This window comes from Choloepus didactylus, chromosome 19 (genome assembly GCF_015220235.1).
Source record: "Choloepus didactylus isolate mChoDid1 chromosome 19, mChoDid1.pri, whole genome shotgun sequence".
Classification (NCBI taxonomy): Eukaryota; Metazoa; Chordata; class Mammalia; order Pilosa; family Megalonychidae; genus Choloepus; species Choloepus didactylus.
This window is the reverse complement of record NC_051325.1, coordinates 54,442,281-54,644,519: the sequence shown is the minus strand read 5'-3', so window position 1 is coordinate 54,644,519 and position 202,239 is coordinate 54,442,281. Positions and strand designations below refer to the sequence as shown.

Below are 202,239 nucleotides of genomic sequence, written 5' to 3'. Positions count from 1 at the left end.
TTTTCTTTTTTTTTTTAAATTCAGAGCACTTTTAAATTTGGATATAGTCATCAGTTACATTTGTTTGAACTTTTCATTCTGGAAAATTGTAAATATATAAAAAACTAGAGAAAATGGGGTCATGAAACCTCACGTTCTCGTCCCACCAATTCAACAATTACCAACTTACATGCTATTAAGTTTTAGGAGTAGATTCCAGAAGATTCCGGAACCTTACTGAAAAAAGCAGGCCTTGGCTTTTCATGGCATGTTACATTTGTGAGGTGCTCTCATGTCTGTGCCTCACAATCCCGCAAGGCAGGTGTCATTGCCCCCATTTTGCAGATGAGGAAAGCAACACTGAGAGAGCCTGAGGTGCAGCCAGGCCCACACAGCACCTAAGAATGTTCCATGGTTGAATTTTGAGAGGAGGTGTATCTGTGAGGAAATCATCTAGTTGTGATAAAACAGAAACCCCCCAAACAACAATAGTAAAAATGAGAAAGAAGGTGGCTTATTTCTCACATAAAAGAAGGATGGCGATGATCAGAAAGATCGATGGTAACAAGTGTTGGTGAGGCCGTGGAGAGATTGGAACCCTCATACACGGCTGATGGAATGTAAAATGGGGCAGCTGCTGTGGAAAACAGGCTGAAGTTTCCTCAGAAGGTTAAATGTGGAGCAATTCCATGCTTAGGTATGTACCCAAGAGAAATGAAAACATACATCCACATGAAATCTTGTACATGAGTGTTCATAGCAGCATTATTCACAATAGCCAAAAGGCGGAAACAACCCAAGCGTCCATCAACAGATGAATGGATAAGCAAAATGTGGTATCTACATACAATGGAATATTATTCAGCCATGAAAAGGAACAAAGTACTGATACATGCTACAATGTGGATGAACCTTGAAAACATGCTAACTGAAAGAAGCCAGTCACAAAGGACCACATATTGCATGGTTCTATTTATATAAAATGTCCAGAACAGGCAAATCAATAGAAACAGATTAGTGGTTACCTAGGTTTGGGGTTAAAAGGGTGGGGGGGTGACTACAGATGGATATGGGGTTTCTTTTGGGGGTGATGAAAATGATCTAAAATTAGATTATGGGGATGGTTTTGCAACTCTGTGAGCATGCTAGAAACTACAGAATTTAAACTTTAGGTGAAAATTATCATATGTAACATATCTCAATAAAGCTATTTTTTAAAAAAAAACTCCGCTAAACAATTTTCTGGAGTGGCTGTACCATTTTCACATTTCACACCAGCAGTGTTTGAAAGTTCCATTTGCTCCATATCTTTGGCAGCACTTGGCATTGTCAGCATTTTTGTTTTAGCCATTCTAACGGATGTGCTGTGGCATTCATTGTGGTTTTAAGTTGCATTTCCCTAATGGATAATAATATTACATACCTTTTCATGTGTTTATTTGCCATCCACATGGCCTCTTCGGTGAGGTATTTGTGTCTTTTGCCCATTTAAAAATTATATGATTTTCTCATTGTTGACTTTTGAGAGTTTTTTATATATTCAGGATACAAGTCTGTTGTTGGATATGGATTTGCAAATGTTTTTTCCCCGTCTGTAGCTTATCTTTTCATTCCCTTTACTGTATGTATTTTAAATTTTAGCCATTCTGGCAAGTGTGTTGTAGTGTCATTGTGGTTTTAATTTGTATCAAATCCTGTCTTAGCCTGGTTTTTGCAGTCTTGGGTCAACAGCAGCTATGGCTATATGCAAAGTGCTTTACATACAGAATCTTTTTTAAGATGAAGGGACTTTCATTTTCCTTTCTACAGGTGTGGCTTTAAGAGGTCCTGACTTGCTCAGGATCACACAGCTGGTAGGTAAGTGGTGGAGCCAGGATGGAAACTCAGGTCTCTCTCTTGTCTTAAAAGCAGCTGCCTCTTTTGAGCTAGTGTCTGATTCAACCCTCAACTTCAAGGCTCCCAGTAAAAGCAAAAGCCTCCCTTCTCTCCAGCAATCTGCATTCCTTTACGGTATGTCACGGGAGGTTGAGAAATGCTGACAGAGATGACGAATGAATGCTCCATTTATCTGACTCCGGTCACCCCCAGGGACCCTCCTCACCTCCATCCTGACATAGCTGTTTCCAGGGAATTGCCACATTCTCTAGCTGCTCTCATTGTGGCTGTTCCCACCTTCTAATTATGATCAGAGCCAGCCTCTGGATGGGGTAGAGGCCTCCAAACATGAGTCATTGTGGGGATGTCATCACCCCTGGGAAAGAGAGTCCCTGAGCTGTCTGGAGGCACCAGGGGCATCCGCTATATGTGCATTTATTGAGCACCTACTGGGTGCCAGAAGCTTCTAGGCACTGGGATATGATGGTCCTTACTCTCTTATGGAGCTTCTGTCCTAGACAGGCAGAAAACAAGTACCATTCCCTTCTTGGAGAGGCCTTCCCAGACCATCCCTTCTAGCCCCTTCCCCTGCTTTATTTTTCCTCGTGCACTTGCCGCTATTAGATTATCACTTTCAGTCTGGTCCACTAAAATGTAAGCTCTGCGAGAGTGGGGGTTTTGACTTGTTTGCCATCCCGGGTGCCTAGAAAAATATGGCACGGGGGTTGTTCAATAAATGTTTAATGAATAAGGAAGTGAACAAAGAAGGTAATTGCATTTCACAGTGACGTGCTATGAAGACATTATATCAGGATGCTGTTAGGGAGACTGACAGGGTGTGGCAGAGAGGTTATTTTAGACTCAGTAATCAAGGAGGGCCTCCCTGAGGAGGTGCCTTTTGAGCTGAAATCTGGAGGAGGAGAGGAAGCCAGCATTCACAGATCTGAGGGAAGCGTATTCTAGGGAGAGGAAACAGTGAGTGCAAATGTCCTGTGGCAGGGAGGGTTTGGTGTATTCAGGGGCAGAAAGCTCACCAGTGACGGCCAGTGTGGCAATTGTAGGAGATGGGTTTTGCTGACTGGTAAGAAGGCCTCTCTTTACCCTGCTGAGCTGTCCCCACCATGCCAGGCAGGAAGCTGCCCTCTGATCTTTGGAGGTAAGTGTGGAGAGTGGACCTACTATGTGTCATGTGAGAGACTCCAGATCTGGGGGACATGGATTCCTGTAGACAGAGATATCAAGGATACGACCCATCCACCATGGATCACTTTGTCTTCCCCAAGTATGACTGATTTCATTCTCCAAGTGGGGCCCCATGGCTTCCAATAGCTGGGTCAATCCATGAGAAAGTTCTTTTAATTCTTGAGAATTAAAGATTACCTGGTCCCAGGGAACACCCTCCCCCCCCACACACACACAGATAAAGAGACTTCTGAGAGCCATGTGGCTTCCAAATGAGAGTGTGGATGGATTTAAAATAAGGTAACTAATGGTTACTGACACATGCTCTGTGTTAGGCATTTCCACTGGTAGTGTCTCCCTATAACCTGTGGGTTAAATGGAATTAAACTCATTTTACAGAAAAGGAGAGCAAGATACACTTTAATTCCTGGCTTGGCAACTTATTAGCTGTGGACACTGGGCCAGTAGCTGTCGTACTCTAAGCCTCAGGTTTATCATGTGTAAAATGGGGATGTGTCTGTGTGTGCAGTCCCTACTTGATAATATTTGTTGGGAAAAATAAATATGATGACATATGTGAAGTGTCTGGCATGGGGCATAAACTTATCCAGCCATTCTGTATCAGTTTAGCTCTGTGGGTGTAGACAACAGATATCAGCACTGGCCAAGTTAAGCTAAGAAGGCAGGAAAGCCATTTATTGCAAGGATATGGAATAGCTCCACTGGAACTTTGGCTTGGAATGAACAAGAGCCAGGGCACTGGGGATCCAGGTAGCAGGAGCTAAACCACCATGCAGCCAGCTCACCACTGCTTGTTTTATCACCTCCAGCTGTTTTGCTGCACTCCCCTCCCACCTCTTATCTCGCTGGGATAGGTGGGGTGTTTTGATCGACAGTTCCTCCAAGACTGGGGAACTGTGAAATTCTCAAAACTCGGGAACTGGGGAAGAGGTAATTCTTCAAAAGAGAAAGAAGGGTGTTTTTATTTTTTCTCTGGAACAAAAGGCAAATGGATGTCTGTAATTAACACACACACACACACACACGTCCAATAAAGTAATAATGTTGGCTTTGCCACTGAACTCACCTGGTCAAGATGTGTCACCTCTCCAGGCTTCACTTTCTACTCTGTCAAATAAGGCAGGGCGATCCCTCACCTGGGTGACTCTCGGAATCTCTGGTGCAACTTTAGAAAAATGAAGCAATGTCTTCTAGGCTATCTTTTTTGTCCTGATTTGAAAAACTTTCCGGGCAGTACCTCTTACAGCTCATTGGCCAATACTGGGATACACGCCCACCCCTACACCAATCACTGGCGAGAGGAGAATGGGTTAAGACCAATCAGATTTCACCCTACCCCTCTTGCCCTGTTGGTCGCCTGAGGCCCGGGAGAAGGGGCGTGGCAGTTGGCCACCCTCGGATTGGTCGGCCTTGCTTTGTGTCCTTCCAGGGTCGCGGGTTGTGTTGGACAGAATTCTCCCAATCCGTAAAGCTTGAAAACGCGGATCGTGGCATAAGGTGTTCTCGAAGGTTGGTTTATGTTGCCACTGCTCCATGGAGCACCTCAGAGGGAGGCTGTCCGTCACCTGGCCGGGTAGCTCAGCCGCACCCTCACCTCCTCGCTCTTCTAGAATCTTCCAAAAATGTGCCAAAGTGAACGTGGAGACAAAGAAAAGTCAGGTGTTAGCATCCAATAAATAAGGGTAGTGGCTGAATTGGGAAAATAAAAAAAATTCTCCTTGCCAGGCCCCATGACTGCCCCGTGTTGACTTAAGTCAAATTTTAATTATAGTGCCAGGTAAACTGTACTGCGCCTGTCTGGGGCCATCGGAGCTCAGCTGTCAACTCAGCTTACCTTCCAGAGAGCTGACAGTTACATGGTGGTGCTTTCTCACTTGCGTGTAACCTAACACAGCCACTCTTCTCAAACTCTGGTAACTAAATTCAAGGTGCTGAAAGAAATATTGCAATTGAAATAATGCTTTGGGGAACGTTTCTGTGCTTTGGAGTGAATTAATGTCTCGAAAAAAAGAAGCCCCTTCTCTGCGCACAAATACATACTTTTCACATTCCTCTTTAGGCACCAAAGATTTTAACAGCAGTGTAAATCAGATTTTACAGGCCACATATTTCAAGTTTGGAGTTCATTAAATGTGTGAAATTTGACATTTGCTTCAGGGCGTGGCTAGGGTCTCCAGTAATGAATCACAAATTGTGTTGGGCCTTCTGATCAAATTCAATATGCTAGTCCGCCCGGGGGGTTGCACAAACAAAGAGGCAATTTCTCCCTGGGCCTTCCTTAGCCTGGGTTCTCTCTGTCCCCCCCACCCCCCACCCCCTGGGATAGACTTGGTCCTGGTAAGAGATGTATTTCCACCAGCTTTATTCAAGTTGAAAAAGATGGGCAACGTAGCCTTTTAATTGACTCCTGCATTATTTCAATGCATTTATTAATCCTGTGGCTGTTTATTGAGTGCCCACTGTGTGCCAGGCTCTGTGCGGGGCACTGGGAATTCAGTGGCAAATGAGATAATATGCAGACTGGTGGAATTTGCAGTTTTGTGGGGGGAGACAGATACAGAATAAATGGATTATACAGAAACCAATTATGAAAAGTGCTGTGAAGGAAAAGCCTGGGGCATCATGAGAGAGTATAATGAGGAGGCCTAATTTTTTTCTGGGAATATCAAAGATCTTTCTGCAAGTGCCATTTAAGCTGAGAATTGGAGGATGTGTGGGTCTTACGCAGAATGGGAGTTGGGGGTGTAGAGTGGAGGGAGAGGGGACAGTGACAGGGCTGAGAAGAAGCCCTGTCCTCATTCAGTCCCCGACTAAATATTTTCTGAGCTCTTGATGTGTTTGAGACCCAGATTAAGCGTAAGGATGGGGAGAAAGACCTAGAATTTGTATCACTTGTGATTCATGGTTGCAAGTGACAGAAGTCCAATTAATTGGGTATTTATTGGCTCGTGTAACTAAAAAATACAGTGTGGCTGGATCTAGGGTACAAATGTCATCAGGCATCTGTGTTGATCTCCTGTTTTGCTTTATGTTTGCTTCTTAGGCAGAACCTCTCTTCCTGGTGATTCCTGGTGGTTCCTGGCATCCCAGACTTGCATCCTTCTACTTTCCTAATCGCAACCAAAGGACTGTCCCCTTCCCAGTAGTTCCATCAAAAGTTCTAGGTTTGAATCATGTTGGCCTTGATCACATGTTCAACCCTGAGACAACCACTGTGGCTAGAAGTGTGGCTGGCCAGGTCTGGGTTACATGGCAGCTGTGGGGCCTGTGTGTGCGTGTGTGTGTGTGTGTGTGTGTGTGTGTCTGTGTGTGACCTCTGCCTATCCCACAAGAACGAGAATGGAGATGGAGTGGTTCCCTAAAGGAAAACTGGGGTGCTGGTATGAAAAGATGGGGTAATGGGTGCAGGCAAAGCAGCTTGCAAAATCAAGGCTTCAGGTGGCTGAGTCTTCACAGGTGGACACCATTGCAGAGATGCTTTCCCTGAGCTTCTGTTCCGGGTCAAGCATTTGTGCTTAGAAAGAGCTGAAGAAAGGACCAGAAGGCAAGGAGGGTGTGATAAGTTCCTTGAGAGAACTGTAAGGAACAGAAGGGAAGGAAATGACAGCTATAATTTTCTCATGGGAGAGAGACCTGCTTGAGAATGCCTTAAAGAAGAACTAGTTTCTGTAAGAGGGCATTTCAGGTTAAAGAAACAGGATGAAAGGCACAGAGGCACAACATGGGATATATTCCACTGACTGTCCAAGAGGCCCCATTTTTATCAGGAGCACAGAGACATATAGGGAAACAGTGGGAGCAAAGTTAGAGAAGTAAATTCGAATCATGTTGTCTGGGGCTGCATTAATTAGAATTCCTTTGGTTGCCAGTGACAGAAATTCACCTCAAATGAGCCGAAACCTATATAAAGGATGGGGTGGGGTGGATGGATATTACTAGCTCCCATAATGGAGAAACCCTGGCATAACTAGCTTCAGGCACAGCTGTATCCAGGAATTTAAAGAAGTCTTAAGGACCAGTTCTTTCTTGATCTTATGGCTCTGCTTTCTCCTGGTTTGGCTTTCTCCTTGTGGTAGCAAGACAGCCCTCAGCAGCTCTGACTGGATCCTCTCAACCTGACAAAATTAACGAGGCGGGGGTGGGGGGGTGGGGGGTGGGGGGGGTGGGGGGAGGCTCCTTCTCAATAGCTCCAACCAGGGATCTGGGGTGGTTATAGTTGGCCTGATCTGGGTCACGTGGCCAACTCTAAACCAACTCTTGTTTTCAAGGAAAGCAGCACACTCATCACCCCAGCTTGGGTCACACATCCACTCCTGGACCTGGGGTTGAGGACAGCCTCCAAAGCATCAGGACTCAGACTGGGGGAGGGATGATCCCCCCAAAGAAAACCCAGAGTGATTTACCAAAAAAGGAGAAAAGGAATGCTGGAAAAACAACAGACTAACCCTAACCCTAACCCTAACCCTAACCCCTAAAATCTACCCAGGAAGATTTTAACACCACAATGAGGAGCTAGCATTTATCTCAGAAGGCAATGGGGGAACCACAGAAGGTTATTGAGCAGGGGGAGGGGTACTATTCTCTGAGCTATTCTTTGGGAAGATACCTTTGGCAGTGGTGACAGGGGGAGGGTTCCGGTGGAGTGGAAGGAGAAATGGCAAAGAGATCGAGAGGAGGTTATGGTGATGGGACAGGGGAAATGTGACATAAGCCCTAAATTGGCAGTGGCTGCCAGAGAGGAAAGGAGAGACCCAAGTGAGAGACCCACCTGGGGTCAAATGGGGTCCGGGATGTGCTGGGCTTAAGGCAGGGAGACCCAAGAGTCTGTTGGACACTTGGTCAGGGCTGCAGCCTAGGATTTGGGAGCCATCCTCCTGAAGGTGGGTAGGACTTTGGAAGGACATGACACCCAGGGAAGACAGGGCTTTAGTAGGAGAACAGAGGAGCCTGTGCTGATTCCTCAGAAGAGCATTTGGGGGCCAGTTGAGGATCCCATTAGCACTTGCGTTCTAACTCCAGGGAGGGCGGATCCTCAGTGCAAGATGCCATTTGCCATTTTCCACAAAGCTTTCCAGATGTTTGCTTTGTTGGTTTGGTTTATTTATTTTCTTAAGTGGTAACAACAGAGGAAAAAGAAACAAAGCAAAACAGAAGTTGAGAGTGAGGGAGCCCTTCAGAAGAGGGGCCTGGGAAAGGCCAAGGAAGCTGGAAGATAAGGTGGGGAACCTGCCCCCAGGGCATCCGCCACACCGCCACTCCCACCCAGCCTGGCTGCTGCCGACAGCTTCTTGGGTGTCCTTCCCCCTGCCCTGGGCCCAGACCCTTTCAGCCCCTCAGGGAAGGAGGCTGCTGACTCTTCTGCTGATCCAGTGCCTCCCTCCGCAGCCACCCAGTGACTCATTTCTCCCCGGGCCCCTACCTCTATCCCGGGGCGGCCCATGGGCAGGCCGCTTCTTCGCTACATTCATTAGAGCCGGTCTTGGTTTGAAATGTGGCTTTACCTCTTAGTGGCTGTGTGACCCTGGCTGAGTCACAAAACCTCTGAGCATCAGTTTCCTCATCTATACAATGAGATCATAGTTGTGCCTCCGAGAATGGTGCCGTGGGGGTGAAGGATGCGTTTCAAGCTCTTGGTACACGGTAGGCATTTCCAAACAGGAGATTTGGTCGGTAGTTCTTTACTGCCGTGGGCACACAAGGGTGGCCGCCTTGCTAGGAAGATAATCATAGTCCCGAGACAGATGGAGTCACTGGTGTGCGTCTCTGCTTTGGGCATCGGGGGCTCTGGTTCTGTGGACAGAGGCAGGGCCAGTGGCTACCTCTGCTTTTGAGAGTATGCGGGCCAAGCATCCATTAAGACTCTGTTGGGTTCCTGTGATCAGAAACCTGACCCAAACTGGTGAGACAGCCAGTCATAATAATATAGGATGCCAGGTTAAGTTTGAATTTCAGATAACAATGAATATTTGTTTAGTATAAGTATGTCCCAAAGATTACATGGGTCATACTTACGCTAAAAAAAATTTGTTTTTTTAATCTGAAATTCAAATTTAACCAGGTGTCCTGTATTTTTATTACTAAATCTTGCAGTCTTACAAACTGGTCTAAGTTAAAGGAAGAAGTTCATTATTGAAGAGTTCAGGGTGCGGATTCTCTCACTTGCTTAGCTCTGATTTGCCGCACTGACTCTACACTCTAACTTGCCCCTCTTGTCTCCATGACAGCCACACTTTCCCACCTCTATTTCCAGTAGGAAAGCAGGGACACTTCCGGGAGCGTTTAGCGCCCGGAACAGCACTGGCCCTCATTGGGTCATGTGCTCATCCCCAAGCCAATCACTGTGGGCAGGGGAATTCAGTGTGCTGATTGGCTTAGCCTTGGTCACATGGCCCAACATTGCCGGAAGGAATGCCTTCCAATTGCAAGGACTGAGGGTGGGAAGGGGTGGGCTGTCAGAGAGAAGTTTGGGGGACTATTTTATGCCCCCCCCCATCAGGGGGCCGGTAAACCCTGCAGACGGAGGGTGTCATCCCAGGGCACAGGGCTACTCAAGACGTGGCCTTCCGCCCTCGCTGCAAGGCGCCGGCAGTGGGGAAGGGGAGGAAAGTGAGTGGGAGAAGGGAAGGGCATGCGCATCTTTGGGGCCCCTGCTTTGTCAGGGTCTGGGCCGGGACTTCTACTTATCCAGTCTCTGTTCCTCTAGCCACCAGTTGAGGTAAGTGGGATCATCCTCATGTTCCACAGAAGATAACTGGGTAAACTGCTCAAGCAATGCACAACCTGACCCCAATGGTCTAAACTAAGAAAGTGTGTTATCCCAGGGGTCAGGAACTGTAGCCGTAAGGTGCTTTCAGGAATTGCATGATCAGGTCTCTGGCTCCATTTCTCTGCATTTCCTTTGGTTTGCCCTCCTCTATGTGTCTGCCTTGTTCTCAGACTGGTTTCTTTCATGGTGCCAAGGTGGCTCCTGTCAGCAACTGGAGCAGCATCTCTGGATTTCAAGCTCTTTTGGATGAAATGGGAGGTGTTGCAAGTGACAGAGATCCAATTCAAAGTGGCTTAAGTGAAAAGAGATGTTTTCATATAAGTGAGAAGCTGCATGGCCTGTCCTCTGACTTCAGGTATGGTTGGATCCAGGGGCCCTAATTGTGTCAGCAGCATCTATTCTCTTTTCCTCCCTTACCTATGTTGGTTACATTCTCCTGCAGTGCAGTGCTCCAAGATGACTGCCAGCAGTTCCAAGAGGTCATCTTTATATCTCATGAGGAAAGAGAGAATGTATGTGTGAGTGAGATTTTCTTCCTTACTAGTTCAAACTAAAGTCCCAGGGCTGACTCTCACTGGCCTGAGACAGATGCCATGGATGTCCATTAACTGAGCCTGGGTCACATGCTCATCCTGAACCCCTCTTGAGCTACATGAACTGAGAGTCAGGAAGATCTAATCCCCAAATAAAATCTGAGATGCTATTTCCAGAAAAAGAGGGATTAGGGGTAAGAGGCAAAACCCAATGACTGTGTACTAGAGGGAAGCTTCTGGCAGGCAGGGCCCCCCTGCCCCCTACCTGGCTCCGCAGCCGGCATAGCGTAAAGTCCTCCCTCATCCCCAGGTGGAGTTTAGGATCTGTCAGGATTGGGACCCTGAGATTGTCCATCTCCTGCTCTTTCATGCTCTGACTTTTCAGGTTTGGGAGAGAGGCCAGTGGCAGACAGCTGCCCTTCCTGCAGCCTTTCATTCAAAGCTCCCATTTTCTTTTTTAATTAGTTTTGCTCTTAAAGCTGATTACAGTGCAATTTTATACTGCCTGCCTGACTACAGATTGAGTCAGTGCCATGAAAAATAACCACTTTGAGGGAATCCACCCCACACAACCAATCTGGTGGACTTCCGTGTCTTTGCAATAAGAAAGAAGGAAAGAAAGAAAAAAGTTTGACTGTAGATAAACATACTTCATAGAATTTAAATACCCTCCAAGGAGGGCCGCCACTGTCTCCTGCCCCATAGGGCCAGGTTCTGTTTTAGATCCCTCTTGGTTCATCAGCTCCAATCAGGGCTCCCTGGCACCTAAGGATGGGCTGCAGAAAGTGCTTCTATGGAAATGACAAATGGTCCCCAAATGGGGGCAAATGGCTTGATCTTCTGAAAGGACTGATATCTTCCCCCATTTGCCTGCCACTGGAAGAAGTCACCATGTACCCTGTTAGCTGGAGCTCCATTGGGTAAGAGACTTGAGAAGTTGGCATCTGTTTGACTCTGAAAGTGGTTGCATCTAAAATGGTTTTAAGCTCCTAGTTTTCCTCTAGAGCAGGGGATGGCAAACTTTTTCTGTAAAGGACCAGATAGTAAATATTTTCAGCATTGCAGGCCATACAGCCTCTGTTTCAGCCACTCACCTCTAGCACTGGAGCACAGAAGCAGCCATAGACAACAGGCAAGTGAATGGGTGTGGCAGTGTTCCAATAAAACTTTATTTCAGAACAAGCAGTGGGCTGACCCCTGCTCTAGACCAAAGAAATTGTCAGAGTGGTTAGTACCTCAAGTCAGAAAGCTGATATTTTAAAAAATCAACTCTTCTAAATTATAATTTACTTAAAACAAAAGCACAATTTAAATATATAGTTTGATGAGTTTTGACCGTACAGAACATCTCCATTACCCTTTGTAGGTGCTTCCCCATTCCCACGCAGTCAACTGTTGATCTGTCTGCTCTCACTTTAGGCTACTTTGGACTTTTCTGGAGTTTCATATAAGTAGACTCCTACTGTGTGTGCTCTTTTGTTCTGGGAAAGCCAGTATTTGAGGCCCCTCTGATCTGTTTGGGGAATCTGTTTGGTCACTGTTGTGATTTTAAACTAGGTCTGCAAATTCTTTGACTTGTCTACCCTCAAAAGGCAAGGAAGGACGGAGCCTAATTCCCCTGCCCTCGAATGTGGGTCAGACTTGAGTGATTTGCTTCTAAAGAGTAGACCGTGGTAGGAGTGGTGTGTGCTTTCTGTCATGGTACAGCCTCTGCTTGGTTCTCTTTCTCCTGAATCACTCGCTCTGCGGGAAGCCATCCACCATGCCAGGAGGACATTTGAGCAGCCCTTAGATGAGGCCCACAGGGTGGGGAACTGAGGCTCCTGACCAACAACCAGCACCAACCTGGCAGCCACATGCATGAGCCACCTGGAAGCAGGTTCTCCAGCCCCAGTCTAGCCTTTAGTTGATGGCAGCCGCAGCCGACATCAGAACTTCAACCTGATGCAAGACCCAGAGCCAAGCTAAGCTGCACTCTAATTTCTGACTCACAGACACTTTGAGAGATAACTGTTTATTTTTGTTTCAAGACACTAAGTTTTGGGGTGATTTATTATGCAGCAATAGATTAATAATCACTGACACATTGACTCCAACCATCCATCCATCCTTCTGCTTTCTCATCCATTCATTCATTTACTCATTCAACAGATACTGATTTCTTTAACAATCAATATTTCTCTACTGCTTAGAGTTCTCTTCTAATCATATTATTTATATTAACTTCCATTAGTGTTCCCAGTTTGCAGATGAAGAAAGTGACTCCCTGAAATGTTGAGTCAGTTGCTCAAGGTCTCACGTCCAGTAAGTGGTGGAGCCGGATTTGAACCTGGACTCCACAGTCTTCACCGCTGGACTGTATACCTCTCTCTCCTCTGGCCTTGCTTGACCCCAGGGAGATGGCTGCTGCAGCGCCTGGGGATTTATCTGCTCTTCTGTCACCCTGCAAGGCCCTCCCGGGGATGGACTTGGTGCATTTTCCATCTGCATGGTGCTGCATGGTGCTAGGCCCAGAGCAGCCCCTCAGCAAACGTGTTGACCAATGGACTGTCCGGCTGGATGGACGGATGAATGATGTGGCTAGCCTCGTCTGTGTGAACTTAGGGGACCCTGCAGAGTAATGGCTGACAGCCCTGGAACCCGCTCTCCTGGGGCCTGATGGCGGCTCAGAGCTCAGAACGCCGAGAGCCCCAGAAGAAGAACGAGCACCCCCTGCTGGGCGGCCCGGGCCGGGCGGCCGGGGTGGGGACGAGCTCTGTTTACCTTGGAAGGCCTGACCTCTTTTGTAACACACACTCATTGTTGCCGGGAGCCCCAAAATACTTTTATTAATGGAAAAACAGGGATGGCATCACAAAGAAATATTTTGACAAGCGCAGAGGAGCCAGCGGGCGGGTTCAGAGCATATCCTCAGGAAGCTTGGGTTTCTTATCTTCCAGGGAGCCTGTGGAGGGAAAGGGCAGCACGCTTCTCCGGGCGGGAGCGCCGCCCCGTTTCCATTCGGGGCTCCCAGGCTCCGCTTCCTGGGCTGGATTGTGCTGATGTGGCTTTCTGCAACGCGGCGGCTTGCTGCCCACTCTGGATACAGCGCCCCTCCCCGCAGGGCCCAGTGGCCTGATCCTGAGTCCCTGCCCCTTCCAGGTCTTCTCCCAGCAGCCCATTTCCTCTGAGTGCACACGGAGACTTGGAGCTGCCTCCAGTCATCTTGGTTCGCTGTGATCCCAGGTGTCCTCCAGTGCCTACTGGGAGAGGGAAGTTGCAACATGCTTTTCTAGCTCTTCAACAAGACCAAAGGGCCGAATAAGGGCTATCCTCCTAAGCTGGACTCACGGAGCCCAGGGTGCTAGAATTTGTGTGTAATCCTCACTACATCTCCCTAATTGGGTCATATTACTCCCATTTTGCAGATGAGGAAACTGAGGCACAGAGAAGTTAAGCAAAGCTAGGGAGAGGCAGAGCTGGAATTTGAAGCCAGATCATTGGACTCCAGATCCACACTCTTGACTCTGGCTCTTGCCATCTGTCTGAAGTGCGTATCTGATCATGTCACTCTATGTCTCCTCACTTGATGGCTCCCCATTTCTCTTAGGATAAAATCTATATTGACTAGGGCACAGATTCAACAGCTATACTGAAGATCCCCAAATAGAAGTGGCCTACCTGAGTTGTCTATTTTTCTCTTATAGAATAAACTGGGTGGGAAGTCCAGGGCAGATACGGCGACACCATGGTCATTGCAGATGGGATCGGAGCTCCCTCCATCTGGCAGCTGTGACTTCTTAAACAGTTTCTTCCTCATGACTCAAGATGCCTGATTGAGCTCCTGCCATCAAGCCCCCATTTTAGCAGGAAGGGGAGAAGGGGAAGTGGAGAATCTGTCCCTTTAAGAGCTTAATACTAGGATCCTCCACTATGTGGCTTGGACCAAGTCATTTAGCTTCTCATTAGCACCATTTTGTCATCTGTAAAATGGGAAAACAAACATCTTTCAAAGGTTACGAAGATCAGATGACTTAATACATGCCAAGCACTTGGATTAGGGCCAAGCACAGAGTAAACACTCAATAAGTGTTAGTGGCTGTTATTGTTGTTGTCTCCATTTTGATGACACACCTCCTGAAAGCCTCCCTGACCCCTTCCAGGACTAGACTATGAGTTGTCCTCTGTGTTTTGTGGCACCCCCATCACAGTACTAGAACACTAAATTCTCTCTCCCCAGTGGACCGAAGGCTCTATGAAGATATTTACTGTCTGTCTTATTTTCCTCCGGTGTTCCCAGCATCAAGCTCAGGGCCACATAGCAGGTGTCAAATGCATGAAGGAACAAGTATTTCTAGCAACAGCAGGCTCACTACCTTACACATTCCTTCCTCAGGGCCTTTGCACATGCAGTTCCTGCTGCTTGCACTGTGTTTCCCCAGCTGTGTGCGTGGCCACTCCCTCACTTCATTCAGTTCTGCTGACTGTCTCCTCCTCAGTGAAACCTTCCCAGACAACCCTGGCTAAACGGGTCCCTTTACCCTCCCTCTCTGTCCTCTTGCCCCGCTTTATGTTTTGTTCTTGGCACATCTCACCACTCAATGGTGTAGTCTCTACTCACGTGTTCACTCTCCTCCGTTACTTGACCATAAGCTCAATTTTGCTCATCACAGCATCTCCATTGCCCAGGACATTGCAGGTATGCAACCATATTTGTTGAATGAATAAACAAATGAACAAGAGAGCACATTTGCTTTTTAAAATAAGAGGAAGAAAATTCTAGTTATGAGTGCCTCAGTCCTTTCTTTAACAATAGAAAGGCTCGATGTTTTGAGCTTAGCTGTCCGAGAAATGCAAACGAGACCAAACTTTCCTTCTTCCTCATGCCCCCCACCCACTCCTTTCTTTTCTGCTGCCCTCAGAAAGAGAAAGCTAAGCCAAGCTGACTGAGCCCTCGAGAGCCAAAAGCCAATTGCCTCTCGCTCCACGTCAGCTCTCCAACTTCTAGGAAAATCTTCCCCATCTCTAAGGGCCTGGGGCACTCCGGGGGCTGCTGTTGGCCTGCTGTCCCTTCCCAGCTCAGCCGGCCTGAGGCAGCCCGAGGGAGCCCCGCGGAAGACCGGGCTCTCTCTGGAAACTTGCTGTCAGCAGCCCTATGAGTTGGCAGGGGACGTCTGGGGTTCTCTCCGAATGTCTCGGAAACCTCCCTTTTGGGTCACATTCCAGCTTGGGGGACACTGGGATTACCAGGGCTCTCCGTGGCAGCTGGCAGCTGATTGGGAGGTAGTAAGATTCAGCACTTCTGAGTTGGAAAAAGCAGCTCTGGATATTATTTTGGGAACAGTCATGAGAACCTCCACGAGCAGATCGGGAGGCTATTAAAAGCAAGACAATGTACTTTGAAATGAACCAGGCCTGGGAGACACCTCGATCCCTGCCACAACCACGGAACCGGGAGTTCTTTCCGGGTGAGGTGGACCTTTCCATGCTTCGGACACGGGGAAAGCCTCCCCAGCTGCCCAGCCACCGCCTCGTTCCTTCCCTCCTGCCAACCCCAGCTGAGCACCTCACCCACCTCCTCTGCCACGTGAGTCGCCGAGGATCCTTCTCAGCCAGCTGTGATGGTGGCTGGTCAGGCCTGGCCATTGGTCATTCAGCAGATGCTGAAAGGACCCAGAAACTCATGATGGGGAGTCTGGCTCTGGAGCCGGATTCACACTCTGCTGCTTACTGTTTGTTGACCTTAGGTCTCCATGCCTCAGTTCCCTCACCTGCAAAATGGGGATGATAGCAGCCTTTACCCTGGAGGGTTGTGGTGAGGTTCAAATGAGTTAGTACAAGTGGAGAGCTTGGGAGAGGTAGTGATCACTCCAAAAATATTAGTAGGATTATTTCTTGAGTACCCCAAACCCGACTTCGTTTCAAGCCCTAAGTAAGACACAGGCAGGCCCTTATTTTCCTAGTCTAGTGGGGAAGCTGGGTCATAAGTAAACAAACAGATGGGATAATGTCATATTTTGTTATTCATTCAACAAACATTTTTGAGGTTCAGCTAGGTGCCAGGCATTATTCTAGGTGCTGAGGACATGGGGGTGCATCAAAGTTCCTGCCCTCTGTGGAGTTTATTTTTAGTGGGGGTGAGGGGAGATTTTGACAATACACAAATAATTATGCAAATGATAAATTCCATAAAAAAACACAGCAGGGTGTTGCGATTGAGATTGGTGGGGTGGGGGTTGAGCTTTGAGACGAGGGTCATGGAAGCATGCTTTGATAGGGTGGCATGTGAACGGAAATGGAAAGGATGAAAGAAGCTGGGTAGGAGAGAATTTGGGACAAAGGGTTCCAGGCAAGGGAGTACAAAGGCAGACAGAGAAGGGCAGTGAGGCTAGGACAGAGGGAGCAAATGGGAGAGAGAGGGAAGGTGAGCTCAGACAGGTGGGTAGGGCTGAGCCTTGGAGGTCATGGTATTTGTTATCTGTTGCTGCCCCCAAACTTAGTGGCTTAAAAGAACAGAACAGATGTTTTTCAGCTCACGTTTTCTGTGGGTCAGGAGCAGCTTAGTTGGATAGTTCAGGGTCTATCGAGAGTCAAGCTATTGACAGCAGGTGCAGTCATCTGAGAGTTTGACTGGGGCTGCGCCAAGATGGCGCCACTGGCTGTAAGCAGAGGCCTCAGTTCTTCCCCATGGGGGCTGCTCCTGAGGCCTGTTTGAGTGTCTCACAACATGGCAGTTGGCTTTCCCAAAGCAAGTGATCCAAGAGATCAAGGCAGAAGCCACTTTTCTTTTGTGAGAGAAGCCACACGCCATCATTTCTGTAATCTCCTGGTGTCACACAGTTGGGCCCTACCCAGTGTGGAAGGGGACAGACACCAAGATGGGAATCATTGGGGCCTTCTTCAACGCTGGCCAGGACAGCCATGGCAGAGCATTTAGATTTCATTCCAAGAGGGATGCGAAACCTCTGAAATGGCAGATTTGGCTGATCTGGATACGTGCACGAATGTTGTGTGCAGGGGTAAGGTGACAGCCACATTAGCTGCCGTGGTTGGGTGCTTACTGTGTCCTGGGCACTGTGCTCCTTAATGCTTCACTAGACACTACGGCATCAGATCCCTGGACCTCCCTAAGAAGTAGGTATAGCTCCATTTAACAGATGAGGAAGCTGAGACTTCCCCAGAGAAGTGTAGGTTTACCCTGACAAAGAGAGGAGACTAGAAATGGGAGAAGAGAGAGAACAACCTGCTAGAAGGCCCAGGAGGAAGGAGGGTGTGGAGAATTCGAGGGACTCGGAGAATTTCAGTTGGGCAGGAACATGGAGTTCAAGGGGATAAGAGGTGAGCGTGAGGCTGGAGGGGGTGGGTAGGGTTTATAGATCTTTATAGGCCACATACGGGGTTTTGGCTTTGTCCTGAAGGTCATCATAACCCAGTTATTAAGCAGGGGAGAATGACACGATCAGTTGTCCCCTTTAGGTTCTAGGTTTAGGAAGATTATGTTGGCTGCACAGGAGAGAGTAGACCTTAGGGAAGGGCAGGAAGGATGAAGGGAGGGCAGCAAGGAGGCTGTGGGGGTCACCCAGGAGGGAGAGCTGGGGTAGGAGTGAGGGGCTGGCAAGCCTGATAATGGGGTGGGGGAAGAGAGGTCAATGGATCCAAGAGATTTTGAGGAGGGAACATGTTAGGGCCTGGGGGCTTCACAGGATGTGGCAGTGGGAGGGGAGGAAAGAGTTAAGGATGACAACTGCCAGGTGCCTGGCTGGGGGGATGGAGGTCCACAGTCTCCCCTCTGGGGTCCCAGGGTGGCTGCACTGACCCTGCTCTGTGAGTGCCCCCGGCTGCCACTGTCCCCTGCTGCTCCCTTGGCATTGCTGTGGCCGTGTCAGTCAAGTCTGAAGCTCTGTGAAGGCTGGGGCCAGGTCTGCTACTCGTGCTCCCCCACTCCACCCCCATCCCCCAGCACAGAGTCAGGCACATGGAATGAGCCCGGCAAGTGAATAGATATTGAGTGGGGAGCTTCTCAGAGCAACTGAGATGGCCATCGATAGGCAGTATGCATAGTGGTTACCAACAAGGGCTCTGGAGCCAGGTGGCCTGGGTTCAAATCCCACCTCTGCCGTCTGTCAGCTGTGCAACCTTGGGCAAGCTGCTTAACCTCTCTGTGCTACAATTTCCAACTCTGTCAGATGAGAACCACAGGACTGTTGTGCTGCAAGTTACTCTGTGAAAAATACTGAGAACAACGTCAGCCACATAGCAAGTGCTCAACCAATGCTTGATATTATCAGAGACGGACCAATAAACCTCACCGTTCTGGTTTTCATACATCTGTGTCAGAACCACTTTCTACGTTCAGGACATGTAGAGACCTAGACCACACTACAACTGCCGTCTCCATCTCCAAGAAAGAGGCAGAGATGACAGGGGTTAGAAATGCAGTGAGGGGACTGGTGATGTGCCCTCACCTCGGTTGCCCAGGTCTTCTGGAATATTCCTGGTGTTGAATCAGTTGTTTAGGGCAGCATCAGTATGTGGTGTCTCAGCAGAAATCCCTGCGTTTCTTATTTATGAGGCTGTCAGAGGGAAGAGATTCTAATAAAAGCCTTCCCGGGCAACTCAAGGGCTCCTTCAGCCCAGATGTCTTTGCCGTCCCCCCCGACCCGCCACCCCACAGCCACCTGGGCTCCCTCTATTTGCTTTGATTCAGCCTCCCTTTTGCTTTTTCCTCACGCTGGCACGTTCCCATCCCAGCTGAGGGCCCCTATTTTGGGGAGTTTTCGTGGATAATTTAGTGGGCGGAAGCTCCCCACCCACCCCCTTTGGAGCGTCCCTTAAAAAAGGGAGAGTGCGAGAGAAGTGAAAAACAGTGGGTGGTTCAGTTCAAAAGGACAAAATATTTCTTGCTCTGGCACCGGGAGAGGAAAGAAATTGTCCGAGGAACTGAAGAACGGCTAAACTAAGAAGCCGAAAGCTGCAGCCCATAAGGGCAAATTAGGTGACTCAGCTGCGACTCCCCCGCTCCAGGCCCTGTAGTAGTTATGTGCTTTAAAAGGGAAAAACGCTTAACTGTGACAAAGAGTGGGTTCTATAAAAACGCGGCTAGTGCTGATTCTACCAAGTTCCAAGAGGCGTCCCCCGCTCGGCAGCACCGGGCACCTGTGGGATGGGGACTGGCCTCACAGGCTTGAGCTTGGGTGGGACTGAGTCTAAAATTATCCCCGATAATGAGTCTGGCAGAGGAGGGCCCAGCAAGCTCGTTTCCTGCCTCGTTTCTGGCCTCTAAGACCTGGGCTCCAAGGGAGGCTTCTGGGAGGCAGGGGCTGCGGTGCCAAGAACAGAGGCTTTGTTGCCAAACAGTTGGGTTCAAATCTGGGCCAGCCACTGACTGAACTTGAGCAGATCACCTGAGCTCACAGAGCCTCAGTTTGCCTGTCCACAAAAGGGGCTACAGCACAGAGCTCGGTGGGAGGGTGAAATGAACTAGATCTTGCAACCAGCCTGTTTCCTTTTAGAGACCAAGAATCAGTGTTAATCCTGGTTTTGTCACTGCTAATCTGTGATTTTGGGAAGGTTATATATATATATATAACCTACAATAAGCATATATTTAGCACTTGTTGTATACCTTACTGTTCTTCGCATTGCAATGAAATAAACTCCTTTCATCCTTACATGAGTCTGGGAGGAGGGCATGAATAGTACCCCCATTTGGCAGAGCAGTGACCGTGGCAGAGCAGGAATCTAATTCCAGATCTGGTGCTTTCCGCTGCCTCAGGTCGCCTTACCCCAGTGCTGCCCAATGGACTTTTCTGCAACGATGGAAATGTTCTATTCTCCGTTGCCCAGTTCAGTAGCCACTAGCCACACGGGGTTTTTGAACACTGGAAATGTGGCTCGTGCCACCAAAGAACTGACTTTTAAATTTTATTTACTTTTAAATCATTTTACATTTAAATAGCCACACGAAGCGAGTGGCTATCCAATGGGACACAGCAGGGCTAACCCCTCCCGGCCTCGGTGGATTGCTTTGCAGGGTGAGGGTGAGTATTTGAAGGAGTTTGTAGATGACCCAACTCAGTATCTAGCACACAGGAGGTGCTGAGTTAAGCAACTTGTAGTATTGCTAGGTATAGTAAATGTCTCCCAAGACTGTGGTCCTTCGATTTCTCTGCTGTTGGGATGGAAAAGAAAGTTGAGTTCCCAAGTTTCATTCATGCCTAGAAATATTCTTGGTTTAAAAATGGAAAGTCCTGCATCCTGGGAAGCCCCTGGATCCCAGGCAAACCGGGACAGTTGGTTGCCCTTTTCATGCTTCAGTAGATGGGGTGAAGAGTCCTCGGGGAACCAGGCTTCCCCAGTGGGCTCCATTGAAAAGAATCCTTTCCACAGGCCAACAGGGTCTGCCCCCCAGTATTTGTCAGGTGAACCAACAGGCAAGCCCCCTGCCCTCTCTGTGCCTCGGTTTCCCCTTTTGGAAAGCAGGGGAAGGGTTCCCGCTTGCAGGGTTGCTGCAAGGAATTCGAGGTAAGGTAATACAGAGCTTGGCGCACAGTAGGTGGGCAGATAGTGTCTGCTCTTTGAAGGAACAGCAGTACTTAAGCCTGAATTCTGGAGACCACCCTGGTTGAGGCAGGCCAGGAGGAGAGTCCCTTGGGGGTGGTGGGCTGTCTGAAGCCCGGTCCCAGTGGCTCTTTGTGGGACAGCAGCTCCAGCAGGAGGGGTGTCAAGTCCGAGAGCCCAGTGAGGCTATTGTAGGCTGAGGCGTGGAAAACAGAGAGGTCCCACGGATGCGAGCCAGCTCCCTCTCAATGCCTAAGTTCAAGTCTCTCTGTGAGAAAGTGGCGATGGTGGGGGAGTGGTGAGTCACCAGCCTTGGTTGCTATCCACAGTTTTATCAGAGCTCACAACAGCATCTGAAATGTCCAGTTTCAAAGCTGGCTTTATCTCTGGGCCCAGAATTTCCCACCCTGCATGCAGGTGAAGAGGCAAAGCCAGTCTGAGTCCAGAAAAAATGGTCTGACAGCTGTGCACCCCCTGCCCCCCACTGGCCTTCTGGGTGGGGAGTGGGGAGCTCAGGCCTGTGGAGGTACCACACTCAGCATCACCGGGACCGTCTTCTAGAGACGGCTGCAAAGTTCATGACATCCTCTGCCTTTATTTTCCTGTTTATTCAGAGCATGTGTAAACACATGGGTTGCCTGGTTTCCGCGTCTCTTTGGCCATTTCATTATTGCTGGAGTCTCTGAGCATCACTGGAAACCTTGGATTTTCTAAATGAATCTAAAAATAAACTCCTTGAAAAAAAAAAACTTGAAGTTGGAGAGTTGACAGGAGGCTCCATTATTTATTTATTTTCCTTCCTCCTCCTCCTCCTCCTCCTTGGATCCACCAACCCTGAAATCCAAAAAGCTGGGCCTTGAGGGATGGGGAGAGTCCCCTGGGTAAAGTACTCAGGAGCCCGAACAACCCCTGGGGGGTGGGCATGGGTGGTTTGAACCCTGGACAGCTTTCTCTGAGGGGCACTCGCTTGGGAAATGGAGCGATTAGGAGTCCTGGGCATGATTTATTAAAAGCTGCGGCGGGCTAGGCAAGGCGGTGTCCCGGGTAATCCTTGCAAACGGCGGGTTTGCGCGCCCTGGAGCTCCTGCAAGGCGGACTTGGACACCCGCACGCCCCCACCCCCCTTCCTCTCGCCGCCGTCCACACTGCTCCCTCTCCCTGACTCTCTCCCAAACAATCGGGGACTTGTGCTGGCGGCCGAGGGAGCCACGGAGCTGGCTGGCCGCGGAGGAGGCGACGTCATGGATTCCTGAGTGTGAAGTTTGCAGGAAAGCCCTTAGCTTTGGAGATGGATGCGATCCAGTGGTTTCCATGGCGCTGGATAAACAGGAGGAAACAGTGAGGGAATCCCGTTATTTTACTGCATTGAAAGCCTATAAACACGGAGCGCGGGGAAGGAAGTCGCGTTCCCTCTCGAGTAACCCCGATCGCGGAGCCGCGCCGACTCCGCCGCGCCGGGAGCCGGGAGGCGCGCAGCTGCCGGGCCCTGTCGGAGGCTCCTCGGCCGGCGCAGCCCCGCGAGCATGCTCCAGCGGAGACGGCGCCCCCTTGGCTTCTGAGCTCTAAACACAGACCCCCCTTTAAAACTCCCTCCAAGTGCCCCATCCGCTCCAGATGCAGAGAGAGGCTGCGTTCAGACTGGGGCACTGCCATCCCCTCCGCATCATGGGGTCTGTGGATCAAGGTAATCGACTCTCGATCTCTTTCAGCCTTTTCCTCCGCGCGCCTCCCGACCCGCTCCCTTCTGCTCCTTTCCCGGACAGCACTTGCAGCTCCCGCCGGAGGTCGGGGAGGGCCCCGGGGACTCCGGCCTCTTCTCCGCTTGCCCAGGGCACCCAGGTGGAGTGGCCAGGAGGAGAGGGGCCGTCGCCCTGGCGAAGAAGGGAAAAAGCTGGAAAGCCGCTTTTAGGCAACTTTGCGCGGCGGCAGTGCCAGGGAGCCCTAGGCGGGATTCCCTAGGCGAGTCGTGTCGGCGGATTTTCCCCTCCGCGGGACACCGGGAGGGATTCTCGCTACTAACCGCTGCCTGCTTAACCGTTTCAGCACTCGGCTTTAGACAGCAGATGCCACGCAGCTGTATTATTATTATTATTATTTTATATTATTATTATTAACCTTTTTTTTCTTTTGAAGAGAAAGGGCTTGGCATTTTGCTATGCATAGGGGACCTCGAAGACTGCTTTTTTTTTTTTTTTTTTTTTTTTTTTTTTTAAACATTTACAGCTTTACAGCGGTAGATGCTCTGGGACATTTAAACAATTTTCTTTCCCTCTTTTGATGGGCCTGATGGATAAAGTCATCCAGCTTCCCCCTTAAAGTGCAATGTACCATCAGCTTGGTTTGCGATCTGATTACACTGTACTTTCTGTGTTTCTGCTTCTTTTTTTTTCCTCTTCTTGGATTTAGCCCTGGGATCACAGTACTTGGATCTTACGAGAGAGGGTTAATGTATAAGAATATGATATAAAAATACCCCATCTGGTTGGGATTGAAGAGGGGTTTCGGGTGTGCAATAATGAATCGGTTTAAAAGTGGAAATTCAGCGGGCATAGGGCTGCAGTTTTCAGAGGCGAGCCCCGCGTTGGGGGAGGGGGCACTGCCAAGAGGGAAGGGCTGGGAGAGTTAAGTGAAATAAATACGGTAGGAGGAGTTAGCCTCGTGTCATAAAATCAGAGTTGAATGTAGGTTTTGTGCTCTGCGTGGCTGATTAAAGTTCGGGGGGTGGGGGTGGAGGGGAGGAGGGGAGAAATGACAATTTCAGTAAATAAACCTGTGGGGTGTTTTTGAAAGCCAGAGTGAGGCCATGCCTTGGATTAGGTAAATGGCGTGCCTTGCCACGGCAGATCTCAATGACACATATTTTTAGCTAAGTTGCACTTTTGAAAGCGAGACCCTGCCTGCCAACACTTTTAATATTTTAACTGGTACCAGTTTATCCCAGTTTATCCTGCCTTCTGCTAGTGGTCAAGTATATGACATAATGGGAGAGAGAGAGAAGAAATTATAATATTGCATCATCTGTAAAAATGATGTTCTCAGACAGGCAACGGATATATTAAGGACGCCGATCGGTTTTTACTGTCATACATGCTGAAACCGAGCTCTATTCAGAAAGAGAGAAAGAGCGTGGAAGAGAACTTGGGCTTCTGTTTTACTGTGTGATCTAACACAAACCTCCAATTTTATTGGGGCTGCTAAACCTCTGTTCCAGGTTTATGAACTTGCTCCTCTAAGGTTTTGAAGTGTGTGTGTGTGTGTGCATGTGTGTGTGCACGTGCATTGCCTACCATCCCCAGCCCCCATTCATGTGTGCAGAGATTGTGGGTACGTGTATGCCAGTGTGTACACACGTGGGAAACAAGGCACCACCACATTGTTTCCAGCGAACCACACTTGGCATGCCAAGGCAAATGAGCACTGAGAATGCAATTACAGGCACCAAAGACAGCTGGTTCTAGATAGGCGGGTCCAAGTGCTTCAACCGTGCCCCTTGGAGGGGTCTCCTGAGGGAGAGCCTGATGCCGCTTTAATCTCAAGCAACACCACGGTCATAGTGACAGACCTGTCGTGTGCATGCAAAATGGGTGGGGTCATTAGATAAAGAATGGAAATATTTGCATGGTAAGAAAATACTGAATTCGCTATGCAGTTTTGGGCCAAGGCCCTGGGAAAAACTGAAGATCTGAAAGAGGTGTGTTCAGTTTTATCTGAGATGGGATGATGGAAAATATTTCAGGAATAAACAAACCCAGGGTGAGATCTGCTTATTCCCAGACCTAAATTCCCTGCCTTCTGCTTGGATTAGAATTCAATCTTGGCAAGTGATCTTGGACAAGTGATTAAAAACCTTTTGGTGCCTCAGTTTCTTCATCTGTAAAATGGGGCCAATAAAAATGCCTTCCTCCTAGAGTTGTGGGAGAATCAATGAAAAGCGTGTAAAATGATGTCTTGCTCATAGTTAATGCTTAATAAATGTTACCTAAAATTCCTGTTATATCAAAGATGCAAAAACAGTAACATATGAATACAGAAACTGAATCTCCCTGCAAAAATTATTTGAAGAAACGCAGTACTTTATAACTCTCAAGGTGATTTTTAATTCACAGGAGCCTCATGATGGTACAGATTAAATTAGGATCATGTCTTATGAAGCCTCAATTTTCTCATCCATAAAATGGGGACAATGACTGCCTACTGCACAGGGCTTCATGTGAAATCACCCATGTAAAATGCTCAGTGCTGTGCTTAACATGCGGTAAACACACTACATGTTCCTATTCTCTAACGGTGAAGGGCAGTGAGACCCAGATTTGCCCAGTCACAAAGCAAGTTAGTAGCCCAGTGCCTGGCATACCACGAGTGCTCAATTGCTGTCGGGGATAGTGACAGCAAACATATGTTGAGCTCTGACTTGGAGCCCAGACACCTTTACCAGTACCACTTCTTTTCATGCCCACACCAGCCCTGTAATCACTGTCTCCTCCACCGAGGAGGGAGTGAGGCACAGAGAGGTGCAGTCACTGGCCAGGTGGTACCCAGCAGGGAAGCAGTGGAGTTGTGATTGGAACCCAGGCTCTTGACCATGGGTTCTGCTGCCTCTGAAACTCACCAATGTTGTAACTTTGTATAATACCTTTTGACAGATGAGGAAACCGAGGTGGTCCTGGGCTCTTTTGCCAACACCACATTGTTCCTTGGCATATCCTGAAAGGGAAAGAGACCACAATTATGGGAGGACGTGTAGGGTAGAAGCATCGTTGTGGGGTGGGGAGACTGAGGCAGCAGCTGACTGGTCCCTGGGCCTTGGGTGGTCTTGGAAAGGAAAGCAACGAAAGCACCTCCACTTCCACTGGAGGAAGTAAAAGACCCCAGATGGCCAGGAGGCTCTAAAGCCAGTGCTTTCTTCTGCACTCATGGAACCGCGAGCCCCTCAAGAGCTCCCTCCTCCTGGCTAACCCCTTCCTTTGCTACCCAGACAGCCCTGCTCCAGCAAACCCTTCCTTAGCTCCATTGCAAGCCCTCTGAGGACAGGGACCAGGACTCCTATTTCAGTGAGTTTCCACTGGGCCCTGGGTGACCTTTCTTCCACCCAGGATATTAGCAGCTTGAGCTCTGAGTCAGAGGATCAAATCCTGGCTCTGCCTCTTGCTAGCTGCGTGACCTTGTACAAGTAACTTCACTTTTCTGTGCCTCAGTTTCTTTGTGTGTAAAAGAGTGATAGTAATATTACTTAGGGTGATATTTAATATTTAATGTATTTAGCAAGTGGATATCAACCAATCAGAGCAGCACGAGCAAGGTCCTAAGACACTCACCTGCTGGGCCAGCCTTAACCCTTTATTTGCTGAATTGTGGGGAGGGTCCCTGGCTGCAGAGGCCCTTGGTAGGGGGTGAGGGTGGGGCTCATGGCAGCAATTATTTATCAATTTATGGAGGTTTTCATTCTTTCAATAAAAAGTATGATCCGTTAAGTACTCATTCAATAAATAATTGCTGTCATTATCATTGCATAATTAATTAATTATGCAACAAATTAATTTACCAAAAAATTACCAAGTGCTTTCTCACACATTTTCTCATCAGATGGCACACTCTTAATACATGAATGAGTGATTGAGCATTTCACATCTACCTGGAAGAAGGTTCCTATTGTTGTTCCTTTTCTAGAACAGGAATTTGAGAACCTGCAACTGCCCCTGACTGGATTGGGGCCTCCTCTGGGCTCCCCAGGTCCCTGCCCTAGACTTCTCCATCATGGCGCTGTCACCCTGATGGTGAATGTCCAATGATTGGTCCATGTCGTCCACCAGGCATGAGCTCCAGGGACCAGAAACTACAGCTGTCTTGTTCACCACTGTGGCCCCAATGCCTGGCACTCAGTAGGTGCTTTGTAAATTTTTCCCATTAAGTCAATGGATGGATCATGCGCGGTGGGTGCGAAGCAATTTGTTAGGACCACAGAATCCTTAACTTCTGAAGTGCTGTGCCATCTTTTTGGCTCGTCTCCTGCCTCCTTTTGACGATGACAGTGGCCTTCTAATTTCCATTTTCACAACTAGGGCTGGTAGCCTCCGTGGGGTTCCTCTGGGCCATCCCACAGGCACACGCTTCCACGTCGCAGCCTGGAAAAATCAAGCCCCCCCCCCACCGCCAATAGCAACAGCAGCAGCAGCCACAACTTACTGAGCACCAACCTTGGGTCAGGCACCCTTCACAGGGCCCCGTGTGCCACCTTCTGAGTCCTTGCACCAGCCCTACAGTTATTGTCCCTAGATGGCACAGGGGCACAGACACTCACCCCAGATCACTGCACTAATAAGTCACAAGCTTGGGTTCAAACCCAGGCCACCCTGTTTCTCCTTGACCGTTAAGCTGGACAAAAATGACCATCACAGGGCAATACTGCTTTCCCTTTTGGGTGCCTACTGAATGGCCAAGCACTTTACAGATATTTCCTTGTTGGAGTCTCACAAAAATCTGAGGGGCTGGTATTAATATTACCCCCTCTCAGACGTGAGAGGTCACTGGATTTAAAGTGGCAGAATGAGACCTGGCTGACGTCAAAGGCTGGGCTCTTACCGACTGGAGGTCCTGCCTCTCCCACTTCCGGCAGCAGGACCGCCCGGCCAAGCTGCAGAAGGGGGACCCAGCCCTCCACAAAGTTTGGATGGGGTCGCTCCGGAAACCTTCTGCTCTGCCTTTCTGCTCCACTCAATCACATCGGGATTCCCCCCATCATGGTTCTCTGGTTCCCCCCATCATGAAGGACCTGTCCCAGGACCCATTTCCTCAGAGCCTCTCTTGGTCTGGAAGCCGTGCTGCTGTTGCTTTGACCTGGCGCCCCAGGGCTTCCATTTACAGCTCAATGGCTGCTCCCCCTGCAACCTGCACTGAGCCTGCCCCCCACCCCCCAGCACCACCACGATTCTGATTCCGTTGTTCCCTCTGGCTTTCCCCCGGCTGCTCTCGCCCCTTCTTCATCCTTCCCTCGAGGCCCAGTCCCTGTCTCCCCTTAGAACTTCTAAGCCTCCTAGGCCACTTGACTTGTTTAACCAACATTCTAAAAGCATCTAGGCCGTGCCACTTACCATCCCAGATGTGGGGGATAGAGGGGTGGGCACCGGAGGCCTCTGCCCTCCTGTGGGTTACTTGTCGGGGGGAAGACTACACCAAGCTAGTGAACCCAGAAATAGCCAAGAGAACTTCCCGTGGTGTTAAAGCCAGAGACTAAAACAGGAGAATAGCATCGAAGGCGGTTGGGGGTGTGGATGGCGGGTGGTGGATGGGGATTGCTAATTCAGACTGGATGGCACAAGCAGGTCTCTCTAAGGAGATACTTTTTTTCTTCTTTAGCTGACACCTTCCGAAATCTGCCAGTAGAATATCTGGGGAAAAGCACTCGAGGCAGAAGGAATAGCGAGCGCAAAGGCCCTGAGGAGAGGTGTGTGCTTGGGACGGTCAATGCACAGCAGCAAGACCATGTGGCTGACCCAGAAAGAGCAGGGGAAGTGTGCTAGGGGTGAGCGCAGGGCAGCAGGCAAGGGCAGGAGCTCGGAGGATCTTGGAAGGAGTTTGAAATTCTTTCTCAGGGCAATGGGGAGCCATTGGGGGATTTTTAAGCAGCAGAGTGTCTGGTTTCCTTAGTCAAAGGATCTCGCTGACCATTAAGGGAGAGCAGCCTCAGGTAGGTTGGAGTGGATGCAGGAAAGCAGATGGGAGGCTAAAGCAGTGGCCCTGGCAGGAGGTGATGGGGGCTGGGACCAGCGTGGGGCCGAGGAGGTGGTGGGAAGTGGTACCTCGCAGTCTGTCGAGTGCTCTGCTTTGGGATTCTCAAACTGTGTTCCCTTGAGTCCAGGGTTCTTCAGGGATGGCCTCTGTTTTTAGCACCCAAATGTACATGCCATTAAATTTGTAAATAATGTGAAACCACTTCAGTCATGCCTTCCACTGGGCCCAGCCTAGGTTCTCATGTCAGCTTCTCTTCTGCCCTCTGCTATCACTGGGAGAAATAAGACTTTTTTTTCACTGTTTCATCTTCTTCCAAAAATGTCCCTCGGCAAATCCACCCTCTCTTAATAACCAGGAGCAGTATGACTCAGTAATGAGTATCAGACTCGTGTGGGACAAAACTATTTCCATGGTGGCACGTGTGATTTAAAAAGGAACAATCACCACCTAGTCTGTATCTGAAAAATGGGGGTCACAGTAATCCCTACACATGGGGGTGCTTTGAGGTTTAAAGGAGATGATTGTGAAACTCTCAGGGTGGGTGTGTAAAGCGGTCAGTTTATTTTAGCTGCTATTATTTGCTTGTTTTAATTTCAAGTTCTTCTTATTACTTTCCTTCAGCCTAATAGTCAAGAGTCCTTTGTGAAGGGAATAAATCCACTTTCTACCAAACCACAGGGGTCTGTTGTGGCCCTTCCCGATGAACTACTTTAACTACTTAACCATCCACAGGTCTTTGTGGGTTGGCTCCTAGATGTGGGGCACTTTGCTAGGTGGGATGGAGAAAGTCCAAGATAGATAAGACATGCTCTTTTGCAATTGAAAGTGAGATAAAGATTTTTTTTTAATGTAAAGTTAGGTGAGACATAAGCACCTGTGAAGCCTTTCTCACATTAAGAAATTAAAGGTTTTAGGTGATGTCTGGTGAATGTGGTGATGGGGCACGAGAGGGGGGGCGGGTAGAGAAAGAGAGAGAGAGTGAGAGAGCGAGCGCTTGCAGGCCCATGTACTCCTTTGGGCTGGGGGTTTGGGGTCATGCTGGCGACAGGCTGCTGGTGGGTAGCTTTGAGGCCCTTGAAGTCAGTTTGCTTTTCATTGTCATTCCCCATCCTCCCTGACTTCAAAGTTTATGAAATCAAACAGATATTTGAGTCTGCAAAGAATACGGCAGGAGAGAGAATGGAGGTGAGACGTGGGGGTCTGGGGCTGTGGTCATCTAGGATGGCTACTGGGTCTTGAAGGGTGACGGTGACAGAAGGTGATAGGGGATGGTTGAAAATGGTTGTGGGGGGTGGGGTAGGGACTCACCAGCCCTCCATTCCCTGAGTAACCAACCCTCCGCTGCCTGGCCCTGGAGGCCCTGACTTACTGGAAGATGGAGCCTCCTTGGGAGTGGTTTGGTGGCATCTCCTTTGAACTGAGGGCAAGGGCAGCAATTTAAGGTAAAGAGAATATACTGACTGTGCCTTCTGAACACTGGTTCCTTCAGGCAGAGGGGACTAACTATGAAGCAAGGTGGGGACCCAAAACCAGGAGAGTGAGCAGGGACCAGTTAGGGGCAAGAACCTAGAGACCAGAGTCTCAAACTCAAATGCCCCTCCTTGGAGAACTGGCAGGTGACATAAATGAATGAGGCAGCCAGGTGGGGACCATGGTGCACTGAGAGCAACAGGTTCACCCAAACGGAGCAGCCTCTACTCAGCTCCAGCTGATTGTTGCATGCAGGAAGATGGATCAGGAATGGGCAGATCTTCCCATTTACAGGAAAAATTGGAAATCTGGATTTTTGTATGAAATCTCCCAATTTAAAAATGTAGACTTTAAAAAATGATGTTGGAAATGGTAGAATGGAGTGAAAGTCAGGTTTGAAGCTGTCATATTGTTTCCCCAATCCATAAGTACCTCGTCTCCTGAAAATGGACAAGTACACGCCACCCTCTGCCTGCCCACGTGAGAACTCCGGGGCCAGGACAGGGTGAGGCAAGTGAGGCAATCACCTTGGGAGCAAAATTTAAGGGCACACCAACCAACAAACATGATAGTTAAGATATATAATATTTTAATGTAATGTAATTGATTTTAATGAAATATTTTAAAATATCAAATTTAATGCAAAAAAAACCCCATGATAAACAAAAACATCAAAATTTTTAATAAAGACAGGCTCAGTATTACTCATTTTTCCTTTTGCCTCGGGCTTTTGTCTGGCTTGGCACAGCACTGTTACAGATCCTGTCTTTATTTCAAATTGTAATGGTTTATTTATCATGGATTTTTTTGCATTCATTTTAATTTTTAAAAAATATTGCATTAAAATATTAATTACTTGATTACTGAGTTTTTTAATACCCCTTAAATTTTGCCTTGCCTGCCTCACCCTAGTTCCAGCCCTGTAGGAGTCAAATGCATTGGTCTATAAATTATAATATTAACATCTAGAATCATAGTGAATCCTAGAGTTTGCTTAAATTGGGGGGATGGTGGTTTCTAGAATCCGGTAAAGAATGTTCCTACTTTTTGGACCAGACCTAAAAACATTTCAGTGCCTGTGTTTATAGTCAATGTTTTCTTATAAATTCTTCAGAATTTCAAGGCAGTGACAGCAGAGCTTTACAGTAAGTGTGGGTCCCTCTGAGCATGGGCCCTTCCCTTTGTGTGACTGCACAGGCCTGGGCCTCCCGGGTCACGACTGTTCTTTATTATACTACGAAGTCACCCCAACCTTGGTCAAACATTTATGTTTCCAGGCCCGTGGGTGCTACTGACTCCCAGGAAGTGAACTTGGAGGGGGGTGGCTGGATTCAAATCTACCAGCCTTGTTTTAATAACCCTAAGACGTATTTTCTATAACAGGACAAATGACATTTTCCTTTACAGAGAATACTTTTTTTTTTCCTTTCATTTTTAAAGAAACATGTTCAGGCAGAATTTCCCTGAAGCCATTGACTCAGATGAAATGTTATTTATATAAAAATGATTACAGGTATTATAACCACTCTAGAGATCAGGCCGCCAATTGTGCAAAACACCACCAGATTCTACACTGTCACTGACCTGTCCCATCAGACTGAGCAAAGCAGAGACTCAGCACCTCCTCTTGAAGGAATTTCATTTACTTATGGATCTCTCAAGCGATTTCATTTACTTATTGATCTCTCACATGTGAGACTGGCTGGGCACCACTCTTTCATTCATTCCTTCAGCTGCAATTTAGTGAGTACCTCCCATGTGCTGCATGTTGCTCTAGGATTTGGGATCCAGCCAGGGTTGTCAGATAAAGTAAAGGATGCCCAGCGAAATTTGAAATTTGTTTGGATGGCTACGAGAACCTCCTAACTGGTCTGCCAGCTTCCACCCTTGCCCTCACAGTTTCTTTTCCATACAGAACCTAGAGCAATTGTTTAAAAACTCAAATATGACTGTGTCACACACTGCTTAATACTCTTTAATTGGCTCCCATTTAGGTCCAAAATTCTCAACACGGTGCCCAAGGACCTGCTTCCCTCCTCATCTTTACCTTATATCAGGTCTCCTCCCTCCTTGAGTACCTGCCCGTCCAGCCTTCTTTCACTTCTGCCTACACGTCACACTTCCTCCGGCCTCAGGGCCTTTGCACATACTTTCCCAACTGGCTGTTCCCCTCATTATTCCCTGGGTAACTTCTATGCATCCTTTCTGTCCCAGCTTAAATATCACTTCCCCAAGGAGGCCTTTCCTGAACTGCTTGTCTACATCAGATTTCTTTGATATAAACTCCATAGCACCATCTCTTTTTCCTTTCGTGGCCCATCTCAGTTTGTAATTATACTTTGGGGTAAATGCTTATTAGATTGAGCCAAATTCCCGGGCCATGGTCAGACAGTACAAATGTATCCTAGAAATTTCCAACTCTAAGTGGCTTTGCTAGTTTCCCATTGCACTTTTGTTGGAGACACTAGAGGGAAAAATAAAAGGCCAGGGCCTCCACAAGGAGGGCAGCCACAGGGCAGAGAGAAGGTTGACAGGGCGGTACGCTGCAGACCCCCTCCCACCCCCCAACCCACTGAGTTGGCCTCTGAAGGCATTCTGCTCCTGGCCTTTGCTCCGGAGAGCATAAATCATTTATTTTGTAATTGAAAATATTCCTTCCTCCAGCCTAAACCCCAACCTTCAGAGAGGCCTTTAGAGAAGAACACCTTCTCACTTCCTCCTACACCAGCAGAAACTTTGTTATGAAACAGGGCCTAGTCTGAATCTCTTCCCTTCAAAGAACTCTGATTACTTTGGTGCAGATTCTGAATCCCAGAAGGTTCAAAAATATAGCTACTCTTCAGCGGGACAACAAATGCAGGTAGACTCTTATTTGGAATGTCCAGAACCATTCTTCTTAAGGCTGAAGTTTTTGTAGACTTCATCACTTGTAAAGTGATCTTCCATTTATTATCTCATCTTATTATTGGGTGTCTCAAGAGGATGTCAAGTTGGGGTTAGGACTTCAGGATTCTTGTCCTAGCAAATGGGTGGCCAGGCTAAGTCTCAGGGAGGAGCACACTTAAAGAGAGAGAGAAGGATCTTATTCAATCCATCATTTCCTTCTCTTTCTCCTTCCATCCACCCACCCACCCATCCACCCATCCACTGCACACAGAGCTGTGAACGAGGCAATGAGGTCCTTGCCTTGGTGGAACTCACAGGGAGAGGCCAGAGCATTTTCTGACTGGTTGAGCCTGGGTCATGTGTTCACTTTTTCACCAGGGGAGGGTGGGACAAACGGGTTGATAGTTCTACCAAGATTGTATCTGGAATCATTTCCCAAAGCAGCCTACAAAAGTGCTGTCATCAAAAGGGTGGAATAATTCTGGATAAACACAGTCAGCAGATGTCTACTAGATTAGAGACTCTTAATCATTAAGGGTGGAGGGCTAAGAAAAGATGTCTGGGGTGATACTGGCCTTTTCCCCTTTCTACACCACCATGGGGTCTTGCAACACTGTGGTAAACTGCAAAGGGAAGCAGGTTCCCTTTTTATCCCTGGCCAAATTCTAGGGGTCTGGACCATGGGAAGTTGAAAACCTTTCTAACTGTCATAGGGACCCAAGAGCATACATTTCCATATAGAACCTTGGCCATAAGTACGCTAGCCTGGCTCACCATTCTCCCCTCGTCCACTTACATTGAGCAGCCATCCCCTAAGATGCTGGTGGGATACACACAGTATGGCTGCACTATGGCTAGGAACCAAAGGAGGGGATTTCTTTTTGCTGTAAGAACCAGAAATTGCCTCCCAAGACTCAGAAAGCTAGTGAGTCCTGAGCCAGGCAAAGCCCCTGAAATGGAGGTTGAATCTATATAAGAGGCTCTAACCCCTGGCTGCACATTAGGAGCATCAGGGGAACGTTTTACAAAGTACTGACACCTGGGCCTTACCGCCAGCCCTTCTTGTTTAAATGGTCTGACCTACGCATTTAGATTTTTAACAGTTTTCTAGGTGATTCTAATGTGTAGCATCTTTTAAGAACCACTGGTCTAAGTGCAATTTGGAAAACCCCACTGTGCCTCTCTGCTTCCAGGAAGTAAGCATGCTAAGGGTAGAGACCATGTCTGTATCTTGATCATCACAGTATCCCCAAACACCCATAGCAGTGCCAGTCACTAGCAGGTGCTTCATGAATATTTGTGGAATAAATGATGATTGACAGCTTTGCACAAATCCCCTCAAGGGAGCAGAGATGGCTCCCCTTGAAGAATGCACAACATTCTCCACTCTTTTGGCACGTAGGGAAGGAGGCAAGTCAGTCCCACTTGAGGGCAAACTGCAGTTCCCTGGGAGAGTCCAGAGATCCAAGAACCTCTCCTTCCTAATCTGCTGATCCAGTGATTCTCAACACCGGCTGTGCCTTAGTATTATTTGAGGTTGTTCTAAAAAGTACCTTCGGACGTTCTGGTTCTGGTTCTGGTTTTGGATTGCAGTCAGGGGCCCAGACATGTAAAAAAAAGAGTTCCAGGTGATTCTAACGTGCTGCAAGGGTTGAAACCACAGTTCTAATCTTGTGAGTTCGTTTTCTGGCTTCTGCTACACTGGTTCTAGACCCCTGGAAGTGCTTTGTGGGGGAGGTTGGTACTGGGATCTTATGTTGTATTCCCCAGATGTACCTGTTCATATTATTCACTTTGGGTGCTTGTTTGAAAATACACATTCTTGACCCTCTACTCCAGACTTAAGGAATCAGAAGCTCCAGGGAGGGGCCTGGGAATCTGTTTCTAACTGGTGTCCAGGTATACTTGTTACCTGCCAACCCCCTTGCTCCAGCAGCACTGGCCTCCTTGCTCTTTTGGTTCCCACTGTTAAAAACCCTCTTCCCCCAGGTCTCCCTATCATCCAGGCTCATCTAAATATGCCCTCTGCAGAGGGGCCCTCCCTGACTACCGCCCCCCCCCCCCCACCTTGTGGGTCTTTGTCGCACTCCCCAGGCTGAGTTCTCAGCTGGCATTTACCCACTGGAGATGCTCTTTGTTCCCTCCTTTATCGTGGCTATCACACTTCTCTCGCCCACCAGAACCTGAGCTCCGGAGGACAGAAATGTCTGGTTCATGCTGTGTCCCCAGCGCCTAGCATGTGGTACCTGACCCAGGAGTATGGATGAAAGGATGGGATTTGTGCTTCCCAGGCCCTGGGAAATTGGGCTCAGGGGCATGCGGGAGTCTGAACTGTAGGGGAAAATTGTGCTACAGCTGTGGGCTCCGAGAGGCACCTGGAGACACAGGGCTGCCAGAGAAGAGAGTGGGGTGTCTTTAAAGACAGCAGATACCCCTCTTCCCCCCCGTCAATTTTGGAACCGGGCTCAGTTGGCCACTCAGGGCACAATTACCAGGGGCCCGCGGCTTTCTTGTCTACAGCCTGGGTCCGGCAGGGCACGCAGCGCTCACCCCGGGGAGAGCGGGAGGTAGCGGCCCTTCCGGTGCGCCGCGACGCCCGGGCGCCTGGCGGTGGCCCCCGCCGGTTGCTAAGCGCGGGGCCGGGGCCGTGCGGCCGGGGCCTGCAGTCCCGAGCCGCCCGCCTCTCCCTCCCTTCCTCCCCCGGTCCCCGGGTGGCGGCCCCGCCCCTGGCCGGCCTGGCCGCCCTGTCCCCGCCTCTCCCCGCCCCTCCGGGGCTGCAACAGGTGCCTCCCGGAGCAGGAAGCTCGCGCCGCCGCCGCCGCGCAGCTCCCCCAAGCGCGTCCAGGACCCGCTGCGCCCCGCGCGCCATCCCCGGACCTCGCGTGCGCCCCCCACGAGGAAAGTGTCCCCGCCGCTCGACCCGCCTCTCCGCCGGCTTCCTGCCGCCGTCGCCACCCCGGCGGGGGCCTGGGACCCGGGCTCAGGGAGCAAGCCAAGGCTGCGCCCGCCCGCCGCGCTGCGTGCCATGGACGCCCTGGAGCAGCAGCCCGACCCCGACGGCGGGGACGCCCCAGGCCACGAGCCCGGGGGCAGCCCCCAAGACGAGTTCGACTTCTCCATCCTTTTCGACTATGACTATATGAATCCTGGCGAAGGTCGGTGGAGGCGCCTCCCGGCCCCCGAGCCCGGACAGGGGCTTGGGCGTGGGGAGTGGGCGCAGGCCCTTCTGCTCCAGATGTCGCTTCCGTGGGGGCCTCTCGGGTGGGGGCAAGGGTCTCCTCCGCAGGCGAGAGCGAGAGGATGAGGCGTCAGTGACCGCTGCCACCCTTAGGGGGCGGTGGACTCACTCTTGCCCGTGGGGGCGGCAGTTTCAAGTTACTTGTGACTTCTGCCCGAGGGTCACTGTTGGCAAAGCAAAAGGTGGCAAGCCCCAAGGCTGGTGCTGCTCAGCTGGCCTCTTGGCGTGGGACTGGGTCGTCAGAGGGCAGTGGAAGTGACTTATTTCCCTTTGGAGGGAGGAGGGGAGGAAGCAGAGGGTTGGAGTTAATGGGCAGAGGGCCCGTGCACAGAGAGGTTGCAACTGAACCTAATTATCAGGGCACGGGAGGCCGATCCTCCTCCCTCCAGGTTCTTCATTTAGAGGCGGCTGCCCGCACCCTCTCATGTGAGCCCTGTTTGTTGGCGACTTTGTGTTGAAACTAAGGAAGAGGCTGTCTGTGTCTAATGCTGGAGAGTGGTTTGATTTTGCTGTTATGAGGAGGCCCATTTCCTCCCTGGGTTCTGCTGCTGCTGTGTTTGCAAATCACCCCCAGGTGGCTCAGTCTGAGCTCTTAGAAATTATTAAGCCATCCTCTATCCCACCCGGAGTTATAATGGGAGGGGGGTGGGGATGGGGGCGGGGAACGGGGAGCTTAGGTGGGGATTGCTGAAGACACAGGCGGTTCTGCCGAAACTGTTGGTGGCTGTCTGGGCCTCCAACTGCTCTCTATTGCTGGGGACTTCCCCAGCCTGGGCTGAGTGCTCATCTGTCACTCTGCATGTTTAAGGGGAGCATGGTCAGAAGGAGGAGGAGGAGGTGGCACATACAACCTCACTGTATTTTTCTGGTTAGCAGGTTGTCTTGGGAAAAAAACAAAAAACCCAACTGGGCTTTCTGATTTTGACAGCCCAGCCCAACCCAGCCCAGCCCATGCTTGCTGAGGCCTCAGGGGCCAGCCTCCTGGTAACTTCCAGATGCACGCTGGGCTTGCCTGCTTCCAGCCAGGAGGAGGGAATTGTGCTCACTGGTTTGTGTAGCAAGGCTTTCGCTGATAATTGGTGGCGTACTGTATTATGTGGGATGCTGTGTTAGATGGGTGATGGAGACATTTTAAACTTTCCTTCCATTAGAGTTTTCCTTGGCCACCTTAAGTGAGGGCTTGCTTTGACTTTGGTATTGCCTTCGCCTGGATAGCCAGAAACAGTAATTAGTAATAATTTTGAGTTTTGACTATAGATGGAATTAATTAGCTGACAAAACAGACCAGTCTTCTAGAGTTGCAATCTGGAGGCCATGCTTTGCTTTGAAAAGATACAATGAAGAATCTGCAAACGATCCGCCCTCACATCAGTGGTCTCTCTGTTCCTTAAGATTAAAGTCATGTTTTGCAGGGAACTAATACTTACACCCCTCCCAGATTTGCAATCAGCTAATGTTTTTGTTGTTTTTTTTTTCAGGGGGAGATTTCCAGGGAAATAGTTTCCAAGCCAGATCTGATGGGAGGTGCTCTTTATAGTTTTTCTTGGCAAGTGGTGCTTGGTAGTGGCCAGATGGGTGCCTAAATGACCATAGTGAAAGTCCTGGAATCTTTTTTTTTTTTTTAATTAGCTTTATTTTTTTTGAATAGTTTTAGATTTACAGAGAAGTTGCAAGATTGTACAGAGAGTTCCCATATACCCCCCATCAAATTTCCTCTATTGTTAACATCTTACATTAAATGTATGATACATTTGTTATAATTAATGACCCAATTTTGTTACATGATTATTAACTAAAGTCCATACTTTATTCACATTTCCTTAGTTGTTGCCTACTGTTCTTTTTCTCTCCCAGCCAGGGCACCACATTATATTATTTGTCGTATCTCCTTCGCCTCCTCTTGATGTGCCAGTTTCTCAGACTGTCCTTGTTTTGATGACCTTGACGGTTCTAAGGAGGACTGGCTAGGTATATTATAGGATGTCTCTTCAATAGGGTTTGTCGGGTGTTAGTCTCATGATTAGACTGGGGTTATGGGTTTTGGGGGAGGAAGACCACAGAGGTAAAGTACCATTCTCATCACTTCTTATCAAGAATACAGACTCTTGACATGTCTTACCACTGCTGATGCTAGCCACCGTCACCCGGGTGAGGGTGGCTGTCAGGTGTCTCCACTGGGCTCCTTTCTCTTCCTTTGCATACTGTACTCTTTGGAAGGAAGTCACCATGTGCAGCCCACACTCAAGGAGTGGGAAGTTCTGCTCCAGAATCTGCCTGTAACAGAACAACTGACTCTGTGCTGGGGAGGATGAGCTGAGCCTTGAGAGTCTGGAGCGAGATGTTCCAGATGTGGCTCTGGCCCTGGCCTGCCCAGATGCTCACAGCAGGCACCCCTCTCTGCTTCCATACAGTGGGGCTCCCTCAAGGCCCAGACCAGCCCTAATTTTGCTCTGGGACTTTGGCCCAGAGGATGGTATATTGGTGATACATGTGGGAAGTTACCCCTAATTCTGGTCATGAGCTTGGCAGAGATCAAGGCAGGACAATAACTGCTAACGGGATGGATTTCATAGTTAGAAATTGGTACTCGGAGGTTTTTGGAAGTCAGATGCTCATTTTATGGAATGTGAGCATGTGGCAGACATTTATTAACTCATGCAATATTCTTGCAAAACTAGGAAGTAAGCATTATTATCATGCCTTCTCCAGAGGAGGGAGCTAAGGCACAGAGAGGTGAACTTATTTTCCCAGGAAAACAGAGCTGGTAAATGAGAGACCTTAAATTTGAACCCAGGCAGTCCTGCTCCAGAGCCTGCATTCTGAACTGCTATGGGAGGGTCCCTCCTCCCTTCATTTGATGGGAAACACAAGGGAAGCAGGTAGCACAGTGCTTGGCACCACAGCAGGCTGAGATTGAAAACATTTCCCAAAAGGGTGATCTTGGGGAAGCCATTTAACCCTTCTGGGCCTTTGTTGGCTCATCTTTAAAATGGCTGAAGTAATGGTACTTAGCTCATCAGGTTGTTGTTTGCCTTGAATGGGTTACCCATATAAAGCAATTAGCACAGGGTGTGGCATATGTTACTAGCATTTTATTAATTCCTTGCTTTTGTTAATAGAGGTGCTCAATTAATGTGAGCCATTACTCATTTACTTATCCAACTAACTACTGAGACCTATTGTGTTAGATCCTGGGGATGCAATAGAGAATAAGATTCAGCTCCTACCGTTACCGAGTTTATGTCTCTAATTGTTTATTCTTGTCTAATTGCATTGGCTACTACCTCCACTAGAATGTTACATACTAGTGGAGATGGGGGTGGGGGCATACCTGATCCTAGTAGGAATGCCTCTAGTTTTGGCTTTAAGATTGAGGTATATGCATTTTATTATGTTAAGGAAGTGTCCATCCATTCCTATTTTCTCAATTGTTTTTGTTAGGAATGGGAGTTGAATTATGTCAAAGACTTTTTAGGCCTATGGAAAATATGAATTTGTGTTTCTTAATGTGTTGGCTTCAATTAATATATTTCTTAATATTGAAACATTCCTGGTAAACCCCACTTGGTCACTGTATATTGTTTTCTTAATGTGGTGCTGGTGTCTGTTAATATGTTATTTAGGAATTTTTCAACAATATTCATGAGTGATATTTGTCTGTAATTGTGTGTGTGTGTTTGTGCGTGCATGCGTGTGCTGTGAAGTTTAGGTTTCTTTCATTTTCTGTGCTTGAGAACAATTTATGTAGCATTGGGACTATCTGATTTCTCAAGGTGTGGTAGAGTCCTCTGGGAAGTCATCTGGGTCTGGCACTTTTTTGTAGAGTTGTTCCTTGAAAACTTTCACTATTGTATCTATGGAAATGGTCTGTCTGCTAAGCTTTTTACTTCTACTGAGGTTGATTCTGGTAAACTATATGTAAGAAAATATTCATTTCATTTATCTAGGTTTTCAGTTATTTGCCTAGAGGATTTCAAATAAGACTCATTTTTTCTAGTGGGGGAGACAGCTAATTACATATTGATGGAAAGAGTAGGTGGGCACAGGTATGGGAGTCAGATCAGGACTACTGAATTTGCCTTGTGGGGCAGGGGTCATGCCACGTCCTTTTAAACATGCTGTTTTCAGCAGTTCCTTTCCTTCAGAAATGGAATTCCCTGTGCATCCTTGTGACTTTAACCATAAGGTATTAATTCTCCTAACTTGTAATACACTGGGAGAGACAAGTGGGTACTGGAATCCTTGGTCGATTCCAGAGGTGCCAGATCTCCTCTGTGCTGTGTCTGGGACTGGCCTGTTGAAAGCACCCACCTCCGTTCTGCCATGATTGGTCTGGTGCATTCTTCTCCCTCGATTCCTGGTAAGCAAATGCTTGGCTTAGTATAGCACCGACTTTGACCTTTCAGAAAGGAAATCAGACTCCACTGATCATTGCTCCTTGCTTTGGAGAGTCTAGTCCAGTGATCCTTAAAGTTCTGAGTCACAGTCCTTTGAAGAGCTAATGAAAGCCATGGACCCTACACACATACTACATGTGCACACACTGCATGCACGCATACTTGCACATGTGCACACTGCACTGTGCATGCTCCCACCTGCGTATCCCTGTCCCTAACACACCATACATATATGCACCATGTGCACACGTGCCCCCCCCACATATCCACCACCCATAGCAATACATACTCCCTCATACCTTCTCCCATACCACATATATACACACCATACACGTATGCACTATATGCACATACCCCCCACCACGCTCTCCCAATATACCAAACCTCACACATCTCTCACACACACTTACACACACATCACACACACACTCTTACACACAGTTTTCTTTTTATTATTAAATTAAGTTTTATTGAAATACATTCACACACCATACAATCATCCATGGTATACAATCCACTGTCCACAGTATGATAACATAGTTATGTGTTCATCACCACAATCTATCTCTGAACACTTGCCTTACATCAGAAAGAACCAGAGCAAGAATAAAAAATAAAAGTGAAAAAAGAACACCCAAATCATCCCCCCATCCCACCCCATTTGTCCTTTAGTTTTTATTCCCATTTTTCTACTCATCCATACACTAGATAAAGGGGGTGTGATCCACAAGGTCTTCACAATCACACGGTCACCCCTTGTAATCTACATTTTTATATAATTGTCTTCAGGAGTCCAGACTGCTGGGTTGGAGTTTGGTAGTTTCAGGTATTTACTTCTAGCTATTCCAATACATTAAAACCTAAGAGGTGTTATCTATATAGTGCATAAGAATGTCTACCAGAGTGACCTCTCGACTCCATTTGAAATCTCTCAGCCACTGAAACTATTTCGTCTCATTTTGCATCCCCCTTTTGGTCAAGAAGATACTCTCAGTCCCACGATGCCGGGTCCACATTCATCCCTGGGAGTCATATTCTGCATTGCCAGGGAGATTTGTAACCCTGGGAGTCGGGTCCCACGTAGGGGGGAGGGCAGCGAGTTCACCTGTCGAGATGGCTCAGTTAGAGAGAGAGAGGGCCACATCTGAGCAACAAAGAGGTACTCAGGGGGAGACTCTTAGGCACAGTTATATGCAAGTTTAGCCTCTCCTTTGCAGTAACGAGCTTTCTAAGGGCAAGTCCCATGCTCCGAAGGCTCAGCACATCAAACCACCAGTCCCAATGTTTGTGACAACATCAACACCAGTCCATGTGAGGATGTCCAACACATCCACACCTTCCCCCAGATCCTCGGGGCTGGGGAGGGGGAGGCTGTAAATATATTTTTTATTATCTGCCCAAATTACTCTGGGATGTGTCACTATTTCATTCCAGCCTATACTAACCTACCGTATCTCACTTCCTATTCAAAGTTCCATGCAGTTGTGGTGTTTGAACAAATTGACTTACACATACTTTTTATGCCCTATTTCTCAGGCTTCACAGACCCTTCTGTGGCCCGTTTTCTAATGTTGCCTGCACTTAAACTTAGTAATATCTGCTCTTAATCCATTCACAGGGAACAATTAAAACCTCATTCTTTCGACCAACACTTGCTGAATGCTGGTTTTGTACCAGGCCCCGTAGGGGTGTAGAGAGGAATTAGATGTGGCTCCTGCCCTGCGTGGCCCCACAGGCCGACGTGGGAGATGCCTGGTAAACAAATAGGGACAAACGAAGTGCCTGCATGATAAGGTACCATGGTGTTTTTTTGGTACTTTCTAAAAATAGAGTCCTGCACTAAGTGAGCAGGTTCACTTAACACATGTGACACCCAGAGATGTTGCTGCCCATGTCAAGTTAAGGACAGGCCATAATAAGCCTGCTTTGGACAAACAACGTCTCCAGGTGCAGCTGGAAAGGGGAAATGAGGGCTGGAATTGTGTGGTGGCTTTGTCAGGTAGACAAAAGAAATGGGGATCAAGTTGCCTCAGTCACTCTTCATTATGGAACACAGTCACCCCGGCTTCCAAATTAAAGGCCCTCTGTTTTTTCAGCCAACGTAGGCTTTGATCGGAAGTGGAGGCTCTTTCAAAGTCTAATGCGCTGTTCCTCAGATTGCTTCCCAAGGCTTTTTAGGGCTGTAAGGTGATGGGGTGAAAAACATTCGGAAAATGCAGCAGAGGCAGCCAGGGGTTCTCAACCACGGCGACATATGAGAATCTTCTGGAACATAACCAGACTGGTCTTTCAGACTCTTTGGGTTAGGTTAGCTTTGCCCTGGTTAATGGCAGGGCAGGACTTGAACTTGGGGAGTCGAGGTCCAGAGCCTGGGCCCTTAGGGTGCAGCCAGTGAGAGCAACAAGAGCCCAAACAGTCGTGGGCTCCAACTTTGCCTGATGGGCTCCTGCCCAGTAGGGCGTCTGTGCATTTGTCCTTCATTATCTTTTTCTAAAACTTAATTGTGGTAACATGTATATATAACAAAAAATTGCCATTTTAACCATTTTTAAGTGTACAATTCGGTGACATTAATTACATTCACAATGTTGTGCTGTGGTCACCACCACCCATTACCAAAACATTTTTATCAATCCAAAAAGAAATTCTGTACCTATTAAGTGATAACTCCCCATCCCCTCTCCCTGCTACTGGTAACTTTTAGTCTACTTTCTTATTCTAAGTTTGTCATGTAGGTGGACTCATAGAATAGGCCTTTTGCGTCTGGCTTATTTCATGTAACACCATGTTTTGGAGGTTCATCCCTGTGGCCCCACAGATCAGACTTCATTCCTTTTTATTGCTGAATAATATTCCACAGTGTGTATAAACCACCTTTTATTTTCCATTCACCACCTGATGGACACTTGGGTTGTTTATAGCTTTTGGCTATTGTGAATAATGCAGCTCTGGATGCCGGTGTACAAGTACCTGCTTTAGTTATCCCTGTTTTCAGTTCTTTTAGAGTATATATCTAAGAGAGGAATTGCTGGATCACTTGCCAACTCTACATTTAATCTTTTGAGGAACTGCCAAACTGTTTGTCTTTATATAAATTGTATGTTTACTGCTGTCCTAATGGGATTATATTCATTATCAAGCGTACAGAAAAACAAGAAATGGAAAAGGGTGAGATATAAATGGGAATTATGCTATATTTCTTTCTACATCCTGGTGGATTGTCATGTTGCCTCCTGGGGCATGTCCGCCCCTGCCCCCCAGTTCTGGAGACTACTGGTTTGGCAAGTCTGAGCACCAGTTCTGAAATCAGAATGTCCTGGCTTGGAGCTCTGGCATAGCCGCTTCCTACCTGGGTGGCCTTAGCTAAGCAGAAGTGCCTGGCATATAGCAAGCCCTCAATGAATATTTGTGGAATAAATGGATGAAAAGTTATGTGATTCCTCACTGGTGGTATGATGGAGGGCGTGTGATTTTGGTTCTCTGGGCTTGCATTTTCTCATCTGTAAGGTGGGGTTGGTCATGACCTTCCCCCGTGCTGGGCTGGATTGTACCCACCCTCTGGGGCTGGTGTGATGTTCCATCGGGTGGGGTGATGAAAGCATGGAGCAGCCAGGGCTTTGTGGGTGCTGGGTGAGGGCAGCTCCATGGTGGTGGTGGGCTCTGAGGAAGTCACCTCATTCTCCTGAATTCTTGAGGCCATTGGCTCCTTGGAAGAGAGAGTCAGTCTTTGCCGTGGACTCGAATAAATCCTGATGACTGTATCCGGAAGATGGGCCAGGAAATGCAGGGGCACGCACGCAGTCTGGTAATTGGAGAGAAATGGCTGGCAGCCAGGCTGGAGTCCAACACGACAGCGAGTTCTCTGACCCTTGAGCGTGTCCAGTTGTGACTTTAAAATCTCTCATCTGTCTGCAGCCTCAGCCCTGGAACTTGGCTGGCTGCGATGGCCTTCTCAACTCTCCAGGCTCTATGGCTGGGAGAGGCCCTGTGGCTGCCTCTCTGGGGAATGATGGGTTTCCCCAGGTTCTGGCCGTGGCCCCAGGGGTCCCCTGAGCCAGGGCCAGGAAGGAACCGCCCTGGAAAGTGTGGCAGGATGGATACCCTGTGGCTTTCCCCACACCCTGAGAAGGAACTTCCTCCTTCTCCCTTCCGTGCACAGGAAATAACCACGGGCTCCGCAGAGCTCAGGCGAAACTTGACTTTTCCTGGGCTGGCGCGAGGTTGTGTTCCTGCTGATCGTTCCCAAACCGAAGTCAAGGAGGAAAGCAAGACCCTGAGGCTGGGGCTCCTCCTGGGATGGGCCAGGGGCTATCTGTTTCCCTCCCTGGGAACCCTGAACTTTTTCCCTGAACTTTTATGATGAACTTTTCCCAAAATATACAAAAGTAGAGATAATGATAAAATAATTAACTCCCCACGTACCTATCATACACCTTCAACAATTACCAACACAGGGCCAATCTTATTTCATCTCTACCACCCCCCAACTTTAAAGCAAATTCCAGATTTCAAAATATTTCATCAGTAAATGGATTAGTATGTATCTCTAAAAGATAAGGGTTTTTGAAAAAAAAAATCACAATACCATTATCAAACCTAAAAAAAAGACAATTATTATTTAATATCAAATACCCAGTGTTCCAATTGTCTGCTTGTCTCACAAATGCCTCTTTAAGGTTCATTTCTTTGAATCGAGATAGAAATAAGATCCTTACGTTGAATTCGGTTGACATGGCTGTTACATATCTTTTATTCTATAAAAATCCCCATCAGTCTTTGCTTTTCTTGCCATTTATTTGTTGAAGAAGCCAGCCCATTTTCCCTGTATGGGTCCCCACATTCCGGATGTTGCCTGTGGCGTCACAGATGTCTTTTAACATGTTCCTCTGTCTCCTGTATTTCCCCGAATTTCCTGTAAACTGGAATTTAGATCTAAAGCCCTCTGCCTTGGACTTTTAATTTTAATTTTAATTTTTAATTTTTTAAATTTTTATTTATTTATTTATTTTTAGTCCTTTGCAAAAGAAATATACCAAAGGCAGAATGTAAGCCAAAAGCAGGGCAGGGAGATTACCTTTCCCAAGTTGGGGTTTGGGACCCTCCATGCCCCCGATTTGAAATGTTGGGAAAGAGCATGCTCACAGCTGGGCCTGTTTTAGTGAGTAAAATGCATTTGGTGGAGCCAGCCCTTCCCCTGTGAAATTTAATAGAGCCGTGCCTGGGTGAGCTTTCTGAAGGAGAGAACGTGGCTCACAAGCTCAGGATTTATAAAGGCCCTTATCAAAACAGACCTGCATGGGCATGCCTGCCAAAGGGGAGAAAGTTAGAGGAGGGGGAGAAAATTTAAGTCCAAAGTGCCCACAAAAGTTGTTTTAAAGACAGGAGAAAGGGTCCATTTACCTGGGTAATGCTAGGAAGGTGGGCTGCGGGGCTGCAATCGGCAAAGGGTGACATCACCTCTGTTGCCATGGAGAAGGGAGGAATGCCATTATTGACCGGGGTTGGCAGGGGCCACTGATTAAGTGTGCCCGCCACTGGGAACATGGCACTGAAATGAAAGCTCCTGGGGGAAAATGTAAATAAAGAACCCGTCAGTCAATAAGGTATTAATTTTAAATCTCTAACCCTGGCCAAGTGTTCTACAGGCCCCACTGTCTTCAAGGAAAAGTTTCCATTTGGATTTTAAGTTGGCTGAAAGAAAGATGGAAATCAGGTTTTCAGGCTGTGCCAGGGGGTGTGTGAGAATCAATAAGGAGCACAGCTCTCTGATGTGGCTGCCATAAGAGTGGGGGGTCTTTGCTAAGTTGGTTAGAGGATGAAAAGCCAAGTACCCCTCCCTTCCCCACCCCTGATCCCGTTGCCCAGGCCAGGGTTCTTTGATGGAGCAGGCGGGTTTAGCCGTGGCAAGCCCTGTTTTTGAGGGAGGATTATCTGAAGTCTATTTCTGGTTAATTCTCTGGCCAGATTTTTCCTTCTCCTTTTGGTGAGGAAGCTGTTTTGAGTCCTGTTCTCTGTCATGCACTGGAGAAGAATTGGGGGACTCTCTTCTGGTATAAACAGACATCTTCAAATCACAAGTTTAATCTCAAATGACTGGCTTGGTTAAAAAAGAGGCAGTACAGGAGGGCATTTGAATAAAAACACCATGGCGTATTCTTACAGCGGAATACTACACAGCCATCAAAAAAGAACAAATTACCACACAGCGTGGATGGTACTCAGACATAATGTTGAGCAAAAGAAATAAGACATGTTACACACCCTGTATGATTTCATTTATGTCAAGTTCAAGAACAGACAAAACCAGTCTATGGTGTGGGAAGTCAGGCTAGTCGTTCCCTCCAGGTGAGGGTTCAGGGCCGGGCAGGGCCAGGGTGAGCCCTCTGGGGGGCTGGAAGTGTTCTGAGTGATGGATGCATACGTGGGCATGTGCACATGTAAAAAGACACAAAATGTACATCGAATACTTGAACATTTTGCTGAATATGTCATGCCTCAATCTGAAGTCCAACTGCTGCTGTCTGCTTTTGTGAATTCTGGTGGTCTCACCTCCGAGCCTCAGTTTCCCCACCTGTAACACAGAGGTGTTGATGGTACCTGCCTCCCAGCTTGTTGCAAGCTGCGGGGAGAGGTAGGCTCACAGCACAGTGAACATCAGCTGTTAGAATGAATAAAGAAGTGAAAGTCTGTGAACCTCCTGAAGGTGGGAGGCCCCCAAGCAGTGCTTTAAATCAGCAAAAAGTGGTTCTCTCTGTCTGAGGATGGAGATAAGGCATCATCTCTATACCAAAGGCCTGGACCCTGCCAGCCCCATCCAAAACCTGACCTTGAAGCATGCGGATTGCTTGCAAATTCCTTGCCTTTCTCCACCCCTCTCCAACAGTCTTGCGTGTCAGCGCTTGGGTGCATTTTTTTCTTTCTTTCTTTTTTTTTTTTTTTTTTTGCAAACGACTATGCCAGCAGCCAGTCTGTAAGGCTCATTGCTTGTAAATCGTCCTTGGTTCTGTGTCCCGGGAGCCTGGCCTCATGGCACACTGCCTGGGAAGCAGTACCAAGCCCTCCTTTCTGCCCTGTCTGGTGAAGGCAGACAGCTGAATGAGCTGGGGCAAGGTCAGCAAAGAGTTTTTAGCATTCAAGGTGGCTTTTTTCCAGCAGTTCCACTTGGATGAGACAAAAGGGTAAACTGCCTTCCATCCCTCTCTGGCGTTTCTGGACCTGATTTTATCTGCGTGGAATTTCTTGCTTTCATGCCCCACATCTGTATGTGTCACCTGGATGAAGGGTATGAAAGTCTGATCCTTCACCATTACTAAGACACACGATTCATTGATTGAGAATCCAAGGACTGTTGTGTGTGCACAGGGGCGGGTGTGCAGTAGGGGTGGTGGGGACTTTTTGGAAAGTTGCTGAGTGTTGAATTTATTATTTGAAAGCAGCTGCAGCTTTTCAATGAGAGTGCTTCCTCTAGGTCGTGCAAGCTAACAGGATAAAAAATCCACCCACTTTCCTGCTGCTTTTTCTGATTCCTTGCAGCTCCCAATATGCAGGAAATTGTGAGAGAAGTCGAAGTGGCAGGAGGCAGGGTTTGTTCCTTCCCTCTTCTCCCGTTTCCTTCACTGCAGGTTGTGGCATCCTAAGCGTTGCCATGACAACAGACTGTGATGTCTCAAACCCAGGGCCTGGGAGTGCACACCACCTTGGGGTGTGAGTGCGTGGCATGGTGGGTCAGATGTCCCAGACGAGGGTGGGCCATGCCTCTGGGCCGTGCTGCCCGTCTGAGGTGTGCCCGGTCTCTCTTCAAGCCACTTAGCACCGTTTAACTTTACCCCCGCCCCCTCCCCAAAAGGACAGACGCCTCACGTGGTCCTGTAGCTGGGTTTCTATGTCAGCAACTCTGTTCTGCTTCCTGAAAATCCTACTCGTCTGTAGATTTAGACTGAGAAGGTGATTTCTTGCTGTTCCTTTTTTTTCAAAAGAGAACTGTTGGTTCCTGGGTTGACACTGGGTGGACACCCCAAGCTGGCTGTGTGTCCAAGGGGGTGGGCAGGAGGCCTGTGAGAAGCGCCTGGGGGAAAGGGGCACTGGTGGAGACCACAGGGTGGCCTGAATGTGATTTTTTTTAAAAAAAACTTTGACTCAATCTTGGGGCAAACTGGGGGACGTGAACATTCCAGAAGATAGAAGTCAGTGCCTTCACTTGTCAGGGGCAGCCTGACTCCTGGGTGAAATGGTGGGGCTCTGAGGCCCTTGGAAATGTTCTTATTCCAGGGGGACCTCATTTCCTTGTTAAGGTGTCACCATCCAGGAAACAGCATCTTTCCTGAGAAACAGGGTAGCTCACTGGTTAGGGGGCGGAGAAGCTGGGCTGCTCTGCCCCTTAGAAGCTGTGTGACCCTGGGCAAGTTACTCAGCATCTTGGAGCCTCGTTCTGCCCATCTGCAAAATGGGAAGGCGATATTTCTTGCTTCACAGGGTTCTTATGAGACATATGTACTAATACCTGTAAAATGCACACAGTGGTTCTTGGTGTAAAGCAAATGGTATAGACATGTTAGCTTTTATCATTTTTGTTATGTCAAGGAAAATCACTGAGTCACCAACTCTTAGTAAGGTTTAGTTCATTGACTTCCACGTAGACCAGTACAAAGCGCGGGAGTTGAGGGAAAGTTGGGGGCATTTTTTACCTACTTCGCACATTTTCTGAAGGGCAGAATCCGTGATGAAAAAGAGAATTTCCAAAGTGCTGACCAATCCATTTTCTTTTTATAAACATTTCTTCCCCTTTTTTAAAAAAAAATGCTTTTGAAGGGGTTGGGGGTTAGAGTGTGTTGCACTTCCAAGTTGTTGTAAAATACAGCATCGAGAGCTGTTTCTGAGCAGGCACTCTGCGCTGAACCATGTGTCTTGGGCTTTGTGTGGATCAGGTAAACTAATCCCTATAAGATCCTTTCAGCTTGGTGTCGTCACCGTCATCACTTCCTGTGTTATACATGAGAACGCTGAGGCTCCCAAGTTCATGCACTGGTGAGCAGGGGATCCCCTAATACGTGCTGCCCTGTTGACTGAGCCCCCGACTTCAGTGTGAGCCCCCTTGCTGATGTGGGGCTGCAGTGGCCTCCCTAGCAATCTTGTCCAGACAGAGTCTCCTCAAATATTCACAGGGTCCAGATGTTGGGGTGGACACCCGGGAACTTGATGAAGGAAGGGTGATGATAATTAGAACTTTCAGACGTCTGCTACAGAAGCCAGGTGCCTGCTAGGGCCGATGGTGAGCTGATGTCTCATCTCTGAATCATTTCGGGTTCACGGGCATGACTCACGGATTGATGCTTCCAGTCGTCTTTTATTGGCCTCTACTGTGAGTAGCCCTGTGGAGCTGGACTCTACCCCCCAGGGACATTGGGCAATGTCTGGAGACATTTTGGGGTGTCACAACCGGGGCAGGGTTGCTGCTGGCATCTAGTGGGTAGAGGCCGGGGATGCTGCTAAACATCCTACAGTGCACAGGGCAACCCTCAACAACTTAAGAGTATCTGGCCCCAAGTGACAGCAGTGCCGAGGCTGAGAACCCCTGGCCTGGTGGTTGATGGTGCCCTCTGGTCTACCTGGGTTCAAGCTGAGGGGCCGTGGTGAGTTAATTAGACTCTCTGTGCTTCAGTTACCTCATCTGTAAAAGCAGACTAAACAGGGCCCACCCCATAGGTTGTGAATATTAATTAATTTACAACATGTAATGTGCTAACAACGGTGCCTGGCATGTAAGTTCTCAATAAATATTAGCTGCTTTTGATGCTGCTATTATTGACTTATGACTGCTTCTCTCCCTGCAAAAAGTTTATAGTTCAGTGGGGAGACTTCAGTACAGAACTCTGTAGGTTCTGTTAGCACAGAAGAAGGGTTGATTAGTCTATCTTGGGAGATCATGGAGGGCCTGTAGGAGGAGGTGGCCCAAGTAAAGTCTCAACAGACAAATAGGAGTTTGCTAGGAGTGGGGGTATGGAAGGGAATTCTGGGCAAGAGGCATAGCATGGCAAAGGCCTGAAGGCCCAGAGGATCTAAGGCAGCAACCTCTGAATCCCCCATCAGTGATTCCCCCTTCTTACTCCCTTTGGGTTCTGATGCCGTGAATGTATGTAGGCGGGTATCTCCCATGGCAGGTAAGATGATACTACATGGTCCGTGATTAGTACACTGCATATAATGAGAGCCCTCTCCTTTTCAGTGCCCTTTCTCTTTGAGCTAATTAAAAGGTGGGAGAGTGTCAATTAGGTACCCTTATGTCTTTAACATCTTTCTTAAACTTGCCATCTCCCCCCTCCCCCAGCATTCAAAAAAGTAGACTTTCTCGAGTCATGGAAATGTTCCATATCTTGATTGTGGTGGTGGATACAAGGGTGTATGACATTTGACAAAACTCACTGAACTCTACACTTACAATCTGTAGATGTAAATTAAACCTCAATATATAAAGAGCGTTGAGGGGGAAAAAAGTAGCCCTCAAGCTCAGAGCCTTTGGCCAGCTACAATGTCTTGCATGAATTTAGTAATTTTATTTTCATTGTATTTCTATCCCTCCCTTCTATTTATGGAGATGACACAGATTTTCCATTTACAGTAGTGGTGTAAAGTTTCCCTTTGAAATAAGAAAACAATTTCTAAAGTAACATGAGAGTCAATTTAAATAGAAATAGTAAGTCAATGATATTTACTGGTGGTACGTGGGATATAGCAAAGATCATGCAAATGGTAAGAAAAGCAAGATGTTTAGAAACCCTCCTGAGAAAATTTGGCAGTTTTGAGATGAAACTCACTTCTGTGAGAGTGGCAGTTGTTTAAAGAAAAATACTGAGGAATCCCAGCTACTTGAAGAAATGTTTTGATGATGTGCCTGGGAAATTTGCTGCCAAATACCCAGAGGACTGAAAATTAAATGATTATATATTGCCTTCATATTTCCTACTTGTAAACTTTCACAGTCTTGGAGAGGAAGAAAAAAAAAAAAAGGAAAATTCTGCTGCTTGGATTAATTAAAGCAAATGCAAATGTTTTAAATACTTTTGCTCAGGGAAACCGGGACTTTGTGTTTTGAAATGCTCCTGCTTCCTTGGCCCTTTTCTTGAGACTGTTCACAGCAGTGCGGAGGGTGTTTTTGATAAGATGTAACGCCACTTTTTTGATAAGACCGGAATTTTTGCTAAGAGACGTTTGTGTTTTGTTTTGCTGGTGCACAGGGCAGTGGACTCTCAGAATGTTCTTGGACATGGATATGATGGTGATCTTTTCCTAGATTAAAAATGTTTGCTTCCTGAACTGCTAGGAAGACAGGCGTGTGCATGTGTGTGTATATGTGTGTTCAAATACAATTTTATGTTGAACTGTGGCTTCACCAAAACACCAGACCCTACAGACTCCAGCTGGAAAATGGAAAGGATTTCAGAGTCAAAGTAACCAAGGAGATCACCCAGTTGAACACAATCTGTTATAGATGAGAAGGTTGAAGCCTAGAGTGGGTAGGGACTTTTCCAAGGTCACACAGCTAGTTAGTGGCAGAGCAGTTCTCGATTCTTGACTTCCTGTTTTCTAAACCAGGGTTTCATTGCTATATATCGTTATGTCACACCCCATCTCCAACTTTAAAAAATTTTTAAAGGCTTCTTTTGGAAATAGGTAATATTGCAAATGATATAGAAATGAAAAAGTCCTTTCTGCCATACCACTGTTTCCCAATGACTTAGTTCCCCTTCCTGGAGGAAATCATTGATACCTATAACTCCAGAAGAAGCCTGTGTATCTATCAGGAAGTATGTCTGTGTGTGTGCACACATACATGTGAGTGTGCATTCTCCCCCTCCTTTTTACACTACACACATTTTTATTTATCTTGCTTGCTTTCTTGAACACTATATCTTGGTGGTCATTCCATATCAGTGCAGAAAGAACGTCTTTATTCCTTTTTATAGCTGTATAGTATTCCATTGTATGAACCAATCAGAATTTAGCCCATCTTCCATTGATGAATGTACAGTTGTTTCCAGTTTTTTTTGGATTACAGAGAGCTGCAGTGGCTAGTCTTGTGCACACCTCATTTTGCATGTAGGAGGGTACACCTGTGGGATAAATTCCTAAAAGTGGCATTGTTTAGTTCCAAGGATATTTGCAGCTGGAATTTCTATAGCTACTCACCAAATGCCCTACTCTAGAGGTTGTATCTTTATTTTTTTAAAAGAATTACCAGCACTTTTGTTTTTGCTTACTTTTATTAAAAAAAAAAGTTGTAAGACTTTTTTTTTTCCCCTCAGGGAGAAGAAAAGGAACATGTTTAATAAAACCAAATAAGCAATAGTAAAGTGTCTTAACTTGAAAAAGATTGGGAATCATTGGTTTACAAGTTATAGTCAAACAATAGAACAACTGACTCAAAGTAACAGCCACAGTTGGCTGTTTCATGCCAATGGCCACAAACAACATCAAGTAGGGCAAAATAAATAACTGTGTGGAAGCCCTGAGAAGTGCTTAAACAGACCGATTGCCTGAGACATCAGTATGGATATATCTTGCTTTAAACAACACAGAAGTTCCTGAAAAGTTATGTGTAAATGAAATAATTGCAAACACTAGGACAGCTTGGTATCTGAAGGAATTCTGTGGCAAATTCTTTTGTGAATAACCACTTCCACTTTTGTAAATCTAAATATTTCCTTTGCTTAAGGCAAAGTATATCTAGCCTCTACCCCTCTGAAATGAGGTGTGGGCATATTCACCTAACAGTGCTCTAGCTGGGCCAGTGGAACAATTTCCACATTTGTGTTTCTATTAAATAAGTAGTGTTAAGATACAGAGTCATCTGGGGAATCCAGCTGCATCTGGCAAAGCAGGCCTAGGGTGGGATTATCACCCTTTTTCATTCCAAGTCAACAAATACTTTTGAGTCTGCCCTGTGCAAAGTGCAGTAGTAATAGACGCTGTATCTTTGTAACTTTTGGTTTGGCTGTTGGCATATCCAGTGTTTCACAGACTTTTTTTTTTTGCATTCAGTTGATTCATTCATTCAACCCATCAGGAAACGCTTTTTGGAGCCTGCTTTGTGGCAAGCCCTGTTCCAGGTGCTGGAAATACAGTGGGGAGCTCGAGGGTCATCCTGGAATTTACCAATTGGTTGGGGTTCAGGCTGGAGGTTGGGGGAGAGATAGTCGATAAACAAGTAACTTCCCAATTATTGCATTGGAACTGTGAGAAGTGCAGGGAGCGGAACCAGAAACCCTAGCCAGGGAGGTCGAGGAAACCTTCTGGGAACACGTGGCATTTTGGCCGAGCCTGTGGGGAAGAGCTGACTCCAGTCGCAAGGAGAGGTGTGGGGGTGCGGGAGGAGCTGTTGTGGCAGGGGGAGCTGTTGAGGCAGGAAGGAGCTGAGCGCTTTCTAAGGACAGAAAGAAGGCCAGTTTGACTGGAGTCCAGAGAGGGAGGCGAGAGTGGAGAGAGGTGAGGCTGGAATTGTGGGCAGGCCTGGTGAGGCCATTTGTCTTCATTCTCAGGGCCGTGGGAGGCCATCTTTGGGCTCTTGGCCTGGGTGGGATGGGGGTGGGGGGCACCATCTGGGGCCTGTGAGCTCAGCTCAGCTAAATTGGACATCCCTTTCTCCAGGAGGGCCCCAAATGGGCTCCCGGGACAGAGAGGGCTGCTGGCTCGGCCACTTAAGCGCCTCAAGGCAGGAGCTAATCACACTGCTGCAAGAAGAGGCCCTGTTTCTGGCTGTCAGGCCCTTGAAACAGGGTTCTTTCATTTGCTTATTCATTCATTCAGCCACTCAACACACGTGTGTGGGGGGCCCTCCAAGTGCCAGGTGATCAGCAAAGGACACTGAGCAACAGGAGGTGTGGTTCCAGCCCTGCTGGGCTTCGTGGCTAGTGCAGGCATCACAGACGTTTTCTATAAAGGGCCAGACAGTAAATATTTGAGGCTTTGTGGGCCACCCTGTCCCTGTTGCAACGACTCAGCTCTGCTGCTGGAGCACAAAAGCAGCCGCAGACCATATGAAAACACATGGATGTGGCCCTGTGCCAATAAAACTTTATTTACAGAAACAAGCGGTGGGCCAGATTTGGTCCATGGGCCGTAGTCTGCTGACCTCTGGTTTACTGGGGTGAGATGCCCTAAACTGATAAATAGCTGATGTAATGTCAGCTGGTCTCCTGTGCACGGAGAAAAAGATGGCCTGGAAAAGGGGGGGAGAGTGACCCGCTGTAGGGTGGAGATGCTTTTTGATGGGCCAGTCTCCCCAGGCTGAGCCGAGGCATGAAGGAGCTAAGAGGACCTGCTGTGGGAAGACCCTGGAGCAGGGGCAGGGGCAGGGGCAGGGGTGGCACTCCCGGGCGGAGGGACCAGCCCACTGACGTCAGTTGGGGCGGGGCTGCCTGGGGGCGGGGAGGGAGTGTAGAGACCCAGGGCAAGTCGTGTTCAAGACCTGGCTTCCGGTTCGAAGCATCCCGGGAAGCCTTTAAACTGGGTCTTGCAAATGGACATTTCAAAAGGATGTGGTGTGGGGTGAGGGTAGAAACGGGGTGACCAGGGAGGAGAGGATGGGGGCTGGGCCAGGGTGGTTGTAGTGGATGTGGGGGGTGGAGGGACGGGAGGAGAAGTGAAGGATTTGGTTTATGTTTTGACCGTTGAGCAGTCGAGACTTGCTGATGGATTGGATGTGAGGCATGGTTGACACAGAGGAGTCAGACTGACCGAAATAGCTGAGAAAGAGGGTGGAGGGGCGCTGAGTCCCGGTGGGAAACCTCGAAGATGGTGGGGACGAATTGTCAGTTCCCTCACGAATTCCACCGGAATCTCCCAGGCAGCCGTGTGTGTCTGGACCTGTGCAAGATGCAGTGAGGGAAAAAGAGTACTGAGATGGGGGAGGGGTCTGCCAAGCAGGCGGCCTCATCCACTCGAGAATAGAAGGAAGACACAGGCTTGAGGTTTGAAACGCCCTTAGGGGTTTGATGTAAAACAATTTAGTTGAAGCACATTCTCAACATTCTCCAGGGGGTGGGTCCTTTCGAGGTGGGGTTGGAAGCCTGAGGTAGACACCCACTATTAAAAAAAAAAAAAAAATCAGATGCTTTTGCATCCATTGGTTTTTTATAATTTGGGGAACTCTATAGCCACAGCCCTGCCTTTTGGGGGACAAAGGTTGGTCTGCATGATTTCTAACTGAGATTTCTATTCGTGCTAATACTGTATCTTGGGGGGAATCTCTTCGCCTCCCTGGGCCTCAGTTTCTCATTTGTAAAATGACTCAAGAGGAGCCTGGAGACTTGGTTCTAAAGGAAGCCACTTCTTATCCTTGGGTGTGAATATTTGGGATTCAAACCCAGAGCCCATGCACTCACCCTCTGCATCCTGCTGCCAAATCATTTTATCTGTAGACTGACTAGATTGGCCTGGATTGGTGTTTTCCAAACTCTGGGTCAGGACCCACTGGTGGGATAGGAAATCAGTTTAATGGGCTGTGGCCAGCACGTAAGCAATATGGCCCAGAACAGAAGGGAGGGTGAGTGTATCCTGCGTAGGAGGGTGAGTATTGTTTTGTGAAGGTTTTGTTTCAGTTGTGAATGTATGTGATGGTGTGAACTGGCTTGTGAAATAAAATGTTTCATCTAAGAGTTGTGTTTTAAAAAAAAAAAAAAACAAAAACTTTAGAAGTCATTAGCCCAGCGCATCTCCCAGGCGGCTGGCTCTCTGGGTGCATACGCCTATACTAAATCCCTCTACTTCCGCTTCTCTCTTTAAGGTATTGGGGGTGGAAAGGCCTCACTTTCCTTCTAGGTGCTAGCTTGGGGTTTGGTGTGGTGGGGATTATAAAAAACAAAAATCAAAGACGCTAAACAAAACCAACACTTGATTGCTCTGCATCGGAAGTTCTGTTTCAGAGGCTTAAAAGACCCCTCCTTCCCCCCTTCTCTTTCCAGAAGAGCCGAATGCACATAAGGTCGTCAGCCCACCCTCTGGACTTCCGTACCCCGATGATGTCCCGGACTATGGCCTCAAGCCATACAGCCCCCTCCCCAGTCTCTCTGGCGAGCCCCCGGGCCGATTCGGAGAGCCGGATCGGGTAGGGCCCCAGAACTTTCTGAGTCCGGCCAAGCCAATGGGGGCCTCGGGCCTGAGCCCTCGGATCGAGATCACTCCATCCCACGAACTGATACAGGCAGGGGGCCCCCTCCGCATGAGAGACACTGGCCTTCTGGTAGAGCAGCTGCCCGCGTCGGGGGTGGCTGCTGGCCCGAGGTTCACCCTGCCCGTGCCTGGCTTCGAGGGCTACCGCGAGCCGCTTTGCTTGAGCCCCGCTAGCAGCGGCTCCTCTGCCAGCTTCATTTCCGACACCTTCTCCCCCTACACCTCGCCCTGCGTCTCGCCCAATGACGGCGGGCCCGACGACCTGTGTCCCCAGTTTCAAAACATCCCTGCTCATTATTCCCCCAGAACCTCGCCAATAATGTCACCTCGAAGCAGCCTCGCCGAGGACACCCGTCTGGGCCGCCACTCGCCCGTGCCCCGTCCAGCGTCCCGCTCCTCGTCGCCTGGTGCCAAGCGGAGGCATTCGTGCGCCGCCGAGGCCTTGGTTACCCCACTGCCCGGAGCCTCACCCCAGCGCTCCCGGAGCCCCTCGCCCCAGCCCTCGCCTCTCGTGGTCCCCCGGGACGACGGTGCCTTGGCCGGGTACCCACCCACGGCGGGCTCTGCCATCCTCATGGATGCCCTCAACAGCCTCGCCCCGGACTCACCTTGCGGGGTCCCCCCCAAGATGTGGAAGACCAGCCCGGACCCATCACCTGTGTCCGCTGCCCCATCCAAGTCCGGCCTGCCCCGCCACCTTTACCCAGCTGTGGAGTTCCTGGGGCCCTGCGAACAGGAGGAGAGGAGAAACTCGGCCCCCGAGTCCATCTTGCTAGTGCCACCTGCTTGGCCCAAGCAGCTGGTGCCTGCCATTCCCATCTGCAGGTGAGCTGGGCTTTGAAAACAATTTAGTTTTAAGGGAAGGCTCTCTGGTTATGGGTATGGGATTTCAGAGTTGGGTGGACTGGGGTTAAATCTTGGCTCTGCGGCTTGAGCCACAGTTTCCTCATCTGCAAAATGGGTGCCATGAGTGTACCTGACTCACCAGGTGGTGGTTATGAGGAGCCAGTCATATGATGTATGTGATGGCTTGTATGGGCCCTGGATGGTTTCATTCATTCATTCAACAGTCCTTGTTAAATACCTGCTGCAGGTCAGGTAGTGTCCTAGGTGCAGGGATGCAGTGGTGGACAAAATAGGCAAAAATCTCTGCCTTCATGGAGCTGACATTCTAGTAAACACATAGCAAGCCCTAATACATGAGATCTATATGATCATAAGAGGAATTGGTGTCTGTTGGTATCTATTATGTGCCTCAGCCCTGTACTTGGTGATATGGAGGCCCTAAAAAAAAAAAATGAAGTGTGCGAGGCATTATCTTCAAGGAACTTAAAAATCTTAGCAAACTGAAGAGATGTGGATACCAGCATGTAGTTAGTCTTTGGGGTCTCAGGACTGGATCTGAATCACTCACTGGCTGTGGGATCGTGGGCATCTCTTGTGCTAAATTCTGATGCTGTGCCCAATGTAGACATTGCTAATCAATCAGGATCTTCTTTCTCACTGAGCACCTTTCTGATGCCATGCCCAGGGCAGACATTGTTAAACGATGAGGACACTCTTTCTTACTGAGCACTATTTAGGACCTTGGTTTGACTTCGGTAAGATGAGGATAATAGCAGTACCCACCTCGGGGAGTTTTTGCAAGGGTGAGCTGAGATGATGGATGTTATGCTCTTGGCATACGGCCTGCACATCGATGTGTAGGAAGTGCTTCCTCTTGACAAGCCTTGTGCTCGGTGAGTGACCTCACAGCAGTCTTTAGAGTAACGCTAGTAATAAGCACCAACATTTAAGCATGCTTGCTGCGTGCCAGGGACAATTCTAGCTACTCTTAGGTATATGTCATTTAATTCTCACATAATCCCAGCTTGGTAGGTATTATTTTTTATCTTAATTTTGATATAAGAAAAATGAGGCATGGAGATATCAAGATATCCATTTTAGATGTAGAATCTGGGGTCTTATGTTGTTACCATTATCCCAGTGGTTTCCAAACTGTTTTGCTTTTAGCAAGTAGAAGCCTCCAATGGCTGAAAGTATTGAGTTGAAGACTAAAATATTGAATAAAATGTTGGGTTGAAGACTGAAATAGATTGAGATAGGGCTGTCCTGTCTGATGTGGGGTTGAATGTGGCTGGGGTCCCCGCCCACTGGGCCTTGCTCAGCCTCACACCAGACTCAAGTGGACTGGAGGAGGTGCCCCAGTATGGTGTTTCCTCCAGAGTAGTTCTGAGAACACCAGTGCCCCAGTAGATCAATCAATGTCCTTAGGAAAAGGAGTTTCAGGTTAAACAGTTAATAGATTCCCTCATGCAGGCCTTCTCAGAGCCTTTAATGTCCTGTCCTAGTATTCCCTGGGCCCCTCCTACCCATGGACAAAATGTGCAGTGATTTCTAAGTTCCTATGGCCAGAGTGTTCTGAGTTCTGTAACTCAGGTGCCACAGATTCACCTGAGGAAATTCTGCTGAAGACTACCTCCTGGTACAGAAGAAGAGCCTGTGCTCAGAGAAGTGAAGTGACTTGCCCATGATCACCCAGCAAGTTAATGACTGAGCTGGGAACTAGAATCCAAGATTCCTGACTCTTTATTCTTTCTGCTACAAATCAATCCCTACAACATGATTCTATTTAATGATTGGGAGTGGGGAGGAACATTAATATAAAATATGGTTATGATACATACATATTGGCCTTTATTATTTAAACAATCCTTCCCTCTCCATTATATAGCTTGATATGAGAGGTTCTGGGGTTTGGCCAATCCATGCCAGCCAATGCAATATTTTCAAGAATTTTCTATGATAAGTTTGAGAGGGTGGAACATCCAGGGAAGTCTTATGTTACCATTCATCTCGGAGAGCTGGAATTCAAATGCAGCATTTCAGACTGGCTAGGATGGTCCAGTTCTTAGGATTGTATTTCAGTTGCCAAAGACTTATTCCAGAACCAAAAAAATTGATACTTAGAGATATCCTACTGAATCTTCTACTCACTAAATTTTTGACACTTCAAAGGATATTACTACAGGACTGAAGTGGTTTTTTATGAGCCTAATTTTGTAAACATTCGTTTTAAAAATTTAAACTTAAATACATGGTAAGAATAAGGGTATTTAATGTACATAGCTCCTTGGCTATAGGCGAAAACTTGAAGGCATCTTGGTACTGTAACTAAGGTAGAAATAAAAGCACTTTGGATACCCTAAGACTTCAGGGATGGTTGTAGAATTTCTTTGTAAGACGCAATCTGGTTGGGAAGAAGGGATGGGGATTTGCTTGCATAGTGAGGATAGTATTTTAACTCAGATTGGATGTTTAAGTTGGGCTGTGGCACTTGATGGAGCTTTGGAGGTGCTACCCCTTCAGGCCCCCCTTGGTACTCCTTTGATAGAGAAGGAGTAGAATGATTTCATTGCAAGTCCTTAACTGAGACCAATTGATAATGTCAGCCTCTAGCAGCTCAGGGCTTAGTGGGAAAAGACACTCTGATTGGATTAATGATTTCTACCATATGTGCCAGATCAGGACATAGAGACACATATCCATGCATTTGCCGCTTCAAAGCTACTTTGAATATACTTTGAATAAAACTACTCATCCATCCATCCATCCATCCATCCATCCATCCATCCATCCATCCTTTCAATGAGTATTTACTAAGTACCTACTGAATGTCAGGCATGGTCTTGAGATATTCCACAAATGCAATATTTTCTTGGAGCTATTTCTACTAAATGAGTAAGATAAGAGACTGAGTGGGGATGTGTATGGAGAGTTGGACTAGGAGTCAAGAGACATGGTTGGAGCCTTGGCCTTGTCTTGCTCTGTGATCTTGGGAAAAGGTCTTTACCTGTTCTGAGGATAAGAAGGAAGGGTCTAGACAGATCTCCAAGACCTCAGTGAACTCTTAATTACTGTAAATCTAACCACGTATCATGTACCTGATGTGTATGTTGAAACTCTGTAAGAAAGTGAAACTTACCACATGCCCTCAAAGAGCTTATGACTTCAGATGTGAAGGTACACATATCTAATAGCATAACTAAGCTGGGTAATCTACAGGAAATAACTACTCATTTGAAATATATAATGTATTACAGGAAAAATTATAGCTGCTATATAGAGTACTTAGTATGCTTTGCACTTTACATGATCTTAGTATCCCCATTTTACAGTTGAAGAAACTAAGGGAATTAGAGGCACTTGCTCAAAGTTACACAGGTAGTTAGTGGTGGAGCTGGAACTTGAAGCTGAGTATGTAACTCAGTCAAGTTCTTGACCTCTACTCCTCATTTCAGAATAGAGATCTGAGTGGTTGGGCTCGTCCTTACCAAGGCCAGACATCTCCCTGTGGATAGATGTTCTATTTTGACCCTATAAGTAATAATGACTGTGATTGGAAATGGCGTTTTCTCAAAATGTACATTGAGATCATCTGCCATAGAAAGAAGAACTGAAACAACCTTCAGATGCCATTTTCCATGCAGTTATAGGAAGCTGATGATAAGAGAGGTGAAGTTGCTTGCTTAAAGTCACACTTGAAACTTTCAAAGTTTTTAAGTTTTCAAATTGCTTAAGTTAGTGATACCTATGGGTCCCCTGATCCACTCCAGTTTCATTTTTCTACACTCACTCCTCTGGAAAAGGAAATATACTAGCTAGGGGATGTTTTTGAGAGGTGGAAGGTGGATGCTCTTCAAAATTCCCAGAGGAAAAGAAGTTATAACAGAAACATGATAGAACTAACATACATTGAGATTAGCTTCATAAATTAAGATAACAGTCACATTGTCTTCATCAAGATGGAAGAGAAAGCAAAGGAAAATGATGAACTCTGTCTTGTGAAGGCTTCTACCTAGCATGCCAGGGAAATTTGTATCTTTCCCAACACACTTTATTATTCCTATGCCTGTTGGACATGATTTGCAGAAGAGGGGCCGTTTACATTTATTGTACAGGTTTCACACGACTGATTCTCTTCCCCCTTCAGCATCCCAGTGACTGCATCCCTCCCTCCTCTTGAGTGGCCACTGTCCAGCCAGTCGGGCTCCTATGAGCTGCGGATCGAGGTGCAGCCCAAGCCACACCACCGGGCCCACTATGAGACAGAAGGTAGCCGAGGTGCCGTCAAAGCTCCAACCGGTGGCCACCCTGTGGTCCAGGTATGGATTTGAATTCTTTTCCTTCTTTGTCCTTTGTTTGTTACTGGGTGATCTGTTTGTGTTAAGGCACTGCCTGTTGCTTGTTTGACTGAAAGTGTGTCACAGCCTCCTACTCTTCTGAGCGATGGGAAATTTGAGATGGAATTAGTATCAGAAACTAATCCAGCTAATCTTCTTGTGCTCAATAGAGATAGAGATGATATTCACATTCAGGGTACTTCTTCCTCTCTCTTCCTGATTGGGAAGCTGCTAGAGTTGTGCAAAGGTTTGTATGTTGACAAGTCTCTGCAGCCATCATGTTGTGTTTTACATGAGAATCCATTGAGGAAAAAAGAATATGCTTTTTTAAAATACAGAAAAGTAGGAAAAATTAAAATAGCACATAATCAAACTACCTAAAATAACCACTATTAATATTTCAATATATTTCATTTTGCCTTTTATCTATTCATAAACATGACATTCTCTATCACTATATATTTATATATTTGATCTTATAGTGAAGATACTGTATTGTACTCAGATTTTGTTTTTACTTAATATTCCATCAGTATTTCCACCTATTTTTTTCTTAACAAAATATCTCTTATGTCTGTGGCTTTTGATTTAACCTTAAATATTTTTTTCAAAATAAGTAGAGAAATATGCTTTTTTCCACCAAAATAATGAGACTTGAAATATTATTCTTAATTGTAGAGTCTGGGTAACAAGGAACTGCTGACTGGTACCCACCAACCAGCTCAATTAACCAGAACCTTCAATTCATTTAAATTAATATAATTTTAAAAAATTTGCCTTAACGTATAGAAGTGTCCCACAATAAAACCCTGGTTCTTAATTCACAGTGTGCTTTAGAACCCTCTAGAGTAATTGTTAAAAATGAAGATTTGTGAGCATTCCCTGAAATTGCTTAATTAGAAACTACTTGGGTGGAGCACAGACAATTGTTCTTAAAAATAAAACCCCAGATACTCCATAGGTGATTTGGGTGTATACCCCTGGTTAAAGTCTTCTATGATAATATTAGGAACTTATGAATCCTGGCGGTTGCTTTTGCTAAATCTGATGTCTCAGCTATCTAAAGTCTGTTTCTATTGGCTGCTTTTTTTTTCTTGACCGTAATTCACATTTTCCAGTTTCTTTGCATGTCAAGTAATTGTAGATTATTTATTGACATTGTGGATGATAATGTGCACTGTATATTATAGATACTTTGGCTTTTCTTCCTCTGATGGTAGTCCAGTTACTGGCTGATCACCTTAAACTTGTGTGGGCTTGAATTTATACTTCATTAGGATGGATCTGTAGAAAGCTGAAGGTGCTTCCCATGCCGTTCTTACTTGATGGAGCTTAGCTTTCAAACTGTCTCCCCTGTGGATCTGTTGAGGCCTGGTGTTGGGCTTTGTTAGGGTGGGTCTAGATTAGCCCTTATACTAAGGCATGGCCCTAATTCCTAAGGCATGACTTTTGTGGATGCCTGGTGGGGAGGTCTTTCCACTTTGGCTGGGTCAGAACTCCAACATCCCACCATGTGTGTAGGAAAATTGTCCTAGGCAGAGAGCTTGGGTGACCATGGGTTCACCTCATGTTTCCTTTCCCTCAGGAGCCACAGTCTTGTTCCACCTGTTGCCTAATACCTAAAAGCAGTTGTCTTGTGTACGTCTGTCCTGTTTTAGAGTTGTTTATGGTGGGAGGGGTAGTCTGGGACCAGTTTCCCTGTCACAGCCTGGAAGTTGCTTTGTGGAAAAAAATTTGTCTTCATGTCATTATCGCTCTAGACTAATCTCTTCTAGGAAAGGAACCTGCTGGCTTAGAGGTTGCTATTAGTCTATGTGTTTAAGTAAAAACTTTTGGGAGTAAGATAGAGGAACTCATTCACAGCAGATGAGGAGAAGAGAACCGTGTGAGGAGGTGGGAGATTCAATTTAAGGAGAACCTGGACTTGGGAAATAAGGGTCCAAGCTTCCTTTGTTTGCTCCCCCAAGAAGTAGATTCATTCATCATGTATTTGATGAGCACCTGCTCTGTGCCGTGTACTGTGCCCAGTGGTGAAATACACCGGAGAATAAAAAAGCAGCTATGGTCTCTTTCTTCATGGAGCTCATGGTCTAGTGGGGAGTGAGACATTGATTAAATAATTATGCAAATGGTAAAATTAGAAGCAGTGGCAGGTGCCATGAAGAAGTGCAGGTTGCTGTGGGGACGAGCATTGGCTAAGACCTCCCTGAGGGAGAGAGTGGAGCTGAGAACTGAAGGGTCCCTCAGCACAACAGCATGTGCAGATGCCCCGTGGCAGACTGAAGAGGCCACCCCAGGGGAATTTCAGGACCAGCGGGATTGGAGTGTGAGGGCAGGAGGGAGAGGTGGGAGAGGTAGGGATGGGCCAGAGTGTGCGGGACCTGGGAAGCCATGGACGAGTTTGGTCTTGATCCTGAAGATGGGGATAACCACTGAAAGGTCATAAGCAAGAAAGAGGTGATCTGACTTAGGCTCTGGCAAGACCCTGCTGTGATCATTCAGTGGAGAGCAGATTTGAGGGAGGCAGAAGGCAGCCATGGAGAGCATTTAGGAGGCTGTTTCCATGTCTTTTCTTCTTTCAGTGTAGAATTTTCATTCACGGATCATTCAATAATATTTATTGAATACCTACTATGTACCAGGCATGTTTCAGGTTCTGGGATATAGGATGAACAATTCAGTCCCAAATCCTTGCCCCTGTGGAACTTATATTTTAGCAAGATGATGATGATAAAAGTTAGCACTCATGGAGTTTTACTGTATGCCAGACCCTGTTCCAAGAGCTTCACTTGTACTAACACGTCTAGTCCTCATGAGAGCCCGACAAGGTAGGTTACAATTAGCTGAGAGGTCAAGGAACTCGTTCAAGGTCATAGTTATGAAGTGGTGGACCAGGGATGTGGACCCAGATTGCCTGGTGTTACTCACTGCCGAACTCCTGATCTTCCCCGTCTCTCCGCAGACCACTTGTGCAGGGAAGGCCTCGTGGAAAAACCCCACATGCCCCAGGCCTACCCAGATTTTAGATGCTCTCCCAGTTCTAGCACCAGTCACCAGCTAATTGGAGCCCAAACATTCGTTCTTGGGGAGATTCTAGTTGGCCCTGGTTGGAGAGGGGGCTGCTGCTGGTCTAGTTAGCTGTGGTCAGGGAGGTTGTACCATGTGCAGGCTCAGCTCACCTGTTCAGCAGGGGCTGGGGTCATGGGAATTTCTAGAAAATGGAATCAGCTGGATGCACAGCGCAAAAGACATGTGCAGTTCGGCACTGAAAGTTCTCACCCGTCTTTCTTGCCTGTCACTTTGAAAGCCTAGTATATGGTTTGGAAATTTGTAGCCATATCCACAAAAGACACAACGTGGGATGGTGTTTTGTTTTGTTTTATCCTTGAATAGATTGTGTTCTTTTTAAAATGTAATGTGTTAGTCCCTGATTTTCAGCACCGGAGGTCAGTTTTTAAAACTTCTTTGAAAAATGAAGGGGACTTTAACATGATTACTGCTCTTAACCTTTAGGTAGGTGCGAAACCCCTTTTGACATCTGGAGGGTTGCTCTTTTTGTTCCAAAAAGAGTGATGGAGCCCCGCTTTGTAAATTGCCTCAGTGTTTCTGCTGGTTTCTCTCTTGATCTCTTCCTTTCTCCTTCTGTCTCTATATCTATTTCTATTTCTGTATTGCACCACGGCTTCTTTTCCCCTCTCAATTATTTGGTCCCTACTCTTTTACTTTTTATTTGCCACACTGTGGAACTGCAATTTCTTTTTGCATGCCTCCTGGCATTATGTTGCTTCTTTATATAAAAAGCAAATGAAGAAAAAAAAACGAAATGCAAACCATTTAGTTCTCTCTTCTTAAATATAAAATGAAAAGTCTTAAACATAGGTCATGCTTTCCTGTTTCTTTTTTTTCCTTGAACATCACTTGGTCTTGGAAGAAACTTTCCTCCAAACCTTAAGTACTTTCCACATCTCATGACTCATTTGCTTGGCGAGGATTTTGTTGAAAACCCACTGTGTGCCAACCTGTGCTAGGCAGCGTGGTGTGATGACGGGTGAGGTGGACACGGTTCTTGCTTTGATGGGGCTCAGGTGCTGTCGGAGGTGGATGCAGACGAGGATGGTTTGGTGTGACTGCTGCTGAGGTGTGGGTGAGTCAAGGAAGCACTGGGAGCCCAGAGAAGGTGCTCCACAACGGCTTCCCAGGCTTATACCTGGATTCTAAGATAAGATGTGCTGGCTGATAAGGAACTCATCCATTAGATTCACAGCTTGGGGGTAACTGCTCCAACAAAATGAACCACACTAAGAGAAGGTACTTGGAAGACGTCCTGGAGAGGGGGCGCCTCTCTGAGGAGCTGACCTATAAGCTGAGACCTGGAGCAGGGGAGAGAGCCAGCAGAGAGGCGAATGACGTCCTCCGTCCCTCTTTTGGTGGGAGTGGGGGAGTGTTCTAGGCCCCGAGCGTGGCACGTGCCAAGGCCCTGAGGCAGGGAAGAGCGTGGTGTCTTCGAGGAACTGAAGGAAGGTCAGTGTCACTGAAGTTTACGTTGGAGAGTGACAGGGATGTCAGGGCCAGGCAGTGCCGAGCTCATAAGCCAAGGTAAGGAGCCAGGGTTCTATTCCAGGGCAAGGGGAAGGAGTGATGGATTTTGAGTAGGAGAGGAACATGATTCTGATTTAATGTTTTAAGATCACTCAGGTGCTCTCTGGAGACAGGTTTAGAGGGGGTCAAGGGAGAAAGCAAAGGGATGAGCTTATTAGGCTGTGGTGGGGCCAAGTGGTGAAACGGCAAGGAAGGGGGTGTGGACTGGGGGGTGGCAGGACAGGGAGGGGCAGCGGGCTGCATTCTGTGGTGTGCTCTGCAGGACTTGATGCTGGCTTGGATATGGGAGATGAAGGAGAAACTGGGTGGATGATTCAGTGGGACACACTTGGAGAGGAAGGAGCATTTTGGGGAAAGATCAAGAGTTTAGTTTGGAACATAGAGAGTGCGCAGGATTTATGAGGTGTCCAGGCAAAGATGTCACATAGGAAGTTGGACATACAAGCCTGGAGCTCAGAAGCAAAATCCTGGACTTGCTAACTCTCAGGCCTGTGTACTAGCAGAAGACCACAGGCTCAATCATGAAGGCTTGCAAGGATCCACTTGTAAGGTTTTATTTCTTGCACCCTTAAAACCAACCTGCATTTCTCCAGAATCAATGGACTAAGGAGCAAACCAAAAAAGAGATTGGAGTCACCAGGGTCACAAACTGACAAGCTCGTGGGGATAGCTAATTAAAGGAAATGACTGAATTGGCCAAATGGGGGCTCAAAGAGAATGGTGGGGGCCAGGCCACAGCAGGTGTGTGTCTTGTCTCAAGGAGGTGGCCCCTATTCAGCACCTGCCAGTCGTGACATGTGGCAATACGGACCTAGCGTTGCTAAGTTTTCCAGACGTTTTCAAGATGGGCTAGGAATCGGAACTTTTAACAGGAAATTTCTTACTTGTAAGTTTTGGCTGCTAATTCAAACTTTGGTTTAGAGTTGGCTCAAGGCTGCTGGGTCACATCCTCTGGGGATCAGTAAGGACCGTGCTACCTCAAGGTTTATCGACTGGAAAAGGAGATACGGGCGGGACTATATTTATATGATTTCTAAGAATTGTCCAGGTGAGGAAAGTGCACTGTTTGCTGCCAGATCCAGGTTGTTTCTCCTCAAAAAACTAAAAAAATCACTGCAATGGAATGAGTCTAAAATTTGTTCTGGAGAAACAGGGAATCTTAATTCACTGGCCACTTGATTTACCTCAAAAGAGCCACCACTCTTTTGGCAGCGTGCCTCTGTCTATTCCTCATTCTATTTCAGGACAGGATACCAGGGTCTTTTGACAGACAAAACTTCCATTCAAAGGCAGCTTTGCAAGACTGGACTTTAAGCGTTTCCATAGCTCTTCGGCTTATGGGATCAAATAATAGCCCAGTTGAGAATGGCCTGTATAATGCCACTGTCATTTACTCCCTTCCCTGGCTGCTTTAGACCCTTGACCACGGCCCTGAGCAGGAACTCTACGCAGAGGGCACTTCGTTAAACTTCTGATCCATCCTTGTGCCAGCGTTTGCAAAAAAAAGTTGTCCTTCCCTCTCTGGGACATATTTTCAACTAAAAGAATGACCAGAAAGTCAGAGAATCCATGTATGAGAAGGTTTAACCATAGCATTCACCTCCAAAGACAATGGTCTTGATTCTTTCACACAGATGTTCAGCTACATGGAAAAAACATGGGTAGTTCCTTTAGGAAAAAATCCTTGTAGATGCAGAAACCAAATCGCTGTTTCATCCCAGGGAACAGGGAGGTGCTTCACCAGGTGAGGAGTGGGGGGCCGGGGGTACACCAGCCCAGGTCACTGTCTCCCAAGCCAGAGGAGGCTGGTAAAGTGTCTACCTTTTCACTCGTAAAACAGATGATGGGGCGGTGATTTGCATCCTGTTGAGTTTCAGCTTTTGTACTATCTGTGACTCACTGTAAATTATATTTAAGAAAGGGAAGGAAGAAGCCAGACGGGGTTTTCTCTTTACTAGGTAAAGTTGGAATCGTAACACTCAGTGGTGTTTCTTCAGCCACTGACTGGACATGTTGGCTTCTATTGGACTAATAAAATTTTGTGCTCGGTGAGGCCCACCCCCCACTGCTTTCAAGACATGAAACAGGAAGCAGGTCTTGCGGATGCTAATTTGTCCCACTCAGGGCTGCTTTGCCTGTTCTTACAGAAGGGTTCAACCAGGCCTTCTGGAGAGGGAAAGGAAAAGCGGAATGAAATGCTGATCAGGCGGCTCATGTGTCAGCAAAGTTTGTTCTGAGGTCATGGGGGGTTCATTTGTTCATTCATTCATTTATTCAAAGTATTTACTGAGCACCTACTCTGTGCTGGATACCTTCAGCAGTGAACAAAACAAACAGAAGCTCTTGCTCCATATGGAGCTGACGTTCCAGTTGCTGGGAGACAAGCAATAAATCTAACAAATAGGAAAATTAAAAAGTATGTTGGGAGGTGATTAGTACTTTTGGGAAATAAATCCCAGGACAAGGGGAATTGGGAGTGCTGCCCTGTTAGATTTTCAATAGAGCTGTCAGGTGAGGCCTTTCTGAGAAGGTGACCCTTGGGCAAGGAAGGAGGTGAGGGAGGTGAAGATTCAGGCATCCGGGGAGGAGAGTTCCAGGAAGAGGACCTGCCAGGGCGAAGTCCAGTGTGAGCGAAGGACAGAGAGGGGCCTGGGTGGGACAAGCACAGGGAGCCAGGGCAGAAGAGGAGGAGATGGAGGCTGAGAGGGTTGGGGGCAGGCAGATGGCGGCCCTTGGAGACAGGATTTGTGCTCAAGTGGGGTGGGAGCCAGGAGGGACGGATCTGGTGTAGGGTCTAGTAGGATCCCTCTGGCAGCTGAGCCGATGGGAGCAGACTGTAGGGGATGAGGGGGGCGGAGGGCAGCTGTGAGGAGCTGCTGCAGGGATCCGGGCCCAAGGGTGGCGGCTGGACCATGGTGGTCAGAGTTTTGGGGAGGTGCCTGAGTGAGAGGCATGGGCATGGCTGGTGGTCTGCAGGAGGCTGTAGCCTTGGGAAAGGCCAAATCTTCACGGTTGAGCATCTTCTAGGGGTGCCTTGATGCGGCCCTTTCCGTTTTAAAGATGGGGAAACTGAGGCTCAAGAGAGGGTGAGGTGGGGTATAGCAGAATGGAGTGTGCACGGTGTGTGTTCTGGGGCCAAGTTGGGAAGGAACTGCCTCAGCATCCTCTCCTAGTCTATACTGGTCTCGTGATTTATAACCACCGGTGATTACTTTATTTAAAAAGAGTGCAGTTCAGACCCAGTGCACCTGGGGGCTAGATGCGGCCCCTGTATATGACCTTGACTGAAGGCTGAGTGGTCAGGGGGAGGCTTGCAAAGGACTCAGGGCTGGGGCCGGGTCTCCAGGGGTGACTGGGCAGAGAAAAGGAGAGGGGCTGCCAGGGTGGGGGTGTAGACAGGTGAGGAGGTGTGAACCAAGGACGCATGGTAATATGTCTTCATAGCAAAGCTACACCAATGATAAGGGGTGCTCTCATTTCACTTTAGAAGATAAACGGTTGTGAATGAGCATCAGGAGAACCTTCTCTCAAACAGGCAGAAAACAAAGCCTCCAGAGCCTTGGAGAAACAAATGCTCCAAAGAAAGAGATTAGATGTGAAACTTGCAATACCTATACACATATATAAATTATATATATGTGTGTGTGTATATATATACACACACACACATAAACATGTATATTCACATGCATACACATGTAAATGATACACACTCACATATATAAATGATATATTTTCACATTTTTGCACCTAGATGTGTATATATTTATAATAAATTGTGTGACCCCCTCCATTTTTACTCATTTTATTTTTTATTTTCTGTTCTTTAATATGTAGTCATTGTTTTTAAAATGCAAGAAAATATAAAAAAGAAACTAAAAGGCACCATTTATCCCCCAGAGAGAAATGCAGTTATTGTTTTGGCGCATTTCCCTGCAGTCTTTTTTTCTGTGCTTGCATACTTCATTAAGCTCAGAGTAGCCACTCCTTGCCCTCCTTAACGTAACTGAGTCTCTATCGGGTTATTTTGACGCCACCAGGAAAAAATAAAAGCATTTGCCAAGATCCAGGCATGGTTGGGCAGTGCTTCAAGTGCCTTCCGCGTAGTAGCGGATATCACCTTCCGTACTCCTAGGCAGTACTTGGAGGCACCGAGAGTTTAAGTAACTTCCCTAAGGGCCACACAGTAAGTGGCAGAGGCAGGAACTGGACACCGGCTCCTCACTCCAAAGCCCATGCTTGTAACTACTTCCGCCACAAAGAAGAAATAGAAAGCTGTGATGACCCTGAGATAATTTTCCAGGTAGCTCCTAGGGGCCTTTATTGCTGCTGAAGTGTTTTTTTTTTAAATTCATGAACGAACTCCTGTCTGCTGGAGGATCCAATCACGTTGTGCGTCGCTCTGGCGCTGCCGTCTGTGCGCCGCCCACGTGGCTGCCTTCTTGCCCTGCGATTGGCCGCGGCAGCCGCAGCCCCCCCACCCCCAGCGCCGGCAGAAGCACGGCGGTGGGGCAGGTGCGCCGGGGCGGGGGGCTCGGGTCGGGTCGGCCACGCTCGTCCAGGTGCGAGGGGCTGCGGCCCGCGGAAGCCTGTGCAGCTGCCCTGGAGTTCTGAGACCTCAGCACCCTTCCGGGAGGTCCGTTCTCAGGTGCTGACGGTGATCAGAACCGGCTTTCCGCCGAGTTCTCACTTCATTGTGACCCGAATGAGGATAAAATGACGCCCCGCGGCCTCAGTTTCCCCAAGGGAAAATTGGAAAGCATGTTACTTCTCTTGCAGGATTTTTTACAGGCACGACACTCAGTACAGTACCAAGTGCAGACTGCTCTGGTTTCTTTTCGAAATTAATCTTTGAGTAGGAAACGCCCTCACAGGGTGTAGAATTTAAAATGAACAAGAGAACACAGAGCCAGGTCTCCCTCCCACCTGTTCCCAGACTGCCACCTTCTCTCCCTGTCTCCTGTTCTCCTGCGTCTGACCAGAGGTGGTCTCTGTGTATTCTTGTGCTTGTATTTATTGTAATTGTCATCATCATCATAATTTAAAAAGGACTTGGCCGAATGCCCAGTACATTGCAAATTCCCAATAAATGACCGAGGCGGTTACTATTGCCACTCTTAAAAGGGCATTGCATTTTGATTTTCCAGATAGGAATTGAAGCTTAATTGATCTTCTGGACATCACTCCTTTAGCCAAATAGACCTTTCTCCGTGGAACTTAGGGTTCTATTAAGTGAATTCCATTTTCCCTTTGCACATTTCTTATAAAACTGAAAATACTGTTCTAGTGAATACAGGTTTTGAAACTTGTATCAGCTAAGTGTTTATTAAGTTTGGATTTACCTGACCCCAAGGCTTTGTGATGTAAAACTATCAGCGTATATTAAAATTGGCAAAGGAAATTTTATTATGAAAGAACATTTTATTAGGACAATTTCCAAACACACCGCAAAGTTTTGCAGTGAACACCCATAAACAAACCACTTAGATTCTACCAGTAACAGTTTACCACACACTGGCATTATCACAGATCTCTCTCTCTAGCCTTCCTCCAGCCACCAGAAAATGATGTAACTAGATCTGAACAATGGATATATTAGCCAGAGTATGGCGCCATGGTTGAAATGTAGCAACGAGTTTTGAGTAGGATGGTGGGTGGTTCTCCTTGTATCTTTTATTTATTCAACAAATGTTGACCAGGCTTCTACCACGTGCCTGCTGTTCCTTACTCAGAGTTTGGTCCAGGACCAGCATAGTGGGAATCACCTGGGAGCTTGTTAGAAACATAGAATCTCAGCCCCACCCCGCAGCCTGCTGAGTCAGAAGCTGCATTTTACAAGACCCCCAAGTAGTTCATAGGCACATAAAAGTTTGAGACACACTATCATAGGACAGGGGTCGTCAGACCACTGCCCGTGTGCCCAATCCGACCTGCCATCTTTTTTGTAAATAAAGTTTTAATGGGACACAGCCATGCCTATTTGCATTGTCTACGACTGCTTTAGTGCTGCAAGAAGCAGAGCTGAGTAGTTGCCACAGAGATGTATGGCACAGAGCCTAAAATATTTACCATCTGTACTTTATAGAAAAAGTTTGCTGGCCCCTGTGCAAGGAGATGGAGAGAGAGCAGGGAACAGAACAGACAGAACTCCCCGCTCTCTCTGGTGAACGATGTCCTGGAAGTTTGGGCCTCCTGGTGGAGGGAGACAGACAATAAGCAAATAAAGAGACAATCTCTCTGGTGATAAAAAGCAAGAAGAAGGAAAATAAGGCAGGAGGGGAGATGGAAGGTGATTGCGAGGCAGAGGTTGAGGAGGTACTGTTTTTGGGAAGGCCTTTCTGAGGATGTGCCTTGGAACAGAATCTTGAGTGCAGCGAGGGACTGAGCTGCGTGGCCCTCTTGGCGGGACAGTCCTCTAGGAGAGGGAACAGCCAGGGCGAAGGCCGTGAGGCAGAAGTGTGCGTGGTGCTTTGAAGAACAGCAAGGGGGAGTGAATGAGAAGACAGTCGAGGAGATCTGTAAGATGGTGCACCATGGTGGTGGGGCTTTGGATTTTCTTTGAGATGGGAAGCTGCTGGAAGGTTTTATGCAGAGGAGTGACGTGATCTGACTTATATTTTAATCCAGGGGTTGGTAAACTAGGGCCCATGGGCCACATCCAGCCTGTTGCCTGTTTTTGTAAATAAAGTTTTATTGGAACACAGCTGCTGATTTGCATTGTCTGCAGCTGCTTTTGAGCTGCCCTGGCAGAGTTGAGGAGTTTTGGCAGAGACAGAGTGGCCAGCAAAGCTGAAAATAATTACTACCTGGCCCTTTACAGGAAAAATTTTGCTGATTCTATATTAATAGGATGGCTGCAAGGAGAAGAGGTTGAAAGGGGCAAGGGTGGGAGCAGAGGAGCCAGTTGGGAAGTTATTGCAGTTACCCAAGTGGAGAGATGATGTGGGCTTGGACCAGGTGGAAGCAGTGGAGACGGAGAGGATTGGTGAGTGTCTGCAATTTTTTTTTGCTTTTTTGCTTTTTCCCATTTTCTATATTCCCCTTGAGTGGGTCCTGTGGTGGACTGAGTTGTGCACCCAGATTGGACATGTGCTTGGTCTTGGTCCACATTCTGCTGGGTGGGGCCCGTGGTAAATAGGATCTCTTGAAGCTGTCACCTCATTTAAGGTGTAGCCCAGCTGAATCAGGTTAGGCTTTAATTTGGAATGCTGGAATCTTTTAGAAGCAGAATGAAAAAGAATGAATGAAATGAAAGAGAGAAAAAGCCACATAGAGGAGAAGCAGCAGAAGTCAGTGGAACCCAGAAGAGAAAGGAGAGTTTATTCTTACATTCAAAAACTGTCTACTGGGTACCAGCTTTGTGCCAGGCACTGGGCTGGGTGCTGGGGCCACAGCATTGAGCAACACAGACTGCGTCCCTGCCCCCGAGAAGCTGACAGACTGGTGGGGGAGACAGATACACAAGTTACTGAAGCTTCAGATGGTTGTGCGTGCTGCAGACAAGGCACGGGTGCTGGGGGTGGACGAGGACTGCGAGGCAGCCAGGCTGGGGGGGCCTCTCCAAGGTGGCGTGGGAGGCAGTGAGCCAAGCATAGAGGAGGGCCATCAGGCAGAGCCTGGCATGGCCTGGAAGGGAAGGGCCTCAAAGCCGTCTTCCCTTTGGGTGTGGGCTTGGGGTTCCAATTTGATGATCCACAGCAAGTTCTTCAAGTGACAAGGAAGATCTTTAACCAAACCAAAATTTGAATTCTGATACTTACATTTTCTGTCGCTCCATGGCAGAAAAAAATCTGTTTCTCTGCTTTCGGTTGCCCTAAACGCAGAGCCTGAGACAAGGATTTGGGGGCAGGTAATTCACTTGAGCAGTGATCCCAGGAAAGGGGCAAGAAACTAGGAAAAGGGGTGGGAGAGGCAGTGAAGAGGCATATGGAGCTGGTTCCTGCTGTAGATAATGGGGGATCCCGGGGGTACCTTAGGATCTACCTCGGAACTCTCCCTCCGAAGCACAGGAGGCTGGGCATTTACGTGCCCACTCCTGCCCCCGTTATGGAAGGTCACCCGCCTTCCAGGCTGTGACTGTTGTGGGCTGAGCAAGCATTTATGCCCGGAGGGGAAGCCACTGTGCTTGGGAACTGACCCCTGCACTGCAGCTGGAGTCAGGGGGATAAGGTGATGTGACATGAGTCACCAGTTGTATCTGCTGTACACACAAACAAATTTGCCTTGGACAGGTTAGCCTTAGGAGTTGGAGCTCACTGGTACTTAAAATCCTCAGGTCCTTAGTCCACCTTGGCCACTGGAGCAAGAATGGAGCCAGCCTGATTCAGGAGTTAAGTAGTGACAGTGAACATGGGGTATGATTTCCGTATGACCTGTGCTGTGGCATTTCAGTGCCTTTTATAAGATCATGGAGTATAGACAGAGGTCCCCAGCTCACAACTTGGGAAAATCTTCTCTGTGCCAGTGGGTACAGTTGGGCAGGTTGTGCACTCTGCAAGGACACTGCATCTCATGAAGGCGCCTTTCGCGTTTGCATATATATTTAGGCAATATTCTGACACGTGCCTGTAAAGCGTACAGAGGAAAAGATGTCTCTTACTAATCTGCACAAAAGTTCCAGATACGACAGCAATGGCCCTGGTGGTATAATTCTTTAATAGAGAAAAGCACTGGCCTCTCAGTTCATTTACAGTGCCTGCCTGGCCCCTTAAAGCATTCAAGTTTAATTCTTGATAGCAAGAAAAACATCTCTGCTAGACTAACAGACTCTCCTTTCTTGCAGATGGGTTTTCTGTTGCCCTCTCCTTCCCGCCCTCTAATGGACCTGCATGCCTGGGACAGTGGGGGAGTGTCGGGTTGCCCCTCGGCTTTCACCTCTGTCTCAATCTTGCTGCGCAACCTCGGCCCACACACGCCCTGGGGTGTGAGAACCTTGGCTCTAAGACAGGAGGGTAGTGCTCAGTAAACTCCCCACTCTCACCTTTAGGAGAGTCTATGACTCAGATTAGTGGGTATCACCAAGTAGAAGCGCGTGTGTTTAGTTTTCTTGTCTTTGAGGTAGGAGTTGCAGCTTCTCTTCAACTTGGCTCACCGTAAATTGCATGGTTTCCTAGCTCTGGGGTTGATTCATCCAGTGACTTGAGGCTGTTTCTTTAGAGTTTGGGGAAGATTATGTTAGAAGAATACTTAGAAACCATCTAGTCGAATGACTAGTATGTCTCATTCAGTTAGTTTACTGCAGGTTTTGGTTACCATTTTACTGAGGACTTCAGCTCCCATTTTACTGAGGGCTTTCACTGCCATTTTACTGAGTGCTTTCTCTGTGCTTTTACTGAGTGAAAATTGTCCTATTTAGTCTTCACAATTAGTTCTGGAGGAAGGGATCATCATCATTAGTTTGTACATGACCAAATTGAGGCTCAGAAAGATGATGTGAATTGTGAAGATTTAAGTTGGCAGAGGCACAACTCAGATTATTAAAAGCATGGGTTTGGAATATGTTATTTATTGAACCTGAACAATACCCAGACATTATCTACGCACTAATGTGCATTATGCATCGTAACCCTATGAATTCCGAATGAGAAAACCAAGCCCCTTAGACATGTGTGATGGGCCCAAGGCCGTAGGCCCCTCGCCAGTCCCTTCCCCACACGGCAGCCAGAGGGATCCACTCACAAGGTGGACTGGCCACTTCTCTGTTCTGAAGCCCCCCCACCCCCACCCCCCATCCCCGGCTCCTTTCTTAGTCCACGCAGTCTCCTCCTACAACCTGCAAGGCCCTCTGTCAGCTGGTTCCTGCCGCCTCTACTTGTTTCTCACTCCACTGGTACCCTAGTAGCTGCCATGTTATTCCTTAAACACTTCCAAGTATCACCTCCTTAAAGAGCTTTTCCTCGTTCCTCTATCAAAATAGCCATCTCTCTCCCTGCCGTCTTCTGTCCCTCTACTTGTGTGTTTTTTTTTTTCATAGCATGATATTTTCTTCCTTCCTCCTTTCCCTCCCTCCTTCCTCCCTCTGTCCCTTCTCTCTGTCCTCCTCTGCTGCATCATCCATCCATCCATCCATCCACCCATCCGTCCTCCCACCCGCACATCAGTGCTCCACCCTCACTCCCAAGCCCAGTGTCTGTCACGCAGTAGGTACTTAGCCTACTGTCCGCACGGCTGTCAAGTGGGAGCCGACACAGTTGCTTTGAGGCACGGCCAAGCCCGGGTGGGCCTCAGCCTCTCGGAGGAGCAGTGCCCTGGGGGTTCAGGCCATGGCTGTCCTGACGCAGGCAGCTCCTCTGTGGCTCTCTTGTGCTAAAGGAAAGGAGGAAGGAAGTGACAATTAAGAAGGACCAATTCAGTTCACTCGGATATGCCCAGGCTTTCTCTGCCCCTCGTCCCTGGGACCAGCGTGACTCGGGATGCCTGCGGCCACGGAAGTCGTGACTTGATGGGACAGGCACAAGTTAGTTTTATAATGATTAAGAAGAAAAAAAACCTTATTTTTCACTTTCCTTTTTTAATCAAGAAGTATGTCGTGGGTGTTCCCTTGTGGTTTTTCAGTCAAAGAGACGATTGTTTTCGAGCTCCGAGTTCCCTGGGGGCTGCTGCTTTGCGCGTGTGTAACTTTAACTTAGAACTAATGCTTTTAGGGCTGTGCTGGGCTCGGGGGTCCTGGATCCAGCCACGAACAAGGCACCGAGCTTGTTTATTGTGTCTGAAGTGCTGTCTCGGCAGAGGCCACCTCCCAGTTCGCACCCTGTCTTCTTCCTGTTCCGGATAACCCCGTCCACAGCCCACTCCTGCCCCTTCCTGCCACAGCTCCCCTTTTCTCCCGGACAAGCAAGGGGCAGGTGGGGGCGGGCGGCTGAGCTGCTGTGGTAGAAGGCAGGAGCTGCAGGACCTGGGCTCTGAGCAAATTGCACCCAGAGGCGAGGCAGAATCACTGATGAGCATCTGAAGCCAAAACCGGGGCTCCTGTGCAGGGATTGAAGCGAAAGTGGTTTAGCAAAAGTGGTTTGGAAAGTGTATTGCCAGGTAGCAGGCAGACTTAGGGATCATTGCCTTGTTGGGGGCCTGGGTGCAAGGCCAGCCCCTGTCCCCTCTGAGGGCCAGGACGGGAGTGACGTTTCTCAGCAGAGGCTTTGCATCGCCTCTTGAGCCCGTCTGCAAATCCCCAGCTGGGTTGCTGAGCATGGAGTGGATTCTAACCCCAGCTTGGGGCCTTTTAGGAGAAATCTAGGAGGGCAGGCTGAGCAGTGATGTTTATTCAGTCAACAAATATTTCCTGAGTGATGGCTGTGTGACTTGGATATGGGGAGAGATGAAATGCAGGCCCTGCCCTCAGGGAGCTCTCAGTCTGCTTGGAGAGACCAATATGGAATGATTGGTTTCTCAAGGGAGGCAGTTTAACCAGGGTTAGAACCAGACAACTTGGGTTCCAATCCTGGCTCTGCCACTTACTGACTGTGTGTCATTAAGCAAGTTTCTTAACCTCTCGTGCCTATACAGTGGGATGGTTATAGTAACCAACCTTCTAGGATTGTTGCGAGGTAATGAACATAAAGAGATGATGAATGTAAAGCATGAAACCGAGGGCCTGGCAGTGTGAGTCCAATAAATGTTAGTGACTGTTATCTGTTTACTGAGAAAAGGGCTATAATAGAGAGAAAGGGTGAGGGTCTGTGAGGCAAACTGCTCACTCTGCCTCAGGTAGTCCAGGACAGCTCCTTGGAGGTGGTGACATTTGAATGGAGCCTTGAAGGATGAAGGGGAAGAAGGTTTCAGGCTGCAGGGAGGGAGCACCGTGCTGAGAGCTCAAGGCCTGATGCTAGGCCACAGGTGGGCTTGGGCCCACTCAATATTTTGAACAGTTGACACTGGATACCAACATATGCAAACAGAGACTGCTCATAAAAAGTTGGATTTCTGGCTGATGCTGGAAATCAGAAGATCTGGCACCATTGGACCCACTTCTGGCAGCAGGTGTCGGAGGCTGAGCATCAGACGTCCTCCCTTGGGATTGAGCCTGGGCGCCCCAGATCCCCCCAGTCCCAGTGCAGCCTGATTCTCTCATCGGCTTTTCTGGGCATCTTGTTGGGGAGCCTGGAATGCTGCTTTGGAAGCTGCTTTGGGAAATGCTTAGAAAAATAAGAAGCGTCCCCAGATGGATTTCATGTTCTCCCCAGCTCATGCTGTCTGTGTTTGTCTTTTTTCCTGCTGCCTCCCCTCCTCACCTGCCTCTTCTGGTTTCCTTCATGAACCCCAACCGCTTCCCCTCCGAGCCTCTCCCAGCCCCGCTGACTGAGGCTGGGTAACGTGCTTATTTGGGCTCCCTAGAGAAGGAACCCACTGGACAGGTGTGGGACCTGCTCCTTTTCTGTCCTGCCATCCCACCCCCCAATCCTTCCAGTCACCTGTGACCATCAGGTATGTGAGTTTCTGCCCGGGACCGATGCTTTCCCTGGTGGCCAGCTTGCCCTCCGGGAGAGTGTCCTCAGGGGAGAGCCCCTGACCAGCTGGAGAGTCGGTAGTGCCCTTGCCCAACCCATTTGAAATAAGGGCCTTCATTTAGAAAAGGAGGGTGAAACCCTAGGCCGCCTCCCCTTGGCAGCCTCCGACACCTGCACCAGGAGCATCCTCTAAGGTCCAAGCAGCCTGGGAGGGGAGAGGGCGCACTTTTCCTTGCTCAGAGTGGTGCGTTTGGCTCTGTGGCCGAGGCTGTGGGGCTCTAGGAGACTTCATAAATAGAAATCCAAATGGGAGTCTGTTCATTCGTTCATTCATTCATTCATTCTTTCACTCATTCATTCACGGAAAGACTATTTTCTAAGCGAATGAAGCAGATGTGATTGCTGTCCTGAAGGCCCTTAGGGTCAGGTCAGAGGAGCAGATGGATATTACTCAAATAACCACTCAAATAATTGCAGCAACGGTTCATGGTATCTTGAGAGCATCAGACCAGGGAACTGACCCTGTCGGGGATGCCAGGGAAAGCTTTGCTGCAGGAGTGGCCCTTAAGCCAGGTGGGCAGAGATTAGTAGGGAACAAAGGGTGGAGGAGTGTTCTGGCAGCAGGGGCAGGGTGGGAGGGGGCACGGCGGGAGTGAGGACTAGAGCAGGGCTCTCACCTGCCACCCTGTTGATGCGTGGGCAGTCTGCGGGGGAGGGAGCTGCCCTGTGTACCGGGGGCTCTTACCGCATGGCGGGAGCACTCCCCAGCCTTACGAACCAGAAATGCCCCCAGACATTGCCTAATAGTCACTGGAGGACAAGATCACCCCAGACTGAAAACCCCCGGAAGGTCAGGATGGCTGGAGCAAGGGGGGAGGGGGGTAGGTGGGCTCAGCAAGGCACCTTCCACATGCCCTGCTCTGACCTTCACCCCGTCCTCTGATGGAGTTGCTGGTCTCATCCCCCATCACAGCTGGGGGACTACAACACAGAAATAGGCTGAGGTCATGAAGTGGTAGAGCTGGCTTTCAAACCCAGATCTCGCTGACTTTAATGTCCAAGTATCTACCCAAAGCTTTTCTTTAAAAAAAAAAAAAAAAATGTGGATAAGAGAGTTCAAACTCTAAAGCTGACCTTCGCCTTCTTTTAAATAGAACAGGGGTCTGTTCTCACCCACAAATTTTCCACAGGGAAAAAGGAGAGATGATTGCAGCGTGAACTAAATTCCTCCTTGGGTGGTATGCCAGGGATGGGTTGGGCAGCCCAGTGGATTTTCACTCTCTCACATCTGGGGAAAGGGAGGGGGTACATTTATTGTTGGCTTCAAGCTCAGAAAGTAATGAAATCGAGCTCCATGAATTTACAAGAAGGAGCAAGTTGGTTTTCCTTGGCCCTTCCAAATGCCACGCTTGCTAAAAATGAGTGCTGTAGAATTTCTTTGCATTCTGTCAGTCAGCAAAGGAAATCCCAGTGCAGAACTCGATTAGATGGATCCCCAAACAGTAGAGAGACAATATGTATGTGTTTGTCCAGCCAGAAGTTTCACCATGGGCATTTAAGGTTTAGTCTTTTTTCCACTTTAAATTATGGAGTGCTACACTGTCTTTGAGGTGAATATTATGGTCACACTCACATCCTCCCAAGGAAGGAGGCTTTGGGCTAGCTGGGATTTGGGTCACACGGAGCTGGGTTGGATCTTATTTTGCTCATCTGGAGGTTGTCACCAGTCACCCAGCCTGTTGGGTGACTGGTGTCCATTGGGTCATGCGCTGGCCTTGTTTCCAAGTGTGGATGACTCGTTGGAGGTGGACACACCTGTTGGCAGTCACGTTCGGGGGCTGAGTCTTCCGCACAATATGTGGTGGTAGTGGGCATCTCGACAGCAACTTCTCAGTCCCCAGAGGGTGACTTCAGAGTTTGGGTGGGCACCGCAGCCTCGCCAGGCCTCCAGGAGTTAGAGTGAGCTCTTCTTTCTTGGAGCAAGCTTCATTTCTCTATCAAAAAGCTCTTGGTAAACTGGCTTCTCAGTGTCTCACCTGCCTGCTCTTGGAGGTGAAAACCTCTCCCCCTCTGCCAAATGATTCAAGTGGGGCCATCTTTGGGGCAGCCAAGTCCAGCCCCCTCCAACCTCACAGGCCCTGACTTTCAGGATTCGGGATGGGAGCTGTATTGAACTCTTGGCCAGGCCCGGTTGCTGATTTTATGAACAAAGACCTGAAATGGTAGTAACGGGAAAGGGCTTTGAGACACTCAATCAGGGTGGGCGCACAAGGGCACAAGTCTCTCCAGAGCGAAGTGTGAGTGAATAACCAATGTGTGTCCTGCATTTCCACTTGAAAGTAAAAGGAGATTTTTTTAGACAAAGAGGAAGAAGGAGGAGCAGGTGTAGCAGAAAGTGCAGTGGGCCAGGGGAGCTGGAACACTCTCAGTGCTGGTTGCATCCTTTCCCAGGCAGCTGACTTAGCCTTTGATTTGAAGCCTGGAAACGCAGACCCTGGCACACGGCTTGGCAGGCGGCAGGAACAGGGCAGGGTGGGCCTCGTCCTTCCCTCGGTCCCTCTTCTAAGGAGACTAGATGAATGGTGACATGGAGCTGCCCGAGGTAGTTTGGGGAAGGGTTGAAGTTGATGACATTGGTGATGGAGAGGGACTGCTGATGTTTATCAGGCACTTACTATGCACCAGCCCCTGTTCTAAGCTCTTGACGTAGATTAAATCATTTAATCCTCACTATGGCCCTGAGAGGTGGCATCTGTTATTATCCCCCAGTCCAGACGGGGACACAGAGGGGTGCCCAGTGTTCTACAGCCCTGATGCCCCTTAGGTCTGGGATGCAGAGTCCTGAGGTTGTTGATGGTCAAAGCCACCGTGCCTCTGGTCAGTGTTTTCTACCCATCTCAATGGGAGAGCATCCTACTTGGGACCTGGGTGCCAACGTCTGCATGGGTGACAGAATCATGCATAGAGGGAGCTGCCCTCATTCTCTGAGCCTGCCCGGTCTCTCAGCACCTCCCCCGACTTTGCAGCAGAGCCAGGTTTTCCTATGGCATTTGGCCAGGTTGCTGCTGCTTTAGAGGTGCCTTGGCTGGAGGAGCTGGCTGTGTGTGGGGCCCTGGTGAATGAGAATCATACAAGGGGCAGTAAGATGCTCAACCAAAAAGAAGTTCCCCCACCCAAAGAGCACAGCGATTTGGAACGTTCATCCCTTGAGTGGGAAGGTGAGTGGAATTGCCTACAAGAGCGCCCATCTGTCTGTTACGTCAATGATTTCACGTAACTCAGATGCGATGCAATGCCCTGAAGGCTCATTCCGTGCTCACGGTAGCCCCTGAGAAGAGAACAAGGACTGTAACAGCAATGCTGATGGATACTGTTTATTGAGCACTTACTATGTTCTGGTGCTGTTCTCAGGGTTGCACGTGTACCAACCCATTGAATCCTTGTAATGCTACAGAACAGGTGCTCATTCTGGGTTGAATTGTGGTCCCCAAAAAGATAGGTTGAAGTCCTAACCTCCACTACCTCAAAATGTGGCCTCATTTGGAAACAGATTCATTGCAGATAGAACTGGTTAGGATGAAGCCATACTAAATTAGGGTGGGCCCTTGATGCAGTGTAACTGGTGTCCTTATAAGAAAAGGAACAGACGGAGACCCACAGGGGAGAAGGCTGCGTGACGGGAGGCAGAGGCTGGAGGGATGCTGGTACAAGCCAAGGAATGCCCAGGATGGCTGGAGCTTTCAGAAGCTCGAGGACCCTTGGGAGGGAGGGTTTGGAGAGAGCATGGCTCTGCTGACACCTCGAGGTTGGACCTTCAGCTTCTAGAATTGTGCGAGAATACGCTTCTGCTGTTTGAAGTCTCCTAGTTTGTGTTAATTTATTATGGCAGCCCTAAGAAGTGCAGGCCATGCTGTTTCAATATACGCATGGAAGCACTTTCAGAGGATGAAAGGACTTGCCCAAGGTCAACAGCCCAGTGGTTCAGCAGCTGGGACTTGAGCCTGGGCCTTGCTGCCTCCCAGGCCCACCCTTTGTCCTAATGGCTGTGCTGAACTTGCTTTGAAATTTCTTCTTCTAGTTTCCGGATAACTAAACCAGGGCCCCGGCGGTTTCAGTGACTTTGCGAACTTCATGTTTTCATTAACCAGAGGCCGAGCTGGGTCCGGAGCCAGAGGCCTGGCTGGGGGGCACATTACTGCCTCCTCCCGGCAAAGCTGGCCGACAGCTGTGCACCCTGACGCTGCAGCTCGTGCACGGCAGACACAGCGATGACCCGGCGACACGGGGCGACATGAAAGGAGCACGCGAGGCCTTGACAGGGCCCCAGCCTGGCGCACTTGGAGGCGGTTGAAAGGAAAGCTGCCGATAAGGAGGCACTTTATCACGCCCCCTGACAGGCTGCGCTTCCTCCCTTCTGTTGCCTGGGCCTTAAATCTCTTCCAAGCTGCCTGGCTGGAGCCTCCGCCACCTCCCTCGCCCACTGAGGGCCCGAACGGGGCGGGGGCCAGTGGCCGGTGGGAGCGCCCTGGTGGGCAGGCGCCAGGCCTTTGAAACCATCCAGAGGGCCCCTCAAAGCCCCTTATCTTGGCCCTTTGGAGTTTGTCGGCAGGAAAAGGGAAGCACAGAGAGGAAACGCTTTCCCCCGTGCCTTTTGTCTTTGCCTGGCATTAGCTAGGGCCAGGTTGGGCCCTTGCTGTTTGTTTTCCCACTTTTCAGAGAAAGGATGATGGATAGCTCTCCGCATGGCAGGCCGCAGGCTGGGCCGCTCAGGCATCTCCGTCACGGGCGGGAGGCCAGGTCAGGCCTGAGCTGTTCTCCGGCCTGGGGTCTGCCCCCCGGAGCGCGGAAGGAGGGCTGGGAATTCATTCACTCCGCGGCCCTGGCAGCCGCTGGCCTCGTCTAGACAGGAAGATGGGTGTGATTGGATTTAAAGACGAGGCTGTAGCTCCTGCTCGGGGAGAAGGGGCCGGAGCATCGGGGGCCCACGGCTTTGCCCGGGCCGAGGGGAGCCTGGGCCGTGCATGGGGTGTTGGTGGCACTGCCGGCGGGCACGGGGGCAGGAGGAGCAGTAGGGGATATGAGGATGGGCACAGCAAGAGGGGACCGAGCAGGGCAAAATCCTTACACCCTTTCGTGGGGGGCTCTGGGAGGTGGACGTGGAAATAGGAGGGAGAAGACAGTGAGAGATGGACAGACTGACACACAGGTAGACATGCATATAAACAGAGATGCGTGGGGGCACACGCTCACCCAGTGGGGTGCTGGTGCTGCGTGTGCCAGCTGCCCACTGGATGGTGAGATTTTCAGGAATGGTGCTCTCTTCAGCTATGCCCTGTGCTCCAGAGGTTCTTGATGTCTGCTGCATCTGTGTGCTGGGGACAGTACACACGTGGGTGTTGCCTGTGGCTTCCCAGCTCCCTGCTCAGTGACCCCACGTTGTTAGCTTGAAGTCAGCTGCGGTGGGAGTGTTTACACCACAGAATCGACCAACACTCCCCTGCAGGCTTTCCCCTAGGGGAACTGCTTGTTAGACCCTCCCCAGACCCCGAATCTACAAACGGCAGTCACAGCCTAGGGGCCAGGGGGACAGAGAGGGACAGAGCCAGGTGGCTGCCTGAACAAAGGCCACTTTTGGTTTCAGGAAAATGCATCACATTTTTATACCTTGGTTGATTTTCTTTCTCTGCTCCCATCTTGGCACACAAGCGGGACAGTGGCACTTTTCCTTCCTGCAGTGAAGCTTCTTGAGCAGACACCTTCAGCAGAGGTTTGCCGAGCACCTCCTGCACCTGGGCACAGGCCCAGGTAGTTGTCTTCACCAGAGTGCTGATGATTTGCTGGCTTGGGGACTGGAGGCCTTGTGGCCCCAGCTCCCTAGCGCCGGCTGCACTCTTCCCTGGCACCGCCATGAGGTATTTTGTATGTCAGCCCGGGGTTCTGTGAGCTGTGGCCCCTGGGGGGGAGGGTGGTGGTGGTGCTGTAGATTGATTTTGTAGTACTTGATCAGTATTTTCAAACTTCTATAATTACAGATTTGAATGACACCTTTTTTTTTTTATTGTATTTATGTGTACCTTTGATTTACAATTAGTGGTCCTGGTTTCCTATTTACGGTAGTGACATAAAATCTTTTTTAAAATAAATTTCTGTATATAAAAATAGGAATCGAATTTAAAGAGAAAGACTCAGGGACTGATAGTTCAGTAAAAGAAAATCAGGAATATGGCCGGAGAATGGTTGAGGTTTGGGGAACACTGTTGTGGCCATTTGTGGGTGTGCTTTCTCCCCACTTCCTGAGAGAGCAGGAACAGAATATCATAGAGTGGTCAAAAGCACAGGCCCTGGAGCTAGACCTGGTTTGGAATCTTCTGGCTGTGTGACCTTGAGCAAATTGCCTAACCTCTCTGTGCCTCAGCTCCCCCCCCCCCATAAGGCAATAGTACCTACCACATGGGATTGCTATGAAAACCAAGAGAGTTGATAGATATTGGCACTTAGAACAGTGCTCAATATTAAGCACTCAATTAGTTATTAGTTGCTGCTGTCATCATTGTTGTAATTATTGTCATTACTTATAGCATTGCCCTGCTGTGCCAATTTTCCCCAGCATGGCTTTTTTTTGTGTGTGTATGTGTGAATAGGCAGTGCTCAACAAATATTTGTTGACTTGAATTGAGTTTTAAAATTTCAGAACGCTGCCAGGTCTGGCACCTTTCAACCAGGAAAAAGCAATTCGGAAACCAGACAGAAAGTAAGCAGCGGTTTTATTTCTAGCGAGCACCATCATCCCTCCTGCGTGTGTCAGACAGCGTCTTCCCCCCACTTCGCCTCCCCGCTCTGGAATACCTTTCTAGATGCTCAATGAGATGGTCTGTGAGGGAGCGAGACGCCCTGCAGACTGACTCAGGGGTAGCTCTGAAATGCTGCTCAGCAGTGGGGTCACCTGACTTTTTGTCTTTGGCAGTTTCTCTCCAATTCATTTTCAGTACTGGTTTTTCAGAGAAATCATTAAAATTTTTTTTTTTTTTTTTTTTTTTTTTTTTTTTTTTAATGGAGCCTCTTGCAAAACAGAAAGTTGTGTGCTAATGTATCTGCCTTTTGTACCTTCGGGTTTGTTTACACTGAGGCTCCCCTGCTTAGGATCACAAAAGCATGGTTTTCTTATTCCCTTTTGAAATGCTATGAGGGAAATGAGGTTATGGTGGTGGGATGATGGGTCTTTGATTAAGGCTTGGGATTAGCTGCAACTAACAGAAATCCCCAAATCACAGTTGCTTAAACACCTAAGGATTTATTCTTTCATGTAGAAAGGCTAGAGATGGATAGTCCAAAGTGTTAGGAAGTCATCAGGAATCCAGACTCCTTCTCTCTTCCTGTTTCATTCAAGGTCACCTCATGGTCCAAGATGACTGCTGGAGCTGCACCATCACATCCACATTCCAAACAAAGGAATTCCAAGGAGGAAGGGAAAAAGGGCAAAAAGGGGCTCACTCCTCAGCTGAGTCAGCTTCCTTTTAAGAACGCCTCTGCCAGTTCTCCCCACACTTTTGCTTACATCTCATTGATTAAAACCTAGTCATGTGGCCACATCCAGCTGCAAAGGAGGCTGAGAAGTATTGACTCTGAGCCAGGCTCATTGTCACCCTATGTGGTCTCTGTTGTAACAGGTGACCTTAAGAAAAGCTAGAACACTGTTTTTATAATGAAATTTTTAAAAAGTTTTGAGAGATGTGGTCCTTTGTTTACTATCTGAGTTTCCATGGCCTGTGGTGTAGACAGGCGAATCTTAACCCTGTAGACATGGCAGGGCTTTGGGAGAGGCCCACGGAGGATGCCATATAGACAGCGGGGCAGGAGAGCCCCCAGGGTTGGAGGGTCCCAAGGGCCCTCCTTTGAGGGCCTGTACCTTGAAGTCAAAAACCTCAGCCTTCCCTTCAGTTAGCCCTGTCTTTTTCACTGCTGAATTTCCAGCACCCAGAACCATGCTTGGCACAATAGGTGCTTTATATTTATTCAAAGAGTAAGTGAATCTGTGCCTTGGTTTCCTTACCTGTAAAATTCAAATGAGCCTCCTTGACCTTCTGGCCTAAGGAGATGGTAGGAGCCAGGGGCTTTAAAAAGTCAGCGCTCAAGGAGCTGGGCAAGGTGCATCTATTATTACTTTTCAATGCTTTTTTTTCCTTACAAAAAAGGTATTGCCTGGTCATTGTAGAATACATAGGAAGTCCAATTTACTGGTTAACTATTAATCACCTAGTATGTGCCAGGCTCTGAGTTTAGCTTAAGGAGACAGTTAAGTTCTCTGCTCTCATGCAGTTTTCATTCCAGTGAAGCAATAGATGTTGAACAGGTTAAACCATAAACACGGTAATTTCAGATGGTGATGAGGTATTTGCAAGGCTTTCCTTTTCAAAGGGTGACGTGAGAGGGTGTCTGGGAAGGTGGTTAACTTTACATTGGGGTAGTCAGGGAGCCCTCTCCAGGAGTGGGTCCATTTACATTGGTGTTTGAATGACGCTGAGGGACCAGGCAGGGGAGGATCAGGGAATGGCCGTGCAAAGGCCCTGAGGCAGGGATAACAGGGAGGCCAGCTGGCTGCCTGCAGCAGGGGATGAAGCTGGAGAGAGAGGAAGGGGCTAGATGGTGCAGCACTTTGCTGGGCATGGAATTTGAATTTAACTCTTTGTGCCCTAGGAAGCCCTTGGCAGGTTTTAAGTAGGGGAGTGACATGCCCTGATTTGCTTTAAAAAACATCCCTCTGGAGGAGTTGTAACAGAGAAGTTAGGATTTAACAAATGATTATGACTCCTGGATCATTACATGGTTATTTATGTTTTGTTTCTAGTGTATTAGAACAGCCAGAAGGAAATACCTAAAGTTGTGGAACTGTAACCCATACTGTACTTTGAAATTTGCTCTACAACTACCTGTTAAACTGTATTTTGAAATTTATCACTTTTCTGTATATGTATTTCACAATCAAAAAAATGTTTAAAAAGCAACCAGGCCAAACCAAAAGATCCCTCTGGCTGCTTGTGGAGGATCTATTTTGGATGTGGTGTAAGGGAGGAAGCAGGGAAGGTCTGGAAGGGGCAGGAGAGATGGTGGTGATGGCCCTGGGGGAGGTGGAATTGAAGGTGAGAAATAGAAGGATTAAGGGGGTGCTTTGAAGGTGCAGCCCTCGACACTTTCTGATGCATCGTGTGTGGTGGACAAGGGACAGATTTTCTGCAGAGAAGTCCTCTCTCCCCAAATGTCAGCTTATTTTAACTGGGGGCAATTTTGCCCCCCAGGAGATACTTGCCAATGTCTCAAGACATTTTGGTTGTCACAAATGGGGGCGGGGAGGGGGTTGCTCCTAGAATCTAGTGGGTAGAGTCTGGGGCTGCTGATCAAAATCCTGCAATACACAGGAGAGCCCCCCTGCAACGAAGAATGATGTGGTCCACCATGTCAGCAGTGCTGAGGTCCAGAAACCCTGATTTACTAGCCTCTTATCCCATGTCTTAAATACATTGTGCTACAACGATAATCCCAAATGTTGCCACCCATCCAGAGAGGCACCCAGACCTTCACCAGAGTGATGTGTTGTAATTGTCATGATAAATGGTTTGGAGTTTAGCATCGACTGAATGAATGAATGCATGAATGAATGAATAAAGGAATGAGCCACTGAGTGAATGAACGAGGGCACTGCCTCCACAAAGCGTGAGTCAGGCTGGCTCAGCCCACAGCTTCCATCATGTTTATGGAAGCCAGGCCCACCGTGGCTGGCCCAAGAACGGGCTCCTTGTTTCGGATGATGCGATTTGTTTATCTGCCAGTGGGCCCTGCCTCTCCCCAGGTCACTGACAGAGGCCCGTCTCGGCGCTGTCTCGCCACGTTCAGAGTGTAAGAGTTATGCAGAGAGGCCTCCAAGAAAACCCACCCTTTGAAACGAAAGAAATTGGATCTTAAAATCCCAAAATAGAATTCGGAAAGGTACACATCACGTCTGCCTTTTTTTTTTTTTCCCTCTTGTGGCAAAAGTGACTCAGAATTCTTGGTCTCCATCCAGAGAGACCTGCACAGCCTCTTAGGTGGGGGCTGGGGAGTGTCATTTGGTTGGGAATAACTCGCCTTTTAAACGTCCCGGCTGGCTTTTCCCACCCCCACCCACATCTCAGGCTTCTTTTTCAGCTTTTGGCTACAGAGGCAGAGGACAGGCCAGAGCTTTGCCTCGCCTGGCTGCCTGTGTCTTTGGTGAAACCTTTATGGGAAACTGAACTGTGCTTTCCTTGGGATGTTTTATCAGAGTGTTCTGAGGCGCTGTCACTGGGCTGGCGTATAGGATTCTCAAACCAGCGTCCTTGAAGCTTTCGTGCTGCGGGGCTGGGTACTGACATTTGGGGACTGATGTGGCATGGGGTGTTTGCTGGCGCCTCTTCATTCCCCAGTCGCCCCTCCCCAGGATTTAACCCACTGGACCTTCTGTGCCTCTCCCGGGGTCTAGGGCCCCTGCAGACAGGAGGGACCTTGTCCCTCAATGTCAGGCTGGCACCTTTGAGCGGAGACTCCTAGAGAACCGTTTTGAAGGATGCTTTCTTCTGTCCTCTGGTCTGCAGGTGAGCACGCGCGTGGCAGGCGCAGGCTGTGTGCCTCGCTTTGTCTTCCCCATCTCCATGAGGCTGCCCAGGGGCTCTGATTTTGACTCAGTCTCTCCCCACGTCGATCCCTGAAATATTGCTGGAGAGGAGATTGTAAACTTCCTTTTTACAGCCCAAGTTGGTTTCCTCTCTGGCCTTGTGTACTCTGTCTCCTTCACGGTGAGACACATTCCTGCAGACTGGCTCGAGTGGTTAATCTAGGCAGACTCCAAGTGCAGGGATTCTCTTCCAGACATGAATGAGCCTCCACTCTCATGATGCAGCATCAATCACTCAGCAATATGTTGAACAACATCGGAACCGAGAATCAGCCTATTCATGTATTCAATAAATATTTATCAGCTCAAGTGATGAGCAAGCGTATGGTCGAGTGGGGGAAACGGACAATAAGCAAATGCATAAGATAACACATCACAATCAGGAAGGAAGTGAACAGGAGGAAGTGATGGAGAGATGGTGGGGGAGGCTCTATGTGGGCCAAGCAGCTGAGAGCAGGCCTGCATTTAGGCTGAGACCTGAAGGATTGGGAAAGAATCAGCTGTGGGAAGACTTGGGGGAACAGTGTTCCAGGCCAAGGGAACAGCATGTGCAAAGGCCCTGAGGAAGGAGCACATTTGGCCTGTTTGGGTAGCAGCTAGGACACCCATGTGACTGAACCAGCGTAAGAGTAGGGCAGATGAGGTTGGGGGTGAATGGTGGGAGTGGACCAGGGCCGGATTAGGCAGGGTTTCATAGGTGGTAATGAGGAGTTTAGATTTTATTCTAAATGTACATGCAGAGCATTAAGTTTGGGAGCTGAGAGACAACCTTTAAGGCGAATTTTTCCAAGAACCAAGACTAGAGAAGAAGGATTGGATTGTCTTAAATTAAATTGAGTGTCAAAAGTCACTCAACCATGGGTGCAAGAATTTAATTGGATGCTTGCTACATGTTTTATGCAGAACTCAACCTCCCAACAACCCGATGGGGTGTGCGCTGTTGCCAGGCTCACTTATAGACGAAGAAACTGAGACCCAGAGAAATAAACTGCTGTCCCTACCACGACACAGCAAGTGCCAGGGTCAGGGTGTCAGACAGGACAGTCTGATTCCGGAGCTCACACCCTTAATCTCAGGGTTCGCCTGGTTTTGCACAAAGAGGAGTGAGGAAAGAAGCCCTGAAAAGTACTTGTTTGGCTTCTGAAAAAAACAGAAACGACTGCATCCAAAGGTCGACTCAGAGAATGCTTGCATGTTTGAATCTCGGACATCCAGACTCATCCCCTATATGACTCAGTAACTCCTTGGCCCAGAGAGATGGTTGGTTGGGGTGGGAGTGCCGGTGGGGAGCCACGTCTGAGTTGACATTTCTGTCCAGTGGACCAGAAGCTGGAGGTTGAGAGCAGGAAGGGCTGCGAGAGCGGAGAAGGGAAAGTTAATGTCTCCAGCTCCCAGGGAGGCAAAATTATCCAGTTTCTTTCTTTAAAGACTCCCTGGGGGGCTGCGGGTGAGTGGGGGTGGGGTATGGGGTGCAGCATTTGGCCCTGAATTGCATTAGGCTCGTTGCCTGTCTCTGATCTTTCTGTGACTTCCTTGGGGTTTCAGATGTGGACATGGTAATTGGAAACAAATTTAGCATGTTTCAGGCCATCTAGCCTCCCTTTAGTGAGCGTGCCTGCTACGTGGTAGATAGGTCTGCTTTTAATTTCCAATGATGTGAGAAATATAGAATGACTTGATTCTTAATTTAGAATTCTGAGACTGACTTGTTTTGTTTGTGAGCCTGTGCAAAATGTCTAATTCTCTTTCTGTGGTTCACTGTGGGATTTCAAGATGGGCCACTATCAGCGTGGTATCTGTCAATGACAGATCACAGCCCTCTCCTGCCAGCCTGGAGACATATCTGGCTAGTGGGTCCCAGTATGAGTTAGAAAGCAGACGTGAGATGCCTTTGTCATCGCAGCCTGGAGATCCACCCCCTCTGCTCGGAACAGGGCAGCCCAGGTACCAGTTGTCCAACCAGCTGTGCCCTGCCCATGCCGAGCAGGAGAAAGACTCACAGGCCAGGAAGATAACTGCCCCACCCAGGGTGAAGCCACTGTGGGCAGCGTAACAGCTCTTTGTCATGTGGAAGGGGAGGGTCTGAAAAAACTGTAGCTACTCAAAATCCTACCATTCAGCTCTCCCTCCCTTCTGGGTTTGCTCACATGTTGAGCTCCTACAGAGCACCAGCCCCATGCTAGGCACTGGGGGTGCAGCGGGGAGCAAGGCTGATGAAGTGCCTGCTCTCAGGGAGCTCACGTTCTCATGGGGGAGGCAGGAAAAAAGCAAATAAACATAATGCCATGCCAGCTGGTGATAAATGGATGATGCAACCTGAAGCAGGGTGGTGCATGAAGAGTGAAAAAGGTGTGGGGTGCCGCCAGGGGAGGGGGTGGTCAGGGAGGGCCTCTCTGATAAGGTGAACCTCATGAATGTGGGGAATTGCAGTCTAAGCAGAGAACAATCAGCGCTAATACCCTGGGGCGGGGGCCTGCCTAGGGTGTGCCCGGCAAGTGGGAAGAACGAGGCCAGGGTGGCTGCTGTGCAGGCAGTGTAGAGAAATGGGGGAGCAGGGGATCATATAGGGTTCTTGGGGTCAGGGTAAGCACTTTGGCTTTTTGCTGTGAGTGAGACTGAAGATGTTGAAGGGCTTTGAAGAGAAGAGCAACAAGATTTGACTTACATTTTAAAAGATCATGCTAGCTGCTCTGTGGAGGACAGGCTGGGTGCCTGGAGTGGGAGAGATGGGCATGGATGGATGCAGGAGAGCAGTGAGGAGGCCACTGCGGTGGTCCACGTAGGAGAGGAGCCCGGAGAGGAATCTGCTGAAATAGATGAGATAATGGTGGCTTACACCAGGGTGGTGCTACTAAAGCTGGTGAGAAGCTGTTCGATTCTGGATGAATTTTGAAAGTTGAGCCAACAAGACTCGCTGCTCAACTGGATGTGGTGTGTGGTTTGGTGCAGGCTCCAGACTCTGAGCTTGGAAGGAACATGGTAGCACTTCTTCCTCCTCTTCCTCTGCTGAAGGCCTCCACCTGGGATTTTGCTCTTGAGGTGTCAGTGGCTGGTGCCCGGGTCTTCACTTTTCTTGTAGGATGGGATGGGACATTCGTTGTACTTGAATTTGTACCTTCATCACTCTTTTTCTGTCTTGTGGCCTTTAAAAGAAATGTCAAGATTCACAAAATAGGAGTAGGAGGGCCAGCCTCGTTCTTTGAATTAACATTTTGACTTTATATTTTAGGCTGTGCATTCAGAAAGTAATTTTTTGTTAAATTGTAATCAAAGTAGGAGGTTGAGGAGAACTATGGCCATTGGCTCCAGGAAGAACAGAGCTCCTTCCTGGGGGTGATCAAAATTCCAATGGACATTTTTAAATAGTAAAATAAGACAAGTTAAAAAATATTTTTTTGGTTTTGTTTTAAATTTTATTTCTAATGCATATGGTTCAAAATTTGAAAGGTGCAAATGGGTACTAAAGGTCTCTTTCCAACCTCTGTCCGCAGCCACTTCGTTCTCTTCCCAAAGGCAATCACAGAGTTTCTTGGATGTTCTTTCAGACAGACAGACAGACAGACACACATACATGCATACCCCCTCCCCCACTTTAAAAACACAAATGGACGTGTTGGTACCCACTGTTCTGATATATTTGAAGATTGTTCCATATGAGTATATAAAAAGCTTTCTTAGGGCATCCCATGTGGCTGCCCAGGCTGTGCACTGCACAATTCCAGGGGGTGCCGATCGTATTAACTGTGATGCTGGTCCCGAGCATACTCATTTTTAAAATAGCAGTCTTATGTTCCATCCTGTGAATGTTTCAAAATTGATTTAGCCAGTGCCCTTTTGATGGATTATTTTGGTCATTTCCAAGTGATTCCTATTTTAAAGAGTGCTGCTTTGAATAATCTTGTTCTTAGATTTTTTTTTTTTTTTTTTAATACATCTGCCAGCTCATCCATGGGATAAAACCATCCCCTAGTAGTGGAGTTGCTGCAGCAAAGGGAGTTTACTTGGTAATTGTGCCACTGGGGACATGGGCTCCTCCTCTCCTTGCAGCCAGTCCCCTTAGGCCTGCAAACCCGGCCTAAGGTGGGTCCCTAGGTGGACCCCCATGTCCGAGGTTTTGCATCAGCCCCACGCAGAGCGGGTGCAGGAAGGATTCCTCCTGGGTTCCAAGCTCTGTTCTGCTGCTTGCTTGTTGGGGTACCTCAGGTCCCAGCCTCAGCTTCCTCTCTGCTCTCCGTGGTAGGGAAGAGCAGCGAGCAAACAGACGTGGCCCTTAGTCCCTGCCCTTGTGGAGGACATTCCATCTGGGGAGGAGGCCAGACAACAGCTAATTATCCCACCAATTATAGCTCACATTTATGATAAGTGCCACAAAGAAGACTGTTCTGGGAGGTCCTACCTCGTCCGGGAAGTCTTGGGAAATAACGTTTGAGGCATGCTCTGAAGTACGACTAGGAATTGAGTAGGGAAAAGGAGGGGAAGTGGGGTGGAGCGAGGGGGAGAACTTGGGTGGATGTGGTTGGCAGGGCTCGAAGTGGGGAGGGGTCTGGAAGGTCTGGACCTGTCTCCCGAGAACAGTGGGGAGCCAGCTAAGGGCTGGAAGCTGGCAGTGACTTACAGCCAACTAAAGTTTTAGAAAGATCGCTTTGACCGCAGGGTGGAAACTGGTGGGTGGAGACTAGAGGAGATGTAAGGAAATTCTTTAGGAAAAGTGGTAGTAGCCGGGCTTGGGGTGGGAGTGTTGAAGGAGGAGAGAGTGGCAGATTTGGAAACAGAATTGACTGGACCTGGAGATGGATCCAATATGGGAGTAAGGCAGAGGGAGGTGTCAAGAATTAGGATTTGTACTGAAGTTATTAATAGATGCTCTTTAGATGGATTATATAATGCTCATTGGGGTGACTCAGATGAGAGAAAAATCATGGTCTGGGTTTCCCTGGTTTGTGTGTGGATGCGGATTGTGGGAGGGGGTAGTGGGCAGGCAGGTATGTTCTGCTACTTTTGCAGTCAAAAATAAACACAGGATTTGGGATCCCTGTGTGTTGGTAAACATCTTCTCCCCACCTGCTTTGTCACAACTGGGAAATGTGGTAAAATATCCCCCGGGCTTTTTCCTCCTTTCAGAGAGAACCCTCAGGGGACGACACCAATTTCCTAATATTCCAGATTCAACAAAAATGCTACTTAACATTGTTAAAGTTTGATTTTAGTACAATTCAAAACAGTTTCCTTGGACAATTGCCATTTTGAAAATCAATCCCACATTTTGGAGTGGTGGCCGAGTCTTCCATCTGAGAGTATTTAAAAGGATCTGAGCAGAGTTGATAGAAAGATTGTTTTAAAGGAAATGTCATCTACAAGGATTCTGGCTGTAGGGTTTATAATTGGGGAAAGTTGGAAACAACCAATCTGCCCAACCACAGGGGTTAATTAGGGCTGTGGTACCTACACAGGAGGGACATGCCAGGGCTGGGAGGTGGGTGGGGCACCCTAAGCGGCGAAGTCTGAGGAGGTGCTTGCTCTCAGGCACCCACCTCGCAATAGTTCAGCCCTGAGAGGGGGCTCCTCCTTCAGGTGGGGCCCCGTGGGCACCCCACTCACCTGGGGCCAGTCGCGGCCCTGGGAAATGCTATGCCGTCATTTGAGATGCTCTCATAAAAGGAGATTTAATTACATGGGGGAATAGTCACACTATATTGTTAAGTGGAAACCAGTGGATAAAATAGAATCCCAAAAAAGGTTTGGTACATACAGCGCCCAGAAAAAAAGCCTACAAGGATATACACTCAAATGCTTACTTATTTTGAGATGGTATTTTCTTTATTTTTTTTATTTTTTTATTTTTTAACTTTCCCTTCTTTTTTAAATCAACTGTATGAAAAAAAAGTTAAAAAGAAAACAAACATACAATAAAAGAACATTTTAAAGAGACCATAACAAGGGAGTAAGAAAAAGACAACTAACCTAAGATAACTGCTTAACTTCCAACATGTTCCTACTTTACCCCAAGAAAGTTACCTAATATAGCAACATTTCTGTGAACTTGCTCCTACTATATCCATCAGAAATTAACAGACCATAGTCATTCCTGGGCATCCCCAGAACGTTAAATAGCTTATCTGTTCTTCTTGGATTATTGTTCCCCCTTCCTTAATTGCTCTCTATTGCTAGTTCCCCTACATTCTACATTATAAGCCATTTGTTTTATATTTTTCAAAGTTCACATTAGTGGTAGCATATAATATTTCTCTTTTTGTGCCTGGCTTATTTCGCTTAGCATTATGTCTTCAAGGTTCATCCATGTTGTCATATGTTTCACGAGATCGTTCCTTCTTACTGCCGCGTAGTATTCCATCGTGTGTATATACCACATTTTATTTATCCACTCATCTGTTGAAGGACATTTGGGTTGTTTCCATCTTTGGCAATTGTGAATAATGCTGCTATGAACATTGGCGTGCAGATATCTGTTAGTGTCACTGCTTTCCGATCTTCCGGGTATATACCGAGAAGTGCAATCGCTGGGTCGAATGGTAACTGTATATCTAGTTTTCTAAGGAACTGCCAGACTGACTTCCAGAGTGGCTGAACCATTATACAGTCCCACCAACAGTGAATAAGAGTTCCAATTTCTCCACATCCCCTCCAGCATTTGTAGTTTCCTGTTTGTTTAATGGCAGCCATTCTAACCGGTGTTAGATGGTATCTCATTGTGGTCTTAATTTGCATCTCTCTAATAGCTAGTGAAGCTGAACATTTTTTCATGCGTTTCTTGGCCATTTGTATTTCCTCTTCAGAGAACTGTCTTTTCATATCTTTTGCCCATTTTATAATTGGGCCGGCTGTACTATTGCCATTGAGTTGTAGGATTTCTTTATATATGCAAGATATCAGTCTTTTGTCAGATACATGGTTTCCAAAAATTTTTTCCCATTGAGTTGGCTGCCTCTTTACCTTTTTGAGAAATTCCTTTGAGGTGCAGAAACTTCTAAGCTTGAGGAGTTCCCATTTATCTATTTTCTCTTTCGTTGCTTGTGCTTTGGGTGTAAAGTCTAGGAAGTGGCCACCTAATACAAGGTCTTGAAGATGTTTTCCTACATTATCTTCTAGGAGTTTTATGGTACTTTCTTTTATATTGAGATCTTTGGTCCATTTTGAGTTAATTTTTGTGTAGGGGGTGAGGTAGGGGTCCTCTTTCATTCTTTTGGATATGGATATCCAACTCTCCCAGCCCCATTTGTTGAAAAGACCATTATGACTCAGTTCAGTGACTTTGGGGGCCTTATCAAAGATCACTCGGCCATAGATCTGAGGGTCTATCTCCGAATTCTCAATTCGATTCCATTGATCTATATGTCTATCTTTGTGCCAGTACCATGCTGTTTTGGCAACTGTGGCTTTATAATAAGCTTCAAAGTCAGGGAGTGTAAGTCCTCCCACTTCGTTTTTCTTTTTTAGAGTGTCTTTAGCGATTCGAGGCATCGTCCCTTTCCAAATAAATTTGATAACTAGCTTTTCCAAGTCTGCAAAGTAGGTTGTTGGAATTTTGATTGGGATTGCATTGAATCTGTAGATGAGTTTGGGTAGAATTGACATCTTAATGACATTTAGCCTTCCTATCCATGAACATGGAATATTTTTCCATCTTTTAAGGTCCCCTTCTATTTCTTTTAGTAGAGTTATGTAGTTTTCTTTGTATAGGTCTTTTACATCTTTGGTTAAGTTTATTCCTAGGTACTTGATTTTTTTAGTTGCTATTGAAAATGGTATCTTTTTCTTGAGTGTCTCTTCAGTTTGTTCATTTCTAGCATATAGAAACATTACTGACTTATGTGCATTAATCTTGTATCCCGCTACTTTGCTAAATTTGTTTATTAGCTCTAGTAGGTGTATCGTCGATTTCTCAGGGTTTTCTAGATATAAGATCATATCATCTGCAAACAATGACAGTTTTACTTCTTCTTTTCCAATTTGGATGCCTTTTATTTCTTTGTCTTGCCGGATTGCCCTGGCTAGCACTTCCAGCACAATGTTGAATAACAGTGGTGATAGCGGGCATCCTTGTCTTGTTCCTGATCTTAGAGGGAAGGCTTTCAGTCTCTCTCTATTGAGTACTATGCTGGCTGTGGGTTTTTCATATATGCTCTTTATCATGTTGAGGAAGTTTCCTTCAATTCCTACCTTTTGAAGTGTTTTTATCAAAAAGGGATGTTGGATTTTGTCAAATGCTTTTTCAGCATCTATTGAGATGATCAATTGATTTTTCCCTTTTGACTTGTTAATGTGTTATAATACATTGATTGATTTTCTTATGTTGAACCATCCTTGCATGCCTGGAATAAACCCCACTTGGTCATGGTGTATGATTTTTTTAATGTGTCTTTGGATTCGATTTGCAAGTATTTTGTTGAGGATTTTTGCATCTATATTCATTAGGGAGATTGGCCGGTAGTTTTCCTTTTTTGTAACATCTTTGCCTGGTTTTGGTATTAGATTGATGTTAGCTTCATAAAATGAGTTAGGTAGTGTTCCATTTTCTTCAATGTTTTGAAAGAGTTTGAGTAAGATTGGTGTCAGTTCTTTCTGGAAAGTTTGGTAGAATTCCCCTGTGAAGCCATCTGGCCCTGGGCATTTATTTGTGGGAAGATTTTTGATGACTGATTGGATCTCTTTGCTTGTGATGGGTTGGTTGAGGTCTTCTATTTCTTCTCTGGTCAGTCTAGGTTGTTCATATGTTTCCAGGAAATTGTCCATTTCCTCTACATTATCCAGTTTGTTGCCATACAGTTGTTCATAGTATCCTCTTATAATTTTTTTAATTTCTTCAGGATCTGCAGTTATGTCACCTTTTTCATTCATTATTTTGTTTATATGGGTATTCTCTCTTTTTGATTTTGTCAGTCTAGCTAGGGGCTTGTCAATCTTGTTGATCTTCTCAAAGAACCAACTTTTGGTGATATTTATCCTCTCTATTGTTTTTTTGTTCTCTATGTCATTTATTTCTGCTTTAATCCTTGTTATTTCTTTTCTTCTACTTGGTTTAGGATTGGTTTGCTGTTCATTTTCTAGCTTCTTCAGTTGATCCATTAGTTCTTTGATTTTGGCTCTTTCTTCCTTTTTAATATATGCGTTTAGTGCTATGAATTTCCCCCTTAGCACTGCTTTTGCTGCATCCCATAGGTTTTGGTATGTTGTGTTCTCATTTTCATTCGTCTCTATATATTTAGCAATTTCTCTTGCTATTTCTTCTTTAACCCACTGATTGTTTAGGAGTGTGTTGTTTAACCTCCAGGTATTTGTGAATTTTCTAAGTCTCTGATGGTTATTGACTTCTAATTGTATTCCATTGTGGTCAGAGAATGTGCTTTGAATAATTTCAATCTTTTTAAATTTATTGAGGCTTGTTTTATGTCCCAGCATATGATCTATTCTGGAGAAAATTCCATGAGCACTAGAAAAGTATGTGTATCCTGGTGATTTGGGATGTAATGTCCTGTAGATGTCTGTTAAATCTAATTCATTTATCAGATTGTTTAGGTTTTCAATTTCCTTATTGGTCTTCTGTCTGGTTGATCTATCTATAGGAGAGAGTGATGTGTTGAAGTCTCCCACAATTATTGTGGAAACATCAATTGCTTCCTTTAGTTTTGCTAGTGTTTCTCTCATGTATTTTGTGGCACCTTGGTTGGGTGCATAGACATTTACGATTGTTATTTCTTCTTGCTGAATTGCCCCTTTTATTAGTATGTAGTGGCCTTCTTTGTCTCTCAAAACATCCCTGCATTTGAAGTCTATTTTATCTGAAATTAATATTGCTACACCTGCTTTCTTTTGGCTGTAGCTTGCATGAAATATTTTTTTCCATCCTTTCACTTTCAGTTTCTTTGTGTCCCTGTGTCTAAGATGAGTCTCTTGTATGCAACATATTGATGGTTCATTTTTTTTGATCCATTCTGCGAATCTATATCTTTTAATTGGGGAGTTTAATCCATTTACATTCAACGTTATAACCGTGAAGGCATTTCTTGAATCAGCCATCTTATCCTTTGGTTTATGTTTGTCATATTTTTCCCCTCTGTCTATTAATATCCTTTATTGTACCCATACCGAATCTCTTTAGTACTGAACCTTTCTCCAAGTCTCTCTGTCCTGTCTTTGTTTCTCTGTCTGTAGGGCTCCCTTGAGTATCTCCAGTAGGGCAGGTCTCTTGTTAGCAAATTCTCTCAGCATTTGTTTTTCTGTGAAAAATTTAAGCTCTCCCTCAAATTTGAAGGAGAGCTTTGCTGGATAAAGTATTCTTGGCTGGAAATTTTTCGCACTCAGAATTCTAAATATATCGTGCCACTGCCTTCTCGCCTCCATGGTGGCTGCTGAGTAGTCACTACTTAGTCTTATGCTGTTTCCTTTGTATGTGGTGAATTGCTTTTCTCTTGCTGCTTTCAGAACTTGCTCCTTCTCTTCTGTGTTTGACAGTGTGATCAGTATATGTCTCGGAGTGGGTTTATTTGGATTTATTCTATTTGGAGTTCGCTGAGCATTTATGATTTGTGTATTTATGTTGTTTAGAAGATTTGGGAAGTTTTCCCCAACAATTTCTTTGAATACTCTTCCTAGACCTTTACCCTTTTCTTCCCCTTCTGGGACACCAATGAGTCTTATATTTGGACGTTTCATATTATCTATCATATCCCTGAGGTCCATTTCAATTTTTTCAATTTTTTTCCCCATTCTTTCTTTTATGCTTTCATTTTCCATTCTGTCATCTTCCAGGTCACTGATTCGTTGTTCAACTTCCTCTAGTCTTGTACTATGAGTGTCCAGAATCTTTTTAATTTGGTCAACAGTTTCTTTAATTTCCATAAGATCATCCATTTTTTTTATTTAGTCTTGCAATGTCTTCTTTATGCTCTTCTAGAGTCTTCTTGATTTCCTTTATATCCCGTACTATGGTCTCATTGTTCATCTTTAGTTCTTTGAGTAGCTGCTCTAGGTGCTGTGTCTCTTCTGGTCTTTTGATTTGGGTGCTTGGGCTTGAGTTATCCATATCGTCTGGTTTTTTCATATGCTTTATAATTTTCTGTTGTTTTTGGCCTCGTGGCATTTGCTGAACTTGATAGGGTTCTTTTAGGGTTTGTAGACCAATTGAAGTCCTTACCTCTAATTTACCAGATCTACAGCTTCGTGGAGTACACTTTCTCTAACTAACCAGCAGGTGGCGTCCACGAGCCACCTGTTCTCCACAAGCCAGTTCTCCCCTGCTGTGCCTTTTTGGTGAGTGGGGGAGTGAGTCTTGTGGGGCCCAATTGGTGTACCAAGCTTGCGTGTGTAGTTGGTGTTGCCTGCCCTGTATGTGGGGCGTGTTTCTGGGCAGTCGGGGAGGGGGGGTGGCCCTAACAATCAAATCTCCCTGGTGATCCTAGAGTTTTAAAGCTGCTGCAATAGTCTAATCCTTCAGTTCAGTCCTGCCACAGTTTGTCTCTGCCACTGACCCACAAGTCCTTGGTATTGGCGTATGGCTCCTGAGACTTGCAAGTGGGCCCCTCTTCCAGGCTGTGCACCCCGGGTCCTCTGTTGAGGGATGACTGTGCTATGTCACAGGTGAGTGCCGTCCCCCCAGGGCAGTTCTGGGCTGCTGGGCTGTGTAGGGAGGCTCCCAGTCTGCTGAAATGATGGCTGAATGGGGCTTTGTTAATTCACACTGCTCTACCTTCCCAACTCTGGGACAATCAGCTGAGGTTGCAGGGAAGGCTAATGTCCACGCCCAGTTTTGTGGTGTGTGCCTGTTATTTGAAGCACTTCCGTCACACTGGGTTGTCTGGGGCAGTTCTGGGCTATGGGGCTGGCGATGGGCAGGAGTGTTTCCTGTCCACCAGGATGATGGCTGTGAGCGGACACCCCCCCTTTTCTTGGGAAGTTGTGGTGTTTAGTGAATTTTCTCAGCCACTGGATTATTGCGTTTTGTCTCAGAGCTCTCCTAGTTCTGCTCTTGACTTGACCTGCCCAAATAGCAAGTCTTTGAAGCTTTCTGTATTGGGCTTCTTAGAGTAATTGTTTTAGAAAAAGAAAAAAGGATTAAAAAAAAAAAACAAACCAAAAAAACAGGCCCTCCTCAGAGATCTAATGGGTTATTGAAATGCTAAGAGACAAAGCAACCAGGGCCATTAAGGAAAGGTCCACAGGGCAGAGAGATCAGCTTTTCTTCGGGATTTGCATATGCGCCTCAGGGCTCTTCCCCTTTCTATGTTCACCAGAACTCCAAAAATCCTCCGCTTTTATTTTGGAGTTTTTCGTGTTGTTTTTTTTCTATGCCTGTCTCCTCTCTGCTGGGCTGGCTGCTCTCAGATTCTCTGGTCTCAATCTATCTATGGTTGGAGTTTGAATCAGTAGAATGAGTTTCCGATAAGGGCTGCCACTGCAGTTCTCCCTTCTCCGTCCCGGAGCTGACGGCCCCTCCTCCCCCGGGACTGAGCCTGGCAGGGAGGGGCGCGGGTCCCCTGGCCGCAAAAACTTACAGATTTCGCTGATCTCAGCAGTTCCACGTTTTCATGAGTGTTGTATGAAGTATGCCCAAAGTCAGATTGCTCTGTGGTGTCCAGTCCACGCAGTTCCTGGCTTTCTACCTACTTTCCTGGAGGAGTAACTAAAACATACAGCTCACCAGTCTGCCATCTTGCCCCGCCTCCCGGTATTTTCTTTAAAATTTATATTTTTCTATAAAGTCTATTTTCTTCTACAACAAATGAATCATTTTTTTTTTTCCTGGGCCACAGTAACAGGTTTTTTAAAAAAACTTTTTACTGTAGTGAGTTATGTACAACTCAAAATTTCCCATTTTAACCACATTCAACCATACAACTCACTGGTGTTAAATTCATTTACATTGTTGTTCTATCACCAGAACCATCCATTAGCAACTTTTCCATCACCGCAGACACTCTGTGCCCATTAAGCTTTAACTCCCTGTTCCTTACCTCCACTCCAGCCCCTGGTAACCTGTATTCTGGTTTCTGAGTAAGAATTTGCATATTCTAATTATTTCATATAAGGGAGATCATATCATATTTGTCTTTTTGTGTCTGGCTTGTTTCACTCACCATGATGTCTTCAGAGTTCATACTAGGTAGTAGCATGTATCAGAACTTCATTCCTTTTTACAGCTGGGTAATATTTCATTGTGTGTATAGACCACATTTTGTCTATTTACTCATCTGTTGATGGACCCTTGGGGGGTTTCCACCTTTTGGCTATTGTGAATAATGCTGCAATGAACATTGGTGTAGAACTCTTACTAATTTTATAACAAGAAAAAGCAAAAGCAAGGATCAGCAAAAAACCAATGCCCCTTTATGTTTCCATCAGGAAAATTAAATTGCTGTTACGAGTGGGTAGAGCTTGAATTTGGGGTAGAGATGGGTCTAATTAGCTTTCTCTCCCAAACTGCAGGTCACCGAGAGCTGGAGACTGTGTTTGCATCAGGGTGCCTCTTTGTTGAGCTGGTGGGAGGGGCCTGCCTGTCTTAAAATGCAAGGCCAGTCTCACGGGGGATTTTGCCTTCCTGTGGGTCCGGAGTGAGCCGGCGCTGGCACACCACGCCATGTTTTGTTTTGTTTTGTTTTTAATTGAGGTAAACTCACATAACATAAAAATTTTGAAGTTAACCTTTGCAATTCAGTGGCATTTAGTATATTTACAATGTTATGCAACCACCACCTCTATCTAGTTCCAAAATATTTTCACTACCCCAAAATAAAACTGTACCTTTTAAGCAGCCACTCCTCATTCTCTCCCATCTCCAGCCCCTGACAGCCACCAATCTACATTCTGTCTTGAAGGATTTATCTATTCTGAATATTTCATATAAATAGAATCATATAAAACATGGCCTTTGGTGTCTGGCTTTTTCCACTTAGCATAATGTTTTTGAAGTTCATCTACTTTGTAGCATATATCAGTACTTCATTCCTTCTTATGGCTGAGTAATGTTCCATTGAATGGATAGACCACATTTTGTTTATCCGTCATCCATTGATGGACATTTGAGTTGTTGCCACTTTTTGGCTATTGTGAATAGTGTTGCACCTGATCACTTTTGAGCTGTGCAATCTTGGAACAAGTTACTTACCCTCTCTGGGCCTCAGCTTTCTCATCTGAAGAGGGTAACAGTGCTTTCCTCTGAGCATTGTGGTGGAGATTAAGTTAGCTATATGTGTAAGCAATCAGAGGATATAAGATTTCCTTGTGCTGAGGTTGATGGTTTCATTTATTATAATTAACTATGGGGAGCAGCTGAAATGCTCCCATCCTCAGTTCTGATTTTCAAGTGGCTGAGCTAGCCAGGGGCGATGGTAGATTATTAGCAAAACTGTGTCCCAAGTTTGCAGTTTGCTTATTGGGTTCCCTTGGATGGAAAGGTGGAAGAAACATCCAACTTCAGCAAGGGACCCCATGCCCGTACACCCTGCAGCGCCTCACCTCCCCTCAGCCCCTCTTGGTGTGCACTGGAAACCCCCCCTTCCTGGAATCTTTTTGCCTGCCTGGGACACTGCAAGAAGCAGAAACTTTGGCTTTCACCTCAGCTGCAGGAAGTGGAACCTCCTTTGCTTTGGAGCCCACAGACCTAGAGCACCTGTGTTCCAGCAGGTTCCTGCCATGCCTGGAAGGTGGTCCTCCTTGCCCCTTCCCTTGGAGAGGCCCATAAAGGCCACACTGAAGCCCCCAGACCAAGGTCTCCTTAAAATGGGGGCAGCAGGGAATGTGAGACCATCCCAAGATGTCAGATTCCACTTGCAGGTCCCAAATTACTCACTTTCCAGAGAAGCAAGTAAATGGCTATGTGCGTTTCCTATCAACCCTCCAGAATTGGCAAGATGCCTTTAGAGTGAGCTTGCTGAGCAGCTAGGGCTCTGGGCGAATCCTCCCTCCTTTTGGGAGAGGCAAGAGTGGAGGGGAAGCCTGCTTTTCATGATGGTGAAGTTATTTCTCTGGCCTCTCCTTCCAGTGCTCCATGTCACTGGCTGTGAAGCCCACAGAGAGGACTGGAATTAGGGTTTTAGCACACACAGGGAGGTTTCAGGGCGGATTTCACTTTGTTAGGCTTTCACATGCTTCCTCCCCCTTTCTACTCATTTCTGAAATCTCGCCTCTGGTTTTTGATTTGCGTCATCCTCTGATAGCCGGGAAAATCCTGGCTTGATGGGCGCCTGCCTACCTTGCGGGTGTGATGTGTGGTACCTCACGAAGGCTTTCTTATTTAACCTTCAAAGGAACCCTGGGGAGTGGGAGGCATGTCATTCTTTCATGTGAGAAAATGGAAACTCACAGGGGTGGAGAGAAACTTCCCCAAGGTCAATAGCTACTAAGAAGCAGAGCTGGGATTGACACCCAGGTAGATCTGAGCCAAAGTGAGATGCTTTGTTCTGTCTGTTCTGCCACACCCCTTTCTGGTATTGCTGGGGAGGGGGCTGTGGGGGGGAGCAGGGGATCCCTCACCAGGTGAGGTGCGCTCCATCGGCTCACCTGTCAGCTAGTCCACTCAGCCAGGGGGCTGCTCTTGAACTCAGAGGAGCCATTTTGAGCTTTTTAAATTTTTTTTATTTTTAAAGGAGTAGGTTTCTCTCTCAAGGAACATTTTTTATTTGTTTCAGTTGCTGTTGTCTGTTTCTGGCTCTCTTTGTTTCAATAGGAAGAACACTCTTGTTATCGCTATTTAGCATTTGGTTGTGTATCCTCTGAGAACCTGATCTGTACTCTAACCTGTCATCACAGAACAGAGAGCAGTGACGAATGCACCATCACCAGGGACGCAGGGACCCGGAGGTTAAGGGGATGTACTTGGGCCTGATCTCCCAAACTCGCATCCAGCTCCACCCTATACTAACAGTCTTGACTGGGGCAAGTTGCCCGACCTCGGCAAACCTCAGATTCCTCGTCTGTAAAATGGGGATAACAACAGGCCCATCCTACATGGAGTTGTTGTGATGCGTGTTCAACGTTGCTTGGCCCGAGGGCAGCATACACTGTTAGCTGCTGCGTTGTCATTGATGACTCATTCATTCAGCAAATGTTTATTGAACATACTGAACAAAGTAACCAAGGTTCCTGCTGCCGTGGACCTCGCGTCCAGATTGGAGGGAATGGTTATAAGCAAATACACAACTAAGTAAATAAGAAAATAGCAGATAGTAATGAAGAAGATATTCCAGTGCTGTGCTAGTAAATGTCCCACACCTGGCTCTTGGGGAAAAAAATCCCTGATTTGTAGCATTTGCTGATTTTCGTGGTGTTAATTCACCCAGGATGGCTGATTGCAAACCACCAAAGTGCCCACCATGATGTCAGCTTGCTCTTAAAAGTCCCCCATATTTAACAGTGGGCTCCCATGGGGCCATAAAAGCTGGCTGCAGCCTGCCGCTGGACATTGAGTAGATAATGTGGTTAGAGAAAGTCCTGAAGAGCTGAGTTTTAATTGCACCAGTGGAAGGTATTCCAGGCAGAGAAAATGGCTGTGCACAGGCCCTGAGGTTGTGAAGGGCTTGAGTGCTCGAGGACCAGGAGGCTGGTGTTGGCAGAGGCTGGGCTGTGTGAGGCCTCCTAGACCATGGCACTAAGCGTGGATTTTATTCGTGGCCACAGGAAGCCATCTGAGGGTTTTAAGCAGGGGAGTGTCCAGATCTGATTTGCATTAAAAAAAAAAAAAAAGATCATTGAGCTGCTCTGTGAAGACCAAGGTGAAGCTATTAGGGGCAGTGGTGGTCACCCCAGGGAGAGTTGCCAGTTGTGGAGGAGGGGGATTGGGATTCAGGTGGAGCTCTCAGGGTATGACAAAGAAGATGCTTTATCCCCAGGCTATTAGCATGGGTGTAGTCACAATTGTATCTAATCCTGCCTACTTTTCTTGTTGATATTGTGTTTATCTCTTCGTGATAAATCTAGGAGAGGCGATGAGGAAATATATTTATCTTGGGTCACAATGCAAAGCAAAAACAAAAACAAAATCTCTTCTCAATTCTGCCCTTCTACCTTTTGACTTCTGTTGCCAAGAACAGTGCCCTGTTCTTCAGTTTGCACAGGGTAGAGAAATAAGAGGCTTCTGACTTGTATTTCCATCTTTGTCCTGGTCTACTTGAATGTTTATCAGGTACTTAGGTAAACGTCGTGGGTGTTGGGGAAAAAGATTGTCAGATGGCTCTGCTCCACTCCCAGCCTGTCTTCTTATGCAGTTTTTAGAAGGGGATGCAGGAACTTCTCCATCTTTCTAAACTGGCGTTGTCCAGCAGAACTTTTTGTGACGATAGAAGTTTTCTGTGTCTGTACTGTCCATTACAGTCACCACTAGTCACATGGGGCTCTTGAGCACTTGAAATGTGGCTAATGTGACCAAGAGACTGAATTTTTCATTTTACTTCATTTTCATTAATTTAAATTGCAATAATCACGATGGCTACCATATTGGACGGCACGATTCTAGACCATGTGTAAATCCTGTAACCTGGAGTCTTTCTTTACTTTTTTGGCCATCGACTAGAGAACCTCTTGAAGTTTTGTAGAACTTTGGAGAAGGGTGGGATCTTCGTTACTAATCACTTGTCACAGTCCCCCTCAATTTTCAGAGAAAAGAACAAAGGCACAGATGAATTAAATGACTTGCATTTCTCAGCTGGGGAGTGGGAAGACAGGGACCCAACTCTAAACTCTTGGTGTACTTTTTACTTCTGTTGTTATTTTTAAAATCAGTGTTAAATTTCACATTATCCAGAAATTCATTCTTCCTGTAAAATATTAAAACATTGTGAATAAAGTAAAAGTCCTCTTTGACTCTATGCTCCACCTTGATCTCCTCCTCTATCCCCAGAGGTGAGCATGGTGAGGTCAGTTTGGCGTGTGACCTTCCACAGTTTTTCCCATTGCATTTACATATGTTTAAATGGATGGATGAAGAACATTCCAGATATTTAAATAAGTTGTATCATGCTGTATGTAATTTTCTACAATTTGATTCTCTCTTTCAACATGCCCTATTTATTTCTGGGTCAGTTCATAGACCTCTGCCTTTTTTTTAACCGCTGCATATTATTTCATAGCCTGGACATGTCATATTAGACACAAGCCTATTGATGTAATGAATTGTTTATTATTACATTTTCAGTAAATACTTTTGTACATGCCTTCTGCATGCACAGTATTTCTCTAGGGTACATACTGAGAAGTGGAATTACTGGGTCATGGAAGGCATGCATTTTAATTTCAATATCTGCTCCTCCAAAACACGTTAAAATATAACGGCTTACGTTCCCATCAGTTACATGATAGTGGTGTTTCCCCACAGTCTCCAAAATACTTGCTGTTATCAAATACGTGTACCAATCTAATGGGTGAAAACTGTACCTTACGGTTATTTAATTTGCATTTTCCTGATTACAAGTCATATTGAATATCTTTTCTATGCTAATGGCCATTTGTGTTTTGCAAATTGCCTGTTCCAATCTCCTGCCCATTTTTTCTGTTGGACAGTTTCATTAATTCGTTCAACAAATATATACTAGAATCCTACTGTGTATCACACACTATTCTAGAGATAGGAATTTTGTGGCAAATTAAATAAACGTTCTTTCCCTCAAGGAAGTGACATTCTAATTGTGGGAGAAAGACCTAGACAAAAGGAATCAAGAACATATATAGTATGTTAAATGGTGATGAAAATAAGGAAAGGGGGAGAGGGGATGCCCTTAGGCCTGGAACTCAATTTTAAATAGGATGGTCAGGGAATCTTGTCTTTCACTTACTCATTTGTAGACATTCTTTATATATTCTGTGTACTAAGCCTTTGCCTGTCATACGTTGCACATGTTTTCTTCCAGTGTTCAATTTTCTCTTGACTTAGATTATTGTGCTTTTGGCATGCTCTTTCTTTTTAAAAATTAGAACATGAAAACTTGTTAATTGGAATCTAGTTATGCAAAAAGTGAAAGCGCTTTCCTCTCTTCTTCCCAGGCTATCATTGTTGAGAGCTTGGTGTCTATCTTTGCAGATTTTTTTCTGTTGTTACCCCTATGCAACAGTCTTCCCACCTCCTGCTGCTGATTGAGCATAGTTTCTGGCTATTTCTCCATCAATACAGTTCTGATCTGGTACATTCTTTCTCACGGATACTTAATATTCCCTTTTAGAGGGGACCCCTGTAATCTCTCCAGGCGGTCCCCTGTAATGGACATAAAGGGGCTCCCAGTTCTCTACTCTTCCAGACCATGCAGCAGTCAGTGCTCTCTCGGCTGCCCACCAGCTTCTCTGGCCTTTTTGGTTTGTTGGGCTTTGCGTGCTGGGTGCTGTAATAATCTGATTGAGTCTTCTCCCCGCAGCTCCACGGCTACATGGAAAACAAGCCTCTGGGACTTCAGATCTTCATTGGGACGGCTGATGAGCGGATCCTCAAGCCCCATGCCTTCTACCAGGTTCACCGGATCACGGGCAAAACTGTCACCACCACCAGCTATGAGAAGATCGTGGGCAACACCAAAGTCCTGGAGATTCCTCTGGAGCCAAAAAACAACATGAGGGCAACGTAAGAGTTGGGGGCTGGGGGTGGTGGGTCTTTGTGGGAATGTGGGCAAGGGTCAAGTGGGAGAGGTTTAGGAGAGGGGGTCCATGGAGCTAGCTGATGGGAGCAGCCACAGATGGTGGTTTCCAATCTGAGGCCCACAGTGATTTTGATTTTAAAAGTGCTATAAGTAAATATTTCTTCGTATGTATTGGGAGGAAGAATGCTCACAGTTCTTTGGGTGATATTGCTTGGGATGAGGCTAAAGTTAAATTTAAACATGGATTTGACCTAAAAATATTAAATAACGATATGTGGAGACCTTCAAAGCTAATAGGCATATGGCTAAAATTTGGGAAACATTTCCCAAATGTTTTGGGGTTTAAAAAAATTTTTATTAGAAAATAACTTCAAACTTACATAAAAACTGCAAGAATCTTACAAAGAACCCCTGCATATTGTTCACTCAGATTTTCCAATTGCAAACACTTTCATAGTTGCTTTATCATTCCCTCTCTCACTTTCCATTTTTTCTTGAACATTTGAGAGTTAGCTGCACACATTATGCCTTTCTCCTTTTAAATGCTTCAGAGAGCATTTCCAAAGAACAAGGATGTTCTCTTATTTTACCACAATACAGTGATCAAGTTCAAGATATTTAATGTCCATATACTTATCTGTTGAATAGACAATATCTGATTTTTGCTAGTTATGTATTTGAGTTTTTCAGATACTTTTGAGGGTAGGAAAGTTGGCATGAAAAATCTCCCAGAGAAATAATTTTCACTGGGGAATTTCTCTAACTACTTTGTGATTTTTTTTTTAAACCCTGATATTGATAGAAATTCCTGGCTGGAATGCTCATCAGTGTCTTAGAATGGCCTCCTGCAGCTGGCAGTAGAATTATTTTGCTAGAGGACGGAGGCGTGGGTTGTGTGGGGTGGTCAGCAGGTGGAAACGGGCTTCCCCACCTCCCGGCAGCATCGACTGTGCAGGGATCCTGAAGCTCCGAAACGCCGACATCGAGCTGCGGAAAGGCGAGACCGACATCGGAAGAAAGAACACTCGGGTGCGGCTGGTTTTCCGGGTGCATATTCCGGAGTCCAGCGGAAGGATCGTCTCTTTGCAAACCGCCTCCAACCCCATCGAATGCTGTAAGTCGGGATCCGGGAGGGTCTTTCTTTGGAGAGTGTGTTGGACAGGACCTTCCACCCTGGGCTGCCCACCTGGGTGGTCACCAAGGATACGAAGGGCCCCCCAGGATGAGTAGTCGGCCCAGGATGGCTGAAGGGGACGGACACAGAGCCTGTTAGAGGGTCTTCGCTCTGCTTCTATTTACTTGTGGAAGGTTTGTGGCCTCACAGGAACTTAAACAATAACACCATTAATGAGTAGGCTACAGCTTTGTTTACAAGACTTGAAAGGTATAAGAGTTGTTCTGGTCTTAAAAAGGGTAGGTGCGGATTGAGTGAGCTCGTTGTGCATGGTCTCCATTTTTTCTTTTCTTGCTCTTCTCTTTCAGTGATAATAACAATAATATCATGGTGGTCCTTGTTCATTGTGCTTTCACTCTGCCTGTTGCTGTGATATGCATTCAGCATACCGAATCCTCACAGCAGTCATTGGCAGTAGCTGGTGTCCTTATCCCCATTTTACAGAAGAGGAGGCAGAGCTGGAGGGGTTAACCTGTCCACACTGCCAAAAAGTAACACGGCTGGGGCTGGAGCCTGAGGTTATGCAGCCAGGAGCCTTGCCCCAGCACCACCCCAAGTCAATCCTACACGTTTACTGAGGTTTTACTCCGAGTCTGTCACTGTGCAGGTGTGGGGGAGCCACAGACGAGCAAGACATTTTCTCTGTCCTCAAGATGCTTGCGGTCTGATGGGGATAGAGGCACCCAAAGCGAATGGTGGCAAAGGTGCCGAGGTTTGTTGGAATGCAGGATGAAGTGGCTGAGGTTTGCTCCTGGTCTGCCATTTAGAAAGGCAGTGAGCAGAAATCTGGCTCAATTCTACTGGGTTTCGAAAGAAGTAGCAGCTTTGAACTCAGTCTTAGGTACTTCTCAGAACAGTTTTCTTATTGGTTTTTGCAATTAGAGACGAAAAGCTTATCTGCTCAGTTTTTTAAAGCTTAGAGGTTATTAAAAAGAAAAAAGGCATAAGGAAGAAAAAAGTAAACATTGTTCCAGAAACAAAACTGGTTTATGTTATTAAGATGTTTTTACCATAAGACTATTTTGTTTTATGTTGTTGTAGTCATGTTTCATATTAAATTATGTTTCAGGGTTTTTTTCCTTTTTACTGGAAGTTTTGCCATCACCAGGGGTCACAAACTCAATTGCCTACAGAGACCAGGCAGGTCTTACAAATAAGTGAAGTAGGTTGGGTGGCAGACAGTAGGGAGTGGTGGTGACTAGGGGCCAAGATGGCGCTCTCCCCATCTAATCGGGGCTACTGTTACTTGACTCTGGCCAGTATTTCCCTGTGGGCATGGTGTGGTCCTAACTTCCAAGTTTTTAAAGATACATAAAAAAATCTGATTTTGAAAAGTGGTGACAAATTTAAAGGGTTTGAAAATATTCTGTGGATCAGACAAAATCTGCCCATGGTTTTGATAAAGTGGAGGTAGTCTTAATCAGACACTAAAGCAAGAGGGAAGGCATAGAAATTTTATGCAGAAAGACTTGAAGAAGACTGGCCCCCGGATTAGAAGCCGGTGAGGAGAGAGGGCGGACTCTCCTCTGGGAGAGTTTCCAGAACCCGATCTTGGTAGACTTTGGAAAATGGACGAGGAGCACTCTGACTTTTTGCAAGTCAGGATGCTGACCAGGCTGTCTGATGGTGAAATTTTACACGCTTGTTAAAAGAGAGAGACCCAACTGCATAACAAGGGAAAACAAGCGTTGACAAATACATCATTGTAGAAACATTAGAATTCCCCTATCCTATCTACCTGGCAGACCCCACCCCTGTCCTCCCCGAATGCAAGTCATGGTGGCTGCCCCACCCCATCTTGGTTTGAGCATCTCAGGATGTTTTTGGAGGGAACCCGGGGCTCTTCCTCAGTGCTTGGAGATTTTGAGCAGATAAGGTCTCCTCTTCCTGGCAAATGACTCACTCTCCAGGATGGGGCTGTGGTTTGCAGCTTGGTGGGGAGCAGGAGCTGAAGGAGGAAACAGGTACAGGAGTCCATGCTCCTCTTCTTCTTTGGGTTCCTCAAGTCAACTTATGTCTGTCTGAAACTTTTAAGGAGGCTCATTGAACCCCATGCTCCTCCAGCCAGATCTTCTGGGCGCTTTAGATTTGTTTGAACCTTAAGCATAGTTTTTTTCTTTTCTTTTTAAAAAGTTTTTGACTGATTCAGCTACCCTGTTTGACAGGTAAGAAAACTGAGACTTTCTTGGTGAGGTGATTCACACATTTTTACTCAGTAAGTAGCAGAGCCAGAGTCTGTCTCCATCTTTCTAGTTCTGTGAAATAACTTTTTTTCTTTTGGTTTCTATAAATCATCCTTCTTTTTTTTGTTTTTTTTTTTTTGCAATACCACATGGGGCTACCCATTGGCTACTGTCCCACTTATCCAGAATCTGCTTATCTGCCATCATTTTTATTCCTTCTTTGTTCTACATTCCTAGATCAGTGCCGGGTCATTCAATAAATATTTACTGGCTACACATTTATTGACTCTGTGTACATAGTACATATACAGTAAATATTTATTGACTAATTGACTTACTGTGTACCCTTTGGGGAGAGTGAGTAAGAAAACCACTTGGGGGGCTGGTATTTATTTGCAAGGCTAACTTATTTACTTTGGAGGAGCCTTTTAAGTACCGTCTTAGGGCTCAATTCTCAGATTCTAATAGAAACTGAGAACAAACTACTGGAGACCACCTTTGGAAAGTGGACTAATTTGATAGGAGTCCAGGTTCCTTATATAGTATCTGTTCACATGCCAGCTTGTCAGAGGTCACATCTCACCTTGGCACAGGCTGGTACCCCACATGCTTCTAGCCTACTGGCTCCATTGGGTCTTCACCGCTGTCAAGGAGATACTTGTATGTGTCCCCCACGGGTCCTTTCCTTATTCTCAGCAATGACTATTTTGAACCTTCTGCAGTCTTCCAACCTCCCAACGCTGCCTCCACCCCTTCCCCCTCCAGCAGATAACCACGCCTCCCACTTCCTTGAGCACAGAAGGGAACACGTTCATGTTCCCCAGCAGGAGACCTATAAAGGATCACAGCCCTGAGCAGCCTTTCCTCCTCTCATCCCATTGAAAAGGAGCAGTTCTCTCAGCGTCAACTCAAGTTCCTTGCATTGCTAAGTGAGCCCCACTTACTTCTTCAGCTGCATTTCTTGATTTCCCTCTTGTGCCTGCTCCCCATTTCCCAAATGCCTTGGGCTCCATCTCCAACTTCCCCCTTTGCCTACCTTGTCACCATTACCCAGAGTACTGGTTCCCAAAGTTGGGGGCACATTGGCATCACCTGGGGAGTTATAAAAAATATTGAAGCCCAGGTCCCACCTCCAGATTTGGTTGTTCTGGGGAACAGCCTGGGCATGGCAACTCTCCACTGTCCCCCAGAGATTCCGATAGCAGCAAAGTTTGAGAACCACCCGTGTGGCTCCCTCCGCCACCCCATCCATCACTCACTTGGTTAACTCCTTCATACCCGAGGCCCAGCTCAGATGGCCCCTCCCCAGGAAGCTTTCCCTGACCCCACAGGGGAGGGGGGCCCTGCTTTTGTGTCTGGACATCTCAGTTTACTTGTTAGTCCCCCTTGAGGGCAGAGACCAGGCATGTAGCAAGAGTCTCTGGAATGTTCGTTGAAACAAGTGAGAGCATAGAAACGAGCCTCTCCACCCCGCCCAGCAGGGACGCAGAGACAGCGGTGAGACGGCAGGAGGTGCCTGCAGGGAGAGAAGCCATGTCCAGGGCCACCTTCCCGAACCCCTCCAGCGGCGACTCCCTGCGGCCCCACCCAGGGCCCACTGGCTTCCTCCTTGCCCTGCACAGGGGCCCGCTGTCCAGCACGTTTCATAAAACACCTAAAGTAATGTTACCCCAGGCCCTGCGCACTCAGAGGACAGAATGTAAATTCACTTTGCTCGTTTTAGAGGGAGGGTACAGGCTAGAAATGGATGTTCTCACATGCTCTTTTTCTCTCTTTCTCTCTCGTGGTGACTTATTTGTAGGGGTGTGTGTGTGTTTTCTGAGGTGTAATTAAGATGAAATAAATTGCACAGATTATAAGTATTCAGCTCAGTGATTTTTGACAATTGTACGCACCCATGTAGACTTCACTCAAACCAACATATAAAGAAAGCATTTCCTTCCCCCTGAAAGTTCCCTCGTGCTTCCCTCCAATACCTGCTTCCAGCTCACACACAGAGGCAACCACTGTTCTGATTTCTATCACCTTAGATTCTAGAACTTCCTATTATTATGAATTACGTACAGAGCTATACGATCCGTACCTTTTGTGAATGACTGTTGTTGCTTGGCTTGATGTTTTGAGATTCATCCTGTGGTCACGCAGTTTGGTAGTTCTTTCCTTTTTACTGCTGAGCAGTATTTAATTGTGTGACTATATCACCGTTTTGTTTATTTACCATTGATAGACATTGGGTTGTTTCCAGTGTTGGAGACTATATATAAGGCTGCTATGAACATTTTTGACTTTTTGTGGACAAATGTTTTCATTTTTCTTTTGACAAATACCTAGGAGTAGAATTTTTGGGACATAGGGTTAAGTGTATGTTTCCATTTATAGGAAACTTCCAGACAATTCTCCCCACTGGCTGTATCATTTTATACTTTCTTATACAAGATTGCATGAGAGTTCCAGTTGCTCCAAAACAGAACCAATATTTGGTGTTGTCAGTCTTTTTAATTATAGCTGTACCAGTGAGTATAGAATGGTATCTCATTGTGGTTTCAGTTTGTATTTCTCTAATGACTATTGATCCTGAGCACCTATTTGTATACTTGTTGACTGTACATCTTATAGCACTTTTGTTGAAGTATCTATTCAAATCTTTTGCACACTTTTTATTAGTTTATTAATTTTTTTTGATTAGCAGTTCTTTATATATTCTGGATACGAGTCCTTTGTTAGATATACATACTGTGAATATTTTTCCCAGTCTGTGGCTTGCCTATTTAGATTCTTAATAATGTCTCTTTAGGGGTATTTTTTATTTTGATGAAGTCTAATTTTAATATTTTTTTCTTTTTGGATTAGTGCTTTTTGTGTTGCCACTTTCCCTACCCAAGATGTCAAAGAAATTCTCCTATGTTTTCTTATAGAAGCCTTTCTGTTCTGGTTTTATGTTTAATGATATGATCAATTTCAGATTACTTTTGCATACGGTGTGAGGCAGGATTGAGGTTCATCATTTTCAGTTGTTCTGCCTGCCTTTTTCTGAAAGTGAGAGCTTAGAACACCGAAGCCTGTGTTCTCCCCCTTACCACCTTCCTTTTGTTTCCCACTTCACCCTCCATGGTCTGGCTTGGGAGGTGGGTGATAGGGCATCTGTACTTTAGGAGAAAACCCTTAGAATCAGCGGGACCAGATGGCACATTGACTGCTTGGCTCATCTCTGTCACCTGCTCCTGCCAGAAGCCGAAACAAGCCACATAATCCTTGCATGCTTCTTAACATTCATTCTTTCAGTGACCAATCTAAGGGGGTGGTGGTGGTGGCAGTAAAGATTGTTGTAGGCACTGGAATACAGCAGCGAATAAAAGCCAGGTCCCTGCCCACACAGATGTCACATTCTAGCAGGGAAGACAGAAAGTAACAGGAGCCACATGCTGGGGACTTGGGGTGGGGGAGCTGGCCCTGCAGACCAGGGAAGACCCAAATGGGGGAGGGCACGTGGTCCAGGCGGAGGGTGCAGCAAGAACCAAGGGCCCGAGGCAGGCACGAGCTGGGGGTTTTGGGGAACAGAAAGGCAGACAGTGAGGCTGGGGTGAATGGAGGTGAGGAGGTAGGAGGTGAGGTTGGAGCTGAAGCTGGGGACGTTAGCTTTTATTCTAAGTGAACCAGGAAGCTTCAGCTTCTAAGTATGGGGCTGGCATGATATGGTTTGTATTTCAAAAATTGTGTAGCACAGTGCCTAGTACCCAGTTGGTGTTCATAAATACTCAAAACTAGAATGAAGGAAGAAAGGTGATGAGAGGGATTGGGACAGGGAAGAGAAAAAGGGAAAAGTCACCTGTAGTGTGCCAAGCACTTTATAGATTGTTGCTGAATCAGCATAAGAGTACCATGAGCTTGGGGGTCTGTTCCTGTTTTACAGATGGGAGAACGGAAGCACAGAGACGTTAAATGAATTGCCTGTGGTCACCCAGCTAGTAAGGGACTAAGCCAGCAGGGACATCAGCATCTCACTGAATCTCAGGCAGTGAGGTTGAGCCACATTCCATGTGAAGGATTAATTTGGGCCAGAGACCCGTAGAGTGGCATCATCTCATTGTAAGCTGGGGGCCCTGAGAGGGCCGTGGGCATCCTCACACTCAGTACCCTGGATCGCCTCTCCTGAGATCCGACACCAATAAATCTCGGGACGATATTTGGGCACTGGGGTGGACAGAAGGTTTGCCAGGCCTTTTTCAGCACCTAATCACTAAGGAGACTTTCAAGTAAAGACCAAGAAGCCACGTTTCAGAAACTTTAGATCCCTCCACGATGGCTGGTAGTTAGGAGTGAGGGCCCTGGAGCCAGAGCCTGGGTTCAAATCCTGCCTCTGCCACTTACTAGCTGTAGTCCTGCAGCAGTTATGTAACACTCAGTGCCTCAGTTTCCTCATCTGTAAAGTGAGGATAATAATAGAACCTACCTCATCAGATACCTACCCCAATGAAGGTATGTTTGTGTTCGTATCATGCGGTAAGTTCTAGCTCAGGATTAGCTCTTATGATTACAACAGGATAACCAGGTGACCCTCTTGATCACCTGGTCAGGCGTGTCTCGTCTTTTCATGCTGGCAGCCGTCCCTGCAGCTCTGCAGAGCAGCTCCAACCTCCCTCTGGCAGCCTTTCTCTAGCTGCGACGCGCCACAGCCCAGGCCAAGCTGGGTAGGGGTGGCTGGGCAGGGGTGGGAGTTCAGCAAACACTAATTGTTTCAGGTGAGCAGCTGCAAAAGGGGACCCAGATGGGCTGGCTGGGTGAGTGACTGCAGGGGAGCTGTTTTCTTGAGGGGGAGCCCAGGATTCAGGCGACTTCTCCATTGATTGATATGGTTCCGTCTGGCCCTTTACAGAGCTAGTCGTGCAGGGGCTGGGACGGCAAAAGGACCCTTTATGGAACATCGATGGTGTGCCACCAAGCAGTTTCCATCCTCTTCATCAGCTCGGAAGGCCCAGATTAAAGACTCCCTCAGTTCATTCATTTGGAAACATTTATCAGGCACCACCACGTGCCCCCAGCTCTCTAGGGCACACAGTCCCTGCCCTCGCAGAGCTCACTCTCTAGTTGTTGAGGTTGAGGAAGGTTATGTGACCTGCTGCCCGCCCATGGCTCATGTACTCCAAATCCTGAGGCCTTCCCTCTGCCCAGACTGCTGGGCCCCTCAGCGACAGGCTACTTGTCAATCCAGTGGGGGCTCTTTGAGCTGGCAGGTGGCCCTGTGACCTGCAGAACCAGAAATTTGTGTGCACTGCACTTCACTCCCCTGGAGTGGATGTTGACAGGTCTCTCATGGAGGGGAACCCCATGCAAAGGGTGAACTGGGTCCCTCCACCCCACCTTCCGCTTCCCAGGGAGGATCCAGGGAATGGCCAGTGTTGAGGGTTCTGTCTGCTTCCCTGCCATGGCCACCCCAGTGAAGACCTGTGTCAGCCCCACATTCTGGTCCAACCCTCCTGGGCGAGGGTTGCAGTCAAGCCCAGGGGCCCGATGTGAAGACGGAAGGAGCTTCTCTCTTGCCTGGCTGGTGGCAGCTTCCCCCCTTCTATTGGTCTTTCTCTGTTTTATGAAAATGGGCTCTATGGGGTAGTGGAACCTCACTGTCCTGGGTCCAAATTCCACCCGTCTGCCGGACTTAGCTGTAAACTCTCTGGTGCATCCCTTGCCCTCTTGGAGACTCAGTTTCCTCAGCTCTAAAATGGCAATAGTTCCTGCTTTGTGGTCTCATCGTGAAGTTTAGCATTAAGAAGAAGCATGATAAGCATGACCCTGGCATTAGCTTGTTTAATCCTCAAACAGCCCGATGAGGTGGATACTATTATTCTTCCCGTTTTGTAGATGAGAAAACAGAGGCACAGGCTGATGAAGTGACTTGCCCCAGGTCCCAAAGCTAGGGCCTCACAGAGCCAGGCTTTGAACTCAAGCTGTCACGCTTCGGTGTCCTTTCTTGTACGCCCTACCCTAAACGGCCTCCTTCTGAGTGTGTTTTATAAGCTAAACAGAAATGTACGTATGAAGTGCCTGGAATCGAAGCCAGTCGATGGCAGCTGGAATGCTTCGCTGTTAGTAGCAGGCCCCACCCTGGCCAGGGCTCTGCAGAGTGACTTTCCCTGACCAACCTCTCCTCCTTCTCTCCCAGGCTTCTTGGGCAGGTAGGAATTCTTGGCCACCCAACCCTGTGACAGGGCGCACTGCAGATAGTCAGGCCATAACGTACCATTTCCAGACAGACTCAGGCAGGCCTGTGAATTTCCCTGATGGAGCCTTCGCCTGTGCCCCTCTGCTCAGCATCAGCCACTGTTGCTAGTGGAAGTAAAACACCGGGATTGGTTACACCAACAGCGCCCTGTTGATTCAGAGCTCATAAAACACTGGAGCCCCAAGATGCTTTATGACGTTCCAGAATCTGGGGGCAGGAGGGAAGCCTGGGGAAGTCACTTCACAAGGGCCACCAAAGCCGAAGCTGGTGCAGAGGGGCAAGGCCTCACCCACAGGCGAGACCCAGGCCCTCGGTGGTGGCTGTAAAATGGCGGCCCCTGGTTTGGTCAGGGAGCTGCAGGGTGTGTGGCTCGGAGGGTATGGAATCTTCAGAAGATTGAAAAGCTGGAAGGGAGGTGGTGGGGGCTGATGACAGGGCTGGGGGGCCCCAGTGAGCTTCCAGAGAGCCTCCCCCACAGGTCCTGGACCGTGTCACCCCAATTAGCAGCCAGAGGTGACGGGGGTTGCATCAGAGAGAGTGAAGGAAAGAAGTAGGCCCCCAGGAGGATAATTTTGGTTGCTGTTTGCCTCCCCTCAGTTCCTCTTTCAGCGACTAATTGGATTCATTTGCTTTGCCACTGGGCCATCCAGGGAGGATGCCGGGGCCTCCCTGGGGGAGTTCTGTCTTCCGGTGGCCTTTTTTTTTTTTTTTTTACTTTACAATTTATTTTTTTAAAGATTAAATTTAGTTTTATTGAGATATATTCATATACCATACAATCATCCATGGTGTACACTCAGCTCTTCACAGTACCATCATATAGTTATGCATTTATCACCCCAATCTATTTTTGAACATTTTCCTTATACCAGAAAGAATCAGAATAAAAATTAAAAATAAAAGTGAAAAAGAACATGCAAATCATCCCCCCATCCCACCCTATTTTTCATTTAGTTTTTGTCCCCATTTTTCTACTCATTCATCCATACACTGGATAAAGGGAATGTGATCCATGAGGTTTTCATAATCGCACAGTCACCCCATGTAAGCTACATAGTTATACAATCGTTGCACTTTGATAGTTTCAGGTATTTACTTCTAGCCTTTCAATACACTAAAACCTAAAAAGGGTTATCTCTATAGTGCATAAGAATGTCTACCAGAGTGACCTCTGGACTCCATTTGAAATCTCTCAGTCACCGAAGCTTTACTTTATTTCATCTCGCATCCCCCTTTTGGTCAAGAAGATGTTCCCAATCCCATGATGCCGGGTCCAGATTCATCCCCGGGAGTCATATCCTGCGTTGCCAGGGAGATTTACACCCCTGGGAGTCAGGTCCCACGTAGCGGAGAGGGCAGTGAGATCACCTACCTAGGTGTCTGGTGGCCATTTAAGTGGCGAACTTGACTCTCAAACAAATGTGTGCAGGGAGTCACCTGGAGAGATTGTTGCAAATGGCCAGCTCCGCGCGCCCAAGAGCCGTTTCTGGGTGTGTGGCCCCAGCTCCTGCAATTTTATTACACGCCCCACCTCCACCACACCAGGTGCTCCGACTGCAGGTGATGTGGCCACCACTTTGAGAAATGCCAGCAGTTGGGGTCCAGAAGCTGGGCGATGGTTCAGGATTGTTCTAGAACAAGAGTGACTGCAAGAGGTGAGGTGTGTGTACATGTGGCCGGGGTCAGTTGGTGTTAGGTGAAATGGCTAATCTTAAGACAAAAACACACAGCCCGTGCCCAGCACATGGCAAATGCTCAAGAATCCATAGCCTTTACCACTGTAGACCTTGCTATGGAGCCAGATATGCTTTTTGGGAACGTGCCCTTTTAATCCTCTCAGCAGCCTGTGAGGTGGGATGTTAATGGCCCCAGTTTAAGGATACAGAACTGAGGCTTAGAGCCGTGAAGCCCGCAGGGGAGAACTTGAACTAGACCCAAGACCTGCCCCAGACCACAGCCAGAGCCTTCGCCCCGGGCAGCGCCGGCCCCTTGCTGAAGCTGAGCTCCTGAGCTTCCCTTGTCTCTTCTGTAAAATGGCCCTAGTCATGCACGCCTTGCTCCTCCAGTAGGGTTGTAACTGAAGGGTTTAATAAGATAACAAATGAGAAAGTGTTTTGAAACAGACCACGCAAGAAAGCATTTTAAAGGTTAACGATATTAAAGGCTGCAGCTTCTTGGGTGGTTGCCTTGTGCTGGGTGTTTCTGTGCTATGTTAGGTATTTTACGAAATACGCATTCGCCACGTCCACATGTTGACACACACGATCTGTTGTGCTGCTTGAAGCAGACCCACGAGGGCAGGTATCGTTATGATTTTACAGAGGAGGCCTCTGTGACTCAGAGAAGAAGTGACTCGCCTGGGGTCACGCAGCAGGGAGGTGGCGAGGCAGGACTTGGAGCCCTGGCTTTCTGAGCCCAGAGCCCAATTGCAGGTTCCCACACCTTCCCCTGTGGCCTCCGGGTGTCCCGCGTTATCCTGCAGTGATGGTACCTGGCCGTGTCACGTTAGGATACTGGAAGATTATTTAAAGAAAAACCTGTGCCGGGGTCCTACTATTAGACCATTTAAATCAGAATCTCTAGAGCAGTGGCTCTCAATGGGGATGGTTTTGCCCCCCCCAGGGGACAGGCAGCAGTGTCTGGAGACATTTTTGGTTGTCCCAGCCTGGGGGTGGAGGTGCTCTTGGCATCTGGTGGGTAGAGTCAGGGATGCTGCTACACCCCCCACAATGCACAGGATGGGCCCCAGAACACAGGATGATCTGGCTCTAATGCCAGTAGTGCCAGGGTTGACAGACCTTGCCCTAGAATTGGGGCCTGGTTGTCTGTCTGTTTTCATTTCTCCAGCTGAGTCCACGTGCATCCAGGGCTGGGAGCAGCGGCAGGAAGTTGAGCTTCTTAAACGTGATAGTGCATGAGAATCACTCCGGGACCCTGTGAAAATGCAGATTCAGGTTCAGTAGGGCTGGGGCCGGGGAGTCTGCATTTCTAAAAATCGCCCCAGAGATGCTGGGCTCCTGGTCCATGAAACACACTTTTCAGTAGCAAGACCAGAGAATGGATAAAAGTGTCCAGGAAGCCAGGCTTGTTTTCCCCTAGATCTTTTTCTATTTCTTTCTCCTCTCTCTTTTCTATTTCTTTAAATTTTCATTAAGATAGTTTTCCCGCAGGTAAGGAGAAGGGGTGCAAAATACAGAACTTGGCAAAGGGAGACTCAGTCTGTTGCTTGAGATGGTGAGGCTTTGGAAGGAGAAGCAGGGGAGCTGCTTCAGGAAACAGGCGAGTTGTGTTCGCAGAGCGCACAGTGAGTCAGAGCAGCCGGCCAGCCGGCCTCCCGCCCAGCGCTGGAAGCTCCGGCGGCCACGTCCAGTCCCAGCCTGGCTTGCTCTGAGCTCTTGGCTGGCCGGCCCAGTAGTGATGACTCAGGCTTTCCACCTGTAAAATGGGAGGGACGGCTCTGGCTGCCTCCCCAGAGGGGCCCCAGCCGCCCCCCGATCTCATCAAAGGCAGACCTTAAAAGTGGGGGACCTGTTTTTCTCGGTGAGGTGGCTGCTGTTTTCACTGCTAATAAATCTCCATCTGTGGCAGCTCAATTAGGAAGTCATCACAGAACTCTGATACTGAAAGAAAGGATTAATAACCCAGCCCATGTGGGAGAAATTAGCAGCTTCTGCGGAGAGGCCTTTTTTAATATACGCTCTTAACCGGTGGCCTTTTAGAACGGCGGCCGGCAGGCTGGTCTCGGTATAGCAGGATCGTCGCGAGTGGCTGCGTTGTGCTCTCAAGGTGAAGTGTCTGGAAGATCTGGCCAGTCGTAGTAGAGTCCTTTAATGCTGCCAGGTGCATTGCTGCTCCAGAAGGAGCCCGCTTCCATGTGCCCCAGCAGCTCGGGGCAGACGGAGGGGCGCTCTGGCTGCCAGGGGGCCTGGGCAGGCCCGGAGGGAAGGGTGAGGTTTGGGCCTGGGGCCTCATGCCGCTGCTGCTCTGGCTCCCAGATGGGGAGTCTGCAGGCCCCGGGATGGGAAGGGCTGGCCCTTTGCCCAGCTCTCTGGGCTCCGGGAGGAATGCCAGGAGCCGGCTGACTCAGCCGAGCAGGGCGGCCCAGCCCCTCAGCCCAGGCTGGGAAGGCGAGGCCCGAGGAGATGGGTCCCTTGCGGTGGCTGGGGCCTGTTTCCCACCCTTCCCAGGGAAAGGAAGGCTGTGGGAGAGCGTCTTTGCTCTTTCCTGCAGCCTGCCTTCCAGAAGAATCGGTGACTGATGGAGTGGCTGGGAGACTGGGCTCCAGAGTGGGGCAAACCTGCTTTTGAAGGTTCACATCTAAGTCTTGCCACAGACCCTTGGCTGAGGGTCCCCTGACTTTTTTTAGCCTGAGCTTTCTCCCCGGTCACATGAGAATAATTTTAATATTTCCTTCCTCAGAGGGTTGCTGTGCTCATTTAAGTATATCATTCAGGTTGAACCCCCAGCGTGGGCCTGCCCCCTCCTCCATCACTCATTCGTTGTGCTTATCGATATAGACATATCAATACACTGAGAGGTGTATGTTGAGAATTTCCCACATCTACCTACCTACATATCTTTCTCAAGTGCCTCGTACTTAGTCCAGTCACTGCTCCCAGCATTGAACTTACAGAAGTTCACAAAGCTAAGTCCCTCCCTCCTGGGGGAGAGACAAAAGTTAAATAAACTGAAAATAGCAAAATTTAATATATCTAAAGGAAAAAAAGTTCTTCGGAGAAAAGCAAAGCAGGGAAAACAGGCGGAAGGAGACAGGGAAACAGGATGGGGGTTAGGGAAGGTGTTCTGAGGAGGTGCAGTCTGAGTAGAGATCTGCAGGAAGCAAGGGAGGGGGACCTTCCAGGCAGGGGAGCAGCGGGCGCGGATGCTCTGAGGTAGGAGGGTGCCTGTGGGGAGCAGCAAGGAGCAGGGTGGGCAAGGAGGCGTCCCAGGACACGAGGAGAGAGGTGAGGGGGCAGGGCGTGGCGGCTTGAAGACCCTGCTAAGGACTGGGGATGAGTTCTGAAGGAAGTGTGTCTAAAACCTGTAGGAACTGGCTCCTAGTGTTTACCCTGTGACTCCTTCACGTTTTTGCTGACCTCAAATGCCAAAAGGGAAAGTACACCCCAGCAAGGGAAATCTCTTATGACAGGTTGATCCACTCGTCCCTTTATATCTATATATATATATAGATATATAAATTTGATATATATATGTCAAATTCTCATTACTTTTCCTCCCTGAAAGGAGAAGAGGCATCTGACTCTTGATTCATGAAAATAAAACATGTTGTTAGGAGAAAATCAGTGTAAATAACTGAAGGCGCTGTTTCAAGATCATAACATTTGTGGAGCCCCCAGTTGCCAGGGGCGATGGCTCCATGCGATGACAACAGGGTGACAAGGGTGGGCAGAACATGTTGTGAGCTGGGCCGGAATGGCCTGTCCCCGTGGAATCAGATTGCCTCTTCCTGAGTGACCTGGCGCCTCCCCTCGTCACAGCCACCTCGTTTCTCTCCCCCTCAGCCCAGCGATCTGCCCACGAGCTGCCCATGGTCGAGAGACAAGACATCGACAGCTGCCTGGTCTACGGGGGCCAGCAGATGATCCTCACGGGGCAGAACTTCACGGCCGAGTCCAAAGTTGTGTTCACCGAGAAGACCACAGGTCAGCGGCCTTTGAGCTCTCTCTTTGTCCGTCTTTCTTTTCTCAACAGCGCTGAGCTGGGAGGAGACCACCTTGCATCCAGGTTTATGCCCTGCTCTTTTTTCTTGCTGTGAGGGTTTCCCCCACCTTCAGTGATTACGACAGCAACACTGTCCACCGGGGAAATGTACTTTAACCGACTCTCAGTTGTCTTTTGGCTAAGTTTGTTTCCATCAACTTTTTTTTTTTTCCTCCCACGTAGAGGAGCAAACTTTTAAACTTTTTGCTGTTACCAAGAAGGGAGCACACTCACAGAGGGTGCTCTTGGCTCTGCGACTTGCTTTCTCTGTGGCCTTAGGCAAGTTACCTAACCTTTCTTTTCCTTTGAATCCTCATGTTTAGAATGACAAATGCAAATGTTCTTATTCCTTAGTGTTGCCATAAAAGTTAAATAAATTAGTACATGTTGAGTACTTATAACAGCACGAGGCATATCATAAGCATTCAATAAACTGGCTCTTTACTATTGTTATAAATTGTGCTGCAGCTAATCTTACACTTTTAGGGGTTATCTTCTTATACGTGGATCTCTATGTGTATCTTTTTTGTTTATTTATGGCAGATTGGTAGCAGTGGAATTTGGGGTGGTTATTTTTAAGGCTTTTCCTACATGTTGCTAAATTACCTTCCAGAAATTTGCAAATTGAAACATCTGTCAATACATGTCAGTCATAGTTTCACCCTGTCCCCGAAATGCCATTTTTTTTAATTTAAAAAAAATCTCTGCTGAATTGGTACTTCTTTTTACTTTGCATTTCTTTGCTATGAGAGGTTTAACGTTTTTGTTTATTGGCCATTCATATTTTTTCTTCCATGTACCATCTGCGAAAATCCTTTGCCAATGGGGACATGGTAACAAGATAATTACCTGAAGTTGGAAAAAATCAGGCTCTGCAATTATCTGCTAGTTATGGATGTTAGACCTAGGCGTTCTTTTTTTCTGACAGACATGATTTCTGTTGGGTAATTCACAGGGGTGAGGATGTTGGCTCGATTGTTTATTTATTGTCTTCAGGACGATCCAGAAAACCTAAGGTGCAGGCTGTCCACTTGTAGGGATTGTGCACTGCACAAATCTACCTCCCCTGAAGGCTGCCATTCAAACTGGACACACCGATGATCTGTAAATGTGCTAATACCATTTCTGATAGGTGGAAGCAGAGGATCTTGGGGAAGGGCTGCTACTTCCCCGTCACACAAAGGCTCCTTTGGGAACTGATTTCTTACACGTCGATATCATGATAGGAGGCAGAATTCAAAGAGGATTAATAAAGCTGCTGCTACAGGGGGCATGAAGTCAAGGGTAGCAGTGGGGAATGGAGATATGTGGGTGAAGTTAGAGTGGTTTAGAAGGCAGGAGGAGTTGATCACTGAAGGTATGATAGGGTGCAGCACTGTAGGGAGGGTGAGGAAAGCAGACTGTGGGGCCAGCCAGTTGAGGTTCCCAGCCCAGCTCAGCCACTCACCTGCAGCATCACTTACAGAAAGTCTCCTTCATCCGTCTTCTGAAAAACAGGTCGATGGCAGTGCCTGCCTCACAAGCTGAGGTTTGAATGAGTTAAGGCAAGTAATGACTTAGCACAGGAAGGGCTCAGTAAGGGGTAGCTGCTGTGGTTATTATTTGGGAGGAGTTGAAGTATTTGTCGATTATTTTGTTTGGGTGGTGCACTGGCTCACTGGCTGAGATCTGGTACCCAGGATATCAGGGTCATCTTAAAACTCATCATCTGCTCCTCACTGGGCTTCGCACATCATCATCGGTTTAAGCACAGCTTCTGCACAGCTTGCTTTGAGTGGTCCTGCACAGCTCTGGGAAGCATAGATGAGACTTGTTCTCTCTCTGCTCAGCCTGGAGGGGCTGCCCCTGTAACAACAGGACTTTGCTGTTCAAGTGGTCCCTCTCTGTTTTTACTGAAATCTTCTTATTCACATACTTTTAATCCTGTTTTTTTAAACAACAGCAGATCATAAACCTTTATCTAGGTATTTAACTTTTGTTGAGAACCTGGTTTTAAATGGCTGCATTGTATTTCATTTAACTATCCCCCTTTTGTTGGGCATTTAGGCTCCTCCTAAATTTGTGCCATATTATAAATAAGCTCAGTGATGGACCTTTTGTACTTTTTTTTTGTCAACCAAGTTAAAAAACCCATGCCCTCAAGCCAGTCTGCTTGTGTTTGAAACCTGACTCTGCTGCTTTCTAGCTGGATGACCTTGGGCAAGTTACTTAACCTCTCTGTGCAACAGTTTCTATAAAATGAGGATGTTGATTATCCCTACCTCATGGGGTCATAATGAGATTAAAAGTTTGTACATGTCAAATACTTAGTACTTGACACATAGTAAATGCTCAATAAACATTAGCTAATACTCTTTGTTATTGTTATTTCCTGGGGTTGAGGCTTAGGTATGGTATAATAGATTCAAAGGGCATGCACATTTTAAAGCATCTTGATACATTTGATGAGAGTTTATTTTTCAAGTGGAGAACAGGCTGAAGTACTTTCACAGTAAGCATTTGATGGTTTGGGGGGAAAGACAGAGAGCAAAGCGATGTGGCTGGAGTAGAGGTGGGCTAACCCTGGGACGTAAGTTTGGAGGAGGAGGTAGGAGCCACAGCAGAGAGGTCTCTGGTGCTGGGTATGACCTTGGTTTTACTTGTATATGGGTAAGGTAATAGGGAGTCATTGAGGGTTCTTGAGCAGGGGAGTGGCATGAAATGTCAATGAGCATGAAATGTGAATGTTTTGATGCATCTCCAGTACCAGGATACAGCTGCTGTCTTCTGCTAACTTTCAGAAGAAGCATATGGCTTCCAAGTGCCTGACCGGCAGAGGGGCACATGCTTATAAAGTACATTCACCATGATCACTGACCTTCACAGTGCTGCTTTTAAAGACCTTTCTTTTTTCCTGTGAAGATTTCCCATGCATGTCGGTAGCCCTCTCAGCAGCTCCAGGCCAATGCGAGTTTAAAAGAAGTATTTGTGCTCTGATGGAAGAGCTTTTGCTTCAGTGGCCGAGCTGGCCCCTCCTGCCCCTTGGAGAGGGAAGATCTTCACGGGAGTAGATGTGGCGTTGGAAAGAGAGGGCTGTGCCTGCCGTGCAGATGCTCAGACTTAATCTCACCCTACATTTATTAGGCAAATAACTATGTTGGCCAAGTGTCTCCTGTGTTTGAAAGGCCAATGGCGATGGGGCGCGTCAGACCACGGGGCCTGAGTCTAAACGTCTCGTTCCTCACGTCCAGGGTGGCGGAGTCTCCGGAGGGGCTGACGGGACCGTGTCGGGAGGGGCCAGCCACGCTGTCCTGGAGCTCTCACCTTTGAAGCTACCCAAGGACATCAATTCAGTATTTGTTGAATGAACCATGGAACGAACAAACAGCATTTACTCTCTAGCTTCTCTTCTCTTGGTTTCAGAAGGGATTTTGCCGTTTACCTCAGGAAGAGAAGTAAACAGACAAAGCCTGTTTCAACTTTGAAATGTTGAATGTAAATAAGAGTAGTGAAAACAGCTTTCTGTCATGGCATACTGCCTGGGGGCAGGCCCTTTGCCTGCTACTTTCTGCAGATTGTCTCACCTAACCTGTCCTGCCCCCGTGGGAGGCAGTCCAGCTTGGAAAAGTCAGGGAACCCGCCCACAGATGTCCAGCACTGTCCTGTTGCCTCAGTTTCCCTCTGTAAAGTGAGATCATCACAGTCCTTCCCTCCTAGAGTTAAATGTGGAAATGAGTGGCGTGCACGTGTGGTAAGTGCTCCTTGAATGTGAGTTACTGTTTTTATGTTCCCCCAGCGTGATCAGTTTAAGTCCACGGTCAGCATTTATTCGACATGCACTGCCCTGGCTGCTCAGTCGGGCTGGGCCAGCTTTGGGAGGACATACACCACGGGGGTTGCAATTACAGGCTCTGAGCTCAGACAGCCCGGGGCCGAATCTATGCCTTGCCACTAGCTGTGTCACCCTGGGCAAGTCACTTCACCTCTCTGAGCCAATATTTCCTCCTTTGTAAAATACAGATTATGGTGGCATCTCTCTCTCTTGGGAAGTGGGAAGATTAAATGAGGTCATATGGATCAGGCTCTTAGCACATATGGATGAGGCTTTCACACATCAAAAATGCTCTTAAATGTTAGCTTCAGTTATTATCATAATTACATCTTTGTCCTTCCAAAGATGAGTAAGATTTTATCTCATGGAACCAAGAGACATTAAAAAACAAGAATAGATAATAATAAACTGTGTGCCAGGCCTTGTTCTGAGCACTTTGCATGTATTAACTAATCTGATTCTTCATGACAGCCCTATTAGGTAGACCACTAGTCTCCTGATTTTACTGATGAGAAACTGTGCACAGAGAGGTTAAGTAACTTAGTGAAGGTCCCACAGCTGGTAAATGGCAGTGCTGGGATTTGACCCTAGGCAGCCTGGCTCCAGAGTCTGGGCTGTTGATGCTTAGCTATTCTCCCCTGAAAAAGCTTAGATCTGGGTTTATAAACTTGCAGGTTAATCCTTTAGCCACTCCAAGCCACTGACTTGAGCCATTTTGTAGCAACAGGGACATTTGAATTCTTTTGTGGTTCAGTGGGGTCAAGAGGATCCACTTCAAACCCTTTAATGTCTAACTTAAGAATCCCAGGCAAATGTGGCTCCTGGGTGGATGACAAGAGACAAGTAGGGGAATCCAAGATGTCCCTGCACCCCGGAGAAGAGGTGGGCTTCCCGGGATGGGATGCCTGGCTCCCAGCAGCGCTGCCAGAGAGAGGGCTTGCCTCGCATCTGCTCTTTTGACCCCAAGAATTTGCCTCCCAGCCTGGAGCTGCCTTCCGCAGGGGGAATCCCTGTTGCTCAACTTCTTTTTTCCAAAATGCATCCTCGTTCCCATCTCCATGGACAGTTTGGCTGGCTGGGGCGCTGTGGGGTGGGGTGGAGTGGAACAGTTAAGTTTTCCAAGGAAGGGGAATCCCAGCTGGTTCTCACATTAAGGAAAGGTGACAGCCTCCTGGGCTAATCTTAGCCGCTGCGTTTGGTCATCGGCACCACCGGCTCCAATGTTCTTTTTATAGCTGTCGACTAGAATGGAATTGGCAGTTTCTACTCCAGTAGGATGACAAATTGGAGAAGGGTGGAAAAACAGTAGGAGAGGGGGCAGCGTGGTGTTCCTTAAGTTAGAAAGCCTTGGTGTTTTGGAAAATGGTATCTTATTTATAGCAGTAGTACTAATAATATTATGATATTGTTTTTATTACTATTTTAAATGATTTTCATGGCTTACAAGGGCCTGTATGATCTGGCCCCTGCCCAGCTCTGTGATCTCAGCTCTTTCAAATCTCCCCCTTGCTCACTTGGCCATAGACACATGTACCTTCTCTCTGTCCTCAAACACCCCGTACTCCTTGCTGTCTCAGGACCTCGGCTTCTGCCGTCTTTTCCCGGAGTGTCCTTCCACCTTCCCATCCTGCAGGTCTCAGCTCACAGGCCACTTCCTGAACCAGACCCCCTTGACCTTCTGCTTTGAAGTTGTTCACTCTCTCCCCAACCCTGTCACTTTCTGTCCCATCATCCCTTCCTGTTTCCTTTGCAGCACTTGGCACTCCTGAAATTATCTTGTTTGTTGATTTACTCATATATAATCCGGTCTCCAACACTAGACTCTTGGTTCCTTGGGGGCAGGGACTTGGCGTTTGCAGCATCTAGGACAGTCCCTGGCACATAGTAGGTGCTCTATAGTTGGATGAACACATCATGTCCTTTAATTGTCACACCAGGCCTGAGAGGCAGGTGGCATTATCCCATTGTACAGATGAGACAACTGAGGCTTGGGGAGGTCAAGTCAGGGGCCCCAGTAGCTGCCAGCTGGTGACACAGCTGGAATTCCGAGGCAACGTTTACCTCCAGCTCCTGAGTGATCTCTGTAGTAATAGCAAAGAGGACAAACAGAAACCAAACAGAACCAGGAGGATCTTTCCTATTTATCATTCTCAGTGGTTGCCTTTATGTGTTCTCTGAAATTTAAAAAATGTGCAACCTTCCAAGTGAAGTTCACACTGGGAAGTCCAGGCCGTTCCAAACTTTAGCTGGGAACCCTGGCCCCCAGCCACCCAGGCCTCCGGCGGAGTTGGGGGTCCCAGCAAAACACTGCAAAACAGGAAAAAATCTACGGACACAAACACAGAAGTGATGTGGCAGCGGAAATGGGGTTGCCATGGCTTTGGGAGACTCGCTGCAACTGGGCGGGATCCAATGTTTTGGAAGGTTCCTCCACATGACACAGGGTTTTGGAATTTTTCAGCTGGTAAATCCTTCTTAATTCAGGCCCCCATCCCCGGCCAAGTAACTCCTTGGCTCTCTGTGTCCTGCGGGGGTGTAGGTTGGAGAACGGCCTGCTTCAGATTACTCAGCTTTGAGACTTAAATTGTTTGAAGAAAATTTTTGTTTTGTGTTGTTGGACGATCTTCTTGGAACAGCCCGATGGCAGAGGCTCCCATCACCTGTCGAGAGAGCAAATTGATTTTTTAGAAACATGGTGTGGGTGTTGGAATTCCCTCTTTCCCACTGAGTCATCATGTCCTGATATGAGTCATTTTATTACTTGGAGGTTCCCAGAGGTTGTATTTGGAGCTTTGTTTAATAAATATAAATGCATATTCTTAAAATAATTTTTTTGCTATATTAAGTAGCTTTCCATAAATTTGTATCCTAGAAATATTGGAAGCATCTTGGAAAACACACCTCCTCCCACCTGTTTCTCTCCCTGGCTCGGTTTTGCCCGTGTGGAGTGCTCTGAAAGAGCAGTTGGTGTGTGAGCCTCTAGATTGGGCTTCCCTTTGGGAAATGTCAGACTTGAGGCTGGGCTGGGACATGACTAAGGCTCTGCAGACCTTTGCCCTCGGTGACTCAAGTCCCCAGGGTCAGTGGCCCTCTTGACCAGAGCCCACCCCACTTACGTCCGACTGGCTGTGACGCAAAGCTGCCCTCCAAAGAGAGAGGCCAGACTGCAAGGATGAAGCCTCACTGGAGTTGAAGAAAATGGCCTCATTTTCAGGGAGCTAAATATTGGCCCAAACTTCCATCCCTTTGAGTTTAAGAACAGACTTTTGAGTGAAGGTATTCTGCAGTTCATTCTGTTAGGGTGCCTTTGAAAGAGGCCACACTGAAAGAAGTTTTCTAATTAACTTGGGTTTGAGTGTTTTCACCATTAGAAATTGGTCTGGGTGGTGTTTTAGTTTTCTTGGCTGCTCAAGCAAATACCAGGCAATGGGTTGGCTTAACAAAGGGAATTTATTGGCTCATGGTTTTGAGACTAGGAAAAGTCCAAATCAAGGTGTCATCAAGGTGGTGCTTTCTTCCCGAGGATTGCCATCTGGTCCTTGGTCCTGGGCTCCGTTGTCACATGGCAATGCATATGGTAGCCTCTCCTGGCCTCCCCCTTCTCTTTCAGGTTCTGTTGACCTTCAGCTTCTTGCTTCCTTGCATATAAAGGACTCTAGTAACAGGATTAAGACCCATCCTGATTGAGTTGAGCCACACATTAACTGAAGTAATCTCATCAGAAGGCCCTACTTACAATGGGTTCACACCCACGGGAATGGATTAAGTTTAAGAACATGTCTTTTGGGGGGTACATAGCTCCAAACTACCATAGGTTGCAATTCTATGAGAATTCTAGTAATTCTCAGCAGGTCAGATTTTGGTGCATCTGGATCTTTCTCCTGCTGGGACTCCTTGGGCCTCAGTTTCCCTATCTCTAAAATGGGATTGGTAGTAGTATAGCAATAGATGTAGATCAAGGAACTGAACGTGTCAGGCACATAATAGGGGCTCAGGAAATGTCAGTTGACCTTCTTCATGCCCTCTGGGAACTCACTCTGTTTAACAAGAAGTCAGGAAGGCAGGCCCAAGTTGCTTTCTTCTCTGGGAGAAGAGTCCTTCCTGGCACTGGTGAGTTTCTCTCCTTATCTCACCCCGAGCCATCAGACTCCTAGGATCCTGGCCTGGCAGGGCTGGAGGGAGCTAGACTGATCCTGCCCTTCCCCATTTACACATGGGGAAGCTGATTCACACAGTGTGGTTGAGAGACTTCCTTGACGTGACAGAGCTTGTCAGGGACAGGGCTGGGCCTGAAACCCCAATTTCTGGTTCCCAGAGCAGCTGGCAGTAAGAAATGTGTGTGGATTATCTGTAGATGACAACTCTTCACTTAGAAAATAACCTGCTCTGGAGCGGAATGCAGAATGAGCTGGAATCCCTGGCCTCTGTGCACAGTTGACTAAGCCATTCTCTTTTAGCTTCCCTCCACTCACTCGCCCCGGTGCTTCCAAAGGTAGTCCACAGCTATTTATCAAGCACCTACTGTGTGCAGCGGCTCTGCATGGCAGACAAGGTCCCTGCTCTCAATGGGACAGTTCCAAACATGCAGATCAGCAGGGCATGTTCAGATGGTGAAAGTGCTATAAAGACCAAAACCAACTAATAGGAGAGCGTGATGGGGCCTGGGTGAGAGGCAGCCTCAAATAGAATCAGGATGGTAAAATACAGGATGCCCAGTTAAATATGACTTTCTAATAAACAACATTAAAAAAATTTTTTTAATATAAGTATGTTCCAGGGCACTGACAAGGAGTTTGGGACATACTTGTAGTAAAAGAAGATTATTTGTTTATTGGAGAGTCAAATTAATCTAGGTGTCCTGTATTTTTATTGACCAAACCTGGCAACCCTGGATAGAATGATCAGGGAGGACTTCTCTGAGGAGGTGACCTTGAACAGAGCTTGAAGGGGGAAAGGAGCTGTATGGGCTGTTGGAAAAGTGTTCCAGGAGGCAGAAGGAACCGCCCAGGGCCAAGGCCCCAGCATGGGCATGAGCTTGGGGCATGTGGGGACCCTGAAGCAGGCCTGGGTGGGGAGAGCAGCATGAACAAGGGGCAGCAGGAGACCAGACAATTCCGGAGAGGCCCTGGCGGAGGGCCCAGCTCACACTGAGCCTCGTGGGCCTGGCAAGAAGATTGGGTGTTAGTCCCAAAGCAATGGGCAGTTTTTGGAGACTTAATTTAAGCAGGGGAGAGACATGATCTGATGTACATTTTTAAAACTGTTCTGGCAATCTGTATGAAGAATGGTCTTGGGGTGGGGGTGAGTGGAAGTGGGGAGATGAGTGAGCGGCAGCAGTTGTCCAGGTTGGGGGTAACATGGCTTGGATGGAGGAACCGACGGGGCTGGAAAGACAAAGGTGAGGTTGTGGACCTCGAGCACCTTCCTCTCCAGACCTCAGTAGAGACATTTGGACAGTTTTACCATTTCCGACTGTGAAGTCCTCAGCTAAGGGGACGTTCCTGAGCGCCCCCCTCCAGCCCCCACCCTCCGCAGTCTGCTTGGCTCATTAAGCTCAGGCTTCAAGGGAATACACGTTTTTCTGCTGGTTAACAGTCGTGAAAAACAGATGAAAATGACTTCAACAATCTTTATTTAGCTAATTTTCGAAAGCAGGCCCAGGCTGTGAAGCATCATGCACAGTTTCCTAACCCAAGCCGACACTTCGATTTCCTCCCTGCTTGCCCTGTGCCCAGTGGCACGCTCGCAGCCCAAGTGAGGACAGATTGGGTTTCCTCCTCCCAAAAGCTTGCTCATTTCTCCTGTGAGCGCCGACACGATCCCATCTCTCATCGGGACTCGCTGCTGAGACTTGAAGCACCGACCCAAGGCAAACCCAGCTCTGTCCTGGCTACTCTGTTCTGTCTTGGGGCTCAAGAATTGCCTGCGAAGGGACCATTAAATAAAGCGAAATCGAGAGGCCATCCATCACCAAACGTGCTGATTACTGATGCACGTTCCACCTGCATCCCAGTAGATGTCATGTTAATTTAGCTCCCCCTTCCCCCCAATTGTTTTTCTTGCATAGTCTTTTTGGTCTTCTCTAGACTTAAAACCATTTGCCCAAAGAAGCTGGCTCCTTTCTCTTGCCCTCTGAGTAAGTCCTGGAAGGGCCTTCTTGTGCTGGCTCCCCTCTCCTGTTAACTTAGAAAGGAGGACGTTTGCCCAAGCATCTACTCTAGAGACCATGTCCTTTATTTCGTCTCAGCCCAGGGCAGTAAAAGAGCACTTGGTCTCCTTGGGCTTCCCGGAGCCCCAGGCCGACTTGGTCTGGTTGGTTTGGGTTCCGGGTCTGCGCCCTGCGTCTGGGCTCCTTCCTCATCTGCCCTAGGGGTTGTCAGCTGTTGTTGGCTGGAAAGGCTAGTCAGCAGGTTAGTGTTTTCTCTCGGTGAGACCCCAGGACTTGTGCGCTGGGGGCTGAGGGGTGCATCCTTCCCTTAGAGACCAGCCTCCTGGAGTGTGTCCCCCACGAGCTGTAAAATCGAGAAGGGATTGTCGACTTTTACTTCCTGTCGGGGCCTTGTTTGCTCAGGACTCAGTTATGAGCTTCCGTGAGGGGCAAAGGCCTGGGCACATGCCCAAAGCTGCCCTTTGGGGTTCTGGTGCCTACAGGGTGCCAGAGAAAGAAGATGGGCCCTTGACTTTGGTCTGTGGTTCAGGATTTGATTTCTCCTTCCTTTGAGGTCTTTCTCTATTTTTTTTTTTTAAAGTTGAGATTACTGTGAAAAGACCCATTTTTGAAAGGAAAGAGAATCAGGCATGGAGCTAGAGTCCCCTGTAACAGACATCGCCCCTCAAACTCCCCACAGCCTGCACCCACCGGCAGAAGTATTTATAGTTGCAGTCAGAGAATGTGGATAATTTTCTCATTAAAAAATGCTTGTCCCCCTGCAATATTAACACATAATGGAATATATGTAACAAAAGGCTAAAGAAGACTGTATAAATAATGTCATGATTAGCCGTGCTAATAATCCTCGCAGGTTGTCTGTGGAGCATCAGTCGAGTGGATTGTCATTCCGCAATCCTCAGAACAATTCTACGAGGTGGATGTCGTATGCTTATACCTGCTCTTTGGATAAGGAAACCAATGCGTAAAGCATAAAGTCTCTTATCCAGACTCACTCAGCTAATTGGTGGCGAAACAGAGATTCGGAGCCAGGTCTGTCTGCTCCAGAGCTTGGGTCTGGAGGTGACAGGGAGAAGCGGCCACTGCAGCCATGGAAGGCTCAGGGTTACAGATCGTGCCGCTCCAGTCCCGATGGCGCCCCGGGGTGGGCAGGCATTTCCTCCAGCCCCCGGGCTTCCCCCCCACCCTGTCCGCCTGTGCCCTGGGAGCTGGGAGCCGGGGCTGGGGCTGGGGAGGCTGCCTGGGCTGCTGGACGTGGCCGCCCAGCTGATTTATGGCCCACAGGCGTCCCAAGGAGGTACCGCCTTGCCTTGTGGCTGTGTTTGCTCTGGCCGGGACCCAGCGGGGAGGGTGGTGGGAGGAAGGAGGACCTCCGATGGAGTGCCATGTGGGGGCTTCTCCACAGCCTTCGGGAGGCCGTGGAACGCGCCTCGGGAGAGCCTGAGGCCCTCACAGGGTGGAGGCTCTGTGCTCCTGTAGGGCCTGCGGGGCCTGCAGTGGCCCCGATTCTGCATAAAAGGGAAGGTCAAGTCCTTTAGACGGGCGGGGGGTTCAAGAGGGAGGAAAGCGAGTCAGTTCCCTGGTGCAGGCAGACTGCCGGGGGTCCTTGGTTAGGATGGGTGGGTAGGTTCTGCAGCACAGTGGGGCACTGATGGAGATAAAAGGGGCCGGGGTGTTTTTTTTTTCTGGCCCCAGTGTTGTCTAAGCGTGAGTAAAGCTTCAGGCAAATCCCAATTGAGGGACATTCTACAGAAACCTGAGCAGTGCTCCCCAAAACATGGTAGGAGGTACCTGCTGCTTTCTTTCGAGCCCACTGGGGCCAGGCTCAGGGAGCACATGAGGGGCGTGGGTGAGTACGTGGGGAGCCCAGCACTGATCGAAGAGGCCACCATAGGCCCGGAGTGATCAGATTGGCTGAAATTTTTTTCAAGATCAAAATATGGATTTGGGAGCGAAAACTCCTCATTTTGAAGTGAGGCAGCAGCTAACTCAACATCTGCCAAGCTATGAGGAGATAGGCCTTGGGTCTCTAGGGGAGAGACCACCTGGCTGTTGACGTCTGCCTCCCTGGAGGAAGCACCGTCCTTCACTGCGCAGCCCCAGCAACTACTTAGATGGAGAATGTAGCTTCTTGCAGCGATTCTTGCTTGTAGGCTCTTCATTCTGATCAAGCTGATAAGTGTCGATAGAGAGCCTGCTCGGGGCTGAGCCCTGGAGTGCCGAGATGAGGACGAAGTGGCCTTTGAGGGTCTCCATCTCCCAAGCGATGCAGAGGCAGACACACGATTCCACTGCGAAAGAGTGTGGCGCTGGGGGCCTTCTGGGGGCCCCGAGGGGACAGAGCTTGGTCTAACACAGAAGCCTCGGCCTGGCTTCTTGGGGAGCTCCCAGAATGCTCTTTCCTCCGTGGCTCATGAACTTGGCAGAGGAGACGGTACAGACATCTGGAGCTACATAATGTCAGTGGGATAAGGAGTATGGGTGCTGGGCCAGACCGCCCCGCTTAGAGTCTGGCTCCCCCACTTCCTAGCTGTGTGACTGGGGCGAGTGACTTCACCTCTCTGGGCTCGAGTGTCCTTGCCTGTAAAATGGCGGTGATGATTAGATTTGCCTTGTAGGGTTGTTGTATGGATCAGCCCAAGCCAAACCCATGGAGGGCGTAGAGCAGGTGGTGAGCGCTCATAAGCATCTGCTGTTACTGCTACAACTAAGGAGTAAGAGCAGTGAGTGGTAGGCAAGGCTGGAGTGGAGGACAGGAGCAGGCCGTGCCAAGGCCCTGGTGGCCATGGCGGGAGCTTGGCTTGGGAAGCACTGAGGTAGGGGGAGACCCACATCAGTCTAAGTGGTGAAGGGGACCCTAGGAGGATCTCAACCATGTAGAACCTTTCTCCAGCTTCCCAGGAAGCTGGAAATCTTATTCTGCCTAATAACCTTGAGCTTGAAAGCACCTCCTTCATTAATGGATCATGCAGGTTGGTGCTTAAGGGCTGTGATTTTAGTAACTGCCCACTGCGTGCCTTTACTTTAGACACCGTCGCGGCTCTCTGAGCCTTGCGGGCTAAGCTCTAAGGGTATGCTTACACACCAGTAGTTGAAAATTTTGCAGCTGTTGGTGAGTGGAGTTTTGCTCACCAAGTAGGTAGGCCCAGCAGAGAGAGGGAAAGAGTGACATCTGGGAAGAAGGGCTCCCTCCCTTTTCCCTTGGGTCCCCCAGACCCGTATTAAAGACCCAGTGAGAACTCTTCTTCTGGTGACACCCTTCTCATCACACTGCCATTTTGCATTCTCTGTGCCACATATCCCACGTATTGGCATAGATCAAGGAAGAGAACTGGAGGTGGGAGCTTCGTGGACCCCTGTTCATTACTTCCCGATCACTTTCTGATCACTTTTCCAGGTCCTTCTTTGCTTCCTCCTAGTTATAATACTCTGAAGACGGTCCTTTCTTTTCCAAGCAAGGAAGCTCATGCTGGGTCATGAGCCAATGGAGAGAACCATGCTGTGCTGTTGCTGGAAGAAATCAGTTCTGCTGATGAGAGGCTAGGGAAGTGGGTAACAACCAAACAGCAACCTGCTGTTGTTTGTTGCCTAGGTTAGTTTCTTGCTTGACCTTCTAGCTTAGCCTTCATGTTGCAGTTAGTGAATGAGAATGCACTTTCTGACGGGGACGAGCCTCCCTGGTAGAGCTGTGCTCCCAGTTGTAGTCACCACCTGGGAAAGGGAAACGTGTTTGTTGGCTCACCTTTGACCCATCTTGACAAGGAAGTGAGACTTGTCTCTGACTAGTTCTGTCCAGAGCTTTGCACTTACCCAGGTCTCCATGACTTAAAACCAAACTCCTGATGCCCTTCCTTTGGTCCTTTCTGCTTCCTTCGGAGCAGGGTCTGATGTTAGCTTCTGGCTTTCTCTTGGCCCCAAACGGCAGCATTTGGAGTGGCTGACACTTTTGTATGTTCAAATCATGAGGTATTTACTAGGCACCTACAGGGTGGTGGAGGTCGGAGGGACAGTAATGAGCATGATTTGGTCCCTGCCCCCGGGGAGCTCACACGGCAGTGACAGCTTGTGCTTCAGTCACCTTTTCCTCTTCTCTTTTGACTCATCCCTATGTCTTCTTAAGTCATTAGAGGAATTGCACTTAGTAAGGATTTGCGAACGGAATTGTTACCAAAAGCTCTATCGTGTTCATTGCTTTTTCATTGCTAAAATCATCTAGATTGTATCAGTTTGGCAACAACACAAGACTTTGTGTTCATTACTATTTCGGGAATTATATTCTATACTAGTAAATTCAAATCATCCTTAAAATTCAGATTTGTCTGGGTGAACCTAAGAAGCAAGACTTTGGGTTCAGGTCGAACTTTCTGCAGGAAATGCTGGCAGCTGTGATTACAAAAAAAAAAAAAAAAAGTGGTGAGAGGATGGGAGATTCTTTGGCCAAATGTTTGGACATCTAGATACTGCAGCCCACCTTGGAGAGTTACTCTGCACATGAGCATATTAAAGACTCTGAGAAGTCCTGCAGTAAAGAAACCCATTTGACTTTGACTCAGCATTTTCCACATGCTCATTAGCTTGTAGAATTTTTTCCCCTTTTCATAAAACCGTTTAATATTCCTCAGAACCAGCGTTCCACCAAACACCCTGGAAACATTTGTGGAAATGATTTGTTTCGGCTGAAAACGGCCCATGGCCAGTGTAGGTGGTCAGCAAGAGAAATTTATGATTTGCAAAAGCACAGTTGTGTTTGGACAGACTTGTTGGCCCCAAATTTGGGAAATGTCACTCTGCTCCAGGGAAGGAGTTCACTATTGAGTGAAACCTTGTTATCGATCTGTGCCTGGACTCATGAGATCCGGGCTCTCAGGGACGGAGAGGCAGAGAGTGGGAAGTGAAAGGGTGGGTGTTTGTATTTCCACCTTTCCCAGTGACTCACAAGCCACAGCACCATTTAGGCCACTAAGTTCCCTCTTGACTTAGAATATTTAAGCCCCCAGTGTTCTCAGACAGTCAAGAAGATGTGTCTGAGATTGTCGGTGACCACATTGCGGGCCTCGGTGACAGTCTTGGCATATGCAGAATATTTTGGAAAAGCCTTGGTTGAACAAAATATACAATACAGTATAATGTGCAACAATCTGCTTTATTTTTTTTTTTTCAAAGAAAGAAACATGCATAGACATTCAGATTTGGAGAAAAAAGATAATGGTTTTCTCTAGATGGTGGGGTTATGTGTAGTTTCTATTTTCTTTCTTATTCTTTTGTTGCCCAGTTTTCTACTTTGAACATGTATTCCTTTGGAAAAAGAAATATATATATATATATATATATATATATATATATATATTTGTATGTAAGTATATACACACACATATACCCCCTCCTGAAATGATATAAGATGTAAACCAAGATAAGTTTAAGTTCGGGGAGGGTTTGTGTTAAATCTTTGGTTTCTAACAGGGCCTTCAAAGTCTGTCATTTCTTGCTTTTTCCAGATGGGCAGCAGATTTGGGAGATGGAAGCCACAGTGGATAAAGACAAGAGTCAGCCTGTAAGCACCCAGACAAGATGACTTCACACTGACGGACATGAGGGACACCCTTCCCTGTTCTCCCTCCCTTCTTCTCTCGTGCTCTCTTTTCTTCTCCTTTTCTTCTTTCCTTCATCAAAGTCACAGACACATTATTTTGGACCTAACGAGCACTCAGTAAATGTATATTGAATTGATGATTGAACAAAACATTTGTTGAACACCAGACCCTCTGATTTGTAACTGTGGCATCTTTGATAGAATAAGTGGCAGTTCTTCTTTCCTTGCCACTGGAAGGCTCAATTCTCCTTAAATAGAATTTCACCTGTAAACAGTGTGGAGCCTGCTAAGGCTCCCTCTGGATGGGCTGGCTGAATGTGCCTGGGGCCTGGGGTAAAAATGTAGACCTCATTGCACTGAAGCTAATGAGAACTCCTTCCTTCCAGAACATGCTGTTTGTCGAGATCCCTGAATATCGAAACAAGCACATCCGTGCGTCTGTGAAGGTGAACTTCTATGTCATCAATGGGAAAAGGAAACGAAGCCAGCCTCAGCACTTTACCTACCACCCAGGTAAGGCTTTCTCACCGAAGCCCCCTTTGTGTTAAGAGGCACCTTGGGCCTGGGGGTTAAGACACCTGAGTCTCATCCCAGCTGGGCAACCTTGGGTCGGTCACTCAACCTCTCTGAGTCTCAGTTTCCTCATCTATCAAATGGGGTTATTGAGGGCACCTTCCTTCTAAGAGTTACGGGGATGAAATGCACAGAAAGTGCTTAGCACAGTGCCCAGGAGGTAGCGAGCTGACGTAAAAAATACTAGCTGTTATTGTTATTAGTGTTTTCCTTCAGGGAGTGAGGTATCTGGTGAGTGTTAAACAGACGGTTGCTTAGCTGTTGGCTCTTGGCTCTGCCTTAGATTTAATCAAGCTGGGTGGGGTAGGAAGTGATTATACCCCCCAAACTGGCCGAATCTTTGGTTGACCACACAGTGGGTGGAAGTCCTGGGTGGAGAACCAGGCCAGGAGGGCTCATCCCCACAAGGTACTTCAGGCCCAAGAAAGGTGACACATGCCATTTTCATTCATTCTTTTGTCTAGAAAAATATGAGTGGCTGGCACTGTTCTTGGCCTGGGAACTTAGCAATGAACAAAACAGAAATCCCTGCCCATGTGGACTTGACGTTCTACTGGAGGGGATTCAGATAAAAGACAAATTGATAGTCTTGGCATGTCAGATGATGGTAAGGGCTGCAGAAAAAGGGGACAGGAACTGCCAGAGGGGGAGCAGGTGTAATATTAAATTAAAAATTCTCTGAGCTTTGCCTTTGGGAAAATAGGCTGTCGAGTTCCCAGGGCCGAGCCAGACCTACCAGCCACCTTTCCAGGAGTGGAACCTATAATTCGAGACTATCACCCAGGGTGTAATTTCCGTCCTTAGACGGTTTCGCACAGGAGCCTCTGGAATGCCAGAAGCCTTGAAGCAGAGGGACGGCTCCTCCTCTCTGGGCTTGGCTCCCGTCAAGAGCTTTGAGGGTGTCTGTGGGTTTGCATTGGCTCCTGCTCCCACTGTCCCAGGACTGATGAGATGTGCCTGCCAGGGGCAGTGGTCAGGTCGCCGAGCCCTGATGGGATCCGAAACTGTGGGAGAAAATAGTTGGGAGAGCTCTAGACCGCAGGCTTGATGGTCATTTTCAACGTAGAGATTTTCAATTACATTTTATGGTTCTGTCTGCTCTCATTTGCGGCAATGAGGCCTCCCTGGGCCCGGCCTTGGCACGCGGCTGTTGGAGAATGGCCTGAACGAGAACCCAGTCCTCCGGTTGGGCAAGGGGCTGATGTGACGGTCTTCGAATGGCATCTGGAGAAACCGTTTCTGTGGGTTGGAGTCAGATCAGCGATTTTGCTTTTGATGCTGAACATCCTTGCCTCCTCCAGCCTCCCAACACTTGGGAGCCCCCCAACTTAGTTGCAGTTCTAGCACCGATTTATTTATTCCGATGAAAAGAAAATTGATTTTTCAACTCCTGGGGCTGGTAATTCTTTAGTTAAGGATGTTGGAGAGCTATGAAGTCTGGTGAGTGGTCCTGGGCAGGGAGAGAGGAAATGTGACAACAACACTACAAGGAGTAATAATAATAATAATGGTGAAATCATCACAGTAACTGCACAACAGCGGGTACTGAGTACTTACTGTATGCCTGGCACTGTGCAAGCCCTTTGCACGCACATCCCAGTCAATCCTCCCACCAGCCCAGTGGGCGTGATCTTTATCACCAGGTAACAGATGAGAACCTGAGGCCCCAGCCAGCACCTTTCATTCCCCCCAAATACTTCAGTGCCCAGGGGAGTGCCAGTCTCCATTTGGCCTTTCCTCCTTCCAGAAAATATTTGAATGCTAGTTAAATTCCAGGTACTGTTCTGGGAACTAGGAACACAGCACTGAACAAAGTAGACAAAAACCCCAGCCTTTGGGGAGCTGACATTCTAGTGGGGGTGGGTTTCAGATTATAAATAAGCACATAAAATTTATATAATGTATTAGATGGTGATAAGTGTCATGAAAGAAAATAAGCAGGAAAAGTGGGCAGGAGCTGCCAGGGAAGAGGGTTGGGGGTGGGAGTTGGCAAGGGAGAGGCATATGTTAAACTAAAAACTCTCCTCTGAGCTCTTGCCTCGGGGAAATAGGCTGCAAATGTCCCAAGGCTGAGCTAGACCTGCCAGCCACCTTTCCAAGATTGGGAACCTACAATTCAAGATCATCACCCAGGATATTATTGCCGACCCAAGAGAGTTGCCCAGGGAGCCTCTGCCCAAGGCTAGTAAGTGACAGAGCCCCACATTTGGACTCCAGTGTCCACATTCCCTACTGTTGGCTCTCCTCCTCCTTGCACATCCACGCTCACACAATGCTACGCCCGTGTGCTTTTTCCCTTCTCTCAGTCCCAGCCATCAAGACAGAGCCCACCGATGAGTATGACCCCTCCTTGATCTGCAGCCCCACCCACGGAGGCCTGGGGAGCCAGCCTTACTACCCACAGCACCCAATGGTGGCTGAGGCCCCCTCTTGCCTTGTGCCCACCATGGCTCCCTGCCAGCAGTTCCGTTCAGGGCTCTCATCCCCCGACGCCCGCTACCAACAGCAGAACCCAGCGGCCGTCCTCTACCAGCGGAGCAAGAGCCTGAGCCCCAGCCTCCTGGGTTACCAGCAGCCGGCCCTCATGGCTGCCCCCCTGGCCCTCGCGGATGCCCACCGCTCCGTGCTGGTGCACGCCGGCGCCCAGGGCCAGGGCTCAGCCCTGCTCCACCCCTCTCCAGCCAACCAGCAGGCCTCGCCGGTCATCCACTACTCGCCCACCAACCAGCAGCTGCGCTGCGGGAGTCACCAGGAGTTCCAGCACATCATGTGCTGCGAGAATTTCGCACCCGGCTCTGCCAGGCCCGGCCAGCCTCCGGTCAGCCAAGGTCAGAGGTTAAGCCCGAGTTCTTACCCCACGGTCATTCAGCAGCAGAATGCCACAAGCCAAAGAGTCGCCAAAAACGGACCCCCAGTCAGTGACCAAAAGGAAGTATTACCCACAGGAGTGACAATTAAACAGGAGCAGAATCTGGACCAGACCTACTTGGATGATGGTAAGATGCTCATTTTTCTCATTGCCTATAAGGGGGTGCCCCAAAGACCCCACCCCCCAGAAAGTTCACTGAGCGGCCTGGGTTTATGCCTTAGCCTTGTTGGGCCCCAGTTTCCCCAGCTTTAATTTAAGGGGTGGGTGGTAACGGTTTTTGATGCTTCCCCCACCCCCACAGAAAAAGCCAATTCTGGCCATAGGAGTGTCCCCCGGTCATGAACTGGGTTAGTTTAACTGCTGCCACCCTTTTTCCAATTGCCAAATTTAGAGAGAGGATAGGGAAACAGAAAGGAAGGAAAGTCAACCTTTTATTCCTGTAAAGAAAAATTCCACTTTATAGCCCTCTTTTGTGTACTTTGGGGGTGGGGACGGGGAGACAAGGGAAGAAGAAAGCTGGTTGAAAAGTGGCTCTCTCAGAGCGGAGCATGAATGGGGGCAGGGGGGCAGGCAGGGGCTGGCGAACAGAGAAGCGCATTGATGGGGGGCAGGCAGTGGCTTCCGCTGTGGTGACGGATGGGGTGGCCGGGCCGAGGGACGGACGCAGAGAGGGCTTTGTGTGAGCCTGTAGGTGCCCCAGTGTCTTGGCGGAGGTCCCGCTGAGGGGAGGTCTCGTCAGAAGGCTGTGTCTCCCCGGCCATCCAGGGGAGGAGGTGCCAGGTGTGTTAGTGGGACTCACCTGGGCTCGGCAGGGGCAGAGGGGGCAGGGCAGGCAGGGCAGCCTTCCTCTAGGTGCTCCAGGAAAAAGAAAACAGGTGGTGGAGTTTCTTAGGAGAAGAAGGAAAACCTACACTGCTGGCAGCAATAGCATCTGATACATCCTGAAACCTCAATTATTTAGGAAAATTAACTCTCAGGAACCCAGCCAAGGAATAGGAAATAAGGCAAAAAGCTTCGAGAGAGGCAAAATAATTATAAGGACAGGTACAAAAAACTAAACGTCACACACTTCAGTGACAGGAGACTCCTTTGGTGCTTACTCAGAGACTGCTGACTTTTACTATATGCAAAGTTTTGACGAGCCATATTATGTGGGGGTTCTGTGACTTCTAGAAGTTTCCATGTCCTCTCTGTAGTAAAACTACCCAACAACCCCCCATCCCAACTCATCAAACGTGGTTCTGTGGGGCCGTTTGGTGTAGTTTCAAACGGGCCTACAAGCTTTGGTCTCAAGGTATTGCTCTGTTAATAATTGATCAGTCTAATCTTGAATAATCAAGCACAGGTTGAATTAGGGTCGCTGGGCTGTTTTTTAAAAGGGTGGGTGGGGGCAATGTGCAATTTTTCCTAGAACAATTTAGAAACAAGATGGTTAAAATGAACGTTGGGTGCTCATTTGAATGAGGGTTACGTAGAAAATTCGGTTACTGCAGAATGCCTAATGCCAGCGGATAAATGAAATGTGACTGTAGCCGGACACCCCTGTGTGTGAGAGCTTGGGGCACTGCAGCACGGATGAGGTGCTTTATGAATAATCGAACGCCTGGGCAGAGGCAGAGGCAGGGAACTTCCCCAGCTGGCTCGGTGCCTGTGTTGCTCCAGTCCTCTCCTCTGTGAGCTGTTTGCGGCAAAGACACGTGGTGAGTACCCCAGTTAGGGAGTGGGAGTGAGTCCAGTAACTGAAGGAGGCCAGTGTCTAAGCAGGCCTGAGGTCGCCACGAGTGACCTTTTAGTGTCCACTGTCATCCCAGACCCTCCGAGGCATTTGCTGTTTTATGGAGAAAGCAGCCAAATGTGGAGACCCTTTCGGTCCTCCCCAGGCATCTTTCTGAACCCAGGCAGGTTCAGAATTTTGGTAAGAGTGAACTTCTGAGAGGCAGGTATCATCAGTCCCCTCAGAGGATGTCTCAGAGAACCAAGCGGGGTGAAATCACTTTTGTTTTAGGAGCCTTTTCTTAAATATATCCTGCATAACCCCAGTTCTGTGGGATTTTAATGGGTATTCTCTGACGTGAGAGTTCTGTGGCTCAAAAAAGTAAAAAAATTCTGGATTAAATGAAGCTTTTAAAAAAATTGCTCAGTGCACAACTTCTCAGAGCCTTAACTGTGCAAGGGGATGTTATGAATCTCTAACATTAATGGGTGTGGCATATCCCAAACTTCCAGACAAGGGTGTGCATTGAACAACACCAGGGGGCACTGTCCACACTGTGTTCTATTGTATTCTATGCGATGGAGCCCCTGGGATTGTGCGACAGAGCAGGCCTGGAACTTTTCTCCCTGAGTATTTGGCAGATAGAACACGGGGGAAGTACAGAGTGCAGAAGCCAGCACTGTCCCATCCCATGTGCCATACGCAGGCTTCCAAACTCTTGCCCTTCCTGTTGCTGGGGTTGGAGTGTGTCAGGGTAGTAGAATGATTTCTACTTCTGTGACCTGCAAAAGGCAGCCACGTGGTGGCTGACCAGGTGTTTGGCATTCTCCCCAAGTCTCTCCTACCCAGACCCTCTGATGGGGAGGTCCCCACGTGGCCTGATGTACCCAGGGCTACGCCCCAAATTGCACCCACTGCTGTAGCCCCTGAGAAGATGTAAGCACAGTTTGGGCTCCCAGTTGCTGGGATTTTCAGATTCCTAACAGAGGCCTTCAGGCCTGCACGTTCAGGGACCGTTTCTAGACGCTCCGTCATTGACTCTATGGATGAGGGATTTGGACTTCTCAGTTTGTTGTTTTGTCTTTTATTTCTGGCAGATAAACTGGAAATCCCCTGGGTCATTTCTCTGCTGTCTGGTTGGGATACATCCTAAGTTGTTAAGATCCTTTTCTGTCCCTTTCATTTATTATTCAAAGGAGTTTTTCCCACAAAATACACATTTGGCTGCCCAAAGAACATGCCCAGCCCCCAGCACAATGTGCTTCCGTTGACTATGTATTTCTGATTTGCCACTTACTTGCCTTGGGATTTTGGCGAAGTAGGTGTTCCTTGAAAAACGACGTCAGAGCTTGGCTTGTGTGTTTTGAGGGTCAAGGGAAGGTTTTGCAGCTGGAAAAGGGAGGGCTCACCAGTTGACATGGGTCTCTGCTCTCCAGCACAAACCCAACAAAATCGACTTGGTCGCTGACCCACGCTTCTCTGCTGCACCCCAGGGGAGCCCCCTATGTTTGGATATCTTTTCCTGAACCTTTGCTAACGATGGGAGCGACTCGTCTGGGCATCCTTCCCGGCTCCACTTGTGGCTTCTGCTTTCACCCCTCCTCTTTCCATTGCACCCCAGCACACACACACGGTCTGCCTCAACCCTGTTCTTTCTTGGAACTGCAGAAAGCTGCTGCTACTTTCTCCACTCCCAGGACTTAAGACATTTTCAGAAAGTTTTCTTTTGAAATAATAAAATAAGTAATATTCCAGGGGGAGATGCACCCCATCTTTATGGTCTTCTACCCATCCCAACTCAGGCATGTTGTCCCAGTTCCTCTGAAATGTGTGATTTGCACACGTACTCACTTGTCTCTCTGCTCGCTTGTCTCCCCTCTGTGACTAGCCGGTGTCTTGTTCTAAATTCCAACAGCTCCTTGAGGTAGCTGGGATCCTTCTCCCTCCACTCCTCTCTTCCCCCCATCCTCCCTCCTTCCCACAAGCATTTGCTGGTTGCCTTTTCCATGCCAGGCACTGTTCTGGGCCTTAGGTGTACACTAGTGAACAGATCAAAGGCCTTGCTCCCATGGCATATTTTTGGAAAAGGAGATAATAAATAAGTAGGAGTATCTCAGACAGCACTAAAAGCTCTGAAGGGACTGAAGCAAGGTTAGGTGCTGGGATCGGGGTGGCATCCACCTTGACCAAGTGGACAGAAAGGCCTTTCTGAAGTGGTGGCATTCAGTGAGGAGCCAGCCCTGGGAAGGTATGAGGGAAGGGTGTTTCAGGAAGAAGGAACAGCAGGTGGGGAGGCCCTGAGGTCAGAGAAGTGGGCAAGGGATTGGATTTTATCTAAAGTATGATGGGCAGCTGTTGGGTTTTCAGCAGAAGTGCAGTATGGTTTGATTTATCTTTTAAAAAGACCACTCTGACTGCTGTTGGGAGAATGGGGTATATGAGGAGGCAAGAATTGGGAGCAGAGAGACTAGTTAATTTGAGGTTTTTAGGAAAAGAATGTTTTACTTTACTTTAGACAAAGGCAGATACGAAGGACTCGCATGTTCACGGCAGGATCTTGGGGCCAGGTGGTGCACTCTACAAGAGGGTCCTGGCATTAGTGCTTTCCTTTAAGTGTTCCTGGACTGTCCGAAAGCTGATGGGCACACAGGTGGTTTGTAACCACTTCCATTGTGTAACAGAAGGGTGGCCACCGCCGAGGGGCCTGTACCAGGCAGTTGGTTGGCTCAGGGCAAAGGCGATCGAGAGTGGCGCTGGGAGATGCGGCTCCAGACGTGGCTTTCCCCAGCTGCTGCAGGTGACTTGTTCTCAGCACCAGTGCTGAACTGGGCTTCCAGGGCATCGGGCCGCCGGGTTCTCACCAGCGGGTCCACCAGGGGCTTTGGGGACCAGGCCCAGGCTCAGTTGCAGATGAGAGTGCACGGGGGCAGGGATGCGGCCTGGGGCTGAGACGAGAGATCCTCAGCTCGTTCTGTCAATGACGGGGCAGGAAGGATGTGGTTTCAGCGATGGCCGGGGCCTTCGCCAGTGGCTTGTGACGCTGGCAGATGGGCGTGTGCGCGCGCATTGGGGAGAGAGAGGATTTACACATGTGGAAAAATCACAAACCAGTCTCTTTCATTTTTAAATGTGCTTCTACTCTCTTCTTCACATGAAGTAGTTAGAAATTTATTGAAACATATTAATTGACTACATTTGACTATTTCAATATATATTCAAATGTTGAAATATACGCACATACAGAAATCACTTGTGCATTGTGGGTTTCACCAAGTGGGCTGCGCATGTTATTACCGCCCGGGTGAGGTCATGGCGTCTTCACGGCACCCAGAAGCCCCCTACCCAGCGCCCCACTTCTACCCCCTCCTCAGAGGTGGCCACTTTCCTGCCTTCTAACCGCAGAGATTTGCTTTGTCTTTTTTGCACAAACAAAAATCATACAGTGGGGCACTTGTGGGTCTGGCTTCTTTCTTTCAGCAGCAGGATTGTGAGACTTGTCCGTATCATCAGGTGTTGAGGTTCATCCATTTTCACTGTCGTGGTGTGTTCCACTGAGCCGCTCTGTGTCCGTGTCGAGGGAGTTTTGAGTTGTTTGCAGTTTGAGACTATTATGAATAAAACTTCCTTTGGAGCACACATGTGCTTTTCTGTTGCGTATCTGGCCAGGAGCGGAGCCGCTGGGTCCTGAGGTGTGTGTTTGTTTCCCTTTAGCAGACGCTGCCAGGTGGTTGTCAAAGTGGTACCAATTTCTTCACCCACAGCAGTTGCACAGGGGTCATACAAAGTTGCTTTAGCACTACTCAAAGTAGCCCTATGTTTATCGTTCGTTTTCTATCTTCTGAGCACGGGGCCTGACCTCACCTCTGATCAATGTGCCTAGTTTCGAGGGTGCAGCCGGCAGATGCAGGGGGGCAAGCCGTTTGGGTGTCACCAGACTCGGGTGCCAGCCCCTGCTCACCTGGGCCGGTGTCTTCACCTCTCAGTGCCTCCGTCTTCTCACTCATGAAAACTATTCCGTTCTCTCTTACTCTTCTCCTTGCCGCCTTCTCAGCTCTCAGCTTTCACCCATCGTGTGTCCCAAAGGCATGAGGCTCTAGCTTTCAGTGCCGGCTCTGCCACTTACTGTGTGACCTTGGAAAGTTTTCTCACTTCCCTGTGCCTCAGTTTCCCCATCTATGAAATGAAGGTGATTATAGTTCCTGCCTCATAGGGCTGTGGCAAGAAAGATACGAGTTCGGACAGATAAGAAGCTTAGAGCAGCGGTTGACACAAAGTAATCCTTGATAAATGTTTGCTGTTCTTCTCATTTGTTTATGAATGTAACTGACTTCTTATAGGATGTAGTATGATTCAGATTTTTAGAGTACAGTCTTTAGAGATGGAGACCATCACTAGTTCAGCTTGTGCCCTGTCTCTTCATAGGGGTGGAGGTGGGGGGCACGGCCAAACTTCCCTTCCCAAAGCAGCCTTCCAAGGGCCTCAGATGTCCGCCTGCACCAGGAGGATGGTGCCGGGAAGTCCAATTAGCGTGTGTCCCCTGCTGCGGGTCCCCTGGTGGGGGGTGGACCAGTGGCCTACGCTCTGCTTGTTGTGCGATTGGCAGAAAGGGTCGAGGGTGTCCTCTAAAAAGGCTCTTTACCCAGAAGCTGGATGTGCCAGTGCGTGAGAAACAACCAGGGAGAAATGAACAGAGAGAGACACTCTGCAAAGCACAGGAAGGGGAGAAAGGAACCGAGGGACAAAAGAGCATTTTAGAACTGGCACCGCTTTGTTCAGCAGGTCAGAGATCGTTAGCTCAGGCCTCTCAGTGCCCACGGCAAGCCTGTGACAAAGCACCTCCTGTTTGGTGGGGCGTGCATAGCCCACTGAGATCCTGGCTGCACACTCGGCTGCCACATTGACCCTGTGAGGTCTTGGGTGCCACAGCCTCCCTGGGGCCCATGTGCTGGCAGAGGGTGAAGACGCAGGGATTCTCTGTTCTGATGAGAACCGAGCAAGATGTGCCTGCCCTAGAGGCCTAGAGGCCGTGGGCACCTGCAGAGCCCCCGACGGGCATCTGAGTGTGGGCTCTGCCCCTGGGCCAGACCCCGCCAATGCACATTTAATTCACACACCTCCCTTAGCGTGCACCAACAGAGTGCCAGGCCACTGCCGAGGGCTTCGCCAACATTCTTTTTTAAGTTGAGTTTTAAGTATTTATTTTACATTTTATAGAAGCAATATGTTTACATATCTGGAAAAACTAAACAATATAAAAAGATGAATAGAAAAGTCTTATTTCTATTTCTGACAGCCCACTTAAATGTTAGTTTTTCTCTAGCTTCTATGGCGGCATTTCTTAGCCTGTTTTTCATGGTTGCCAACCCCCTTCAGGAACCTTTTTAGACAGATTTTCCTGAACACTGCCCCCATGTAATTGTAATTCCACAGATAGACTGTATCTGTTTATGTAACGTGGATCTTTGCAGGGCCACAAACCATTGAATATCTAGGATTTTTCACCCCCTCCTCCAAGAACCAGTTTTCAGCCCCCATACCTCCCCCCTCCCCCCACTGGGGGTGATATCATCCCCATTGAGAACACATGTTCTAGAGTTTCTTTATGCATCATGAGCAGACAGAAATATATATTCTTATTTTCTCCCTTTCTTTGACAAAAGGTAGCAAAATATACACAGAGGTCCACATCTAGGTTTTTTTTCCACTTAAGACCTTGGAGAGCTCGTGAGTACAGTGTCCTTGTTCCCCTTTTATGACGTCCTGTGGAATGGCTGGGCCGTCTTTCACTTAACCGGTCCCTGTGGATGGGGCATGGACCATTCCCCATCTCTCGCTATTACAGACAGCGCTGCACTGGTTGCCTGGTGCGTGTGCCATTGTGGGACTGGGCACAGAAGGCAGGGGTCACTGCTCGGGAATGGGTCTGGGGGTCCAGGGTCCCGCCTCTGCTCGGGGCCGTCGGCTGTGGGCCTTGTGCAGCTGGCCTGCCTGGCTTTCAGTCTGGCTTCACCACTTCACTCTTTTGTGACCGTGGGCAGGTCACTTGTGTTAAGAAAATACAATTTGGGGTTAGGTAAGAATTGAAATGGGGTCATTCTTGTAGTTGTTAATCTTCATCTCCTCTATCATCAACAACAACAAAATCATCGTCATCACCACCACCACCACCACCAGAAATCCCAGGCCATTGGAAGGAGAGCTGTGTGGCTCACTCTTAACCTGTGTTCTGATTACCCTGCCAGGCTACCTCTTGTTAATTCAGCAAAAGATATTTAGAGTATCGTTAGAAAATCCCAGAGTCTAGAAAGCAGTGCTTGCCTAAGGACGAACCCACAAAATTTGTTAGAGCTATAGTTTGAAGGTCATTTAATAGAGTTATGAGCAGGTCCATGACCTTCCCACAGGCGAGTAAACATCCTTTAGGTATCTGTACTTAGGAGCATCTTTATTTTGTCCCCTTGATGTTTCCCTCCCTGTAAGAAATATCTTATAGCTGTGCCACTTATCTGCACTTTCATCCCAAATGATATATCCCTTGTAATGCCAGTGTAATTAAGGGAGCCACCTTCCAGCTGACTCCAGACCCCAAAACGCTCAGCCATATTTTTGAAATTCTGCTAAGCAGTTATTTCCAAAGGAATGCACACTTGCATTTGGAGGTCAGGAGCTACCAAACCACAAGAAAGTCCATTCTCAGATGTGCTGTCCCCTCAGCCTGCATTCCAAAGCAGCATCTGACCCACAATGAGCAGATGGCACCCAATAACGGGACCAAAGGAGACATCATCTGCTGTCATTAGGTGGACTCACAGCCCTCCTCCAGGACTACGTGTGCCTCATTTCATTTCCAGCTCCAAATGAGGTAACAAGTTACTGTCCTGGTGAAGGAATGAGGTGTTTGGTTGAGCAAGATTTATGGGTAGATCGGTATCCCCCATTTTTGTTTTTTTTTTTTACATCTTTTAAACTTTTAATTATGAAAAGTTTCCAACTGTCTGATAAGTAGGATATAGTATTATGGATATTCATATAATGAACAATTTGTTTCCTCTCTTTCTTACTTTTTGGCTAAAGTATCTTAAAATATAGGCAGCATGGTGTTCCACACATAAACATTTCATTATACATCTTTAAAAAATAAAGACATTTTCTCACGTAACTATGATACCATTATCACACCTAACAAAATTACACTTACTTCCTAATATCATCTAATAACCTTTTCAAATTCAAATTTCCTTAATTGTTGCCAAATTGTCTTTTTTTAAGAAAACATGGTGCATGTGGGTTTTTTTTTTTTTTTGCAGATTTGATTGAGAGATATTCATTTATCATATATCAAAAAATTTTTAAAGGCGCTTCTGTATTTTCATTCTTTCTAGAGCATCGTGCTGAGAGTCTCTCCCCTGCCTTAGTGAGGGGGGTAGGCTGAACCTGCTGGAGACTTTGCTCATTTCAGGAGATGCAGCAGCTCAGGTCTGTGGGCTCATTGGGTCTTCATTCATCCCAGGCCATGACTCCAGAGAAACCAGGAGTTTGTATTAGAAAATACAGAACTTTCCAATATCAGCTCTAGCTTACAGTTTGTTTTTCTCTCAAAAAGTAGAACCTGAAAAGCAGTTTAGTTATCTATGCGTTAGGTAGGTGGAAATTAATTACATACCAGATTTTTCTCTCAACTCCCTACCTTCTCCCCCATTTGGATAAATGGCAAAGCTTTGTTTTCCTGGGGGGGGGGGGAGGCGGGGACCACAAAGCTTCATTTTATGAAATTGCGTTGCTTTTACCCCCTCCATAGACTTGAGATTGGGGTGTATTTTGTTGCCTTTGAGGTTAGTTCAGGATTCTCTTCTCACCCTGGACAAAAAAGAGGGAGAAAGAGGGGCTTTGTTCTTGGGGAGCAACAAAACGTTTCTCCGGCTCTTCTCCACTGCATTTTGACACCTTCAATTTTCTCTCACTCCGGGGGTCTGGTCAGGTTGCCCCGGTGCCTGTTCATGAAGGGCTGGGGACTGGTTTGCCAGCCCCCGGTGCTGACGGCCCTTCTCTAGGTGAAGTCAAAGGCAAGCTGAGGGTGAGTCTGAGAAGGGGTCTGTTTTGGCCCTCGGCAGTGAATCCTGCCACTTTCAGGTTTGGGATGACACCCGCTGCATCCCTATAATCTGCCATGAAGTCTGGTTACGTTATTATAATGAGCGTCGAGCAGCCCCCCTTGATTTTACGACAGGACTGTCTGGGCAGGCAGGTTTGGATTCCAGTCCTGGGCAAATGGGTTTCATGTGGAGCCGGTTAGTTCCACGGCCCCAGGAAAGCTGAAAGGACCCTCCCTGGTGGTTCATTTCCAAAATTCTGGACAAAGCGGGGGTTCTGTTGCATGACCAACTACGTGGTGGATGCTTTCGAGATGTCACCCAGCCAGTTCTTAGAGATTTCTGGAAGCTGATGGTGTCTTTTGAACTCTCAGCTTTACTGGATGCCTAAAAAATAATTGACCCAAATTTGATTAATGCACCCTTTCGACTTCTTACAGATGGATCCTGTTGTGGTCTGCCTCAGTGCTTTGAGCAGGGGTGGCCAACTGGTGTTCCACAGGCTGCATTTAGCCTGCAGATATTTTGTTTGGCCGACACAGTATTTTAAAAAGTATTTGGATTAGAGGCCAACATTTAAAAACCAGGGGCTTGCATATAAAAAAATACAAATTTCTGGCTTTTCTTGGAAAATCTGAGGATTTAGCCACTCCGGGCCCCGCATCCTGCATGATGGCTCCCTGGAGCTGAGGTCAGGCTGGCTGTGATTAGCGCCTGCCTCCTCCAGACAGAGCGCCTGCTTCCATTCTCCACAGTCCCCACCATTCCCTATTGTCTCCTGACAATGGACGAGTGTCGTTGTTACTCACGTCACACTTGCTCTGTTGTCTCTGGCCAACCTCACTGAGTTGGGCCCAATATGCATTTGAATTTGTGACCTCTGACCTGGAGGTGTCACTCACATCGTGGCTGCCCCACCCAGTACCGACACATGGTGGGGACTTAGGATGTGCTCGCTCCTTTTCTCTTCCTTCCCCTTCCTTGTGCATGGGGGTAGGATGTTTGAAACTTTTTACTATTTAATATTTTGAAGATATGCAAATATAGAATAGCACAGTGTACCCCCATGTACCCACCACCGAGCTTCAGCTGTTCTCAACTGATGGCCAGTCTAGTTTCTTCTACACCCCATCCTTTATCACTTCCATTCCATAGTAATATTTTGAAGCAAATCCTAGACATCACATCATTTCATGCATTAATATTCAGAATATATCTCTAAAAGAAAAAGGACTCTGAGAATACCCATAAAACCATTAGCATATTTGAAAATTAGTAACGATTTCTTAATATAGTGAAATATCTAGTGTTTAAACTCCCAGTTGTTTCATCAATTTCATAAACATTTTTTATGCTTTGTGTTGTTTTTATTATTTTCTGGTTTGCTTGAATCAGATTCCACACATTGCAAGTGGATGTCTTGTCTTTTGAGTCTGTTTTAACCTACAGGTTCCCCCCTAGAATTTAAATAATAAAACCCCTTTTTATTGTTATTATTAGTATCATTGCTACTATTGTTTGTAATTTATTTGTTGAAGAAACCAAGTTTCTCATCCAATAAAATTTCGCACAGTCTGGATTTTGCCAGTTATATCCCCACGGTGAGGTTTAATACGTTCCCCTGTTGTCTGTATCTCCCACAAATTGGCATTTGGTTCCAGAGGCATAAGATCCAGGTTTGATTTTCTTTTCCTTTTTTTGTTTTTTTTTTTGGCAAGGCTCCTTCATAGGTGATGGTGTATCCTCTGCCAGGTGGTACATAACATCAGGCTGTTTCTCTTTGGTGACGCTAGTCACTGTTGATAATCGAAGCCTAACTCGATTCATTCATCAGGGCTGCAGAAGGGTGATATTCTATCCTAATTCTATCGTCCTTTCCTCTTCTGTTAGCTGGAAAACTTCTATAAAGGGAAACCTCCCTTTGTCAACAATGGTATAATTCATATAGGAAAAGCACGATGAATGCTTGATTCTTCCCCTTGGTGTACCAGTTTTCAAAATAAGGAGTTAGTTCATTAGCATTTGCCAATAGTGATCCATTAGGTTTTTTGTTCATTTTATATTTTGTTGGTAGCATTATGAATTCATGAATTTAAACATACTTGATATGTTTGGGGGTAAGATTTTAATGGGCTTTTTGGTAGTTTCCTTTGTCCTTCTCATCTGATGGATCTAAATACTCTGACTTCCTCTCCTTCCTTTCTCCGGTTAGAAATGTACTCAGATATTCTGAGATTCAGGGAGGAAGGGACCTTATATGTTGGCTCAGGGTTGTATCCCCTACAGATATGAAGGGGAGAGTATAGAAGCTCTTTGTCTAAGATATTCCCTGCAGCCTTGTGGAGTCTTTAAATGTGATTTCAGAACAGTTAGAGTTTGTTGGGGAGGGGAGGGTTATGTATTGGTTAGGAGGTTGGGGGGGCTGCTGTAACGGAAACCCAAAAAACACGTGGCTTAAATAAGATAGATGATTTCTTTCTCATGGAACAGCACAGGCTAAACACTCCAGGGCTGATCTTCTGGCCCCATGATGCCAGGAACTCAGGCTCCTTCTGTTTTCTCTCTTTACCGTGTTTAAGCTGGAGCCCCTGTCTGCACTGCCCAAGGTGGTGCCTGGCTGGGAGGAGAGGATCTGGGAAAAGAGGAAGGAGGGCTTGCCCGTACTCTTTAAGGGCATAACCTGGAAATCACATTCCTTCAGCTGGTACCTCATTGACCAGAGTTTTGTTGTTTGTTATGCGGCCACACTGAGCTGCAAGGAAGGCTGGGAAGTGTAGTTTTTGTGATTCAATTATCCAACCATAGCTCCAGCTAAAAATCTGTTTCTAAAAAACACAGGGAGAGTGAATTTGGGGGGCATAATGGGAAGAATAGCTCCAAAAGGAGGATGGTTATCTTGTATTCTTTAATATTCCGGGGATTTCCTTCATCTATTCCACAAACATCTCTTGAATTCTTCCTATGTGTCTAGTGCAATTTTTAGGCACTGGAACACACAGAGTCTCTGCCTTCAGGAGCTTATACCTCAGTTGGAGAAACAAACAAATAGTTAAATAAATACATATTGCCGGTCAGAAAACGAAGAAAATCTAAAAGAGAGTGAGGGAAGAGGCCTAAAGGAAATGTCCAGTTATTGTTGAAAGGCAAAAATCAGGAAATTCAGGGCTGATTCTCCCCAAATTAGGGGAGCCCTTCTTCTCGGGATCAGGCCAGAAACCCCAAGTCATTTTGTCACTACCTTTCTGTCCACAGCAGGGTTTCACAGCCAGCACTATTGACATTTTGGACTGGATGCTTCTTTGCTGCGGGGTCCGTCCTGTGCACCGCAGGATGTTTAGCAGCATCCCTGGCCTCTGTACACGAGATGCCAGAAGCATCCTCCCACCCCAGGTTGTGACAACCGAAAACATCCTCCTATGTTGCCAAATGTCCCTGGGGGTAAAATCACCCCCTTTTGAGAACCGCCGATCTAAAGGATTTGGTGCCCAATTCTGGGGGAAGCAGCTGCTTCATAATGAGGAGTGTTGACCAAACTGTGTCTTTTGTGGGGGTCTCCTCTGGAAAATGCCCGTTATTTGTAGGCTGGAGAATTCCTAGAACTCCCCGACTGTGTGAACCCACCAGGAACTAGTGCTCCTCCATAGCACAGGAAGGTGCCCAGGGAGGTGGCTTCAGAGTCTGAAGATGGCGACGAGGGCTGTTGTCAGAGGAAGGCTGACCGGGAGCCCCAGCTCTGCCTCTCCTTGGTGCCCGAGGCAGGTGTCAAAAGTGGTGTGTAGACTGTTGGGTGTCCCACCGATACCGGGGAGGGCGGGGTTCGCGGCGGGGCCCAGTCTCCTGCAGCATTGGGTCTGTGGCCGGCTGGCTCGGCTATGCCCAGCGGACTCTCGCTGAGCAGGTGCCTTCTTGACTTAGCATCCCCACCCTTGCTTCCCAACGGCTGGTGCCCAGTCATCCATTCTTTGCCCAGATACTCACTCAGCACCTACTGCCTTCAAGGCTTTGTGCCAAGTGCTGGGGCACAGCCGTGAGCAGGGCCACAAGGCCCCCCCTGGGACCACGCTTACTCTAGCGGGGAGCTGTCAGTCAGTCAACCAGCAAATAAGGAGCATTTCAGATGGGGCTGAGCACGCTGGAGAAAATAAATAATGTCGTGGTGGGGACAGGCTGGACAGGGTTGGCCTCTCCGAGGAGGTGACTTTTGATCTGAGACCCGAAGGATGAGGTGGGAGACGGGAATTGCAGGCAGAGGAAACAGCAAGTGCAAAGGACCAGATTCGGAAGAGACGGGGATTGCGTGGTGGACAGAGGGGCCTGTGGGCGGAGAGGGAAGGAGCCTGGAGGGCAGGCGGGACGGCGTCGGGCCTTGCCAGCCACCATGAGACGGTCGGATTTTTTCCGGGAGGGAAGGGAAACTGCTAGCAAGTGGAAGGTTATGGTTTGGGAGGCTGGCAAGTACAGGAAATGATTATAGGGACAGCAACGGCCCCTCCACTTAATGAGCCTCTTAGGGAGGCAAGGGCTAATTAGCATCTCCGTATCTCGGATGGGAAACCGGCTGAGGGGAGGCCACCAAGCTTGGAGTGGAGAGGATGAGCTGTCAGAGGCCCGTGTGTGAGAGGAATGATCTCGTTTCTATGCATAAACACGACTGAGCTTTGATCTTGGCGGCCCCCGCTTCTGAACTCCCCTGTCTGATGAGACTCCGGGAAACGGGCTTTTGCTGCAGATCCGTCCCTGCGACCACCTCCTGGGGACCCCCGTGTGGGTGCCCCCCAGGAATCTTGGGCTCCACCTGCCCTGAGCCACCCTATTCTGCTCTGTCTCCCCTATCCCTATAATCACCTGAGAATTTGGAGGGTGTGGCCTTCAGCAGGTTATTCAATGTCCATGACCTCAGTTTCCCCATCTGTAAAATGGGGATCAAAGCAGGGCTTCCGGTTTAAAATGAGATGGAATATAGAAAGTGGGTATGATGGTCGGACACAGAGTAAGCACCCCATAAAAAGTAGCAGCTTCATTGTCTTCCTCGTCTTCTTCGTCTGTCCAGGGCCACAGAAATGTCTTATTCTCGGCATTTGGGGGTCTGCTCAGCCCTCTTTGGGACATTCTCCATGGCTCCTGGCTCCCAGCACAGCCAGGAAAGTTTGCTCCAGGTTTGAGCGGGACCCTTTATTCTGAGATGTGATAACCCTTCTTTACTGCTTTCTGTTTCAGTCATGTGGGCAGAGAGCTGAGAAGTCCCTTCAGACAGGACGGGGCCGGGAGCTGGGAGCTGGCACCCCGAAGTCCCGGCCGGGGCCCTCCCAGGGCTCAGTGGGCAGGTCCTCTGAAAACCCCCAGCGAGGCCCCTCCTTGCTCCAGCCATGACGGTCTAAATTCCCGCCATATTCTCCTGGTTCCCTGGACTTTCTACTATCTGGACATTACCTTCTGTGTTTGCTGTAGGACCATGTCAGACCAGAGCCATTTTTTCCCTCCTGTGAGATTATCAAGAAAGAAAGGAAGGGAAGGGCAGGGGACAAAAGGGAAGGAAAAGAAAGGGAGGTTGAAAAAGTGCAGTATAGGTGAGGTGGCAAGAAACATTCTCGTAATTATTGGCGGGAATCTACACCAAAAGGACCTCTTTTGAGGGCAAAATCTAGCAAAATGTTCTGAAGTTTACAGTACACAGCTCTTTTGACCCAGATTAGCTCACTTCTAGCAGTTTATCCTGTAGATGTTCCGGCGCAGCTGAGGATCTGATGGGCTTGTTGGTTTCCCGTCCCTGGCCCCAACTCTGCATGGTGCTCTCTGGCTCGATGTGTTGTGGCTTCACGAGCTCTTGGTTTTCCTGGGTGACCCGGGGACAGGGCTGAGGCCCCTGCCCAGGCACCATAATGAGCCGGGTCTCCAGCTGTAGGGTGTGGAGTGTTGACTGCAGTCATGTTTGAAGTAGCAGAAGACTAGAAACAACCTGAAGGCCTATTAATAAGATACAGCTTCAGCAAGGATAGTGGGCAGCCAGGGATGGGAGTAGAAGGGAGACGTTTCACTGTGTGTGCATTTATACTTTTGGATTCCCCTCCTTCCCTCCCTCCCACACCTATGTTACTTAAAAGAAAATAAGGACAAGAAAAAAGAGAGAGATTTCAAGTCCTAGAAATGACCCTAGAGACTAGTATAAAAAATGGAGATTTAGAAACAGAAACCTTTTAGTTCTGCTTAAGGTTGTGTCCACCACGATCTGGTGCTTAAACTTCTCAAGTCCCCTCTCGGTGTTGAGTGGAGGATGGCAGGAGGCTGTCTGAGGCTTGTTGCCTCTGAACCTTTACCTACATCATAACCTCCGCCTGGGTCGCCATCCCCTCCCTCCTCTGTCTTTTGAACTCTGACCAGTGTTTCAAGGTCACCCCTCTCTGTAGCTTGATAGTTTCTCTCTTGCTTCTGAGTCCTGGGGAGGGACAGTGTCCCTCGCAGGAGCCAGCCATCGCATACGCCTTCCAGATGCTTCTATTCATGTTTTCTCCCTGGCTCAAGTCCAGGGAGACTGGATGGTAAGGACAAACATCTCTGACTTGTGTGCATCCCGGACTGCCCCTGGGCTGACACTGCACACAGGAAGCCTTTGACAACATTTGCTAATGTGCTCCTTTGCTCAAAGTCTGGCCCAGCTCCCTGCACATAGCAGATGCTCACCAAATATTTCTGGTGTTGAGTGGATATCCAGGAATCAAATGGAGATCATACCCAGTCTGGGTTTAGAAGGATTTTAAACAATTTAATCATAAAATAACAACAGCATCTAATACTTAGATGGCACTTATTGTGTATCAGGGACTCTTCTACTGGACTTGATTAACTCATTCAGTCCTCACAACAGCCCCAGTGAGGCAGGCATCCCCATCTTATAGATAAGGAAACTGCAGCCCAAAGAGGCTAAGTTAACTTGCCCAAAGTTGCACAGCCAGCAAATAAATTTGTAGATGTTCTTTAGATTGTTTTGGGGAAAGATGCCACGTGTTGCCCTGCGAGTTCAGGAGTGCAAATACAAAGCTCTGTTGCATCATCTAGGTTTGACAGTCTATAAAACCTAGGAAGAAAGCTTTTGTCCTGGTCCTAGAATCAGACCGTTATTTCCATTCAGTAGGACAGCTTTGGAATCTTAGGGCGACGAGCCTTTCAAGGGGCCTGAAAAAAAGCCTTTGGGATGTTGTCGAAGGCTTACTGGGATGAGGTTGTGGTGCAGTCGTGGGGGCACAGGGGGATTAGCTTCTAAATCTAAAGAGAACTGCAAAGTCAACGTGAGATTCATGTGTAATTAAATGCCTATAAACTTACCATGTCAGCCGGTCACCTTGAACCTTCTGTAGCAATATTTAAATTATTTTTACATATTTAAATTATGTTTACTATGAGCAGTGGGGGCGTTTCAGTTGTACAATATGACCTGGGGCGGGGGGCAGTTTACAGAAATGTAAGTGCCAAGGGCCTTCAGTGCCTTGCTGGGACTTTGTGGGGTCACAGTGAAGGAGACACATCCCCATCCGAGCAGCCCAGGGAGGCTCTGTGCCATGTTCTCCAGGCCTGGAATGTCCCGTGAACTTGACAGAGGCAGACGCTTGGGGGGACATGGCAGACCAGGCCAGGGCAGGCCCTTAAAAATGTGCTGGCCACTGGGTCCCCAGAAAATTGATTACCAGCCTCCAGCCAGCAGGGCTGCCCAGTGTCCGGCCAGCCCGAGGTTGTTGTGACAGCAAAACCAAGTGCCATGGAAACGATCGTGAAAGCCCAGGAGTGGGCTGCCCTGGAGGACAGGGACACTCGGTGTGCCGGGCTGGGTGCCGCGCTGGGCGGCTGCCTCGTGCGGCTCTCCTCCCACTCCCCTTGTTGTTCTGTTGTGCTTGGCACGGCTTATCTTGGACTCTGGAGTGCTCTTTTTGCAGCTGTCCCGCGCGATCACTCCCACTTCGTGCCAGGAGGCCGGCCCAGCTGGCGCACACGGCCCCCTGTTCCAGCTGCCGCTTTCCAACGTGCGGCTCCTCCAGAAGATAGAGTCCCCGTGGGCCCAGCTGGTGGAAAGCGTGAGGTGGCCGGGGACGCCCAGCAGTCGGGCATCCAAGCTGGCCGGGGCGTCCCTCTGTAAACAGCAGCCGTGTTTGCCTCCCTGGCCTCACCGGGACTCTCCCGACCAGGCCAGGGGGGCCTCCCTCCCGCTGTGGTTACAGCCGTTTCTGGGGGTGGAAAACAGAAACCGGCTCTGTGTTTTCCAGGCTGCCAAGGTTCTGAGAAATTCATGCCTTGGCTCAGGACCTGGGACTCCCCTCTCTTGCCCACCCCCCAGCCCCTTTGGGAGAAGGGACACCACCAGTTCCCCCCCACCCCCGGCTGGCTTCCTGTTCTCTTCTGATTAGGGAGAGTTTCTGGGGACAATCTTTTCACTCCAAATGCAGTTGGCTTTGCCCTGGTCTGCAGTAGTGACCCCTTTAGACACTGGCCGCTCCCCCAATCCAGTCCTCCCACAGCTGCTTTTATCCCAGAGTGCTCTGGTCCCAGAGGCTCACCCCCAAATGGCCTCTGGGCTGCTTAATTCTGGCCAGGCCTACCCTGGAAAGAGTTTCTTGAATTCCAGACTCTGGCTCTCACAGCCCTTGGGGCACTCACTGCTTGAGTTCTTTGCTGTTGAAGGTCCCTTCTGTGTGGCTGGTGTTGGCAGAAGTGCTGGAGGGAAAGCAGTCTGCTCGGAGCAATTCGCGCTAGGTTGAGGGTGACTGATAAAATTCCCCCGCCACCACTACCACCGTGGGTGCGTTTTTATTTTGGAATCCTATTTTGGCATCCCAGTCCAAATTTCTTGCACTTTGTTCTACTCAACACGTTTGCTGAGTGCCTGTTATGCACCAGGCAGAAAGCAAGTCAAAGAACATTGATTTAGTAACTCAGATCATGGTTTGTAATATGGCAGTGTGTAGTTACATATATTGTGTCTCTGCAAAGAAACAACCCAGGAGCTGGTATGGGTAGGAGAAATAAGTTGGCCAAGTCAGGCCCTCCTTGGACTCAGACCATTATAGGCCTGAACAACAAGCTTCTGCCTTTATCATTAAATGGATATTTATTGGTGAGGCAGGAGTACAGGGTAGGGTGTTCAGAGTCCTGGAACCTAGACTGCCTGGGTTCACATCCTGGCCTTGGCTACCTGCTGGCTGTGCAACTCTGAGCAAGTCGCTTTAGCAATCTGATCCTCTGTTTACTTAACTGCAAAATGGGAATAACAGTAACAATAGTATTTGTCATAGATTGTTCTGAGCATTATTGAATGGATTAATACATGTAGATTTCTTAGAATAGGGCCTGGTCCATGGTAAGTGCTCAGTAAGTGCCAGTTGCTGCTGCTGCTGCCACCACCACCACTGCCACCATCATCATCATCATTACCACCACCACATCATTGTCATCACCACCACCATCACTACGACCATCACTATCATCACCATCATTGCCACCACCGCCACCACTACCACCATCGTCATCATCACCACCACCACTACCACCACCACTGCCATCATTTCTTGACACCTGCTACCAGCCAGGTAGATTATTAAATGCTAGCTGAATGAGATGAGGTCCCTGCTGGATGGATCTTCAGTCTAATTGGAAGAGGGATAATAAACCCAACGAAGGATTACATGTCAGATGATGAGGCATGCTGTGAAGAAAAGAAACAGAGAGGTGGGAGGAGAGAAGACTAGACAGGGTCATTAGGGAAGGCCTCTAGGAGGGTGACATTCTGCTATCCCAAATGCTCTAGAGTGCTCCCATCACCATTCCCCAAAGGGACAAGTCACTTACTGTTGTTCCACCGGCTAGTTGTTGCAATGTAGGCACAGAGGTGATCTGTCTCTTTTTGTCTTCCTTCTCCCTTCTCTTGTTCTCTTCCCCATTCTTTTCCTTCCTTCCCTCCCTTCCCCCTTCCCTTCACTCTCCTCTCTGTTCTCCCCTTGTCCCTCCCCTCCTTCTTTCCTCCCTCCCTTCTTCTTCCTTCTTCCTTCCCTCCTTTCCTTCATTCCCCTCTCTATGGTCCTCCTTCCCTTTCTGTCCTTCTTCCTTTGTGTCTCTTTCCCTCCCTTCTCCTTCCTTCTTCCTTCCTGACTTTATTACGTACTGCTTCAATTTGCTAAAGCTACTGGAATGCAATATACCAAAAATGCACTGGCTTTTAACAATGGGGATTTATTAGCTTACAAATTTACAGTTCTAAGGTCGTGAAAATGTCCCAGTTGGCATCAACAGGATGATACCTTCTCTGAAGACGGGTTATCAGCAAGCTTGAGCTCCTCTGTCAGATAGCGAGGCCCATGGCAATGCCTGCTGCTCCTTCTCTCCCAAGTTACGTTGCTTCAGCTTCTGGCTTCTCTGTCTGGGGCTTTTTCTCTAAGTCTCTGGGTGTTTCTCTGTGAGCTTCTCTTAATTCCATCTCTCTGCTTCTGGATGTGTTTTATCCTCTTATAAAGGACTCCAGTAAGAGGATTTAAGACCCACCTGGAATGAGGTGGATCATATCTCAATTGAAATAACCTAATCAAGAGGTCCCAACTACCATATAGTCTGTACCCACAGGAATGGATTAAAAGAACATGGCCTTTTCTGGGGTACATAACAGTTTTAAACCAGCACGCGTCTTACCTCACTTTTTCTCCTTTTTTATTAAATATGTGTAATATACAAAAAGTAACACTACAAATGAATGTACTTACCCCCAAGTTTAAAGAAACCCAGCATAACCATTACATTTGAGTTCTTCTGTCTTTTTAATTCCAACTGCAAACCATTGTTATGTTTCTCTAAAAGCTGACTCTTTATAAAAAACTTTTACCTGATACCATTATCACACCTAAAAACAAAGAATTATTTAATATTATGAAAACTCAATGCTTAAATTTACAATTGCTTCATAAATACCATATTTTTTTTTCCATTTAGAGTTTGTTTGATCAGGATCTAAGGGAGGTCACACATTGTGATTGTTTGCAGTGTCTTTTATGTTTCTTTCATCTGTCTGTGTCCCTGTCATCTTTCTTTTCTTTTTGTAATTATTGTGTTGAAGAATCCTGGTGGTTTGTCCTGTAGAGTTTTACATCATCTGGGTTTTGCTGTATCATCTAGCATGTTCCTCTGTTCTTGTTATTTCCTGTCAATTGGAATGCATCCTCTTCACTCCCACCTTAGTGTAACTACTATCCTGAATTTTGTTTATCACTTCCTTTTCTTTATAGTTTTATCACATTTGATTCCCTAAACAAAACACTGTTTAATTTTGCATGCTGTTGAACTTTCGTACATGGAATTATTCTGGAGGTAGTTTTCTGTAATGTGCTTTTTCCTTCAACATTATGTCCTTGAGATTCTTTAGTCGTGTTTGGTGGAGGTGTAGTCCATTCATTTCCTCTGCTGGGGTATACTCCTTTGTAGATCTGTTTATCCATTCCACTGATGGTGGACATTTGTTTTTTTCAGGTTATTTTTTCCCCTTTGCCGCTATGTGCAGAGCCATCCAGAAGGCTCTTGTCTCTGATTCCTGGCGCAGGATGCAGGGGAGTTTCTGTAGTGTCATATCTGGGGGTGGGGTTGCTTGGTAACAGTACACCCACATCTGCAACTTGCTAGATAATCCCACATTGTCTTCGGAAGTGGTTGTACCAGTTTACACTCCCGTCGGCAACATATAAGTAATTGCATTACTGTACATCCTCACAATGCGTGAGGTTGTCAGACTTAGTTTTTTTCGCTTAGTTGGTGTGTGCGAAATGGTATCTTTTGATGAATATAAACTTCTTACGTACGTAAATTTATTTTCTGAAATGTCTGAACTTTGTGTGCGTAGTTTAGAATGGAAGTTCTCAAAATCCATCGTGGGACTTGCAGCTCCATTGTCAGTAGGGACGTTGTTAGAAATGCACGTTCTTGGGCTGCACCCCAGATCTACCGAATGGGAAAGTCTGGGGATGAGGCCCAGCAAGCCCTCCAGGTAATTCTGATGCACCCTCAAGTTTGAAGTACTGGTTTAGGAAATATTTCTCTACCCTGATGTCATAAAGACTTTCTCTTATATTGCCTTTCAAACGTGTTATAGTTTTCTTACACACTAAGTTTGTAATCCACCTGGAGTTGAGTTTTGTGTCCAGTATGAAGTAAGGTTCTAATTTCATTATTTTACACGTGGACAACTAGTTGTCCCAGACTATTTATTAAGAAGTCCACCCTTTCCCCATGGACCTGTAATCTATCGATGCCATAAATCTCATTTCCATATAAGTGTGGGCCTCTTTCTGGGCTCTTGGTTGTGTCCCAATGGTTGGTCTGTCCCCAGCTTGTCTTAATTACACACTCAATTACACACATTGTCGTAATTATAACACCCTGTAGGAATTCTTGATTTCTGGTGGTTCAGTCACCCCAGCTTGATCTTCAGAAGTGTCTTGGCTATCTTTGGCTTTTTGCTTTTCTGTATAGCAAAAATGAGAAAAATGAGAGTCAGCTCGTCAGATGCAACAGAATTGCACTGAATCTTTAGGTCAATTTTAGCTCAATTTGGAACAAATGAATTTTGCACAAGTGTTGAGACTTCCTGGGGTTTTCCTGAAGCCTGCTCGAGGCCGTCCTTCATGACAGCACTCAAGAGTGAGCCTCTCCCTTTAGGGGCTGGCTGTCCTTCCCGGCTGGAGACCCTGCGTCATGGGCTGGGGTCTACTGGCAGAGCTTGTAGTGGCCCCACGGCCCTCCTACCCCCACCCTGAGGCCCGACAGCCTTGGCAGATGGATCCTCAGGGCCACAGGGAAGGTTTTAATCAGAAAGGCTGAGCCTCCCGCCTCTAAGCATCTCAGGTTTCCTGAGGACATGCAGCTCTTAAAACTTGCTTCCCGCTAAGGTCTTTTCATGGGCAATTTCAAGCCTTGTCGCAGGTAGCATATGAAAAGCACTCAGCATCGAGACACTGACAAACATAGAAACAATATCTCCTCCTCTGAGTTAGAATGAGTGGGAAATGGAGGTTTAGGGTTCCAGATTCCACCGTCTGGTCCCAACCCCGTTGGCAACACGGTGACAATTTAACATGCCTGCCGGGTGCTCTGGGGATGAGGGCCTTGTGGGACTTCATAGCTGGCTTGAGGGACAAACAGGGCGTCACGAGTCAGAGACTGGCTTGGGGAGATGGTGCGCCAGGCAGATGGACAGGGTGAGCAAAAGCTCAGAGGAGCGCCGTGGTCTTTATGACCGAAAAGTGTGACTCTCACGGTTTCCTCTTGGAATTTGCTCTACAGAAACGGGCATTATGCAACACAATACATTTTGCCACAGTGGAGTCAGCACTGGGTGGCCAGTACTCAGAGGCCATAGTTTATTCATTTGCTTGTTCTTTCATTTAATCATTCATTCATTCAACTGCTATTTGTTGTTCACGGCTGGGCATATTGCATAAAGTTCCCACCCTCACAGAGCTCACAGGCTATGTGAGCAAGACAGTGGTCAAACAAATATAAATGATAAAAGCAGGTAGAGCTAAGTGCTATGAGAAAAGAAAAAGCAGCGTAGGGACATAGAGAGGGTGGAGAGAGAGGAACCCCACTCTCCTAAGCGGAAGCATCTCAGAGGAGGTGATGTTCCAGCAGAGATGAGAGTGGGAGAGCCTTGCAGATCTCTAAGGTGAGCACACCCTGGGTACAGGGTGCAGCCCATGCAAGGCTCTGATGTGTAAACCTGCTCGGCACGTGTGGGGGTCGTGAGTAAGGCTGGTGGGGTGAGGGTGGCGGGGAAAAGGCCATGACCTTCAGTCACAAAGCCCAGAGCCAGGCTGGAGCAGGTAGGTGGTTTCTCCTGAGTCTGTATCCTCAAGACCAGGGTCCAGGCTGGCCAAGACACCGAGGGTGAATGGGGAGGACACTCTTGTGTGAATGCCTCTTGCCCTGGTCACATCGCTTTCATTCTGCCATGTCAGCTCCTGGCCACCTGGATTTCAGACCAGCTCCTGGGGACAGGTCGAAAGCCAGACCTAACTGGGCAAACTCTGCTTAAGTCCAATCAATTAGGGGGTTGTTTCACTCATGCATTCACTCCGTCATCCCTCCTTGAAAATTTTACTCAGCACGTACTATGTGCCCAACTCTGTCTGAAGTGCTAGGGAAATGGTGAGCAAGAGGGACAAGGTCCCTGCTCTCATGGGATGTCTGGGGAGGGGCTGATGTTAAAACATCACGGGCTTCAAGGTGCAAGGGCCTGTGGCCTGACCGTGCTAGTCCCAGCCCCTGGAGCCCATCTCCTTGGTAACCATGTGCGCCCGAAAGGCTTGCCCTTCGGAGTGCACCTGTGGGGTCCACAGGCCCATCATAATTCGAAGTTTCTCTCAATGCTGACTTGTGCTAGCAGATTTTGGGGCATACGTGAGATGATGCACCAGCACCTGGCAAGGGGCCTGTGTTGAAGTTGCCCCTAGAGGTTGCTTCATCTAGCTGGCACACTCGCTGTCCTTTGTCGGGATGAACTGGGCCACCTGCTTCCCGTCTTTCCAGGTGGCATCTGCTCACAGGGTCCTGCAGAACAGCTTCCTCCGCTCCCCTCCTCAGGTTCTGCCCGGGGCCCCTCATGGAGTTGTGGTTGGGGTGCTGAAAGGCAGCATGAGGTCTCATGGTGGAGGAGGGCTTGGGGAGGACGGACAAGGAAGGCGTTTGGGATTAAGTCCCCAGAAAGCCTGTTTGGGGGCGGTGACCTGTCCCACATTGCTTCATCAGAGCAGGAAGCGGGCATGTACCCGGAGGCCAGTTCCAGGCACTCCCGCCGCCTCGGAGCTGGTGCCTTCCTGGCTGCAAGTGCTCGCCTCTCATCTGCCAGCGCCGAGCTCCCCTTCTGGGTAGCGCCTCTCTTCCTACTTGAAACCAAAGCCTCAGAACTGCCCTGTTTACTCATCCCGAGAGCTGAGGGCAGTTTGGGATGCAGCACAGCCTTTTTCTCGTAAGCTCCAGGGTCTTGCTTGTAAGGTGTCTGGGTGACAGGGTGCTGTGCAGACCTGCGACCTGGGGTGGCTTCCGGAGGCCTCGGCTTGCAGAGTGGGGGTGACTCAGAGCGCCGTCCGTGCAGTGCGTGGGGCGGGCTGGGAGGGGCCCCCTCGGCAGGATGTGCAGCCGCATCTCTGCATGCATGCTGACCTCAGCCCCACCCACTCTGAAAATGCAGAAGTAGCACCCACAGTGAAAGTGCTCTGGTAGGAGAAGTGGAGTGATGGTCAAATCAATTCAAGCCGTTAACCCGGTGGTCTCCGTGGCGGGGGCGGCTAATGCGTGTTCATGGTGACAGTAGGAAGAGTCGGAAACACGGCTTTGTTAGCTTGGCACTGCGCCGAGCGCATCCATCTTTGAATGCCTCTCTAGGGTCCACATGGTTATTCCCATTTTATAGATGAGGAAACTGAAGAAACCGAGGCCCAGAGGAGTGAAATGATTGGCACAAGTTCCCTCAGCAAGTGATTCTACACGGGGTGCTTACAGGAAGCCAGGCACTTTTTGGAGCACCCTGCGTATGTGAACTCATTTATTAATGGTCCTTGGGGTACAATTGTTGCCCATCTTTGGTGGAAGAAGGAATGGAGGTGCAGAAAGTTTTGGAGCCTGCATCGAGCCCCACAGTGGGACACAGCCAAGCCAGGATTTTGACCTGAGCTGTCCGGCCCCTCACCAGTGTGTGTCCCTGTGACTCAGGCCCCAGAGTGGGGACCCGTGATCACCCTGTGCAGCTCCCGTGCTGAGCAGCCACCACCATCCGAGACCTAGGGCCTGCCAGACACCTACAGGCTGCACATGGGAGAGGGCTGAGAGGGAGTGGGGTGGGCGCCTGGAAGAACCAGGGGGGCCTCTGAAGCTTGATTGGGGCAGAGGGAGAAGGGGCGTCGGGGTAGCTGCCGCGTCTGCTCCCTGTTCACATCCTGCCCCCGAGTGGCTGTGTGACCTTGGGCAAGTCACTCAACCTCGCTTCCCTTGCTGGCACAGGTCCGCCTGATGAGCATAAACCGAGCTGCTAGGGGAATGTGCTTGTACCGGACAGTGCTTAAGGGACTGCCCAAGTCAGGAGTGACAGCTCTGTGGGTGCATCGCAGGAAGGTGGCAGGCTCGTGGGGACGCTGGGGGTGATGTTTCACACACTTGCATCCGCTCCCTGCTGGATCTTACTTGGAGACATTTGTTAAGACGGAGTCTGGGCCCCGTTCTGACCCTGTGGAATTTCTTTGCAGGCAGCTGGTGGCTCTCTTGCCTGTGGGCCTGGGGATCCCTGGATTTATCTTGCTGTCACTTGCCCTACAGGACCTTGGCTAGACTAGGAAGGTGGAGGCTGTTGCTGTCAGCAATGCCCTCTCCCTGCCTCTTTGCCAGGGGCTGTTGATGGGCAAGTGTGCTGAGGCCTGGGCCCTGCGGGATGGACCCACACTCCCAGGAAGCCCGTCCACGACGGTCATTCCCGGGTCAAACCGGGCTGAGGGACTCGAGAGGAAGGCAGGCAGGCAGGGTTGGAATCTTTTGGGGAGGGGGGAATCAAGACTTAAAATACATGACAGAGCACAAGGAACCGTGGAAGGTAGGGTGAAGCGGACAGGAATGCCTTCTTACGGTATATAGGGTTTGGGTGAGGCCTTGGAAATATGTGCATGTGTGTGCATGCCCTTCTGGTGGGTGGAGGTTGAGGCTGTGAGTTGATGTGTGTGAGAGGCCATAGAATGATCCAGAAGGAGAATCTGAGGGTAAGGTGGGGTCTGGTCTGGAAGATTCAGTAAAATATCCGGTGAATCCTCAACAAGCAGCAAGAGACACACGGGCATTGGGGGGGAAGGGTCTCAGAGCCAGGCTGAGGGTCTTGGACCATGGCCAAGTGCGATTCTGCGACATGATGGAAATGTTTCTTACCGCCCCGGGTTCCACCTGCAGATCCACCTGGGGTGTCTGACCCACCCTCCTCAGGTCTCCATCTCTCATGGGTAAGGAGGATAAACAAACTCAGAGCCTTGAAATAAATGTTTGCCCAATCCCTCCATCCCCCAAAGAGAGAGGAAGATGGCTTCCCAATCAGGTGTTTATTTTATCATCTCATTTGTGGTCAGAGGCTGATTTTTTGGGTTGGATGCTGCTGCGTTTCCAATTCTCAACTGTGTATAGTAACAAGTGCTTTTCTTCTGCTTCTGTTTTGTTAAAAAAGAAGAGCAGTTTTCTCTTTTGTTATTTTGCAGTGCTTGCCATGTAGCCAATTCCTGCCTCTTAGCAGAGGTGTGGGGTCGAGGCCGTGAGGAAACGGCACAGTCACAAGGAAGCCAACTCTGGTCTGTGGAGCATGTGCTCCTGCCTGTGGTCACTGCTTTAGAGCAGTGTGGTTGCTCGATAGGGGAGGTGTCGCTTAGCTGCCGGTGATCAGAAATTCTGCTGAACTGGAGACTGGGGCTGGGCCGATGGGATGAGCTCAGCTCAGGTCTGCTGGGCCCAGTTGCTTAGTCCTTCTCCAAGCCTAGAGAAGGCCCTGGCTGGTTTCTCCCTGAGCAGTAGGCCGATGTGTGAGGGTGGAAAAGTGGAGGGTGGAGAAAGGGTCGCACGCCCCACATCAGCCAGAGCACTGAGGTTTTTGTTGTAGAACTCTCTGTAATTTCCAAAGCTCCATGACACAGAGGCACACAGGTCTCTCCAACCAATTCCACCCCATTGAAGTATGCATGCCTGTGTTCTCACGAGTCTGGAAAGCTAGTTGTATAAATGTTAAGGAGACATTCTTGGGTCTGTATTTTTGTCTATAAGATGCTGCTTGTTGATGCCTTGTGCTTTCATGATCATTGTCAGTGAAATACTTCCACCCTGCATCCTGAATTACCACCTAAATTGAGGACCAGTGGGCTTATTCATCAATTTATGCCTAGGGTTGTAAAAATGCAACATTGCTGTAAATGTCTTCACTGTTCATAGTCTCTTGAAAGGCTAGAAAATGGGGTGGTAATTCGAAGGCCAGAGGCCTCTCTCTCTCTGTCTTCAGGAGTGTTTGTGGAGAGACCCTGAGGTAGCACACGATAAATCCAAATTCTACCTTCTCTTTTGCTGTCCATGCTGATGTTACTAACAACTGACCAGAACGTTCGCACAGATCAGTGGGCCTCACTTCCTGCTGATGTACAGGAAAACAACTGCAGTCCAGGCTGTCGGAGAGGACTGTTTGGGACTGCTCAGACACGTCTGTGTCTCCCATGCTCCCATCTTTCTGCTTTAGGAGACCACACTGTAGACTAATGGACACCTGCCCATGAGCCAGGCCTGTCACCTCGTTTCATCTGCACAGCAGCCTCCCAAAGCAGATGTGTTTATCCCCATTTTGCAGCCGAGGAAACAGGCCCGGCAAGGAGGCCGGGTGGTAGACACGGGCACTCACTGAGCTTTAGCTCCCAGGGCTTCTGCCCAGGGTGTGTTGGTGACCCCATGGGGTGCAGCAGCACTTCCTGAAGCTGATCCTGTAATCAATACTCTAAAAACCCCAATGTGGGTGTGAGGGGGTGGGGATTCATGGGAGCTGATCCCTGAGCACGTCTTTAGCAGGACCTAGAACACAAGTGTTAGCAATACAAGGTATGCTGGGCGGAGTAGCAGCTGCTGCTTTTTGGTCAACAGTTACAAGTTTTTAATACCGTTTTTTTTTTTATATATATTTAAATTTTTTAATTGAAATATATTCACATACCATACAATCATCCAAAGTGTAAAACAATTGTTCACAGTACCATCATATACATTTATATATATATTTTGATTTTAAAAAGATTGGGAAAGTTGGGACAACCCCTCCTAAAAGTAGAAGGACCTCCTCCAAGCTCACAGTCCCAAATGGTTTGCCTGTGGGCTGTGCCACGGGGTATTCGTTGCTGAACTGGCTGTTAGATAGTGTAGTTTGTTTCATGCACATTCTATGAGGTCATTGCCTGGGTTGTTCTCCACTGGTCCCTGGCACAGGCCAAGCACATGGTGACCTATAAATGGATGGCTAAGGAAACAATAGTGATGCTTCTAGCCCAGGAAGAGCTGTTGTGTGTGTTTATGTGTGTGTGTGTGTGTGTGTTTTTTTTTCCAGGAATCTAACATATCACACAGAGCTTTCCCTGGCTATTGGAATAGTGACTGATATATAGCCTCTAAGAAGAGAGCAGATTCTTGTCATAATCTCTATCACCCCATGGATGTGTACATCCAGCTTTTTGTACGATGGCCTCCAGTTGGGAGCCTTGACCTTAACCTCTGTTACAGCCAGGCAGGTGGAGGGTGTGGATGCTGCTTGAAGTCAGACACTCATTCACACCCCAGCTGTGTGACCTTGAACGCGTTGTCTGACCTCTCTGAACCTCAGTGTCTTCTTTTGTAAAGTAGGTGGGATAACAGCACCTGTGTAAGGGGAAGTCCACGGTAGCTGTTCTATGATGGCAGAAGAGTAGAAACTGTGGCATCCGGGATGGGGGTTCAGAATCTCCCTCGGGCCCTGCTCCTCTGAGACTGGGGAGGGCGGTCACTCCCTGGTCTCTGGCCTCCGCCTCTGCCTTGTGATGTGAAGTGAGAACCAGCGGTGCCTCACGGAAAGCCCCCACAGCAGGCCTGGACAGGGTCACTGTTAATCGTTTTAAGCTTGGTTGGGGAAACCACCGACAACTGTCTGCGTAACAGCGACTGTGAGCCCCCAGCAAGCACGTGTGGCCTTGATCCTTGGCTTCCCAAGTGAGAGTCTCTCCCCTGGTTCATGGGGGTGGGGGGTGCCCCCCATTCCTGATGGGCCAAGTCATCCTGGCTGCTCTCAGACAGGTCTCGGGGAGAGAGAGAGAATCCACTGCACAGAAAAAGGATGAGTCCATACGACGTGGCCAGCTTGTCCTGGGGCATCAGTAACAGTTAAAATCAGCAAAGTCAGAAAAAGCAAACTAATAAAAGAGTTTATGAAGTTTTGGTGGTGTAAGTGCTTAGGAGAAAAATAAAGGTGGGGGTAGGACAGAATGTTGGAAAGGGGCTTATAGTGTTAGGGTGGCCCCAAGGAGGCGTCCGGCGGTGGGGGGGGCGGTGGGAGACGAGGCAAGGAGGGTCCCTGTGGTGCAGAGCCTGAGGCCACCGTGTCACAACTGAGTCAAACAGGGCTGACGTGCTCCAATGTGAGTTCCAACAGGATGGCCCTGCTTTGGGGGAGAAACTCAGGAGGCAGGGGGACAGGCGAGGGGGCCATGGCAGTAATCTAGGCAGGAGATGACGGTAGCTGAGACCAGGGTGGTGGCAGCAGAGGTTATTAGGTCCAAGCAATATTTTGAGGATATTTGCATGTGAGTAGACTGTGGGCTGTTGGGGGTGGCCTGAGCAAACAGAAAAGGGGAATGTGCGTTTGCTGTCATGGGAACAAGTCGGAGGGGGGTGCTATTTGGGAGTTGGGGGTAGTGAGGAGCTTGTTTTTGACCATGTTCAGTTTGAGATGCCCAGTAAGCAATCTGAAATTAGATATCTAAGTCTGAAATTCAGGGGACAGTCCAGGCTAAAAATATTAAGTTGGCTATTGTAGGACACAGAAGGTAGTGTAAGGCCCTGAGTGAATTATCTGACAATGCCGCCTCCTCTTGGGTTTGAAACAAGCCAATCTGTAGTAGAGATGGGCAAGTACAATGAGGGCCACAGGGCCTGGAATGGCCTGAAATGTGTGGTCCTTGTTGTGTGTCTGGCAGCTACTAAGGGGAGGCAGGTGGTGGTTTTGTCCCAGGCTGCAGCAGCCCATCACCAACCCCTGAGCCCTGCAGGAGCCCACCATTGGGAAATTCAGGTCTGTAACTGTAGAACTGCTAGAAGATCTCTTTATTATGTAGTCTTTCCCTTGAAGATGAGGTTTCAGGAAGGTCCCACCTCTCCTTGAAAGAGCATTCTGCTTTACCTAACACGGCTAATCATACAGCATCCAATATGAGTTGCATCACGCACCATAAGGAACTAACCTGAGAAAGTATTTCTAAATTAGGTACTCAGAATGGACTCTGGCCTTGTGAGTTGGCCATTCAAAGAAGATTGGAAGGGGGCGGGGGGGGTTGTATTGCTATTATTTAATAAGCCTGTAAAATTGTTCACATTTCACATTTCATTTTTTTAAGTGCCTTCATTGCTCTGATTGGGCAGGGGCTATAAAAACAGTTAACTTTTTTTTTTTGCATTGTCTGAAAAAAAAAAAAACAGGAAGAAAATGTTCAGTCTTAGGACCTCAGTGGTCATGCAAATTCGTATTACTATTAAGGAAACGGGTCAAATTTAGTACAGAAGTCTGAAGATTACATGGTAGCAGAGCCCTGAGTGACGTTCTGATTTTCTTTTGACCCCATCACGAGCCAGCGTTTTGACTACCTTTTTAGTTGGCCGTGAGCCACAGTCCCATGACATACCAGCAGCAGGGCTGTGTGGTCCAGCTCAGAAAAACACAATCTTGCTGATACACTTCGATCTCAGAGGTCCCCATTTATTTATATAAACGAAGGCCCTCATCTTGGTGATTATTACCTGGTGTTTGGTCAATTCTGGCAAAAATGTTAAAATGATACAAAATTTGGGCTTAAACTACAGCCAGAGGGCTGAGTTCTCTCCTGGGTCCTGAGGGGCTGTCAGTTAAGAGATGGCCATTAGATGCATGATATTGGCATGAGTTGGAAGTATAATGGAGGTCAAAGGTGATTTTTTTTCTCTTCTCAAAAATGGTTTTGCACATCTTTTTCAGAGCTGATAGACACACACCTTAGCTGGATACAAAACATATTATGAAACAGAATGACTGTGATCTTTGATCCAAGAAATCAAAGTGAAAGGTAATGGATATTTTCTGCCTCTCCTTTTGTTTTCCAGCTGTGTGTTCCCTTAACGTGGAGTTTTTGTAGAAAAGAAACCTTTATGACCCAAAGGGCCTCTCTCCTCATTTTCCAACCATCCTCACAAGATGCCATTTCCTGCCCTTCAGGGCCAGGCCCCACCACTCCTGAAGTGGACAACCTGGGGACAACTCAGTCTCACCTTCTGAGAGCCTGGGGCTCGAGGTCCGGGTGGGGAGCAGGGGAGATGAGGCACTGGGGTTTTGCATGTTCCTGCAAGGGGCCCACTCCCCCATTCCAGAACTGTCTTACCTGGGAAAACACAGCAATGCTGCTTTCCTCGAGCCAGCACGTGGAGGTTCTGCTCCCACGCTGGACCAGCTCCTCCTTTGCTCTGTGAATTCAGTTAAGTAAGGCTCCCACCATTCTGTGTTGGGGAATGAGACAGTGGGCAGACAAAGTCAGAAAATCTTGGAAGCTACTACTTTGATAACTCCAGATCTCAGGCCCACCAACTTGTAGCTCTCACTCCTCCTGGGGCCTTTCTTGCATATGCTTTATGTGGTGTTAATGCGGTACTCGGTTTCTGGACGTAAAACCGGCTTCTCTAACGGGGACTAGGGCCTAGGTTTTCCCACTGTGCTCACCGAGCCCCTTGCCCAGCTTCAACCAGTAGATCGACGTTGATCAGCTTTGGTTACTGGGCTTCTACTCAGGGGTCTGATAGCTACACTAGATATTGAAATGCAAGTTTCAGGAGGCTCTTTGGGTACCATCAGGTCCATTTGGGACATTGAGGAAGTGAGTTTTCCATTCTGTGCCTCAGCTTCTTAGATGATAATCTCTGCTACCCTGTCCCCCTATGCTGAGATATGAGTGCCCACTACACAGGCACACTTAACCAAACAGCAGCTTTTACTAGTTTTGGGTTGTGCACTACCTCTGTGTCCTCCCAGCTTGCTGGCCCTTGGCTTTCAAGTGGACCCTTCTGTGTAAGTGACAGTGGGGTCATTACATCATGGACCAGAGCCAGAAGTCTTGGGTAGCCTCACTCTGCTGGGCCACTCCGAAAGCCCAATAAAAGTAAACATCATCACCACGCCTGTTAGCACCCACAGTAGACTAGGGGAAGAGGTACCAACACTTCCCAACAGCAGAAGGGATCCCCAACAGCAGTTGTCAAAAACTGTCAGACAACATTTGCTGAACACCCACTGCGGGGCCAGACTCTCCCTAAGGGCTTCACATTTGAGGACTCAGGATGACAAAAACTCAATGGAAGTGTCAGTGGTGAGAGTGTAACCCACTTAGAGATGTCAGGAGAGGGCGTTAGTGTGCTTATTCCCCCCGATGTTAAAACTTGGGAATGCTTCTGACCTGGCAGGCCCCGGGAACTTTGGCGAGTTGGCTCAGAACTTCAGTTTACCCTCTGCCATGGTCGGTTTGCACACCAGCTCTGATCTGCATGGAGTTGGGGGATTTACTGTCACATAACTTTTCAGACTCCACCCACAGCTTTGGGCTACAAAGTGTTCTTTTGTCCTCTTCACTGAGCCTCAGCAGTCTGGCCAGGCCCCTCCAAAGTTCCCGACGCCCTCGGAGCACGCAAGGATGGCTGGGAGAGGATGAAAGGCTGGCAAAGTCACTTAGCAAATGCAGCATAGCCTCGGGAGAAGAGCCTTGTCCTCAGATGACAAATCCAGTCCAGTTTTGAGACAGTCACAGGGGGAAGGCCAGAGGCCAGCTCTCCTCCTTCATCCCCTTCCACACTTGGATGTTTGGTGTGCGGAAAGCAGACCTGGTCCCAAAGAAATAGAGTTTAGGCCCTGGGGCTTTCTCTCGGCTGGGGAGTAGCTTTCCCTGAGAGCATTGCATACGTGTTCTGGCTGACCCATCTTGACGCCCAGCTCTCTCCTCCTGACCCAGGCCTGGGGCTTCAGTGTGAACGCAGCCTTAGCCCTGCAGGATGTCAGAGAAAGGAGTGTGGTGGGGCCTCATACCCTTGACCCGGCTAGAGACTGCGGCTGCCCAATTCCCGCCTACGCTGGAGGAGCAGCCACCGTGGCTGGGTCCAGGCTCTCGTGGGCACTCACGTGGCCTAACCAGATTCTAGAAAACAGGCTTGAGGCTTGGGAGAAAAGCAGAGCAGGGTCTGTCCCCTCCTTCCTGCCTGCTGCTCACAGGCCAAGTCAGCACTTAAGGCAAAACGGCACCTCAAGTATATCTTTGTTTTCTGTATACAGCCCCAAACAGCCTCTTTCCTACAGGCTGAAGTTTGAGAACCCCTGGAAGGGGGAAAAAATGAAGGCAATGCTGGTGTCTGGGCCTTCAAGCAAATCAGAAAATTCTGGGGGCAGGGTGGTCCAGCTGGCCTGAAGGGATGCTAGCAAAACTCAATTCCAGTTTTTAGAATTTAGGCCTCAATCAATCCAGAATTGTTTATTGAACAATTTAGTGAAAAGGCATTGAATTTCCCAGATTGCAATCCCCCAAATGCAATCCCCCAAAAGTAGGCAGAGGAACCTCCTTTATTTTTGTTATATACTAGGGGTTGGCAAAATACGGCCCTCAAGCCAAATCTGGCCCATGGTTTGTTTTTTTTTTCTGGTAAAGTTTTATTGGAACACAGCCCTTCCATTTGTTTGCATATCATCTATGGCTGCTTTTGCACTACAACAACAGAGTTGAGTAGTATCTGGCCCTTTATAGAAAAAGTTTGCCACCCCGTTATAGTCTTTTTATGTCTGCAGCCATTTTTATTAGACTATATTTTCTTATTTATTTGTAACTCCTTTTTATATATATAAATGGCCCTTTGTCATGTTTGTTACAGTAGTACATAATCTATTTCTTTTTGGAGGTTGAAAATTTTATAATTTTTGTATACTTAAGTCTCTCTTTTCCTTTACTGGTTTCAGCTTTAGAAATTTAAAAACCTGCTTTCAAATTGCCCTGAGGTTACAGACAGGTTCAGTGTTTTCATCGCAACTCCTCTCTCTAAGAGTGAAAAAGGGTCAAGAGTGCTTGTGGCAGGCTCACCACTCCCGGCCTCAATTCGGTTCTGAGAAAGCAACACTGGGGCTCCCTTAACCACTCTGCTTAGGACTGTACCTGCTGTTAATGCTGTTAACTGAGCAGAGGCTGCCCTGGCCTTTTCCTGAGCTCACAACAAAAGAAAGGCAATGACTACTGCACTTCACAGTCCCCTCACGGCTGGTGTAGGCCAGAGTATACGGTTAATAAAATGGACCCTGGGTCCAAATCCCAATCCCTTCACCTGCTGTGTCAAGCAACTGCATTTTCCTTTATCCTCATCTATAAAACACAGATGATAATTGTATTATTACTAGGGTTGGCACAAGACTTAAACAGGAGCATTTAGTACAGTGTCTGGCCCATAATCCTTAGTAAACGTGAATGGCTCCTATTCTTTGCAGGGAGAGAAAGGGGTCTGGACAAGTAACAAACTGGCAAACCGTTTGTAAACTGGAAGGCAGAGGAATGCCAGTTTCCCCCAACCAGTTGACCTAGGCTGAGGCTACTTCTCTGGCAGAGTCCTTGTGGTGGGATTTTGACTAAGACACATGCATTAAGCACCCTCTGTGTGCATGGCACTGTGAAGATACAGTGGGGGTGCAGGTGACTCCAGGAACCTGGCACTGGAGGGGCAGGCAAAGTGTTTTGAGAATGCAGTATTTGCTTCTGGAAGAAGGGCACCATGGCATGACTGGGAGAAGGTTTCCTGGAAGAGGTGGTGTTGGAACAGCGGCAGGAAGGGAAGTCAGGATTTGGGCAAAGGACGGTGGGGGGGGATGGTTGCTGCTACTTGGAGAACTGCACACGGCCCAATTTGGAAAGAAGGTGGAGGGAAACATACAGAAGTTGACAGATGCTCAAAACATTTGCTGACTGCCTAAAACGTTGATGGCACGACAGAGGATAGTGGTTCAGCACTCAGACCTCAGGGGCAACCCAGCTCTGCCTGTGTGATGGGAAGTTACTTAGCCCCTCTAGAAGTTTCCGCTTTCTCATTCGTTTATAATGTTATCGAGTGTTCCCTATGTACCGGGGCACCCATGGGAGGCCTGGGGATGTGGGTGGGGGAGGGCGCACACAGCATAGATAGTGAGTTGCAGGAACTGATAACTGAAAGGACAAGGGCACTAGTGTGGCCGGGCTGGGGGTGCCCCCTGCAGATGAGGCAGATGAGGCAGCAGGCAAGGCCTCACAGGGAGACTGCGATTGAGCAGAGGCCTGAAGGAAGTGAGGAAGCTCCTTTAAGTGCAGGGAAAGTGCGATCCTGGCGGAGGGGGGCAGCCGGGCCGGGCCGGAAGCACGTGTGGCTGGAGGGCAGTGAGCGTGGGGGCCGGTGATCACCCTGGGGCAGTGAGGGAGCTTCTGGGGAAGGAGGTGGAGGGTGGCTCAGGCCTGAGTCTCTAGTAAGGGAGACCCTGGGCACCCAGAGGGGCAGAGTGAGGAGGGGGAGACCCACAAGCCGAGGCAGAGGAGGGGACTCGGGTTCCCCTGAGTTAGATGAAGGGAGAGATTTCTTTCTCTTTTCCCTTCCACTCGAGTACGAAGGCTGCAAACCTGGGAGCTGGCGCAGGCAGGAGACGTGGGTCGTGATGAAGTGGTTGAGCAGACCCCCCGGTTTTCAGATGCTGTGGCTGCACAGCAGTTACCAACCCCCCCGGCTAGTGTTTCTGCCCCAGAACTTTCTCCTCCTTGCTTGGGAAGGGAGCAAGCTGAGGTTTCTGAAAGAGAAAGTTCCTACCCAGAGAGGTTCCAGTGAGGTTTGAGTAGGTCTCAAACCCGGGCCTCACTGCACGGCCCCTGCCCAGCAAGCGTGAGGTCTAAATGCACTGTGATGGCTGGCTCTTCCAGACACGATCTTGGTTTCTACCTGAAAATAGCACTCAGAAGGCAGGGCCGTTTTCATCCAAAGGGAGGGAGATGCCATTTCCTTCTGCCTGTGTGAAAAGTTTCCTGACCTCCCATCCTCTAAACTGGCTCCAGCCCCCACCCCACCCCCTTGTTCTGAGAAGGGAAAGGACCCTTTTGTGAGGGTGCCAACTCCTCTGCCTACCAGCTATTTTTAGAAAGTAGAGGCTGTGGAAAGTTTCCATTAAGGATGGCCTCCTCTCGTTTCCTAGGTTGAGAAAACAGGAAGCCCTCCAAAATCCGGGCTTTCAAAAGCTCCCCGTGAAGCTGGACTGGCCCCAGCTTGCCTTGGTGTTCTGCTTTCATTGCTCTGCCTTGACCAGGTCCGCCAGCTTAGCGGGCCCTGCAGGGTGCACAGAAGGGGGTGGTGGTGCAATGCTCCATTCAGTTTCTGGGCACAGTCAGCAGCCGTTTTTGTGTTAGGGCCCACCCCTGGGAGTCTGTACCATGCCTGAGCCACAGAACTGGTTGGCACAGGAGTTAATCTCCTGTGTTCCTATTCATGGATCCATTTGTACCCTTTGGAAGTGTCTGCTGTTCTAATACATTATCAATAATCACCACACCACAAAGGAACACCTGCCATGTGCTGGGCATGAGGATAAGTCCATTCCTTGCACCATCTCATCTAAGCTCCTCAACAACCCTACGAGGTAGACGATGTTTTTATCCACATTTTACATGTGAGGAAACTGAGGCACAGAGCAGTTAAGTCACCAAGGCAAGGTTCACAAAGCGAGGAGGCAGGCCTGCTCCGGGACCTGAACGTCGCCTTGCACGTGCTTTCAGGCGGGCATCTGACGAATGCTGAGCTGTGCCTAGTTGGTTTCTGGTCTGGAAAAACAAGGCCCATCGGTGCCAGGCACAGTTCAGACTCGGACACAAAGCATTCTGATGTTACCAACCAGCAAGGCTGACAGCCAGCGGGCACCGTTCACGGGGGCCGTGCTGAGTGTCCTCAGGTACCTGAATGCCTTACAGCCTCATGCAGAGCCTGAAAGATGCACACCGTTATGATTTCCAGTTTGCAGCTGAAGAAACTGAGGCACAGAGCAGTAAAGCACACGGCTTGTTAGCACGGGAGTTGGGAGTCGACCCTCCTCAAAGCCCTTTGTATTTGCAGTGACTGCTGCCATGGCCGGGCTGGGTTTCTAATGAAAAGCATCTTAGACCTAGAAGGGCCCAGTTTTTCCACCTTTGTAACTTCAGGATAAGGCTAAGATGAGAAAAAGGGAGAAGAGCCTTTGGAGTGAGTTCGGAGTGTCAGGCTAGGAGAGGGAAGATTCCTCAGCCCCTGGGGTGACCTCATCTGCCCCGGGACAGGACGACAAGATCCAACTGCAAAACCGAAGGTGTACACCCACCCCGGGGACCATACGTGCATCCGCCTCGCATTTAGGCTGACTCAGGCAGCCACCGTGTCTTTCCAGGAGCATTGAAGGAGGCCCTTTTACGGGATTCACTCAATATGACATCTCACTGACTTGGGAGAAGGTAGCCAGTGTCTCGGTTTCCTGCTAGGAATTGCACATGTACTCCCGGGGTGGGGATGACTGAACTTCTCTGAGCCCCTCTGAAGACCCTTTCCACTTGCAAAGATCTTTCACTTGATCTTCATCAGTGGGGGGTGGGATTCCTGGTTATGCTGAAGGAGCTAGAAGTTTTATTTAAATTGTTGGCTAGTTCATCTTTGTCTGCAGTGTTCCCAACTTGATCTTTTTTAAGAGCCCCTCTTTTGAGAACCATAGGGATGTTGGAAGGAGGAATGGGGGTTCTGTCAGACAATCATCTGAAAAGGTATTTTCTGGATGTCATAATAATGGGAGTAGTTGGGCACACCCCAGAGAGCCTCAAGTGCATTAAATAAAATACAGGAGAGAAATGTTACACTTGAAACATGTCCTGTCGTCCGACTCCATTTCTGCCACAAAGATTTCAGAGTTATCATTTGGGCAGTTTTCACTAACAAATCCAATCCATAGCCCAAATTATCATCTCCCGGAAAACAAGATGATGATGATGTGGAAAGGCATTTATGTTAAAAATTGTCAAATGTATTATGATAAAGAACAAAAAACTATTTTAGAAAAATAGCTCGATTGCTTTTGGTTCTGGAAAGCTAACCTAACAGTGTTTTTGGTGCCTTCTCACTTGCCCCTCTCCTCTCTCTTTCTCTGTTTTCTTTTGTAGTCAATGAAATTATCAGGAAGGAGTTTTCAGGACCTCCTGCCAGAAATCAGACGTAGAAGAAGCCATTAGCAAGACACCTTCCGTACCTGACCCCTGGAGCCTTCCACTGCCCCCCACCTTCTGTTTCCTTTACTGTACATCTCCTGACTCGGAGCCCACACGTGGAACAATGTGTTGGCGCAAAGCGGACTCGATTAAGGAGCTCGCCACCTCTCTCTGTAAACACCAGAGAGCACACTCTTCCTTTTTATTTTTGTCTTAAACCCCAAAGAGCATCCCAGTTGACCTTAATGGTGTTCCATCCAGTCATTAAGTGCCTGCTGACTGAAAACCCATTCCAAACAAGACAGCCACTACTCACCCGAAAACCGAGTGACTGGAGCGTGGTGGGTAGGGCTGGGTGGGGATGCAGGATGTGGGTGCTGTGATTAAACCCCACCCCTTGCACTCGTTTTTCCAGGTCCCAGATACAGCTTCTGTACCTTTTGAAGGAAGGGAGTTCTCAAACCAAGCAACCAAAGCAACGTGGCCCCCAAGTCTGGCTTATGGGCCGAAGAACCCCCAATCACTCTCAGTAAAAAGAGAAGCTGGGCCATCATCCTTAGGGAGGCTTGTTCCCTGCCACCACTGGGCCACAGCTAAAGCTTTAGTTTTGAATTCTCTCATTCCCAAACAAAGCTATCCAGCCAACGTGATATCACCTGTTAAAACTTCTCGGCATTAAGTTATGACACCTGTACATGTGTTATATTTCTTTTCTTTCTTTTTTTTTTCTCCTGCTTCAAAAAGCTGGCAAAGACCGCTAGCTGTCTAGTCGTCCCGGCCAGCTGCTTTCACCCCCGCAACACGTGGTCAGTGCTAACGCAGTTTCCAGGGACTGGAGAAGTTAACCAAGGCTACAGCTAGCAAGCGCCATCAGCTGCAAATCTACAACCTAATGGCTTTCCAAGCCCCACCCCCTCTCGCTTTCTTCCTAAAAGTGAGAGCGCTTCTCCATAAAATAGAAGAATCTTAAGCATGTGCAATGAATTTTGAGGAGGACTGGCAGATGGACTAAAACAACCAAAAAAAATAAGTGCAGATATTTTTTAAGTAAAATGGTCAGTAAATGAGGCAATTGGCAGGCCCGAGTACTTGTCTAAGTGGGTTCCACCAAGAGAGCACAAATAGGCTGAATTCCTTCTCTGCCCTACACTCAAGAAGTGGGACAGCAAAGCTCAGGCTTTGGCCCCAAGTTCATTGGTTATTTGGACCTGAACCCATTTTAATCTGCTCTCAGAGTGCTGGCCGGAAGACCCGTCTGTGTGAGCTGCCTCAGCACACGCACATGCTGCCAGACGCAGATCCGCTCACACTCCTGTCCTTCGTTTGAATCAGCTCTGCTCAGACAAGTCGTACATTGTGTGTGTGTTTTACCCCCCAATTGTTTCTCTCCACAGAGCGTGCAGTGGCAGTGGTGTCCACCAAGTCTTCCTCTATTAGTGCTATTTTTGCAAACAGTTCTTGTCGGGTGGGTTTTTATCTCACAGATGCTCTGCTGTTTGCATTTATTGCTGACATCCCAGGATAAGCTTGGGGTTCATCTCCAGTCATCCCACCATTTCCCCAGCAATCAATCACAAAGTGTGAGATATCCCTAGCACTCTTCAAAAGACGGTGCACAGAGTGATTTCTCTCTTGGGGCTCTTAAGGAGAGAATCATGGAGGTTAAACACTGAGGGTTCTCTAATTCCTGGCTAGTGAGTTAAGTTATCCCAAATCAAAACCTTCTTGAGCGCTAGGCCAGGAGCTTAGAACTAGTAACCACAGCCTGGTGGGTTTAGCGCTCCAAATAGAGGAGAGAATGCACCCACTTGTCTGTAACCTTTTGCTCAATATCTGGCATATGTCTTCCCCAACAACAGGGGACCTCTCCTCCAGCCACCCCAAGCACAGTTAATAAAAATCCCCTTTTCAACAAGTAGAATGCCAAGAAGTTGTTGACCGCTACTGAAGAGCTACTGGGATGCTCAACTCTTCCTAATGAACAAAGAATGTTCCTTATACAACAAGCAGCTTTACCTAAACAATTTTCTCTCCAGCCATTCTGACTTCACTGGGGAAGAATTAAGAGTGTTTGGTGAGTGATTTGTTCTCACTCGACATGGCCAGGAGCCATATTTGCACATGAGGGAATTTGGCCTTTCCTCAGTTATCTGAATGTTTTACCCAAGTGCCTTCCTGCTATTGTAGCAAAGTAGCTCAGCTTCATTGTCTACGGGGTGAAAAAGGACTAATGCATTTTCCATCAGTCTTCTAACCATGTTAGTTAAAAGGGCCTCCTGGTGGCTCAAACTTCTGTACATATATATGTACGTGTCTGTATGATACATACACAAGTCCTCTTTCTCTAAGACTTCTTAGCTGGATATTATAGGAAGCACTTTCATAAACAACTGTACAACTGTACCAAATAGCAAAGGAAAGAAATACAAGCATTAGTCTTGAGTCATAAACAGGCAAGAGAAAGTGTATTAGGAATCGACAGCTATCAGGAAAGGTTTGTCAGTTACAAATGTGCCAGGAGGAAATTTTGCCACGAGTTAATAGCTCATACTTTCAGGATGGGAAGAGGCAATATAGATCCTCTAAGAGAACGAGCAAGTAAGGGTGTCCAAATGGTGAAGATGGTTGTGTTGCACGTGTTTTAGAAGGATCTCAGTTAAGAAAAGATTTGCACTTGCTGCATCGGCGTTAATGTAAATAGGTAGCACGTCCGGCAGAAATTACCATGTTGCTGAATGTAGTGTATTTCCAAAGTTTGCAAGTCTTCCTGTAATTGTACAAAAATACTGCTGCTTGATAATATATAATAGCAACCCAAATTAATTAGTATGTTATTAAATTTTATTTTCTTATCTGTATTTTATGCTTTTTAACCTGTCCTCAAAATATTGCACCCGTTGGAATTAGAAGATATTTATAAATGGCCAGAAATTGTTTTTCAAGTGTTCTTTTTTTACATACATGTTGATGGTTTTTCACTGATGTATTCTTGAAAATTTGTTAATCATTCCCCAACCCATCCCCAGAAAAAAACAACTCAGAGCCTGGTTGTCAGTCATCTGTCTCCTAGAAGAAAGCACTTCAGGAGAAAGGAGGAGGATGCTTTGCTGGAGAAGGAATGAAGCCGATTTCCTTCAATGCTGAGCCTGCATCTCGTCACTTGAGGAGAACTGTGTTGTACAGTGTCTATATCTCCAAAATAAGTGATCTAGAAGATGATTTTGATTTTTTTGAAAACTGTTTATTGTAATGGGATTCAAAAAGAATTTAAGTTCAAAGAATCCTAAATGTCTAAAGAGCCGACCAAATCCAAATCCTGGTAGATAATCATCAGATGCATTATCCAAAGGATGGAATCAGCATAGACAGAGGCTAGGATTAATTGAGTGGCTTCCTTCTATGAATTGAGAAGTACTGATGGAGCATTTCTTGTTTACATCCAGTGGCCAAGAAATCCATCTTAGCAAACCAGCTGTGGCCAGCACGGGAGCTGTCATATTTAGACAGATCAGAAGCTGATATGTTCTAATTGTTACTCTGGACTTCAAGTAAGGCTGAGTTTTTGACATGAAAACACATACACACACACACACACACACACACACACACTTTCTAAGAACTTTCTATTGTTTCAAATTGAAAACATGTCGGGGTCCAGTTAACAACCTTGTTCATTTCCAGTTTACAAGAGGCACGTGGCTTTTGAAGTTCTTAACAAGCTGGGGTAACAATCCTCAAACTCATTTTCTGGAGATACAGCCCTTTAACACCAGCATTCTAAGCTCAGGTCTCCTAGACTTGGGAGTTTGAGCACCGAGTCTCATGGAACCAAACCAGCTAATTGAACTACAAGTGTTTTCCTGCATTCAAACTAGATGCTAAAAAAAAAAAAAAAAAAAAAGAACCACATAAAACTGTGATCAGAATCATCAATTTCCCCCTGCTTTCACAAGTGCCTTGAGCGATAGCCAACATTGCTTAACTCTGTTTAAAAAACAAACCTTGCTGGTCACTGACGAGACAGAGATGCTCCCTGAGCAAGCTGTTTCTGAAAATGAGATGAGGAGTCTTGACTTTGACAGACTGCCTTTCTGCTGCTGCTGGCAGTCTAGACTAAACTCCACCTGCTTCTTTCAGGGTTTGGATGAAATCGATGCACACGGTGCTGTTTCAATCAGAGCAGGGGCTGCAGAGTCCTGACTGGCCGAGCAAACAGGGTCTGGGGCTGTTGGGACCACACGCTTAGCTTCCTGCATAACTGGTCCAAGGACCTCACTTACCCCACTGCCTCGACAGCCCTCAGAGGGGAGAAACCAATGCCGGCGTCCCATCCTGGCTCTTCAACGAAGTAGAAGAAGCTTCTCCAATGGGGTGGTGCTGGAGGGCTTAGGTTTTGAAAATCCTGACTGCTAAAGGCATTTGAATACATCACATTCCTATGCAAACCATTTTTAATCTCCAGTTTAATGTAGTTTTTATTTTTGCTATATGTAAAGTATTTTTATACGGCTTGTATCATGATAGTTTAGCAATAAAAAGTTGAAAGCAACATCTCCTTTTGTGTATCTTCTTTTCTGGGGAGACTGTTCAAATATCACCATTAGGACCTTTTTGGGGGGCACGTAACACATATACATTTACTCCTCATCACAGCCCTAGGAGGTAGGTACTGTCCCATTTTATATAACACTGGGGCACAGAAGCCTCTTGTCCCAGATCATGGAGCCAAGATGTCAGCCTGCGTCTGTCCACGTCTCTCCCTGCTCTCTCCATTACTGCGTGCTGCACTCTGCACCTCGAGAACTCTTTTGAAGTAGCATCCAGGTAAAGTAGGTTTATAATATCCATCTTAGAGCAGCTCTTAGAGGGTCCTAAGGGTCTTTATTATCAGTCAACTGGGCTGAGCAGGTCACTTGGAAAACAAAAGCAATCCTCGTTGCTTGAACATTTTGCAAAATTTCATGGTAAAAAAAAGTGGTTTTTAACATCAAACCCAAAAACAATATTAGATGTTGTAAAATACTAGATTTTTTTCCTCCTTAAAGCAGCTTTTTTTCTCTATAGCTAAAGCATCTAAGAGGTTTGGAAATAACTTTTATTTTTTAAATCTTAGGGTTGTTTAAATTCATCCTACCCTTTACTGTTGCACTTAGACCCCAATCAAACAGGCCCCGCCATTAGCCCCTGTGCCTCGAGACACCCCTGCTCTCTGAGTGCCCTCCTGGGAGCTGTATAACCCATCCCCAGCCAGCACCTGGAATATGAGCAGGGTGTCTCATGCCCAGACAGGGCCTACGAGGGTTCCCGTCGCTGGAAGCACCTACCTTGAAATTTCCTTAGTCACTGTCTGAAAACCTTATACTGCTTTCCTGAATGGAAAACCAGACCCACTATGAGCAATAGGATAAAACTATACAGCTATAGTTTTAAACTATAATTTTAAAAAGATTTAAAATTAAAATTTAATTTAAAATTAAAATTTAAAATTAAGTGTTTGTTCCACCCTTGTATGTGAACTACACTTGGCAAATACAATCACAGCCTGTACCTCAGTTTCCCCAGATGAAAAATGAGGATAATAGTCCCCACCTCACAAAAGTGTCAAGTGCTTAATAAATGTTGGCTTTTGGTACAATATTCCATTTTTTAGCAAAGAAATTTGAGACCAATTTCATCCCAAGTCTTGACTGTATTTTCCCAATACCTGGGACAAACATTCAGAACTCTGACAATGGAGTTTGGATTTTTCTAACTGGGCCATCAAAACCAGAAACTTGAACGCATCCAATTTAAATCCTGAAATTAAAGGGAACCACATACTGTGGCATCCAACTTCTCAGCACTGGAGGGCTTTGCTAGGAATTTACAAGCCTGAAAATGTTCCTTGCTACAACCTCAGCATAGTGTAGTTTTGCTTCAAAGGAGTAGAGATAGAACCCTACTTGAGTAACAACTGGGAATTTAAGAAGTAATAAGGGTTACAGGAGAAAACCCAAAATATCAATTCTGAGGTAGCCTTTTCAGGTTCACAAATTGGAAGGAAACGGGCTTTTTGGCAGGTCGAGGTTGAGTGTGAAATAGCTGCGAACAAGGAGGCCCAGAACCACGAGGACCATCAGAAGTGAAAGTGAAGTTTCTTTTGTTTGAGGTGCCCTGGGAGAAGTGTCGAGTAAACCTCATGCATTTTGTGGCACATAGACTAATGAGGTTGGACCAATCTTTGGCAAAAGGGGGGCTTTCCATCTCAAACTATCCCTTCCCCTGCCCTCCTGGCAAAATCCAGAAGTCAAGCTTGGTCAATGGCCCAGCGTGGGCGTCTCACCCAAGAGATGGAAAACACTTGCCCTGTCCCAGGCTTTCAAGGAATTCTTGGTTTATCAAAAATTTCAAGCTCTGAAACTCCACATTGAACTCAAGAAGGACAGTGACAACTTGCCATGTTTCCCAAGGGCCATACGTTTTGCTTCATAGGCCCTCAACTTTTTTGGGGGTGGGGGTGGGGGTGGGGGTGGGGTGGGGCACAGCCTTCTAAGAGATACTCAAGAAACCTCCCCAAGAAACACCCACAAAAACCTTTGCCCCTGGTTTCTGCTAGTTCTCCAAGAAGGGTCTCCTTTGTTCCAAATGCCATCAGGCCAGTTCGTGTAGAAAAAGCACCGGCAAGCCAATCTTGGCACATTTTACACATACTCAGGCAGACACACACTCCACATCCCTGTATCCAACTACCTGCTTGGCTTCTCCACTTCGATGGCTTTGAGGCATTTCTAATTCAACGTACCCTCTGAAATTCCTAATTCCCCATCTCCTCTTCCCTCTCCACCCACCCAACCCTTGGCACACCGCCTTCCCCATGGGTTTACTGCAACATCTTCCAGGCAGCTGCTGGAGTCAAAACCCTGGGAAGGATCCCAAAGCCCTCGCTGCCCTCGGCCCCCATGCCCAATGCACCTGCAAGGTCTAGTGGGACCAGCTCAGAAACCCGTCACACCTCTTTCTTTGCACCATGCCCAACGACCATCCTAGCCCTGCCGCCCTCATCTCCTGCCTGGATGACAGCGTGACCTCCTCACTTCCCTGGTTCACGCCTGCCCCCATTGCCCACATGGCAGCCAGGGGGATCTGGGAGAAAGCTCGGATCATATTACGCCCCTGCTCAAAGCCCTCCAGTGGCTTCCCTTTGCCTTAGAATGAGCCAGACACGGGAAGATGCTAATGACCATTCCTGCCAACCACTTCTCCAAACTCACCTCCAGCCCCAGGGGCCTCTCTTCGGTTCCCTGCCCAGACCAGACCACTTCCCACCTCTCTACTTCTTTTTCTAATACCACAAACCCCCCCTTCGTCAGAGCTTCACAAAGCTGGCTCGTGCTCATTCTCCAGGTCTCCCTGACAACCAGAAGCAACGCAGACATTATGCCCACCCACATGCCCCTTATTGCAGCGTATATATTCTTCTTTGGGGATGACCGTTTGCATCCTTACTGTCTCCAGACCTTGGCACACAGTAGGCCCTCAGCACCTGTGTTGAATGAACCAATATGTCTAGTTTTCATATGTGCAAGAGCCACTGAGAACCATGGATTCATCTGGAATGCATGGAAAACTAATCGTTTCCTGACATTGAACACATTTTTTTAAAACCAAACATCTGACTCAAGAAGAGACCTTTCTTCTGTCCCATATGGCTCAGTTTATTCATATATAATTACACATCAGTGAATTCCAACCTGCCTTCTAGAAAGAGCCAGTTACCTTTGCTGCAGGAAGCAATCAAGAGCCATTACCCCCTGGGATCCTGGAGACTGCCAGGCCCTTGTCTGCCTTCTGGCATCCCACTGTCACCTGTGGCCCTCTGTCCTGTAAATCGTTTGCTGCTGTGGCTTCACAGCTCCTCGGGGACAGGTGAGAGAAGGGCGGGCAGCCAGCTGCCCATTTACAAGCCCAATGTGAGATGTGCCGTCTCAGAGGAGCCTGTTTGACAATGTGAATGAATGATGGGTTGTCTGCAGCCAGGTCAGTGCGACCAGATCCTTCTGCCCCCTACGTGACACCGTGCTAAGGCATTCTGGGGTGGCATCTGCCCTCTGGTCCTCACCTGCTACACCTGCAGCCTGTGAGCCCACACTCTCCATTATCCCCCATGAGGTGTGGTGAAGCCTGGGCACCCTCCGTGGGCTGCTGGCGTCTCCCACACAGACCTGGGGACCTGAACTGGCATCCAGGGTCCAGAGGTGCAAAGACAGAAAATCCCCCCAGCCCCATTAGGAGCCAGCGCTGCCCCGAGGTGGTCCCCAGGCCTTTCTGTTCCCTAGAGAGTCACAAAGTGGGGGTGTCTCAGACCCCACCCCTCCCTGCCTCTCACCACTTATGGCCTCATCCCCAGACTCACCTCTTTCTGTCCTCTATCAATGCTTATGACAGCCAGACTTTCAGGCAAGTCTCGTCTCCCATGAGGCTCTGCAGACCCCACTTTCTGGCCCCACGTCCCACTCTTCCCCAACTCCTCGAGTCCTTTCTGCTCCATCCTTTGGAATTCATGATCCATGATGAGCAAAATCCCCATCCTCAACTCTCCTTCCAGATATTTCCAGAAGCTTTTGCTCTAACCCAAACCCACCACACTCCCGAGGCCCCTGTTACCCGTGCACCCTCAAACTTAGTGGCACAACACAGATTTGCTATTTTACAGTCCTGGTGGTCAGAAGTCCCAAACAGTTCTCACGGGGCTAAAAATCAAGGTGTCGCCAGGCTGCACACCTTCCGGAGGCTCCAGGGGAGATTCCGTTTCTTTGCCTTTTCCAGCTCTGGAGGCTGCTCTCACTCCCTGGCAGGCAGCCTCTTCCTCCCTCCGCCAAGCCAGCAGTGGCATCCCCCCAACTTCTGTTCCACATCCCCTCCTCGGCCTCAGCCTCCTGCCTCCCCCTTTCCCTTCCCGGGACCCTGTGACTGCACTGGGCTCACCGGGTCCACCTCCCCACGCGAAGGCCCTTCACCTAATCCCATTTGCAAAGCCCCTTTTGCCATGCAAGCTAACATACGCCAGGTTCTAGGATGTGCTCACTGCACCCTCTCAGGTAGCAGCTGTCTGTCTTCTGCAGCCTGGAGAAGGGGTCAGTGTCTTTCTTGCTCCTTTTTGCCACTTTCAAACTATTCTCCACTTTGGGCCATTTGCTCTCCTTTCTTAGGGATTTTATCTCCTGGGTCAGGGGCATCTTCTGTAGCTCCACACCTGTCTTAATTGGTGTGTTTCCACATCCAGACTTCTCAGTTTCTTAAATTCTTCTCCTTCTATGATTTTGTCCTCCTACTTCAGCCACCACGCCCTCGACCAGTGGTTCTCAGCTCTTTGCAAGTATCAGAAGCAGCTGGCAGCCTTGTGAAACCACAGACTGCTGCCCCCACCCCCAAAGTTTCTGACTTGGTACCTCAGGGGGCAGCCTGAGAATCTGAATTTCTAACAAGGTCCCAGGTGATGCTGCTTGTCCTGAGTAACACACTGAAAACTACTGGACTGGATCCTTAAAATTACCAAGAACTGTAGCACCTCCATCTTTCTAGTTCCAACCATCCTGCTCCAACCCGGTCTTCTATCTCTCTTGCATTGGACTCCAAGACACCCCACCCCCTTGGGGTACCTTTCCTTGGATGTGCTCCCCTCTCCCCTTCCCAGCTTAAAGCCCATGGTTGACCATCCCCACCCGTGCCTGGTTACACTGTTTCTTCTGCGCCTGCACCTGTGCAGCCGAGCGTGGCCACAGAAAATCACTCCCTCACTTAAAACCCTTCAATGGCTCCCCATTGCTCTCGGGGTGAAGACAAGGCCCTGACATCACCCTGTGGGCCTGTACCCTGCCAGCCCCTCCCTTCTTCTGCTTGGCCCCTGGCTCACTCTTCTCTGCCCACAGCCCCAGCCCCACACCCTCACCACCTGCCCTCGCCCCCCAGGGCCGCTGTCCCTGCTGTTCCTTCTGCTGGAGCACCCTTCCTGCCCCAGCTCACTCCTGCTTGGTTTGCAGCTTTCGGCTCCAAAGTCACATCCTCAGGGGAGTCTCTCCGGACCCCAGGTTGGGTCCCTGTTCCCCTGCCTGTGTCACCCACCCCAGGGACCCCACCGTCAGCTGCACCAGGGCAGGGGCCTTGTTTGCTGCTTTGACATCGGGCCTGGGATAGTAGTTAGCGCTCAGTAAACACCTGCTAAGTGACTGCGGGAACAGCCCAGGTGCGGCCTACGCACTTCATGCTGTTTGCTTATCGACTCCTCCCCACTTCCCGGGCTGGGCACAATTATCCTCGTTTCACAGATGAGTTGCTGAGGCACAGCGTGGGAGGCAGACTTCTCGGACTGTCCCCAGTGATTCCGCCTCCTGGGTGATCCCCTCCCCGTGCGTGTGGGCCGGACCTGGTGACTTGCTTCTAACAAGCAGAAGCGACAGAGCCGCTTCCAGGATTAGGTTACAGAAGGCTGCGACCCGGGTCCTGCCGGCTCTACCCGGCTCCTTCGGCTTGCTTGCTCCCACGAAGCCACTGCCCTGCTCTGAGCTGCCCTGGAGGGGGCCCGGGTGACAAGGAGCTGAGGGCAGCCCGTGGTCCAGCAGCCCACGAGCCTGGCCATGAATCCTCTCGGCAGCCTCAGCCAACACCGCGATGGCAGCTTGAGAGGGACCCTGAGCCGGAGGCCCTGCTAAGCCGCCCCCAGATTTCTGACCCACAGACACCATCAGATAAGAAAGGTGGGTTGTTTTAAGCCACCAAGCGTTGAGGTAACTTGTTCTCCTGCTGTGTGTAACTATCCTCACAGTCTGAGGTCACCAGCCCAAGGTGACCCAGCTAGTTAGGGAGGAAGCCAAGATCCAAACCCAATCTCTCCCCCCAAAGCTTGTGCTTTTCCTTGGAACATACCACCTCCCAGAACATTCTGCATCTTGTGCTATGACTGACACCCCCACCGGATCTCTGGGAGGTGGACGGACGCCTGGTAAAACCCGGCGCTGATGGGGCCCCAGCAGATGGCGGCCTCTTGGCCACTCCCAGGCCAGTGTGTCTACCTGCTAACTGGTCTCCAGCCTTCCCTGGCCTGCTTGTTCCCTGGCTGACTGCAGACGGCAGTCCTGAAGCTCAGATCAGACCCGGCCACGACCAGATCAAAAACCCTCCGATGACCCCTTGTGCGCCTGTGGCCTTGCCCCGCCCGTCAGTGACGCACTTGCTGAGCACAAGCCTGGGCAGAGGTCTCGCCCGCCTCCTCCGAGTCCACAGCCTTCCCCTGGGTCCCTCCCGTCACCCGGAAGGGCCGTCCCACCCCCTGGGGAAGGACTCTGGAGGAGCCCCCCTTCCCTCCCACACCTTGCACCTTGGTTAACCTTTCACCTTTGCTTTCACCCTCCCTCTCTCCTGGCCCACAACCATCAGTGTTCAAACGCGCTGCACAGCCCCTATCTTAATAAATTGGAAGTGAAAACAGCAAGAGCCATAAGCCCGCTTCCGCCTCCAGGCCCTGGCCTGGCTCTCCGCCCCTTCCCCGCCAGCGGAGGTGAAAGGGCTGCTGATGCGACTGTCTCCACTTCCTCCCGGCTGCGCTCCTGTGGCTTCCGCCCCCGCCGAGGTCACCACTGGCCTCCTTCTTGAGGAATCGAGGGGCTCCCTTCTCCGTTCTTGTCCTCCTCCCCTCTCCTCGGCATCCGGCACTGCTGAGGACCCTCTGCTTCCCCAGATGGTCCCCTCTCTTGGTTTTCGGGACACCAGGCTACCCTCTTCCCCTGCTTCTACCCACGGCCCCTCTTCCTCTACAGCCGACATGGAGGCTCCCCAGGCTCCCACCCGACTCCTCGTGTCCTCTCATCCACGGCGGCCCCGGAATTCTGATTCCCATCCTGATGCAGATCAAGTCCATGCTGGTGTTCTCCAGCTCAGCTCTTCCCCGGGCCACTAACATCTCCATGCCTGCAAATCATTGTTGTGCCAGTTTGGATGTATTATGTCCCCCAAAACTCCATGTTCTTTGATGCAGTCTTGGGGGGGCAGATGTATTAGTGTTGATTAGGTTGGAACCTGTTGATTGAGTCACATCTTCATGGAAACACCCCATCAACTGTGGGCAAGACCTTCAATTGGACAATTTCCATGAAGGCGCTACCCCACCATTCAGGGTGGGTCTTAATTAAATCACTGGAGCCCTATAAAAGCTCACAAACAGAAGGAACTCAATGCAGCTACAGCCAAGAGAGACATTTTGGAGATGGCCATTGAAAGAAAGACTTTTGCTGACACTTTGCTCCAGAGAAGCTAAGATAGGACAAAACACCCCAAGAGCAACATTTTGAAGAGCACACAGGAGCTGAGAGAGGAACTAGAACACAACCCGGGATCAGCAGATGCCATCCACGTCTTCCCAGTTAACAGAGATTTTCCGGACACCATTGGCCTTCCTTAGCTGAAGGTATACTTGTGTTGATGCCTTAATCTGGACATTGCCATGGCCTTTGGACTGCAAACTTGTAACCAAATAAACCCCCTTTATAAAAGCCAATCCATTTCTGGTATTTTGCATAAGAACAGCATTAGCAAACTGGAATAATTGTTTCTCTCTGTGAATGGCTCTCAGAAAATGGCATCACCATCTGCCCCACTGCCAAGTCCAGAATCCCAGATCCAGCCATGGTTCTTCCCTCTTCCAGCCCAATGTGGCTACCTGGCTGATGATTGCTAAGTGTCTCCTCAATTCCCCGAGCACTGCAGCCTTCCTGTCCCCACCAAGGGGACTCTTGCCTATATCTGGGAACATTTTTGGCCATCAGGAACAGCGGGAGGTTTGCTACCGGCATCTCACGGGTAGAGGCCAGAGAGGATTCTGAACACCCTGCAATGCGCACGACAGCAACCATGACACAGAATCATCTAGACTGTCACGAGCCTGCCCTAGCCCAGCTACCATCCATTTGCATCAGCCATGGTGGCCGCTTTCCGACTGGTCTCCCTGCCTTCGTGATAGCCCCTCAAATCTACCCTGTGACTGCAACCCCTCTGGAACACAAACATTTCAGAGGGATTAAAGATTAAAATATTTAAAAATTAAACAAAAGGAATAAAAAAAAGACAGGGAAAATCGTTTATAATGCCATCCTCAACACTTACAAGTCATATAGACGGTTAAATCTGACTATATAAACCCAGGTCTCTGCATGGAAAGAGATTATAAACCTCAAAGAAAAAGAAGATCAACTGGGAAGAAAAAAATTGCAAAACATATGATAGAGGGCTAATTTTCCAGGTAGGTTAAAAAGAAATAGAACAAGCACCCAAAAATCAAGAAAAAGACCCAGGACCCAGCAGAAAAATGGGCAAATGACATGAAAAGTTGAAAAAGAAAAAAAACATAAATGACAGAATTTGTGCAACCTCGCTCACAAGAAAGAGAAATGCAAATTGCAACTATAGCAAGAGAACATTTTTCCATTATCGGATTGCCAAGGTTTATGAAGTTGGCTCACACGCCATTGTGTGGGTAAGCATGGGGAGCCGTGGGCCCTGGTGTGCACACATTGGTGGTGGGGTGTCCATGGGCACCACATCTGCAGGGCACACTTGGGCAACAGTCAACAAAAGGCACAGAGCCTTGGATTCGGCAACTGCACTAGTAGGAATTTGTCCTTTAGAAATACTCCCAATGTGCACATCACACAAAGATATTCAGTTGCTTCAAGCAGCAAAAGACTAGGAACAGTCTGAACACCCATCCTTAGGGACCAGGTAAGATGAAGCCTGGTGGAATACTATGCAGCTCTGAAAAAGAGCAGAGTAGGCGAGTGTAACTAATTACCACAACTGGGGGGCTTAAAACAACGGCAACGTACCCTCCCACAGGTCCAGAGGCCAGGAGTCTGAAATCAAGGGGTTGGCAGGGCTGTGCTCCCCTGGAAGGCTCTGGGGAGGGTTCTTCCTTGACTTTTCTGGCTTCTGGGGGTTCCTGGTGATCAGCTTGGGGCACCACCCCTCCAACCTCCGCCTGCCTGCACAGGGCCGCCTTTTTTGTGTCTCTCACCTTCTCATAAGGTGCTTGGCATTGAACGCCCACCAAAAGGTTCTCATCTCGAGATCCTTAACTGAATCACATCTGCAAAGACTGTTTTTCCAAAAAAGGTCACAAGAACAGGCACCAGGGGTTAGGATTTGAACATGTCTTTTGTGGCGTCACAATTCAACCCTCCGCAGTGAGAAAAATCCTCACTTCCCTTGTGTCTCTGCAAGTCTCCTCCCTCTCCTGACCTCCTGCCCCTCTGTCACCTCTTCCCACTTCTTCCTTCTTTATGGGACATCCCCTGACCCATTAGCTTGGCTGACTGTCTCCCCACTAGAACACCAGCTCCACAAAGCGGGAGCTCTGTCCATCTGTCTTGCTTGCCACTGCGTCTGACCCCCCAGAACAGGGACTGATAAAGAAGAGGTGCCATATCTGTGGTGTCGACGATGAACTGATCCGCAAGATAGGGCAGTGAAAGAAGCAAGGGGCAGAACAGTGTGCCCATTTGGGGGCGGAAAAGAGGGAAACACACACAGACACACACACACACACACACACACACACACACAATACATACACAAATACACGTACACACTTGTTTCACCGAACAGAATTTCAGAGCTGCTAACAGTCTCCAGGAAACAGAGCTGGGAGCCTGGGGATGGGAAGGAGACATTTCACTCCATGGCCTTTTGTGCTGCTTGAAGTTATTGAACCATTTGATCTATTACCATAAAGATGAAATAAAACTCTAAAAAGAAAATAACCCACCCTCACCACCTACACCTAGAGCAAAGTCTAGCCATAGTGTAGTCATGGCCTTCAGCTGCCAGAAACCCCTCCACCCTGCCCACGGCCCTCAGGGCCTGACCCCACCTCCCAGCTCCTCTCCTGATGCCCCCCACCATGGCTGCGTGGAGCGCAGACCCAGATACTTTTTCAGTGGCTGAATGCCCAGAGAGCTAAAGCTGGTCCCGTATGCTGCAGGGGACATGTGGGCCTCAGTGCCGCCTCCTGCTGGGCCGGCCCGTCTTCATCTGCCCCCCAGGCCCTCCCTCCAGCTCTCTGCCCCTGCTCCGTGCCCCAGGAGGCCACCTGTGTGGGCAGCATCCCTCTGGCGTGTGGTGGGTTCCCCAGTGGGAGGCACTGGCAGGAGATGGGAGGGAGGACATTTATTCCCTGACCCCCTCCCTGCAGGGTCACCCCAGGCTGGCTGTGGTGTTCGGGGTGGCCTTCTCCACATAGCACCCCTTTTCTGGGTCCTGGGGAACTCCCCCGTCCCTCACCTCTTCAGGCCTGTGGTGGCAAATGTGTCCCAATGTCGAGGTTACCAACCCCAGGTGCTTCGCCTCGCTCTGCAGTTTCCATCTTGCCCCCACCTTTGCATATAATCCACTAATTAGAGCGCTCCCCGCTTTACGCAACTTGCGTGCGTCGCCGCCTCCCTGGGCTCCCGGCCCTGCACAGTCTGTTCTCCACGCAGAAGCAGGAGGGACCCTTGTGAACTGAGTGGGATCATGACACTCTTCTGCGAAAACTTCCGATGGCCCCGGCCTAGGACCTAAACCAGGCTCCTCCCGCCAGCGGGCTCCCCGCTCCCCCACCCCCCCCCACCATCTTGCTGTTTTCAGAACAAGCGAAGCACGTTCCTGCCTCGGGGCCGTTGCACTCGCCATCCCCTGGGCCACACTCTCCCCCGTTACCTACCCGGTCCTCCGGTCTCAGCCACGTCACCTCCTCAGGGAGGCTGCCCTCTGCCCCCTCTGGCTGTCTCGTTTTGGTTTAGTGCTTATGCTCTTCTCTCCTGACTGTCTTCCCGTGAGAAGGGCAGCTCCCTGAGGGCAGGGCCCGTCTGCCCAGCTCGCAGCTGTGCCACAGTGCAGAGAACAGGGCTGGGCATGGGGTATGTCCTCCGGTATTTAATGAACAAATGGATTCGTGTTTACCGTCACTGTTTTCTCTTGAATTCTGGAATTCTTACCTGTAGCCTGCCTTCTGGGAAGCCCCTCAACTGCAACCTGCGTAGTCTCGGGTAGGGGGGATGGAGGATGGTGGGAGACACAAGCTTTTCCATGCGTGTTACCTGGCCGGAGCCCCAGGTTAGAACTAAAGCACTTCACTGGTGTCCAGGCCTGGAGCAAAAGGGACAGAAATTACTGCAGCTGGGAGAGCACAGTGCCAGGAAGGGAGGTGTCACCAGAACAGTGTGGCCGGCTTGAAGACGACCCCAAAGGGGGCCACATCCTAATCCCTAATTTCCAGAACCTGTGACTATCACCTTCCATGGCAAAAGGGACTTGCAGGTGTGACTCACTTAAAGACCCTGAGGTGGGAGATTATTCTGGATTATCCAGGTGGGTAAATGTAATCACAGGGTCGGAATCAGAGGAAGAGATGTGAGGACAGAAGCAGAGGCTGGAAGGAGACAAGTCAAGGAAAGCCAGTGGCCTGTACAAGCTGGAACATACAAGCAGACAGAATATTCCCTAGAGCCTCCAGAAGGAACACAGCCCTTGGCGTTAGGCCCATAAAGCCACTGCAGACTTCTGACCCGCACAACTGTAAGGTAATGGATTTGTGTTGTTTTAAACTGCAAAGTTTGCAGTAATTTCTTACAGCAGCCACAGAAGACTAATACAAATACAGCAGTGTCTCCTCTTCCCCAGGCCTCCACCAGGTGAGTAACAGCTACAGCAACGGGCCGGCAACACTGTCCTGAGAGACAGGTTTTTGCCTTTTCTCCATTGTACAGATGAGAAAATGGAGGCTCAGAGAGGGGCTGAGACTTCCCCAAGGTCACACAGCTAGTTGTGCCAGAGTCAGGCTGTATATCCAGGTGTCCCTGATGCCAAAGTCTACAGTCTTCCCACGAAGCGACACTGCTCCTCTGCTCACTTAAACCCTGTGGGCCTCAGTTTCTCCATTTCTTGCACCAACTGACTTGATTATTTTAGTCCTTCCACTGAACACGTGTTCTGTGAGTTGTTAGCAGGTGTGATAAGGGAAAATGCTGGTGTTTATGCTACAGTATCTCTGGAAGTGCTGAGCTGCAGTTAGAAAGCTTTTTTCTTTCTTTCTTGCAGCAGGACTTCTCAGAGGCTTTAAAGTGAAGTGTAACGTGAATATCTAGGAGGGGGGTGGCGTGTGCAGTCTTTCCTGAACTGAGTGATCCAGGAGAGCTTTTTGAGTAGAACACTGCTCAGGACTATTTTTGGGGAGAGCCTCACTCTGAGATGCTGAACTAGATGATCTTCAAGTTCTCTTCTCGTTTTAAGGGTCAGGCAGGTCTAAAACTGATTCTTAATAAGCCAAGTTCTGTTCTTAGGGAGGAGGCCCTGGGAGGCTGTGTTGCCGGGTAACAGAGCCCTCCTGTATTAGTTTCCTTGCTGCTGTAACAAATCATCACCAGCTTAAAGGCTTAAAACAACACACATCTATTATCTCATAGTTCTGGAGATCTCAAGTCAGAAATGGGTCTCACCGGACTAACATCGAGGTGTCGGCAGGGCTGTGTTTCTTCTGGAGGCTGCAGGGGACAATCCGTGGTCTTGTCTTTTCCGCTTTCTAGAGGCCACCATGTTTCTTGGCTTGTGGACCCATCCTCCATCTTCAAAGGCGGTCATCGCATCTTTCTGCCTCTGCTTCTATGGCCACGTCTCCTTCTCCGGCTCCTGCTCTGCCTCTCTGTTCCACAGGTAAGGACCCTTGTGTTTGCACTGGCCTCACCCAGATAATCCAGGATCACATCCCTATTTGAAGGATTCCATCTGCAGCCTCAACGCCCCTCACCATGGAACCTCTATATCCAGGTGGCTTGGATTAGGAGGTGGGCATCTTGGGGGTTGGGGAGATAGAGGGCATCCTTCGGCCAGCAACACTTCTTTGGCTCAACTCTGAACTCAGCTGCGTAACAACGCCCCTTGCCCAGGCTGGTCATGTTCTCACTACAGCTCCCCAAGTGAGAGGATGTTGTTGTCTCCGCTTCACAGGAAAGAGGCTCAGAGGTGTGTGGTCACCTGCTGGAGGCCACACAGGATGCAAACCCACGTCACGTGCCTCGGGAGTCCTCGCGGGGGCTTGGACCCCATACGACCCCACGGACCCTATCCCTCTCATGAGGCCACAGCCCCAGGCAGCTTCACACAGAGGAACAGCTGAGACAGACAGGGCTCAATGCCACCCCTTACTCAGGCGAGTGACTCCCCTTCTCTGAGCCTCAAGGTCCTCCTCTTTGACCCAGGCTTGCTTCAAAAGGGCCTCCCTCGCCTGGCATCCAGAAAATCCGGCACGGGGCCTGGTGCCAAGTGCCAGCTCAGGCCCTGTTGGTTGAGTCTGTATAAACGACTGCCTGGTAGGCCATGGCTCTTCGCTGCGCGTGGGGCCTGGGGTGCTGGCGAGTCCCCTGAACACATCACAAAGCAGCAGACATCACTGAAATCTGACTAGGGACACAAATTCACATCCGGTGATGCCTGGGCCAGGCGCTGTCACACAGGTTTGCTTCCAAAATCTGACAAAAGCAACCTTTGAGATTTTCAGTATCACTGTCTCCGTTGAATAGCTGGGGAAACCGAGGCCCAGGTAACCAAAATAAGAACTCCTATTCCTTCATTCATTCAACAAATCTTTATTGATGCCTACTATGGGCCTAGAACAGGATGTTTTGGATACAGCAGGGAACAAAACAAAGGTGGAGCATGCATTCCAGCAGGAGAGGCAGACTACAAACAATAAGCCTAGGAGATACAGAGACAACTAACAAGGGCCACCGAGAGAAGTGGAGGATCAGGTGGGGAGGGTGGGTGGCAGCAGCCAGCAGTCTCACCTGAGTGTCTGTGATGAAGGCATCGTCCTGCTGAGCCTGCAGCTGCTGTGCGGGGCAGGTCCTCACCCAAGGACAGGAGGCTCAGAGAGGACACCTGCCGACATCACCCAGCCATGAGATGGCAATTGAGAGTTTGAACCAGGTCTGTGTGCACCCAAAGCAGATGCAATTGGAACCATTACCCTCTTCCTCAACAGGAACCAGGTACCTGCAGGGTCATTGCCCCCGGGACTTGGAAACATCTGGGAACGGCATGCCCACACCAGAACAGGCCTGAGTCTGTCCTCCTTTGCCAAGCAGGAAATAGATTTGTTTTGAGGGTCTCAGAACCCGAATCTGGTAAATAACAAATGCACGTCTTCTCCATGTGAATATTATGATATTAAAAGATACTTTGATGTGATATCATGATATCTGTAATATCATGGGAGAAGGCCTTTCCTCCGTCTCCTGGACCCCCAAAGGGCTCCCTGAGCAGGTATAGCTGCCAGGCTTCTGCTTTTTAAGAAACATTTGTGTGTCGAATATTGAGGACACAGTTAGATGTACCGAGCCCGCTATCTTGGGGTTTGCCCTTATGAGCCTTGTTACTGCAAAGGAGAGGCTTACCCTGCTTGTGATTGTGCCTGAGTCTCCCCCGAGTGCCTCTTTGTTGCTCCGATGTGGCCCTCTCTCTCTCTAACTGAGCCACCTCGGCAGGTGAACTCACTGCCCTCCCCTCTACGTGGGACCCGACTCCCAGGGGTGTAAATCTCCCTGGCAACGCAGGATATGACTCCCGGGGATGAGCCTGAACCCAGCACTGTGGGATTGAGAACATCTTCTTGACTAAAAGGGGGATGCGAAATGAAACGAAATAAAGCTTCAGTGGTTGAGAGATTTCAAATGGAGTCGACAGGTCACTCTGGTGGGCACTCTTACACACTATATATATAACACTTTTTAGGTTTTAGTGTGTTGGAATAGCTAGAAGTAAATACCTGAAACTATCAAAC

The 202,239-nt window shown here is 48.2% G+C and overlaps 1 protein-coding gene across 3 annotated transcripts; it reads left to right on the top strand.

Annotated features, from left to right (window-relative positions):
* Positions 1-35,787: 35,787 nt before the first annotated feature.
* NFATC2 (nuclear factor of activated T cells 2) lies at positions 35,788-186,340 on the top strand. 3 transcript variants are annotated; one of them, XM_037810990.1, is made up of 11 exons: positions 35,788-36,134; positions 56,571-57,603; positions 61,772-61,943; positions 109,040-109,242; positions 110,200-110,372; positions 124,355-124,495; positions 140,029-140,084; positions 140,510-140,636; positions 143,003-143,692; positions 175,136-175,223; positions 182,355-186,340. In XM_037810990.1, exons 1-10 carry the CDS (start codon positions 36,005-36,007, stop codon positions 175,177-175,179), a joined length of 2,769 nt encoding a protein of 922 aa, XP_037666918.1. In that variant the 5' UTR covers positions 35,788-36,004; the 3' UTR covers positions 175,180-175,223; positions 182,355-186,340. The 3 variants fall into 3 exon arrangements, with proteins under 3 accessions (XP_037666918.1, XP_037666917.1, XP_037666919.1); XM_037810989.1 differs by lacking the exon at positions 175,136-175,223; XM_037810991.1 differs by lacking the exon at positions 175,136-175,223 and having other exon boundaries at positions 36,001-36,134; positions 57,085-57,603.
* Positions 186,341-202,239: the final 15,899 nt, after the last annotated feature.

Bases quoted from the DNA above. Each gene is read 5' to 3' on its own strand.
- NFATC2 (XM_037810989.1), top strand. From the start codon at position 36,005: ATGGACGCCCTGGAGCAGCAGCCCGACCCCGACGGCGGGGACGCCCCA. The intron at 61,944-109,039 runs GTATGGATTTGA...TTCTCCCCGCAG, and splicing joins GTGGCCACCCTGTGGTCCAG to CTCCACGGCTACATGGAAAA. The intron at 109,243-110,199 runs GTAAGAGTTGGG...ACCTCCCGGCAG, and splicing joins AAAAACAACATGAGGGCAAC to CATCGACTGTGCAGGGATCC.